Source organism: Megalobrama amblycephala, linkage group LG7, assembly GCF_018812025.1.
Source record: "Megalobrama amblycephala isolate DHTTF-2021 linkage group LG7, ASM1881202v1, whole genome shotgun sequence".
NCBI classification, from domain to species: Eukaryota; Metazoa; Chordata; class Actinopteri; order Cypriniformes; family Xenocyprididae; genus Megalobrama; species Megalobrama amblycephala.
In genome coordinates, this window is record NC_063050.1 from 45,830,810 (window position 1) to 46,119,167 (window position 288,358).

Genomic DNA, 288,358 nt, shown 5'->3' on the forward strand with positions numbered 1-288,358 from the left:
GTCATGCTATGAAAAGACTTTGGATTCCCAACCTTTCAATTGGTTGAAGTCATGATAAACCTAAACTTTTCTCAACTAGATGAGGTCAGTCTAGTTCAGTGTAATTCATCAGAGTACATCAGCTCTGTAAAAAGGAAGGCACTATTGCAGTGATTCATAAATAATGAGGGTGGTCCACACTTGTTCTTTCACGGTCTGTAGCTATGAGGTTCCTTCAGTGAAGACATCACATGCAATTCCACAGTTTGAAACTGAAATAAAGAAACAAACGACTCTTTCTAATGCATGTTGATTTCATAGTTAATGACTGTAGCACAGTACAAACCTACTTCAAAAGGACTGCACATACCTGACCAGGTGTTTATTGTGCACAAGTGCCCAATGATTTTTCTTTCCTTTGAGTTGTGAAAATGTTTAAAAAAAAAAAAAAAATCTGCATACTTGTCAAAAAACAAAAAAGAGAAAGAAAATCTTAGCAAGCAACTCCTAATTATTCAAGTCAAGTATTTATGTCATTCCCTGCAGAATTTCATTAAGATGCATTTTTGTGTTTGATCTTCTTCTCTTAAAACCTTCTTGAGACTTCAGCATGACAGGAGCAGTTCAGAGGGTCATGTTGCTTTATCACAATTCATAAGCGTGTGTGTGTCCGCGTGTCCTAAGGGAGTGAAACTGCTCTTTCCCACGAAGTTCCAGTGGGAGGTTCCCATGGTAACGCGAGAATCGGAAGCTACCGTAATTGGTCTCTTTTTTTTCAGTCTCTGTTTTGTCTGGCTCTTGATCTCAGTTGCTTTATCTGTCTTTTCCTATCGCTCTCTTTCTCTCCTTTGTGTCTGTCTGCTGGCCTTTCTGCTTTTTCCTCTTGAAACACCATCTAATTACACGTACTTGTAATGATTTAACACTTAAAATGATATTTACATCCTCAGGAAAGTCTATAATTCTGCTAATAAACACACTGAGCACTGAATGTGTACTGTATATGATGCATTACACCACAGGTAATGGCCTGTAAATTGTATTATATCGCTTCGGGAACCACAAATCGTGTCAACTCTGCCTTATCATACTATAAAAACAATTATTCATATGATTGATAATGGATAAAGTAAGCAGATCTACAACAGCTAACCAGATAATTCATAACTAAACAGCTAAACGGCTTAATCAGTTGTTATGATTTGTCAATATGTCAATATGTTTTACCAAGCTCTATCTATCTATCTATCTATATATCTATCTATCTATCTATCTATCTATCTATCTATCTATCTATCTATCTATCTATCTATCTATCTATCTATCTATCTATCTGTCTATCTGTCTGTCTATCTGTCTGTCTGTCATTTTTTGCTTTTCACTATATATATATATCCCCATATTTTTGACTTTTCCTGCTGCCCAGGCACGAAATGACCTTTTAAATATGTTGACTTGAAGTGCATGAAACCCACTGAGCCCTCACTTTTTTCAGCTGTCTTTTTCTTCACTTCACATCAAAAGCCACCAAACTGTTACTAAGCAACCATAGAAACAGTTGTGTATAATGGTTTGTTGAAGTAATCAGGATAATGAGCATACGCGGTGTGTGTATACAGTACATGCGTTTTGTTTATGTTTGGACTCAGATGCACCTCAAGAAGATAAAAATAAGCACATTGCATACGCTTGCGCAAATGCGATCTACCCACAGCGATTACACACCGCTGCACATGCACTAGTCTCTCTTAGACTTAATAAATAATGATGAATACCAAATTTGTTTCCATTTGACTGGATTCATACAGTATACTCTACTGTTCAAAAGTTTTGGGTCAGTAATTTGTGTGTGTGTGTTTGAAAGAAGTCTCTTATATTCACCAAGGCTGCATTTATTTGATCAAAAATAATCTAAAACATTAATATTGTGAAATATTATCACAATTTAAAATAACTTTTCTATTTTAATATGTTTTAAAATGTAATTTATTCCTGTGATCAATGAATGAATTTTCAGCATCATTACTCTTCAGTGTCACATGATCCTTCAGAAATCATTCTGATATTATGATTTGCTGCTCCAGAAGCATTTTCTTATTAGTAACTATGTTAAAAACAGTTGTGCTGCTTAAAGGTGCCATCGAATTGAAAATGAAATTTACCTCGGCATAGTTGAATAACAAGAGTTCAGTACATGGAAATGACATACAGTGAGTCTCAAACACCATTGATAAATAAATCTCATTTGTTCAAAAGACCTCCGAAGAACAGGCGAATCTCAACATAACACTGACTGTTACGTAACAGTCGGGATCATTAATATGTACACCCCAATATTTGCATATGCCAGCCCATGATCGAGGCATTACACAAGGGCAGCCAGTATTAACGTCTGGATCTGTGCACAGGTGAATCATCAGACTAGGTAAGCAAGCAAGAACAATAGCGAAAAATGGCAGATGGAGTGATAATAACTGACATGATCCATGATAACATGATATTTTTAGTGATATTTGTAAATTGTCTTTCTAAATGTTTCGTTAGCATGTTGCTAATGTACTGTTAAATGTGGTTAAAGTTACCATTGTTTCTTACTGTATTCATGGAGACAAGAGCCGTTGTTATTTTCATTATTAAACACTTGCAGTCTGTATAATGCATAAACACAAATTCATTCTTTATAAATCTCTCCAACAGTGTGTAATGTTAGCTTTAGCCACAGAGCACCATCAAACTCATTCAGAATCAAATGTAAGCATCCAAATAAATACCATACTTACGTGATTAGACATGCTGCATGACGAACAATTTGTAAAGATCCATTCTGAGGGTTATATTAGCTGTGTGAACTGTGTTTATGCAATGATAGAGTCGAGAGCTCGGGAGGGGGCGGAGAGCGCGCGATTTAAAGGGGCCGCAGCCTGAATTGGCGCATTTCTAATTATGCCTCAAAATAGGCAGTTAAAAAAATTTATTTAAAAAAATCTATGGGGTATTTTGAGCTGCAACTTCACAGACACATTCAGGGGACACCTTAGACTTATATTGCATCTTGTAAAAAAACATTCAATGGCACCTTTAATATTTTTGTGGAAATCGTGATGGGAGTTGTCGTCTTCACCTCCACAGCCGATGGAAAGCAATCGGACTCGGGCAGAAATCATGTTCATGGATGAGCTAATGTATTAAAGTTTTAAAGTTCATATGAAGAAGGGCAGGCCGAAAACATATTTACTTCACGAACATGGAAAGCAGTGATAACGGCTGTTGTCTGCAGGGTTGTGTGCTTTTCTCCACCTCGATATGTAATACTGAAAGTTGTCATAGGAGATTTTGTCTCTTAGCCCCACTTTTTGCTCTTACAGTCGCATAAATTTTGCGTTTACATTCCATCTCCGTTATCACGTATCCAGCGACACACAACAAACACAGCTCCGATCACGACATCCTCCATTCACTGGTTTTTAGTGTTTGTAAATGCCGCGCTTAAAGACGCCGCTGTCGGCAGCTTTAGAGTTCCTATTTCTGGTGCGAATGCAACCAGGAACATGGCCCGGGGGAAAAATTAGTTCTCGGGGAACTATAGTGGCTAGTTCCTTTAACTAAGGTCCTAGAACTATTCGGTGCAAAAGCCTCTATTGTGCCTTTAATGCCACTCTTGAAAATCTACATGGTTAAAGGGTTAGTCCACCCAAAAATGAAAATTCTGTTATTAATTACTCATTCGAAACACTGATTTGAAACAAAAGATTCGTAAAGCTTCGAAGCTTCATGAAGCAGTGTTTTGAAATTGCCTATCACTAGACATAGTTGAATAAAGTTGTTATTTTTAGTTTTTTTGGCGCACAAAAACTATTCTCGTCGCTTCATAACATTAAGGTTGAACAACTGTAGTCACAAGAACTGTTTTAAATATGTCTTTAGTAGCTTGCTGGGCGTTTGATAGTGTTAAAGTTGCCCTCAAATGAAAAATTGAATTTATCTTGGCATTGTTAAATAACAAGAGTTCAGTACATGGAAATGACATACAGTGAGTCTCAAACTCCATTGTTTCCTCCTTTTTATATAAATCTCATTTGTTTAAAAGACCTCCGAAGAACAGGCGAATCTCAACATAACACCGACTGTTACGTAACAGTCGGGGTGTACGCCCCCAATATTTGCCAATGCCAGCCCATGTTTTCATTTTTAAACACTTGCAGTCTGTATAATGCATAAACACAACTTCATTCTTTATAAATCTCTCCAACAGTGTAGCATTAGCCGTTAGCCACGGAGCACTATCAAACTCATTCAAAATCAGAAGTAAACAATATAACATATAAGTAAACAATATAACATAACATACAATAACAATAACATAACATATAACATACAATACTCACATAATCCGACGCATGCATGACGAACACTTTGTAAAGATCCATTTTGAGGGTTATATTAGCTGTGTAAACTTTGTTAAGGCACTGTTCAAGGCAAGCACGAGCTCTGTGGGCGTGGACCACGGGATTTAAAGGGGCTGCAGCATAAAATCGGTGCGTTTATAATGATGCCCCAAAATAGGTTAAAAAAATTAATTTAAAAAAATCTATGGGGTATTTTGATCTGAAACTTCACAGACACATTCAGGGGACACCTTAGACTTATATTACATCTTTTAAAAACATAATCTAGGGCACCTTTAAGTATCTTGCTGGCAATAGAGGCCTCACTGAGCCATCAGATTTGATCAAAAATGTCTTAATTTGTGTTCCGAAGGTCTTACAGGTGTGGAACGAAATGAGGGTGAGGAATTAATTACTGAATTTTCATTTTTGGGTGAACTAACCCTTTAAAGTTGGTCTTTATGATTAGTAGTTGGTTCAAACTGATTGGGTTAGGCTGAAGTCAATCTGGCTAACCTGGTTAGAGCTAGACCAACTGGTGCTCTAACCAGGTACTAACAACAAATCAGCTACAACATCAGCTACCATGCTTCAAATACCAGCTTGACCTTAAGCTGGTATGACCAGGTTTTTTTCAACAGGGAGTTGCATGAAAAATTCTTTGCACTATAAAATAATTTTTTCAGTTTGTGCGCTAGAATTCCTGGAGGAATGGGGCTATGATCATATTGCCAGAAACCAAATCATTGTGTTTCCAGCACATTAGGCCCTGGAGATCTGAAGAAATCTCAGTGTTTTCAACCATCATACACTGACTCCTTCTGCACTATTACAAGAAGAATTCTAGTACACGACTTTGATTTGAACTAATCTGATGTGAGGGTGAGTTGCTAATTTTCAAATGCATTATGGCAGACTACTCCAGGCTTTCATTTGGCATTTTAAAACTCTGGACTAAAGTGTGTCTCTGTGTTTATACGGTATGTGACTGCGTTATTTATGGCGAGACACTACAGGTAAATAGGGTAGAAAATCTTAACTAACAGATATCACCATACTTTACATGTGGTTTATCACAGTACTTTAAGAATATTACAAGTATGGAAATGAGGCATTTTTTAAAAAATTAAATATGCACAAATATGTACAGAAATCTGAATGTAGGAAGAAAGCCAGGTTCACAATTCTTGTTTCATTTTGTTGGCATATTAGAGTTAAAGGTTTTTACAGAGAGAGTTTTGGATATCTCTTTTTATTACTCCATAAATCAGAAAATACTGTCAACTGAAAGTTTGTAGTAAAAGTGCTGCTGAAGTGGAGATTTATAGCTCAGTTCAGGGGAAAAACGCATTTTGAGGAAACAGTCTTTAAAGATATGAAATGAAATCTAGAGATGCAAAAAGAGAAAGTGTAATAAAATAAACACTTAAATGTGTATCTTGGATGTTTTCTTTCCATTAGTGTGAAAGAAGACTAGTCTTGGAAGCAAATTTGGCACTGGTCTCAAAATTGACCAGTGCCTGAAAAAAAAATAGCTTTGCCTGTAGTATTTTCCCTTAAGTATTCATTAGTTCCATTAGCCCATTGTTTCTACATTAAATTAATTTGCTAACAGAGACTGTAAATTAAATTGCCTAAATTATTACATTGTTAGTTAACTGCATGATTATATGTACATTTCTGAAATTACAGAAATTGGACTCTAAATTGTAATGCTGTCATGCACTCCCTGTAAAGCTGCTTTGAAACAATATGTATTATGAAAAGCGCTATACAAATAAATGTGAAAATAAAATGTGAATTAAGTATTATTTATGAACGATTATTTATTAATATATTGAATTAGCTTTTATTTTTATATTTTCATTTTTCATTTTAATTTAGTTCATGTAAGTTTTATGTACTTTTGTCATTATTAGATTTAATATTATTTATTTATTTAGCTTTATTTATTTCAGTTTTGGTTTTAATAATTTTACTTATTTCAGTTAGTTCCCAGTGCAGCATGTTTAATTTTCTTCTGACATTTCTAATTTTTTAAATCTATTATTTATATTTTATTTTATATTTTATGTACATGTATTTATATTTTATCATAGAGATAGAATGAAAAATCAGTTCCCTTTCGTGGGAACATCGACGCTACGTCCAATGACGCAATGGGAACCCATTGCGTCATTGGACGTAGCGTCTCGTTCCCTTACTCAGGGAACAAGGGTTACACTCGTAACCCGAGACGATTTCTATCTTTCTTTCTTCTGCAGAACATAAATACAATCTTTTTCTAACTATTTCAGTCTTTACAATGAAAGCCCATGGACTTTGCTAGGTACAATGTAAATGTTAAAAACACTTAAAGGGTTAGTTCACCCCAAAATGAAAGTTCTGTCATAATTACTCACCCTCATGTCGTTCCACACCTATAAGACCTTCGTTCACCTCCGGAATACAAATTAAGATATTTTTGATGAAATCCGAGAGGTATATGACTCGTACATAGACAGCAATATAATCAACCCTTTCAAGGTCCAGAAAGGTACTAAAGACATTGTTAAAATAGTCGACATGATTGCATTATTTTTGTTTTGTTTTTGCACACAAAAAGTATTCTCGTCACTTCATAAAATTAAGGTCGAACCACTGCAGTCACGTCAACTGTCTTAACGATGTCTTTACTACCTTTCTGGACCATGAAAGTGTTGATTATATTGCTGTCTATGTATGAGTCATATACCTCTGGGATTTCATCAAAAACATCTTAATTTGTGTTCCGAAGAAGAACAAAGGTCTTACGGGTGTGGAGCGACATGAAGGTGAGTAATTAATGACAGAATTTTCATTTTTGGGTGAACTAACCCTTTAATATAAAGTGAGACCCATTTTTCTAAATATGTTATTTTGTGTTCCATAGAAAAAAGTCATTAACTTTCGCATCCCATTTCTGTTCGCTCTCACCATCATCATTATCCTCAGCAGAAGTGGCATGAATGTGACCACAACAATCTTGAGGATGAGAGACGAGAGCTGGAGTTGTCTGTATGCATTAGTGTGGGCCCTGGATAAATGTTTGATGAGGGGAACGCTGTCCCAGTTATAGTGAGAGGGAAGTCTGCTGGAATTCCAGAAGGGCTTTGGTAAGACGGAGACCTGAGGAAACAGAAGGGGCCTGATCATGTTAATGCTGTTCTGAGACACAGATGCATATAGTCTTTAGGGTTTAAAGAAGCATTTAAATCATAAATGAGGTGTGATGTGTCCTGGTGTAAATGAGGATAACTGCAGGATTTACCATGGTGATTGAAAGGGTGTGAACAGTGTGTTGCTGTGGCAGGTTTATGATTAATGAGGTAAAGTGCCTGTGGGGCTGAGTTTGTCTTTACAGCGGCAGGTATGTGTGTAGACTTGTGTGCTGTAATGTGAAAATGTAATTGCAGTTTTTAATTAGATGCATATGAAAACAAAATGGCTTTATTGCATTTTATTATATTGTATGTTTTATGGTCACAAACAGGAAGTGAGCATATTAAAAAGGACATTTTATTAAAACAGGAATTATGGTGGGTTTTTATGCGATCCAAATTCTATTGTTTCTACCTTCTTGAGAACAAAATCAATTATTAATCTACAAATGTCTTCCATTATTCATGCTCAGTTCCATTCATTCCACCACTTGATTTTTTAGCTCTGTGTAAAAAGTTGTTCTATTCTATTCTATTCTATTCTATTCTATTCTATTCTATTCTATTCTATTCCTCTATCAGTTGTTGGTGAGGAAATATAAAAGCATTTCTCCAAACAGAATACAGTACAGTAGTGTTTTGATGCTAATTATGCAAGCATGAAATTAATATGTATCATAATTGTGCTCTTTTCTGCTAAAATCTATTTTACTCTGCTCTTTTACGTCTTGTTAATTATCTCATTTAGTCCGTAGTGTGAATGCTGTATATATCCCTCATTTTCAGCTGTTTCTGCTGCGTTCACATGCTATCAGAATTATCGTAAATATGAGTTTCCTAGTTAAAAATTGGACATGAACACCCTCTCAAGTTGTATTTACCACTGGGAAGTTCGGGGGTAATTTTGATACGCAAGATCCCGAGATAAGCGGGCCAGAAACTTTAAACATGGCGGAGGGGAGAACAGTTGCTGCCGTGACTGGTATTATTTATTCGATATTTTTTCCACAACCGCTACATCACCTTGTCTTTTCGTTTAAGTAATGCATATTTATATATATGAATAATCATTTGAAGCATTTTAGTATGTATTATACACAGCGAAAATAGCCTGTATTTGACCAAAATTCCAGAATCATCAGCAAGCTGACTATAGATGGCGTGTTGAATGTTTATATGGATGTCAGTGAATGGGATGCTAAATATCATTTTGGCTTTAATAAGATTTCCCCAATTAAAGGTGCTCTAAGTGATCCTGGGTGGATGTAACTTCCTGTTGACATTCGAAGTGTTGTTCGAAGTGTTGTCCTGAAACAGTCATGAACGTGCATTTAAAATCATTCTTGTCGGTTATTGGCTGGAGCATGTTTATTATGATTCGTGGTCCAGGCTGCACCAGTTTGTTTTTATTGCCATTTTCAGAGCTTGTGGCGACTACAGAGACCGCGTTTTTTTACAGTGTGTTCAGGGGACAGGCAGCTAGCGGATAGTGAGGAGATGTTTGCTGTATGTGACAAAAAATGTTTTGGCCTAAAAACGCGTGGCATCACTTAGAGCACCTTTAACCCTTAAATGCATACCTCTGGTCTTTAGTGACCCGGGACGTCATTCACTACCCTCCTCCTTGTTCATTTTTTAAAGTTAGACATCAACCTTCTTGGTATTCCTCAATCAATTCATTATAAAGAATATAACAAGAAAAAAATTATAAAATTATAAAAGAATGCCTATTTTTGTATTCATTTTTTGTAAAAATTGCATAGGGTCGCTAACGACCCGAGGTGTGTATGAGTGTACGTATATTTTTTTCTGCACAACAATAATTGAATCTTAGATGACGGAATAAGTGCAATTCACCTTTATTCCACAAGCTGGCAATGTCTGATACACAATGCTGAAGTGACGACTCATTTAGACAGAAAACGAAATAATAAGAGAAACATGAAATGGCTCAGCAATTTACTGCAAAGCAAGTACTGAATGCAATCAAATATGACTGTAACTGTTACAGGATGAATCTGGTGAAGCTGTTAGCGATCGAAATATTGATTTTGAAGATGCTGAAAATTATATAGTTTTGAGAATACGTTTGAGATCGCGAATGGGCTCATATTCGTGACCTCAAACATAAAACTAGCCCATTATTTGCTGAATTTACTGGGAAATGAGCTCTGATGAGGACAGTGATGATGGCATAAAACATCTGCTCAAACTTTTCAAGCTCCAAAAGGTAACAAAATACGATTTATTTTATTCTTCTGTAATTGTTACTCTAATATCAGAGGAGTTTTATATTATCACGACAGGTAGAGATCCTTCCGTGTTAGATATAGATATAATATAATATGTAAGAATGATTGGCGATACAGTCATGCATTTAAGGGTTAATAGGCAAGAATAAACCCGGTGTCCTCCATGATTCCTGTTCTTTTCGAAAACAAAGCACTTGAAAGTGACAAGCTCGTATGCTGCCTTCACTTGCTTTCTGAATTATCGTAAATATGAGTTTACTAGGTAAATATTGCACATGAACGCCCTACTATTTCAACACTTGAATGTGATGAGCTCATAATCACAACTTTAGAAGTGGGAATTGTCAAATTTCTGATAGCACGTGAAGGCAGCGTTAGTCAGATCTCATTTCTTAGTAAGTGTTCTGTTTCCTGTGTTTTTGTTTCTAGATAATCTGAAGAAGTGTAATTTTTGAATTTATTTTGATTAAAAAGAAAACTGCTTGCATATAGATCCAGTTCTTTATTTCTGTATTTTTTTTTCAACCCCAGCATTAAATTGTAGTGACTTTTACATTGTTACAAAATCTATGTTTAAATGCTGTTCTTTTTTAACTTTCTATTCAAAGAATTCTGAAAATGTGTCACTCTTTCCACCAAAATATTAAGCATCACAACTGTTTTCAACATTTATAATAATAAGAAATGTTTCTTGAGCAGCAAATCAGCATATTAGAATGATTTTTGAAGGATCATGTGACACTGAAGATTGGAGTAATGATGCTGAAAATCTTACTGGCCCCAAACTTTGGAATAATAGTGTATGTTTTGATTTGAAAGGTTAAACTGTGTTGAGACTCTCCATTTTGTTTAAAAAAGACCCTAAGATCAAGAGTAAATGAAGCATGATATTTATGCTGACTATGACAGGAATATTTTAACTCTTTGTTTTACCTTTGTGAGTTGTATTGGCCTTAACTGAAGCTCTACGTGGTTTGAGAGAATCAGCATGCTGGTGATTCTGCTCAACTGCATCACACTCGGCATGTTCCAGCCCTGCCAAGACCTGGAGTGCCACTCTGACAGGTGCAGCATACTGCAGGTAACACACACTTACATAACACACAAACACAACACAGACACACATGGTTTGATTAACTAAAGTTCACCTTTTATGCTTTTTCAAATTGAACGTTTTCTTGTCTTCAAACATTAGTGGCACGTATCCATAGTTAATGATACAAACTACACTCGTGACTTGTCAGTGGACTGACTAGTAGTACTAATCAGTTCTGTACAGTACAGGTTCACCAGCCTCCGATCAAACATGTTTTTTTAAAGGATATATGCACACAAAGAGCGTCTCTTTAATAGGCTAACTGGCACATATTCATTAACTATTTAATTGTACAAAACTACCAAAGTCCTAAGAAGAAAAGCTTCAATACGGAGCAACTGTCAATTTTGACAGACACCAGCGGGTGACACTATGAAGCATCAGCCACAGACTCAGAAACATAAGGCTCTTTAATCTCTCCACAACAACTTGCAAATAACCTGTAGATTCTGCATAATAATGGGAACATTGCTCACAACAGGCAATTGTGAGTCTGACAGAGACTGTCTTCAAATTTAATGTCAAAGGCAGTGAATTTAGTATTCAAGTACTGCTTTAAATGAGATCAATTAAGAGAAGAAAACCTGTGGTTTCTCTGCTAGATCATCTGTGTGAACTTGAGGGGAACTGACTTCAAACATCCACTAATAATCAGCCTGGGACCAGTTTGCTGAAGTGAATGATAAAAGATGGTTTAGAAGAGTTAGATCATTTATTTGCATATGCCACTTGCACTGGTATTTTTTAATGGAATTAATACCCTTTTAAAAGAGTCCACATATTTTTTGCGGCCACTGTATATGTGAAATGAAGCATTTTCAGGCGTTTGCTATTCTAAGTCCCAACATAACTGAACATTAAACACTATCATTCTCACTTTTAAGTCCCATGCAAAGCATCCTGGGATCTACATTTTCAGTTATGTAAACATTAAAAAAAATATTTTTGAGTACTGAATTGGGATCACGTTAACCCTACATAATTCAATCTAGTAGATTGTACATTTTAGAGAATTATATTAATTGAAAGCAAAGAAATCAAGTTTAGAAGAAAACAATTTTGTTGTGTAGATCAGAAATAATATGGTTAAACTGGACAATCTGTATTTTCCCTTTTTTCAGTGATACCATACTTAAATTAGTTTTTTTAGACATAAGCCAAAATGTTACATAATGTAGGTCGATATAATATTTTTTTTTGGCTTTTTACAACTTATTCACGTCATAAACAAAAGCCAAATTAAAAATTTTCAGCATGTCCTGTAATGTGCACGACAAAGGAGATATAACAAAAATTAGTTTAAGGCAAAAGGAACACAGGGAACAGGATGAAAACAAAACCAAAACAGAATGAGACCGTTACAGTAGGTCCCCCCTCCCGGAAGGTGCATCCTCGCCCCGTAAGGAGGATGAAGGGCCGGCGAATGGCAGGAAACAGATGGGGATGAGAAGAGAAACAACCAGGGCAGCGTTTCCCAAAAGTATCGTAAGCCTAAGTTGATCGTAGCTCCATTGGTTTCAGTGGAGCTACGATCAACTTAAGCTTACGATGCTTTTGGGAAATGCTGCCCAGGGCAGTGATGACGATGGGGGGAGCCAGGGTGGAGACAGGAGCAGGAGTAGCCAGTTGGGAGTCCAGAACCCAGCCAGGACAAAGGCCCACAGTGGAGTCGAGGTAAGGATGAAGCTGAAGAGGTGGAGAGACGGATTGCAGCAGACGGCTCAGAAGTCCGTGGCACAGGCAGGGCGACGTCTGACCAAGGTGGAGTCGGAGGGACGAGGGAGCCCAGTGGAGCCATAAGGACAGTGGTTATCTGGTGGAGCCGAGAGAGGGAGGAGCCAAGGTCGAGGTGGAGTGACGGGATCTGCAGCTGGAGGTGGAGCCGGGGAATCCACATGCCTGGGCGAAGCTGGAGATCTGAAGACCCGAGGCAAATCCACACAATAAAGTGGCCTCATAGGAGAAGCTGAGGGGCTGAAGGGAATCAGCGGAGGTGAGGCTGATGGACTGGCTGACTTTTAAAGAGGAGGTGGGAGAGAGAGGCTGGGAAGGAACTCTGGAGACACAAGAGACTTCGTGTTGGACTGAACCAGCAGGGGAATCCTATACACAAAAGGAACCTACAGTATACACACCTGAAACCTTTTAGCCCTGACGAAGGCCTGTGTGCCAAAACGCGTTGGCAAAATAAAGTTCATACTTAGCTCCAGCTTCACAGTTTTTTGGTTTATATTTTTGACCCCCCCGTGTCACAAGTGCTGCTGGTTTTCTTTCCTATACTGAACCAGCAGGGAAACAGGAGACTTTGTGCAGGATGCGACCAGCATGGGCACAGAAGACTTTGAGCTGGGTGGAACCAGCGGGGATGGGAGATTAAGGTATGCATCCTCTTCTATGTCATAAAAACATTTTACAGAGGCCAGCTGTAGCTCACCCTCAGTGGTGGGAGTGTGGGCGGGGTCTTCCTCCATTCCCTCGAACTCCATTAATAGTCCCACGGTGACACACAGTGTTGCTGGCTCACGCACCTGGTCAGACACTCTGTGGGGCTCGGGCTCTGGGGCGATGGTGGGCTCGGTCCCCTTCTCTGGCGCTGGCTCGTGCATCGCAGCAGACTCAAGCCCTCTGTCTGCGGTAGTCTCTGGAATTGTATCCGTTCAGTGAGGTGATGGCTGGCTGGGCTCTGGATCCAGAGTGGGGCTGGTGATATTGTCCTCACCGGGGTAGATGGCGAATGCCGATCCGTTGTTCACCAGAACCCACTCCACAAATGCAGCAAAATCTTCCCGAGGACCATCCACATGCAGACGCACCGTGGACCGCTCGTTCAGGTTGTAATAGTAAAAAACACACAGTAAGCGGTCTGGGAAGTTGGTGAGGTGCCCCAAGTCTAAAAATGTCCTCTTGTGGTCCTCGAGACTTTGTTCCTTCTGATGAGGAAGAGCAGTTGGACAGCTGGTAAATCCATTTAAAGGGGGGAAAAAAGAAAAATGCTGCATAAATCTTCTTCAATGGTTCTGTGTTCTGTCAGCTTTTCCGATTTCTGTCTTTAATCAATAAATCCAGTAGACAACCACATATAATGCAAATGACATGTAACAATGAACTGAAGAAACTAATGGTATATAAACTTATGGGGAGAAGTTAAACAGGTGTGACTATAATTAAGAACCATAGGAACTAATGACAGCGAACATAGGCGCAAATGAACACAGGAAACAGAATGAAAACAAAACCAAAACAGAATGAGATTGTTACAGGGCTGGGACAATACATCGATTCTGAGCTTAATTTTTAACAGCAGATGGTACTACGTGCTTCAGAAAACCTGTACTCTTCCTGCTTCCAATTCCTTTACACACACCACTTAAACCTAAAATAATCATTCATAAAGGAAAAGGTTGAAAAGGTTGAAGCGAATTACAAGGGTGTTCGCAGTGGGCTGTGTTTACATTAATCTCGCGTCATAAAAGCATTCTGAGCCAAGGTGCAAGTATATTTAACCACTTACATGACTCAGCCGAACACACAATCGCTGTCCAACACTCTTCTTCGTGAGCACTTGAGTGTGAGGTTAAAAACTAGCCTAGAGCGCCATCTGCTGTTAAAAACTAAGCTCAGAATCAATTCGAGAGAGAATCGCGATACATTTAGAAAATATCAGAATCGAACCAGAATCATTGTATCGTGAATTGAGAATCGATGTATTCTCCCAGCCCTGTAATATAGAAGTAAAGCTTCATTTAATTTACTACTATACATAAAGACAACTTTGAAAGATCTTAATGTTTATTGTGATGTCATTTTAATATATATATATATATATATATATATATATATATATTATCTGCAGTCAGTAAATGTATTCTGCACATTAACACTCTGGTATCAAGTGAAAATACTTTTTAAACAAAATTGTTTAGTTTAATTTGTTCTATGGGGAGTGTTGTTTGCTTTCAGACAAACTAAACAAAATGGGTTTAAACCAAAAATCATGATTTCCGATTAGACTGATATAAAATGCTCTTTAAATCACATGATCATTTGACTTTTTTCCATGTAGTGGTTGAATGTGTTCATGGTTCTTATCTCTACAGGCCTTCGATGACTTCATCTTTGCATTCTTTGCTGTGGAGATGGTGTTAAAAATGGTAGCCTTGGGAGTATTTGGTCCAAAATGTTACCTTGGTGACACCTGGAACCGCCTTGACCTCTTTATCGTCATGGCTGGGTGAGTGACCAATCACAAACCTGAGACTGCCATGCTCAGAAGATCTAAAAAGTCAACTATTAGTGTGTGATTCCTAGAATTCGCTGAGTCATTAAACTCTTAACTATTACAAGGTCTCTGTGTGTGTGTGTGTGTGTGTGCGCGAATGTGTTTGTTTAATGTCAGATCCAGTTTTAATGTCAGGTCAAGTTCTAATGTCAAGTCGATGTGTCACAGCTAAGCTCATGAATGACAATTACCACCAGGCGAGAGTCTCTGTGTCTGTCTGTATCTTGTCTATCTTGTTCACTGACTTAGTGATTTCTACTAGTTTTCCTCTCTATCCAAAAGGCAGCTCAATCTAAAGTTCATGATCACTCATTAAAACTCATTAAAACTCTTGTAAGGAGTAAGTTGGTCATTAACATTAAACCACTTTGGGATGCTGGTGTGTTGGTTTTCCCACTAGTCTTCTTAACTAGCTTAACCAGCAAGACTTCCTTCATAAATGTCCTTCACCAGAAATATTATGCTGGTAAATCAGGTGAAAAGTATGGCTATAACAGCACTAAAACTACACTAACTAGTATGAATAGCGTAGACATTCATGTTGCCCTAAGCTTCACTTTTCAGCGGGGCGAACATATAAATATTCTGAACCAGTTTAGCAACTTTAAATATTCTCTTGCTGCTGTGTTGCGAATTCTTGTCGCACAACTTGTGAGTGTGAGAGCAGTAAGAAAGAGATGTTATAACACAGTCTCTGTTCTAAATTATAGTAGTAAACATGATGTTAGAAATGTGTGTTTAAACTGTTTAAACTGTTTAATGAGTCAGTGAATCAAGACCAAACACTGGTCTGCATCACAAATGTTAACAAAAGTCCTCATGACATTTCATGTATTAAAATGTTGCAGTACAAATTATATACACTACATTTTTTTAATGAATGTTTTTTTAATCAGTGAGAATGCATTAAATTGATTAATGTGTCAGCAAAAAACATTTACAATGTTACAAAAAATTAAAAGAAAATGCTGTTCTTTTGAACTTTCTATTCATCAAATGTATCATACCTTCCATAAAAACATAAAAAATATAAAAAAGCAGTACAACTGTTTTCATACATTGATAGAAATGTTTCCTAAGCACCAAATCAGCATATTAGAATGATTTCTGAAGGATCATGTGACACTGAAGACTGGAGTAATGATGCTGAAAATTCAGCTTTCCATCACAGAAATAAATTACATTTTAAAATATATTACAATAGAAAATAGTTATTTTAAATGGTAAAAATATTTCACAATATTACTGTATTCATCAAATAAATGCAACCTTTTTGAGCAAGAGACTTCTTTTAAAAACATAAATAAAAAAATGCACTGACCCCAAACTTTTGAACATTAGTGTATACGGATAAATACTGCTGTTTTTTAATATTTTGTTACATCATATTGATCAAATATCATATTAATTATCAGCTTTGTGTTCATTTTTTACATTATTATATTAATTATATTAATTATATTATATTATATTATATTATATTATATTATATTATATTATATTATATTATATTATATTATATTATATTATATTATATTATATTATATTATATTATATTATATTATCAAATGGTTGAAAATCTGTATTACCCTATTGTGTTGCATTTCAAGTTTGTTTAATTGAATTTCTGTTGCTTATGTTTTAGGATGTTGGAGTATTCTTTAGATGGCCATAATGTTAGTTTCTCAGCCATCAGAACCGTACGGGTTCTCCGACCTTTACGAGCCATCAACAGAGTTCCCAGTGAGTACTGTTTTTTCTCTTTGTTTCCATCTGTATATCTTTCTCGATTCTCTCTTAGTGTCACTGTTTTACAACCTAGCTATTGATTTAAAGCAAATGATCTGGACTCGGGTTGAAAAAAAGGTGTGCCTGTTGTATTTATAGATTTGCACATGCACCGAGTAGACAAGACTCCCATGATGTATTAACATGGTCACTGACACTGATTGTTGCCCACAGTCCAATATCTCATAGTTGATGGACACCAAAGAATACACAAACACTCACACACACATGCTATTAGTCTTCAGAGAGGTGCTGGTGTATGTTACAGTCATGGATTGAGTCCAACAGTGAAAGTAAGTGTCTGTTTTGTTTAATGTAGAGCGAGACCATAAATTCTTGACATGCACGGATACTCTTACCATTTACAGCACACTCCTTTTGTGAACATATTCCAAATAAGTTTGTGTTTGTGTGTGTTCAGCAAAGCAGTAATAGATTTTGGACTCAGTGAGGAGTGAGAGCCCGTGGCTGTTAAGTTTCCAATTCGATTATTCTCAAACCACCGAGCGTTAGCCAAAGCCTCGCAAGTTCGTGTTTGTGTGTGTGTGTGTGTGTTCACTTCTTGGGTCAATTACTGAATACACATCAGGCACTGAGAAAATGTGTTCATGAAGTGTGTGGATGTCAGATCAGTGCTATCAAAGTTAAATGTAACACTGCAGAGTCTCATCTCTAAATGTGTCTAGTGAACCTCGATGGCTTTGATGCTTCATTGCACGTGTTATTAAATGAATGTACATGACATCATGTATCTGTGTCTCGTAGGTATGCGAATCCTGGTGACATTGCTGTTGGATACTTTACCGATGCTGGGAAACGTCTTGCTGCTTTGTTTCTTTGTGTTCTTCATCTTCGGGATTGTCGGCGTGCAGCTGTGGGCAGGGCTTCTCCGGAACCGCTGCTTCTTTGACAGCAACGTCAGAAAGTAAGTGCAAAACTGATGCTTTTTAATGCAAGCTACTTGAATGCAAATTGCTGGGGTTTGAAAAAAATTCCGCTTGGGTGTCGAGAATAATGAAACCACATGCGTACAGTGTATTCTTCTGTGAAACCTGTTTATGTTGTTTCATCAGATGAATTAATTACTTTTTGGTGGTTTTGAAGGCCACTGTCCAGATTTTAATGGATATTTCTGAGTTTAATTGAATTTAAAGGGTTAGTTCACCCAGAAATTTCTGTCATTAATTACTCACCATTATGTCATTCTAAACCCGTAAGACTTTCATTAATCTTCGGAACACAAACTAGAGGGAAAGTTTACCTGAAAATGAAAATCATCCCGTGATTTACTCACCCTCAAGCCGTCTTATATGACTATCTTCTATCAGATAAACACAATCTGAGATATTTTTAAAAATATCCTGGTTCTTCCAAACTTTATAATGGTAGTGAACAAGGGGCATGTTTTGATTCCCCCCAAAAATGCATCTATCCATAAATAAATATAATTCAAATGGCTTGGGAGGTTAATAAAGGCCTTCTGAAGTGAAGTAATGGGTTTTTGTAAGAAAAAATATACATATTTAAAACTTTATGAACTAAAATAGTTAGCTTCCACCAGACGACCGTACGCATACTGCGCAAGTCGACTTGCTCCACGCGAGTAACCCGTGACGCGATGTATGACGTAGGATGTTAAGCTTAGACTCCTCTTGTGGTTTAAACAAATAGGGCTGGGCAACAAACTCAAGCTCTTCTTCTCTTATATCGAAATCCTCTGACATTTCTCTTTAAAATTTCTTCTAATTCTTGACCGGTGTTTTGTTTTGCTCTATCCTCTGCGCTTCCGCAAGAAAAAAATCTTACAAAATATTTAATGGATATTTTTCTTTGTCCTTTATTAAAGAGTTAGTTCACCCAAAAATGAAATTTCTGTCATTAAAGGTGCCCAAGAATGTTCTTTCACAAGATTTAATATAAGTCTAAGGTGTCTCCTGAATGTGTCTGTGAAGTTTCAGCTCAAAATACCCCATAGATTTTTTTAAATAAATTTTTTTAAGTGCCTATTTTGGGGCATCATTAACAATGCACTGATTTACACTCGGCGCCGCCCCCTTAAATCGCACGCTCCCTGCCACATGAGCTGTCGACTATATTACAGCGCATTTACAAAGTTCACACAGCTAATATAACCCTCAAATGGATCTTTACAAGATGTTCGTCATACATGCTGCATGCATGCTTCGAATTATGTGAGTATAGTATTTATTTGGATGTTAACGTTTTATTCTGAGTGAATTTGAGGCTGTCCTCCGTGGCTAACGGCTAATGCTACACTGTTGGAGAGATTTATAAAGAATGAAGTTGTGTTTATGCATTATACAGACTGCAAGTGTTTAAAAATGAAAATAGCAACGACTCTCGTCTCCGTGAATACAGTAAGAAACGATGGTAACTTTAACCTCATTTAACAGTACATTAGCAACATGCTAACGAAACATTTAGAAAGACAATTTACAAATATCAGTAAAAATATCATGGATCATGGATTATGTTAGTTATTATTGCTCCATCTGCCATTTTTCGCTGTTGTTCTTGCTTGCTTACCTAGTCTGATGATTCACCTGTGCAGATCCAGACGTTAATACTGGCTTGTGTAATCCCTTGAACATGGGCTGGCATTATGCAAATATTGGGGGCGTACATATTAATGATCCCGGCTGTTACGTAACAGTCTGTGTTATGTTGAGATTCGCCTGTTCTTCGGAGGTCGTTTAAACAAATGAGATTTATATAAGAAGGAGGAAACAATGGGGTTTGAGACTCACTGTATGTCTTTTCCATGTACTGAACTCTTGTTATTCAACTATGCCGAGGTAAATTCAATTTTTGAATCTAGGGCACCTTTAAAAAAAACCTTGGATTTTGGATTCAAAAATAACTTCATTTGTGTTCCGAAGATGAACAAAGGTCTAACGAACGAAGCTTGGAAGAGCCAGGATATTTTTAAATATATCTCCGATTGTGTTCATCTGAAAGAATATAGTCATATACACCTAGGATGGTTTGAGGGTGAGTAAATCATGGGATAATTTTTGGGTGAACTATCCCTTTAAGATATTTTGGATGAAATCCGAGAGCTTTCTGATCTTCCCATTCACAGCAATGTCATAACAAATTTCAAGGTCCAGAAAGGTACTAAAGACATCGTTAAAATAGTCATGTGACTACAATGGTTCAACTGTAATGTAATGAAGTGATGAGAATACTTTCTGTTGGCAAAAACAAAATAAAAATAATTACTTTACTCAATAGTTTCTTCTATTCCCTGTTAGTCTCCTATGCTGTTGATGTTGTAAACACAGTGCTGGCTTCCGGGTTCTACGTCAGAATGCCAGCTCATTATTTCTTTAAAAAAATCTTACTGTCTCCAAACTTTTCAATGGTAGTGTATGTAAAATGTGTCCAGTATCCATATACCGAAAGTTTTCAGTTTTGCTGAATTTACAGGATCATGACAAGAAATATTGGATGATGTTTATACTATTGAAAATGTTTGGCATATTTTAAATGTACATTTCATTGACTTTACACTGACTGGATTGAATTCCACTCAGGGTGTGCTTCTTTCCATTGTTTTTACAAGCCAAGCGACATGTGAAATATGTTTCTGTGCTTATAGACCTGGAATTACCTTTTAATGAGGAGTTTAGGTTGGCATATTACAGCAATCTCAAGTATAAATGTTGCATTATATTGTTTTGTATATGCTGACACAAGATATCAATTCTCACATTGCATACACCAAACGGGCCTCATTGTTCATAGAGAGTGTACAAAGTAAAGAGTTGAATAATGAGTATCCATAAAAGCAGTTTGTACTAGTGAATCATTTTGACAACTGTCCACCCTAATGTACTGCATACCAAAAAGACAGCCTGCTGAAAGAAGCCTCGACCCGTTCAGGTGCATCGCTGCTTCTCTCCATTTTCCTCCCCAAAGCCCAACACTATCCAAGCAACGTCTGTTACAATATTGCTTCTCACTCAAATTATGCTGCACTTTTAAAAATCCAGTTCTCTTGTGCATACAACATTTATTGCATTCTCTGTCAAAAACCACTTACATATCCACTTCAGTCCATCTGCTGCTATCTGCATCAATGAAGAATAAGCCTTTACCTCAGAAAAATCATGTCTCGTTTCTCATTGAAACTTTTTTTAATTGTGTCTTTCTACAAAGCAGGTGCAATAGTGTGCCTTATATACAGTATATACAGCATGCGTAAAACTAATTTTAATAAAGAATAACTCATGGCAACTTTTATTGTAGATATTTTTCATCTTTCTTCATGTGGATGTGTTTTTTGACCTTATCTTGCTGTAATGGCAAATATTCACATTTCATGAAAAAAAGAAAAAGAAAATAACTAGTAGCATGTGTCTTTTATTCTTTCTCTAATGACTTAAAATTATGCCCTATTTGTGAATTAACATTGTTACCATTTTATTTTTCCTTAAAGTAATTATTTTATTGCATCATCTTTTCGAGAAGTGAACAGAAGTTTTTTCATTAGGGCCAAATAAAAAAAATAAAAAAAATCAACCTTGTTACTAAGATTTTGTTTAACAAACTACCTAAAATTGATTTTTTTTTTTAAATATTGACTACATTTTATTTATAAGAAGCATTTTGTAGGTTCATGACCTTTAACATAAGGCTTATAACATCAAATTAAACTAAAATTTTCTTTTAAAAATTATCTTTATGATGGCATAATTATATCACAGTGTATATTGAATTGTATTAATTTGGCTTTAGATATCACAATCTAATTTATTAACACTTAAACACTGTAACCTTGTAAAACTGGAAAAGGCACCCGTTTCAGAGAATGACCCAGTTAATAAATGTTTACCGTGGCTTGCAGCACAAATACAGAAATTGCCAGTCATATTACACCTATCTCAGGTGTGAAAATGGCTTTCTGTCTAAGAGAGTCCCATGGGATGTGCAAATTTGTCTGTTTGCACATCTACTCATTATTTTTGGAGCCTGCAGCCAGTTTTGTTGCCCACATGATTTGGCACTCTCATAAGGGAATCCACTCTTTCTGTGTTAATTTTAATTAATTTTTACCAAAGAAAAATGACTATCCTGAAAAATTAAATTTGATTGAATTTTCTTGCAGTGCAAAGTCTTTCTTTCTTTCTTTCTTTCTTTCTTTCTTTCTTTCTTTCTTTCTTTCTTTCTTTCTTTCTTTCTTTCTTTCTTTCTTTCTTTCTTTCTTTCTTTTTAATAACCCAATTAAATTGAGAAAAGCAGTCATATTACTGTCCTCCACCCACACATACCGCAATCCGTATCAGTGTGAACAGGGATGCAATTAAATACAGAACTTATAAGGTGAATTGTGTTTCATTTCTCTCAGGTCTTTGCTAAAATGCAGAATATCTGTGTAATACATTCAGTGCATGAGCTTGCAGAACAGATGACCTCTGGGCAATCTTTTAGTGTGACAAAAGAGGGAATTGTTTTATCTAAAAGGCTACAACACTAGAACCAGACAAATTTTATGGTTTGGATCCAGGCCCTCTGAATTTACTGGCTTGAAATCTGCAGATGAATGCCTAAAATATATGCAGTTGTATCTCAAACTGTTTATTGTGGGTTTTTTTTTTTTTTTTTGGAAATGGCTATGAGAAAAAAAGTTGGTTATTTACTGCATGAGTCAATCTATAGCATTTGCAATTCATGTTGCATTATTGCAAAGATAGATTATTTTCTACCCGCTGTGAGGTGAAGACGACATCTCCCATGATTCCACGCTCAATCACGTGTCAAGCTATGCCTTTGTTTTGAATAGGCGACCTCTAGCGGTGAAAAATTACATAATTGTGCCTTTAAAGGGTTAGTTCACCCAAAAATGAAAATTCTGTCATTAATTACTCACCCTCATGTTGTTCCACACCCGTAAGACCTTTGTTCATCTTCTGAACACAAATTAAGATATTTTTGATAAAATCTGTCTCAGCGAGGCGCACAAAAAATATTCTCGTCACTTCATAACATTAAGGTTGAACCACTGTAGTCACATGAACTGTTTTAAATATGTCTTTAGTATCTTTCTGGGCATCTGAAAGTGTTAATTATCTTGCTGGCAATGCAGGCCTCACTGAGCCATCGGATTTTATCAAAAATTGCAAAGATGAACCACATGAGGGTGAGTAATTAATGACAGAATTTTCATTTTTGGGTGAACTAACCCTTTAAAGGTACATATTACTACTTTAAGGTACTAAAATTCATCTTTTAGGTGTTTATAATGTATAAAGTTGTCTTTTTATGCATGCTGCCCCAGTGACAAGCTGTTGTACCCCTAAAAGTACAATTTGTTTTGACAGTTTTTGACATTTTGATAATATTAAATGTCAAGTAAATTAGTATTCTGTTTTGAGTTTAGTGCATTAATAAAAAGTACACAAAATGTCAAGGTTCTATTTTTTAAAAGTCTATAGCATTTACAATTCATGTTGCATGATTGAAAATATTACAATTAAAAAAACCTATGCTGCTAAGTTTCAGATGCATTAAGTAACACATGGGCCAATTCTCAGGGCATTTTCTTTAACAACCTCTTAAAACATAATATAAACATGTTTGCAGATGATGTGATTACCTAATAGTTCAGCTTTAAGCTCTTCTGGCTCTTTCAGTTTAATAAGCAGGATGTGAGACAGATCAGAGCAGCACTTGGCTCAAATGGTTTGTAAATGCTCAGAGAACAAAATGCTCCAGACTATCACACATTATTATGTAGCTTTGAGGTGGTAACTGAGGGAATGCTTCCGTTAGCATTAGTCAGAGGAGTCTTAAGCCTGTGTTGTTACAATATTAAATGGATACTTCACATATAAAATGTTAATGCAATGCAGTGCAATTTGCAAATATTAAATGTCAACTAAATTAGAATTCAGTTTTTAAATTTTAGCATTTAATATTTTTTAAAAGATTTACAGCTTTATATCAATAGGCTGTCTGTTTTTATTTAATAAAGCAAATAAATAAATTAGATAAGCTCAAATAAATAAATAAATAAATAAAGCAACAAAATATTGATTGCCAACCTCATGAGGTCTAAATAAATATTATACAAGACAATGAATGTTGGAATAACATTAGTTAATAAATAATGTGAATAATTAATAAATTAATTAATTATTAAAATCTTATCTTAAAATCTAAATAAATTTTACCTCAATGAATGTGAATTTCAATCCAGCATATGTGAAAATGATGATATTGTTGAATAATTGAAATAGTTGGATACAGCCGAAAAGTCAATTTTTTTTTTTATGTTTGGCATTCATAGATCCTGCTATCTTAGCTAATTTCTATCTTAAAAGAATTATGGAAATCTTTATTCAGTAAAAATCTAATCACAAATAATGGATCACACATAAAAAAGCTGTTGTCACAGCACCAGTGTTATTTTAGTATCATTGATATACTATTATACTTTTGTCAATATTTTAAATCAAACATTTTTTGTATATTTTGTTTTCATTTTTTTTATATATATTTTTAAATATGTGAAATATATATGTATAGTTTTATTAGGTTTATTTAGTTTTTCTTATATCTTAGATTGTTTTTTTAGTTTAGTTTTTTTTTTTTTTTTTTACTTCCGTTTTAAATTTAATTTTTTAATTCAACATATTGAGGAATGCTGCTTTAGCAATGAGCTAAAATAAAATAAGCTTACATTTATATGTCCTTCATATAAACTGACCTTCTCCGGGTCTGTTCCTGGCTGGTGGAATGAACTACCACGCTCTATCCGAGCAGCTGAGTCTTTAGCCATTTTCAAAAAACTGTAAAAGACATATCTTTTTCGTCAACACTTGACCCAGTAATAGCACTTATATTTTATTTATATCTTACTTTTCTTTTTTCGATTTCTGTTCTCTTTCTCCATCTATTTTTGTATTAAAGGGTTAGTTCACCCAAAAATGAAAATTCTGTCATTTATTACTTACCCTCATGCCGTTCCACACCCGTAAGACCTTTATTGATCTTTGGAACACAAATTAAGATATTTTTGTTGAAATCCGATGGCTCCGTGAAGCCTGCATAGGGAGCAATGACACTTCCTCTCTCAAGATCCATAAAGGTACTAAAAACATATTTAAATAAGTTCATGTGAGTACAGTGGTTCAATATTAATATTATAAAGTGACGAGAATATTTTTGGTGTGCCAAAAAAACAAAATAACGACTTATTTAGTGATGGCCGATTTCAAGACAATGCTTTAGGAAGCATCGGATCATAAATCGGAGCGCCAAAGTCACGTAATTTCAGCTGTTTGGCGGTTTGACACACGATCCGAATCATGATTCGATACACTGATTCATTTATGATCCGATGCTTCCTGAAGCAGTGTTTTGAAATTGGCCATCACTATATAAGGCGTTATTTTGTTTTTTTGGCGCACCAAAAATACTCTTGTCGCTTTATAATATCAATATTGAACCACTGTATGAACTGATTTAGATTTGTTTTTAGTACCTTTATGGATCTTGAGAGAGGAATTGTCATTGCTGGCTATGGAGGCCTCACGGAGCCATCGGATTAGTGTTGTCAAAAGTACCGACTTCGGTACCTAGTCTGTACTGAAATTTAAAAAATGTGACGCTTTGAGCGCTGTTGAGTGGATTCATAAACATCTCTGATTGGCCGTTGTTTTCACGGCTCATCGGATATGTCTGTGATAGGCTTCAATGATCAACGCTGTAAAAACGTTGTAAATAGTCATCAATTAATCTCTTCACTAAGCGCTTACACAGATACACACGGGAGCTTTTGAAAGCAGGCGTCTATCGCGGATCGGTCCACTGTTAGACGCCTGCTTTCAATCGCTCGCGTTCCCACTTTCAAAACGCTTTCAAATTCAAACACTTCCGTGTGCTTTCAAATGCTCCCACGCGTTGATCATAGTAGCCAATCACAGGCATATCCGATGAGCGCGTCAGCACAATGGCCAATCAGAGATGTTTACGAATCCGCTCAACAGCGCTCAAAGCGTCATGTTTTTAAAATTTCAGTACCGATAGGTACCGAAGTCGGTACTTTTGACAACACTACATCGGATTTCAACAAAAATATCTTCGAGCACTTTACTGATGAAACTGTGACTTGTTGTACTCATGTTGATTTGATTGCTTCTACTATTCTAAAATATTTCATTTAAAGCTGCAGTCCGTAACTTTTTTTTGTTTAAAAATTATCCGAAATCAATTTTTGAGCAAGTACATAACCAACCAGTGTTCAAAACTATCTCCTTACCTTAGCCCAATTCACAACAGTAAGCTTGTAATAATGTTTTATAATAAAATCGGTACTGGTGGCTTTCCGTGGGAAATTAGAGTATGCAGCTGTTCATCTTTGTGTCATTTCGTCACGTCTGTAAACAGAAAGAATGAGTCCCAGCTAGTAGGCTATGGCATGCGATGCTGCTGGTAGTGGATCATTTATAGCCTTTTCTCACAGCAGCTAGAATAATTAAATTTATCATTTTGATGGCGGATTGTAATCCAGAATGGTCCAAATGACAATCATCAATGACAACTGGAGATTCACCCATAGTCAAAAGCAAAAGGACTGCGGAGTGGCTACAGAAATTGAAATCTACAGGTAACGCTAATACACACTAAATACACATAGTCACGCAATGTTGATGTCGTTAACTTTAACAATTTGAGAACAAAGTAACAATACTAATAATTTGCACGGTTTGACGTGATCCAAGCTAAGCAATCGTTAGATTTAATCACCATTGACAGCGTGATTTATCGTAGGCTAATGCATTTTTTCTCAGTTGGTCAGAACAAATGTGGCAGACATGTAGCTTATGTGTTCAGATGACATTTTCTGGTGAAAATTCTTATTTTGGTCATACTTCCAAGACTACAATCTGTGATTCCGAAGTATCCACAACGATGTGGTGACTGACAGCAAACGTTAGATTAATCTGCGCTGAGGAGCCGTGTCAATGCACAACCCACGTAAAGATGATAATTCCGCAAATAACTGCAATTGCAGATTTCAAACATAGATGGCGACAAAGAGGCAAAACTTACAGACTGCAGCTTTAAGTTAATCCTTATTTTATTTTAAGTAATGTAATTTTAGTTTAGTTTCAGTTAATGGTAATAACCCTGCACAGTGCTTGTGTTTCTCCCTAACCTACTCATGTGGTCTGTCTGCAGGCTGTATAATGTTTCAGAGTCTGTGAGCGAATACTACAAACTGGAAGAAACAGACGACATCCCCTTCATTTGCTCCACCGCTCGGGAGAACGGAATGTTGCACTGCTACAATATCCCCAAACGCAGAGTGGGAGGGGCTGATTGTGAACTCACGCCTGCTGATGTCACAGATCTTGTTTATAGAGAGCCCCCTCATCATGGATGTGTAAACTGGAACTTGTATTACAACAGCTGCGAAGCAAGCGAACACAATCCCCATAATGGGGCTATCAACTTTGACAACATTGGATATGCATGGATTGCTATCTTTCAGGTGTGTATGTGTGTTTGTGAGTTGGCAAAAACATTAAAGAGTATAGAATGAGTTTATGTAAAAAAAAAAAAAAAAAAAGCAAAGTCATCAATAATTTGTTAGCAAGGCAGTTCAAGACTTTTTATTTTTCTCTACTTGTGTGTTAGACATCCGCTCCAAGTTGTTCATTAAAATTTTCGCTGAGTATATATTCAGTCTGGCAGGCAGTGATATTTTTTTTTTATCCTCACATATCCTTTTGGCTCCGAGAGACACTTACTTTCAGAGTTGGAAAATTAAGTGAATGGTTGCCAGGGGCTACAGCGAGAGTGAATCCTCTTACATCAATAACCAACTTGCCTGTCCCAGGAAATCAAGTTTTATCATGTTCCATTCTAATCTAATCGTTAGGTGCAACAATATTTATCATATTCTTTAGTAATCTGATTGGGAATGTGCATGGACATTTATCAGGTTTCTAAGTAAATCCAATTGACCACAGCATGACGTTTATCATTCCATAGAGTTTCCTGACCTAGTTTTCTGGGAGCGACGCACAATATCAGAAGATGTCCTTTGAATTTTGACACTTGAGAGAAGGGCTATATTTTAAGCATTACTTGCTTAATGGATGTCATAACCTTTATGATCCTGTTTCTGTTTTCTCATCAGGTCATCACCTTAGAGGGATGGGTGGATATCATGTATTATGTCATGGATGCACATTCCTTTTACAACTTCATCTATTTCATCTTCCTTATCATTGTAAGTGCGCAGTAATTAATTAACTGATGCATCTTCCTCTCTTTCAACCTCTGCTGGAGTCTCTGCTTTCATTAGTTGCATGGAAATGGTTTTTGCTATCATCAGGGATGTAAATTACTGGAGTAATTTCACTTGATAACTATACCTAAAGAGATGAAAATTTAAATTCTGTCATCATTTTGGAGAATTTGTGATTGAGCTCTAATGAAACTAAATGTTTGTAGTCAGTTACTTTTCTAAGGAGAAAATCACACACTTTTTACACCTTAAAATCTTACATCTTTACTAGTCATCATTAGTGTAAATCTATCATTGTATTAAAATTTCTGTCTTATTGGACTAAGTCAGATTGCATTCTTTTGTACCCTGTAATCATTGAATGCAACCAAGGTCAGTGATCATTCTTAAAACAACTATATAAGCAACTATAAAATCATTTGCAGCTGGATTTAACACTTAACAATTTCTAATAGCATATTTCAGACTGGTGTGTCCTGGAGACATACTCAGAGACTGTGACAAAATTGTGCTTCAACAGCTTGCACAGTTTGTGCTTGAAATGTACTTACAGTAATTGAGAATATGTCCTTTGGCTCTTGATTTCATCAGTCAATTTGAAAAGCTAAAAGCAAAGGTTTTACTTTTAAATGTACAATTAAAGGTGCAGTAAGCAATTTCTGAGAAATGCTGTTAAAAGTGGATTGGACCGTGCAGCACAACAAACTTGTAGCCAATCAGCATTACAGGTGCTGGTCATATAATTAGAATATTGTGAAAAAGTTCATTTTTTTATTGTAAATTATTTAAAAAAATGAAACTTTCATTTATACTAGATTCCCTACATGTAAAGTAAAACATTTCAAAAGTTTTTTTTTTTTTTTTTTAATTTGTTGATTAGAGCGTACAGCTAATGAAAGTCCAAAATCCAGTATCTCAAAATATTAGAATATTTACATTTGAGTTTCATTAAATGACCATCCCTACAGTATAAATTCCGGGTATCTCTTGTTCTTTGAAACCACACTAATGGGGAAGACTGCTGACTTGGCAATGGTCCTGGAGACAATCATTGACACCCTCCACAAAGAGAGTAAGTTACAGAAGGTCATTACTGAATGTGGTGGCTGTTTACAGAGTGATGTATCAAAGCATATTAAATGCAAAGTTGACTAGAAGGAAGAAATTGGGTAGGCAAAGGTGCACAAGCAACAGGGATGACCACAAGCTTGAGAATACTGTCAAGTAAAGCCGATTCAAACACTTGGGAGAGCTTCACAATGAGTCAAATGAAGCCGGAGTCAGCGCATCAAGAGTCACCACACTCAGACATCTTCAGGAAAAGGACTACCAAGCCACTTCTGAAACAGAAACAACGTCAGAAGCATCTTACCTGGGCTAAGGAGAAAAAGAACTGGACAGTGAACAGTGGTCGAAAGTCCTCTTTTCAGATAAAAGTAAATTTTGCATTTCATGTTGAAATCATGGTCCCAGAGTCTGAAGGAAGACTGGAGAGGCACAGAATCCAAGCTGCTTGAAGTCTAGTGTGAAGTTTCTGAAGTCAGTAATGATTTGGGGGCCGTGACGTCTGCTGGTGTTGGTCCATTGTGTTTTATCAAGTGCAAAGTCAATGCAGCCATCTTCCAGGAGATTTTGGAGCACTTTATGCTTCCATCTGCTGACAAGCTTTATGGAGATGCTGATTTCCTTTTCCAGCAGGACTTTAGCACAAGCCCACAGTGCAAAAACCACTTCCAAGTGGTTTGCTGACCATGATATTATTGTGTTTTATTGGCCAGCCAACATGCCTGACCCCTGAATCTATGGGATATTTTCAAGAGAAAGATGAGAAACAGTCGATCCAACAATATACAGATGATCTGAAGGCTCAATAGTGCCTCAGCAGTGCCACAGGCTGATCACTTCCATGCTACACTTCACTGATGCTGTAATTTGTGCTAGGAGCAAGTCATTTGCTGTAATATGTGCTGCTGACCAAGTATTTAGTGTACAAATGAACATACTTTAAAGAACTTGAACTTTACTGTTTTGAAAATCCATTTTTTGATTGATCTTAGGAAATATTCTAATATTTTGAGATACTGGATTTTGGACTTTCATGAGCTATACACTCTAATCATCAAAATAAAAATAAAAAAAAAAAAAAAAAATTTTTTGAAATGTTTTACTTTACATGTAGGGAATGTAGAATATATGAAAGTTTAATTTTTCAAAATAATTTACAATAAAAAAATGAACTTTTTCATGATATTCTAATTATATGACCAGCACCTGTAGGGGGCGTGTCCACTCATGATGGGTGAGGAGAGTGAGGAAGAGGGGAGATTTGAAGAAAGACTGTAGAAAGAGAGATAGCTGAGAAACATTATAAAAGATAAAAGGTCACAGGAATATCACTGGATAAAGAAGGGTTATGATCAGGTCAACTTTTTGACCTGCATTAATATTAGTAAAGCTTTCCATCACTAGAGAGACCTAAGCGGGAAGGCCTGAAAACGGACATTGAGGTTGTGTTTTTTCTGCTCAAGACAGTTTTGAGTGTCATTGTTTGTGTGGAGCTTGTGTGCTGCTGGCGACTAACAACCTACTCTTGCTTGTACTGTATATACAGTACTCTTGTGTACTGTGTTTATTTTTCGTTCTTCCTTGTTGTTTGTAATGGAAGTAAGCGAGTAAGAGCTGTGCCTGCAAACCTCACTCCCTTGGCCTCAAGAGGCGCACTAGCAACTGACACTAAAGGCTGCGATCTCCTTGTTAGCGCTCCTGCCCTTATGCCAGAGACATCAGTTCGGATGCCACTCGGAGTGAGTAGAGTAGGACCGGTTACACGTTCATCATCTTCACTTTATTTGCTTCTCTTCAGCGATGATAAAGTGAAATTGTGTGTTTAGCATTTGCATTTTTAGGGGCGGAGCAATGAAGGGAAGGGTGTGTTTATTTGCATTTATTTCAACAGTGTTGAGGTAATGCAAGTTACATTATCAGATTACTTTTTTCAACCAGTAAAGTAACATTACTTTTAAATATAGAACACAATATGCGTTTTTTTTTTTTTTTTTTTTTTTTTTTTTTTTAAGTAACGCAAGTTACTTTGTTTTCCCATATATTGACTGACAGCTCTTCTGTCCTCATAAGAAATCGGGAGCAAGTGCAGAGGCACTGTGTGAACATGATAGTTATTGTAGTTCTAGACTAAATATGAGCAGGCATTTACTCATCTTACTTGCACAAAAACAGATTCAGTATTCCTTAAAGGTGCCGTAGAACATATTTTCAAAAGATGTAATATAAGTCTAAGGTGTCCCCTGAATGTGTCTGTGAAGTTTCAGCTCAAAATACCCCATAGATTTTTTTTTTATTCATTTTTTTAACTGCCTATTTTTGGGCATCATTAAATATGCGCCGATTCAGGCTTTAAAGTCCGCGTGAACCGGAAGTTGCAAACGACTTTTCTTCAGTGCTGTGACGTATTTCCAAGTGAAACGGAATATTGAATAGAGGGCAGGGTTTTACTTCAGTGCTCCTCCTCTCCGCCTCTCGCTCATAGCAGACTAACGGTCGGAGGGGAGTGGTTTAAGCAATTTCAACCAAAGCCATCAAACTGACGTCATTAGAGAAGGGGCACCGTTGCAGAGGGGAGGAGCATTTTCAGATTTTAATTAAATATTATGAAGCCAAACAATTTTTTGTGTGGATTGACTTGCACGGATGAATTGTTCACCACAAAACTAGCAATTTGAGCTTACAAAATAAATAAGGTCAATTTTGATTTCATGTGTACTTTAAATTCTCGTGCTCTCCACCCCCGGAGCTCGCGCTTGCATTTAGAAAGACAATTTACAAATATCACTAAAAATATCATGTTATCATGGATCATGTCAGTTATTATCACTCCATCTGCCATTTTTCGCTATTGTTCTTGCTTGCTTACCTAGTCTGATGTTTCAGCTGTGCACAGATCCAGACGTTTATACTGGCTGCCCTTGTGTAATGCCTTGAACATGAGCTGGCATATGCAAATATTGGGGGCGTACATATTAATGATCCCGACTTTTACGTAACAGTCGGTGTTATGTTGAGATTCGCCTGTTCTTCGGAGGTCTTTTAAACAAATGAGATTTATATAAGAAGGAGGAAATAGTGGAGTTTGAGACTCACTGTATGTCATTTCCATGTACTGAACTCTTGTTATTCAACTATGCCATGGTAAATTCAATTTTTTATTCTAGGGCACCTTTAAAATGAATAAAAACACTGAAACTCAGACTATTATGCAAACTTGCAATAATTAAATATTAGGGCTGTCAAAATTAACGTGTTAACGCATGCAAATTTTTAGTTTAACGTGTTAAAAATATTTAACACAATTAACGCAGCATTTGTGTTTTCTGTCATTCTTTAGCTAGCGTTATATTATATGATCACGCTGTCATTCATTCAAGTGCTATTAAACCATTCAAGTGCAATAAGATGCAAAAAAAAAAAAAACGTAATCCTGTACTGGTGCGCTGCCTGTGTGACAAACACACACGACTCACGCACACAGAAAGTCACTTCAGATGGCACGCCGGCCACATTGAGTTCTCTTTCGCACTTAAACAGACCAAAACACACAAGCGTGCCAAAATGCCCGCTTTGTCGAGAGTAACACAATATTGTAATGCATTACTTTTAAAAGTCCAATCCCAAAGCTGGAACTCAAATATCAACAGTGTTTCTCAGAAATCACTTACTGCACCTTTATTTTGGCAATTTAAAAAACTTGTGTCAGAATTTACTAAAGACACGCAGTGCAAAATTAGCGCTGAAAAGGAGTGGACTGAGTTGTTTTCACGGCTGACCTTATTGCATATGCATTTGTAAGAGTTTACATTTCAGACACAAAATTTATGGGAGGAGAGTATATAAATGGATCACGCAATGCGATTTAGTAATGTTTGCGCTCGTCAATTTACTGGTGTTTGCGTCATTATTTAATGCCTCAAAAAAGCATGTCTTAACCCATTTTGCGACATGGCTGCAATTGTTGCTGCTAGGAGGAGACACCGCAGAGAACAGAAAGCATGTGGTAGAAGGAGAAAATATTTTCAACTCGTATTAATTTCTTTGGAAAGCCAGAGGAAGACGTTATCCGAACATATCATTTGCCAAGCCATGTTGGCCTATATATATGTGTACGTGTTTGTCAGATTACATGTAACAAGTTGCGCCTGTGTCGACCCGCACCCGATGAGCATCAGCTCTGCTTATTTGCTACACTACGCTAATTTGCACTGCTCGTGGTAGATTGTTTGGTCATTATGTAAATGATTTGACTGTGTCTGTGTTCTTTAGATCACGCGCAAAAATTGCCACTCCTATCGGCACATTTGTGGAATTGCACTCTCACGCTAATTTGCCCTGTTTAGTAAATCTGGCCCTTAGTCAGTATTTTTAGCTAGATACTAAAATATGTAAACTTAAAAACTACTTGCATAGTAATTTTATTGATAAAAAAGATGAAAGAAAGATCGATGTCCTGAAATGTGCATGAGACAAAACAGTATACTTGTAGCAAGGTATTTGCAGTTGCCATTCGTAATCCTGTAATGTTTTTGAACTATTGTTTTCAATATCTCTGATTTGTCCGCAGGTAGGCTCCTTCTTCATGATCAACCTGTGCCTGGTCGTCATAGCAACGCAGTTCTCCGAGACTAAACAACGTGAGAACCAGCTGATGAAGGAGCAGCGAGCACGTTTCCGCAGTAACGAATCCACCTTAGGTAGCTTGGCCGAACCAGGATCCTGCTACGAAGAAATGCTGAAATACCTTGCCCATATTTGCCGTAAACTTTGTCGTCATGCCGCACGTCTCTATGGCGAATTATGCCCCAAGAGACGCAAGGGCGTGGCCAAACCCAGCAGCTCCCTCTCAGTGGGTGGGACTAATGGATATTGGAGTGACAGTGGAACAAAGATGGGTCCGACCCAATACTGTATGCTGCATTATCATCACCCCCATCAGCATCAACATTACCTCAGCAATGGCATAGAAATGAAAACCCTTCATCTTGACAGAGACGCTCAAAATTCCAAAAAGACCCCATCGCTCCCACTTGCACTACAAAATTTAAAGGGATTGAGGCTTGGTATGAACTATCCCACCATCCTGCCCTCCAAAATGTACACAAACTCACACACTCGCTCACACTCGACCAGTGGGGTCAAAGCACCAGCTTTCCATCATGGACACTATGGCAGGAAGATCTCAGTTTGTAGTGGATACCATGATACTTACAAGTTGCAGCACGGTAAGGAGTAGTTTGTTATCTAATGCAGTTACATTCATATATTAATTGTGACTTAAAGGTACAAATACTTTTTGGGGCCACTGTACATAAAAACATATTAAGTAGAAATGATGCAATTTCTTTGCACAAACTGAAGTGTTTTGGCTCTGCTGTCATGTTTAAAATTTGACTTTGGGTTTGTGGATTAGGAGTAAATTCTGTCTCTGGGGTTTTAACTTAATAACGTAGATAATGAAATACTTTTTTTTTTTTCTTGGCTTTGCGCACTTGACATGCCCTAATAATTCCAAATTGAATTGAGGGAACCGTCTGCACAAACACACACTCTGTCTAGTCATTATTTTTGTGCCGCTTGACTTTTGCCTGAAATTACCTGTTGAGGAAGCCTTGCAATTTTTCAACATTTTGGTCAAAATATATTCATAACTTTGATTTGTTTCAACATCTAAAGTACATTCTTGCCCACACTCCTGTTCAACTGCATTTAATAGATATTGCAAAACTTAAGCTTTCAGTATGTGTTTATCCTTCAACAGGTTCGGATAAACTAACTTTTTATTTATTTTGCTTGGACAAGGTTTTAATGCTAGTAGACTTTGTAAATATGTACAGGATTTCAAATGGAATTTATATCGTAATTTGGATCCTAATGGGAATTTTCTCACAAGATTCCAACATAACACAAAACAAACAAACAAAAAAGAACTTTACCAACAGGATAAAATAAATAGAAAATAATTCTTTTGTATCACCAAGAAAGCTTTTCTAAGTTCATGTACTGTACAGTACTGTTCAAAAGTTTGGGATTGGTAACATGTTTATTTTATCAAAAATGCAGTAAAAACAGTACTAACAGTACTATTGTGAGATTTCAATTTACAATAACTATTTTTATAGATTTAAAACATGTAATTTATTCCTGATATTTGTGATTGCCTGTGATTGATTTGGCGCTCAAGAAACACTTCTTATTATTATCAATTAATTTCAACACAAACTGTATAACTACATACACACTATATAAATATTTTTTGTGGAAACCTTAATGCATTTTTTAATGAATAGACAGTTAAAAAAAAAAAAAAAAAGTTTTCTTTAAAAAAAATAATTAATCTTAACCCAAACTTTTGAACAGTACTGTCTTTTATTTAATACTAAAAACTATGAAATCTTAGAGAAATTCAGTTTGATCCTATTAGAGTTATTAAAGGGGTGGTTGATTATTATTTCACTTTTTGAACTTTAGTTAGTGTGTAATGTTGCTGTTAGAGCATAAACAACATCTGCAAAGTTACAACGCTCGAAGTTCAATGCAAAGGTAGATATTATCTTTTACAGAAATAGCTTTTTAAGGACTACAACAAACGGCTGCTAGGGACAACAACGAGCTGCTTCCCGGGTTGGTGACATCACTAACCCTAAAATTGACATAAACCCTGCCCCCGAGAACATGCAACAAATGGGTGAGGCCATGTTATTGCAATACAGTATGAAACACAAATGCAATAGCATGTCATAAAAGCAAGATGACAACATGACAACTTATAAGTGTAATTAAACTAAACTATACCTGTTCTATCTTCATGCAGCATATATTCTCTGGCTCTGTAGGCATTTTACAACAGTTCCAACATGAGCGATTTATAGATCATCATGACAGAATATGCTAATCAATGACTTTAAGATAGTTAACTCCACATCAGCTACATAAATTCATCAACTAACCGTTCAGAAACGTCCTGTTGCATTCTACATGTAGTCACTTCTTCTTGAGTCTCTCCATCATTGTCCGACTCTGTTTTGATCAAAAAAGGCTGAACAGTTTCTGACATTTTCAGTGAGTCTGTGTGAGGTAATCAGCGCTGCTAACAGGAGCTCTTGAAACTTCGCCCTCTTCTTGGGAGCAGCAGCTGCATTTAAAGGGACACACACAAAAACAGCGTGTGTTTGCTCACACTCAAAAAGTGATAAATTTAACATGCTATAAAAAATTATCTGGGGAGTATTTTGAGCTAAAACTTCACATACACTCTCTGGGGACATCAGATACTTATTTTACATCTTGTAAAAGTGGCATTATATGACCCCTTTAAAGGATTGGTGCCAAATTATGATGAAAAAAAAATACTCATGAATTCCTGTATATGTTAATTTTTGACTGTCCTCCATCTATTTGAAATTATCAACAAATATATGACTCATAAATATTGTGAATCTCATGTTTGGAGATAATCAAAGCTCAGTCACTGCAGATGGGTCTCAAAAGAAAGGTGTAGACAGACTTTGCTCTGATTACGAGAAAGAGACAGTATCAATCAATATTGTCAAAGCAAATCACAGAGCATGTGTGTTAATGACACGTGCCTGCAGTGTTCTAAACTGTACTCAGTTCACTAATGCATCACTGAATTGTCTAATTATCAGGTTGCGTATGTAGAATTTATATATAATGTGGGTGGCTGGGGCTAGTCATACTATTTACTTGAGCGAATGTAGTTGGGGTTGATAATGTTGACAGTCAGTTTCTGTATAGGCACATAAGAAAGCAAGCATTTGTGTAAACAAATCACTGAGAGCCCCTGTGACAACTTGACCCAGTCCTACCCAATATTAAATAACATTGTCCTTCACTGCAGGTGTGTATCCGGGCACATGCTTGAGTGTATGTGCAGACAGCAGGGTGGGGCTGGTGTCTTCAGAGTCATCCTCCTGCCCAATTTGTGCCCAGGAAAGCGACGGTGTTAATTGCGACTCCAACGGTGAATCGGACCCAGAGAAGCAGGGGCCAGATGTCAGCTCGGAAGAGAGCAAAAGAAACCAAGATATGGAAGAAAAGGAGTCTAGGAATGAGAACTGTGTGTGTATGTGCCTTCATTATACCAGAGCCATTTTGAGGCGTATTGTGGACAGCAAGTACTTCAACAGAGGGATAATGATAGCAATCCTTATCAATACACTCAGCATGGGTGTGGAGTACCATGAACAGGTGAAAACCATACACTCATTTACACACAAATCACAAAAAAATGAGATCTTAATATCTGAGATGTTTCTAATAGACATCAGAGAGATTAAATGGAGACTTTTTCTCAAGCATCCTGCTTCTGAGTTTTAAAAGCGATCTCTACATTATGTAACCTAATTATAAAAGAATTTAAATAAACTATAATTGAAAAGAGGAAAACTGTTGCACACAATTACATTTAGCTCTTTCAATAATAAGAATTATTATTATTAGTAGTAGTAGTAGTAGTTTTATTATGGATTTTATTTTAATTTTTTTATTTAAAAATACAATAATAATAATAAATTTTTATCTTAACATATTATTATTATTATTATTATTATTATATTTTAATATTGTACTGGTCCAAAGCTTCTTATTTTCAATACAACAACTCAAATCCTTTTGAACATACAATAATAATAGTAATAAATATTATTATTATTATTACTATTATTATTATTATTATTATTATTATTATTCCTGTTGTTGTATTGAAAATAAGGATTAAGCTTTGGTCCAGTACAATATTAAAATATGTATTATGTATTATTATTATTATTATTATTATTATTATTATTATTATTATTATTATTAATTAAAAAATCAAATAAAAATCGACAATTTTGATTATTTTTTATTGTATTATTATTTACAATTTATTATTATACAATAATAATAATATTATTATTATTATTGTTAATATTTTTAATGAATAGAGTTAAAAAAAACTTTAAAATAAAATAACAATACATTTTAAAGTTAATATTGATTAATATTGTATGTTTAAATAATAATAAAATAAAATCAATAATAAAACTAATAATGTATTTTTATTTTAACATACATTATTATTATTATTATTATTATTATTATATGTTCGTAAGGAATTGTTCAAGTGTTGTTGCATTGGAAATAAGAATAAGTATTTAGTAGGGTGCTTTATTAAATAAATCATGCAATTAAACGGATGGATGATGTTAAATTAACGCTAATGAGCGCTTGTAATTTTAAATATGTCTACATTATTTTTTATCTGAATCTGTGCATCTTATGAACAAATATTATTAATGTAGTCCTAATTCAAATGAATTAATTCAACTTCTATTTTACACATTTAAACTGATTGCGTGCCGTAAAAATAATCTGTTACAAAATGTTCAAAAATTGTCTTTATTTTGGTAAGTTTCATGAAAAACATCAAAGACAAACTTGATACTTAAATAAAACATAACCATAATGAGTACCTCAGTAAATCTCCTGAACTATGAAATCGCAACTTTTGAGCAACACAGTTTTCCTCTGGTGTCATTGCTGGCTTATAGACATAAATACCAGAGTGTCAAAAACACTCATTGTAACACAACGTGATCACACGCTGCTGTGTTTGCGGTGCAACTGTATGCATGTTTATGGCTCATATTGCATTTAATTAACCCCCTTGGTTAGGATTAGTGTGTCTGTGTGAGACAGAGAGGGAGTCTGAGATTAACCGGTTTGAGGCAGAGGACATTCACACTGTTGCCAGGGAAATGATTATTTACATTACAGTAGACACGGTTAATAACAGCGCTCGCCTGCTCTTCCTCGGCACGAAATAAAGCCACATGGAGCGAAAGAAAAGAGGCATAAATACAATGTCATGACAGTAACAACACTGTAGTTTAGCTTTTGTATATGTTCATGTTAGCTCCGTATGTGTTCCAGACATGAATGATACCTCAAATCATGCGGCTTGTAGACGAGAGGTCTGCCATTACTTTTCTAAGTAATTGGACTGGCTTTTTTTCATCTGGCGGACAAAACACAGACTAAAAGCTCGTATAGACCTACATGTTCACACAAATATACATTGGTTGGCTATGACATATGGCATAAAACTCAAGTAATATTGCATATTCTTGTTCTCTTTTTCTTTCAGCCGGATGAGTTGACAGACGTGCTGGAGATCAGTAATATTGTCTTCACTAGTTTGTTTGCGTTAGAGATGCTCCTGAAGCTTTCGGCCTGCGGTCTGTTCAACTACATCAGCAACCCCTACAACATCTTCGACGGGATCATCGTTATCATCAGGTTCTGTGCTGTTCGGTTTCCTGTACATTCTGATTCTTTTGTTGTAAATTCATTGTATATTGTATATTTAACCACACATTTTCTGTCTGGTGGTTTCTACAGTGTGTGTGAGATCGTTGGACAAGCCGACGGAGGGTTTTCGGTTTTGCGGACGTTCCGTTTGCTCAGGGTACTAAAGCTGGTCCGGTTCCTCCCCGCTCTGCGCAGGCAGCTGGTTGTACTGATGAAGACCATGGACAATGTGGCCACCTTCTGCATGCTGCTGATGCTCTTCATCTTCATCTTTAGGTTTGAATAAAAGTGCTTCCATACAAGAACAAGAGTGTAGTATTGACTGAAAGCAAAAAAGTCTTATTGTATGTAGGGTTGGTTTGAATTTTAACAATTCCGATTCTGCTTATCGATTCCTAATTTCGATTCCAATAAGGTAAAAACCTTAGATATCATTCACATTTATTCTAAGTCTTATTGCAAAACATTTCATTGTAGCCGAATACCATGAACAAAAATCAACAGGCTAAAGAACACTTACAGACTTTTGCCTATTGTTTAAAAATACCATAGGAAAAAAAAAAAACTAGCCTGACTAAAATACATTTCAGGCATTATTAAAGACAAGTAAACATTCAGTAATTAAAAATGAACAAATAAACAAATTAGCAATCGCACAAATAAATACAACTGAACAAAGATACGATTGAAATAAACAGTGTTTTAAGATTTTCAGGTATTCAGGTACAGAAACTGTAATCACATAACAGTGAACTTTATAAATACAGTGCCCTCCACAATTATTGGCACCCTTAGTAATTATGAGCAAAAGCGACTGTGAAAATAAATCTGCATTGTTTATCCTTTTGATCTTTCATTCAAAAAATTCACGAAATTATAACCTTTCATTGAAGGAAAAGAATTGAAAGTGGGGGGGGGGGGGGGGCTGGCCACAATTATTGGCACCCTTGTATTCAAAATGTTTTGCAACCTCCTTTTGCCAAGATAACAGCTCTGAGTCTTCACCTATAATGCCTGATGAGTTTGAAGAACACCTGACAAGAAATCAGAGACAATTCCTCCATACAGAATCTCTCCAGATCCTTCAGATTCCAGCTCCATGTTGGTGCTTCTTCTCTTCAGTTCACTCCACTCATTTTCTTTAGGGTTCAGGTCAGGGGACTGGGACGGCCATGGCAGAAGCTTCATTTTGTGCTCAGTGACACATTTTTGTGTTGGTTTTGATGTTTGTTTTGGATAATTGTCTTGATGGAAGATCCAACCATGGTCCATTATTGAATTTCTAGCAGAAGCGGTCAGGTTTTGATTTTTTATCTGTTGGTATTTGATAGAATCCATGATACCATGAATCTGAATGTCCAGGACCTCCAGCACAAAAATAGGCCCACAACATTTAAGATCCAGCAGCATATTTAACCGTGGACATGGGGTACTTTTTATCCATGTGTGCACCAAACCCATCTGGTGGGTTTGCTGCCAAAAAGCTCTTTTTTTAGTTTCATCTGACCATAGAAGCCAGTCCAGTTTGAAGTTCCAGTCGTGTCTAACAACTGAATATGCTGGAGATTGTTTGTGGATGAGAGCAGAGGATTTTTCTTGAAACCCTCCCGAACAACTTGTGGGGATGTAGGTGCTGTTTGATCATTTTTTAGGCTTTCTGAGATTCAAGACTCAACTAATCTCTGCAATTCTCCAACTGTGATCCTTGGAGAGTCTTTGGCCACTCAAACTCTCCTCCTCACTTCACATTAGGATGATTTAGACACACATCTTCTTCCAGGCAGATTTGTAACATCTTTAGTTGATTGGAACTTCTTAATTATTGCCCTAATAGTGGAAATGGGGATTTTCAATGCTTTAGCTATTTTCTTACAGCCACTTTCTATTTTGTGAAGCTCAAGAATCTTTTGCTGCACATCAGAACTATATTCTTTGGTTTTACTCATTGTGATGAATGATTATGGGAATTTGGCATTTGTGTTTCCTCATGTTTATTCTCCTGTGGAACAGGAAGTCATGGCTGGACAATTTCATGCTCCTAGTCACCCTGGTGTGCTAAAAAAATGTAAATATGAATGGGAATATACTTCAGAGATATTTTACTCATAAGAATTTCTAGGGGTGCCAATAATTGTGGCCAACATGTATTGAAGAAAAACATTTATTTTATAATGTGAGTTTCCCCTCACTTTCAATTGTTTTACTTCTATGAAAGGTTCGAATTTTGTGAATTATTTGAATGAAAGATCAAAAGGTTAAACAATGCAGATTTATTTTCACAGCCGCCTTTGCTCATATTTACTAAGGGTGCCAATAATTGTAGAGGGCACTGTAAAATACACATTACAAATATAGTTACAAAAATTATTCAGTCAAGAACAGGGAGTGAATTTTATTATTTGATTAACATTATTAAAGAGATGGCAGCAGGAATATTAGGCTGCTGTCACTTTAAGAGCTGCACGGATCCAATATACTGTTACACATGCGTTTTCTTTGTCAACTGTTTACGTTCACTCAGGACATAACTGACTGTGTTTACAAGGATATTTTGACATATTTTTGTGTGTAATTGTCTGTTCAAGTGCAAAAAGACGCGGAAGGGAAATCAGTTCAGTATCGCGAACTATCCAGTATGAGAGACGGCTTTCTGTGCGCACGTTTTGGATGTGTGTACAGTGCAGAAAACAGAGCGCCAATCTTTTTGCTCTTGAATGGTTTAAAGTCATATTAAAATGCACACAAAGAAATCGATAAGAGGAATCGAAATTTTAATTTTTATAACAAGTATCTGATTCCTGACCTTAAATATCCAATTCCAGGATTGGAATCAATTTTCTATTCCCAACCCTAATTGTATGTAGATTAAAACACTAACCAAATGCGACACGGTAAGATTCCAGCAACAAGCGATTTGTCTGTCCACACCAGATGTGACACAACTACGAGACAAAACAAAATCGATCAAAAATCACAGCCAATCAGAAGATCATGTGGGTGGAATCTCTTTGCAAGAGCACTGTACTCACAATGAAACTGATAAGCACATAGTCAAATTCATAAATATTACACCATTTTAACATTATTAAAAATACATACTGAGGGATTTGTTTCATCACAATGAGTTCACAGTTTGAACATTTGTTTCCTTTTATTTATTTTTCAAGATATTAGCTGACTTATCCATTGTCACTTTCAGTATGGCTATAAATGATAATCAAACTCACATTAAATTCTTTTAACATAAATAAAGCACATAATCAGTACCTGAGAAAAGATACAGCACCTTTAATCACGTGTCGTCGATATGTGTTATGTGATGATTTTATTTTATTTTCTTAGACCATAATCTCCTATCTTAAAGTTGCAATGAAACAGAAGTAGCAAGAGATTTTTTTCTTCAATATCATGACATATATTCAAGTCTAATGGATTATTGAAAAAGAAAAAATGCAGAGCGGGAACTTGGTTTTATGCATCGGCTGTTGAGGTATTTTGATTAAACATCAAAAAAAAAAAAAAAAAAATGAAACGCACAGATGAATTGTTCAAAATAAGATCTATAACATGTATTTAAAAACTAGATTTTCATTTCATAATGACTTTAAATATGTGAAGTATTTTAATAACCCTAAAGCACAACATTATTTCAATCTCATCACAGCGAGTTTGGAATTGATGTGCTCATAATTTCATAATATTCAGGTACCAGTGTTATTTTAGTATCACTGATTTATAGTTTTTTGAATTTTATTTTGTTCTTAAATTTTATTTTTGACTTGTTTTTATATTTTCTGTTTATATTTTCATTTTATTTAAAGTTTTATTCATTTTGTTGTGTTTTTGTAATTTTATCAGTTTTATTTATGTCAATATAGTTTTTATTCAATTTTAGGTTTTAGTTTTACTTCATTTGGTTTTAGTTATTTTAGTACTTAAACTAAATGAAAATAAGAAGGTTACGTTTAGGGTTAAGCTAAAATATCATTCAGCTTTAGTGCCATAATGGTTAACTAGCAAATATCAGCCTTTTCAGTTGCATTTTTTTTTTTTTTAGAAAAAAATAAAAATAAAAATATAATGAAAGCATGGTATTTTAGTTTGAATAAAAACAAAATTCACATTAAAATATAATGGGAACATGGACATTGACTGAAATTCTGATGAAAAACATTTAAAAATGCAATGATTTAGTAGTTTCTTTTGTGTTGCACACTAAACAGATTCAAATCTTTTAAATAATCTGACTAAAGTTCTGTATCCTAATAATTATATCAGTAGTAAGTTGGACATAAATGTGACTGTTACCTGAGAATGACCTTTTCTCACTTCCGTCTCTTCCACTTTTTCTTTGTCTCTCTCTCTTGTCTTCTGGGTTTTAGTATATTGGGAATGCATCTGTTTGGGTGTAAGTTTACTCTACGTTTGGAGAATGGAGACACGGTGTCTGATAGGAAGAACTTTGACTCACTCCTCTGGGCCATCGTCACCGTGTTCCAGGTCAGAAAAATTTTCACAAACTGTTTAATTGTAACTTGTATGTTGTGTTTTGGTTTCGTTTTCACTCTGTTCCCTGTTCTGCTTTGTCTGACTTCTGTTTCCTCGTTAGTTTCCCTAGTTGTTAATTAATCCCGCACCTGTTTCTGTTCTAGTTAATTATCACTTTGTGTATTTAGTTACCTTAGTTCTTTGTTCGGTCTCGTTTATGTTTGTTTGTGGTTGCGTTTGTGGTTGTATATTTGTAATTAGTTATATTGTATCACCATGCGCTTCATTGCAGCCACTCACCCGTTACATTAGTAAGCAATATATGGATGTTATATTCTTTTTTTTTTTTTTTTTTTTTTTTTACAGAGGTAGAAATGTTTCAGGGAGAACTACTTATTCTTACTTAAGTATCATAAAGTTCCTCTTTAGTGAACGATAAAACATTATACAACTAGTTTTTTAAGCTGCTGTTCCTAAAATCCCCACATTTGGCTGACCACCCGGAGTCTGTAGGTCACTAAACTGATGGTTGAATTCATACAGCTTGTATTAATTTAAAGTCCAGAAATAGCATTTTTAGTCTTCGGAGGCACGTTTTGATTAAATACTCACTCCTCAATGTGGGAACAGCAGCATTTCGCAAAAATGCTGAGGCAAGGGATTGTAGGTATTTAGCCTCCGTTAAATGAAGTAACAAATTCTTGTCAAAGCAAAACTGTTATTAGGGCCCAAGCGAAAATTCGCGCAGGGCCCTCTTGTTCTTCTAAGGATTATTATTATTTTTTTTTTTTTTTTTTTTTTTTATTTTTTTTCCGTCTTCCGGGGCTTTTTGGGGGCCTTAACCAGCTCAAAAACTCTTGAAAATTGGCACACACATTGGAATCCGCGGCCATTAGGACGCCGGAGAGGCTGGTACCCGGGCGTGGCAGGGGGGCTCGACAGCGCCCCCTTGAAAAAAGTCTGAAAATTTGGTCCATATATTAAACACGCTTGCACGTATTAGTATGAAACTCAGTACACATATAGACCTCATCGGGCCGAACAACTTTCGTGCTCTAAGTTAAACACCACGCCAACAGGAAGTCAGCTATTAAGGGTTGTTTGAAAAACGCATGCTCTGGAATTTGATATACTCCTCCTAGACGATTAATCCGATCGCCACCAAACTCGGTCAGCATGAAGTCAAGACACTGATGATTAAAAATTGCCAGGGGATTTTTGATATCTCGAACGGTTTGGCCGTGGCGAGGCAACGAATTTATGGCGAGAAAAAGGAAACAGGAAATGTGTTATAACGTCTGCATACATATATTGATCTTTATGAAACTTCACGAGTGTGTTCGTTATAGGAGTCTGATCACATGGATGTGACTATTGTGAGTCAAAGTTATAGCGCCACCAACTGGCAGCAGGAAGTGTATCACTTTTTGAAATGTTTTGAGATCACCCTCTTATTTTTACCTGATTTGCTTCAAACTTCATCAGTGTAATGTCAATACACAGCAGATGTAGACCTATGACAGGATTTTTGATATTTGAAATATTGTTGCCATGGCAACAGGTCAAACTGTAATAATATTCTTGAGTGTTTTTGAGGCTCTTAACATGCTTCAAATTGCATGAAACTCGACACACACATCAATATTGTCAACCAGTAGACATGGACAAAGCCATAGAAATGGGCGTGGTGGAGGGGCTCAGTAGCGCCACCTTTTGACAAAAGTGGGGGGGTTAGTTTTTCCTACAATCACCAAACTCGGTACACATATTGTTCTCATCAAGCCGGACAATTTTCTAATTTACATTCATTAGCTCCGACCAACAGGAAGTCAGCTATTTTGGTTTGAATGTTAATTTTTTGAAAAAACAGGCTATGAATTTTATACTACTGCTCCTACAGGGTTTATCCAATTTACACCAAACTTTTTTTAACTTGTTGCTAACACATTGAAGTTGTTTAATTGCAAACGGATTTTGGATATCTCAAACGGTTTGGCCGTGGCGAGGCAACGAATTTATGGCAAGAAAAGGGAAACAAAGTGTTATAACTTCTGCATACATTAATTGATTTTGATGAAACTTCGGCTTAGTCTTCGTTGTACAAGGCTGATCACATGGATGTGACTATTGTGATTCAAAGTAATAGCGCCACCAACTGGAAGCAGAAAATGTGTCACTTTCAGCATACATTGAGATCACCCTCTTATTTTTACCTGATTTGCTTCAAAATTCATCAGAATAATGTTAAAACTTGGCACATGTAATCCTTTGAAAATGGGCAGGGAGGAGGGGCTCTATAGTGGCACCTTGTAGTGCAGTAAATGTGGAGTGAATTTGACATAGTCCTTTGATGTTTAACCGTTTTAAGTGCCTATTGCCCGCTGTGCACAGTTGCCCTGAAGCCACCGGGGTGGCGGTGCCACCGGGCTTGGGCCCGCCATCGCTGCTCGCAGCTATATTTTCATTTTTGAAGCTGTACATTTATATTTATGGTTTGTAAATCATTTGTAAAGTATTCAAGCAAAACTATAATTTTTCTTCTGCATTCTACTTTATAATATCAATAAAAAGGCTGTGTATGTGTTTGTGTGTGTCAGTCTTACTTTTAAGACTGGGATTATTCAAAGTTCTACACGTTGTGTCAGAGTTGAAATTGCTGAGGTCATCAAAACCTGCCCTATAATATTGCAGACATGATGAGGTCATCAGCCCTCTCCCTGCAGTATTGGGTAGTGTGATGAGGTCACCAGGGGTGACACTTGTGCAAATACTGATATGGTGCTGTATTAACTCCAGGCCCTGAGGGAAGCCATAGGAGTCAGGGTTTCTTCTGTACCGGGAGCCTTTAATTTCCCTAATCTCTATTTCTGTCGGTGTGGGGGTGTGTGTGTGTGTGTGTGTGTGTGTGCGTTTGTAAGCAGAATATAAACTCCAGACTGAACCTGCTGTTTTTCCTCTGTTCTAAATCAGTCTGCAGGAAGAGGCAGAGATGGGTTCAAGTTCTGTTGTGGATATCTGTGTGGAATGTGCTGGAGTGAAGGGAAAACAAACAAAGTTTCTTTGCATTTGCAGTTGAATTTTAAAAGAGCTAAAAAAGTTGATATTTGTTTTAATGCCTTTCAAGTAACTCTTAGTTAGTGTAAACATCATAAATAGTTTGCTACTTTGCTTGGGCTAATGTTTTTTTTTTTTTTTTAATCTTGTTATATTTTTAATTATAAATGTTCATTTTTAGTGGAAATAGTGTTTATTTTTTAAAGAAAATACATTTTCATGCTGGATAAACTTTGCAATTTGTGTTGCAAAGTTTACATTTCATTTAAACACATTATTATTATTATTATTATTATTGATCATTATTGTGTATTTTAGAAAAAAAAAAATATATAAACTTTGCAGTCAGTAATTTTTAAAAACAAATATATTAATAACAGTAATTATTATTAGTGTTATTATTATTATATAATTTATAATACTTGTAGATTAAGTATTATAAATCTGGTAGGTTTGATGAAGTAAGAATAATTTGCCATACAAATTCTGTGGCCAATGAGAGTGATGTTATGCACATTAATTTCTCAAACAGATTTTTTTAAAGACAATTTTGTTAATTTATGCTAATATTTGTCTACCACGAATTATATAGATTTTTATTAAAGGGGTCCTTGATTATGATTTCACTTTTTTAACTTTAGTTAGTGTGTAATGTTGCTGTTTGAGCATTAACAACATCTGCAAAGTTATGATGCTCAAAGTTCAATGCAAAGGGAGATATTTTCTTTTACAGAAATCGCTTTTTAAAGTCTACAACAAACAGCTGGTAGGGACTACAACAAGCTTCTTCCTGGGTTGGTGACATCACAGACCCTAAATTTACATAATCCCCACCCCCAGGAACACGCAACAAAGGGATTGAGGCCATGTTGGGCTGTTTTAAAGAAGAAGAAGAGTTGTTGTAGTAGAGTGTTGTTACCATGCGGTCATTTTACGCCGGACTGCTTCACAAACGAGGGTCAATTCAACGCTGGATTTGGCGTTGATCGCTGGATCAACGCCATCAGTGTCCGACTCCAGTTAGAAACAATGTAAGGCTGAACACCGCTACTGACAATCGTCATTTTGGCTTGTCATTTTGGAGATTCTCCAGCTTTGTTGTTGTTGAGCAACTGAAGTGTGAGCTGTTAAAGCTCCGCCCTCTTCTGGAAAACAAAAACAGTGTGTGTTTGCTCACACTCAAATAAGGGCAAATTTGACAAGCTATAATAAATGATCTGTGGGGTATTTTGACAGATTTTGGGGACACCAGAGACTTTTATTACATAATAGGTCCCCTTTAATCTTAATATGTCATTATAGTTGAAATACTGATTCTTTCAAAGTATGTTGTATACATAGTGGTGTTGTTGTAATTAGTAAATGATATTTTGATGTTTTTAATAGCATTTAGATAAAGGTCGGTGTTTATTTGTGGTTAGATGTCATGTACCTACTCACAGTTTGTGAAATTTTAGACTGTGCTAACAGTCATCCTGTGTCTCTACAGATTTTGACCCAGGAGGACTGGAATGTGGTTCTGTATAACGGCATGGCCTCCACCTCCCCCTGGGCGGCTCTGTACTTTGTGGCCTTGATGACCTTTGGGAATTACGTCCTCTTCAACTTACTGGTTGCCATCTTAGTAGAGGGCTTCCAAGCTGAGGTAAGATGTCAGATGTTGGACTAGGGACTGTCTTTCTTTAAAATAAATGCTTTGATATTTTGCCTCTAATGCAATGGCATTGTACATTTTGCCTTAAGTCTCTATAATTCTTTTTGGGGCTACTACTGTAACAGACAGCTCGCTGAAACTACTTCCTCTACTTTGCAACATCTGTGCGAATCCTCTGCACGAGTGAATTAGATAGGCCATATTGCATTTAATTGAGTTTCCAAGAGGGAATTCTTCATGTTAAGAGTAAGATGTTATCAGAGGACTGGAATTATTGCACTGTAACTCAATTACAGCGCAGTAATCATTACGCACACCATGAAAAAAAGGGATTTCCTTTGAGCGCACATGGAAACGAACAAAAACACGCTCTTGTTTCTTTTCGTTATTGGTGTCACATCAAAGAGATTGATTGTGTGGATGGGTGTATGTTTGGTTTGTGTGTATAATTTTCATGTAGATGAGTCTCATCTGTAGCGTGTAAGCGCAGGCGCCAGGCTGCAGCTGGTGTGATGATGTGTTTGATAGGAACACGCTTTCACTCAAACCTTCTGTTGTTCCTTTTTTTCCTCTCTGTCTTTTATCTCTCTCTCTTTTGTGCTCAAGGTAATATCACACACATACACACTGGACATTTTACCTTCTCACACAATACTCCAGTACACATTTACACACACTTTTTCCAGTTGTTACCCTGCTGAAAATGGCGATTCTCATTTATTCGTATTTTTCGCATTTTTTTTCCATCACTCTTTTTTTCCCCACTGATTTACAATACATTTTGGAATATAAACAAGCAAATCGCAACGGCCACTGATGGTGTTGTGTAACTCATCCAGGAAGTATTATGTTTCTGGTTTGTTTTGGTATTGAACTCCCACTTTTCACAATAAAATTGTTTTTCCTTTTAGTGAAATATCCTGTTTTACCCAGGAATATGGTAGTGACCAAAAGTGAAGTCTGAAGTCTTTATTTTAAATGACCCTACAAGTTTGATTAAACCATCAAAATATGAGTAAAATGTTTCATACATTTTTAAATATTTTAAATATGAGGGAAGAACCAAGTTTAGTGTTTTGTTAAGGTATTAATCTGACAAAATTATTTGGCAAAAAAGGCAAACTACAGCTAAAAATTGTGCAGAGAAAATCAAAAAGCTCACAGGTAAAAGCATAGCATACATTGACTACAACATAATCACTTATTAAAATTTCATTGGTTCTCTGTTATCTGTTCTCTGTTATCATAAATAAAACAATTTATTCTAAGCACAACTATGCAATTTGATTACAAACCCGATTCCAAAAAAGTTGGGACACTGTACAAATTGTGAATAAAAACAGATTGCAATGATGTGGAAGTTTAAAATTTCAATACTTTATTCAGAATACAACATAGATGACATATCAAATGTTAAAACTGAAAAAATGTATAATTTTAAGGGAAAAATAAGTTAATTTTAAATTTCATGGCATCAACACATCTCAAAAAAGTTGGGACAAGGCCATGTTTACCACTGTGTGGCATCCCCTCTTCTTTTTATAACAGTCTGCAAACGTCTGGGGACTGAGGAGACAAGTTGCTCAAGTTTAGGAACATGTTGTCCCATTCTTGTCTAATACAGGCTTCTAGTTGCTCAACTGTCTTAGGTCTTCTTTGTCGCATCTTCCTCTTTATGATGCGCTAAATGTTTTCTATGGATGAAAGATCTGGACTGCAGGCTGGCCATTTTAGTACCCGGATCCTTCTTCTACGCAGCCATGATGTTGTAATTGATGCAGTATGTGGTCTGGCATTGTCATGTTGGAAAATGCAAGGTCTTTCCTGAAAGAGACGACGTCTGGATGGGAGCATATGTTGCTCTAGAACTTGGATATACCTTTCAGCATTGATGGTGCCTTTCCAGATGTGTAAGCTGGCCTTTGGGACGATTCTAAGGGCCCATGCACTTTTGGGGCCCCCAGATATTCGTAACAGTCAGTGCTCTCGCGCACCGGCTCTTCTCACATGTTGCAGGCTGAACGCCCACACCGAAACGTAGAATCATCAGACTATTAATAAATTGTATACATCGCGTGTTCTGAGCTTTTATAAGCTGCACGAACTGAACGAATCAATTGTCTGCGCAATATCACTGTGATTGAAGCCCAACTGTTTAATTTTGTGGCGCGCGAATCACCATAGGCGCGTTCACCAGCGCATTCCAACAGTGTTAGGATTTGCACGAGCCGTTCCTATACGGCGATGATGATAAAATGTGCAACCCATTTGGATCCTATTGAGAATATAGTAAAACGCTACGGAGAAATTCAAAAATGATCTAAAACACCCACTAAAATGAAAAGAGGGGAAAACATCATCCTGCAAGCTTTTTGAACTCATGAAAACCACATTTACTAGAATTTATCACGTTCTATTGTATTTATTGTGGCAAATTTTGACTAGTTGTAGAATTTATAATAGATAATCTGTTAAGGGAATAGATTTTTCACTAAAGATGTATATTACAACTCTGATATGTTGTAGCTATATTTTTTAACTATGTTGCTATTTTTCATAACAAATGCTATAAAAAGAAAGAAAGAAGAAATGGTCTTACCTGTAATTATAACCTTATTGTAACAAATGCTTTAGTTAACAATTACAAGAACTATGTTATTTTAAGGCCGAGTACAAGTTAGAAAGAGCTTTAAAATATGGATCTTCTTGAATTTTTGACTAAACAATTGGTTTTGTTTAAGAATAAATATAAATATTTGATTACTGTACTGTATTTTTCTATTACATATCCATTTGCATAATAAATCATCTGCTAGTGCTAGCTATTCAGCCATGGGAGGTCTCTGACTAAATACTGATACCTAGTGGTCAAAAGCAATAGCAAAAGTAATAGCTCATTATTATTATTAAATTGCAGACAAAGATTTTGGATAGCTACGTTGACTTGTATGTTTGGTGCAGAATGGGTGCGGTAGGGGCCCCAACCTCATATTCTTTCATAGGGCCCAAAATTGCTAGCGGCGCCCCTGGCTGTACGTCACATTTTGGAAATGAAATAGGTCTGAATGCCATTTCATATTGATTTTACATTGGAACATACATTTAAAGTGGAAGTTAAGTGACTCAGCAGGAAATAGGACGAGGACAAGATGAAAAACGGGTTAACTAAGCATGAGATTAGAAGGTAGAGAGTTGCATAGCCTTGAAAGAGCAAATGTAATTGTGTTTGTTCTGCATTTATTTATGCTGGCCTTGTGTTGTTTAGCTTGATATGAAAATATAATCATTCATTATTCTGAATTCTGAATTTTAGCCTTTAAATGTCATTTCTCTCTCTCTTTCAGGGTGATGCTAGCAGATCAGACACTGATGATGACATGTCGTCTGACTATGGTGATGAGGACAAACTGAGAGAACTACTGAAATCAGGTATGTGTGTGTGGGTGTGTGCAGCTGTTTATATGTGTTTTGTTATTTTATGCTAATCTCTTGTTGATATTAGGATCAGAGATAAAAATGCACACATTAATGCCCATCTCTAATGGACACCTGGAACCTCGGGCATCTATGCCACCTCACAACACACACATGCAACTCAACGCCACACCCAGAACTGAGGTGTCACACATCTACAGCCAATCACGGCGCAACAGCAACACTTCCACCGAACCACATGACCAGAGGTCCCTGGTGAGTAGTAAATGCCAGTACATGGCTATACAAATCATATTCATCTCAAAACAATTTAAATAAAATGTTATATTCATATTAGAAAATAATATTTATTGAACAACAATATATAAATAAACAACAAAAGTCATTATAAATAAATGACAATACGAAATAAACACAATTGCACAATTCAGTCAAACGTGATCTACAGGATGTAAGTTAAATATAGCCTTAATATTAAATTATTAATTTTAACATAACTCAATTCTCATTGCTCAGGAACAAGTAATAGATTAATAAGACCAAAGATTGCCCATTTATGTACCCAAAATGAATTATATCTCATGTTTATAAGAGCCAGCGGCAAATCTCCAAAGCACTGGCCAAGATGAAGCTGTTCTCGGCGGGTACACGAGCATTGAATTTCTGCTGACTGCCTGGAGCTCGCTTCTCCAAAAGCGTATGAACAAATTGTAAAATAGGTGCTATGATTAAATATGAATCACATATTTCAGGCCTAAACAACTACATTCTCGCCTAAAAAAGCGAAGTGATTCAAACGGTGAAAAGGTACTGTAGGAGTGCTGTTATCCCTAGAATATTGCACAGCTCTCAGCCAATCAGATTCGAGAACCACTGTTGAATAAACTGTTTTAATGCACAACTTCCAGCCAATCAGAATTGAGTATTCAGACATACCATGATGTAATATTTTTATGGTCAAACCATTTTATAAAAGCAGTAATAGCAGTGAATTTAGAACAGCTAAGGTGTGTTGTTAGGCACGACACAGAACGAAGTTTGTAATGTATGTTTGTAGAGTAATTTATCTTCGAACGCATCTCAACCAATCACAATCAAGGATTGGAACTATCCATTTTAAAAAATTCTATCAAAATTCTGTCACCTTGTAAATCTCTTCTATTTTTTTTCCTCTCACTATTACATGTCAACTTACTTTTTTGCTTTTTAAATGATTCTTGCATACTACACCATTGGTTGTGTGTCATGATAATAAGCTACAGTTTGTGTGTCTGTTATAGTCCAGCCTTTGGGGAAGTCGCCGCTCCAGTTGGAACAGCCTTGGCCACGCCCCCAGCCTAATAAGGCGTGCTCAGTCAGGAGAGCGTGAGTCGCTGCTTTCTGGAACGGGACAGGACAGCATGGATGAAAACCAATCAGATGATGGGAAATCCAGCAGGACCGGCAGTCTGGGCGGAATTTCATGTCTAGGGTCGTTTGATTTTCCAGAGCTCTTGCAGGTTCCACGCCCATATTTGGAGTGTAATGGCAGATTAGATGGAGGTTATCCATCCTCTCCAAACATTACACACCCCGAGCCAACATCCACACAAGGGGCAGATGATGATGAATTTGAGGAGGTGGGACCTTGTCTTTAATCATTTTTATTACTGATTATACCACACAGATCAAATATTATATATTCTTATTTATGTCATTTGTTATAATTAAATTTTGCTTTATATATATATATATATATGCTGCACAATTTCTAAGTGAGCTGACATACAAATTTTGAATTGTGGATGGTATGACGGATGTATAAAATCCTATAAATGTAATTTGTAACATACTTCAGCATCATTTGGCAAGTTTTGCACAAGTTTTATGTATTTCCCTTTTGCATCTTTCTTCTTTTTATCTTGTATTGTATGTTTTGTTTAGAGCTGGTGTCTCATTTTGAAGAGGCTGTTGGAGCCGTATAAACCCCAGTGGTGCAGTGACCATGAGGATTGGTCACTTTACTTATTTTCCCCTCATAATAAGTGAGTAGCAACACAGAAATCCAGCCAACACACACATATACACAACTAATGAATGCTGTGCTTGCACATTCTCATGCTGTACACACACGGGTGTTTCCCTCTCATTCTCTGCAGGTTCCGTATGCGCTGTCAGAAAGTCATCACTCATAAGATGTTTGATCATATTGTGCTGTTCTTCATCTTTTTCAACTGCATCACAATCGCTCTAGAGAGACCCGACATCCAGCCTGACAGCACGGTGAACACAATCACAACACTCATTTCTAGCAATTTCATAAAGCTCTATTATATATGTACTGTACACTACATACCGTTCAAAAGTTTATTGGGTCTGTGATTTTTTAAAATATTTTTTGCATAATCTCTTATGGCTTACCTGCATTTATTTAATCAACATTACAACAGTAATAGTGTTAAATGTTATTGAAATTTAAAGGGGTCCTTGATTATGATTTCACTTTTTTTCACTTTAGTTAGTGTGTAATGTTGCTGTTTGTGCATAAACAACATCTGCAAAGTTACGACGCTCAAAGTTCAGTGCAAAGGGAGATATTTTCTGTCACAGAAATCGGTTGGTAGGGACAACAACGAGCTTCTTCCTGGGTTGGTGACATCACAAATCCCAAAATGTACATAAACCCTGGCCCCGGGAACACACAACAAAGGGGGTGAGGCCATATTGGGCTTTAGAGAAGAGGAAGAGCTGTTGTAGTAGAGTGTTGTTACCATGCAGTCAAAATTATCCACTAACTGTTCAGAAACGTCCAGTTTCATTCTAAAAGTTGTAACTTCTTCCTGAGTCTCTCCATGATCAGTATTCGACTCCGGTTTGAACAATGTAAGGCTGAACACCGTTACTGACAATCCTCATTTTGGCTGCGTGAGATTCTCCAGCTTTGTTGTTGTTGAGCAACTGAAGCGTGAGCTGTTAAAGCTCCTCCCTCTTCTGGAAAGGGGGCCGGGAGCAGCAGCTCATTTGCATTTAAAGGGACACAAAAACAGCGTGTTTTTGCTCTCACCCAAATAGGGGCAAATTTGACAAGCTATAATAAATAATCTGGAGGGTATTTTGACACATTCTGGAGACACCAGAGACTTCTTCTGGAAAGGAGGCGGGGAGCAGCAGCTCATTTGCATTTAAAGGGACACACAAAAACAGTGTGTTTTTGCTCACACCCAAATAGGGGCAAATTTGACAAGCTATAATAAATGATCTGTGGGGTATTTTGAGCTGAAACACATTCTGGGGACACCAGAGACTTATATTACATCTTGTAAAAGAGGCATTATAGGTCCCCTTTTCTTTGCTAATATTAATATATTTTGAAATGTAATTTATTCCAGTGATGGCAAAGCTGTATTTTCAGCATCATTACTCCAGTTTTTAGTGTCACATGATCCTTCAGAAAAGCTGTTTTTTCTGCTCAAGAAACATTTCTTAATATTATCAATGCTGAAAACATTTGTGCTGATTAATATTTTTTGGAAACATTTTCAGGATTCTTTGATGAATAGAAAGTTCAAAAGAACAGCGTTTATTTGAAATTGAAATCTTATGTAACATTATGAAAGTCTTTATTGTCACTTTTAAATCAATCTAATGCATCCTTGCTGAATAAAAGTATTAATTTCTTTAAAAAAAGACTCAATGACTTTTGAACGGTTGTGTACATGTCACTGTATTATTGCCCCTACAGTTGTAACAGTGCCAGTTTCACCTACAGTAAGAATAATGAACTGTATCACTTGGCAGAATTTATATTTTTATTAAAATTGATTTTTAAATTTTAAAATATTTTGGAAAATGCATTGATAATTATTAAATATAATCATAAATATTAGTTTATCATAATAAATTGTTAAGGGGTTAATATTGGAAACTTTTATTCCATCCTCGAGATTACATTTTTGATGTGCATAACTTATAAACCCATTATCATATTCCAAAAAAAGATTACCCCACATACTGTACAACTTCGAAATTACAATATCCATTATGACTCAGTAATGAAAATATGCTGCACAATAAATGCTTTAAAAAGTCACTAGGTAACTTCTCATCAGTAAAAGCTGCTTTTGTGTTGTTCTGTAACGAATGTGGTGCATTTGTTGCCTTTTTAAATGACATTTTCGTTATTCATTTATCATTGTTTGACAGGAGCGGATTTTTCTTAAAGTGTCCAACTACATCTTCACTGTGATCTTTGTGGCTGAGATGACTGTGAAGGTACAAAAATAAACATTATTAATTGATTAAATAGAGGCATACATTTTAGTTACATTTTTTATCATTTTTATTTAACATATTTTAATATAATAAAACAATAATAATGCAATATGCTGATGACATGTCAGTGATGATGATGGTTATGATTATTATGGTGTTGGTGTTTTAGGTGGTTTCTCTCGGGCTGTACGCTGGTCCAGGCTCGTACCTGAAGAGCAGCTGGAATGTTCTAGACGGCCTGCTGGTATTTGTGTCTATGGTGGACATCCTGGTCTCACTCGCCTCCTCTGGCGGGAACAGAATTCTGGGTATATTACGAGTACTTCGACTGCTCAGAACACTGAGACCCTTAAGGTAAGACTTTTATTGAAGGAATATGTGGGTGTGTATAAATGTGTGGAAGTACATTATGTCCTCTATTGCAGGCTGTTATAATATTCTTAAAGGGCTAGTTCACTTCCGTGGAACACAAAAGTAAATGTTTTACAGAATGTTCGCACTGCTTTTTTCAATACAATGAAAGTGAATTGAGACTGCTGCGTTTATATTACCAGCGACAAACGACACAACCCCATTTATTTCAATGGAGAGCTGGCAATTTCTGAGTGACACGAGTGACAGGATGTAGACCTGTCCAGCGACGCAACAAAGCTGAGATATGTTTAACTTTATGTAAATGAAAAGCGACTTTCGGGAGGGACAACCAATAGGAGGGAAGTCCGTGGAGGGCATGTGATCCGTCACTACATCCTGTAGTGGAGTGTCGAAACAAGATGGAGAAGTTCATTTTAGTGGTCAGCAACTTTCCTATAATTTATGATATGTACTCGCCATGCTGACTCCAAGACTGAATGATTTTGTGAACCAAGATAGACTGCTACTTGCTCTTTAGCGGCAGATAAATAGCTACGATGGCAAAGAGCACTCGCTGTTTCTCGTTCATTTTAAATATGAACTCTTTCCCCGCCATTGACCGAATTTTCCATCATTTATGAGACAACACTTCCCACCCTTGATGGAATTTTCCGGCTTTCCACTGTTATACAGTAGGGGGTGCTATTATGCATTATTTGAAAAAGAATCTCTGGATCAAAACAGGCAAAAAAGGAGCAGAAACAAGCAATACAAGCATTGCTTATGAATATTGTAGTCTTTTAAAAAACAAAAAGTGATTTTCTCAGCTTTTTATTCAATTAATCAGCAATTACCCTCGCACACCTGCAGGTAATGGATAGGTGCATAGGACAAAGGACCAAAAAAGTCAAAAATCAAAAGCGCACACTATCAAAGCTAACAAAAGTATCAACATTTCTTTATTTATTGCAATGTTTCAGTCCCATGTCATGAAAATTATAAGAAAAAGAAAATTTTTGAAGAAATTGATACTTTCTCAGCTTTTTTTTATGAAATTTACCCACATTCAAGTGTTATGATAAAAAAAAAGAATGCATGAAACTAGAATAAAACCTTTTTTTCCAATTAAAAACAGAGGTTCTGTTCTTTCTTTTGATATATTGCATGTTCAGATATTAATACAACAAAATATACTGGGGGCCTTAACATTTTTGTGAAAATGATCAAAAACGCTGGCGGTGGCTGGGAACTTAAAAAAAAAAAAAAAAAAAAAAAAAAAACACTGGTGGGGAAAGAGTTATGCATTTTATGTACTGATTCCATTTATATTTAGTATTTTCCTTCCAAAATGTTTGTTTGTGGCATCAAAAAAACTAATTCGTTGTCTACAACATGGAGTAACATCCGTGAATGTCATTCATAAACATTACTAGGCAACCAGTAGTTACTCACTAAAAGTAGTGTTTACGAAAAAAGTATGCCTAATAAAAAAAAAAATAACAATGTTGCTGTCCATGGTGCTGAAACCTTGAAACATTTAATCTCTTGTAGTCAGAAAACTGTTGAAGCTATTGAACTATTGAAGTCACAATTACTCTTTTTTTTTTTTCAAGCTTCCTAGGAAACTGTTCCACTTCACAGATTTGAACAAAACCGTGCAACTCTCAGACAGAGATATATTCTGCTGAGCAGACTTACCTTTTCATTTCAAGGCTAACACTAGAGGACATCTCATCTCGTCAGCTTGTTGTGCAACACTGAGCCCTTTTATTAACAGCCTCTTTCTAGTTGAGTGCTTTTACTTTGAGTTCATATATAGTGAGTTCAACACTAAATATGCATTTGGTTGTGTGTGTTGTCAGGGTCATAAGCAGGGCCCCCGGACTGAAGCTGGTTGTTGAAACGTTGATCACATCTCTCAGACCTATTGGAAATATTGTGTTGATCTGTTGCGCTTTCTTCATTGTCTTTGGCATTCTGGGAGTTCAGGTACACACATGCTTCTACTATCTAAATTATTTAAGGAAGAAAAATCTAAATTTGGTTCATTTTCATTAACTTTTATTAGTGATTTTATTTATTTAATAAACCTTTAGCATATTAGAGCAGCTGTTTGCTTTGTAATTGGCGGTTTATTTGTATTAATGCTGTCTAAATATAAGGTGTTTTCTTTTACTCAGCTCTTTAAGGGGAAGTTTTATCATTGTGAAGGCTTTGACACTAGAAACATCACCAATAAATCAGAGTGCCTGCATGCTAATTACAAATGGGTTCGTAGGAAGTACAACTTCGATAACCTGGGTCAGGTAGGACACTCACACTCACACTTACACACATGTATAGACATAGACATTAAGGGGGAAATCATGAAAAATGAATTATGATCACTGGTAGCGTCTTTTATTAAAAAATCAACCTTCTCATTTGCCCTTTTTCTAAACCATCAAGCAACACATTATATTTCAGATTCAGGTCACACAAGCACATTTCATCAAGATGACAGGGTTCTGGTAGATGGTGTTTCTTATACCTGTTCAGTTGTTTCATGTGTTTTTTTTAGTTGTGTTATGTTTAGTTTAGTTTTAGTTTAGACTTTAATACCCTCATGTGTATATATATATATATATATATATATATATATAATATATATATATATATATATATATATATATATATATATATATAAAAAATATTTTCTTCTCATTTTTATGGTTTAATCAGACTTGTAGGGTCATTAAATAAATATATATAATTTATTTTGTTGGTTCTCTCTTTTCATCTGTTCATAGTTTTGGTAGATTCCAGATTAATACAAACCCGATTCCAAAAAAGTTGGGACACTGTACAAATTGTGAATAAAAAAGGAATGCAATAATTTACAAATCTCATAAACTTATATTTTATTCACAATAGAATATAGATAACATATCAAATGTTGAAAGTGAGACATTTTGAAATGTCATGCCAAATATTGGCTCATTTTGGATTTCATGAGAGCTACACATTCCAAAAAAGTTGGGACAGGTAGCAATAAGAGGCCGGAAAAGTTAAATGTACATATAAGGAACAGCTGGAGGACCAATTTGCAAATTATTAGGTCAATTGGCAACATGATTGGGTATAAAAAGAATCTCTCAGAGTGGCAGTGTCTCTCAGAAGTCAAGATGGGCAGAGGATCACCAATTCCCCCAATGCTGTGGCGAAAAATAGTGGAGCAATATCAGAAAGGAGTTTCCCAGACAAAATTGCAAAGAGTTTGAAGTTATCATCATCTACAGTGCATAAAATCATCCAAAGATTCAGAGAATCTGGAACAATCTCTTTGCATAAGGGTCAAGGCCGGAAAACCATACTGGATGCCCATGATCTTCGGGCCCTTAGATGGCACTGCATCACATACAACCATCACATACAAACACAACATGGGCTCAGGAATACTTCCAAAAAACATTGTCGGTGAACACAGTCCATTGTGCCATTCGCCGTTGCCGGCTAAAACTCTATAGGTCAAAAAAGAAGCCATATCTAAACATGATCCAGAAGCGCAGGCGTTTTCTCTGGGCCAAGGCTCATTTAAAATGGACAGTGGCAAAATGGAAAACTATTCTGTGGTCAGACGAATCAAAATTTGAAGTTCTTTTTGGAAAACTGGGACGCTATGTCATCCGGACTAAAGAGGACAAGGACAACCCAAGTTGTTATCAGCGCTCAGATCAGAAGCCTGCATCTCTGATGGTATGGGGTTGCATGAGTGCGTGTGGCATGGGCAGCTTACACATCTGGAAAGGCACCATCAATGCTGAAAGGTATATCCAAGTTCTAGAACAACATATGCTCCCATCCAGACGTCGTCTCTTTCAGGGAAGACCTTGCATTTTCCAACATGACAATGCCAGACCACATACTGCATCAATTACAACATCATGGTTGCGTAGAAGAAGGATCCGGGTACTGAAATGGCCAGCCTGCAGTCCAGATCTTTCACCCATAGAAAACATTTGGCCCATCATAAAAAGGAAGATGCGACAAAGAAGACCGAAGACAGTTGAGTAAACTAGAAGCCTGTATTAGACAAGAATGGGACAACATTCCTATTCCTAAACTTGAGCAACTTGTCTCCTCAGTCCCCAGACGTTTGCAGACTGTTATAAAAAGAAGAGGGGATGCCACACAGTGGTAAACATGGCCTTGTTCCAACTTTTTTGAGATGTGTTGATGCCATGAAATTTAAAATCAACTTATTTTTCCATTAAAATGATACATTTTCTCAATTTAAACATTTGATATGTCATCTATGTTGTATTCTGAATAAAATATTGAAATGTGAAATTTCCACATCATTGCATTCTGTTTTTATTCACAATTTGTACAGTGTCCCAACTTTTTTGGAATTGGGTTTGTATTAACTAAGATTAATAAATTCTACAGTATTGAACAACAGAAGTTCATTCTTAGTTCATGTTAACTAAAGAAACTTTGCGTAATTTGTCATGTTTCATTGTGTTATTACAAATAAAACAATTAATTCCAAGCACAACTACACAATATGCTTACAAAATCTTTAACAAAGTTTTAATAATTAATAATTCCTAGGCCGGACATATTGGCAGTTTGCAAAAACAATAGTATGTTGTTGTTTTTTTGTGCTTATTTTAAGTAGGAACCACACAAATAGAGTATATGTTTAAAACATGAAAAAACAATCAATAGAGGAAAAACTTCATTCAATACACATTCTATAAAAAAGTGTTGTTTGCTTCTCAAGTAAATTTAGTATGTTCAGATTTTTTTCTGGAAAACAAAACAAAATTGTTGCTGTGTAGCAGCCTGTGAGCAGAATTGTGTTCATCTCACCTTTCCCTCAATATTTTACGGATATTCATACTGTTGACAATGATACCGTAATATTCTCTTGTTCACATTAATCCATTTTATCTATGTTTTGCAGGCACTGATGTCATTATTTGTCCTGTCATCTAAAGACGGCTGGGTCAACATCATGTACGATGGCTTAGATGCCGTGGCTGTGGACCAACAGGTGTGTGTGTGTGTGTGTGTGTGTGTGTGTGTGTGTATTTTTCAGATAACTCTACTCAGTGTGGAAACACTTACGCCTTACTCTAAATCTGTCTGTTATAACAAAAGAAAGCACAAGCACCAGGAGTGTTTACTGTTTTTTTTGTTCCCACAAGCTCAAGTGACACAATCACAAAAGGCAGCAGCTGGTTTTAGGTAAAGCGAGTGTTTGATTAATTCAGCTCTGAACTGAAGAGAAAAGGAAGAGAGAGATAAAAATACAGTGGAGGACACCAAAATGAGCAGGTTGAGGAGGAGACACAGAACATTCATCATTTAATTCCACTGAGAGGTCTTATACTCACACACACATAGACAGAAATGTTCAGTCCACGGACAATAACAGACTGGTTTATATAGTGTCCTTTACAGCGGCCCATCTTTTGTGTGGTGAAAAATACCAATTGTGTTTAATATACAATAAAACAAGTATAGAGTTTCCATTGCATTCTGCACTTTCTTCCTGTCGCATTTCCTGTCTTTGATTTTTTGCTGAAGGGCTTATTTCTCTCCACTTTTCCTTCTGACCGTTTTGCCCTTTTACATTTTATTGGGGATGCAACTTGCAATGACTTTAATGTGTGCGTAGAAATTTTAATGAAAATTTTCATATTCTGATTATGCATGCATCATGTTAACGCTGATTGCTGTGTTAAGCCAATATTTGAGTTTCCAGAAATTCAAACAAGGGTGCCTTCAGATTAAAATGCAAAAAATCATTGTCTTCATTATCAGTAACTTAGATAGATAAATAAACTTAAAAATAAAATGAAAAATAATGTAAGATCATAAGACTTGATTTCAGAGAAATTATTTTGGAATTATACTACTGTTTAAATGTTTGGGGTATTTTTTAAGAGTGTAATACTTTTATTCAGAAATGTTTCATTAAATTGATCAAAGATATTTGTAATGTTACAAAAATTTCCATTTTAAATGATGTTCTTTCAAACTTTCTATTCATCAAAGAATCTTGAAAAACTGTTTTCATCATTGATAATAAGAAATGTTTCTTAAGCATCTAATCAGCATTTCAGAATGATTTCTGAAGGATCATGTGACACTGAAGACTGGAGTAATGATGCTGAAAATTCAGCTTTGATCACAGAAATAAATTACATTTTAAAATAATACATTTCATATTTGATATAGTGAAATAGAAAACAATTATTTTTTTAAAAACAAATTTTACATACACAACATTTACATAGTTTTCATTTTAAAAATAAACTTAAAGGGTTAGTTCACCCAAAAATGAAAATTCTGTCATTTATTACTTACCCTCATGCCGTTCCACACCTGTAAGACCTTCGTTAATCTTCGGAACACAAATTAAGATATTTTAGTTGAAATCCGATGGCTCCGTGAGGCCTCCATAGGGAGCAATGACATTTCCTCTCTCAAGATCCATAAAGGTACTAAAAACATATTTAAATCGGTTCATGTGAGTACAGTGGTTCAATATTAATATTATAAAGCGACGAGAATATTTTTGGTGCACCAAAAAAAACCAAAATAATGACTTATTTAGTGTTGGACGATTTCAAAACACTGCTTCAGGAAGCATCGGAGCATAAATGAATCAGTGTATCGAATCTGCTGTTCGGAGCACCAAAGTCACGTGATTTTTCAGCCGTTGGCAGTTTGACACGCGATCTGAATCATGATTCGATACACTGATTCATTTGTGCTCCGATGCTTCCTGAAGCAATGTTTTGAAATCGGCCATCACTAAATAAGTCGTTATTTTGTTTTTTTGGCACACCAAAAATATTCTTGTCGCTTTATAATATAACCCTTTAATTAGTGTTTAACAAAGACAGCTGGTATATTATTCTGACTATCTGAATATTATTAATTAATATTGGCACATGTACTATGAGATGATCAAGCATCAAGCATTTGAAGAAACATGCTTTTGGAAACAGGAGCAGACAGATTCTTTTTTAGAAGCAAAATGAGTCTTATGACCTGCATTTTTCAATTCATTGCAAATTGTTGTCAGGGACCTGAGTTAATAAGTTTAATTACTTATGAAAAATGCAGCAAAATAAACGGCAAGAGCGAGCTAGCATTTTGACTGCAGCATTTCTACACAGGAATATTCCAGGCTTAATTAAAAAAAAAAAAAAAAAGTATACACATGAATATTTCCCAATGAAAATTACACCTCTTTGATTAATCAATGTCACCACATTATATCTAAATCATTTCTCTGTTCTTCTTCTTTCTTTGCAGCCCGTAAGGAATCATAATCCCTGGATGCTTCTGTACTTCATCTCCTTCCTGCTGATCGTCAGCTTCTTCGTGCTCAACATGTTTGTAGGTGTGGTGGTCGAGAACTTCCACAAGTGTAGACAAGACCAGGAGGAAGAGGAGGCCAGACTGAGAGAGGAAAAAAGAAAGAAGCGCATGGAGAAGAAACGCAGGAGTGAGTGTGTGGTTTTTGCATGTGCGCACAGTAATGCAACAAAATTTCAGTCATTTTCCCACTGTCACTAAAAGCGAAATTAAGAACTCAACAACTAAATGGATTTTGGCCTATTTTTTTGTACTTTTTTGCCACTTTAATAGGAGCAGAGGGCTACAAAATATTGTGTGGCTTGTCACTGCTGATTAGGATAAAAAGTAGCATGGAACAGACTAGTTTTATTACTTGTAACTTTATTTCATCACACATATGGTCAGCACAGTACAATTTAATTGCTGTCGTGTGCATTTAGCTTGAGAAATAGACAATTAGTATTGATTTCCACAGACACATTCTTCAAAAGCCCTTTGACTTTGCTTGACTTCAAAACCACATAACCAGCTTTTAATTAGACAAGAGACACATAATTATAAGTTAGAGTAAAAAAAACATTTACTCTTGCCTCAAATCCCACTTTAATCCTGTGCTTTAGTAGTTTTACTAGTGTTAGGTTATGAAAACATTGGGGGAAATTTTAAACAATAGCTAGAACTAAATTTTTCTTACATATTATACATATGTAGGGAGCAGGGCTTGACATTAACAAATCCAGCAGTGGCGTGTAACGCAGTCACTCCTACTAGTCACTTTGGCGGGTTGAATTTTACATATGATATATACATTTTTCAGTTATCATTACCATTATTCAATACCAGCTTTGCTTTCTCGCTCTCTTATCGCTCCCTACTCTCTCATTTCATTTGCTCCGGGGCTTGAATTTCGCCATGGGATTGTGCATATTGTGCATAATTTTACTCATTCCCACAGATTTTGTGCTCACACCCAAAGTGCGCACACATAAAGCCGCCTCTCAGTACTAAATTGAGTTTTCGCTACTTATTTAGCTTAAACAGCCAAATATACACAAAATAATGTCAAAATGCCGGTCTTGGCGAGTATTCACATAAACACAGTCAGTTATGTTTTAAGTGAACGTAAACAGTTGAGAAAGAAAATATATGCTTAACAGTATAATGGATCCATGCATCAGGCCTTAAAGGCGACTATTATGCCCCATTTTGTGTATGTGAAGTTTTAACTCAAAATACCCCACAGATAATTTTTTATAGCATGTTAAGATTGACACTTTTGGGGGTTGAGCAAAAACACGGCGTTTCAGTGTGTGTCCTTTAAATGCAAATGAGCTGCTGCACTTGGCCTAAGAGGGCGGAGCTTCAAGAGCTCATTCTCTGCTGTCAGGATTCAGTCAGGACGCAATATAATGTCAGAAACTGTGAAAATATGCTGCATAGAGATAGAACAGGTATAGTTTAGTTCAATTACGGTTATAACTTATATTGTCTTCTTGTTTTTATTCACTATATTAGTACAAGCCTGTTGTACCTGACCCCGTTCGACTTTACCGATGAGTTTTATGACGTTTATTGTACTTCACACATAAGATGAAGCTTCGTTTTCACTCTAGAAAATCACTGTAAGAGCTTAATAAAACACAGTGCAAGTGTGCATTAAAATATTATCCATAAACTCTCTCTCCCTTGCATTATCATCAACATACATAACGAATTACACAGAATCACTCGTTACAACTAACAGTGAACAAACATATAAAGACCTTATGCCTTTTCGGGTTGTGCTTAATAAACTTTATATCCATAAATCAACTCCAATGAACTGTGATAAAGTGCTCTCACCTTCATTACTGCCGTATCCAGTATCACTCTGGAGACTGTAAGCTGGATGACGAACAGTTTACTGATCTATCCTTGAGAAACAACTTTTTAGCACAACCTCTGTTTTGTATTGAGAAATGGGAACGCGGGGGCACCGCGATGCGACTGCAAAGGGCACTTTCACTTTCGCAATCAAAGGGGCAGGGGCTCAAGCCCCCCCACCCCCCTATGCACGCCACTGCCTCACTTGCTCTTCCTCTCTCTCAGATACTCACAAAGCTTCTCTCAAAGACACCTTGAGCAGTCTTGAGCAGTGATGGATGTGGGGGGACGCTTGGCTGGACATTTATAACGTCTCTCAGATGACTCGACTGTTTGCAAACTGTGACTACACATACACACACACACACTGCCACGTTAGCAATTTACTGGCCAGACAAAAACTGGGTCAGTGTGCTTGTGTTTGACAGGGACAACAAAGTAGCCTATACAGTACACTATTAACAACACACATCCTGCCCTTGAGTTATTTCAATGAAACGTCGCAAATCTCGTGAATATTAACATGTATTCAGTTCAAAGCTGTGTTACAAAACGGATGTTTTTAAACATAATAATGTTCACCGAGGATGTTCCCGGCATCCTGTGATTCAAGATGAGCGCGCGTGTGTGTAAATACCTGAATGACCTGAATACACCCTAATGAAGGTGTTCTATTGTTCTCTATGTGTGTGTGTTTTGTCTTTTAGAGGCCCTGCAGAGACCGTACTATGCAGACTACTCTCCAACACGCCTCTATATTCACACGCTCTGCACTAGTCATTATCTGGATCTCTTCATCACCATCATCATCGCCATTAATGTCCTCACAATGTCAATGGAGCACTACAGACAACCCAAGGTTTGGTGTATTACACACACACACACACACCACTTCTGCAGGGCAGTGACATGAGCAATAGGTTAACAAAAGCCTGTTTGCAAAAATGCTAACAGTATTTTAGCATTTCATGTTTTAAATCAACATATGTCAACCCAGTGTTATTTTAGTATCATTACTGCACTTAGTATTTGTTTTTTGAATGAGTTTTAGTATTCAGTATTTTTAATTTGTGTTATTATTTCAATTTTAGTCATTTTTATGTGTGTTTTGGTCATTTTTTTAGTTTTTGCTATTTTTTTAAATAGGTCTATAAAATTAATTGTGACCTGTGCTGGCAAAAGGAGTCGAAATACGTAAGGGCTAATTTCGAGCTACAGGCAAAATGTCAATTTTGGTCGAATTTGAGGTTTTCACAAAAATGAGTTCATTAAGCCCTCATTTTACGATCCCAATGCTCCAGAAAGCAATTAAACATCTAAAAGTATCTTTATTTGTAAATTTTCTGAGAGAAGTACCTTTCCCTTGTCCATGAAAATTGCTGTTTTCTCTGCTCACTTCTCGACTACTGGCGCTTTCTCTCAGCACAAGTTTGGTATCAATTTAAAGTGCAGCATTTCAGATTAATGAATACTCACAGCGAATTCTCGATGGCATGAGTCTGAACCAATGAAATGTGATTTTCAAACTCATAATGATGTAAACAAAGCGATCTTACTCGGTTGACTGACAGATCCGAAGACAGCGTGCGATCACGATATAGGCTATACATACACACAGAATTACAGTATTTCAAAATATCTGTCTTGGCGAGTATTCATGCAAACATTATCCGTCATGTCTTAAATGAACATTTGGTTAAATGCTGGGGAAAATCTGATGTGTAACATTATATATTAGATCCGTGTGGTACAGTAGGTCTTAATATATAGACTGTCTGTTTCATTAATGTTAATCAAACAATTGTGGTATCATGGAAAAAATAAGTTGAATATATCTTTTTCCTATAGATATTTGGTTTTGACTTGGTTTGTGCCAAATCTGGTGTTATTACCAGGGATTTTAAGGTTTGGTTGCTATGTAATTTTGTTTTGGAACATTCAGAAAACTCGATTTTTCTCAAAATTGACTTTGCTGACTTTGTCACTTTTTGTCAGATTCCAACAAATCATACATTATTTTGAAGGTTTTATAAAAGAGAATGTGAAAATAACAATAACTCATTTTTTGAAAATTTGGTCATTGCGACTCATTTTGCCAGCAGAGATCACAATTATACGTATTAAGTTATTTCAGCTTTAAATGAAAATTAGACATTTTTCTTTAGGAACTAACTGAAATAAAATAAGTTTAATTATATTTCTGTTTCTGTTAACATTTTTTTAATTTTTTTTATTTTTGGTTTTAGTTTACGATAACAACATACGTATTTCAGAGTGAAACAGTATTCAGTGAGAAACAAATATAGGTTGAGACTTGATTTTATGCACCTGGAATTGATTGTACTATGAAAATTGGGAGTTGCAATACAGATTAGGTGTGTTCGACTTCATGTGGTGTTGCACGGACAAATCGGTGAAAGTTTCGGACACTTTCTGCTTCCCGTAGTGACACTCGCGTGGTGTTTGCATAGCCTACTTTATTACAGACAGTATGGATTACTATGGAAAGTGGATTAGATGCAATATTTGTAAAGTACACAGATGTTTCAGATGTTTTCATGAAGCAACAGAAACGCTTTTCATGTACTGCTTAATACAGCGTCATCTGTTCAAGAATAAATTTTCACATAAGCTTATTCATAGTTTTCAGTCACGTGACTGGCACAGAGAACGGGCGGGCAAAACATCCATAGAAGTGCATTACATGCCTGTGAATTTTCCATCTCAAAAGATGAAAAATAAAAATATGTGAATAAAATGCAAGTTTTGGGCATCTGTGATCCATATCCAGCACCTGCTGCAGTATTTCAGTCACTAAAAACAGCAAGACATTCTAAAACGCTTAACGTGAAAAACACTTAAAGTGCCTTAATGTACTAAAACAGTGATATTAAAAGACCAAATTCAGTATACACCTTATTGATGATGAATACTGAGATGAGCCCAGAATATGAATGCAATATGTTAAATTGTTAAATGTTTTTTTTATAATAGTTTTCTATGGAAAAACTCTTCAAGAGAAACTGTGTGTTCCGTTTATATTATGGGTTCATCTGCTTGCCTGTACATAGTACTATGCATCATCAATAAGGTGTATATAGAAATTACTGTCTTACTTCATTAGTACTTAGTAAAAACCTGGTAAAAATCACTGGCGGGCATTGGAGCAAAGCCTTGTTCTGCCCTCCGGATGGTCTTTCTTATAAGGGTGTGACGTCATGTGAAAACTATGAATACTATTTAAATACCAATAATGTGTGTCTATATATTTTTATCAGTGTTATTTTGAGAAACATTACACAATATAACATTATGGTTACATGAAAAGAGTTTACGGATTTGTGAGCATTAGTGGAGTTGTAGGTGTCAGAACAAACACGAAACACACGTCGTTGTCATCGGTGAATCCGGCCAATTGTGAAACATCTGTTTCATCACCAGAACCCGTGCAGCCACTCTGGAGAAGCTGTGCTGGTTGAGTCAGCCGTCTGCTCTCGAATCGCTCTTGCGGTACTTTGATGCCATACATCACAGTGATGTGTCGTTGACGCTGTTTTAAGTTGGACAAAATTTCTAACCGGCATGCACTACTTCAAGTCAACCGCCGATTGGTCTGCGCAGTGCTGCATGAAGTCGAACACACCTAATGACATCAGGGAGGGGTTGGAAAATAAGAGGGCTTTGTGATGTCAACTGAAAAGGAAGGTTCTTCCAGAGGCAGAACAAGTTATTATATTTTGATGAAAGTTTTATAGTCATTTTTCATTTTTATAATAAAGATTTATAATATGCACTGATGGATCATTCACAATAAGACCAGAATCATATAAATAAATAGTCAATTTTGATTTTATGTTTAATTTAGAGTTTAATATTGCAGGTGTCTGACTGTCACTGTTTATGTCTGTGCTTCTCAGTATCTTGATGAAGGTCTGAAGTACTGTAACTATATCTTCACGCTGGTCTTTGTGTTCGAGGCTGTGCTGAAACTGGTTGCCTTTGGCTTTAGGAGATTTTTCAAAGAGAGGTAAGGCTCCCTCTTGAGGACACAATGCAGAGATGCAGTATCGTTTTTAGACAGTAAGTTCACTGGTTAGTGGTTTTCTTAAATTGACATTTCAACATGGGTCGGTTCTCATCACAGAAGTGAGGAGAAAACAACTGCAATCAGTTTCATTTAATTTTAGCGGCATGTTGCAGTTCACAACTGCTCATATCTAAATGCATTAATATGCACTACTGTTCAAAAGTTTGGGTATTTTTTTTAAATGTTTTGAAATATGTCTTTTATGCTCACCAAGGCTACATTTATTTGATCAAAAATACAGTAAAAACAGTAATATTGTGGAATATTTTTACAATTTAAAAGAACTGTTTTTTTTTTTAAATATATATTAAAATATAATTTATTCCTGAGATGCAAAGCTGAATTTTCAGCATCATTACTCCAGTAAATCATTCTAATATGCTGATTTGCTGCTCAAGAAATATTTCTTATTGTTATCAATGTTGAAAACAGATGTGCTGCTTAACATTTTTTGTGAAAACTGTGATACTTTTTTTCTATTCTTTCTATTCATTGAATAGAAAGTTCAAAAGAACAGCATTTATTTTAAGTAGAATTTCTTTTGATCAATTTAATGCATCCTATCTTTTGAGACTGTTATTCTGTGATGCTGTTATAATAAGTGGTCTGGACTTTAAGTAAAGATGAATGGTGTCTGTGATGCCGACACTATCAGTGTCAAACTGCGTCTTGTTTCAATAAAATGAGCTTTGGCGCCAAACTGCTATAAAAATGATTGTTGCACACAAGTTTTTTAAACGTATAAGTCATTACCTGTCACTCTGTCAGAATCACATGGCATGCAAATCCATGTTCCAATGTGGTATCAACTCACTGTTTGAAGTGCCTATCATAGAGAAAAGTCACATGGTGTCATGAATAATAATGAGACACGGTCTTCTCATAGGATAAGGCAATGCAGAATCATGAATAATTGTGAGACACCGCTGTGACACATCCTGTGACATTGATGCAGAGGAAGAGCCCCTTAAATTAATAACTTTGCTCTTTTTAAATCAAAAATACTCTATGCTAATATTGTCTTCCATTCTCATTCATGTTCTTCAAGCTTGAAATTTCAGTGTTAAAGAAAGACCTTTCCTCAGGCAATCTCTAATGGTCAAGTGTAGCACTTTCCAAGAATATTAAATGGTATCACAGGACCTTGTCTTTATCTCGTTTTGTGTTTCTTTCTTTCTTCTGTCAGGTGGAATCAGTTAGACTTGGCAATTGTTCTTCTCTCCATCATGGGCATCACACTTGAGGAAATTGACCTGAATGCCTCTCTACCCATCAACCCCACTATTATACGCATCATGAGAGTGCTACGCATTGCCAGAGGTACCAAATACACACACACATAAAAAAAAGCACACGGCCACCACGACAAGTGAGAAATAAAGCAATGTCTAAGACAGTGGTTCCCAAACCAGTTCTGAAGGACCCCCAGCCCTGCACGTTTTGTATGTCGCCCTTATCTGACACAGATAAGGTCTTGCAGTCTCTACTAATGAGCTGAAGAGGTGAATCAGGTGTGTTAGATGAGAGAGACATCGAAAATGTGCAGTGCTGGGAGTCCTTCAGGACAGGTTTTGGAACCACTAGTCTTAAGATGTGCCAAGAGCGAGAAGAAGTTTCCAGATTTAGCACATCTGATAAAAATAGGAAATTTACCATTTTTTATTTACTCTACCGTTCAAAAATTTGGGATCCATAAGATTGTCTTTCTTTTTTCAAAGAAATTAATAATTTTATTCAGCAAGCACACATTACACTGTGACATTTATAATGTTATAAAAGATTTCTATTTCAAATAAAAGTTCTATCTGTTCATCAAAGAATCCTGAAAAACATTCAGTTTTTTCCACAAAAAAGAAATGTCAGTGATTAAAAATGGGAATTAAATGTAATGTACTGTAAAATTCCCTTTCAGTGTTGAAGCTGTTGAAGATGGCCACAGGAATGAGATCTCTTCTGGATACAGTAGTTCAAGCTTTACCACAGGTCAGTAAGTTCATGTTTTTGTGCTGTATCTTTTGTGATTTGTTTTGTGGAACTACAGTACTTCATACAGTAGATGCCTTACTGTATATGGCCCCAGATGATACTGTATATATATATATATATATGTGTGGCTTTATTCTGGTGATGTTCTGGTTCTCTAGGTTGGTAATCTGGGTCTGCTTTTTATGCTGCTGTTCTTCATCTATGCGGCACTGGGAGTTGAACTCTTTGGCAAACTTGGTCGGTATACCTTTCATTTCCTGTTATCACACACTGCCGTTCAAAAGTTTGGTGTTGATCATATTTTTTGCTGTTTTTGAAAGAAAACTAAGGCTGTGTTTATTTGAATACAGTAAAATCAGTAATACTGTGAATAACTATTTTCTATTTTAATATATTTAATTTTTTATATATATTTTATCATGACTCCAGACTTCAGTGTCACATGATCCTTCAGAAATCATTCTAACATGCTGACTTGCTGCTAACTTTTTTTCCCTTCAGTTTCTGATTAATTGAAAGTTCAAAAGAACAGCATGTATTTGAAATCTTTAGTAACATTATAAATGTCTGTACTGTCACTTGTCCTTGCATATATAAAAGTATTAATTTCCTAACAAAAATCTTTAAGAGCCCAAGCTTTGAATAGTAGTGTTTGTTGTAAACAAATTAATGTATATTTGAGATAAGGTATAAAAATGAATTATTTTTAAATCAGAATGCACTGAGGAGACCCCGTGTGAGGGTTTGAGCAGACACGCTACATTTCAGAACTTCGGTATGGCATTCCTCACTCTATTCCGTGTTTCCACGGGTGACAACTGGAACGGAATCATGAAGGTATTTTGCTAAGCATGAAAAGTATTCATGCCGCATGTTATGATTACCTGATTAGGGAATGCTGATGTTAACTCTTAATTGGTTGTCAAAAAGATCATTTGTTGCCCACATACATGCCATTATCAGTACCATTTTTGGTCTTGGCAGAACTTACAATTTCTGTGTTTTTGTGTGTGTCTAGGATACCCTGCGGGAATGTAAAAATGACAAATGTCTGAGTTACCTTCCGCTTTTGTCGCCTCTGTACTTTGTGACATTTGTGCTGGTAGCACAGTTTGTGCTGGTGAATGTTGTGGTCGCTGTGCTCATGAAACATTTAGAGGAGAGTAACAAAGATGCCCGTGAGGAGGCCGAGATGGAGGCGGAGTTGAAGGAGGAGCTCCAGGCCAGTCGTAGACAAAGCACCGCCTCTATGGGCGGAGTCATTGGGCTTGAGGGTACAGCTGTTAAAATGGAGTCTCTCTCACATGAACAGGTAAGTTCTATTAGATTAGAGTAATGATAAATGTATTTTGGATATGTGTAAGATGACAATAACATTTTAGTATAATATAATTTTTTTTTAAAAAAGTTTATTGTTTTCTATAGAACTAAATCTTGCATAATTTAGATGTGAATATTGTCTAGTACCATGAAATCCCCTCAAAATAAAAAATAAAAATCTTAAAGTCACCATGAAATCAAAATTGTCCATTCCTATTTTTTAGGGAATCTTTGTCGTAATCTCAGCCTGTATTTCCGTTTTACAAAGGACTTTTATGTTGAAGTGTTTTCTGTCCCCTTGTTTCTGTATTCAATTCCTGTTTGCCTTCTGCCTTGTTTGTTTCCATAGTGACCTTGATTAGTGCTGTGATTGTTCCCATGTGTATCTTGTTTGCCAATCTCCCCTTGTGTATATATATATATATATATATATATATATATATATATATATATATACACCCCATTGTTTCTCATATTCTTTGACTTGTGTTGTCCCATTGGTTGTATTGTGTGTTTTTGCTGTAGCTTCCTGTTCTTTCGTGTCTGGATTAAATGTCCACTGCAACTTGGATCCAACGTCTGTTTTATCTGCAGCAGCCACATTACAAAACACTAGAACAACATAGATTAAGCAGAGGAAATTCTGTTTCTTCGACAAGGTATCAGTACCATCGAGGATTAGGATCAGTTCTGTGCTTTCGCTAACTGTTAAAACCGGAAGGATGCCGTTTTGAAAGACTTTCATTGTCATGGATTAAACGAACCTGTAAAATCATTCATGCCAAGAAGGACCCTCTCACTGTGGGGGGTAGAGGAGGACCCTTCACCTAAACAATTTTTTGGGGGTGGGGGGGGGGGGGGGCTATGTGCATCAACTACGGCTTCCAAGTCCGGTGGTCTCAAGTCCAGAGTCTCCAGCCGTCATGCCCATCACACCTGAAGCATCTAAGGCTGTCCCAGGGCATTCAAGACTGGTGTCTAGTGTGGCAGACCCACCACTGAGGTTGGTTTGAGCGGTTGGCATCCTGGTGGTCCCAACAATGCCCCTGAGTCCAGCACACCCGAGTCTAGTGGTCCCGATTCCGGGGGTCTCAGAGGTTCTTCCATCGTAGGCTGCGCCTCCTGTAAGGGCAGTTGCCATCTTGCGTATTTGGGCAGCACACACTTCTCCAGCTCCTCCTGAGGTGGCGGTTTCCGCACCAGCTCCTCCTAAGGTGGCGGCGTCTGCTCTTGCTCCTCCCAAGGTGGTAGCATCTGCTCCTGAGGCATCGGCATCCACTACAGAGCATCCAGAGGTGGCGGCGTCCACTTGTGAACTCTCTATCTGCCCTGACACGACCGCAGAGGTCGCTCATGAACTCTCTGTTAGCTCCGACATGACCATGGAGGTCATCCCTAAACTCTTTCACTGCATCTCATTTCGAAGGCTGTGTCCTCCGGAAGTCGTTTTTTAAAAGCTGCATACGTCATCGAGGTGGTCTCATTTAAGAAATGTAACCGTTAGATTACAAAATAAGAAAGAAATTGCAGTATTTTACACCTCACAAGGAATAACACTCAATTTTATTATGGTTACTTTTTTTTTAATAAGACATCCCTGATGACCTATGCAGCCTTCAAATGCGACCTCAGGAGGACGCAGCCTCCGAAATGAGAGTTAGCTAACGTCTGCCCTGACGTTTGTCCCTGAACTTCCTATATGCCCCAACATGACCATGGAAGTCACCCTGCCTGTCCTGTTATGGCCACGGAGGCCATTACTGAACTCCCTGTTTGTTTCGTCTCGGCCAGAGAGGACGTCCTAAGTTCTTCAGTTTCATCACCTCCCCTGAAGTGGTCTTCAACCCCACGTGCTCCGCTGTGGTGGTCCTCAGCTACATCGTGGTGGTCACCAGCTTCGCCTGCTCTGCCTTTGTGGTCCTCGGCTACCCCTTGGTGGTCCTCAGCCTCCTACCCTGCCTGCTCCTCCCTGGCACCCCAGTCTGTCCCGGTTTACAGTCATGTTTCCGCCACACAGGCCTGGTTCTCCGTCCCTCCCTCTAGTCCGTCTCTGCTCCACTACCTTCCTAGACTTGTTGTGGAGCGTCTGGAATCCGCTCCTAAGGGAGGGGGCTCTATCATAAACTCATCCTGTGTTTCACTGGAAGGATTTTTATGGTGAAGTGTTTTCTGTCCCCTTGTTTCTGTGTTCACTCCTGTGTTCAATTCCTGTTTGTCTTCTGCCTTGTTTGTCTCCATAGTGACCTTGATTAGTGCTGTGATTGTTTCCAGGTGTGTCATGTTTGCCGATCACCCCCTGTATATACTTTATATAGTTTATTGTTTCTCATGTTCTTTGAGTAGTGTTGTCCTTGGTTAAATTGAGTTTGTTTGCTGTAGCTTCCTGTTCTCTCATGTCTGAATTTACCTTGTTCATTGTCTGTATTTATTTCTGTTGTCTTGGTTCAATAAATGTCCACTGCACTTGGATCCAACGCCTCCTTTGTCTTTAGCAGCCACATTACTATATTGCAGTATAAAGGATTTTTCATGTCATTTTTCAATCAATGTGCAATTTGTGTGGTAATTTTATTTTGATTTATATATATTATTATTTCTTATAAATATTAAGATTATATATTGTATTTTATAAACAAATCATTTTTATGCAATATGCAGTGTTTACAAGCTTGCTTTTAAGCAATGGCAGAACATTACAGTAAAAGCACTCTTATCATAATGATTTGTTGTGCTTGCAGGGCAAAGACCCCAATTACGGCAACTTCCTGACAGTTGGGAGGCCGTCTATATCACGGATGCTGTCCTTACCTAATGATAGTTACATGCTGTATCCTGTTAAGCCTGTATATGGATCCATGCATGAGAGATTCTCCAGAGAGGACTCTACACTACCAGGTGATAAAACTAAGCAAGACCTTGCTGTTCTTGGCACACATATAGAGAGAAAAAATGACTAAAGCTGTTTGTGTGTTTTCAGGCTCCTCTCTCTCACTCGGCACCCAGCCCTGTGAAGATAATGCCATAATGCAGGTTCCAGGAACTGCATCTCAGACAAGCCTGGCCTCCATTCCTGCTCCCCACCCTCTAAATCAAAGAGCGAGATCTAGCAATGCCTTCAGGGCTCTGCAGAGACAGGTACTGCAGCAACTCTCATCCTGATGTCTGTCTGTTTATGTTAGGGCTGACAATAGATTAAATCAGTTAGACAATTAGATAAAATATTTTTTTTCCTTTTCACAAATGAAATGCAAAATTTGAGATGTCATGTGAACATTTCTGCAAAATCCCAGATGTTCTTGCTTCCATTGGATCATTCTCAAATTATGCTGGAGAATATGATCGTCAGATTTTACATAAACTGTGCTGCTGTTGTTAAAGCAAAAGAGACAAACCAAATACTAAAACATTCAGACATTCATTTTAATTATGTTAATTCTTATTGTAACTATATATATATATATATATATATATATATATATATAAAATCTACTCTCTAAATAAATACAGTGGTGCTCAGAATTATTGGCACCCTTGGTAAATATGATCAAAGATGACTTTAAAAATAAATCTGCATTGTTTATCCTTTTGATCTTTAATTCATAAAATTAGCAAAAATCTAACCTTTCATTGAAGGACAAGAATTGAAATTGGGGGGAAAATCACATTATGAAATAAATGTTTTTTTCCAAAACACGTTGGCCACAATTATTGGCACCCTTTTATTCAACACTTTTTGCAACCTCCTTTTGCCAAGATAACAGCTCTGAGTCTTCACCTATAATGCCTGATGAGTTTGGAGAACACCTGACAAGAGATCAGAGACCATTCCTTCATGCAGAATCTCTCCAGATCCTTCAGATTCCCAGATCCATGTTGGTGCTTCTTCTCTTCAGTTCACTCCACTCATTTTCTTTAGGGTTCAGGTCAGGGGACTGGGACGGCCACGGCAGAAGCTTCATTTTGTGCTCAGTGACACATTTTTGTTTTGGTTTTGATGTTTGTTTTGGATCATTGTCTTGATGGAAGATCCAACCACGGCCCATTATTGGATTTCTAGCAGAAGTGGTCAGGTTTTGATTTTTTATCTGTTGGTATTTGATAGAATCCATGATACCATGTATCTGAACAAGATGTCCAGGACCTCCAGCAGAAAAATAGGCCCACAACATTAAAGATCCAGCAGTATATTTAACCGTGGACATGGGGTACTTTTTATCCATGTGTGCACCAAACCCATCTGGTGGGTTTGCTGCCAAAAAGCTCTTTGGCCATGGCCGTCCCAGTCCCCTGACCTGAACCCTAAAGAAAATGAGTGGAGTGAACTGAAGAGAAGAAGCACCAACATGGATCTGGGAATCTGAAGGATCTGGAGAGATTCTGCATGAAGGAATGGTCTCTGATCTCTTGTCAGGTGTTCTCCAAACTCATCAGGCATTATAGGTGAAGACTCAGAGCTGTTATCTTGGCAAAAGGAGGTTGCAAAAAGTGTTGAATAAAAGGGTGCCAATAATTGTGGCCAACGTGTTTTGGAGAAAAACATTTATTTCATAATGTGATTTTTCCCCCCAATTTCAATTCTTGTCCTTCAATGAAAGGTTAGATTTTTGCTAATTTTATGAATTAAAGATCAAAAGGATAAACAATGCAGATTTATTTTTAAAGTCATCTTTGATCATATTTACCAAGGGTGCCAATAATTCTGAGCACCACTGTAAAAAAGGATATTAAATATATATAATTTAATTTAATTAAATATAAATGTTTTATGTGAACTCACATAGTATGATATAGAATAATGTGAAGCTAATATTCAAGGAGGAAAAAAACACCAAAGTTTTATTCAGAGGCCCAAACTGAGAAAAAATACAGAATTTGGTACAGATGCTGTTATTTATATGACCAAAAAGTAAGATAAAATTCTAATAGTTTGTAATATAAATCAATGATATGTGATGTAAATTGATGAACACATAAATAATTCATAATTTAATATATAATATATAACATTATATATTACATTAATTATATATTATATTAAAATATATAATTTTATATGTAATAAATTTAAAATATACAATTTAATCTATATTAGATTTAATTTTAAAAATATGTTTAATATCATTTTGTGTTAAATTAGATAAAATATTAAATATATTTTAAATATATATTTTCTAATATATATGAAAATTACTACAGAATTCTGCAATAAAGTATTCAATCTGGTAGTGTAATGAATCATTTTTTAAAGTGTGTTCTTACATCTGTTCTTACATACAGCAAGCAATAAAGAGCGACTCCATTGATTCCACAAACGCTGACTCCAGAGACACCTTACATATCCCAAGCAAGCCCTCCTCCAGTGATAATCTTCTTCTCAAAGTACCCATCATGCCCCTCACCAGTGGATCTGCCCCCTGTTCCCCCCAGGCCTCACCTCCCCCTCCCCTCCGCAGCCGGACAGCGAGCGTACAAACAAACAGACACGTGTACAGCCAGCGCAGCATCCCCTGCCGACAGACCGCGTACCATACGCAATCCATAAAATCTCTGGAAATAATGCACGCAAATGCACAGACCAAACTACGGGATTCGGACGGTCCTGACGAGGCGGTCCGACTCAACCCGAACATCACCCAAAGAAGAGCCTCTCGCTGTGGGGGACACAGCCACAGTTTGTCCCCTTGCGACCCATCTTTCTGTTCTGACAGCCAGTCTCAGGACTCATTGCACAGTGGGGCGGCCCGTCAACCGGATACCAGTGCTCATAGTCTACGGAAGTACAACAGTATGGAAAATAACGGCTTCCTGTCTCAGCTTCACATCCCTCGCCGTCACTCAACGCACGGAGAGGAGTTACTTCTTCAGCAGCAGACAATTTCACCATCACCTGGACCTTCTCCAACACCCAAGAAGGAGAAAATGAGCCCGCCGTGCATCTCCATCGACCCTCCCACCGATGCGGATTTTCCGTGTCCAGGGGTCAGTCAGGAGCGCAGCACAGTCCTAAGGCGGCGGACCCCATCGTTTGACTCCGCACTACCACGGGAGTCCTTAGATCTTCCTGACGTGCAGGACGAACCTATTTTGCCGAGTCATTTGCCCCTCCCACAGTTCTCTTTTGACCAATCGGATGTAAGTTCCCTGAGTAGCCTGTCGGAACTGCTTTCAGATAGTGACCAGTCGACGCACTCCTTCCCTCCTGAGGCCCGGTCGGGGCTTGTGGGAGAAGCAGGTCAGAGTCCACTCAGGAAGAAGGTATTGGTCAGAATGGTCAGCACTAGGGATCCAGCAAATGAGGATTCGGTTGCCTAGGCAAACGAGCAGGAAGACAATTACGCATTCCGCCTCTTTATAAAGCATTTTAATTACAGGAAGAGGCGGTGTCGGCAAAAGTATGCAAATGTGTTTCTGATGGAACTGATCTTTTTTTGCCTGATCATATTGATTAGGGAACTTTTGCTAGTGTTCATCATCACACACACATTGATATTGTGACATTTTATGTGAATTCATATGAAAATCCATCACAGAACCATGTTGCATCGTGGCATATAATTACTGCACATGACGGTCCGATTTTAACCCTCATATTTTGTTTGGGGTCTGACAGGTTGATCATTTAATTGCTCAAAAAGTGTCATTTAAATTAACCCTGTAAAGTCTGACATATGAAATAATAGTAAAAAAAAAAAAAAAAAAAAAAAAAGATTTTGAAATGGATCACTTTATTGAACCTTTAGACAAAATATTTTTAAAAATCTGCAAAAAAAAAGTTTGATAATGTATTTTGTTGAGTATCATATTTTATACATCAGGCTTTTATGGCTCATATTGCATGATATAGAAAAATGGAGGGGAAAAAACACCTTAATTTTATTCAGAGGCAGTGAAAATATGCAATTTGGTGCAGTTGCAGATATTTATAAGGCTAAAAAGTAAATTGAAATTATGATAGCTTGTAATTTAAGTCAATAAGATTATAGCAGACTATTCACACAAATATCAGTTGTCACTCTGTGTCTCCCAATAATATCTTCGTAAGATGTTTATGATCAAAGCACTGGACTTTTTATTGTGGAAGCAAAACATATAATGCAGTGCAATACAACACTCTGAAGAATGCTGGGTTGGAAATGGACAAACTCAGCAACTGGGTTGTTTTAACCCAGCGGTTGGGTTAAATGTTTGCCCATCCTGCTGAGTAGTTTTATTTAACTCAAGTATTGTGTAAAAATTACTGTATTGCATGCTTAAAATGAACCCAAAATATGTTGGAAATGAACATTTATTAATAAGTTTATTGAATAATTAAACAACAAACTTGATTGCTTGTTAATAAATGTTCATCTTTTGATTTTTATTGTTGCCTCTAGTAATGATTTTTAATTTCCAACCTATTTTGGGTTGATTTTAAGCCAGCCAGTCAATAGTCATTTTTAAACAATAGTTAGGTTAAATAAAACTGCTCAGCACATTGGGCAAACATTTAACCTAACCAATTGCTGGGTTTGTCCATTTTCAAGCCAACTTGGGTTGTTTTTAACACAGCATTTTGTAGAGTGAATGATGATTGAGAGATGAACAAACATTCATCAAAAGCCTGATGTTTGATACTCACATTTTAAAATGATTTTTCAAAAAAATTATGTATTGATAATTAGTAGACCTAAGTTGCTTCAGTCCAGTAAGTGATCATCTTGAAATATTACTAACAATAAAAAACAATAAAAAAAGACACAAGAAGGGGGACATGTTTGAGGCCCCGTTTACACTAGTTTTGCTACGGTTACACCTGTCATTTACTCTACGCCGGACTTTCGAAACTTTCGAGACTTTTGAAAACGCTGCAGAGCCTGTTTAAGTTGGAAAACAAAGGGGTTGCGTTTTAGTATAAACGGACCATGGGCGTGGCTGCTCACTCTGCGTATCCTTGACGACTGTGTAACATGGAGACTGAATTGCAATCTTTGCTGGCTTTGCTGTCATTTTTAGCAGCCATTTTGCAGTTAAACTCCATATTTTTTAATACTGCAGCTACCTACATGCACAAGAGGCAACTGTTTACACTTGTCCGTGCATGCCCAGTGTGCATGAACAGTCATGTGACATGCATTTTCGGCCGTGTAGTGTAGATTGAGATTGAAACACTGTGGAAATGCCAGTGTAGACGAGGATCGTTTTCATTTTAAAACGCTGTTTTAAAACAAAAATGCATTAGTGTAAATGGGGCCTAAAATGATACTCAACTTGATCAAAAAGTATAAACTATCAATCGGGTGACAGAATGCATGTAGTAGATTGTGTACAACAGGTTTTCCAACAAAGTTTTAATCATGTTGATAATTTAGAGGCCTTAGAAATTTGCGTATATAAATTATGGTACAGTAGGCTTTATAGGGTTAAAGTTAATTTCATGAGTTTCCTATTATTATGAGAACTAATTATAAAAGTTGATTTTATAATTAGCATACTGTGGATATCCTTCATGAAACTTATACATTACTTATGTACCTTATGTTTGGAGTCCCAGAGACCCCAGGTATAAAGCATGAATAAATGCAAATAATTTCCTTATGATGTTTTAATGTGTTTTATCAGATTGACCCCAAACAGAAACAACAATACTGTACTTTTGAGTAAAACAGAGTAAAAGAATTTGATGGGAAATAATGAGTTCATTTTTAAATCATTATTAGTAAGCCAATGTCAACAGAACATGAGGGTTAAATGTCAACGCTATACAGTATGTCTCATCTTCAAACAAACTCTTATGTCATATGATTAATTAACTTAACAGTCATACCCTAACTGTAACACCCTATTGTCTTATACAGAGTATACGACACATAGAAGTATTTTAGCTGAAACATATGCATGTTTCATAATGCAGATTGTGTAGCCGAATGAATGAAATGATTATTGTATATATGTGTGGCATGTGATATTTTTGTAAAGGGTCCGAGTTTTACATGTCGTTGGCCTTCAGGAAGAAACGGTGTTAAAGGAATGTTCCGTGTTCAAGTTCTACATCTGTGCTGCAGATTAACACAGAAAATAATTTTGATTCATTCCTCTGTTTGTAAAACATAGTGTGTGTACAGTGATGCAGTGAAGTCTATGGGCAAAGCATTGCAGCAGGTTTAAATTGACACTATAGTCGGATAAATTTAAAAAACTACAGTTGCAAGACTTCAACATTATATGATAACATCGCCTACCAACTAGCCCGGTCTATGAAAAGTTATACATTTACTTTAAAACAATTTTCACTCAGAAATTGCTAGTAAATTGCACAAATAATTACAAACACATTGAATTAACTGTGAAATTTTGAAGTAGAAAAATTACAAATTTCTTGTAAAACGTACTCTAGTATAGTCTTTGCAGTGTTATTTTATTTTTTATTATGATTTTATTAATATTTTAAATTATTGTAGCTTTTTATATTTTTAGTTTTTATGTTTAAGTTTTAGTAATGAGCATTTAATGAGTCATTTTATTTGTTTTCTTTTAAAATGTTGCTATTTAGGTTTAATTTATTCTTATTTCAGTTTTAGTTTTTATTTATTTCCAGTTAATAATTGTATTTCTTCAACTTATTTCAGTTTATTGCCAAGGCAACATTTCTAATTTTTCAGTTTAATTTTGTTTTTTGTTTTTGTTTTGTTTGTTTTTTCAGCTTTTTTTTCCAATTAACAGAAATGTTTAATAGTTTAAGTTTTAGTTAACGATAACAGCCCTGAATCTTTGTTTTACTTACAACTTCGAAAAAGTTTATGGAGGACTGAGTGTCACTTAAAAGTAAAATCAATCAATCAATTATTAATGTATTAATTCAAAATAAAAATGGACATTTTTCAAAATCACAAATAAATATATGTATCATTAAGTTCATGTTTAAAAATGTAGTCAATAACACAAGCAAAGATGCCAGAAAAGGATTTTTACACTGTAAACTTAAAAACTTCAGTTTCTGCCTTAAATTTTTGAGTAGGCTGTAAATTGACTGTACAAGTCATTTCAACTCAAATGAAACTGACTTAAAAAATTGAGTTGAATCTCGTATAACTCATAAAATCTAGTATAACTTCTTTTAAACCTTCTGGAATATTTTCCCCTTAGACTTTTGTTGTATAGCATTACTGTAACACATTTTGTTGGTTTTATTAAATTGAGAAGTCAAAATTATTTTCAGTAGAGATCATTAAATTATAAAACCATGGAAGTGTTCTTTCTTTTGAACTGTATAGTGCATTAACATGTAAACATTTCATCAAATTTATTTATTTTTTTCCCCCGTATGCACAAGCACAGAAGATTCCAAAGAAAAGAGCTATAGCATGAATTCTCACTCTCTTATTTTGGATTGATAACATTTGTGTTTTAGCTCATCAAGTGATGAAGTCAATAACCCATGAATATTTACATTTGCGCAGAGATGTTTAGAAGTCCCGACACTTATTGAATAGTATTAACATGTCAACACTGCAGTATTTGCAACAACATAAAGGTTGTTCAGTACCTGTAACTTTTCCTCACATAAAGGCAGATGTGTATCACAAATTGTGAATCCTTTCCACTGCATGAACAGCTTTTCAAGGATAGGCTTTTCACACTTGCTTAACTCTGGGTAAACAGCTTTTAAACCCCAGGTTAAGGCCACTTCATACAACCTTCAAACCTTGTCATCAAGGAATTGTGTAAAAAATAAAAAGAATTATAAGCAGAACAACTGTTTTCAGCTGTAATAATGATAAGAACTGTTTCTTGAAACTGTTTCTCCAAATTAGAATGATTTCTTAAGGATCATGTGACACTGAAGACTGTTGCTGAAAATACAGCTTTGCATCACTGGAATAAATTACATTTTAAAATATATTACAATAGTAAACATTACTTTAAAATGTAATAATATTTCACAATATTACTGTTTTTATTTTTTAACAAATAAGTAGTGAGTATAAGAGACTTCTTTCAAAAACAAAAACAAAAAAATTTTAATGACTTTTGAGTACACTTGAGTAGTGTACATGGCCACAATTCCTTAGATAAAGAAGCAGTTATTAAAACAGGTCAAATATGTTAACCCGGGGTTAAACATTAGTGTGAAAAGTCCTCTAAAAATAGCAAACATAAATGTTTGACTGTAGTTTACTCATTCTCAAAATCACATGAATACGTATTAATCTTTAACAATGCATTTTATGATTAACTAGAGTGTGATGGAGGAATTCGGGAAAACCAAGGGCTGCTAAATATAAATGAGTATCTCTGGACTGAGTGTGACAGTGTGAGATCCCGAATGCTGTTTGACTGGTTCGTGATTTTGGGTGCTGTTCAACAGATGAGAGCATCCAATGAGTATCACTAAGAAACATTTTGCTGATAAACTATGGACATTAAACGTTTAGAGACTGTTAACTATACTTGAAAAGATCTTTATTTTGCTTGCAGTGCTTTGTTTCCTGTAGACTGTAATTCATTGTCACTATGTGTGAACATTTAAGAAGCAGAAGAGCGTGTAAACAGAGCAGAATGCACATAACTAATACTTTCCATAATAGGGTACAAAACAGAGCTTCAGATAAATTTATAATAATAATATGTGTCAGTGAAAGGCGGTGTATAACCTTCATAATGCTGCATTATGAAGCATTAGGAGGTGCATAATATTGTTTATCCACCTCAGGAGAGCAAACTACATATAATAGGAGCTCTATTACAATGACAAAACATTATAGAATGGGTTAACAGCCAGTGTTGGTGTAAAACATTACAAGTAACGTGTATTCAGCATTACAAGTAATCAGATTACTTTTAAGTAACTAGTAAAGTAACACAATACTTTTAAATTTATTTTAAAATTCACTAATGGTGTTTTTTTTTTTTTTTTTTTTAACAAAACAAAACAAAACAAAAAAAAACAAGCAAGCCCAGCCCAGGTAAGAAAAAAATTATGCAAAAGTAACAATGCATTACTTTCCAAAAAAAGTAATGTTATGCAATTAGTTACTTTTTTAGGGAGTAATGCAGTATAACGCGTTACTTTTTAAACGAACTTTCCCAACACAGGTAACAGCATTGCAGTTTTTGCCTAAACTAATCTTTAACATGGGTTTAGCTGGTTTCGGTACAAATGTTGGTTTGTAGCTATATACACAGTAAACCTATATGTCCCTTAAATTAACCAAAAAAAAAAATTTTTTTTTTTCTTCATAAAATTCTAATAACAGGGTTGAATATTATGTAATAACAGCTACTTGAATTTTATGTTAGTTAATAGTATCTTAAATATAAAATAGCTCTCTGTCTGAAGAACTTGACAGAGAATTTTTTTTTTTATTAATTCAAAATAAAAATGGACATTTTTCAAAATCACAAATAAATAGATCTGTTAAGTTCATGTTTAAAAATGTAGTCAATAACACAAGCAAAGATACCAGAAAAGGATTTTTACACTGTAAACTTAAAAACTTCAGTTTCTGCCTTAAATCTTTGAGTAGGCTGTAAATTGACTGTACAAGTCATTTCAATTTAGAAAAAAAGTAACGGGATGCCAGTTTGTACCCTATTTGTGGAGAATTCCATCCCCCCCAAACTTCACTTGCAAGCTTTGTGTTAACATTTATTCATAGCTGGTTTTTGAAACACACATTCGTTTACTGTACCATATAATATATTTGAAATGAACCAAAAAGCACCAGATAACTTCTGTGTGTTGACCTGGTAATAATAGCATGTGTATCAACCTCTGACTGTATCTTTCCCTTATTTCTGTTTGTTTTTCTTATGGCATAATAAAGCACACTACTATAAGGGACACACTGTACTATAAATCTGGGTGGCAAATTCATGAATACACACGTTTTATAAATTCAAGTTTCTTGTTTTGGCTTTTATGGCATTTAGCTTTCTGGAAAAGTCTGCTTATTAAACTGGATTAATGGAAATGATTTAATAGGACACAGTCTTTTGAAGCTTAAACCTAAAACACAGTTTAGTGTAGTTTTGACTGTGATCCAAAGTGAATTTGAGCACAATTACTGAGACACAGAAAAGGCTTCAAACAATTGTTTAATTATAAAGGATTATTTTTTGTATTAGTTATTTTACTGTTATTTATATAGTATTATATTATTTATTCATATTTTCAATAAGCTTTTATTTTATTCTTTTTTATAGTTTAGTTTTTTTGGCTTTAATTTATTTTTTTCAGTTTTAGTAATTTTAGTACTTTGTCTTAAAGGTGCCCTAGATTCAAAAATTGAATTTACCTCGGCATAGTTAAATAACAAGAGTTCAGTACATGGAAAAGACATACAGTGAGTCTCAAACTCCATTGTTTCCTCCTTCTTATATAAATCTCATTTGTTTAAAAGACCTCTGAAGAACAGGCGAATCTCAACATAACACCGACTGTTACGTAACAGTCGGGGTGTACGCCCCCAATATTTGCATATGCCAGCCCACGTTCCCAACATTATGAAAGGTATTAGACAAGGCAGCCAGTAAGGTCTGGATCTGCACAGGTGAATCATCAGACTAGGTAAGCAAGCAAGAACAATAGCGAAAAATGGCAGATGGAGCGATAATCCATGATAACATGATATTTTTAGTGATATTTGTAAATTGTCTTTCTAAATGTTTCGTTAGCATGTTGCTAATGTACTGTTAAATGTGGTTAAAGTTACCATCGTTTCTTACTGTATTCACGGAGACAAGAGCCGTTGTTATTTTAATTTTTAAACACTTGCAGTCTGTATAATTCATAAACACAACTTCATTCTTTATAAATCTCTCCAACAGTGTAGCATTAGCCGTTAGCCACAGAGCATAGCCTCAAACTCATTCAGAGTCAATGTAAGCATCAAAATAAACACTGTACTTACGTGATTAGACATGCTGCATGACGAACACTTTGTAAAGAACAATTTTGAAGGTTATATTAGCTATATAAGCGCGAGTTCTTGGGGCATGGAGCACGAGATTTAAAGGGCCACACACCCTGAATCGGCTAATTTCTAATGAATTAAAATCGGCTCATTAAAAAAATGAATTAAAAGAAATCTATGGGGTATTTTGAGCTGAAACTTCATAGACACATTCAGGGGACACCTTAGACTTATATTACATCTTTTAAAAAAAAGTTCTAGGGCACCTTTAATCATATTGCCAAGATGTTTTTTTTTTTATTTATTTTTTTTAAGGTTTTTCATGTAATATTTTATTTTATTTCAGCATCAGCTGGATTTGCACAAAAGTTTACTCTGAAAGATGATGGGTCAATGCTAACATCTATACTACAGTTCCCAGATGAGCAGCTGTACAACAATTTATAGATGATCATGACGGAATATACTAATCTATAAGTTGATTTAAGCTTATACTCCACAACTACATAAATTCATCAGCTAACCATTCAGAGACGTCCTGTTGCATTCTAAAAGGTATAACTTCTTCCTGAGTCTCTCCATCTGTGTCTGACTCAGGTTCGAACATAAGGCTGAACACCGTTACTGACAATTTCTGACATTTTGCCTGTGTGAGATCCTGTAAAGGATAGGGGCAAATTGGACATGCTTTAATAAATGGGGGGGGGGTATTTTAAGCTGAAACTTCACAGACACATTCAGAGACTTATATTACATCTTGTAAAAAGGGGCATAATAGGTTCCCTTTAACAATTACAACACTGGCCATGAAAAGTTGATGACCTTTTTCCACCTCTCAGAATTAAGTGATTGTTCATGAAAATTCTCTTATTATTTACTCACCATCATGTCATTCCAAAATGTATGCTGTTATTTATTCCTATGGAACAAAATTTTGTCATTTTTTAAATGTATTTCGGGTTTGTAACATCAGGAGGAACATGAATCACAGCACACAATCATGGCATCCAGCAGTCTGGTTCACTGTACTGGCTCATCTTTATTCAGGACCTCATGGTACTGTATATGCCACCTTAAAGACTTTGATAACCACTGTAACTTCTTCCATTAACAAAATATAACAGTTACCTCTCTGCTTCAGGGGGAATTTGTGGCATTTTATCATATCATGCAATTAGACGGAATTAGAGCAAACACACACACACACACACACACACACACACACACACACACACACACACACACACACACACACACACACACTCACTCACACACACATACACACATATGCACAAGTATGCTTGTTAAAGTAAACAGTCTGTTCCAGTAATCTCAGTTATCTCATCTGGAATGTCTCCGACTGCTCCTAAAGTCCATCATCAAACACACACACACACTGAGAGAGACAGAGACACACACTCATTTGCTCATCCTCTGACCATTTCTCATTATTTCTCTCTCTCTCTCTCTCTCTCTCTTGATAGTGACATAAGTACTTTTAAAAACAAAATTTGCTAATTCTTTCTTAACAAAAACATATTTTGACACAAATGACGTGGACAGCACTGGTTTAACAGCAGTAAACATTGATGTGATGTATCGTTTGGTACAGTTGTCAATCAGCTAAGCCAAGATGCTATTTAATAATCAGAAACACAAAAAAATAATAAAGTATAATGTATTTTCTTTATCATACTTAAAGGTGCACTAGGTATCTTTTGCAACTGGAAAAAAGTTTTAACTCTTACCTTTTATTCTTTTTCATTATAATAATTTATATTATTTAAATATTATAATAAATAATCATTTTATAATCGGTCACAAATTATTTTTTACCATGGCAAAAGTGACCAAAAGCATTACCTAGTGCACCTTTAATTATTTTTCATTTCTTTAGATAAAGAGTAATGATAATAAAATGCTTTACTAAATAAATAGCACATTGTGGTTTTGACAATAATTCATTGCTGACTGTAAATGTAAAATGTTTGGGTAGGCAATGACAATCAATGTCCCAAAACATCCACTTCTGCTCAGGTTAACGAGAGACTACATTATCATTTAATTCTGTATTATAGTGCGGACTACAGAGGTGAGCATCTTCCCCTCGCCACCTTGTTACTAAAATGCGATACGATACAATACATTTAGCTAACATTGACGGCAGTCTATACTCAGTCCTTTAGCGCTGCTATATTCCTTGTCTTCTGATTGGTTGTGGACTAAAACGCAGGCGGGATATTGTATCCAGGGGGGCGGGTCTCCACGGTCTCGATGAGCGGTGGACTCTGGTAAGCGTTGACAGGGATGGTAGTCTGACCGATAACATCATTGGAGGGGTACGGCTGCTTGGGTGCCTGGCCGTCCATGGGCTCGGTGGAGAACAGTGTCATGTCCGTACCCAGCAGGAACCTCTGAACAGCACACACCGTAAGGCCCGCCTAGTCAGGATAAGCAGGATTAAGCATATTAGTCATGTTAGTGAGAAAGAAAACCAAGTTTTTGAGGTGTCAAGCATAGTAGCAAGAGTTAGTTGGAATGCTTGAGTTAATCAAGTTTGAGTATAAACACAAAAGAACAATGTTTTTGACTAGATCTAGAAGTAGAAGTGCATTCTTAAAGGTGCAATGTGTAAAATTTGGAAAGATCTATTGACAGAAATGCAATATAATATACATAACTATGTTTTCTGTGGTGCATAAAGACCTTACATAATGAACCGTTATGTTTTTATTAGCTTAGAATGAGCCATTTCTGTCTCATACCCCCTCCATGTCAAGTCGCCATTATGCGTCGGTGTTGTGCCGAATTTCGACCCCCTGCCAGATTATTACCCCCCTAGTATTGGTAGGTTTAGGAGTAGGTGTGGGGGAGGGGTTAGGATTAGGGGTGGGGTTAAGATTAGGCAATCAATTAGCGACTTCAACAAGGGGGGGTAATAATTTGGCAGGGGGTTGAAATTCGGCACAACACCGGCATGTTTCTACAGCAGCCCTAAATGGACAAACACTTAAGAGAGCGCATTTAGTCACTATGTTGTTGTTCTTCTAAATTGTTCATGCTTTTAGAGGCAGCTTGCATCGCCACTACGTTGAATACGCACAAAGTTGTAGTAGAAGCAGAGACCGTTCTTTGTTAGAAGTAAGAAGAACCCTCATTGCTTCACACAGGCTACTCTCTTTTGTCTCAGACGACAACATCTTTGTCTTGTGTCGGCCAGACGGCCACTGTAGCTTCTCCAAAAGGGAGGGGTGCGAGGGGTGTGCTCCCCTAGATGCCGCTAAAATGTACAAATTGCACCTTTAAGGCACGTTCACACAAAGAATAAGTATAAAGATATCTATAACAATAACTACATTAGTGTCCACACCAGCGGACAATATCGTTCTGTTTATTATAAGCGCACGCTGCAGTTTTGTCTACTGCCGCCTTAAATGCTCGAGCTCTTTTAAGCAGGATGGATTCTGATTGGCTGTCAGGGTGTTTTTTCGTTCAGCTGAAAAAAAAAGTTTTTAAAGTGATTCCAACAAAATTGTTCCTCTGTGTCGCTATCGTTATAGACTCTGCTATTCTTTTATATTTAGAATGATTTTTATATTTATAAAACTAGGCATCATAATAATCAGAACAATAACATCAGTTCAATCATATGAAATCAAATTTTAGTACTTGTTTCATTATTATAAATATTTATGACACATTATTCTTGTTTTTTAAGCTTTGTAGATTTATAATGTTTGTTATAAATCTAAGTTATTATAGAGTGGACGCTTTGTATTAACCATATTGATAGCACTTTGTACTACTGTCAGACAAGCATAATTTTGAGTGCACGTGAGAGTATAACATGAAATCTACACTATTGAGAGAGTGTTAGTCTGTTTGGATAAAAGCCTCTGTTTATCCTCCATAAAGGCAGTGTTCTTAAACTTGTGCACTGCTAGCAGACATAGATACGCCTGAAACACAAACACCAACATTGGCACTCAAATATGAACGTAATTGTGACTGTATGTATCTGAGAGGGTGGGACGTCTTACCCAGGTAAGGATGGAGAAGAAAGAGAAGGCAATAGCTGCTCGTGCCGCGTCTGACGCCTGCTCCAGCGGCAGCTCCTTAGGGGACGTATGGCTCCACTGATTGGCCAAAAAGCAGAATCCTACAAACCAAAGGAACGTCCAAAATCCTAAAGAGAAGAGATGGGAAAATGTGTGTGGGAGAAATAACAAATATTGTCTTAAAAAAAATTATTGATTTATTTATTTTTTCCCTGGGGGAACGCAAAACATTTTGAGAGCAAACACAAAAAAATGATTTCACATAAAAAATGAAAAAGCATATTTTAAATTTACTTTGAGTGGTCATCAGTGTACGGAGCCCCTAAAGGGACATGGTGATACAAAAATATGAGAAGGGAGGAAAAAATTATTTCAAAGCTTTTGAGTTGTCTCGCAAAAGTTTTGCATTTTCCTAGAAAATTTGCATCAGCAAACGCAGTTTCTCGGGGGAACGCAAACATTTTGAGAGTGAACACAAAGTTCCCTTTCGAATGGGAACTTGTGTTACTTCCCCATAGCGCCCTCTAGGAGATGCAGCATCTCATTCTCCTTCTCAGGGAACCATGGTTACATGCATTAACTGAGACGTTCCCTTTCAAATGGGAACTCGCACTGCATCCCCTAGAGGGCGCTATGGGGATGCAGCGTCTCGTTCTCGTCTCGTCTCAGGGGAACGCAAACATTTTGAGAGTGAACACAAAGTTCCCTTTCGAATGGGAACTTGTGTTGCTTCCCCATAGCGCCCTCTAGGAGATGCAGCATCTCATTCTCCTTCTCAGGGAACCATGGTTACATGCATTAACTGAGACGTTCCCTTTCGAATGGGAACTCGCACTGCATCCCCTAGAGGGCGCTATGGGGATGCAGCGTCTCGTTCTCGTCTCGTCTCGGGGGAATGCAAACATTTTGAGAGTAAACGTGAAGTTTCTTGGGGAAAAAAACATTTTGAGAGCGAATGCAAAGAGAGCAAATTCAAAGTTTCTCGGGGGAACACAAACATTTTGAGAGCGAACGCAAAGTTTCAAAGATTCCTGGGGGAAATGCAAATATTTTGAGAGCGAACGCAAAGTTTCTGAGGGGAATGCAAAACATTTGCGAGAGAACGCAAAAGCACTAACATATAATTTCTCCTCCCATCTCAAATGGGTGCCTGTATCAGTGCCTGTAAATGTACAAGTAAATAAAAATCACTCAGTAGATACTACTGTAACTGCAACAGAATAAACTAATTATCTTCAGACATAAAATCAAAGTGATTCATGACTTAGTATTTGGTAACACTTTATTTTAAGGTTCAGTTCTCACTTTTAACTATTTGCTTATTAGCTTGCATATTACTAGTATATTGGCTATTTATTAGTACGTATAAAGCACATATTAATGCCTTATTCTGAATGACCTTATTCTACATCCCTTAATCCTACCCAATACCTAAACTTGAACACTACAGAAACTACCTTACTAACTATTAATAAGCAGTAAATTAGGAGTTTATTGAGGCAAAAGTTGTAGTTAATAGTGAATATGTGTTCGCCATACTTAAGTTTAACCGAATATTTTTACCTGAAAAAACCATCTCCAACAGCACTGCTCTCTTTCTGTCTTTGACACTGCTGATCTGGGGGAAGTACACGTCCAGGGCCAGAAAGAAGACGCTGGCTAAGAAAGCCACAATTCCTATAGTGATGCCATAGTTACAGGCGTCTGCGTTCTTATTAAAGACACAGTGCAGTCGCTCGCTGCCCATATTCACATAGCCCTCATTTATTATAGAAGCAAAGACCACCATGGAGAAGATCTGGAGAGAGACAGTGAAAGAAAAGACATGAGTCACAGAAATAGGTCCATAAACTTCATCCCTGATGTTAAATTAATAAAACCTCTTCAATTATTTGCATTCTCAGAAGGCATCAAAGCTTTTCTTCTCTTATATTATACATGCTAAATGGAAGTGACACATCATTCTCTTTACCGATGCCGTGCAGCGTTTTCCCCAGAAAGAATTTCATTTACACCTCAGGGAGAAAATGTGGCTAATTCACACTAATGCAACAGATCACACACTCAAACACACCAAAAAGTGTGTGTGTGTGTGTGTGTTGGAGTAACAGTAAGAGAAAATCAGTAACAATGCTCAGGAATCATGGTGCCATGTGCTATTTTTGGCAATGAAACTCCATATACTGACGCATACATCACATCACACAGTCGTCATAGAAACAGTTGCAGCTGCTTTGATTATTGGCTGGCTGGATGAAACATTGTTAAAGGAAGAAGCAACATCCAACTTGCCTCTAAACATGCCTCTAGGAAGCTCTTTTGTTGGTGTAACAGGTTGATTCAATCATTAAATAACATGCCTTGAATTAAATCAGTTTAAAAAAATGTTACAGTGTAGGCCTATGGAGTTTTTTTTTTTTTTTTAATTCAGAACACTGCCTTTGTCTGCCGTTAAGCACAGATCTAGTAATTGGTGTGTATTTAGGAACATATCAGTCATCCATGAAGTTAACATGGTTAGTTCATTTATAGTTATACTGTAAAAGGTCTCTGCCTTTAACAAAAGTTTCTGCCAAAACAATACAGTGTATGTACAGTATATATTCCTGTAATACAGCTTTGATGACTTGGTCTTAGTTCCTACTGTTAGCCTATAAAAAGAAAAATAAGAAAAATCATGTCTCTTAGTGTTTTAATGAGATCTGGCATTAATATTTTGTGATTTTGAGTTTAAAAACAGCATGTACAAAACACCATCAATCAGACCAATGACATGTAAATAAACCAAGTGGAAACAAGACATTTAAAGGTGAATCAATGACTTTACAGTTTGGTAGAGACATCAGCATATGCACAGTCTCTTCCTCTGAACTTTCATATTATTTAATAAGATGTTATGATAGAAATAGAATGAAGATCTTATGAGGTTTATCTGCAATCTTTTTCATGAAATAAGCTATTAGCCTTATTTTTTTATTAATCATATTATTATGAAAGTCGCGTATTTATCAATAAATTTTAAGAATGACCCAAATATTGCAACCAGTGGCACTACAGCCATTTAAAAAACTGCGCGCACGCGATGTGTGCGTCACTACCACAGCAACATCTGACGCGCGTCCACGTATAGAAGATAGCATCCTATAATAACACCCAATCATTAAATTACATGATTAAAAACGCCCTTAAAGTAATACAAATTGTCAAAAAATAAAAAAAATATAACGTGTGGTAGAAAATCAACCCGTTAAAATAATCGTTCGACCATTAAAAGCGGAACATAAACGGCAATGCATAATCTGCCAATCATAATTCATAGAAGACTGCTGTTCTTACCCATGCCAGTACTCTTAGGATTGTCTGTGGTTGTTTGACGAACGCAAGCAGATCAAAGGCCGAACCGGCTCGGCCCGCACCAAACGAGCCCGCTCCATCCATCCTCCCAAAAGTGTAGCGCGCTGACTGCTGCTGCTGCTGCTGTGCGATACTCTGCGGAAGAGGAGAACTGAGCGCGTTCACGGGAGCCTGCCGTGCACACCCATAGTCGAGTGCGCGCCTGTCAGTGTTAAATAATGGTGGGGATTTTGATTCATCTCGGTGACTCGAATCTTTTGAATCAGTTGACCGAAAAGATTCATTAACCTGCGGTTTCCTGTATATCGTTCGGCAGTAACGTTAGATGGCAACACGGTGTACCGTGTTGGATTCAAAAGCATAGCTCTCTAGTCGCTCTTTGATGGCATTTATTTCCACATTTACAACAAGTGTGAATCTTAAACTGTCTTTTTCATTCATCAGCTTGCATACAGTATTCAAGCTGCTACTTCGAGGTTAACACTAACGCCTATAACCATAGTGACAGCGACTAAAGTGCTTATCAAAGATGGCGTCTTCCACAAGTATAATTGACTCGACGTAATTAACGAACAGCGATTTTGAAGAGTTGTTTTGGATCGCACAGGCCACAAAACAAATGAAAGCAGCTCAGGTAAAAGACAGCGACTGTATCTAAAATCGTCAGATGTCATACAGTTCATATGTGACAGCAAAGTTTACAGTAACGTTATACTTCACAATGTTCTTGTAAGGCTGGGAGTGAGTTGGATTCGTTCAAAATACAGTTGTTAGCCTACTCTCATTAATAAAATGGTTATTGAACATACTGTATGTGGCACACAAAACAGCACTAAATGTAATCTGGTGCTGTATTCTGAAATGTAGCTGTTTAATAGTTTACTCAATCGATTCATAAAGCCATTAGAGTCATTCAGGACCGAAAGTCTAATCCTTGTGTGTGCATACAAAAATACTAAGAGACTTTATTTATTTGGATTTATAGTTGCATATGTTCTGTGAAAGAATGTTCAGTGAACTATTTTATAAGCAAATGTAACATTCAACAGAAAATATAATAATTTATAGCAAATATGTTTATAATTTGTACAAAATGTACTAAAAATAAGAGCTGAAGTGTGTTTAGGTTCATAAGCCTTTTCCCCACAGATGATAGGCTTGATAATTTATCAGATTTATCATTTTAACCTCTATTTTGTCACCTGCTGCCTGGCATAACTTATCGAGCTATAGAGATAACAATAATAGCCTAAATAAATTATGAGTTCTAACAATGTCCTCATGTCATTTTAATCAGTCATCAGTCACTTTTACATATTCATAATTCTTCCTCTCACTGACTCTGCTTCAATGACAAATAAACCGACACTGCTCTCATTCAGTATGTCAACAGTATGGATCACATAAAAATTAAAATAGTATAGAAAAATATTTTTTTCTTAAGCTAAATATATTAGTTCTAGTTCTGAGCTAAAGTTATTAGATCATTCATTTTTATTATATAAATTAACATTTTTTTATTTATTGTCTGACATTTGTTAGAGGTTTAGTTAAACGTTGTTATTAGAGTAATAATGTTAATTTTGCTGGGAAATGATCACCACGACCCTATAGCACAAACAGTTTGAAGAATGGGTGGATGAATGTTAATTGTTAAAAAATATTTTTAAAATACAGAACAAGTTTAAGCCTGAAAACTGGTTGCCTATTAAAACTATGACTTTTGAATCTAATTTCAAATGACTATAAGTAAATTTAAAAAAAAAAAAAATCTGGTATGGTTTTTACAATTAAGATGTATCTATTATTTGATTAATTAAAATATGAAACAGACAACTGAAAATGGTTTGTATTCCCATGTTTTTAGGCATATACCATTGTACTCCATTTGGTGGCAGTATAACATACTGAAAAGCTTTTCAATTATAGGCCTGCCCTACAGCATCGTGATTAGGTATGGTTTTAGCGTTTTTATTAGGTTAGCATTTTGACAATTAAGCAACTCTTAAATTGGTGAATAGTTTTCCATTGCATTCATTGATTTTCAATTGCAAATTATGTCATGTTTACATTTATTTTAGAATTGAATTTATGTACACTCTCTGTACAGTACAAAATGTTTCCTAGGCATGCAAGTCATAATGATTCTTTACTGAATTAGTTATAAAGTTGCAAATTAAGCTAAAGAGTTGTTGCTTCCATTTGAAGCCACTAAAAGTTGAAACCATTGTGCTATTAGTCCTTAATTCTCTCTTTCTCTCTCTCATAGATGTCAGTAGGTCACCGAAGGGAACCCAAGGGAACTCTAGGGTTTGGTCTTAATTGTACACACACCCTCGTGAATATACACCCATATGCTCATTTAAGATAATTATCATTATTCACCTTTGCACTTACTCCAATTGGGGACGAAGCCACTACATTTTTAATCACTGAAATTAGAGTGTGTCAGTGTGGACTTTAGCTTTTAAGTAGTTCTTAGATGCCAGGTAACACCAGTTCTTGGCGCTGACCTGGTCACTTCTACGGTTACAACCTTACGTCAATATTTTTAATTACTCCTGTGCGAGTGCTCCAGTGACACTTTGATTGTTAGTGATCATGTATGAAATATTCAACTGCTAATTAGTAACCTATAAATCAGCAAGTCATTACTTTTCAGTCCTCAACAGGTTGTGTATCTGTATCATTGAAAGTGAATTACCATCAAATGAGGAATAGCCTAATTATCACTATCTCGACAAACATATTTGGATCTGGTCCAGAACTGTTTATTAAATACTCTTGATATATTGGTTGTTCTAACAGGTTCATGAAATAAATGTTGCATTATATTTAATTATATTATATTAAAAAATTTTTTTTTATTAAAACACATGCATTTATATCTCGATGCAAAAATAAACAAAAAGATAAATTCAATTTTTTTTTCTAAACCTCGTCACCCCTCATGGCTGACCAAATCAAAGGTCATCACGGACCAACTTTGGCCCACGGGCCAAAAGAAATTTGTTTTGTGTGTGTGTTTGCAAATTTCTATGAAACAAATCACTTCTAATCATATTTTTTAGCATGTTTTATCATTTTTGTTTATGTTGTTTTGAACTCAAAATCACTTAACCATTTATTGGACTTGACCGTTATTAAGGGTAATTTTGGTTTAAACAGATGTAACCAAATTTTAAGTTTATGCTATTTTCTTCAAATTTTGAGTGAGTGTAGCCCTATCACAAGTTAGTACACACTTGCATTCATGCCTGCATTCACCACCATAGATTTGTGTGTGTGTGTGTGTGTGTGTGTGTGTGTCTGACAGTGTGACAGTGTGTGTGCAAGCTTGTGTAGTAACAGGCCTCTGTGCTTACATTATTTATGCTGGAATGAGACCCAAGCTTAAGTTACACCAAGGCAAGTAGAGCTGACAAATTAAGGTTTCTTCTACAGCGCTGCAACAGAACTAAAAACCTGACACACATCCTCTCACTTACACAGACACACAGTCCTTGTCTGAGTCACTCATGGATGGCATATCATAGTTGATGACTGCATGTGCTGGAATTATTTGTTTGTTCATTTGCTGAGAAGTACAGGTAGGTGTGCCTCTCTATCTTGATGATCAACAGAAGAAGAGAAGAGGAGTGTGTGAGTGCATGTAAGGTTATAGAAACATACAGACGTACCTCAACAGAGGATCTCTATCTAAGAACATCTGCTAGAGGGATCCTTTTTCTAGACCACATCTGGTGCTGTGGCATGTGGAACCATGTGAACAGAGATTTATACGTCTCTCTGTGTTGAATTCATCTATGACAGTACTGAGAAGAGACAAAGTGAACTCACCTACAGGTAAGACTATTTTCTTCCTTTATCATCCTTAAATACAGAGAATTTAGAAAAGATAATCAAGCGTGTATTACGATCCTATATTGTTTAATGTTGGTTTTGTAAAGAAAGAAATAATTTTAGTATAATTTTCGGTCTTTAAATGATATTTGTACAAAGCAGTTGTTTTAAATTGTTACTTTTGTTTGTGTTTGTGTTTAATCAAATTTTTATTTGTCATTTGGCAGAAAGGCGGTAGACTAGAATGGTATTAGAAGGATAAAATGCCACCCAAAAAAGACTTAAAATCAGCAGCCAAGAAAGGAGGAAAGCCTGAACCAGAAAAAAGCAAACCAAAGGAAGAAGAAAAGAAAGGAAAAGATGACAAAAAAGGAGCAAAAGATGACAAGAAGGGTGGAAAAGATGACAAGAAGGCAGGAAAGGATGATAAGAAGAAAGGAAAAGAAGAACCACCCAAGGGTAAAGGGAAAGATGATGGTAAGAAGGGAAAGGATAAAGGCAAAGGAAAGAAAGAGGTTATTGAATCTGATGAGGGCTCAGATGCTGAGTTGATGGATGAAGATTTGAGCGAGGAGGATGAGGATGAAGAGTCAGATGGAGGCAAAAGAAAGCGTGGTGGTGGAAAAGATGCTAAAGGTAAAACTGCAAAGGGAAAGTCCAAATCTAGACAGCCTGATTCTGATGAAGATGAGGATGATGAAGATGATGAAGATGATGATGAAGAAGATGAGGAGGAAAGTGAAGAGGAGGATAGGAAAGGAAAGAAGAAATCAAAAGATCATCATAAATCTAAAGCTGAGGAAGATGGAAAGAAGAAGAAAGCAAAAAAGAAGGAAGTGCCTCCACCTGAACCACCACCTGAAGAGAAAAAGAAAAGAGGACTCAAAAATACCTCAAAACTCTTTATGAGGTTCTCTGGATTTAAGAAAAGGAAGAGCTCAAAGAAGCGACTTAAGAGCACTTCCAAGCTGTTTCTTGGACTTGGCAAAAGGAAGAATCGTTTGCTTAAGAAAAAAAGGAGAAAATCTCTCTTGAGAAATGCTCCAAAGTTCATGATGCGTTTCAAAAACAGCAAAAAGAAGAAAAAAGAGAAGGAAAAAAAGGAGCCATCAGGGCCGAAACCAACCTATATGCTTATTAAATTAGGTGGCGATTCTAAAGCAGCGGAGAAGAAACAGGGATTTTTTAAAGGGCTTTTTGGGAAAAAGAATGCAGGGGATGGGACTGGTTTTAAATATAGGGGTCAATTATTAGGTAAGATTGCTGGGGCAACAAACTGGCTGACCAAGAGGTTCCTCTCCGTTAAGGGGCGTCAAAATGAAAAGGGTGATGCCTGGAGCCGGAAAAACAACAAAAAATATCCATTTTCTGCTGACAGTCGGCAAGCTAGCATCCGAGCTCCTCCAGGGTATCACAATTATGGATATGAACATGACACTGGAGGAAATGATTATAATAATCAGAGCAGGGTGGATAGGGGTGCATTTCACAGACAGTCAATCCAGAGGAATTCTAACAGGTATAATGAACAGTATGCCCACATGCAGGGACACTCTTCGTTTCCACAGCAATACACACGATATGAGGAACCAAATAACTATTATGAAATGGAATCACATGATCAAGGCTATTATGAGTTGCAGGATGAATACTATGACCCTCACACAGCCATGCAGGATGATGGTGAATTTTATGATGATGGCATGGACTACAATGACCCCTATGGAGCACAGGAGCAGATGGGCAATTACCCACAGGAAATGGGCTACTATAGTCAACAGCATCCACTGGATCCATATTTCGATGATGGCATTGAGTACTATGATGATAGTCAGTATCCAATGGGGAACAGCTATGATCAATATGGGAATGAAATGGATCTGTATTCCCAGGCTGAGTTTGGATATTATGATGATCTTCAGGGGTTCTATGGTGACCCATATGAAGTTGAAATATCAGGTGATCCATATATGGATGCTTATGAGGATTATGGTGATCTTTATTTTCAGGATTATCAGGTTAATTACAGTGAATCAGATGTTGATCCATATCTGCAATCTTCCTACAATATGTATGATCCATATAGTTATCCAGTGCAAGATATTATGGAAGGTGAAGAAGCTTTTGGAATGTATGGTGAGAAGTATGGGGATTTTTCTATGGAGCCTGTGCCCTTTCACGGAGACATGCAGTTCAGAGTCCCAAGACCACAGGTTAAGCTTTTTGGTAAGGAAAGGATTGATGTTGAGCTTCCTCCTTTGCCTCCACAATATGATTTTGAAGAAATGTCAGACATACAGTATGAAAATTATGCATATATACCTGGAGCCTCAATGAATGATGGTTTTTCACAGGCAATGCATCAGCAAGAAATGTTTCATCCCACAATGCCTCAAGTGCCCACACCAACAGCCATGCTAATTAAGCAAGCAAATAATCCACAGGGATATGTCAGTCAACATATGTCACATATGGCTCAAGCTGGTGGTTTTCCACCATCTCCCACACCAAGTCGGAGGTCAATAGCAGGGATGTCCTCCCCTCTGCATAGGCCTATGTCACCCATGGTACCCATGGAACCCATGGCAAGTTTTGGAGAGCCGGTAATGCAAGTAAGACGTTCCCCTGTACCTATACGCAGACCAAGCCCCCATGCCTCCCCACAGCTATCCATGCATCCTGCTGGTCCACTCCCCATGAGAAGAAGCCTATCCCCACAGCCCTCTGTGCGTGGCATTGGAGGCATGGGAGCACCTCCATCGCCAAGACTAGCCAGAGGTGTGCCCTCTCCAATAAGCCATGTTCAACACACTCCGTCTCCAATTGGACGCAGAATGAGCCCACCTGTTTCTCCAGCACTTTCTAGACGTTTACCACCTCAGGCTCTATTTAGAGAAGGGCCACCCACTTCACCAACAGTCCCTAGACGTTTACAGCCTCAGGCTCCATTCAGAGAAAGTCCACCTGCTTCACCAACAGTCCGTAGACGTTTGCAGCCTCAGGCATCTTTTAGAGAAGCACCACCATCTCCCCAGCCAATGCCTGGCCGTATGCCCTCACGAGCTCCATCTCTCTATACCAGTCCTCCAGCTTCACCTCGTGCATCTATTCGGAGGAGAAGCCCACCACAGTCCCCTCGTGCCTCAATTAGGAGACCCAGTCCACCCTCTTCACCCTCACAAGTTCATCGTCCATTTGGTGCCAAGAAATTTCAAGCCTCTCCATCTCCACTTAGACGAATGAGTCCTCCTTCTTCCCCTCAGATGGGTATGCAAGCCATGGCCAGTGTTCAGCAGAGAGATCTTCACAGACCACAGTCACCATTAATGCCACAAAGAGCATCACCTACTCCCTCTCGAAGAAGTTTTACTGTGGAACCAGGCTCCCAGCAACCAGCAGTGCAAGGTAGATCCCCCTCTCCCACCCTCTCCCGCAGGTCCACTCGCCTTATGAAAGATTCTCCACCTTTTGGGTCCCCTGGAGGTCGACTGCGAGGAAGGGGACGTCCAAACATCCCCATGGGAGCTGTGAAACCGTATCCTGGCCGAGGGGGTCATTCTGGAACTCCAACACAAAATGTACGGCCATTTAGATCATCTATACGTAGTAACAGGTCCATTATGCAACAGGACTTCACAGCCTCCCCACAACTCTCAGGTCATCATATTGGGAGAGGCATAAGGGAACAAAGTCGTTTCAATCCTGCAGGAACACCCAATGCAATGAGAAACCCACAGAGACCCATTGGTCGTGGCCGTCCACTCATGGCCAGACAGTCACTTAGGCGTGCACCAGGCATGATGCCCCCTTCACCACAGCTTTCTCAAAAACACATGCCCCCTCCATCTCCTCAGCCTTCCATTAGACATCTCTCCAGACCAGCCTCTCCTCATCCATCTATCATACATGGTTCCCCATTACCAATGCGTCCCAGTTCTCCTAGGGCTCTGCCTACTTCTGTACTTTCTGGTCCTCCAGTATATGATGCTTCATTTGCATCTCCTTTTCCCATTGGTGCAGAGCCGATCCCTGTAGAATTTGATCAGGTTAGTGGTGTACCTCAGTCACCAATGCTTTCAAGTGCCCTTCAAAATCAAAGGGTCCATAATGCAAGCTATACTTCACAATTCCAACAGCCTATGTCGCCTTATGCTACTGAGATCATTAATGTTCCACAGGTTCCTGGTCAACCACCTTCACCAGTTTCCTCCTTTGCCCAGCAAAACCCTAATCTAAGCCATGCTGCACAGTTCTCCCAATTGCAACCAGTACAATCACCATATAATCCTGAAATGGTTGCACTGGATCAGCATACAGCAGAGATGGCATCTCCACTTTTGTCAAATGCCTTACAAAATACTCAGCTCAGAGAAGCTTCTTACATGTCGCCCTTGCAAAGGCCAGGTTCACCTTATGCTCCTGAAGTGGCTCAGTTTGGTGAGATCCCTGAACAACCATCTTTTTCTTCCCCATATGTTCCTCAAATGGAAGCATTTGAACAAGTTCCAGGTCAGCCAGCATCACCTTTGCTGTCCAATGCAATTCACAATCAACAACTTCACAATGCATCATACAGATCATCCCTTCAGATGCCACATTCACCCTATACTCAGGTGGAAGCAGGCTATGATTACATTGAAGAGCCAGGTGCTGCCCCCCTTCTCTCTAATGCTCTTCAAAATCCAAATGTCCGCAATGCTTCCTACCGAACACATTTACGTCGCAGGGGATCCCGTGTTCCCCCTGGCTATAGTCCAAGAGGATCTCCAGTTCTTTCAACAGCTTTGCAGAACCAAAATATTCGTAAAGCATCATACCGAGGACCTGTTCAGGGAATGGTCTCCCCTTATGCACCTGTGCCAGGTTTTAGGCAGGACCCTAGGAAATCTCCTTTTCTGTCTGATGCACTGCACAACCCCCAACTTCGTGGTGCCACTTACCGATTGCCTGATGGGACATTAGTATATGGTAATCAGGGACTAAATGTAAACTCTTCCCCAGTGCTTATAGATGCAATTGGAAATCCCCAGCTCCAGAATGCTTCATATAGACTTCCTGCTGGGTCCATAATAGGCATGGACCCACGACAGCAACAGTCTTACTCACCAAACCTCTCAAATGCTTTGCAGAACCGAAACATAAGAAATGCCTCATATAGACTTCCAGATGGAACAATAATATACCCAGACTCTCATTTACAGCAACCTTCTTCTCCAAACTTGTCCAGTGCCTTACAGAATTCAAATCTGAAAAATGCAACTTATAGACTTCCAGATGGAACTCTTGTAACAGCAGGACAACAACGGCAAACCTCACCAAACCTGTCACATGCACTTCAGAATGAGAATATTAGGAAGGCATCATATAGACTGCCAGATGGGACAATAATAGTGACTGATCAGCCAATGGAACCAACATCTCCAAATCTAGCCAATGCACTCCAAAACCAAAACATTAGAAATGCAACTTACAGATTGCCGGACGGCACATTAATAACAACAGATCAGCCAATGCAACCAACATCTCCAAATCTAGCCAATGCACTCCAAAACCAAAACATTAGAAATGCAACTTACAGATTGCCGGACGGCACATTAATAACAACAGACTATGGGCAATCTAAACCTACTTCCCCAAATTTATCAGCGGCACTTCAGAACCAACAAATGAGAAATGCCAGCTATCGTTTACCCGATGGGTCAATTATAAGTGGACCAAGTTATGAAGTTAAGTCTCCAAATTTGTCAAGCGCGCTTCGGAATCAGGATATTCGTAATGCTACCTACAGGTTACCTGATGGCTCCATAATAAGTGCTGATGCAAGTTATAAACCTACAGCCCCAACTTTGTTCTCTGCCATGAGAAATGATGATCTGAGAAATGTCTCCTATAGGCTTCCAGATGGATCTGTTATTTCACAAGCTTTATATAGACCAATAAGTCCAAACATTTCAAATGCCTTACAGAATGAAAACATTCGCAGGGCCACTTACCAGCTACCAGATGGATCTGTTATTTCAGCAGATCCTCGAAAAAATAAAAGTCCAAATCTATCACAGGCACTTCTAAATCAAAACCTCCGCAATGTCAAATACAGATTACCTGATGGATCAGTCCTCGCTCAAGGATTTGCAGTTCCAACAACGCCACAATTAATGGATGCTCTAAAGAATCCTAACCTGAAGAAAGCCTCTTACCAACTACCTTCAGGGATCTCCAACTATATGATATCCTCTGGGCAAGTGATTATTGGGCCAGATGGCCGTTATGTTGTGGTTCCACCACAGCAGAAAGGTCCAGGTGGGCCAGAAGAGCACTGGGCTCAGAATGCCAGAGAGGGGCAAACTGCAGAGGACCTGTGGGCTGCAGAAAAAGTCTTGCCTCATGATACAGTACAGAACCTCATCAAATGGTCTATGTATCGTGATGAGAAAATGATGGAATTCCTTACCCCCCCGCCCGCTGGTTTTAGGCCAGGGGAAACAGAGCTGCACTGGGTACCAGATCGTGAAGGGGAGCCAAAAGGACAGTGGTATGACAAGGTAAATCACTTTAGACATAATACTTTAATCTTCATGTAAGACTTATTTATTCAACTAATGGTAACAGCAGTTATCAAATGCATTGTATTTTCTCTGCCCCAGAGACACTAACTCTATGTCATGCTTTCATTTTCTTCTCTTCTCTTGGTCAAATTTTGCTGTTGTACGTATTAATTTGGAAACATATAAATACAGGATAACATTGAGAGATGCCTCTCTTCACTGGAATGCAACATTGAATTCATGATTTTGCTTGTGGATCATATTTATACCATTCGCTAAAACTTTTATATCTGAATGTGTATATTAAGAAGGAACAGACAGTTTAATTTAAGTAGTAATGTTGTCAAGTAGACAGTGATGCAGTTGTCAGATCTAACAAGTCTGTTAGGCTTTGAGCCTTAACAAAAAGTCCAGCCAAGCTCACCTATCTTCATCAGGTTTAAGCTGCAGTCCGCAACTACATCGGATGTCAGATGAGATTTACAAGGCCGATTATAACTCCTCTCAGGTTACCTTGCTCACCAGTGATAATCATCTCTGCATTATTGTAGTGCGGCATTGGAATAGACAACTTGACCTAATTCATTAGAGAAGATATTCTCTAATGTAATTTAATGAATTGAAAATGACATCTCAAATTTCTTTGAATGTTCTCAGATTGCTTTTTTTTCTGAACACAAGTATTTTTCAAACAGATGTATTCTATAAGGAGCCTGCCTACTGTCAGCTACAGAGTGAAAAGGGAAGGGGATGGAGTTGAGGACATGACACAAATGGAGTACGTCAACATAAATATACATAGTATATGTAAAGTGTATCATTAGTTTCAAAATAAATCATTCTTCCTCCATTTCTTGCAGAGAGCTTACTGAGAAAGCAGTATTGATAAACATGAAGACTCGCTTTGATCAAGAGCTTATCTATGTGAGTCTTGCATTAATGTCCCAGTAAGCATATACCAAATGTCTTATATTACTTTACTTTTATTCAAATCTGTTGTGAACCTTACTACATTATCAATTTCCTTTGTCTTCTAAGCAGACATACATTGGCAGTATTCTGGTATCTGTGAATCCATACCAGCTATTTAACATCTATGGCACAGATATGGTTCTGCAGTATGAGGGCCATGGCTTAGGAGATAACCCACCGTGAGTCACAACAACACAATCACAACATTCCTCAACAAATTTTCTTGTTTGTCAACCTTTTAAAAGGAGAAGAAAAGAGTTCCCATATCTTTCATTATTATTTGTATTTTAGCGCAACTTCATGTGTCCTGGTAGAAGCTTGCCCAGTTAGACAGATGGCATGCTTTCATTCTCAAAAACCATGAACAAAACTACACAAGACCCAGGCATTAAAGATTTTATAAAGATTTATAATGTTACAAAAGATGTCTATTTCAAATAAATGCTTTTCTTTTGACCTTTCTATTTATCAAAGAATCCTTAAAGGGATAGTTCACCCAAAAATGAAAATTTGATGTTTCTCTGCTTACCCCCAGGGCATCCAATATGTAGGTGACTTTGTTTCTTCAGTAGAACACAAATTATGATTTTTAACTCCAATCGTTGCAGTCTGTCAGTCGTATAATGCATGGCAATGGGAACTTCGTCTAAAAGAGTAAAAAAAAACACGCACAGACAAATCCAAATTAAACCCTGCGGCTCGTGACGTCACATTGATGTCCTAAGACACGAAACGATCGGTTTGTGTGAGAAACAATACAGTTTCATAAACAGTATTTATATATTTTTTTGCCTCTAAAACACCACTATGTCCAACTGTGTTCAGCATCCGATTAGTGAGGTCAGAAAACACTGTATACTGTTACTGTATTTTTGATCAAGTTAATGTAGCCTTGGTGAGCATAAAAGACTTATTTTAAAAATATAATATCTTACTGACCCCAAACTTTTGAATGGTAGTGTACATTTAAAAAATGAGAAAGAAGGGGAGAGAAAATTAAGATTTTAATTTTAAGATTTTATCTTCCGTCCTTTGTGTTTATTATACATGTTTGTTTTCAGTCATCTCTTTGCCATTGCAAACATTGCCTACACAACAATGATGGACGACAAACGAAACCAGTGCATCATTATCAGGTCAGGTGAAAGTATGTGTGTGTCATTTACAGAGGATGTGGAAGTGTGTATATATTATTGCATGTCTATGTAATGTTGTATTAGTAAAGTGTGTGTATTGCAGTGGTGAAAGTGGTTCTGGAAAGACAGAGGCGACAAAACTGGTTCTGAGGTACCTCACTGCTATTCACCATAAGAGGAACATTACACAACAGGTACGTGTGTAGGACTATAAAGTATACACTGAATTTTATTCATAGACAATAATCACCCGGATACACCTCCGTACACTTGCTGGGATTTTGTCAGGTAGCATATGTTATTGGATCAACATCCTTCTTGGCCCTGGAACAACTTTCAGTTTTTAGGGATAAGAAACGGGATCAAGTTGGGGCTTGGGCAGCACTCTTTTTTTACCTAGCATTTAATTTCCTTCTGATTTTAAGGGTAGTTAATGGTTAGAATTATCAATAGAGTTAGTGAAGGTTAGGGTTGTTATTGTTAACTCACTTGGATATTGTTAATACCTTTCATTAATTAAAATAAATCTGAAAAACTTAGAAATGTTGCAACTAACTGAAATAAAATAAGTTAATAAAAATAAAAATACATTAAAGAGGTCCCTGATTATGATTTCACTTTTTCACTTTAGTTAGTGTGTAATGTTGCTGTTTGAGCATTAACAACATCTGCAAAGTTACAACGCTCAAAGTTCAATGCAAAGGGAGACATTTTCCTTTACAGAAATCGTTACAACAAGGACTACAACAAGCTTCTTCCTGGGTTGGTGACATCACAAACCCCAAAATTTACTTAAACACACAACAAAGCGGTTGAGGCCATGTTGGGCTGCTTTAGAGATAGACCCTTTATTGTCCCCCAAGGGAAATTTGCTTTCACAGACTCTGTCGATACACAAACAACAACAACAACAACAACAACAAAAAAAAAAAAAAAAAAAAAAATGCAAAAAGACAACGCATGCAGGATCTGTCCAGGTTACAAATTGTTTAAAGCAGCAATGGCAGAAGGGACAAAGCTTTTACTGAAGCGTGCCCGCCTCCACCTTAAAGTTCTATATCTGCGGCCTGAGGGCAGCAGAGAAAAGTAAATGTGGAGAGGGTGGTCCAAGTCTCTACTGACTGTCCGAGCCATACGTGTAACAGCTTTGCTGTTAAGAAGAGAGAGATTCGTAATGGGTAAACTGATAATTTTGGATACTGTGCATGTGACTTTAATGAGCTTATTTCTATTAGTGATGGAAAGCATGTTGAAGTAACAAGGGGAACAGTAGAGGAGGATGGGTTGAATGATACTAGTATACAACAGTAACAGAAGATGTGGGTTGACAGAAAGGGCATGAAGCTTACGAAGAATATGGAGTCTCTGTTGGGAACGTTTATATGTGTCTGTGACATGTTGTTCAAAGTTGAGTTTATTATCTAATGTGAGTCCGAGATATTTAAAATGATTGACACGTTCCACTTTTTTGCCATGTATGATGATGGGGGCCGGATCCGGGATATGTGGGTGGGTATAAATTAATAACTCCTTGGTCTTATCCACATTCAGCTCCAGACTATTTTCGGAGCACCACTTGGTAAAGTGAGTGACCGACTGATGGTAAGCAGTAATGGAGTTATTGTCTGTGAGTAAGGCCAGAACGGCAGTATCGTCCGAATATTTAAAATATGTGGTGACAGAAGATGAGCTAATACAATCGTTCGTATACAGGGTATAGAGAACGGGGCTGAGCACACACCCCTGGGGGACTCCGGTGTTGGTAACTATAATAGAGGAGGTGACTGAGCCCACTCTAACAGCCTGTAATCTGTTACTAAGAAAATTGTGAATCCAGTGAATGAGGAGTGGAGATAAGTTAAGAAATTGAAGCTTTTTAATCAGTTGGTGCCGTTGTATTGTGTTGAAAGCAGAGCTGAAATCAATGAACAAAATGGATGCGAAGGTTCCAGGCGATTCCAGATGTTGTAGGAGGGGGTGGAGGAGACATGCCACAGCATCCTCTGTTCCCCGCCTGGCCCTATACGCAAACTGATATGGATCCAGCAGAGGTCTGACTGCTGGAAGAATAGTGTTGAGAATTAACTTTTCCATGCACTTCATTATTATTGAAGTAAGTGCAACGGGTCGATAATGGTTTAGCTCGGATGGACGGGGCTTCTTAGGAATCGGAATGATTGTAGAAGATTTCCAGATTGTTGGAATATGTGCCCCCCTGAGGGAGTCCCAGAAGATGGTAAAAAGAATCGGGGACAGCTCCATAGCACACGATTTCAGCACCCTGGCCGGAATACCATCTGGGCCCGGCGCCTTACCCACTTTACACCTGCTCAATTGCTGTCGTACATCCTCCACTGTAAATGGAGGCTCGGATGGAACAACTGATGGCAGGGCACTGAGCAGCTCTTCACAAAGGGCAGAATGATCATCTCTGTCAAAACGGGTATAAAAAGAATTCAGAGAGTCAGCAAAGGTAGCCGGGTCAGATATTACATAATGCCCTGTGTCGGATGCTTGACCAGTAAGAATCTTGATTTTCCGAAACGCTTGTTTAGTATTCATACTGCTGAATTCCTGCTCAATCTTGTCCTTGTATCTGAGTTTGGCTCTTATTATGTCATTCTTAATCTGTCTGTTTAGTATATTGACAGTGTTCCAGTCCCCCTGCTGGAAAGCCTTGAATTTTTCTTTCATGCAACTTTTAATGTGAGACGTAATCCAAGGATGAGAATTTGGGTATTTCTTAAATGTTCTGGTAGGTATAGTAGATGAAATGCAGAATTTAATGTAATCCGTGATAACTGAGACCTTATACTCCAAGTCTCCCTGAAAAATCTCCCAGTCTGTGCATGCTAATGAACCCTGCAGCTGTGCCATGGTATCCTCCGACCAGATGGAGGCGCTGTATATAGTTGGCTTAGCGCATTTCAGTTTTGATTTGTAGTGCGGCAACAAAACGACAACATTGTGGTCGGAGTAGCCGAGTGGAGGTTGTACCTGAGCGATGAACGCATCAGGAATGTTTCCATAACATAAATCCAAGGTGTTGTGCCTCCTCGTATGAATATTCACATACTGGTGCAGCGATGGCATGACACTGCCCAGTTTACAGTTGTTAAAATCCCCCAAAATAAACAGCGGTGCATCAGGATATTTAGCCATCATAGAGCTAGAATCCTCGGCTAATAAATCCGCTGCTATCCTGGTGTTAGCACTGGGGGGAATGTAAACACAGCTGATCACCACGCATGGGAATTCCCTCGGGAGGTAATACGGCCGCAAAGACAAAGTCAATAGCTCTACATCAGGTGTGCAGATTGAAAGGTGTTTTTTAATGTTAACACACCATCGCTTATTAACAAAGATGCAGACACCACCACCTTTAGTCTTTCCAGACTTACGTGTCCTGTCAGCTCGTAATAAAGTAAAGTGATCGAGACTGACCTCTGAATCCGGGGTGGTGAAGAGAGAAGAGGAAGAGTTGTTGTAGTAAAGTGTTGTTACCATGCAGTCATTTTACACCGGACTGCTTCACAAACGAGGGTCAATTCAATGCTGGATTTGCACAAAAGATTAACTTGACGGTACATGCTACTCGATGAGTTGAATCAACTCCACAGCAACTACATAAATTTATACACTAACCATTCAGTAACGTCCAGATGCATTCTGAAAGTTTTAACTTCTTCCTGAGTCTCTCCATCATTGTCTGACTCCGGTTTGAACAATGTAAGGCTGAACACCGTTACTGACAATCATCATTTTGACTGCGTGAGATTCTCCAGCTTTGTTGTTGTTGTTGCTGTTCTGGAAATGGGGTCGGGAGCAGCAGCAATTAATTTGCATTTAAAGGGACACACACAAACAGTGTGTTTTTGCTCACACACAAATACTGGCAAATTTGACAAGCTATAATATATGATCTGTGGGGTATTTTGAGCTGAAACTTCACAGATACGTTCTGGGGACACCAGAGACATATATATTACATCTTGTGAAAAGGGCGGGGCATAATAGGTCACATTTAAAGCTAAATGGAAATATTTCAAAAAAAAAAAAAAGAAGAAGAAAAATGACAAGCGAATAGCGAAATTAGTAAAACTTCAACTAAAATTACAATAAAAAGTAAAATATAACGATATATAAGTAATACTAAAATAACACTGATAGTGATAGAGTAGATCTTTGGTAGATATGTTGTTCCAGGTCCAACAAAAGATGTTGATCCAGTCCTACTTCACAAAATCATAGGCAACAAATACTTGCGTATTATAGAGTACATTTCTGGAACCACAAAATTTAGTTTGAATTGATGTACATTTATAAAATATGCAATGTTTGTTAATAATTGTATAATTTGTCTTTTTGTTTTTCTTTTTAATGCTTTCCTCTATACAGATTGAGGTAAATGTGGTAAATTTAGTTTTTTGCTGGTAACTTAATAACTTTAACCTAGTAAACGTTGCTGAATATATTTGTAAGTACGTTTTTATTTCTTAACATTCAGATTCTAGAGGCAACTCCTCTGTTAGAGTCATTTGGGAATGCAAAGACGGTCCGAAATGATAACTCCAGTCGCTTTGGAAAATTTGTGGAGGTCTTTTTGGAGGAGTGAGTATTTTCTGTTACTTCTGTTCTGAACTGTTTCAAGCTATGTTGAATAGAATGTTTGAATGTTACATTGCTTAACTCTTTAATGTCTCTTAAGCCTGAAATTGTTGCTTGAGAGGCGACACTGTAAGGGAACTAGATCTGTACCGCCTGACCTTGTGTGAAAGTAGGACATTAAGGTTGTTATTTAATCTCTGAGTGTTAGAGAGAGGAAGAGAGAAGGAAAGAGAATTGAACAGGTACAGGTAAGGCCAAAGAAAGTTCATACACATGACCAATCTGTGTGTATTGTTGTTTGTATCAGAGGGGTGATCAGTGGTGCCATAACCTCGCAGTATCTACTGGAGAAGTCCAGGATCGTTTTTCAGGTTGGTTGTTTCTTTTCCTATTAACTTGGAAAAGGCTAAAGGAGCCCTGTAGTGATCACTGACATTTGGGACCTTATCTGAACTGTGTCTGTGTGTATGTGCAGGCCAAAGATGAGAGAAACTACCACATCTTTTATGAGATGCTGGCTGGACTTCCTACTCACATGAAACGAGCTTTCTACCTACAAGAGGCCGAAACCTATTACTACCTGAACCAGGTAAATGGAAGTTGCCAAGACACACTTTAGGTACACATCTAAGGTATTGTATAATTATGTCATGTTTATGTCATTTATCATGGCTCATGGTATCATGTCATGTTAGGGTGGTAACTGTGAGATCATTGGGAAAGATGATGGGGAGGACTTCAGGAGGCTACAGAGTGCCATGGACATTCTCCACTTCAGTCCTGAAGACCAGAGCAGCATATTCAGAGTGCTGTCATCTATACTGCACCTGGGCAATGTTTTTTTCCATAGAATAGAGGTATTGTGCACATAAACATTTGAAAATGTACTTTCACTTTTGTTTGCACATCAAGCCTAAATAAAAAAAAAAAATTGACAGTGTTCCAGCTCTTCCCAGTTGTCACACATCAAAGGTGTTTTTAGGTGAAATATTTTACCTTGTACATAGCAGTTTTATTGATTGTACAGTAGTTTTATATAAACATAGCAAACATATATGGACAAAGTAAACAGTTGTGTGGACCATGTTCTTTGGGTTCTCTGTCTCAGACAGAAGTGCAGGAGACAGCTGGTGTGGTGAGCACTCAGGAAATTCGTGCTGTAGCCGATCTGTTGCTGATTTCTCCAGAGGGTCTGCAGAAAGCCATCACCTTCAAAGTGACGGTACATATAGTTTACACAAACATAAATCCATAAAACAGCATGTACACTGTTAGATCTGTGGTTCCATGAAAAAACTTTAAAGGGGACCTATAATACTTCTTTTGCAGGATGTAATATGTCTCTGGTGTCCCCAAAATGTGTCTGTGAAGTTTCAGCTCAAAATACCCCACAGATCATTATTATAGCTTGTCAAAATTGCTCTTATTTGGGTGTGAGCAAAAACACACCATTTCTATGTGTGTCCCTATAAATGCAAATGAGCTGTTGCTCATAGATCCTACATTTTCAGAATTTTCTGACACGTTTGCAAACATCTGGGGCAGAAAGAAAGAGAAAAAGGCAAAAGAGAAAAAGAAACATTGTAATGACATGTAAGCAGGTTGCTGTTAATGAGTTCCAGTAACCTAATTTAATTATTTTGAGTTCAGCTCTATGGAAACCACGGTAATCTAATCAAGGGTTGCTCAGGGCTTGAGTAATCTTAACACCTAATAGCTTTCTCACTGCCAGGATAGCTTAACATTACATCATACAAAGATCAGTGAAGGTTAACGAGGACAGTCAAGATAAAGAGAGGTCAGTTGTATTTCTATAGCATTATCAGACCTGCAATCTCACAAGAAGTTAAAAAGGTGACATGTTTTCGAACTAAATCCCTGTAGGTGGGTCTGGGGGCATTGTCACCCATAAGAACATTTTTTGTGATTTTAACATGTAAACAAAGCATTCTGGTGCACTCTGACAAGAAAATAAAGGGAAAAGACAACATTTGCTTCAAGTAAAAAAAAAAAAAATTATTGACAGTAGGGCTGGGCATTGACACAAATTTTACAATTCGATTAGATTTCGATTCACAAGTTTAATTCACAAGATTAAATTGGGGCCTATCAGGTACATGGCAAATTTCCTCAAAGAAAAAATATATCTCTCAACTAATGCTGTAAACTATACAGGGAACCTCATTATATTGATTTCGGTAAGTTGTACTGTATTGTTCAACATACCTTCTGATGTTCATTAATTATTTTGTGCTGTAACTAGTAGTAAAGCGGAAGAGATGATTGGTTCATGTGCGCTACCGCTTTGCTTGAATTGAGGCGCTATAGCAATATGTTACGGCACATTAAAGGTGCTAAAGAGGATCTTTTCGTCGACTGAGAAACCAAAGACTGTTAGTGAGTTTTTGAAATGAGCGCATGCGTAAGAACAACCCCCCTCCTTCACAGCTCATTTCAAGGGAACGCCTCCCAAAACTCAAGCACGAGTATTGGAACACGAGTGTTTACCACCGGCATTCGCTGTGTCATGTTAGTGGATTCATTATGTCGGACTCACCGCAGGTAACTCATAATCTGCAGTTGTTACTCCTGTCTCCTGACAAAAACATTGCATGCAGTGCCTGTAGTGTGGAAAGTTACTGGAACGCGCAGCCGCGCACGTCTCTCACAAGGAACGTCATGGCAGTGATTGACAAGCCAGAGGGCCAATCGTTTACACGATGATCGCGTAAACGATTGGCTGATGTTTTTAAGGCCCTACCTCGTGCACAGATGGTGTATATTAATATTATTCCTTTCAGTGCACCTAATAAATAGTCTTTTATCAGTTAGTAAAGACAGTTTCAAGTAATATTGCAAAAATGTATAAAACAAAACATCCTCTTTAGCACCTTTAAAGAGGCTGCAAAAAATAGTGACAGCTCAAAAGACGTCTATGGGCTCACTTTAGTCTATGGGAAATTATCCCATTTCCAATTCTTGTGAACCCGACCACCACCACTACCACTACCAACTTTTTGTTGTCGTTGTTGAGATTGACCCTAACACATTTTGTCATTTCTAACACGTTCTAAGCATTTTGTATGTTAGCTGTACTCAAACAGAGTTTTTTTCTTTACTCAAACAGTGTGATTGCCAGTGTGTTTGTAGTTTGTGTCATGTTGAGCATCTTGCTCATTTAATAAATAAAGCTGTGCTATCCAGAGCTCACAGGTTTGTGTTTACACCACAACTTTACTTGGATCAGCTGTCACATAACACTGTATCAATTGCACACGCTGACTGTGACAGTGTGAGTGACGGGGTGTGTGTGTGTGTGTGTGTGTGTGTGTGTGTGTGTGTGTGTGTGTGTGTGTGATGGTGAAACTGTATCCAAGCCTGTTTCTCGACTTCCGGGCAAGATGAGTCATAACAAAATTTAGATATTTATGGACACATTATCAAAAGATCTACTTTGAAATACAGTGCAAATCCTTTAAACTGCACATGCGAAAATGAAGTCACTGATTAGATACTGAATTTTCTCAGTACCAAATTCTCATCAAAACAGGTCAGAACTCATATTTTAGTACAGTTTTTTTTTTTTTTTTTGGTTATCTTTAAACATAATTTGGCAATGAGTGACATAGAGCTGCATTTACTCAGCCATTTAAATACTAGCATTTCTACTTTCTCTGACTTTTTATAAGATTAAAGGATTATTTAAACATATGCAGTACCTAAGTGGTGTGTTATTTGGTTTTGCCACAGGAGGCAATGAGAGAGAAGATATACACTCCCCTCTCAGTAGAAAGTGCTGTGGATGCCAGGTACACATTATGAGACATCTTGTTATCTGAAAAAACTTGATTTTTCATTGCATTTTAAGTATATATTTCTCTATTCTAATCACAGAGATGCAGTTGCCAAGATCCTTTATTCCTTGCTCTTTCATTGGCTGACAGAACGTATCAACGGACGGGTCTACCCCAGGAATGAGGCGCTGTCCATATCTTTACTGGATATATACGGGTTTGAGGTATGCAGTGGCACTCCCACAAACACAGAAGCTAATTCTATATTAGTCATTAGATAATTTTTTCACCTTAAAGGTAAAATGTGCAGTTTTTTTTATTTTTAGGAATTTAGACCTTCTAAATTGCATTTAAATTACATCTATCTCCATGTCATCTCGGTCTGTGTTGTCCAGAGCTTGATGTTCAACAGCTTTGAGCAGCTCTGTATCAACTATGCCAATGAGACCCTGCAGTTCTTCTTCAGCAAAATTATTTTCAAACAGGAGCAGGTGAGAATTACACCATCATTATCAAGTTTAGGGTCATAGGATGCTTTTGAAACTCTCTTGTGCTCATCAAGGCTGCATTTATTTGATAAAATACAGTAGAAACAGTAATAGCTGTTTTCTATTTAATATAGTTTGGAAAGTAATTTATCCCTGTGATTGCAAAGCTGAATTTCCTTTAGTTTTTAGTGTCACATGATCCTTAAGAAATCATTCTAATATGCTGATTTGGTGCTCAGGAATCATTTCTTATTTTTATCAGTTATGAAAATGGTTGTGAAGCTTACATTAATTTTTAATTTGTAATGATTATGTATTTTTGCTTCATTTTTTCAGGATTTCTTGATGAATAGAAAGTTCAAAAGAATGGCATTTATTTGAAATAGAAATCTTTTATAAAATTATAAACGTCTTTACTGACAGTTTTGGTCAATTTAAAGTGTCAGTTCTGAATAAAAGTATTAATTTAAAAAAAAAAAAAAAAATCTTACTGCCCCAAATTTTTCTAAAACGTAATTCAGGGGACCTTAATAAATGGTCGAATTCATTTAATGAACGAATTCATTTAATGAACTTAAATGCATGGTTGCAAATTAAAAATTCTAATTTATTGTTTTAATTAAAAATTTTAAGTTGAAAACATTATTTTATTGAGTTCTGTTGACATAATGTTGATCATTACATCAGCTTAATATCTTCTGTTTAATATCTTTAAACTCTAATTTCTGCTTTGCTTTTTAAAAAAAAATTAGGTTGTAGTAATGTAATGAAATTGTCTCGATAACTTCGGAAATTAGGCAGTGGATTTCTAGTTCCCAGCATGGTTTGCATAGGACTGGATAAGGAGAATAAATATTGAAATTAAGTTAATTTATTTGTTTTAGTGAAGGGAAAGACCAGTTAGTGTTTAATGCTGTTATGTTTGGCATTTAAAAGAGTTCCTGTAATGCTCAAGTTTTTGTGGTTACCATTGTGCTAAGGAGTAGATTCATGAAGATAAAAATTACATTGACTCTATAAGCGATGACTGCACTAATACCAGTGACAAGCAGTATCTTACTTGTTCATTAAATATATATGTTAAATAAGTTATGTTAACATGTGCTATGATAGCTGTTGATTTGAACTGAAGTAGATAAGATTAATCGGTTCCTGGGCTACAACTCTTGGCTTTTTTTTTTTTTTTGAGTAATCAACCTAATTTGTAGCAGAAACTTTGTGTTTCGTAAGTTCCTCTAACTCAGTGTATCTTGTTGGTTGAATGTAATTTCACTCAGTTGTCATCACTCAAAAAAATGTATGCAAACTGTTGCATTAATTTTATTTGTAGAGCCAACACATTATTTTTCTGAGTGTATGTAGACATTTTGATTCTGTGATTTCTTTGAAATAATCATTCAAAACATAAAACAGCACACTCTCTTTCTGCATGTCTTTGTAGGAAGAGTACATTCGAGAGCAAATCAACTGGAAAGAACTGACCTTCACTGACAACCAGGCATGCATAGACCTTATCGCTGCAAAGCCCCATGGGATACTCCGCATCCTTGATGATCAGAGCGGCTTTCCGCAGGTTATACACTTAAATTTTAATGTTGCATGGGGATAAATGAAGAAACCTAATATATATACACCACACGTTTTAACATTTGTTGACAGGCCACTGACAACACCTTCCTTCAGAAGTGCCACTATCACCATGGAAACAACCCTCTTTACTCCAAGCCAAAAATGCCACTGCCAGAGTTTACTGTCTATCACTACGCTGGCCGTGTAACTTACCAGGTAGTAGAAATCACAAAAATGCATTTATGTCATGCCAAAGGTCAGAGGTCATAGCTCCACTCTATTGCTTCTTGTAACTTTGAATTAATTTACCATTAGTAACTGAGGTTTTAATGTTACCAGCCTGTCGAAAGAGAATCTCACAGAGGGATATACTGATTTTAGGTCCATAAGTTCCTGGATAAGAACTACGATCAGGTTCGGCAGGAAGTGTTGGATCTGTTTATGCAGAGCCAGAACCGAGTGAGTCCATGTATCTCTATGCATGCAAGTGTTTGTGTGTATGTGAAAGCATATCATATTTTTCATCTCTTAAAGACAATATGAATATGGGTTGTTGTTTTTTTCTATTTATTTTTTTGATGATCCTGAAGTATGAATGTGAATTTAAGTTTCTAATAGAGATATGTGGGTGTGTTTTCTAGATGGTGTCCAATCTCTTCATAAGGCATGCTGAGATGCTGAATCAGCAAAAAGGAGCAATGAACAGGAACAGCACAGTGACTCGGAAATATCAGCCATCTACTGTGGCTGCCAAGTTCCAGCAATCACTACAGGAGCTCCTAGACAAAATGGAGAGGTCTTATACACTCATATACACAAAGAGATGTACAATACACTTGTTTATCAGCACATACACATACATGCATATATTTGTTTCTCCTGATTATGTTTCTTTGGCAGACTTGATTGAGTCTGTTAAATCTCCTGTTCTTCTCACTTTTTTTCAGGTGCAACCCATATTTTGTGCGCTGCATAAAGCCAAATAATAACAAGGTATTACGTTTTTTTAAAATACTCTCTTAAGTCCTCCAAGGCTGCAATTATTTGATAAAAAATACAGTACAAACAGTAATATTGTTAAATATTATTTATAATAACTGTTTTGTATTTTAATGTATTTTAAAATATATTTTATTTCTGTGATGGCAAAGCTGAATTTTCAGCATCATTACTCCAGTGTTCAGTAACATGATCCTTCAGAAGTCATTATTAATTTTATTAATAATATTATTAATAATGGTTCTTCTTATTTTCAATGCTGAAAACAGCTTTTGCTGCCTAATATTAAAAATGAAAATCTTTTGAAACATTATAAATGTCTTTACTGTCACTTTTGCAGCAAATTATCAGTATTTTCGAATGATTTCTGAAGGATCATGTGACTCTGAAGACTGGAGTAATGATGCTGAAAATTCAGCCTGCCATCACAGGAATAAATTACATTTTAAAATAAATTACAATTGAAAACATTTATTTTAAATGATAGCAATATTTCACAATATTTCTGTTTTTACTGTATTTGATCAAATAACTTTTTTTATTGTTCAAATCATAAAAAATTAAAATAAATTAGCCGTTAATGCAACTCAGAATGTATATTTAAGTGTATTTTTGCTTATATATACTGAGTTTCCACTCTAATGTGTAAATTAAATAAATGTATTTGTGTGTCCATTCAGGAGCCTGGTATATTTGACCCTGAGTTGGTCGCTACTCAGCTCAGATATTCAGGAATCTTGGACACAATCCGCATCAGGAAAGAGGGCTATCCAGTCAGAGTGCCGTTCCATAAATTCTTAAACAGGTATCCTACTCAACAGCTGGTGCTTGTTACTTATGGGTGCTGTGACGTACGGTGTGTAATCTAGTCTAGTGCTATAAATAGACGTGTGCCAGTGTATAGAATACAAATTTTAGAATAAATTATCTCCGCCAATGTGTCCCCAGGTACAAAGCCCTGCTGGGAATGAAGAAGCCACCACCTCCAGATGGAGATAACTGTGTCATTATGTTAATGAAGCTTTGCCCAATCAACAAAGGAGATTATCAAGTGGGTGTGTCAAAGGTAAGCAGGATAATAAAACTTTGCACTTCTAAAGATGCAAAAATTTTGCTTTCTCGAAAAAACTGACAATTTTACATTGTGTAATGTTTGTTTTAATAATGTGATTTTACTCTTAGATCTTTCTAAAGGAGGAAGTGAATCAGTTATTGGAGAGTAAACGTGATCGTATGATGCATGTAGCTGCACTGACCCTTCAGCGCTACGTACGGATGTATTTTGTACGCAAGAACTTCCTCAAGTTCCGTTCAGACATGACAAATCTTCAGGCTCGCTGCAAGGGCTACCTGGCCAGGTAAACTTCTACCTACTGCCTGTGACTTTAATGCCGTGTCATTTGCAAATACTAAAAATTGTGGTTAACTTTGTTAGGTAATATGATTTACAGCTAGAGAATAAAAATCGAATCTGGGTCATATTGTGAAGTTTAGGGATTTGTACCCTACAGGAAAAACTAGTTAACACCAGCTTTTGGCTGCGTTTACACTGACAAATCTGTTTTTTGTATCCATTCTGAGCCATTCTGAGCCACCTCCACTACAAGGCAAGGGGGAACACATTTACCCTAAAAAATTATTTCACTTCAGAATTCTAAATCTGTTGGTGGAAACTGCCTAGTGGGCAGCACTGACAAATTGCGCAGTTGTTCTTGGGGCGTCCCGAGTTCGAGTCCCGCCTCGTGGATCTTTCCTGATCCTGTCCCCCCCCCCTCTCTCTCGCCAATTTCGCTTCCTTTCAACTTACTATCCTGTCATAATAAAGGCAAAAATGCCCAAAAAATAAATCTAACAAAAAAGAAAAATGAAAAAAAAAAAGAATTCTAAATCTAACGACCTGTTGATAAAATAACTATGGAAAGCTAATGTTATTTTTATTCGTTCAGTCAAATTTTGCACTGCAAACATTAATGGCAGTTTTAACTTGGTATAAAAGAACCACCTGAATTATACACTGCGTTCCAAATTATTATGCAAGTGACATATCAGTAAGATTTCAGTACAATAAACATTCAGATTTTAGTTTTTCTAAGAAAATGTTTGTTTGTTTATTTATCCATGTCTTTTTAGATAACTGGTATCAGTCTCAGACAAAATAATTTGCCAGATCTATGAAAACCCAACTTAGAGGTTGTTCCACATTATTAAGCAAGTCACAGTTCTCATGCAATATGGGGAGGAAGAAAGATCTTTCTGAAGATGAAAAGCATGAAATGGTGCAATGTTGTGCAAAAGGCATGAAAACAACTAGTATTGTGTGAAACTGAATGGAGATTATCAAATTATCATAAGATTTGTGAGTGATTTAGAGCACAGCAGAACTGAAATCTTACTGATATGTTACTTGCATAATAATTTGGAAAGCAGTGTATATAAAAAAATTATATACAGCCCAGCCATTCAAAACCTGAGGGTCAACCATGTTGCTGAAAGTGATCACCATTAGAATCTTTCTATAGTTGGGTGAGGATTAATGTAAATGCAGACGAGTCAAAAAATCAGATATGTTCAAAAGATCAGATCTGTGTATTAAGCCTTGCAGTGTAAATGCAGCTTTTGATTGTAGCTGCTTCACAGGGTTTCTAGCTGGTTGAAACTGGACATTAACTGATCATTAGCTAAGTTTAGGTGCTCAATAAGTTGGACAACTAGCTATTAAGGATAAAGTCAATCTAGCAGACCTGATCATCTTATATAATATTGTTAGCAATGTAGACCACCTTGATTAAACTGGCTGAGCTGGTTAACCATGTTCCAAAGCTTGACCACCTTATGATCTGTTTTTTCCTTGAAGGAGAAATATTTTTGTAGAAAAAAGCAAAATGTTACAGTAATATCAACTAAATTGACTGTTGTTGTTTGTTTTTGAAATGACTGAAACTTCCCTCACTCTCTCTTTGTGCCTTTTAGGCGACGGTTTCTGCGAATGCGTATAAACCTGATCAGGCACCGCGCGATGGTCCGACTCATTGTCAACCGCAAAAGATACATCCGGGTACGTTACCTAATAACGAGTTCAAATCATTACTTCACTAATACTAAAGTGTGTAATGCAATTAATATGAGTTCAGATTAAGGTTTTCAAATTTTTAATGCTTTAACTTTGGTTTATGGCTTTGTTACAGCTCAACATCTTCTTAGCAAGAAGAGCAGAGGAAGAGAGGAGAAGGATTGAACTGGTAAAAGAACAGTCTGTGCTCATTATTAGTTAAGGACCAATAAGGAACAATTATGTTTATTTCATCACCCTAAAGATGACTGAGGTTGTATCATTAAATCCTTTTGTAGTTCATATTTTAATATATTAAACTTTCAAACTAACAGAACTCAGTGTTCTTTAGATTTCAGTTTTTAAATACCCAGCCAAACATTTTCGACTTTTCTTAACGAGAGTTTTTAGTATGTGTTTTCTCTTTTCTGTAGGAGCGAACAAGCAGGGAGGTGGTAAATGTGACTCAGCTGGTTATTCCTGCAGAGTTGGGAGGATTGTTACAGGCCACAGCAGGTTATTCACAATTTCCCAGTGTGTCTTCCTTATTATTAATGATATTTGCTAAGGCAAACATCGCTATTATTATCATTGTTCAAGCTTTATTAAAAACCTTTAACCTTATTTATCAAACTGTGGCACTGTTTATGCTACAGATCTGAATGATACCTCAAATCATGCCACTGGTTGAAGAGATGTGCAATTACCTTTCTGAGCGATCAGATTTATCTGTCCAGCAGATGATAAAAATGAATTGAAAATCAGCTCTTTTGAATTGATCTAGTAAGAAACCATCCAGAAACCCTAACAACTCAGTGTTATATAAATGAACTAAAACTAAAACTGAAATAAAAAACTAAAATTAAAAAGACAAAAATTAAACTTTAACACATTTGTCACATTTGAACATCAAAACAGGGCATTACTTTACATAATAATTTTAAAATAATATTAAACCTTTTGCCGTTTTTGTTTTTAGCTGGTAGGGAACGTCATTCAGACTGCTTGGCTCTGGTTCAGGCTCCTAGAATACAGACAGACCCCCAGCTCACTCTTCCACTGGACATCAACAACTATTTGATGACCAAATATATACGCACCCATTTCAGGGTAAATGTCCTGCATGCTAACGCACACATATGCATAATACTCACAATTCACTCATATTAAGGACATAATGCAGTAAATTTTGTCTATATTTTTTTCTTTCTTGTGAGTAGGAATTGCAGTTTGGGATGCTAACAGCACCGCTGGAGAACTCACTGACCCGTCTAGTAGACGATCTGAAACAGGATGCTCTAGATGTGTTTATACTGGTAATGTTACGTTTAGCATAAATCCAGTCTCATTATCTGTCACACTTTGTAACTCTCTTGGCAGTTTGTTGGTGAATTTTCATATCTGTTTTGGTTTTCAGATTTTGAGGTTCATGGGAGATCCAAACCTGAATGGAGCTCAAGAAAACCTGTTTGGAAATTACATAATTCAGAGAGGCCTTGCCACTCCACCAATCAGAGATGAGATCCTAGCGCAAATAGCCAATCAGGTGTGGCGGAATGAAAACAGCAGAAATGCAGAGAGAGGTTGGCTGTTGATGGCTGCCTGTTTGAGTTCCTTTGCCCCATCTGAGAAGATGGAGAAATATCTGCTAAAGTGAGAGAACACACAAACACACTCTACCATTCAAAAGTTTGGGAACAGTAAGATTTTTGTAAAAAATATTGTTAAAATTTTAAATAACTGGTTTTTTTTCTATTTTAATGCATTTTAAAATGCAATGTATTCCTGTGATAGCAAAGCTAAATTTTCAGCATCATTACTCCTGTCTTCAGTGTCACATGATCCTTCAGAAATCATTCTAATAGGCTGATTTGCTGCTCAAGAAACATTACTTATAAATATCAATGTTGAAAACAGTTGTGCTGCTTAATATTTTTCCGGAATCTGTGATACTTTTTTATTTTGAGGATTCTTTGATGAATAGATTTATTTGAAATATATACTGTATATATACAGTATATATATATATATATATATATATATATATATATATATATATATATATATATATATATATATATGCATCTTTGCTAAATGAAAGTATAAATTTCTTTTTTTTTTAAAAACCTTACTGAACCCAAATCAAAGCACATCACTGATGCATATTTTATACAACAATGCAATAGTAAACATTTTGTTCAGGGACATGGAGCTAGAGCCAATGTGAGATTTAGCAGTTAAATAACTGTTTCTCCCTCTGTCTCTGTCAGATTTGTGTCAGACTATGCTCTGAATGGCTTTAAGGCACTATGCCAACACAAACTCCTCCAAGCCATGCAGAAATCTTACCTAGTCCCTGAAGCATCGCGAACATACCCTCCATCCCTGCTGGAGTGGACTGCCACCCGCAAGAAAGCACACATGGTTCTCCAGGTGCACTGTTTTGATGGTAAGACCCTGATAATGTTTTCTTACATGTATAACTAAGTAAAGAGGATAATTGTACACAGTGAACAAAACAGCATAGTTACAAACTATGAGCAAAATCGCATATCAAACTATTACTGGTTTTTGTCATCTTTTGCTGTTCAGACTCATTTTGGATGGTGCCACATTACTATACTTCACATGATATGGCTCAAAAATTCCTCTCTTAAAATTAGAAATAACACTAAAATAACTCAAAAACTAAAACTAATATGTTTTCCATTAAGTGCAACACATGTTACTGCCTCAAAAAAATTTACTTGCATGGCATAACCACCATAGACTGAGGGGTACACATACCTCCTCAATTATTAAATATGGCCAAATTGTCACAAAGTTGTCCCTTATTCTAATAGCACTCAGCAATGTCAAAATGAGATCGCAATGAACTAAAAGAAGGCAGGCTTTACTGTTCACAGAAGCTGAGCAAGAATTGCACACTGTAAAACCCGATAAGTTATGGTAACTCAGACCATTTGAGGAAACCGATTACCTTAAACCATTTAAGTTTTAAAAACCAATAAGTATGAGTACTGTAAACTCATATACATTAAGTTAAATTCACTTATATTTTAGTGTTGGTTTAGTCAATTATTAGAGTAAACCCAACTTTAAGATTTTAAGTTATTCCACTCATTCAGTTTAAATTCAGGTAACAAATTGGTAACATTGGTACAAAGCAATGATGACAGAACAGGAGGTGAAATGTGAGTAGCTAAGCATCTAACAGAACAACCGGAAATAGCAGTGAATTTGGCCATTAAATTGAAAATATAGGGTCTTCATTTACTTGATTCATAACTGAGTGTGACAAGACAAGAAATATTAATGGAGCTGTTTTTAGCATATTGGGCATATGATTAAAGGTCTTTTTAAAAGATGTAATATAAGTCTAAGGTGTCCCCTGAATGTGTCTGTGAAGTTTCAGCTCAAAATACCCCATAGATTTTTTTTTATTCGTTTTTTTAACTGCCTATTTTGGGGCATCATTAAATATGCGCCGATTCAGGCTGCGGCCCCTTTAAATTCTCGTGCTCCCCGCCCCCGGAGCTCGCGCTTGCCTTAAACAGTGCATAAACAAAGTTTACACAGCTAATATAACCCTCAAAATGGATCTTTACAAAGTGTTCGTCATGCAACATGTCTAATCGCGTAAGTATGGTATTTATTTGGATGTTTACATTTGATTCTGAATTAGTTTGATGGTGCTCCGTGGCTAAAGCTAACATTACACACTGTTGGAGAGATTTATAAAGAATGAAGTTGTGTTTATGCATTATACAGACTGCAAGTGTTTAGAAATGAAAATAACGACAGCTCTTGTCTCCGTGAATATAGTAATAAACGATGGTAACTTTAACCACATTTAACAGTACATTAGCAACATGCTAATGAAACATTTAGAAAGACAATTTACAAATATCACTAAAAATATCATGTTATCATGGATCATGTCAGTTATTATTGCTCCATCTGCCATTTTTCGCTATTGTCCTTGCTTGCTTACCTAGTCTGATGATTCAACTGTGCACATCCAGACATTAATACTGGCTGCCCTTGTGTAATGCCTTATATGAGCTGGCATATGCAAATATTGGGGTCATACATATTAATGATCCCGACTGTTACGTAACAGTCGATGTTATGTTGAGATTCGCCTGTTCTTCGGAGGTCTTTTAAACAAATGAGATTTATATAAAAAGGAGGAAACAATGGTGTTTGAGACTCACTGTGTCATTTCCATGAACTGAACTCTTGTTATTTAACTATGCCAAGGTAAATTCAATTTTTAATTCTAGGGCACCTTTAAGATTTAATGTGTGCATGTTTTAAAATAAATCTTTGTGAATAGTTCCAATTGTTTACTATAAATGCTGTCTAGGCAGCTCACTTCACTTGGTGAAACAATGCTTCAAGATGAACTGAGGTCAGTTCAATGTTGATTCAGTTCAGTTCTGTGTAAAAATCATCGACTATGAATCTAGTTCAATTCAGCTATAAGCAGCTCTACAGAAGGCAATAGTGCCGCTTTTCAGCTCAAGTCAGGTCAATCAATGTTGATTTAAATCAGTTAAATAACAGTGTTGATGTAAAATTCATCAGTTATGAAACAAAGTCTATTCAGCTATAAATCTATTCAGTTTGAGTTTTTCTTCTCATCTATTAGTGTCAGTGCACTCTCTTTCTCTCTCCTTAATTTCCTGTCCCCCTTTCTGCTGTCTCTCTCAGATAATGGATGTTAATGTCAGGTCAGGATGCAAATCAGGACTGGTGTCATCTGTCCATCCTTTCCTCTCATCTATTTAATCTCTTCTTCTGTCATTCCCTATATCTTTCTTTCAGCCTCTCCTCTTTCATCTAATCTTGCTCGCTCTCTCTGTCTCTCTGCTTTATTTCACTCCTTCTCTCATCCAGTTACACTGTCTCTCTGTCCTCGCCTGTTTGGGCTGGAGCAGATTAGTAGATATGTGATAGTGTGTGTGTGTTTGGATTGTGTATGTGGATGAGTGTGTGTGTGCTGCTGGTATAGATAAGATGGTCAGTCAGCATTATCTTGACTACTCTTTCCACCCGTCAATTCTCTTACTATTACATAACCATTACAAGCTACAGGTATTAATGACCTCTTATTGGAGATTTTTCTCCTGTGTATTGATCATATACAACATTATGACCGGTCTCAGGTGAAGAGAACATTGTTGATCATCTTCTATGTTCTCATAATCAACGTGTTGGATACAGGAGAAATGGGCTGGAATAAAGATCGGAGTGACTTTGTTAAGGCAAGGTGACTGGGTCAGAGTATCTCTGAATTGGCAAGGCTTGTGTGTTGCTCCCGGTCAGCAGTGGTGATAATTTACCAACAGTGGTCCAAGGAGGAACAAACCACAAACTGGCGACAGGGTGTTGGGTGCCCAAGGCTCACCGATGCATGAGGGCAACAAAGGCTATCCTATCTGGTCTGAGCCAACAGAAAGTCTACTGTTGCACAAGTCACACAAAATTTTAATGATGGTTATGGGAAGAATGAATGACCAGTCAGAGTGCCTATGATGACCCCTGTCCAGCGTCAGAAGCAACAATGGGCATGTGAACGTCGGAACTGGACCTCGAAGCAGTGGAAGAAGGTCACCTGGTCCGATGAGTCCTGTTTTCTTTTATATCACGTGGATGGCCAAGTATGTTTCCTGGGGAAGTGATGGCAACTGTGGGATGACGACAAGCCGGTGAAGAGACTGTGATGCTCTGGGCAATGTTCTGGTGGGAAACCTTGGTTCCGGCCATTCATGTGGATGTAAATTTGACATGTGCCACCTACTTAAACATTGTTGCAGACCAGGTACACTTCTTCATGACAGTGGTGTTCCCTGGTGGAAGTGGCCTCTTTCAGCACTCTCATCATTTAACCAACGATTGAACTAAAAATAATAAATCGTGGGAACAAATTCTTAATTCATGGCCATGATTTTTTCTTTTTTGCGGGGCAGGGGTCATATGTGTTAAATGGACTCACAGATATGGATTATTTTTCTAAAAAATGTGTTCATTTAAAGAAAGAAAGTGGCATTAATGTGTAATCCAATTTGTGTACTATAATAACAGAGAGACTTGGGTTTGTTTTTTTTTTTTTTTTTGAGCCAGTATTATTTGACTATCTCTTTATAGGTGTCTCTTTCCTGTGTCCTGTCCACTCCTGGACCAATGGAGAGGGCCTTGCAGGAGACATTCTACAACACAGGTGATTTTTTTTCACTGAATTTTTAGAGATTCACTTGACAATAATAATCTTAAAGCTGCAATTCTTTACACGACTTTTACACAGATTTTTTACACAGTCGAACTAGTTGCCGAAAATCAGAGTCAGTCTGCAGATTTTTAGGTAGTTGGAGTTGATAGATTTTGCAGAAAATGACGTGGTGTATGATGGGTACAGACTCAGATTTTTTTAGCTTCAGACTGATTTCATCCGGTTTGGGGATTTCAAACATATTTGATATTTTGAGCCAATTTCAGAACACATACTGTATTAATTTGTCATCTCCTATCAATGAGGCACACGTTTCTGCGCGAGTTTGTTGTTTTCTGAATTACTTGAAAAATCTATTCGTTTGTGGTCGTTTAGTGCAATTTTTCTCGGTAACCATTTACAAAGTCGGCAAGTATATGATGCCAAGTATGTTATCTAGTGTCAGTAACCTTGTTAAAGGGTTAGTTCACCCAAAAATGAAAATTCTGTCATTTATTACTTACCCTCATGCCGTTCCACACCTGTAAGACCTTCATTAATCTTCGGAACACAAATTAAGATATTTTAGTTGAAATCAGATGGCTCTGTGAGGCCTCCATTGGGAGCAATGACACTTCCTCTCTCAAGATCCATAAAGGTACTAAAAACATATTTAAATCGGTTCATGTGAATACAGTGGTTCAATATTAATATTATAAAGCGACGAGAATATTTTTGGAGCGCCAAAAAAAACAAAATAACGACTTATTTAGTGATGGCCGATTTCAAAACACTGCTTCAGGAAGATTCGGAGCACAAATGAATCAGTGTATCGAATCTGCTGTTCGGAGCGCCAAAGTCACGTGATTTCAGCCGTTGGCAGTTTGACACGTGATCTGAATCATGATTCGATACACTGATTCATTTGTGCTCCAATGCTTCATGAAGCATTGTTTTGAAATCGGCCATCACTAAATAAGTCGTTATTTTGCTTTTTTTGCACACCAAAAATATTCTCGTCGCTTTATAATATTAATATTGAGCCACTGTACTCACATGAACTGATTTTAATATGTTTTTAGTACCTTTATGGATCTTGAGAGAGGAAATGTCATTGCTCCCTATGGAGGCCTCACTGAGCCATCGGATTTCAACTAAAATATCTTAATTTGTGTTCCGAAGATGAACGAAGGTCTTTCGGGTGTGGAACGGCATGAGGGTGAGTAATAAATGACAGAATTTTCATTTTTGGGTGAACTAACCCTTTAACGGCCATCCTGCAGGGGCGTGTCCACCGAGAGTCGATGGGGTTGGTCCGTTCTGATGAAGGAGCTGGCGCAGTGGGTGGAGTTAGAGGGTCATGATTTTGTTCTCGATCTGGTGTGCGACCTGGAGCTGCTGCCAGACTTCCCTAAACAGAAAACATACTTCATCATCTCTACTGAAGACCCCAGCAAAGCACGACCTAACGCGAGCATGTATGCATCCCATAATATTTTGTTGTTTTCCCACGTTTCCCACGCTGTAGTGTTGTGACAATGTTTAATACATACGTTTGTATGCAGAAGTCTTTTTGGCAGTGGATTTGAAGAGGATGAGGAGGGGCCGCTCTCATACGCCAACCGAACGAGCGCCATTGCAACCAACAGCCTACCGATTTCTGAAGGCCACTACAGTCTGGGTAGCCTCCTTTTTCAGTCTTTTAAATTAAGCACAACATACACTTGTTCCTAAGTGAAAAGACATAAAGTCATTGACCCTTCCCAATCTGATTGGCCAGTGATTGTTATTCCACCAATAGGCCTAGTAGTCTGTCTCATGAGTCATGAATAACCGAGCATAACCTCAAGAAACACTAAACTACAGCCCCTGCTTTAATCAGTAGCAGATCTACAGCCCTGCATGTAGAGTAGAATCAGATACACACAGAATGGCTAGATTACATACAGCTAAACTAACCCCGATTGTGTTCATGTAACCTTTCTGTTTACATGTCCAGAGGATGAGTAACATTATACAGGTTTTAGGGGTCTTGCAGGGGTGAATGTTCAGGTCATTGATCATTAATAATGTTTTTGAGGCATGGTTTGTTCTACCAGTCTTATTGTCTTGGCATATTTTGATTTGATGAGATTTTTAGGTTAATGAACACATGAAAAATGTTCTCTGACCCTCTTAACCATTTTTTTCCTCTTAACGGGTTAGTTCACCCAAAATGAAAATTCTGTCATTAATTACTCACCCTCATGTCATTCCAAACCCGTAATACTTCCGTTCTTCTTCTTAACACAAATGAAGCTTTCTGTCCCATAGACAGCTACACAATTGAAACTTTGCCGCTTCAAAAAGTTCATAAAGAGACCCTTAAACTAATCCATATGATTTGAGCGGTTTAGTCCAAATTTTCTGAAGAGAAACGATCACTTTATATGATGAACAGATTGAATTTTGGCTTATATTCACATTCACATCAACTCACACATCAGTTGTGGTAAACAGAAGCTCAAGAAAATTGGCTTGACGTCTGAGAACCAATCATTCTCATGTGTTAAGCAGCACATTTGAGCTTCCAGAAGAGGTTTGTTCTCGTACTTCATTCAGGTTCGGTTGAGCTCCTGTTTATATTTGCTGATCAATGTTTATATGTGAAAAAAAAAAAAAAACTAAATTAAATCTGTTCATCATATAAAGCAATCGAGTCTCTTCAGAAAATTTGGACTAAACCGCTCAATTCATATGGATTAGTTTTATGATCTCTTTATGAACTTTTTGAAGTGTCAAATTTTCAATTGCATAGCTGTCTATGGAGGGACAGAAATCTCTTAGATTTTATCAAAAAGATCTTCATTTGTGTTCTGAAGATTAACGAAAGTCTTACGGGTTTGGAACAACATGACGGCGAGTAAATAATGACAGAATTTTTGGGTGAACTAACCCTTTAACATTTTTTCGCATATGGTCATGTGACAATGTATTAATCAATGTAAAATTCAAAACTTGCTGTTTTTACAGCTTAGTTATCAGAATTGACAGTTTTCTATTTTAATATAGATTAAAATGTAATTTATTCCTGTGATCTGAATTTTCAGCACCATTATTCCAGTCTTCAGTGTCACATGATCCTTCAGAAATAATTCTAATATGCTGATTTGGCACTCAAGAAACATTTTTTATTATTGTCAATGAAAACAAATTAAATTTTTTTGGAAACCGTAATATATTTTTTAGGATTCTTTGTCCTTGCTGATTAAAAGCAAACTGACCCCAAACTTTTGAACAGTAGTGTATCTTGGGATGTACTTGCTTCTTAGGTAAATTTACCTTGTTTTAAAGGGTCATGAAACCCCCCTGTTTTAGCCTGGTCGTTCACACCTCAATGTGAACGCTGGAAAAAGTCTGTTAAAATGGGCGTGTAAAGCTCTGGAAAAGTGGGAGTGTAGAGGGGGGGGGAAGAGGGGAGAGAACAACCAATGAAGCACAGACATAGAACACATATAATATTATAATATTATTATATGAGCACGGAGAAAATGACAACAAACTCCCAAGCACAAGGGAGAAATGCGAAAGAATATTTAATAGGGCTAATAATAGGCTACTTTGATTACGTTTACGAGCACTGCAGTCTCAAAATCAGTCTTTTGTCTATTAGAATAATCGTGTGGTCGCGTTCAGATAGGCTTCACCACTGTATCAGTGTCCAGTTTGCACATATAATTCATTTGAAGAAGACTTGATGAAATATGTGTGCATAACTACACCATGCTGGTTAATGTTTGGTGCAGGTGAATGTGTGAAATAAAAACTTTAAACACGGATACTTTATTCTGTATGAGCTATGTGACACGTGGCTAATGTTGTTAAACACAACGCGAAGCTCCGTGCTGAAACCGATCATATGCGTGCTCCGCGTGTATATCATAACAATCGTATTTTTCATGTGTTCGTATTCAAACTTCAGCTCTGACCGCATCGCGAGCAAAATACAAACAACACATGTGCTGCTGTGCTGAGGGAAACAGCCTACGGCTCGCGTGTTTGAACACAGCTAGAGCAGGCAGTGGTGAATGAGCCGCACTTTTGTGACGTTTGATTTCTCCGCTGTAATGCGATCTCACGCGAACATATTTTCCATTTGTGCTGGTAGATTACAGCAAAACAATCCACATGCACACAAACCTCTGCACTGGTCGCGTCGCAGGAAAACACATTGTGTTGTAGCACTGAAATCACTCTGAAAAATGCAAAAATAACTATTTTTCACTTATGAATAACATTAATGAGTACCTTTAGTGTTTTCAATGATGTGCAGCCTATACCTGTTTACATCTCAAAAAAATTGTTTTGGAATTTCATGACCCTTTAAGGATGTTTAAATAATTCTACTGCAAAACAAAATGATGATTAAACATGAATTCCTGTTAGCACTTCCACTTTATCCTTATTTCTTCTCACTCTCTCTCTCCTCTGTCTCTTTCTGTCTTTATTAGACTCAGAACCATCCTATGATGCCACTCAGCGTGGGATGGACCGGTATTTGGACAGCCTCTTTGACCCAGTTCTGTCTGATGGAACTGGGGTACAGTGACACCTGATTAACTCACACACACAAATGTCAATTGTGTGTAATAGAGAGCGAGAGTATGAAAGATTGCTTTACAGGGTTACTATACTTCTCACAGCCTCATTTATGTGAATGTTGATTGCGGGTTTGAGTGTGTGTTTGGCTGCGCTTCCTATGATCGTTTTACACAGAGCACTAGGAAAAAAGTAAGCAAATGAGGGTGTAATTTTTTAATGAGGCTTATCCCACATGCAGAGAGAGACAGAGACCAAGAGTCATGCAGCAAACTACACACACACATCATCAATGAGATTTATCTAAATTAAAATCTGTTATAGAAACAGATTAAAACAGTAAAAGATCACAATTTAGTTTAGGGCCCAATTCCCACTATTAACTTTTGCCTCAGTAAACTCCTAATTACTGCTTATTAATAGTTAGTAAGGTAGTTGTTAAGTTGTAGGTATTGGGATTAAGGGATTTAGAATATGGTCATGCAGAATAAGGCATTAATATGTGCTTTATATGTACATAATGAATTTATATAATGAACAGCCAATATCCTGTAATATGCATGCTAATAAGCAACTAGTTAATAATGAGAATTGGACCCTAAACTAAAGTGTTACCCAATAAAATATGTGAAAGCATAAGAAATACATTATAATGTAAAAGTAAAAATAAGTTGTTTACCTTCTTTTTTTAATGGAATACAAATGGAGCTTTTAGGGTTTATTTTTTTGTTTATTTTTAGATCGTATTAAAGTGTAAAATAATTTTTTTTCACAATTTGAACCTGAAACTAAAATATGATACTAACAGGAAGAGTCCTAGTCAGCCAATGTGGATGTTTAACCTTTACAGCACGAAAACAATGAAGGAATCTGCAGATACAGCATAAACAAGAGACTTATAACTTATAGACTAATAAAAATAACCTGTAATGCAATGCTCAATATGGCAGCTGTTGGAAAGCAGCATTGTCTGATCTATTTACTCCAGAATGGTGTTTATGCACAGTAGCTGGACTAACTGGACTTTTTTTCACTCAGAAAGATATTAAGAAAGTAAAAATGGGTTGTTTAACTTGGAACGCAAAAGTTTTTTTTTCCCCCTTTAGTACTCTGAAGCATGCGGTCTTAGTAACTAACTGGATTGTTCTTTTATATGTAGGACCTTGATGCTTCAGTTTTGTCTGGTAGGATGAAGGGTGGAGGAGGTGTAGGTGGAGATGAAGCACAGTCTCCTGCTAGAGTCACTCTCTCAGCCGCTCTTCAGCCTGGAGGTAAACACACATTCACTTAATGCTCTCTGCTGAGAAGTCCAGCTTAAAAAAGCAGGAATTTCTTTGCTGTTCTAAGCTGGTTTATGCTGGTTTCAGTGCTGGACTGCCTGTAAAACGTATCCAATTTTAACTGCATACATACAGTATACTCAAGTAAAGTGATATATATACTAATCTCAGCTGTCACAAAATGTAACTCTATTATCACCCAGCTCTTTAACCTTTTCTGCATATGCACAGTATATTCATATAGAGCAACATATTCTATATAGCATATCTTATCTGGTTGATTGCTCTAGTTGATCGTCGCAAAACTTTTATCACCCAGCTCTACTAAAATGCAACTATAAGGCATGATGATTATTACAATATGATAAACATTCTACTTCTAAACAATCTGTATTGTGAAAAGCTCCATACAAATAAATTCGACTTGACTAATGAATCTGGTCAAGCAGCAGTAAAGTTAAGAAACCTGGTAGAGACACCAGCACACCAGAATCCCATCCTGCTGATCTTTTAAGATGGACTCAATTATGAATGCCCACATACTGAATATAATTTAATGATGTGATGGGCCGTGTGTATGTGTGATATTTTTCTGTTATGTGTATTTTGTAGCAGTGAGAGTTCTGCCACCCATACCTGGCACTTCAGTCATGCCCAGTATGCCAGCGGTGCCAGGTATTTTTAATTAAAATGCCATCAGCTTTAAAGAGCTTGATGTGATAAATTCAATGATTCAATGTTGTCTTTTAATTCTGCCCCTCAGACCAACAGCAAACTGTCCTGGCCCAACAGCAACAAACCATCATCAACCAGCAGGCCGTCATTATGGTACTACATTCTATTAATAATTAATAATTCTTCCCAAAATTAAAATTCTCATTTACTCATCCACATGTTGTTTCAAACTATATTTCTTTGAAGTGATGCTTTTGTTTTAAAGAATAATGTAAGGTGAGTAAATTATGACAGAACTTATATTTTTTTGTGGGGAAAAAAACACTTTTAGTTTATTATAGTTTATAGTTTATAATTATAGTATTATAGTTTTTAGTTTAGTTGAGGGTTATTATTGTTAACTAAAACTGAAACCATACAAAAACAAAAACATTTTTGTTACTTGAAATAAAATAAATGTTAACTGAAATAAAAAGCTTAAGTTTCAACATTTTAGTTCAGCATTTTAGTACTAAAATAAGTAAACCTAAATAAATTAAAACTAATAAATACAAATTTATAAAAACTATATAGACAGATTTTTTAAAATCTAATAATGACAAAATGACAAAAACAGACAAGATTATCTAAAAATAGAATCTTAACAAAAGTATTAACTAAAATTATAATAGTATATCAATGATACTAAATTAAAACTGGTTTAGTTTACTTTATTATTTTTTTTTATTATTATTATTATTTTTTTTTTAAATATTATTAATTTTACTTTGAATGTTTGGTTAAAGATTTTGACTTATTTTGATGTAAAAAAAAATATGTAAATGTAAAATTATATGCCTTTTCAGTCAGACTGCAGTCACACCAACGATAATGTTAAAGCATAAAGAATATCCCCATCACACATCCACTTCACAACTATGAAAATAACGGCACAGGGAAACAGTCTCTTTGGAATCACTTTTAAAAAAAAAAAAATTCTAGCTAACAATAAAAACAATGACAGCCAATCAAAATCCTTCCTACCTTAAAGAGCTCAAACATTTAAAGTGGCAGTCAACAAAACTGCAGCGTGCACTTAGAATAAATAAAAAGATATCGTACGCTGATGTGGACGCTAATATAGTTATTGATTGTTTTAGTTATCGTTCTTGGTGTGAACTGGTTTTCAAGCATTTTAAGTCACCCTGTGTCTCTCGACTCTCCCTACATCTTCAGGCTCAGCAGATGACCATGCAGGCGATGGCTATGGTGACCAGTCCAGTGTCCAGTCCACCAATGTCTCCCCTCACCAGCCCTCCAACCAGTCCTCCTCCCACTCCTTACAGCACTCTGCCACCCAGCCCGTACCCTGCCATCCCTCCCAGCCCTTACGCAAACATCCCCCCCAGCCCTTATGCCCCACTTCCCCTGTCCGCGTACACAAGCCCCCCGATGACCCCGCACCCGGCTGTCGCCTCCACCTCGATCTATGCCACCCCCAGCACATCAGAAGGGCAACGTGAGCCCCTGAAGAAGAACAGCCCCCCAACTCCGCAGCCGCGGAACACCAAGACGACACAGGTGCACAAGTGTTGATATAATCTAGTTTATACTGTAAACTTGACATTGTGTACTAGGAATATTGTTGTTATTGTTGTTCCTCATTTGCTGTGGATAAAAGCATCTGCTAAATCAATACATGTCATGTGAATATAAATACAATACTATTCAAAAGTTTGAGGTCAGTAAGATTTTTTTTAAAGAAATGTTATTCTGTGAGGAAGCATTAAATTAATCAAAAGTGACAGCAAAGTCATTTACAAAAGATTTCAAATAAATGCTGTTCTTTGAATCCTCAAAACTAATAAGCAGCACAACTGTTTTCAACATTGGTAATTATAAGAATAAGTTTCTTGAGCAGAAAATCAGCAAATAAGAATGATTTCTGAAGGATCATGTGACACTGAAGACTGGAGGAATGATGCTGAAAATTCAGCTTTGCATCACAGGAATAAATTACATTTTTAAGTATATATAAATAGAAAATGGTTATTTTCAATTGTGATAATATTTTACAATATTACAGTTTTTACTGTATTTTTTATCAATTAAATGTAGCTTTGGTGAGCATTTGAGAGTTCTTTCAAAAACATTTTTAAAAATCCCTACCCCAAAATTTTTTATTGTAGTGTATGAACTTACAATAGCATGATTTCAGTTTGTGTAATTGATATTATATTTTTATTTTAGTTAAAGACTATATTAAATACATTTTAAAAACTGGTACATGACTTTTAATATAATATGGTTGACAGTTCTGCTTTTTTATTTTTGTGGTGTGTTGTGCTGTAGATAATAGTTATTTGTTGTATTTGTTTTTATTGATTCTCATTTATACTGTAACTTTTTCATATTACTCTGCAATTAAAGTGCTTTTAATTGCACTTTGATTGACTGTAGTTCATTTTTACTTACTTATATTTATCTAGTCTGTGTATCTGTTTAACTGCTGAGTATATTTTAATATAAGAACTGCTTTGTTTTTTGTTGATGATGATTTATTACCTTTGGCTAAATGATTTTCAGGCTGCATCATCTAATGGGTCATTAGGGAAGAAACAAGCCCCCGCTGCACCAATTAAACTTGACAGCAGGCCTGCTAAAAGACATGGTGTGATTGCATTTAATCATATATCTGTGTATTCAAGCCTAATTATGTCCAGCATTTGAAACAAATGCATTTTTTGTAACTTCTATTTATTCCAAACCCATTTTTCTTTCTGTCTTTCAGCTCCTGTTGCGGTCACGGGTCCAATGCGTTCTGCTCCGGCTCCTGGCACAGAGGTGGTGAAATATTCTGTCTCTAACTCCGAGCACATCGTTCCCAGCCACAACATTAAAGACATCATTAAACAATATCAAACTCCGGCCCCAGAACCTGTGCCGCAAATACAGAGGTGTGTTACCTGTGTATTTGCTCCTACGTATCATGCAGTAATATTATTTTATTATCATTCCTCTTAACTCAAAGAATGCCATGTGTTTGTTGACAGGCGAGATGGTAAAGGTTTTGTCAAGAAGTTAAACCCACATGATGAGGCAATGCAAATCCTAAAAACACAGATGGACAATCCACCTCCTCCAGAGGTGTGTATGTTTTCCTATATGGTTCTAACTCTCCCACTTCTGTACTATACATTTAGAGCATGTCTGAGCTATCTGAGCTAACTAATCGCTTAAAGACCCCCTGTTGTGAAAATCAAGTTTTTAATGTTGTTTATAAGCAGTGTTGGGGTAACACATTACAAGTAACTTGAGTTACGTAATCAGATTACTTTTTTCAAGTAGCTAGTAAAGTAACGCATTACTTTTACAAACCCGATTCCAAAAAAGTTGGGACACTGTACAAATTGTGAATAAAAAAGGAATGCAATAATTTACAAATCTCATAAACTTATATTTTATTCACAATAGAATATAGATAACATATCAAATGTTGAAAGTGAGACATTTTGAAATGTCATGTCAAATATTGGCTCATTTTGGATTTCATGAGAGCTACACATTCCAAAAAAGTTGGGACAGGTAGCAATAAGAGGCCGGAAAAGTTAAATGTACATATAAGGAACAGCTGGAGGACCAATTTGCAACTTATTAGGTCAATTGGCAACATGATTGGGTATAAAAAGAGCCTCTCAGAGTGGCAGTGTCTCTCAGAAGTCAAGATGGGCAGAGGATCACCAATTCCCCCAATGCTGTGGCGAAAAATAGTGGAGCAATATCAGAAAGGAGTTTCTCAGAGAAAAATTGCAAAAAGTTTGAAGTTATCATCATCTACAGTGCATAATATCATCCAAAGATTCAGAGAATCTGGAACAATCTCTGTGCGTAAGGGTCAAGGCCGGAAAACCATAGTGGATGCCCGTGATCTTCGGGCCCTTAGACGGCACTGCATCACATACAGTAATGCTACTGTAATGGAAATCACAACATGGGCTCAGGAATACTTCCAAAAAACATTGTCGGTGAACACAATCCATTGTGCCATTCGCCGTCGCCGGCTAAAACTCTATAGGTCAAAAAAGAAGCCATATCTAAACATGATCCAGAAGCGCAGGTGTTTTCTCTGGGCCAAGGCTCATTTAAAATGGACTGTGGCAAAGTGGAAAACTGTTCTGTGGTCAGACGAATCAAAATGTGAAGCTCTTTTTGGAAAACTGGGATGCCATGTCATCCGGACTAAAGAGGACAAGGACAACCCAAGTTGTTATCAGCGCTCAGTTCAGAAGCCTGCATCTCTGATGGTATGGGGTTGCATGAGTGCATGTGGCATGGGCAGCTTACACATCTGGAAAGGCACCATCAATGCTGAAAGGTATATCCAAGTTCTAGAACAACATATGCTCCCATCCAGACGTCGTCTCTTTTAGGGAAGACCTTGCATTTTCCAACATGACAATGCCAGACCACATACTACATCAATTACAACATCATGGCTGCGTAGAAGAAGGATCCGGGTACTGAAATGGCCAGCCTGCAGTCCAGATCTTTCACCCATAGAAAACATTTGGCGCATCATAAAGAGGAAGATGCGACAAAGAAGACCGAAGACAGTTGAGCAACTAGAAGCCTGTATTAGACAAGAATGGGACAACATTCCTATTCCTAAACTTGAGCAACTTGTCTCCTCAGTCCCCAGACGTTTGCAGACTGTTATAAAAAGAAGAGGGGATGCCACACAGTGGTAAACATGGCCTTGTCCCAACTTTTTTGGGATGTGTTGATGCCATGAAGTTTAAAATCAACTTATTTTTCCCTTAAAATGATACATTTTCTCAGTTTAAACATTTGATATGTCATCTATGTTGTATTCTGAATAAAATATTGAAAGTTTTTGGAATCGGGTTTGTAAATTTACAACAAAATATAACCAATTCCGTCAATGTGCAGGGCGGGGATTTTCTCCACTGACTTTGGATGTTCAAAGCATTTCTAAGGATACTGATTTTTAGAAGGCAGCTGTGTGACTCTAAGAGGGTGAACGGGAACATGGTTTGTGTAATGTTGGCAAAACATTATTAGCTGTTTTGGTGATGTAGTCAAGCCAATGGCTATGTCCGAAATTGTAGAGAGCGATACATAAAATGCATTACCATTCTGATACATCAACTTGTAGACAAGCCATAACTGGATCTTCCTCTTCTTCTTCTGAATCAGTTTCTGGTTCAAACATATATGGCCGAATTAAAACAATATTTCCACTTGCAATTGTGTAGCATTTACTACTGTTGATCGAATAGATCAAGTAGTCCGAGCTTCTGTGATTGAGTGAGTGGAGGCAGGGACTAATATGCATACAGTATTCATGGTTCCGCATCTACTAAATGAAGCAAGGGTGCAGAGTTACATTCAAGCTATTTTAACCCTTAAATGCATGACTGTTTCGCCAATCATTCTATATGTCTTTATCGACCCGGATCAATATCTAACATGGAAGGATCTCTACCTGTCGTGATAATATAAAACTCCTCTGATATATTGAGTAACAATTATAGAAGAATAAAATAAATCATATTTTGTTACTTTTTGGAGCTTGAAAGGGCTCAGTTTGAGCAGATGTTTTATGCCATCATCACTGTCCTCGTCAGAGCTCATTTCCCAGTAAATTCAGCAAATAATGGGCTATTTTTATGTTTGAGGTCACAAATATGAGCCCATTCGCGATCTCAAACGTATTCTCAAAACTATATAATTTTCAACATCTTCAAAATCAATATTTCGATCGCTAACAGCTTCACCAGATCCATCCAGTGACAGTGACAGTCATATTTGATTGCGTTCAGTATTTGCTCTGCAGTAAATCGCTGTCGTCACTTCAGCATTGTGTATCAGACATTGCCACCTTGTGGAATAAAGGTGAATTGGACTTATTCCGTCATCTAAGATTCAATTATTGTTGTGCAGAAAAAATATACGTACACTCATACACACCTCGGGTCGTTAGCGACCCTATGCAATTTTTACAAAAAATGAATACAAAAACAGGCATTCTTTTATAATTTTATAATTTTTTTCTTGTTATATTCTTTATAATAAATTGATTGAGGAATACCAAGAAGGTTGATGTCTAACTTTAAAAAATGAACGAGGAGGAGGGTAGTGAATGACGTCCCGGGTCACTTAAGACCTGAGGTATGCATTTAAGGGTTAAGGCATGAAAAAAATATTTTCACAGGAAAATTTAAATATGTCATTTTGATTATCAAAGATGAGTTTTAAGGGATACAATTATTGACTGCAGAGGGACTTTAATCATTAAAAATATGGTAATGGACACAAAGTTATATTCCACAAGGGGGCGCTTAGTGGCCCCCTCCATATCCTCCATAGAGCTGTGTTTAAATCTCAGGATGTATTGGTCTTTTTTGAAACTAACTAGTAATTTGTTTAAATCTATTAATTGCAAGGACTTAATGTCAACATTAAATAAAAAATTGACCTTTATACACATTCCTGGCCGTATTGACACATATACACATATAATATCTTGTGCTGTGTAATAACTGTTTGTGTAGAGAAAGCCTCCCACTCCAGCTGCTGTGTCCAGAGATGGAGGCCTCAAACCAACTAAAAGCAGCAAGAAGAAAGCACCAGAACCTCCACTGACTTTACCACCACCAGGTAAAGAACACACATATCACTTACAACAAATATCAAGGTATTATCACAGTTTTATCTCTTTTTGAACACAACCTTGATGGTATTACCATGGTATTGTCTGGAGTACCATGTAAAAAAATATAGTACCAATGGTACAAAGTTTCATAGTATAACCATCTTTTTGTAAGGGATATACGCTACTGTTCAGAAGTTTGGGGTCAGTAAGATTTCTTTTGTTTTTTAAAGTAATTAATACTTTTATTTATTGATCAAATGTGACAATAAAGACATTTATAATGTTACAAAAGATTTCTGTTTCAAATAAATGCTATTCTTTTATATCATGGTTTTCACAAAAGCACACATTTTTTCAACATTGATAATAACAAGATCTATATATCAGCATATTAAAATGATTTCTGAAGGATAATGATGCTGAAAATTCAGCCATCACAGGAATAAATCACATTTTAAAGTATATTAAAATAGAAACAGTTATTTTAAATTGTACAAATATTTCACAGTATTAAGGTTTATACTGTATTTTTGATCAAATAAATGAGCAAAACAGACTTCTTTCAAAAACATTAAAAAGTCTTAACGACTCCAAATGCATACTGTATGTCCTCAACCATCTCTATTTCTCCATCTGTCATACAAACACACACACACACACACACACACCAGTGTCCAGAGATCTTCCAGTGGAATCCGAGAGCATCCAAACACAGCTGCAGAGGAGCAGCACAGAGGAGCATTACACCTACACAAATGTTCCCTGGAAAATCTACCTCAGGAAGGAGGTGTGTGTCTGTATCAATGTATCTGTTGTTTATGAGTGTGCATCCCAAAATTTTGTAGATCAGCACAATTTCATCACTAATGCTCCTGTACAAATTGCTGTAGGTCTTCTATCCCAAAGACAGTTGGAACCATCCTCTAGTGCTGGACCTCATCTTCAAACAGGTGAGACAAACTCCACACAGAGCCTTCATAATATCATTTTAGGATGGTTTGATGAATAGAAAGTTCGAAAGAACAGCATTTATTTGAAATACCGTTATTTTGTAACAATGTAAAGGTCACTTTACTTACTAATCTGGCAAATACATTGCTTTTCTCTCTTCATTCATCAGTCCATAGTTTCGTCATTTATTTCTCACCTTTAAATGATGTTTTTCAGATCGTTATTGACACATTTACAGAGGCCTGTGTGCGCATTACTAAAGAGGAGAGACAGAAGATGAAATCCTTGTTTGGTGAGGAAGGAATTATTTACAGTTACATTTATATTCTATGTGGAATCATTTCTCAGGGCATGTTCAGATTGACAGTTTTTGATGACTACACTGGTCTGACTCTGTTAGTATGAAATGTGTGTTTGTTTCATAGCTCAATATGGCATCGAGCCGAACACAGATGTTCAGGATGAGAGTGTGAAGAAAGCTGTGATTGCTGCTGCCAGGGAGTCATGGGAGATTTATTTTTCTCGCCTTTTTCCTGCCTCTGTGAGTTCCTTTTCCTGGCAGACTGTTAGTATGAATGCAGTGCTGCTTTTGGCTGATATGTCACCAGTGTGTTTGTGTGTGTGTGTTTGTAGGGCAGTGTGGGAACTGGAGTGCAGGTGTTGGCAGTGTCTCATTCTGGGATCAAACTTTTAAAGACAGTGAAAAGCAGCACTGCAGCTCCAGACTACTTCCGAGTGCTCCGTCCGTACAGGTGCGTCATCCATCCAGCCATTTAACCGTCTGTCGACCTTAAATGGGACATCGGATGCAAATTCACTTTTACATGGTGTTTGGACATAAATGTTTTTGGCTGCATGGCTTCACAGACACATTCTGGGGACACCAGAGACTTATATTACATCTTGTAAAAAGGGGGCAAAATAGATCCCCGTTTAAATCTCGTAAAGATTGAGTACCAAAACTCTCGCTCTCTCCCACAGCTACACAGATATCCTGTTTGTGACCATCCCGTCTCAGAACATGCTGGAGTTTAATCTGATGAATGAGAAACTGATTCTGTTTTCGGCCAAAGCTCCTCAGATCAAACAGATGATTGATCTCTTCATCTCTCATCTTAAGAAGGTACAGAAGAGGCTTTGATTTCTCTTCTCATCATTTCTTAAAGTTGCCATGGAACTGAAGTTGCGATATTGTCTTTTCCTTCCAATTGTGATGGAAATATGAGTGAAATGGCCTCTCAGACAAGAAGAAATGTAGGACGGGACTTGATTTTGTCTATCAGGAATTGATTGGATGTTTGTAGTTTGCTCATGGTGACTTTAAGGTGCTGTTACACTGCTAAAGACGGTTTCTGTACTTCTTACTTCCTCCGACAGGATTCTGAATTTGTTGTAGCAGAGAGAAACTTCATCACAGAGGACAGAGCTCTTTTAAACTTCCATAAAGGAGATATCATTCGTCTGCAGGCCATGGATGGATTAGAGGAGGGTGAGAAATGCACTCATATACGCACATTCAAATCTACAGGTCTTTCCCACAAGCAGAGATGTCATGAAGTTTTAGACAGGGGGAAATATTTGGCACCCTACAAGATTTTCAAAAAAAAATTTCTTAAGAAATTCATATTTGTATTCAGCAAGTATGCATTAAATTGATCAAAAGTGACAGTAACGGCATTAATAATGAAAAAAGATTTATATTTCAAATGAATACTGTTCTTTTGAACTTTTCATTTATTAAAGAATCCTGAAAAAAAAAATTGTATCACAGTTTCCACAAAAATATTAAGCAGCACAACTGTTTTTAACAGTGATAATAAAGAAATGTTTCTTGAGCAGCAAATCCACACATTGATTTCTGAAGGATCATGTGACACTGAAGACTGGAGTAATGATGCTGAATATTCAGCTTTGATCACAGAAATAAATTACATTTTGAAATATATCAAAATAGAAAACAGTTATTTAAAATAGTAATAATATTTCACAATTTTACTTTTTTTTCTGTATTTATGATCAAATAAATCAGCCTTGGTGAGCACAAAATCGTACAACCCCACATTTTTGAACAGTAGACTCCAAACTTTTTTGTATACAGTGATTTGTTTAGTTTTGAGTCAGTAAAAATTAGGAAATGACTCTACAGGGAAAGATTTTTAGAAAGGAGCTCAAAATATTTGCATTCCATCACAGGAGGAGCTGCAGTTAACGTTGGGAAATGCTTGTCCTTGATACTCCAGGAAATCCATGAGGGGGGGCCAATCAGTGCATGATCATGGCTATTCTTAAATTGCTGTGCATGCATTTTACAGGAAGAACTGTGACATTTTCATGTTGTGCATGTGTGCTTGTGTTTCAGGTCAGAGTTACGGCTGTGTGGTGAAGAAAAAGGTCGTTTACCTCGAGGAGCTAAAGAGAGGCACACCAGATTTTGGTTCGACATTTTAAAATATGAAATTTTTTGATTATTTTGTTTATAGGATGCTTTAATTGTGTAACTACACTTGAAATTAGAGAAATTTTGTCACATGATGAAAATAGAAATTTTTGAAATTCCATTTATTTTTTAAGATCTTAAAAAATACAGAAATAATAAGAATGTTTTTTCAGGCTGGAGGTTTGGAGCAGTGCAGGGTCGGAGTGGAGCGTTCCCCATGGAGTGTGTGGTTCCTGTAGCTGCTCCTGATTTCCTGAGTCTCCCGGCAGAGAGAAGAGACGAGCCGAGAGATAGACAGGGCCGAGTGGCAGCATCAGGAGCTATCGCTCTCGCCGTGGCCTCCACTGCGGCTGCTCACGAACTAGATCCCTCACTAGAGGTATATGAACACTATCACTACATGTAGTATATAAAAATGCTGATGCCGATATCACTTTGACACAGTGTTTGATCGCTAATATAATGCCAGTATATTATGTCATATTATTTCATGTTGGCAAATAAGGCGACAATGAAAGTGCAGTATTACAACATTTTATGCAGCATTAAATATTTTCTGTATCTTTGAAAATAAAAAAATATGAATTTTACCACAAGGCCGTTAGTAGATATTGGAGTTGGAGTTTCACATAATATGTCTGATGATATATTATTAATAATATGTACTGGTTTTTGTGTCTGTTTTGTGATTGCTAGTCTGATGGATTCGGGGATTTTGGTGACTCTGAAGTTGAGGGGAATGTTATTTTGGACAGCCAGTACAACATGGTGGAGTTTGCCAAGAAATATTTCAGAACATCAAATGGAAACAAGAGGTAAAAGTGATGTTGTATAATACAAAAAATCCTGCTATTTATTCAAAGTCAGTCCATTGCAGTTAAACACAGGACTGAGTCAAGAAAGATGTTGTACTTTTCTTTATGTTACTAGTGATTCGTTCAGAGATAAGTCCAAAAAAGGTAAAGGAAACAAAGACCCTGCAGAGATGGTGAAATTCAGCAAGGTACTGTGTCCACTATGAATACATACATAAACATATACGTACATATACATGTGCAAATGCATATACATATACACTACAGTTCGCAAGTTTGGGGTCAGCGAGGACACATTAAATTGATCAAAAGTGATGGTAAAGACATTTATAATGTTACAAAAGATTTCTATTTCAAATAAATGCTGATCATTTGAAATTTTTTCATTAAAGAAACTTGAAAAAGAATGTATCACAGCAGTTTCCACATAAATATTAAGCAGTGACACTGTTTTCAACATTGATAATAATTAGAAATGTTTCTTAAGCACCCAATAATAATATCAGAATGATTTCTGAAGGATCATGTGACACTGAAGACTGGAGTAATGATGCTGAAAATTCAGCTTTACCTTCACAGGAATAAATGATATATTAAAATAACAAACAGTTATTTTAAATTATAATAATAATATTTTACAATATTATTGTTTTTACTGTATTTTTGATCAAATAAATGCAGGCTTGATGAGCATAGAGACTTCTTTCAAAAACATTTTAAAAATCTTACAATCCCCAAGCTTTTGAATGGTAATATACAAATACACGTACATGTACGTATAAAAATGTATATATATATATATATATATATATATATATATATATATATATATATATATATACTGTATGTACACCAAAAACACACACGCATATAAAACTGCTGATCTCTCGTTTTCTCCAGAACCCTATCCTAGAGTCCCTCATAGACTTCACTGACCCCAACATGAACCGGGTTGCTTCTGAAATTTTCCTAGGTGAGATGAGAGATAAATTACTGCCACTCAAATTTACTTTTGTTTATAATTTTTTTGAAATGCTTCATATCTCAAGATGTATTTCTGTCTGGGTTTGGTGTGTAGCCATAATGAAGTTCATGGGAGATCATCCCCTCAGGGGCCAATCAGAGCAATTTGTGGTTTGCACCTTCCTTAAGGTAAAGCACAACCTCTCATCCGTAGGACCAGCTGTACTGTTACCCATAAGGCACAAAGACCCCCAGTTGTGTTTGATATATGTTTTAGTTTTAGCTTTAATTTAATTAAAATGCATCATTTTTGTAGTTAACGGGTGAATATGGACTGATGAAGGATGAGGCATACTGTCAAGTCCTCAAACAGATTACAGCCAATACCAGCTCTAAACCGTGAGATACCTCCTTTTTTTGGCTTGTTTGATAGGAATCTGTGTGTCAGATGGTTTGTTGGTCTATATGTGAGTGTTTGGTTGTGTTGTGTCGCAGTGACAGCTGTCAGAAGGGCTGGCGCTTGCTCTACATTCTGACTGCTTTTTACCGCTGCTCTGAAGTTCTGAAACCATTCTTACTTAAGTTCCTACGAGACGTCTGCAGAAGTCCTGAAGTGCATTTTCATGGTAATTATACATCACACATGTACACTTTTAACATATGTTAGTCTCTAAATTAAAATAATATTTTTATGAACCTTGATGATCTAACATTATTTAATCTGTGATCTCCAGGAATTGCTAAAGCTTGTGAGCAGAATCTGAGAAAGACCTTTCAGTTTGGTGGCAGGAGTGTTTACCCCAGTAATATGGAGCTCAAAGCCATAATGGTCAATACCAATATTACACATAATTCATAATTTTATTGAAGAGAGACGCATTAAATTGATCAAAAGTGGCAGTAAAGACTTTTACGTTGTTACAAAAAATTATATTTCAAATAAATGTTCTTTTATCATTAATTACAGAATCCTGAAAAAAAGTTTCCACAAAAATATTCAGCAGCACAACTGTTTTCGACATTGATAATAATAAGAAATGTTTCTTGAACACCAAATCAGCACATGTTGGAGTAATGATGCTGAAAATCCAGCTTTGATCACAGGAATAAATTACATTTTAAAATATATTCAAATAGATTTAAATTGTAATAATAGTTCACAGTATTACTGTTTTTACTGTATTTTTGATCAAATAAATGCAGTCTTTTTGAGCAGAAGAGATTGCTTGTTAAAACATAAAAAACGTCTTAACATCTGTTCAGTAGTGTATGTGGTATGAATTACAATGAATGTGTTTTCAGGCTGGTCGAAGCTCAAAGCGGCAGCTGTTTCTATTTCCAGGTGGAATTGAGAGACATTTGAAGATCAAAACCTGCTCCGTATGTCTCTTTTCTTGTTTGACAGTTCATACCATTATTGCACGTGATTATATTTGTAAGTTAAGATAGATTTTGATGTGTTGCGTGTGCAGGTGGCACTGGATGTCATAGAGGAGTTGTGTTATGAGATGGCGTTACAAAGGCTGGAGGCAATGGATGAGTACACAATTTTCATAGTCACTAACAGAGGTACAGATTGATGTCCTTACACCTCTATAAGACCATGTTCAGAGTGGATACTAGCGAACTGTTCACTGAATATTGCACTCTATATACTGCATTGTCCATCCCGTGGTTTAACACATGGCACATTCTTTATTATTTCATGACCTCATTTTGCATTTTTAATTCAGCAATTGGTATATAACTATGCATACTTAATAGCATTATTAGTATGCCATTCCGAACATTTAGATTTATGCACTCATATATTTTTGATGTCACACAGGTCAGAATGTGCGACCCCTCAATAAGAGAGAGTACATATTAGACATCGCAACAGAAGCGGAGCAAATTGATACCAACTACAGCTTCTGGTTCAGACGAGTCATCTGGGCCCATCCGCTAAAGTTTGACAACGAGCTCTGTGTCACAATGCACTATAACCAGGTATGACTGTCTTATCGTATGCCATATCTGTCTTATCGTATGCCATCAATCACATGTCCTAATCAGCTGCAATGCACTAAAACATCAAACCAGCAATCCTGTCTCTTCCATGTTCATTCTGACAGTATTTGGATTTCAGGTAGCACAGAAAAATGACTGATGCTAGAAATTTCCAGGCATTGTATCTGGCCAGGACACAGTGTTAAGAAAATGTATATTAAGGTTTGTTCACGCCATGTTGGATTATCGTTATTATAAGATTCCAACTTGTAAAAAGCTTTCACGTCCTCGTAGTACTCGTAATTACAACTTGTAATCTCGGAAGCTCCGACTTGTACCACCTGACCTCTGCAGATTAATTTTGATGTTGATTGTGTTGCCAGTGAAACGCATAATTCAGAGGACATCTTGCGTTGTTGTCTTGTAATGATGGTATTTACAACATGGCGTGAATGCAGAACGACTTAAACACTACTGTTCAAAAGTCTAAGGTCAGTAAGATAAAAAAAAAAAGAATTAATTAATACTTTTACTCAGCAAGAATGTATTAAATTGATCAAAAGTGACAGTAAAAGATTTCTATTTCAAATGAATCCTGAAAAAAACAAAAAACAAACAGATTAAGTAGCACAACTGTTTTCGACATTGATAATAATAAGAAATGTTTCTTGAACACCAAATCAGCACATTAGAATGATTTCTAAAGGATCATGTGACACATGTGATTACATTTGAAAATATATTCATATTATTCATAATAGAAAATAGTTATTTTAAATTTTAATAATATTTTACTATATCACTATTTTTACTGTATTGTTATGAAATAAATGCAGCCTTGGTGAGCATAAGAAAATTCTTTCTTTAAAAAAAAAAAAAAAAAAAAAAACAACCCCAAACTTTCGAACGGTAGTGTACAAACCCGATTCCAAAAAAGTTGGGACACTGTACAAATTGTGAATAAAAAAAGAATAATTTACAAATCTCATAAACTTATATTTTATTCATAATAGAATATAGATAACATATCAAATGTTGAAAGTGAGACATTTTGAAATGTCATGCCAAATATTGGCTCATTTTGGATTTCATGAGAGCTACACATTCCAAAAAAGTTGGGACAGGTAGCAATAAGAGGCCGAAAAAGTTAAATGTACATATAAGGAACAGCTGGAGGACCAATTTGCAACTTATTAGGTCAACTGGCAACATGATTGGGTATAAAAAGAGCCTCTCAGAGTGGCAGTGTCTCTCAGAAGTCAAGATGGGCAGAGGATCACCAATCCCCCCAATGCTGCGGCGAAAAATAGTGGAGCAATATCAGAAAGGAGTTTCTCAGAGAAAAATTGCAAAGAGTTTGAAGTTATCATGATCTACAGTGCATAATATCATCCAAAGATTCAGAAAATCTGGAACAATCTCTGTGCGTAAGGGTCAAGGCTGGAAAACCATACTGGATGCCCGTGATCTTCGGGCCCTTAGACGGCACTGCATCACATACAGGAATGCTACTGTAATGGAAATCACAACATGGGCTCAGGAATACTTCCAGAAAACATTGTCGGTGAACACAATCCACCGTGCCATTCGCCGTTGCCGGCTAAAACGCTATAGGTCAAAAAAGAAGCCATATCTAAACATGATCCAGAGTGCGTGTGGCATAGGCAGCTTACACATCTGGAAAGGCACCATCAATGCTGAAAGGTATATCCAAGTTCTAGAACAACATATGCTCCCATCCAGACGTCGTCTCTTTCAGGGAAGACCTTGCATTTTCCAACATGACAATGCCAGACCACATACTGCATCAATTACAACATCATGGCTGCATAGAAGGATCTGGGTACTGAAATGGCCAGTCTGCAGTCCAGATCTTTCACCCATAGAAAACATTTGGCGCATCATAAAGAGGAAGATGCGACAAAGAAGACCTAAGACAGTTGAGAAACTAGAAGCCTGTATTAGACAAGAATGGGACAACATTCCTATTCCTAAACTTGAGCAACTTGTCTCCTCAGTCCCCAGACGTTTGCAGACTGTTATAAAAAGAAGAGGGGATGCCACACAGTGGTAAACATGGCCTTGTCCCAACTTTTTTGAGATGTGTTGATGCCATGAAATTTAAAATCAACTTATTTTTCCCTTAAAATGATACATTTTCTCAGTTTAAACATTTGATATGTCATCTATGTTGTATTCTGAATAAAATATTGAAATTTGAAACTTCCACATCATTGCATTCTGTTTTTATTCACAATTTGTACAGTGTCCCAACTTTTTTGGAATCGGGTTTGTAAATAATCAATTGCTGGAGCACATTTTATGAATAATGTTATTGAAATTTTCAATTATATCCTAATTAAAATGTACCTGCACTTATAATTTCTTCATAATTGTATGTGGTTGTGTTTGTACAGGTTCTGCCAGACTACCTGAAGGGCCTGCTGAATATCGTACCTCAGGGAAAGATCAGTGAACAGCAGTTTAACCAGTTTGCCAAACTTGCTGCTCTTCAACACAGAGCCAAAGACAGTCTCTACACACCTACTATGTATGTTTCAATTTTCAGACATCCTTCATTCTTTACCCAAATTTATTTGTATGAACAATCTTTGAACAACCTATATTTAAATCTGACTTAATTTTCACCCTATGAATAAAGTCTGGAAATCAGAATCCAAATCTGATATAGAATAATCAACGTTAATATCTGCAGTCAGAAATTTCAGTACCAACTTAAACATTTAAACAAATGTTAGAATTTGGCATGTGTAAATCTCCGCTGGCCGTACTAGAAATGCACTAATCTACACTTTGCTGGAAAAGCGTTAATAAACTCTGTATCTTGAGCTGCACAAACGCAGTCCTTTAGTCCGCCATTGTTGTTTTAGGTGTCAGGTACTCTCTCACTCAAAAATCTTTTCACATATATTCAATTTAGGCATAATGACTCGAAATGTTCTCTTTCTGTAGTCATGAGTTGACAGAGTACATCCCAGTTGAGATCTTTGGCAGACAGGTGCCTCAGCAGTGGATGCAACTGGTTGCCCAACATGTACATGCCGTCCAAAGCCTGAACCCTCACCAGGCCAGATCCCAGTTCCTGGGTATTTTATTCTCATCAGACTGAACACCCTCATTCACTTTACACCATTTTTTTTTTAAATCAGATAATACTATGATAAAAAAGCAAGTTTGCTGGATTGTGTTTGTGTGTGCACTTCAGGTTTGGTGTGTGCATTTCCCATGTTTGGATCGTCCTTCTTTTACATCCAAAGCAGCAGCAACAGCACCATCTCTGCACCATGCATCCTCGCTGTCAATCAGAATGGACTGCACTTCCTGCACAAAGACACTCATGTGCGTATTACAAACACATACAGACTTCCAAAGCTAATGTTTTCAGTTTTCCAAATTAAAGTGCCCGTATTATGTTTTTGAATATTACCTTCCATGCAGTGTCTAATATAGCTGTTTGTGAAGGTAAAAGATCTGCAAAGTTTTAAAGATCAAAGTGCATGACAAATAATGTTATTGTCTCCTAAAAGAAAGAATCGATTCTGAAGTGCCAAAACGAGAAGTCAGCAATTCCAGTCACATTTCCAGTTACATACCTACGTAACAATGTAACAAATTTGCATAAAGACAGCCTAAGGTCTTCCTTAGCTGCCCGCGAACAATGTCTGCTTTGCCCCGCCCTCAAACACTGTAGCTGTAGATGAGACCTATAACAGCGTTTTCACAATTGAGACTGTGGTGGAAATTCACCTCAGATTAAAGTCAGGCCACTCACTAGTAAAACTATCAAACCAAATTTATTTCTAGAAATAGAAATTCAGGGTAGTCTCTCTTACAACCAAAACATACATCAGAGAGCTACGAAGTGAGCTCCAAACAAAACAGAGTATTTATTCTGTCAAATCATACATATTATTTTTTCAGCAAATAAAGACTTTCGAAATTGATTGGATAAACAAATGAGTAAATTATCATAAAGCCTCCTACTTCCTTTTATCATACAAGTACATTTTCCGCTTCGTCGACATCCCATAATAATCACCAACATCCCATAATAGTTGTGCCCACCTGAAGTGTGTAAATATTTTTAACATCTTATCTAACTCCCTAAACTAACTCCCTAAACTTCTTCCCAGCTAACTGACCTTGACGGCAGAAAGAGTCAATATTCTCAAGTTGCTTCTCACAGCATTTGTAGATTAGCTTTGCGATATCAAAGAAAGATAGAAAAGCATTCGAAACAATATATCTGAGTTTTTTTACCAAATGTATGACAGGAAAGTGACCCAATACTTAGACATAAAAATAAATCTCCGTGCTCATCAATCAAAATCTAACCCTTACATGTACAGCATAGGCTCTGTTGGGCAGCGTTGTAACTCATGCAAGATTAACAAAACTGATCATGTATAAGAGGTACCATTGATTGAATACACATAGAAAATAATATTTCTCTTGCAAGAACCGTTCTCAGACTCCTTTAATTGGGACCCAGTTCTCTTCACGTTCACACTGTCCCTGTCCCTGTCCCTGAAAGAGGGCTCAGATCCTTTTTTGATCCACTTAAGTAGGAATGTGGTCTCAAACATATTGTGGTCTGTTCATACTGTTGCTTTTTGGATCTAGTCCAGTTCAGTGTTTGATTGCTGACCCTATGGCCTTCGAAATTATATCCGATTGGTTCTACTGATTCATATATTAGGCTTCTGTCACTTTAAGAACTACAGTAATGCACAGATCCAATATACTGATACGCATACACGATTTCTTTCATTCAATTAAGACAAAATCAACTGTTTATGTGAACCTTGTGTGTTTTAAACACTTTAAACGCAATAACACGCTAAAGATAACTTAATTTAGTACACGCGCTGTGACAGCTGGCTTTCTGTGCAAGGCACGCAGCTGCATCTCACAGTTTGGAAGCGGTTGAAATTACAATGAACAAGTGTATGTTGTGAACGAATAATCTGCAGAGATTTGCCTGAAGAATCAGCCATGATGAACAGTTGATTTATATGGAGGCATCTGATGGCCAAACTACACTGGATTTCGCAAATGGAAAAATCAAGTGAGCCCAGACTGATTTGTGTTCACATTGGATATTTTTAGCGAACCATAACAATTAGCTGAAAGCGAAGCGTATTCAGACCACCTCCCGAATTGGTCTCGGGTCTTTGGAGTGTTCACATACGGGCCAAAAATCACATGAACTGTGCTCAGACCCCTGAAAAGGACCTTGTGTGAAAACACCCGAAGAGTCTAAGAAACTGTTTTCAGCGCTGTGAATCCACTTTGCATGCACTTAAATTTGCACTGGAATTGATACGGAAAAACCTATGCTGTTGTTAATGTTAATGTTCATATCATGGCGTATCAAGTGCAGAAGAAGCCTCTGGAGCTGAAATTTCAAATTTGATAATAGGAGTTTAGTTTCTGACACACACTGTAATCAGCAGACCAATCACAGCAGACTGGGCCGTCAGACCAATTAGAGCAGAGTAGACTCTTGGAAAAGGAGGGGTTTAGAGAGACTGAGGGTGTGTTCACACTTGTAGTTCGGTTTGTTTGGTCTGGACCAAAAAAGAAAAAAAACACTTAATCCTGATCCGATTAGCGCTCAGATTGGCAATTTTATTACCAAACCAAAAGATACTGAACCTAAAGGCATAGGGATACCTGATTGGTCAGATTTTATGACGTATTGCCTGTCTTGAGACGAACATCCAAAACAGAGATAAATGTGCTTGTTGTGTGTGTGTAGCCTGCATATGATGGTATTTTGGCCAGCTGGGAACTCGTGAAGAGCTTATAAAATGTGTAAAGGTGTCAAAACAGCGGCAGGAATCCATCCGTCACACACAAACAATCTGCTGCGTGGAGACGCACATCTGATGCCTTTGATGGGCAAACTCACAACTATGATGAGAAAAAATGATATGTGCGAGGATTCTGTCCTTTTTAGGGTCTCGTCTTCCTGTTTTTGGTTCGTTTACATGTCTTTGGTCCGTGTTGCATTCATATATCATTCAAACCGCACCAGAGTTTGTTTGGAAGCGGACCGAGACCCATCTTTTCAGCGGTCTCGGTCCGCTTGTTTAGTGCACACCAGGGTTCGGATAGCAGTGTTCACACATGTTCAAATGAACCGCTCTAACAGAGCAATCGCACCAAGGTTCATTTTAATCGAACCAAACATGACATGTGTGAACACACCCTGAATCTTCAAACAAACCGTTTTCAGACTCTTTGAGAAATTAGGTGATGCTGCAATGTATATAATAAGAAAATTCAAGTGTTTTTTGACCTTGGATGCATGCAAACCTATTGTAGGAGACCTCCAAAACAAAATTAGGAACCTTTAAAATAGCATAATAGGAGCACTTTACATTTCTGTTGGCAGGAGGTGCAGGTGAAGTTCCAGCTGAAGCTGGTTCAGTCAGCTCACACACAGCGGCCCAGCGCTGGATCCAGTTACCCTTATGTAGACATCCTGATAGGAGACTTAACCAACCACAGAGTCACACAGTTACAGCTGGAACAGGTAACACACATTCAACACCATGAGAACCATGTATAACAAGTATGAATGAGTGGTTTATGAGCATATATGTGTTTGTAGGGTCTGGAGCTGTGTCGGGTTATCGCCATGCACATTGAGAATATGCTCTCCGTGCGAGAGAAGAGGCTGACGCTGCCACCCAGTGAAATCACCATGCTGTAACAAATCACATTTCTATGCATTCTCTATGTGTAATTTTTTATGTATTGATTATCTCATCATATCTAAACCAAACCTCTCAATGCAATGTTTGCACTAATCATGTGTATTTGTTCACATGTTATGTAAAGAAGACACACAATGAATGAAAAGCATTATTTTTGTACTGAATGTGTAATATTTATACAGATGATTATTATTTGCCTTGTTTTTGTGCATCAAAATTGTTCCTTGATACCTTAGATAAGTAATCAAGGTATAAATGTTTTTATATTAAAACTTTTAACACATGCACATATCAGTTAGAAAGAAGAGAAATGTTACTCAGGAGAACACTGCATGAATGTAATATTTTTCATTCTCATTATCTCACAAATACTGACAATGAAATGGTAGTTTTTGAAGTAGTGCAATGAGAATTTTTCAGTCAAACTTTGTATATTTAGCTGTTAACATATGGGACCTGTGGGTTGTTAAATTTGTATTTTTATAGTTTTCTTAATTAATTTATTGATTATAGGCTAAGTTTATAAATTGTCTGACTGCAATTGTCCATAACTCCCCGTATTTTGGAGAAACTGGAATATGAAGTTGACATTTGTGTGATCTATAATGATCTAATTAATGAATAAGATTAAAATACAGCAAATTGGTAACTGCATAAGCTGCCTGTTTTCATTTTTTTATTTTGTTTGCATTCTGCAAAATAAGATATCAAAATGAGACTAATAACCCCCCTTTAGGTTTGGAACATAATGGTCTTATGTACATTATGGGTTTTAACTGGCTTGCAACTTTTGCACATCAATTCTTTTGTTGCATAACCTTTTTATGACAAAAGTTCAAAATAAAAGTTCAAAATAAAAACATACCATGACTAAAGATGTATTTTATTTACATTTAAATAATCAGGGCTAGAGCTAATACAATGAAATGTAACATATATGAAAAATATATACAACATTACATATTTTACACAGTATAGACTATTAAAGGATTAGTTCACTTTCAAATTAAATTTTCCTGATAATTTACTCACCCCCATGTCATCCAAGATGTTCATTTCTTTCTTTCTTCAGTCGAAAAGAAATTAAGGTTTTTGATGAAAACATTCCAGGATTATTCTCCTTATACGGTCTTCAATGGCCTCCAAATGGTTGAAGGTCAAAATTACAGTTTCAGTGCAGCTTCACAGCGTTCTACACAATCCCAGATGAGGAATAAGGGTCGTATCTAGAGAAACCATCACTCATTTTCTAAAAAAAAAAATTACAATTTTATACATTTTAATCATAAATGCTCATCTTGAACTAGCTCTCTTCTTCTCTATTAGAATGCCAGCAGTGTAGACACTGCTAAGTGTATTACTGCTCTCCACAGGTCAAAGTTTGAACTAAATTGTCATACAATATACTAGTGCAAGTATATAACAATTAGTTCAAACTTTGACCTGAGGAGGGCAGTAATACACTTAGCAGTGTGTACTCTGCTGGAATTCTAATAGAGAAGAAGAGAGCTAGTTCAAGATGAGCATTTATTGTTAAAATGTATATAATTTTTTTTTTTTTTTTTTTGAAAATGACAGATTGTTTCTCTAGATAAGACCCTTATCCCTCGTCTGGGATCGTGTAGAACGCTTTGAAGCTGCACTGAAACTGTAATTTGGACCTTCAACTGTTTGGGGTCCATCGAAGTCCATTATAAGGAGAAAAATCCTGGAATGTTTTCATCAAAAACCTTAATTTCTTTTCAACTGAAGAAAGAAAGACATGAACATAAAAAAAGAAGCCATATCTAAATATGATCCAGAAGCGCAGGCGTTTTCTCTGGGCCAAGGCTCATTTAAAATGGACTGTGGCAAAGTGGAAAACTGTTCTGTGGTCAGACGAATCAAAATTTGAAGTTCTTTTTGGAAAACTGGGATGCCATGTCATCTGGACTAAAGAGGACAAGGACAACCCAAGCTGTTATCAGCGCTCAGTTCAGAAGCCTGCATCTCTGATGGTATGGGGTTGCATGAGTGCGTGTGGCATGGGCAGCTTACACATCTGGAAAGGCACCATCAATGCTGAAAGGTATATCCAAGTTCTAGAACAACATATGCTCTCATCCAGACGTCGTCTCTTTCAGGGAAGACCTTGCATTTTCCAACATGACAATGCCAGACCACATACTGCATCAATTACAACATCATGGCTGCGTAGAAGAAGGATCCGGGTACTGAAATGGCCAGTCTGCAGTCCAGATCTTTCACCCATAGAAAACATTTGCCGCATCATAAAGAGGAAGATGCGACAAAGAAGACCTAAGACAGTTGAGCAACTAGAAGCCTGTATCAGACAAGAATGGGACAACATTCCTATTCCTAAACTTGAGCAACTTGTCTCCTCAGTCCCCAGACGTTTGCAGACTATTATAAAAAAGAAGAGGGGATGCCACACAGTGGTAAACATGGCCTTGTCCCAACTTTTTTGAGATGTGTTGATGCCATGAAATTTAAAATCAACATTGCATTCTGTTTTTATTCACAATTTGTACAGTGTCCCAACTTTTTTGGAATGGGGTTTGTAAATTATCAGGAAATTTTTATTTGAAAGTGAACTAATCCTTTAATATTATTATAGGTGACATTTTGGAAATTCTATTTTTGTTATAATAATAAAACAATTAAATGCAGTTCTAGTTTTATGGAACAACGTTTTGTTGTTGTTGTTGTTGTCGTTGTTTTAACTGAATATTACAAAATAATTAAAAAATGCAATAATGCTGTCAGCACATGTTCCGGGCATGTAAGAGCTATTGAGGACCCAGGTTTGAGTCTGTTCTGGGCTATGGTTCTGGGTCATCCCATTCCCACTCTCACCCGTACTTTCCTGTCTACTCTCCACGTTGCTATAAACAAAAAGATATTGTTATTAAAGTATTGCCATATTTACGAATTATTATTATTACATTGAAAACGCCTTATATAGCTGAAGGGGTTTGCTGACAGCTGATCGCGTCGCTCATTGGCTGTCACTGGACCAGACCCTCATGCATGCCTACGTGCAAGTCATGACGCGCATGCGCAGCTCTCCAAACAGTTTTGGTTACACGAGTTTACCTTCTCTCCACGGCTCTGTACAATCCTGCAGTAGCAGAATAACTGATATATCTTGGATACATTATCCCAAGCTGGTCAGCACAGCGGTTGTAGTGGCCAGAGGGCGTACGATTCAAACAACATGCCGCTGTGAACCTGTGTCCACTGGAAGCTAGTGGTGGCGCAGCTGTGCTACGTGCTAATGTTATGGGACTGAACCGCAGGAAAACGCCGCCTGTGATTGACAGCCCACTCTCTGCGTTGCGTTACACATTCAGTCGGGTTGCTCGTGGAATGGGGCAGTGGAAACTTTGGTTGGTTTAATTTGCAACAACAAGGGCAGAGGAAGCAGGCGGCAACGCTCCAGGCCTTCGGTCACGTCGCACACGACTTCAGTGACCGACACTAACATTATAACATGGGGACCTGAAGTGAATTCAGGATAAACAATATTTAGCCGCGAAATTTTGGACTTTGCTCTTGAAAATGGCCGGTTTTACGGATTTGCGGGAGAAGCTGAAGTCGATGACACCGCACAGGGACACAGTTTTCGAACACAGCAACGGCGAGAAGCGCAAATACCGCGAGTCGGATGACGATGATAGCGAGTACGAGGAGCGGCGGGACGCGGAGGCGCGCAAAGTGAAGAGCAGCATTAAGCAAGCGAGTATTTTCACGCAGGAAGAGTGCGCGCGTATCGAGGCTAAGATCGATGAGGTGGTTGCCAAGGGAGACAAGGGGCTCTACCGGGAGCACACGGTGGACCGGGCGCCCCTGCGGAACAAGTACTTCTTCGGAGAGGGCTACACGTACGGCTCGCAGCTTGAGAAGCGCGGCCCCGGGCAGGAGCGGCTGTACTCCAAAGGCGAGGTGGACGAGATCCCGGACTGGGTGCACGAGCTGGTCATCGATCGCCTCGTGACGCACGGCGTCATACCGGAGGGCTTCGTTAATAGCGCCGTGATCAATGACTACCAGCCCGGGGGCTGCATCGTGTCCCACGTGGACCCCATTCACATCTTCGAGCGGCCGATTGTGTCCGTGTCGTTCTTCAGCGATAGCGCGCTCTGCTTCGGCTGCAAGTTCCAGTTCAAGCCCATCCGCGTGTCCGAGCCCGTGCTCTACCTGCCTGTGCGGCGCGGCAGCGTCACCGTCCTCAGGTCGGTACTAGTTCTACTTTTGTGTTATTTGTGTACCTTGATTTATACTATGGTAGTATATATTGCTATATTCATATACCATGGTGTTAACATGGTACTTGAAAGGATAAAACTCAGAAAGTACCATTGTACTGACATGTTTATAGCAAAATATTTAGTTCTTGCTCATGTTCGCTGTTTTTATTTTTTTATTATAGTGGCTACGCAGCCGACGACATCACGCATTGCATCCGCCCACAGGACATCAAGGAGAGGAGAGCTGTCATCATTCTGAGAAAGTGAGTTGCTGCTCTGCTTTTGAGTCACAGTTGTTCTTGGAAGATCTTGAAGCATGTGTGGGGGTGTATAATTTGTTTTGATGTGTTTCATTGTAGAACAAGGCCGGATGCCCCTCGCTTAGACTCCGATTCACGGAGCCCATCCATCCACTCTTCTGAGAGAAGACACATACTCAAAGCCAAACGCTCACACCGCAAAGCTGACCCAGATGCTGCACACAGGTACTTGCAAAAGTTGCAAAGTTTCCATGCTACATGTACTTACTACTTAGTAAAAACAGTAAATTAAAGGGTTAGTTCACCCAAAAATGAAAATAATGTCATTTATTACTCACCCTCATGCCGTTCCACACCCATAAGACCTTCTTTAATCTTCAGAACACAAATTAAGATATTTTAGTTGAAATCCGATGGCTCCGTGAGCCTTCATAGGGAGCAGTGACATTTCCTCTCTCAAGATCCATAAAGGTACTAAAACATATTTAAATCAGTTCATGTGAGTACAGTGGTTCAATATTAATATTATAAAGCGAAGAGAATATTTTTGGTGCGGCAAAACAAAAACAAAATAATGACTTATAAAGTGATGGCCGATTTCAAAACACTGCTTCAGGAAGCATCGGAGCGCTATGAATGAGTGTGTCGAATCTGCTGTTTGGAGCACCAAAGTCACGTGATTTCAGCAGTTTGGCTGTGTGACACGATCTGAATCATGATTCGATACACTGAATCATAATGCTCCGATGCGTCATGAAGCAGTGTTTTGAAATCGGCCATCACTATAGAAGTCGTTATTTTGGTTTTTTGGCGCTCCAAAAATATTCTCTTCGCTTTATAATATTAATATTGAACCACTGTACTCACATGAACTGATTTAAATATGTTTTTAGTACCTTTATGGATCTTGAGAGAGGAAATGTCATTGCTCCCTATGGAGGCCTCACTGAGCCATCGGATTTCAACAAAAAAATCTTAATTTGTGTTCTGAAGATTAATGAAGGTCTTACGGCTGTAAATGACAGAATTTTCATTTTTGGGTGAACTAACCCTTTAAGCTTAATTACGTGCAACTAAACTTAAATCAAACCCTAATCCCAGAGTAAGTGCATGATGTTAATTAATATTACTCATTACTTAAATGTATAATTACACTGTATCAAGGACACCTTAAAATAGTTTAATCCCTCTAAAATTTAAGTAAAACTCATCCCACTTCATTTGTGCTGTAGACATGATGCATACCTAAAATTGTGGCTTGCTAAAGGATTAGTTCACTTCTGAATGAAATTTTCCTGATAATTTACTCACCCCCATGTCATCCAAGATGTCCATGTCTTTCTTTCTTCAGTCGAAAAGAAATTAAGGTTTTTGATGAAAACATTCCAGGATTATTCTCCTTATAGTAGACTTCAATGGACACCAAACAGTTGAAGGTCAAAATTACAGTTTCAGTGCAGCTTCAAAGGGCTTTAAATGATACCAGACAAGGAATAAGGGTCTTATCTAGCGAAACCATCTGTCATTTTCTACAAAAATGTAAATTTATATGCTTTATAAACACAAATGATCGCCTTGCAAGTGCTTCCGCTTCCCGTATTCTTTAAAAAGATTAAGCTGTATGTCCTACGGCTTCCCTATTCTACTTACGGAAAAAATGGAACTAGCGCCGCATTAGTTCCGTAAGTAGAGTAGAATTTTAATTAATCAGCATCGTAAACCCCTTTTTTTATAATAAAAGTTTTTTATTTTCATTAAAAAATATATATAGATGTACATTTTACATTTCACTATACTTCATATTATATTACCTTTGCATCATATTACAAAACACTAGTTAACACTGCTGTGAGGGTGTTTCTAATGCAGCAGCTGTGGGAGTGACGGAAAAAATGACATCTTTCTCTCTTCTGACTGCTGTTATCAATCAGTCAAATGAAAGTTGTGAAAACACTATTGCTGAATTTTTTCTTTTGCTGTTTGAGCAAATGGGGACACCAAAATATATATTTAATGTAGTCTCTCATTCACCACTATAAAAGTTTACCCAACTATGACAACTTCTGCTTCTGAGAAACATGGAAATGTGAAAAGGATCAATTAGAATGATTTCTGAAGGATCATGTGACACTGACGACTGGAGAAATTATGCTGAAATTCACAGGAATAAAGTACAATTTAAAACGGGTATTTTAAATTGTAATGATATTCCACAATTTTGCTGTTTCTGGTCAAATAAATGCAGCCTTGATGAGCAGAAGAAATGTCTTTAAATATTTTAACGACCCCATACTTTTGAATGATAGTGTAGAAGAGAGATAAGGATGTAGGCTTTTTCTGCAGTGTGACTAGTAGAATTTTGCTTTTGCAAGATGCAGTATAAAGTCCGAAAACTATGGAACCTTGTTTCTGCCACTGAATAAAAAAAAAAGATAATTGACCCTTCCCAAAGACCCGCCCCCCTTAGTTACTGTTGCTTTGTCCGCCAAGCCGTGGCGCCGTCACGCCACACGCAGTGAAAAATACATCGCGGAGCAAAGAGGGTACGGACAACACACCGACAGACAAGACAAAGCAGGTTACTTATGATATTAAACAAAGTCCCAGCTTTCAAACTGTGTAGTTTAAGAAATTCAAACAATAAAAACCGTTTTGTGGCTCTTTAATGTGTCGTGACCATGGTCGTGACAGATCGCTGTAGCGCCTCAGCTCAAGAGGCTCATAAACCGATCATCTGTTCCTACTAGTTCATTTATAGCATCAAATAAACATGAATGAACATGAGAATGAATGTTGTTTCAAACGTGGAAAGATGTCAATATACACAATTTTTCAAGTTTAACTCCACCCAGGTTAATCTTCTAACTCCTGACTGCTTTGTCGGACAAAATGGCGGATTCGGCGTTCTGATTGGTTAGATCGCTTGTCAATCAAACTCCCGGCGAAGGGTCAATTGTGACTTTTTTTCTTGTTTCTCGTCTTTTTTTTTTATTATAAAGTCAGAATTGAATGATATGAAGTCACAATTCTGAGAAAAAAAGACTATTACATGCAATTGCAAGGTTATTGCAAGGTTATTTTGAGTTATAAAGTCAGAATTGTTTGATATAAACTCGCAATTCTGAGAAAAAAGTTATCTTTTTCTCCTTAGAATTGGACTTTATAACTCGCAATTGTGAGTTTATTGCAACATTTGCAAGTTATAAAGTCAGAATTGAGAAACTCGCAATTCTGGGAAAAAAAGTCGACTTTTTCCCTTCAGAATTGGACTTTATAACTCGCAGTTGTGATTTTATTGCGACATTTGCGAGTTAAAGTCGGAATTGCGTGACATGAAGTCGCAATTCTGAGGAAAAAAGACTTTATAACACACAATTGCAAGTTTATTGTGAGTTATAAAGTCAGAATTGTTTGATATAAACTTGCAATTCTGAGGAAAAAAGTAATCTTTTCCCCTTAGAATTGGACTTTATAACTCGCAATTGTGAGTTTATTGTGACATTTGCGAGTTATAAAGTCAGAATTGCATGATATGGGCTGCGATCCAGTTCGGTTTTAGACACGCACTCGCGAACTTCCCTAAACACTTCCCCTCGGGGGAATCCCTGCCGCCATTTTGAAGTGCGTTCCACTTCGTGAAGTGGACGAGGGAAGTTTATATGGACAGACCCTCGCTCCCTTGATTTTGACCGAGGGAGCGAGTCTACTTCATAAGTACACTTCAGGCAGCTCCATAACCCACAATGCAACACAATTGTGACATCACCGCATATCGCGTTTAATTTACCCCACCACAAACAACTCTATGATATATTAATTATTTTTTAAACATTTAAAACACGCATATATACATATAGAATGCTGTATTAAACAATTTTGTAAGGGGAAAAAATAAATAATAAATCAGCTCCATTGCGGATTCCAAGTGATCAAGGGCTTAGGACGTTCCAGTTCAGCCCATACAAAGGTTCCGCCAGAAGTGGGCACTCGTGCAACGTAAGCAATGACGTACATCCGAGTCAACGAGACCGAGTGAAGTTAGCGAGGGAAGGGCATTTAAAAACCGAACTGGAACGCAGCCTAGAAGTCGCAATTCTGAGGAAAAAAGACTTTATAACACACAATTGCAAGGTTATTGTGAGTTATAAAGTCAGAATTGTTTGATATAAACTCGCAATTCTGAGAAAAAAGTCATCTTTTTTCCCCTTAGAATTGGACTTTATAACTCGCAATTGTGAGTTTATTGCGACATTTGCGAGTTATAAAGTCAGAATTGCATGATATGAAGTCGCAATTCTGAGGAAAAAAGACTTTATAACACACAATTGCAAGTTTATTGCAATTGTATAAAGTCAGAATTGCGAAGCTCGCAATTCTGGGAAAAAAGTCGTCTTTTTCCCCTCAGAATTGGACTTTATGACTCGCAATTGTGAGTTTATTGCAACATTTGCAAGTTATAAAGTCAGAATTGAGAAGCTCGCAATTCTGGGAAAAAAGTCGACTTTTTCCCTTCAGAATTTGACTTTATAACTCGCAGTTGTGATTTTATTGCGACATTTGCGAGTTCTAAAGTCAGAATTGCGTGATATGAAGTTCTGAGGAAAAAAGACTTTATAACACACAATTGCAAGTTTATTGTGAGTTATAAAGTCAGAATTGTTTGATATAAACTTGCAATTCTGAGGAAAAAAGTCATCTCCCCCCCCCAGAATTGGGCTTTATAACTTGCATTTGCGAGTTTATTGTGACATTTGCGAGTTATAAAGTCAGAATTGAGAAACTCGCAGTTCTGAGAAAAAAAGTCGTCTTTTTTTCCCCCCAATTGGACTTTACAACTCGCAGTTGCGAGAAAAGAAGTCAGTTGCTCACAATTGCGAGAAAAAAGTCAAAATTGTGAGGGGAAAAAAAAAGTCAGAATTGCGAGATGTAAACTTGCAATTGTGAGGGGACAAAAGTCAGAATTAAGATGATAAAGTCGCAAATGTCTTTTAAATTGTTTTGTTCCGTGCCGGAAACAAGCTTCCATTAAAAAAAAAATTGCATTAAAATTGCTTAGTGCAATTTAGGAGTAGATACATTTCTGTCATTATTTACTCTCCCTCATGTCATTCCAAACCTTTATGCTTGGGTCACTATGAACTGTCATTGTTAAAAATAGCTGCTTGAAGGTTCCTTTTGTGTTCTGTGGAAAAAAGTAACAGCATACAGGTTTGGAATGACATGAGGGTGAATAAACGATGACAGAATTTCCATTTCTGCTTGAACTGATCCTTCAAGACTAAAAAAATTGTCACATTCCACACATGCATTTTGCTTAAATCATTTTGCTCTTGTCCTCCCTCAGGCCTCGTATTTTAGAGATGGACAAAGAGCTGCAGAGGCGTTCCCTCTCCTCCCGACAGAGACGTCACGGCGACAGCAGTTCAGAGAACTCCTGGAGGAGAGCTGAAGATAGAGAGCCGGGCTCCCGCTACACACACGACCACGCGCCCACGCGACGAGTCAAAATGAGACGTCACTGAGACGTAATCAGAACTCACTGCTTATCTCCTCCGAAGCCTTTTCGTTTGCTCAAGGAGATGGAAAGCGAACAGAGTGACTCAGTAGAAGAGATGCTTCTGGAGTGGGTGGCCTCAAGGACGTTTGACGGTGGCTGCTTTACTTATTAAAAGGCTTGATCTATCTATTCAGACATATCAAAAATGATACTTTAAGATCCACTATATTTTGTTCTGTGTGATTTAAAGGAAATGTATGGAATAAAAAGACATCTAAACTGACTAGTGGAATTCGATCATAATTCACCAGTTCATGTGCCAGTGTTATGCATATATAGCTCATTCATATAACAATATCAAATACAAATGTGTATTTATCCACTTTCTCAAAGGTAGGGGTTTGAGGAGTAAACATGGGTGATTATTTTTTCTGGCTTTAAGAATTTTGTTGGATAAATTCTAAAACAGAAGCTTAGAACAGGCCATCAAATAACTGACATGTTTTGTTTTTATGAAAGTTATAAAAAGCGAGAGGGAAAATAAATCGCGAGTTTTGTTAATGCTCAAAGACTGATTTAAGTTAATGCCATGATAATAAAATGTGTCTTTGATTTCCACACAGTGGCTTCTCAGTGCTTTTTTCCCCCCAGTGAAGGGTGGTAAAGCCATGGTAACTAGCTCTGTTCGACCACCATGCTGATTCTTTATTTTTGAAGGACAGAATTAATTCATGCCAACATTACAGCTGTCGTTCAAGAGCTGTATGAGACTGTCATAATGGCAACGGTTCATGTTTTATTTTTTATGTTCACTGTTTAGTTCTGAGATTGAATGGAGCTGAAGGACATGCAGGAAAATATGATAAAATGTCTTTTCCATTGCAGGTGTTCAATAGGAAAATGCATTTGACTACAAAAGACTATACTTTGTATTCAAGAGGCTGACACGTGAGACTGTTTTTGTTTAAAAGTTGAAAACTGAGTGGATTTGACTGCATAAAAGATTAAAAGAGAGATGTTCTGTGTGTTTTGAGAAAATTGTTCATGCTTTATTTTTCTAGTTTTACTGATGAAATGGAGATGATTCATGTTTGTTGTACTTTTTTGTAGTTAACTTTTAAATACCAAACATTCTCACCCAGTGTTCCTTTAAATTCTTTTACTACTCATGTTAGTTTTTATTTGTGAAAAAGTTCATTTTTCTTCAGTTCAGTTTGCATTGTCCATTAATATGGAATAGGAACATCATTTTCAGGTTACACTTAATATAACATGCATCAGAAAGTTTGAATTTTTGCTCCACTTCTGATATTCATAATTTACACTATGCATTGTTTTAGTTGGTTCAGAAATAAAATGTAAATATTTCGTGTGGCTGCATCTCTGTGCCACTGTGCCATCTTGGATCTTTACCCAATAAAAGTCCCACAGGTTATTTCTTAAAGTGTGACTGTCCACTAGATGGTACTAGAGAACTTTCCACCAATTCTTCACAGAAAACAATATTTTGCGGAATATCTCAAAGTACATTATTATAATCAAGTGCTAATGTGCTTTGGTTCTCCATTCAAATGCGAATGCATCTTTATTATCCTGTTTTCAAGAACAACGTACGTTTCATTTATTTTCTGCATCGAAAATAAATGAAATAGAACCAAATACACAAGCATAAAAAATGTGTCACAGTGTAAGAAAATAAAATACGAAATGATATAATTTATCAAAATAATAACTTTTCGCATTTACATGTAACAAAAATAGTATTTAAAATAATTTATGCAAATAAAAACTTATACGTGGATCCTGTAAATGCTAGGAAGGATATAAATAAAATGATAGGAATACATTAAAAAATGTAACTTACATGCTTGCAAAATTCTGTGAGGGTGATATTTCACTTCATTTTTCAGTTTTAAATGCTATAAAACGTGTTTTTTTTTTTTTTTTTTTTTTTTTTTTTTTACACCTGAAAATTTACATTTATGGATAAGAAATTTGGCCATTAAAATAAAAAAAATTAACCACACAGAAATTCCATATCCATCACATTGAAGTTCTGACGTCAGGTGATACTGCCATCTCATTGGTCTAAATGCACGTCAATCAGCGGGATAGTGACGTAGGATGTGTTTGTTATAGGTAAGAGGGCAAGTGCGTACTAGACAAAAGTACTGAATTCGATACTATACGCTAATGGCTCTGAATTGATACTACCTTAAAAAGGTAAGTTAGATGTTTGACTCTTGTTTATAAATTGTTGACTGCTTAATATATTCCCAAGCTTGTTGATTTTCTGTATTCGACAGCAGCTGGTTAAGTTAGCAAATGCTAACAAAGCGAAACACTGTTGTTTCAGTTTAATGTACACTCTTTGTGAATTACTGAAAGTAAGTATTTGATTATTTGATAATTACATGTGATTTAATGTAATATTTAGCAAGGAAAAACATCATAAATTGTTATACGTGTTGAACAGCACGCCTGTACACTGATAGTGTTAGCTGATGTGTACACAACTCATTATCTTCTCTGAAAACACAATTAATGTTATCTGGGTTTTAAAGTCCATCTATATGCAGGCCTCGTGTAATGTAAATGTGTACTAAAAGTTGGCCTTTTACCCAAATAACCAGAAATATACTGCACGTATGTACATTTTCTTTGATCTGGCCAAGAACATTCTGTTACTTTTCAAGCATTCGTCTTTTGCAATATAAAAAATATTAGGCCTAAAATGTATCTATGAGATACTGTATCCATCCATGCCCAAGCTTTTAGACTACTGTAATCTGTAGATCACAGCTGGAGACTTAAGTCAGGATCTCAAAGTTATCATATGAATAAATGGAGAGTTACTAGGCCACATGGGTCTAAATTTAGACCTGGTAAACCACCCTGCTGGTGCCCAGTTCATGAAGCTACCAAAGCTATTTCTGATCCACAGAGAGAATGAGTGGCAAGTGAAGCTTCAAATGCCTGGCCTGTCACGTAGCACACATGAGCACCATATATGTCTTGGTAACAACCTTCATGAAAGAGTGCTGTGATGGTGCAATAAAGCCAGGATTAAATGTAAATGTACCCTTTTTAATCTCCAGATGCATGTTATAGGTCTTATTGTGAACAATTCTTCCATGCATGTTTTATTTTTTTTAAATGTTTTGACTCGTAGTGTTTAATCAATGTCTTAACTGAACCTTTCAGCGAAAATTACATGGTGATGTATGCAGGACTTCTCCAATCATTTCGTTCGGTTAAACTCCACCCCTGCAAGCTTGCATTCATGTCTAAAAATCGTAGATAACATTATTACGATTATGATTTGCGCAGTTTCTAGTCTCTATACTCAAAAGCTGTCAGACTTTGTGTGAATCAAATGGTAAAGTAATTATTTATTGACATTTTCAGACACTCTCACAGAGGAAGTGATGTATTATTCCGGAAAAAGGCGAGGAGAAGATGGAATTGCTGCTGTCATTGACTTCCTGTTGTCCAATGCCCGGCTGGTTCTGGGCGTGGGCGGAGCTGCGGTGCTGGGCATTGCCACATTAGCTGTGAAAAGGGTGATCACTCGTTTTTAGTTTATTACACACTTACACCAGGGGTGCCCAATCCTGTTCCTGGAGATCTACCTACCTGCTGAGTTCAGATCCAACACACCTGTCTGTAATCATCAAAGTGCTCCTGCAGATCTTAATTAGCTGGTTCAGTTGAACTTTGCAGGAAGGTAGATCTCCAGGAACTGGATTGGGCACCCAATTCTGATTGGTCAAAGATATTATTGTTTAAACCATATCATCACTGATACATTGGAAGTGTAGTTTTTCACCAGTAATTCCTGTTTAACATGATTATTTTAAGAAAAAATGCAGGCTGATGACTTCAACAGAAGCTAGTGATGCACCATATATCGGCCACAATATCAGTATAGGCCGATTTATGTTCTTTTTTTAATGTTATCGTTATCGGCCTGATAAGAAAATTTGGCCGATACCTATATTAAATCTGATAAATAATGGATTATTTCCTTCAGCTGAGACACTTCATTTGTGCACTGTTCACCATGATGGGTTTGAATTGCTTGAAATATGATTGAAATCACTTCAAAAAGGAAAATACAGTTCAGTGCAAAATGTGCAGCATATAGGCTGAATAAAATTATAATGAGAACATTGTGTGCTTGGGACATGGCTTTTAAAATATAAAGAATTATTGGGTATCGGCCAAAATTTTCATATTTGTGCATCCCTAACAGAAGCATTTACCATCGATTAAAAACCTTGTTGCTCATAGTAGGTCTGTCTTTACTGGTTTGTAAGTTAATAGTTTTTATTTCTGGAACTCAATGTTTACACTCTTTTAGAGCTTACTTTGATTATTTATTTTTTTATCTCTTATATCTAGCTGATAGAACGTGCCGGAAGGCCTCCTGATGAGAAGCCTGACAAGGAGATGACAGACAGCTGGGAAGAGTTAAGCTTGGTTAGTGCCTCCCCCAAACTGCTCCACAAGGGTATTGAAGGAGTGGTCATGAAACAGATTGCAGCCGCAACCAAGAAAGGTACATGCATACATACTTAGAGTCTTCCAAATGAATGTATTTCCTGTCTAGATATAAGGCAACAACAAGAAATCAAAATTTACCCTATTTACTGTCTTATTGTGCACAATTCTTAAGTGCATGTTAGTCCAAACAGAGCGTTTTGATTTGCTCAACTTCTCAAACTGGTTAATGTCAAGTGGCTATTTAATAAATAGAAAAGAATGGAATATACTTTATTGTCCCATTTGTCTCAGGGAAATTTAAGCATTGATGTCACTGAAAGTCCTGTTTCACTAAAAATATGTCATATTATGTAAGTAAAATGGATTGTAAATGCTGTATTAAGGAGAGAACTTTTTTGTGTGTTTAGCTGAACTGTCTCAACCCATTCCCCTACCTTCACCTGAACCCCAGCGGAGTGACGCCGACCCACCTCAGCGGCGGAAACGCTTGGATCTGTGTGTGATGACGTTTGCGGAGCGTCTGCAGCAGTACTACAGAACACGAGTGTGTCTGTCGGCGGAGGAGGTGTCTGTCGCACAGCAGCGAGCGTTGGATATAGCCACAGAGATCCAGGCCTTCCTGCACTCCAAACACCCAGACATGCCGTTGGGAGACATGATGTTGGCGGGGTCACTGCTCGACGACCTGCAAGTGGTTAAAGCCGACCATGCCTGCCTGATCGTGCCTCTGCAGGTATCAAGATTCTGTCTGGACAACTTGTGTACTTGCATGTGTACAAATTTTATCCTATAGTTGCTATTCCAAACATCTTAATGACCCATTAAGTTTCAGGAGCTAGCCTACAGTTTTGTTACATATACTGTATGATGATTGTTCATTAATATGTTTATTGTATTTTTCTGTGTTTTCTTTCTTAAACCTTTTAGCACCACCAACTGTTCAAATGTTCTTTTACATTTTCAAGCCAAAGACATTTACATATTCTTTTGATTCCCTAGGTCAAGTTCAGTGGATAATATAATATATTTTCTATTGACATATTATATTATATTATATTATATTATATTATATTATATTATATTATATTATATTATATTATATTATATTATTCAACAATATATAAAAAAATAATAATAATATACCATAAACCGTTCTACCATTTTTAAGTTTTTGGTGAAAAACTCTACAATACTTTTCAATTGTTGACCAAAATTGGTTTAGGCCATTTTATTTATTTTTATATATATATATATATAAATTTTATTTTTTATTTATTTGTTGGTGATGTAGTTGTACTTACTTAAATAAGTACTGAGTAATATTAATTAACTACATGTACTTACTATAGAGTTGCGGTTAGGGTTAGTTATGAATCATTTACTGTTATTACTATAGTAAGCACATGTAATAGCATGTAACTATGTCACCTTAAAATAAAGTTACCAAAAACTCATTATATATATATATAAAATATAAAATATAAAATTTAGATCATATTTACACCAACATTCAAATTTTTTAAATAAAATTCTTATTTTGATCTCCTGGGTCGTGCAGAGTTCAGGGGATAATATAATATAATTTGGTAATAGTAATAAAATTCAAAAAACATTTTCTCGATAAGCCTTTTTTTGCCGTTTTAAAATGTTGGTGATCTTTTCTACAGTATTTCTCAGTTGTTCACCAAAATTGGTTTGGTTCATATTCAAACTAATGTTCTCAAATGTCACCATTTGGATCTTTGGACTTAGATTTAAGCTGTATTTGAATTTGTTCCAAATGTGTTTAATACAGCTGGAGTCGAGTCTGTGGGCGCCTATTGCCGGAGAGGACACATTTTTGGGTCACCCTCAGTACTGCATGGTGCGGCGTGAGAACCTTGAGTACTTCCCAAGGGGGCGGAGCTACTGGGATCGACATTTACTGGGTGGATACTTGTCGTCACGGCTTGCTTCTGAGCAATTAGGCAAGGCGGTGATGGAATCAATGAACTGGCCATCGCTGACCGGAACCCTGGAGTGCGAGGTGCGACCAGTGCTTGGGTCTCCTGAGCTCAAACTGGAGATTCAAGGATTAACCCAAAGCAGTGGAGAAAGCTTCTATATTACGGTGTTGCCAACAGTGCGCCTTGGTGAGATGACGCTTACGGCGCAACGGGAGATCACTGGGTCATTCGACTACGTCTGGTACCAGAGCCTATACACCAACGAAACAACTAGACTAGCAGCGCTTGACAAAGCAGACTTGGGAGTCAGAAGGAAGTGCCTGAAAACACTAAAGGCCGTGTGCCGCAACTGCCCTGCACTACGCAAGCTCAACGGCAGCCATCTTAGCAACGCCGTTCTACACATGAGTGAAAAGGAAACTGATTGGTCGGAATCTGCATTTGCTGATAGGTTCCTGCAGGCGATCACTGAGCTAATCGGATACCTGGAGATCGGAATCTTGCCTAGTTTCTTCAAACCTAATGTGAATCTGTTTCAAGGTTTTACTGAGGATGACATTGACGAGATGGGCTTCATGCTCTATTGTGCCGTAACTGAACCTGAGATACTACTGATTTGATTCACTCCTATACTTGCGCATAGAGTATTACATTTATAAAAACATCTATCTCTATGGCTACAGGCATTAATGCATCTTTAAACAAAGAATGTAATATTACATATTACGTGTCTCTTCACAGTTGTGAATCTCCACTTATCTACTTCCTTTTAAAGGGGGTTTTGAAGTGACATAGGCACCATTTATCTATGCAGCACTTACCTAGTCAGACACTTTGCTTAGATGTAAATTTGAGAGAGAATTTGCATAAAACGTCTTTACTCTGAGCTTCTGCTAGTGTGTGTGTATATGGGTATTTAGACCATTTGTCTGTGATTTTAAGATGTGTTTTCATTATGAGCTCTGCGTTAACCATGATTATATTTGTTCTATTTTTCTTTTTGGAGCAGTAATCATAGACAGTGTGAAGCTATGTTGACTTTGAAGAAGCAATATTAAGACAATAAAGCATTAATGCAAAGAGATTTTTATATACATTTTTGTCAGTCTGCTTACAAAGTAGTTTGATTGGGGGAAATGTGCGGTGTGTTGTCTAAACCTTTATAAGGCCCTTTTTCCTACCTGCTCACATTTTACCCTTTTGTCAGTACCAGCATAAATGGCTAAAAAGGACATAAAATGTAGATATGTGAAGCAGGTTCCCTGTATGCATCCTATGATAATTTGCCCAACAAATTTGGTTAAAAAGTATATTGGGGAAAAACAATAAGAATGTTGGTAGGGTCAAATTTCATACTTTGGTGAAACCTACTCTGCTAATAAGGTTACATGAAATCTTTACCACTGGGATGCATGTCTAAATAAAAAGATTATTCACAATTTTCACATTTGTGGTGTTACTTCTGCTTTTCATGTTCATTAGTAAGAATTACATGCCCATTATCACTGATTTTTGTATGCCGAGAAACTTCCTCTTTCTGTTTTGTGTTGCTGTCATGTGAAAACACAATAAGCGCAAGACAGTTTATGAAAGGTCAAATAAAAAAAAAATGACACGTAAATGCTGAGTTAACTAAATAGTTAACAGCACCTCCCTTACAGAAGTTTAATAAGTTAATATGTTTCTGGAAAAAGGATTAACTGTATTAATAATTTGGCAGAAAACAATGGGATGTGGTACATTTTTAAGGGCTTCTATTATAATCCTTTTCTTTGAGCCACTCACATTTACATTTCATTTAATGACCCAGAGAAAAGAGGATTTTTAAAGTCAATATAAGGTAAAGTGATTTGTTTTTAAGAGTTCTCGTCCTAAAAATAGTTGTAAAAAGATTGGCTGGTAAAATGAAGTTTGTTTTATAAACTAAATGAACAGGAGTTTCATTGATGTGAAGAAAATAACGGTGAAAGTTCATATCAATGAATTACATTTCGTAATATTTACTCTCCCTCGCAACATTGCAATAACTGCGTATTATTTTTCCACGGTTATTTTGAGGAATTGGTTTGAGGCGGAAACAAGTAGAGATTGAGCCCCCCCTAACCAGAGGTGTCACATGGCTAACTATGGCAAAGGCTGCTTCAGTTACTGCTATCCGGAAAGCGCTTTAATGTTTGTTTACTTCTGAACAACGACTGCTAAAAATTAACCAACAACTATTCTCGTGAATTGCTGTACTCACGCTTCCGTCGGCGAACACTGGCAAGTTCATTTATCCGTATGTTATCCTGAATTGACCAGTCACTTTTCATGACATTGCGTTTGTCATGGTCTGTATTTTCTTTCAGGCATGTCATTTTTAAATCGGCGAGAACTGGATAATTTCATGCCTGTTGTGGTTTTTAAGTAGTTATTATTCTCTTTTGGTGCTGCGATAAATCACAGTTTACTCGGATATAGTCTCTTTCCTGCACTGGACCAGAGACAGTGAAGATGCCGGTTTCAGGGGTGTAAAGTATGTGAGTGATAAGTTTCATTATTTATGTATTATTTTATGAAATTTATAGTACTTTGATACTATTAAAACTTAACGCTTATACTTTTAATTACATTTCCACAATTAAAGAAATCAATATTTTAATTCATTTAAATTTTAGACCTTCAGTGTACAACAAAGTGCATACTTAAGTTATAATCGCTTCAATCTTTCATCTTAAAAAAGTTTTTTTTTTTTTTTTTTTTTTTTTTTTTAATGTTTTTCCAGTAAAGCAACAAGCCAGTCAAATCGACGTCCTTTAATTTTTATTTGAAACAGCCAATGAAATTCATTTAAATGGTCAGTTATGTCCATTTGTTCTCACGTAGAGATTTTTAGCACTTATCACAACATAGTGGTTGACCTAAAACAAAGCTTTAATTATAACCATAGTGAAAAATGGGCAATGTATGTTAAATGTAAATACGGTAGATGATCGGTCTATAAACAGCTATACCTACATGTACTGTAAAACAACTATAAAACCGGTTGTTGGTGAATATAAAGTTTAACTAAACAACTATAAAACCAGATGTTGCTGAAAGTAAAGTTTAACTATCAGGCGTCAGTATAGGTTACTAAAGTATAGCCTTACTAAAGACTAGAAAATCACAATTAAATGTGTGAAACAATGTGTGAAACATAATTTCAGTTTTTTACACCCCTGTCCGGTTTGTTTCAAACATTTTTTTGCCACCATGATTGGATCTCCAGACTTGGTGGCTTTCACTAAAGAAACAGATTTCAGTGAAATAGACCCATCAGCTCTTCCAGAGGAACTGTCTGTGCCCATGTATCCCTACACTGGGGACATCACCCCGTGGTCCAGGATGTCTGGTGCTAATTTTAAGAAGGACTTTATCCTTTTATCAGAGTTTTCGGAGCAAGTTGGGCCCCAACCTTTGCTTACTGTTCCTTCTGAAACCAAGGCTTGTGGGACGTTTGATTTGAACCACTTCTCCCTTCGAATTATGTCAGTGGACTATCAGACCTCCCTCGCCAGCCCGGCAGGTTGTGGCTCTTTGAAACTGAACTTTGTAGAAGACTCAAAGGTAGTTTTAGGGGATTCTAGAGAAGGAGTATTTGCATATGTGCACCACCTTACGCTCTATGACCTGGAGGCTCGTGGATTTGTGCGACCTTTCTGCCTCGCCTATGTGTCGTCTGATGAGAATAAAATCATACAACAATTCCAGCAGCTTTCCTCAGAGTTCTCCAGAGTCTCTGAATGTCTGAAAACGGGGAACAGGAAGAACTTTGCGAATGAACTGGAGATAAAACTAAGAAATCTGGGGTATACAAGAGTCATGTTACTTAGAGAGATAGAAAGAGAGTTAAATAATGCATCTGTAAAGTGCACCAATGAAAGGGAATGGATGATGAATGGTATACCTACATTAGATAGAAATATAGAAGATGTGAAACACAAAGAGTGTGAAACTGAAATGAAATTTCAGAAAGACGGATGTGGGATTTCAGGAAAGGCAGAAGTAGAGTGTGAAAAGGAGAATAGGTCATGTATTACACATGAGAAAGATAAACAGTTTGGGGATCGAAGGAAGGACAAGCAGAGTAATAGATCTTTCCCAATGCCGTTGGCTAACAAAGAACAGGAGTTGGCCACTGTAGAAAAATCGATTCAGGATTATAAAAGCCTTTTAAAACAGGTCACTTGCTACCCAACCAGGAAGCTAAGAAACTCTGAGTACTCTCCTTATGAACCAGATGACCTCCCTCACTCTCTGGAACTTGACCTGGATGATTCAAAGCATGATCAGCTTGCTGGGCCAATGCTAGAATGCAATGTTTTTACTTACACAAACACACCCTCGCATTCTTCCCGATTTGACAAGCGTCTGAAAACTCTTGAAGAACTGTGTGACGACTACTTCCACCAACAGGCTCTACAGCAACTGTACTCCATTGAGAGGACATTCAGAGGAGATATTTGCCATCTCTACACACAACAACTCTGCCGTAATCTTCTCCGCAACCTTAAATCTACCAATTTCTTATTTGAGGATCCATGTGACTTGGAAGGTGCTGGATTACAGATGGGAATAGCTGGTCAACATTCAGTCCGACAACCCTCCTTTCTTCCTGCACCCTCAATTCTAAGTGAACCTGTCAGTCTTGAGTCATATGCCTCCTGTGTTGAAATGGTGCCAATCAAACTAGAGTTAGGTGGATCTAGCCAATCTCCAGTTGTACCCAGCTCTGTAAATACCCCTTCCGAGGATAGCCTACCCTTGACATCCGACACCGCCCCTGTAGAAGCTGAAATGGAAAATGAGGGAGCAGTTTCAGCTCTGGATTGTCAAGAAAATGTGGAATATGTTTCAGCTTTGATGAAGACCAGTATTAGTAGTGGAGATAGTATTGAGGTCTTAGGGACAGAGAAGTCCTTCAGATCGCAGGGTTCAAATTTACCAATGGATACAGCAATGCAAAGACCACCATCTTTGTCCACTACAGCTGCACTAGAGTATCTAAGGCAAGGGAGAGTACCTACTAGACGGACTTGCAGTGAAGACAGCATTGAGGTGCTTAGCACAACAGAATCCATCCTACCAGAAGAACTGCGTGCCTCATACCCTTGCGCAATTGATGAGGAAATCCCAGAGCAAGAGAATGATGAGAAAGACATGCGTCAAAAACAAGACAAAAATTCTGAATGCGTTTTGGATATGGACAATGTTCCTGGAGATCATGGAGGTGCCTGTTTGCTGGAGCAGCAAGGTTTTTATCCTGCCGTCACCCTGACCCCACCTGACTGTCCTATTACTTTGACTCTGGGTGGGTCAAGCTCTCAAGATGCTTGTCATGTAACAGAATCGCTCCCTTTCTCATTGTTAGATGAGCCCTGTCGGACAGAACCTGACGATTTGTCAGACTGCTTCAGCTACCTGAGCACCACTGCCTCCACAACCTCCGAATGCCCTTTCTCTGTTTGTCTTCCCGGGGATAAAAGAGAAGGTGGGACCAGACGGAGGCGTGGCAGAGTAGGGCGGGCAGCATTGCAGTTCTTGCGACAGTTTCCCTTTGCAGTTCACGCAGTGTTTAGCCTTCTAAGTGGCCGAACATTGGTGGTACTAGGCAACGAGGAGGCTGCAGTGAGACGACTAGTTACAGCACTTTCTGTGTATGTGCCACATCTGAGTAGATACAGAGACAGCATTCAGCCATGGACTTCAATGCCGCTGCAGCTTACAGACCTGCTCAACTGGAAACTTATCGGCTTTAATAGGTAACATTTACTATGCCTCATAATCTTTTTTGAATTGAAGGGAACTCAAATATCTCGATAATCTAGTTCAGATACATTTATTTGGGGTAAACTCTGCAGGAAAATTTCCAATTAAAGGGCTAGTTCCCCCCAAAATGAAAATTCTGTCATTAATTACTCACCCTCATGTCGTTCCAAACCCGTAAGACCTTTGTTCATCTTCTGAATACAAATGAAGATATTTTTGATAAAATACGTGAGGTACCCAACTCCTGCTAGACAGGAATTTAAACCACCACTTTCAAGGTCCAGAAAGGTACTAAAGAGAGCGTCAAAATAGTTCACTTGCCTGCAGTGGTTCAACCTTAATTTTATGAAGTGATGAGAATACATTTGTGCACAAAAACAAAACAAAAATAACTTTATTCAACAATATCTTCTCTTCTGTATCATACTCCTACACTGTTTAATTCAGCGCTTCCAGGTTCTACGTCAGAACGGCAACATATTATTGGCTGGCCCGTGTCAGCATTACACGCATGCATCATGCTGCTCATGTGAACAGCGTCAGCCGATTCTGAGCCAATGTTCTGACGCAGAACCTGGAAGCACTGAACGTAAACAGCGAAGGAGGATGACACAGAAGATATTATTGAATAAAGTCGTTATTTTTGTTTTGATTTTGCACACAAAAATTATCCTCTTCCCTTCGTAACATTAAGGTTGAACCACTGTAGTTCCTTTCAGGGCCTTTAAAAAGTGGTGGTTAAATTGCTGTCTATGGAGTAGTCAGATACCTCTTGGATTTCATCAAAAACATAATTTATATTCTGAAGATGAACAAAGGTCTCACAGGTTTGGAACGACATGAGGGTGAGTAATTAATGACAGAATTTTTATTTTTGGGTGAACTAACCCTTTTGGTCTAACATCACACATCACTGTTTCCAGGTCCAAACACTCCTCCAGTACAAAAAGCAAAAAACAAACTGTGCTAACATACTCAAAGGGGTGGCTGTAGTACTACTTAAAAATCATGATCATAACCTCAACTGCCTTACTAAAATCTTAGGAGGCCAGTGATTCTTTTTTGAATCATTATAATATTGGTATCTTGGTCACTCTAAGCCTGGAGACTGTGTAAATCATGAGTTCTGAAAAGCTTAAAAGTGTGCTATAAAAGAGCTCAAAAATAGCTGTGAGATAGTATTCTCATTTGAAAGAGTAGAGGCTTGGACCCAGAAATAGCATTTATAGGAAGGTCAACACATCATGACTTGACAATGTGGCTCTTCAGGAGCAGGGTTGTGTGCCACTGGTATACAGCATAAACATTAATTCACTGCTTTGTTGAGCTTAAATGATATAGCAACTGTTAAAAAGGTCATTTTACTTGGGATGCATAAAAACAAGAACCTAGGTAACCTTTCAGCAATGTTATCAAGATAAACACTGTTAGCTAAGTTGAAGCCACTTTGACTGTATTTTTGCTTTTTATATTTACACAGGATGTGCTGTTTTACTCACACAAATTTGCCTCACTGCCTGGGCCATTATAGCCGATATCTCAGTGTTCTAGATGTGGATCAAAAGACACTGCGCTGCCCAACATACAGTGGTACTCTAATCAACCTGCTGGTGGATCCAAGAAGCCACTTCAAACGTGGAAACACCTACTTCATGTTTGCTCAAAGTGTGCAATGCAAGCTTGTCACCAGAGCATTCCTTTTAACATTTTTACATGGTCACCATACAACAAGAAGGCCTTTGGAAAATACAAGGACAGAAAGTTTTCTTTCTGAATTTCACAAAGACGATAAGAAAATACTCAACTATTTATCTGAGCTCATTAAACTTAACTTCATGGAGAATCCACCCAATATCCTCCGATTCAGCTACACCACATCCTCTGTTTTCAAACTCTGAAACAGTCATTCACACAAACTAGACAACGATTTGAGCACTGTACAGTAGTTATACTTGGCTTTGATTGCATTCAAACACATCTAGTTGTTTTTGCCTGGCTGCAACAGTATAATCTTTACATTTTCTGCATGCTTTGAAATCTTGTTTATAAAGGAAGTTGAATAGAATATTTACAGTAATATTGCGCAAAGATCCCTAAAAACCGTCATAGGTCACAACCTTAAATGATCTGTAACAAAGCAATATTAAACAGCTTAGTGTTGCATTTGAAACTTTGTAATTTATTTAAATTACTACTGATGTTCAAAGATTTGTATATGGTTCTGTTTCTGAATATAATTGTGCTTTACATGCTCCAGATATTAATCACAGTACTGTAATGTTGAAAAATACTGGTCATTTCCCAAAAAAGAAAAAACACTTGACAATGAAAAAAAATTTTAGAACTACCACTTATATCCTTTGAAAACGTTAAAGGCACTCTTTCTGTACATTAAAACTGTACAGTTTGTTCATCTTGTTGAAAAGTCAAATGTTAATATATACATAATAAAGAGTTCTTAATTTTTGCAGCTTTAAAATTCTGAATTCTGAATTGACTGGAAAATGTGCAATTAACAAGATCAGTTATATTAGGAAGTATGTCTCTCAGCTAAATTTGCCACAAACAAAAACAATGGGATAAAACAATTTCCCTAGCAGATGAAGGATAAATGAAACTGATCTCATCCAAACTTATTGCAAGAAATGAAACGCAGCCCATGTTCATTTGTTCAGGATGTTGGTCAGGCTTATTTTACTTGGCGCTGCATTTGTTGCAGGATTCTATGCTTTTCTTGAGTAAGTCTGGCCACCTGCAAAACAGAGAAGAGCAGCTTACTTTAAAAACACACGAGTTATTGAGATCTAATTATATCTTTGTACATTTTTTGTTACATTAAGCCATTAATGGAAAAGATTCTTACGTTGCTTTCAAGTTGCATTCTCAAGCTTAGCTGCCAAGGGCAGTACAATCTGAAATCAAATAGAGTGCATTTGCAAACTGTTGACAAATTAAATTTCATGCCATGTTCTTACATACTTAAAGATATAGTTCACCCAAAAATGAAAATTTTGCCATACACAAAAGATGATATTTTGAAGAATGCTGGTAAGACAGTTGACAACACCAATTGACTTCCATAGTAGGAAAAAAAAAAAAAGAAAAAAAAAATACTAATGGAAGTCAATGGGTGCTGTCAATTTTCTGGTTACCAACATTCTTCAAAATATCTTTGTGTGTTCAACAGAAGAAAGAATCTCAGTCAGGTTTGGAACAACTTGAGGGTGAGCAAGTTTGACAATTTTCATTTTTGGGTGAACTATCCCTTTAACATTAACAAAATTATCCTATTGCTGAATATTATTCCCAATTTCTCCAATTGCCGTTTTATTCCCGACCATCCTTTTTATATCCCTCTGGACAAAATGTATTAGGAATATCCAAAATGTCCAATGCAATTCTAATATTCTATTAGAAATTGAATTCCTTTAATATATTCATGCATGTACAGCAAATCTACATCATAAACATCCCTCAGTCATATGACATATCATGAATTTACTATAGTGATTGACTGCTGCTTCTTACTCATTCCAAGTGGCAAGCAAGCTATTGATGGGATATGTGTAGGAGTCTAGCATCACTCTGCTTTCCACAAAGTACATGCAGAGGAAGGATGCAACCAGGGAATGTTCGGTTTCACTCCATTTTCTGAAACAGATATATAGCATGTAATTGCTTATCATGAAGGTTTTTGTTCAGTTTTGGTGTATGTGTGTGACCACACAACCTTACCCCTGTACGTGTTGGTACTGCTCATGAGACAGTTCCTGCAGAAGACAGCACAGGATGTAGTGCAGCACATCCGGCTTTCCCAGCAGACTGTTGAAGAACCAACGGAGCGCCCAGTGGTTGAACTAAAGGCAAATTAAATTACACATACAAACAATTACACATGAATCTACACACAATCAAAACTTCTCAATTTATAACAGAACTCAGGGAACTTCAGCATTTCTAATTGTTGTTTATAGCTGTTAACTGAAGGTCTGAACTTGCCCACATTGACTAAAAACTACAGAAATAAGTACCCTGAAAGAAATGATGACATTGAGGATGGGGCTGAGCTGAGAGTGGAAAATGCGCAGCACCAAAGCCTGAGTGGCTAACAGCAGTCTAGCCTGGTCAGGATAATCCTAATGGAAGGAGGGAGGGAGGGAGGGGGAAGGAGGGAGGGAGGGAGGGGGGTATAACAACATTACATAGCACCAATAAGACAAAACAATATATAATATATAACTGGTTTGATCTGCCCCATATTATATTATATTATATATTTATTATCATTTATTTAGGATATGTCAGGCATATTCAGAGGCCTGGGAAGAATTATTTTTTTTAATTTTGTGCATATTTACTTTAATTACTGTAAAAAACAAAAAACAAAAAAAACAATTACTAATAAGGTGGTTTAGACAAAAAAAATATATAACAGAACGAATTAATTTAAACTCACATTATCAAAGGATTTGGGGATCTGTATACGGGAAGTCAGCGTTAGCTCCTTGAGAATTACACTGGCAGTGTCTCTGGTCACCTGTAGAGAAACACATAATGTCTACAAAATATCTCAGTATGTTCTCCATCCCTCTGCCCATCCTGACCAAGCGTGCCGCACAAGTCCTGAAAAATGAAGCCAAAGCGTCTCGATCGCCCCCAGGTGGTTGGTCCCAGTATAGGTCATAAACCTCACCCTCTTCATATAATTTAATGGTATGCGAGACAAACTTAAAGCTGCGGTCTGTGATTTTTGGCCCTCTAGCGGTTAATAAACAGAACTGCACGCGTCTTGCGGAAGAACATTGTAGCTGGAGCTACTTTTCTCCGCGTATGTCTATGGCGAGTCACGCAGTTACTGTGATACTCTGCGGCGAGTCCTACCAGTCTGGTCTGAAATATAAACACTTATTATAAGTGTACCATAATGATTCAGGATAAGACAAAAACACGGTTTGGAAAATGGATTCATATTGTCCTATATTCTCATATAATTTTTGTAAATTTTTAACACAAAAAAAGTTGCGGGCTGCAGCTTTAAATTACACTTCAAATATTTTTTTCCAATGATGGTTTGTCATTTTATGTACTTTTTAATCACGCTGATGTAAGTTCAATTGTTTATTTATTTTATTTTTTTTTTAAATGGTTTTAGTTTGGTTTTAGTTAGTTATCTGATGCTATAAAAACAGGGGTGTGACGTCATGATTGACAGCTGTGATTGACAGCTTCTCTGAGCCAAGTAGTCACTGAGGCATCAACAAAAATTTTTCAGGAGGAGACTGGAGATTTAACTTTAATTTCTACATTTCCATAACTGTTTATTTCACATAGACATAATGAGTTCTGCAGTAAACTGTACTAAACAATTCTGCGGGAGTGTGGGCGGGGCCTTTACAGACTGGCTCCACTTCATGCTCACTACTGCGCAGACTCGGGTCCCAAATCAGCACAAGATGTCAGCGCCATATTAGGACATTGACAGCTTCACTTTTCTACAATGGAAGAGAGTGGAGATGCGTAGTGCTTTTTTCTTCTCTCTTTTTTTTTTTTTTTTTTTATACAGTCTATCATCCTGACAGACACAAAATAAACACTCTTCTCACCTCTTGAAAGGTGACGTCAGGCTCGGGATAGTATGCACCAACGACAAGACCATCTGGAGTAATAAAACTGGAACTGACAATGCCAAGCAGATACACCCAGGTTTCGGCCTACAAACAAACAGACATCCGTCATAAAAGACACCAGATCTAAAAAGACACTGACAGATTTCAAACACATGAACAGTTCATTTGAATGAAATCACAATGGGTTTTTAAGTTATGATTGGTGGCATCTGATGCTAAATCATACTGTCCTGAACTGTCACACATTCAGTATGCAACAGCTAAATAATGGCTTTAACAGCAAACTAAAATGTTTTGGTTAATAAATAATGCAAAATATAGTTGTGGTCAGTGATAAATATAGATAAAATGGCCAGAATTTAATCCACTCAAATGTTACAAAAAATAAGTCAACTGAGCATTTATGCATCAAAAATCCAAAGTCAGACACAATAGGGCTTTTCACTCTTGAAATAGTTATCCCTGGGTCATTCTAAAAACTGGGTAAATGGAATCCTGGGTTATCTTGCTTCACATTTCACACTGCTCATAATTTACCCAGGGTTAACAATTAAAGGAACACTCCACTTTTTTTGAAAATAGGCTCATTTTCCAACTCCCCTAGAGTTAAACAGTTGAGTTTTACCGTTTTCGAATCCATTCAGCCGATCTCCAGGTCTGGCAGTACCACTTTTAGCGTAGCTTAGCATAGTTCATTGAATCTGATTAGACCGTTAGCATCTCGCTCAAAAATGACCAAAGAGTTTTGATATTTTTCCTATTTAAAACGTGACTCTTCTGTAGTTACATCGTGTACTAAGACCGATGGAAAATGAAAAGTTGCGATTTTCTAGGCCGATATGGCTAGGAACTATACTCTCATTCCGGGGTAATTATCAAGGAACTTTGCTGCCGTACCATGCGTGCAGCAGGCACAATGATATTACGCAGCGCCTCTCACAAATGTCTCCATGGTTGCAAGGCACGCTCCATGTGCAAACAGGGGGTCACAGGCAGTGCGTTATATCATTGCGCCTGCTGCACCCATGGTACGGCAGCAAAGTTCCTTGATTATTACGCCAAAAGTAGGTAAATATGAGTACGCTATTGGTTAACACCAAAAAAAGCAATGCCAACCCTGCTCCGGAGCAGGGTTTCATAACCCCAGGTAAAAAGCGGTGCTAACCCCGCTTCTAAATGACAAGTGTGATTACAACGATGATAACCCCGGGTTAAGCGCAGTGTGAAATGTCCTACTCAGGTTACAAATAGCTGCACTTGCTCTTACATTAAAAATAAGGTGGATTAAATTATATAAAATAACTTTATATACCGTTTTACCTACATCTGCAAAAACAGCACCGTTACAGTCCAGAACCCTCAGTGCAAACTTCAATACCTCCATCTTCTTGAACGAATTTGAACCTTTATTGAAGGAACAGGGTTGAGTGCCACTGGTATACAGCATAAGCATTCATTGCTTTGTTGATGAGCTTAAATGACACAGACACTGTTAAAGTGGGGATACATAAAAATGCAGGAAAACAAGAACCTGGTTACCTTTTCAGCAGATGTCAATAAGATAAAAACTGTCAATTCTCTACCTTCGATGGGTGTCCACTTGGTGTTCAGTAAAGGATCAGGTATGATCATATGGCCATTTCCTGGATCACATTCTTCTTGTGCTATATCAGGGGCTTGGCCTGATACAAAAATTCTGAGGTAAGCTCTGAACTGTGGAGGTGTGAATCGGGAGGCGGGGCAAGAGACACCAAGAATTGGCGAAAATATTGTGTGGACCGCACCACTGTAGTCGCCAACCTGAACAAACAAAAATAACAGAAATAAATACATTCTAGAAGGGGCATTTACAATATCATGATTATTAACCTTTCCAATCTTTGATAATATGCAAACATTGTGTCATTTAACAACCACTGCCTTTCCTCAATTTGAGAGGATTTTTTTTTTTTTAAGAAAGATTATATTTTAAAAAGGGTGTCCTTGTAGGTGCATGTAGATCATACTCTCCACAAATCCTCTGCATAAAAAAAAAAAAATGAGAAAACTCCTGAGAGTCCTGACTTAAATGACTAAACTGAGTATATAAAACTGAAATACATTAAATATGGTAGAAAGCACTGAAGGAAAAGGATTTATTCCGATGTACCTTGCACAGGTAGAGGGGAACCAAGTCTCTCATTCTCTGCAGCCTAAATCCCAGACAGACATACATGCATACAATGAAAGATTGTACCATAAATTGTATTAATATTCTGCTTATATAACACAACAATGTTCATGATATGCAGCTGGCACTCACGTGGGATTATTGGTACTTCTGACAACTTTCAGATAGCGAGCCAGCTCACGGTACCTAACGTGTTAAAAAAAGGGTCGATTATTAATATTATTTTATTAAGGTTGGCAAGGTCTAAAGCAATGACACTTAACACAATAACAAAAATAATAATCATTGGTCCAACACAGAATCTGCTAACTTTGTCCTTATATTTTCTGTGCTGTTTACAAGGAAAAATGCCCAGAAAGGATTTAAAAAGGCAATATTATGCCCTTTTATAGTCTTTATTTTTTATTTGTTTTTTGTTTTTTTACACTATTACTGATCAATATTTTGGATCATTTAAATAATGTTTCAGCTTAGTGGAAAAAATACAGTTTTGGGTAAATCTACCTTTAAGTATGTATAACACTTTGTGAATGACAGATGAAAGACCTCTTTGTGGAATTCTGCATGTGCAGATTGTAGGCCCATTTGATTTATTGCACATATCATTGAAGTAAATGAAGAGAGATTTAATAAGCAGCAAATTAAACAAAAAAGTACACTAAGGAAGGGCCATTACTTGTTTTGTTTTTGAAGTTTACAGACTCTCGCTTGAATCACGCTCAGAGGTTCATACAAGACTTGAAGCTTTCGACCTTTGACCTGCCTTTCTCCAGTGATGTTTTGACCTTTCATCACACTAGAGAGCAAGGGATCATCCCACGGTAGCACACTCAGACTGCAGTCAAAGAAAAGAAAACTGAATCTTAAAGCAACAAAACAATGGCAGGCCACAACTGAAGAATTATTGCATCAACAAGCAAAATATGTGAAACATTTTTCTAAGAAACGACACAAGGATAACTGAAATTATCATCTTGGATGAAATATTCTTCAAGCAGCAAAAAGTGCATGGCTTTTCTACACCCAAGTGACAGCACATGTGTTGTTACCTTTTTGGCAATGTGCAGGTTGGAGGCAGAGGAAGCCTCTGGAAGAAAAAGTCCAGTTGCTTTATAAAAGTGCTGGAAAAATCGAAGTCAACTAAAAGCGTCCACACCTTCGTCATAAATCTGAAAGACAAACACACAGACAGTTTATAAAAAAACAAAACAAAAGGCACTGTCCAAGTAAACACATAAAAGAACAGGTGTGTAGCGTTACCTCCACAGGAGCATTGACACAGTTTCAAATACAATGTTAGCAGCAAGTATATTTCTGCAAGGGAGACATAACACAAAGAATTATACATTACATATCAAAAACAGGGGACAGTATATGTAAAAGTGTATAGTATTTTACCCAGGAACAGTGTGAGTGACGAAAAGCTTGATAGCCCCTAATAGCATCACAACAGAAGCCTTTGGATTCTCTTTCTTTGCTTCATTCAAAAACATTTTGATATGCTGACTCACAACAGTGTAACTGCAAAAAATAGAGAAAAGAAACAACATTAGTAAAGCACATACTCAACTCCAAAGTTGCACTGATTACAAAATGTGATTATAAGTAGTGGTGTTCGCTAAAGGCTGGAATACACTACACAACTTTAAAAAATCTGATCAGATTTTAAAACACTAGGCTTCATACACTTACCAACTTTGTAAATGGTTAAAGAGGAAAAACTGGGCGTCATACACTAAACAACTGAGGATCACACACTACCAGACTTTCAAATCATTACGAACACAACAAACGCACACAGAAACAAGCCTCGTTGCTAGGAGGTGTCTGTGATTGGCTACAATGATCAACGCTTCATAAACTAGGGCTGAAACGATTAGTCGACATTATCGACAACGTCGACAATAAAAAATTGTCGACAAATATTTTTGTTGTCGAATAGTCTCTTGATCTCATACGACCTATTTGAAGGGCCTGCAATAACGCGGTGTAACCAGTGGGGCACTGTAGCGCAATACTGTAATGCAGCCCTCCCGGATCCAATCCAATAAAAGAAGTCAGCGCTTTGGAGAGCATAGTGCAAACGAAGTCGAACCCGTGAAATGTGGGAGATTAACATAGCATAAACATAACAAACATAACGTTTAGCATAACTACAGAATACTGTCATGCAGGGCCACCAACTCTCATTCAAACTCAATGTTCTCACGCCACACGTTCATTTTCTCACACAGTGAAAGATGCATCGCAGAGCAAAGAGGACACAGACAACGCACCGACAGATCAGGTTACTTTTGATATAAAACTAAGTCTAAGCTTTTAAATTCAGTCAATATTACTACGGGATTCAAACAATACTTGTGGTGGTGACGCTGTTTAACGTTGTGTGGCAGATCGCTGTAACACCTCAGTTCAAGCGGCATGTGAACATATTCCTCTCTATTACAGCGCAAAATAAACATGAATGAACATCAAAAAGTACTTACTGAAACGAATCCATCTCTATTGTAATCACTTAATCGGAGTTTTAACCGCAGAAAGAAGTCAATAAAACTTGCAAACAAATATATCACACAAAATGTAACATTTACCTCAGGAAAGCCATTCAATGACCATAAACTCGATAGTTTGTGTGTGTGTGTGTGTGTGTGTGTGTGTGTGTGTGTGTGTGTGTGTGTGTGTGTGTGTGTGTGTATATATAGAATATGATATATAATGTGTGTGTGTATGTATGTATGTTGTTGTTTCATTTTTCAAAAAAATCCCACATAATTACATTATATTTTTTAACCTGAAGGATATTGGTCTATTCAGTTGACTTGAAAATTATTAAAAATACACTTTTAAAAGCTGAAGTGATTTCCATGTTTTATTTACTAGTTAAAATACAGTATAACTGAATATTTTAACTAATTGCTAAAGTAGAATAATCGGACAAAGCTTACTGATTAATCAGTGCAATAATCGATGATTAGTCGATTAATCATTCTAATAATCAATAGATTAATCGATTATCAAAATAATCGTTTGTTGCAGCCCTATCATAAACATGTTGTAAATAGACATCTTTGGCGCTCTTCACTGAGAGCTTAAACAGATTCAAACGCTCCCGTGTGTACGCAGGTGTCTATCAGCGGATCCTTAAAATATCCTCTGATAGATGGATTTGCTAACAGACGCTTGCTTTCAAATCCTCCCGTGTAAGCGCTTGGTGAAGAGCTTCAAAGTCTATTTACAACATGTTTGTGAAGCGTTGATCATTGTAGCCAATATATCTGTTGAACACATGAACACAATGGCCAATCAGAGGTTTAAGAATCTTGGTATGCTGGTATTGTCACATTTTTTAAATTTCAGTACCTTGGTACCAAATTTGTACTTTTGACAACCCTACTCTAAAGATTACAACAGGAGTTAAAGGTGAGTGGTGAAGTCAGTTGTTTTATCTGTGCCGAGTCCAATTAAATACTGAGGCTAATCTGAAGTTCTGGTACCAGTGTTCTGGTGAAAAACTATGTTTCCATCCACCTATTTTTATGTGCAATTTGGGATATTGCATAAAAGAACACTAGATAGAAACACAAAGATGCGCATAAAAAAAAAAAAATGTATGCACTCAAATGAGTCTGATAAACTTTTCATCCGATAAGAAAACATGCTAATAAACTACAATGGAAACGGATTTACCGTATAAATTCCTCGATGCGCATCAAAAAAAGAGATGTGACCTTGGGATGGGACAGCACAGCTGAACCAACCAGCGGACCGATCTCGTTGCACAGCATCTGAAATGCTGTTTTGGTTGTTCTGAAATGCCTGAGCAAAGTCTGTTGGCAAAGTGATTCAGTATAATTACATCCCAGAACTGTCTTACATGACTGTATTCCCAAAACAACAGGCATCTGCCTCCAGGATGGAAATGGTGCTTTATGCGATATTCCAATTTCGCGCATAAGTTAAATTTGCAACTTTGGATGGAAACACAGCTACTGGTAGATAGAGGACGATGTGTGTTCTAAAATCTGCTTAAAATGTCAAACATGTTTTAATATCCTCCAACTGGATAGAAACAAAGTCTGAAGCTAAAAATCTGGGACTGGTGCAGAGGTTCGGCAACTATTGTCGACTCATCTAGACTGCAAATCAGGGCAAAAACCTGAGCTAAAGTCATGTTGTGTATTCCAACCTTAAGAATCACTATTACTATTGGTCATGCTTAGATATAAATCTAGTTACTATAATAACAGTCCATGTAATATGTTAATCTCTTACCCAAAACACAGTTCTTAAATTTACAGTTCATCAATTATACCTAAATTATCTAAATGAATCAAACTGTGATCAGTTTCCAATTTTATAAAGCAGATTGCAAAATAATACTGAAAGTAATATAAAAGAAGGACCACTCACTCATACTCCAGTATCTTAAAGTGATGTTTATGGCATCCTTTACATCCGATGGCTTGACTCTGTATAGTGCTGTTATCGTTGTGGTGACAGATGCACCGACATTTTTTTTGATGGCTGGAATTCTCAAACCCCAACAAGAAAGTTGCATACTTCCTTGCCAAACTACCAGAAAATGTGTGCAATGAAGCCTCTACAACAAACACACGCAAACAATTTTAAGATTTAGGTTGGCAAAGGTACAAAGAAACAATACATCTGCAGTTTAATCGCATGAGAGAACATACCTGCACGTCGTAGGTCTGCATCCATATCCAGTGGGTCAAAGGTGAAGTTCAGCTCATGCAGATATCCCATCAGTCTCTTATCCCGGAGGGCCTTCCAGTAGACGCTGTGCTTATGGGCATTACAGTGGCAAATGCCAGGGATAGTCCAAGACTCACACTTTAAAACACAAGTCAAGCCTCATTTAGTTACATGGCGCTTTATCAATGCTTCACAAACACAAAAGTGGCCTTGGTTTTATCCTGATATATTTAGTTAACATTCAAATAAAAATTACCCTAAGCTTTACTCACCCTCAATCCATCCTAGGTGTATATGACTTTCTTCTTTCTGATGAACACAATCTGAGATATTTTAATAAATATCCCAACGCATCCGAGCTTTATAATGGCAGTGAGCAATACCAACGGGTATGAAGCTGAAGGAAGTTCATTCATCCACCATAAGCGTACTCCACACGGCTCCGGGGGGTTAATAAAGGCCTTCTGAAGCAAAGCAATGCGTTTGTGTAAAAAAAGAAAAAAAAAAAAAAAAGAAAAAAAATCCATAGTTAACAAGCTATGAAGTAAAATATCTAGCTTCCGCCCAGACCGCCTTCCGTATTCAACTTAAGAAGAAAGCGTAAAACTCTCACAGTTCAGAAAGCTTACGCTACATCCTACGCCTTCCGAATTCAACTTGAGGAAAAAGCTTAACTGATGCAACTCCAGTTTACACTTTCTTGAATACGGTTGAATACAGAAGGCGTAGGATGTAGCGTAAAGGCGGTCTGGTGGAATACGGAAGTCTGGTGGAAGGTAGATATTTTATTTAGGGCTGTCAAAATAACACGTTAATTTCAATTAATTAATCTGAGAAAAAAATAACACGTTAAAAAAAAAATAACGCAGATTAATCCATTCCGTATTGACCTTTGAACCTGGAGCCGTTCTCGTGCGCGCGGGCTCTCTCTGTCTTCAAAGTAAGCACCAAGATGCACTCTCTCTACCTCACACATAATAATCTAAATCAACTGACACAATGCTAAAAGTTTGTAAGACCGAATCCATGTTTCACGAGGCGCATTCGGAGAATGTTTTTCGGTTTTTCCTGAATAACCGCTGGGTGTGAATAGTGCTCAAAGAACTTCACATCATCTTCTCTGACAGGCGCCCTGCACGTGCAGCTAACATAAACCACACTTTCAGTAAACAAAAAGAAAATCCTATCCAGTGGTGAAGTGTTTTCTGTGTTGACAAATATTTTGAGATATCCTTATAGCCTAACAGTCGCGATTCGCAGACAACGCATCAACGTCCGCTAATGTCTGATTCGCGACCTAATGACTCATTTGAACAGATTCATTTTAATGAATCATGACAACAACAGATCTGTCCACACAGTCTATAATGAATCATTTACTCAAACAACTCTGAAACGAGAACATAAGTGTGCTTACCCCATTTAGCAAGAGTGGTTAGTAAAATTAGCCTTAATAATCCACAGTATTTTAAGGTTATTTAAATGACAATGTGTAGTAAATTAGGCCTACCTATAAAATCAGTTAGTTTAGACTGGAGTGAGGTGAAACCAGAACAAAGTAAGTTGTTAGCTAGGTGCATTCAATTGTATATGGTAGAAAATTATACTATTAGTTAATATAACTTCTAAATGCTACTTTTTAATACTTTTCAGGTTTAGCAAAAAAGCATCTTCTCTTACAAAGCTATAAAATAATTTTATTTTTTTTGCAAAGAGGGCAAGAAAGAATTACAGTGACAGTGACGGGTACTTTATTGTCAGTATCGGGCTCGCAGATCACGTGGGTAGGGCACTTTTTTACTGTTTGTGTGGATGACCATGTCTGTCACCACCGAAGACATTGATTTTGAAGACATTTTTGACCCAGGAAAAACCCTGCATTGATTCACTTGAATTGAAATATTAAATACTTTCACAAATCAAAAATTATGTATGCGATTAATTTAGATTAATTAAATCACAGAGTATGTAATTAATTAGATTCAAATTTTTAATCGATTGACAGCCCTAATTCTATTTCATAACTTGATAAATATGGATTTTTTTTTTTTTTTTACACAAATACATCGCTTCGCTTCAGAAGGCCTTTATTACCCCCAGGAGCCGTGTGGAGTATGTTTATGATGGATGGATGTGATTGGATGCACTTTCTTGAGGTGATACTCGTTGGTATTGCTCATTGCCATTATAAAGCTTGGATGCATCATGATATTTATTAATATAACTCAGATTGTGTTCATAGGAAAGAAGAAAGTCATATATACCTTGGCTTGAGGGTGAGTAAAGGATCATTATCGTTTGAAAGTGAACTTATCCTTTAAATCAGTTCGTATAGAGGTAATAATTCAGGCCTAGTATCCATCAACACACCAAGCAAAGAAACTGCGTTCAGCATAAATGTTTATGTACAAAAAAAAAAAAAAAAACACTTTTTGAAAAAAAATAAATAAATTTTTTTGCATCAACATTTTTATTAAATTATTTTAAAAAACTAAATACAGCACAAAAAAAAAAAAAAAATAGTATTTTATTTCTAAAATAATAATGTCTGTCTGCCTGAACAGGATTAAAATAATTGGATTTTTTTTTTTTTTTTCACATTTTACACAAAAACGTATAAAAAAAACCTGATGGTAAAACATGATTCACATTCTGTATGCAAAATATAAGTAGCTTTTTTCCCCCCTTCTGATTTGAGAGACATAACACTCTGCCATTTTTGTGAGTAACGAACAAACTCTATCCACCTTATTCCTGACTAGCCTAATGCATTTCGAATTATGGGTTGCACTTCCGGTTTGGGGAACTTCCATTTAAAAAGACTGAAACAAATCGTTTCAAATCATAAGGTTGCCCTACAAACAAAGCCTATCTGTCAGTTTGACTAAATGAGCTGTCAATGTTTCTTTCATGTTTTATTTTTTAGACATCATGAGAATAACGTAACGCTTGGTATTTTAACGTAACGTTATAACAAGAATATCTATGGCAAGAGCTCTTTTCAGACGCTGCTTTCTATCCTCGTGATTATTTTCCTTTGTCCCTTTGCATTCCACTGTAATAGTATGAAAAAGGACAACATATACTGCACATTTGTGGTCTGTTCTCCCGATATAATTTACTATATATCCCATTAAGAATTCACTGGAATGCACAAAGAATATCTCGTTTTTCTCCTCAAAGCCTCACATCTCTTTCCAGGTTTGTTTTCACATTTAAATACAATTTATTATCTGTAAAAATTACGGAAATCACTTTGAAATAGTATCACGCAATGCTGATGTTCATGAACATTTTTTATTAAGGAACATAAATTACATAATACAGATATAGTTATATTTAACCCGTTATTGCTGTGGAAAGAATCAAGCTTCTGGTCATATTCATGGTCTGTTGAAAGTACCTTGTTGATGCTTTTACACTTTTAAATGTCCTTGTAATGTTTGTTGTTTAAAGGCGAGTAGAATAATGGCATCTCATTGTACTCAGTTTTTAAAAAAAAAAAATGCATTATTGCGTTCATAGAGCGAGCCTTTCACTGACTATTTACAGCTAAACAGAAGTTACACCCATAATTCACGCAAAGCGTCATGGGGTGTAGGAATAAGGTGGATAGATGAGAGTCTGATTTAAGTTTTAAACTAGTGAACTCACCGTGGAGGCTAGTTTGTCACAGATGTAGCAAAAACACTGATCGCAGTGCTTTGCATTATTTTGTAGAGGTCCTGAGATGTCCTTCTCTGCTCGACTAGAACAAGCAAACACACAATGGCACATAAACAATCACAGAAAACACAAGTCCTTCACACTACAGCGGCCTTGTTTATTGTACTGACCAGAAAGCCAGGGTGCAGTCATATCTAGCATGTGGAAGCACTGTTGCAGTTTGGGAGTATGTGATGGCCAAGTCCTCATCCAACTCCTCAATATGTTTGGATATAACGTTATCTGAGATCAAAAGAAAACAGAGAAGAGAAGCAGAGAAGCAGAGAGATGATAATGCTACTGAATGATAACCATAGTATTTATGGAATAACAAGGAGCTTCAAAAAGGTACTGCATTGGTATATGAAACAAAAATACGTATTATTACCATGGTAAATTTTAAAACCCATTGCATTACTACAGTTAATGTTAAAGAAAACATGGCATTGTCATGCTACGTGTCCAAAAACGGTTGTTTTATGGTTCATTTGAATGATCACAACAGTAACTTTTAGTTTTTTTAGTGTCAAGATTAAAAAAAACTCCTTAACGCAGACTACCTGCTTCGTTCCTCTCATTTTCAACGATCAGCACAGAGGAATCGTTGTGGGACATCAAGGAGTCACCTTCGTCTTCATCATCATCATCGCTCAAAATGATTATAGGAATGTTGTGCTGCGTCCTACGGGACATGACAGAAAATGAGAAGAAACTACCTCAAATAACAGCCTAGCTCAATTAACATTGCGTGCGTCTCGTATAAGGAAACTTTAACATTTACTTTATTCTATTTTTCTGTAACTTAGATAATGAAACTTACATATTTTGTCGAAATGAACCCTTGGACGCGCGCGTTCAAAGTTTGGCGCTTCCGCTGAATCACGTGACTCTGACAAATCGGAAATGTTGTCAATATCTTACCCTCCCCCAGTCGATAGTTAATTTAATTTTAATTAGTTTTACACAAAATATATTACAAAATCACAAAAACAACAATACACAACAGGTGCCAGAAGTGTTGATAAAATAAATACTTACAGTACAGTATATCTACAGAATCTTGCCATGTAGTTATTTACGAAAAAAATAATTATGATTCTCCGCAAATGTCTAGCGTTAGAAAAAAACATATTAATTTAATGTTTAAGGAAAAAATAGACCTTTCCGCATTACTACCTACTTCTGTTGTAGAAAGTCTTCTCTCTTTGCAAAAAAAAGAAAGAAATCCAGATGCAAAAGTTTGTTCCAGTCAACAAAGCCAAGATGTCAGCTGTACATATGACCACCTCAGTCATATCTCTCTGTTTCATACAGTTTTCCCATCCTGTTCTGACATAGGGAACTTAGGTATTTTCCACTTTTTCTTTTTTGGCCCATCCCCATTACACTTATTTCTCCACCTTCTTAGCCTCTTTTTAATGGTGGCACACTACCAACTCTATTAAAAAAATGTCAAAAGAACATTTAAATTGTACCCCAGGTAGACTGATATGTCCAAAATCATATACAACATTTAAATCGAGAGAGCAGAATACCCTCATACCCTAGGAAAACAGGTTAAAGTTTCCTGGTTTTGCTCATCTAACATCTACTATATTCCAGATTCCAAAACTCAGACTTCATTTTTCAAGACTACAAACCCGAGATGCCTGCAGAACATCAAACAGTCCCAATCGCAGTTTCCATTTTATACAGTTCATAACTAATGACCTCATTCACAGGTGTTTTCCTCCTCTCTTTTTTTTTTTTTTTTTTTTTGGTTTTGTTTTGGTTTTTGGTTGTTTTTTGCCAGTTATTTCATTATCTTCTTGCTTTCATTGTAATGGTGGCACATGTACAGCTATTTTTTATTTATTTTTTTTATTCACATTATAAGATTATACTTCAAATGTTCCCAATACTATTAGAAAATAGAAGTAAAAGAAGGATATACAGATGCATTATATCCCCATACAGTGGATAGACTGGTACATGTTCATTGATCAACCAAACAATGATCTTGCACAGACTCACAGTTTCTTAATTCTGTTCATATTGCTCTCAAATCATACCACAAAAATATTGTATATTTCTAATATATACTATGTAATATATACTTCCATCTCAGCTGTCTAGACATTCCTGATGCTCTTTTTACACTTTTATAACATTTGAACTGCTATTCTGGAATCCACTGCCGCTTCATATATAAAGTTATTAATCAACATTTATCTTTCTAAATATTTAATTATTTGAATGACTTCAACTTATGTCAAAAATTTATATTCCTTTTCATTTTCAAAGACTAGAAAATAATGATGAATATTGTGTGTACCTCTCACTGAGAGAAAAGTACAACTTATCAGTATGTTTTGGGAATCTTTCCTGTTTTCCAGCTCAGACCAACTTCAACCTTGAAGAAGCTGTAAATCATGTGTATCTGTGTTTGTGCGCTAGTGTTCTGTGTGTAGGTCCTGTATTGTTATCAGTGGACAGATGGCATTTGGCTGGAGACCTGAAGACACCATGTCATGACCCCAAAAGGACATCCAGTACCTAAATCCAGGGTCCCCTCATCAGAATCCTCAAGAATAGAGATATGTTTCTAACTATCTGTCCATGTGTGGAAGATTCCTCATTTTGTCTATATATCTTTGCCATTTAGAATCATTCAACCTGAAGTAATGATGCAGTTAGTGGACTCTTTTAGAGTATAATTGTTGTGGAAATGTGAATGTATGCAGAGCGGCCTACGATCTCTGTATAAGACTTGAAGCTGGCTTCAGAATTATATAATAATAATATAAATTTATTATAATATGTATGTATTATTTCAACATAGCTCAAACAACAACTGTAGGCTGTAAGAATGTGTCTTTTACAACAAGCACTCTTGAAATAAGTTGTGAACAGTGTTGGGGAAAGTTACTTTTAAAAGTAATGAATTACAATATTGTGTTACTTAAATACAATGATTTAATGTATATGAACCATATCTACAATTATTACATGAAATATGCAAAATCAGCCTCAGATTATCCTCATACACTTGAACACACAGATTTATTAAACAGTTCAGGTGGTTTATTCAGAAACTTGGTTTTGTAAGGTGACTCCATCTTGTTCCGCTTCAGGTTTGGAGGATCGATACTTTGCCCAGGGGTGTGGAGTTTCCTGGCCAGGCATGAACTCCAGCCATTCTCTGTAAAAACCACGGAAGCCATCGATCTTGTCCAGGTATATGTTCCGTGATTTTAACTGAAGAAAGAAAGATACAAGGCATAATTAATCCACGGTAGTCCATGAGAGAATCTTGCTCAAAGGTCAATAATATGCTGAAAAACAATGTATTCAATTTTACTGAACCCCTTTCACTGAAACTTGAATTATGTTATTAAATTATAATTTAATTAAATTAAATTACATTTAGAATAATACCATGTAATCATACTTACCTTATTGCTATTTTGTTATTACTATTACTTTATAACTGACCATGTTTATATTCACTGCAAGTTGTATTCTGTATATAACATGTGACATGCAAATCTTGAATCTTGTTTGATATGAGATTGCCTTATTCAGTTTCTAACCTTGTCGTAAGAAGGAGGATACTGAGCTGCAAACTCCAGCTGTCTGATGATGACGTCATTGGGTGGCACCTGCAGTTTGTGCATGTGTCGAAGAAGTTCGTGTAGATAAGCATAGTCCAAACGCTTAAATGCCTGGCTGATCAGGGCACTGTACACATGAGCGTTCGGCACTAGTCCACAAGACTGAAAAAAAAAAAATAAGAGTGAATCAAAGTAAAATAAAAAATTATCTCAAAGAAAGCTGGAAAGAGTTGATAATCTTAATAATAAGAGGAGTCCTTAGGCATATTAATAGTGAAAATTAATAATAAATGGATGAAATTGGTTTTCATACCTCCATATCAGTAAAGAGTTGCATTGCATCTTTCTGTCTGCGGCAAGCCAGAGCAATACTACAGAACGTCTGGGTATTCGCAGCCAGTCCTCTGTCGACCATAAGGGCTTTTACAGCCTAAAGAGAGAGAAAGCAGTTACTATTTATTTACATTTATACAATTTTAATTATATAATAATAATAGTAATAGCAAATAATTATTGCTATTGTGTGTAGGTATGTATTATAAAAGGTGCCCTAGAATAAAAAATTGAATTTATCTTGGCATAGTTGAATAACAAGAGTTCAGTACATGGAAAAGACATACAGTGAGTCTCAAACTCCATTGTTTCCTCCTTATATAAATCTCATTTGTTTAAAAGACCTCCGAAGAACAGGCGAATCTCAACATAACACCGTCATTAATATGTACGCCCCCAATATTTGCATATGCCAGCCCATGTTCAAGCCATTAGACAAGGGCAGCCAGTATTAATGTCTGGATCTGTGCACAGCTGAATCATCAGACACCTTAGACTTATATTACATCTTTTACAAAGACGTTCTACGGCACCTTTAATACTATTTTTACTATCATTATTTTGCTATGCAAAGAAAACAAAATGCTGACAAATGACGATGCCATTTTCGCCATGGCTCAAACAACAACTGTAGACTGAATGATGAATGATGTCTCTTTTATAACAAGCACTCTTGAAATAAGTTGTGAACAGTGTTGGGGAAAGTTACTTTTAAAAGTAATGCATTATAATATTGTGTTACTCCCTAAAAAAGTATCTAATTGCATTAGCGTTACTTAGTTACTTTTTTGTGGAAAGTAATGTGTTACTTTACTAACGTATTACTTTTTTCTCATCTGGGCTGAGCTGTTGTTTGTTTGTTTCTATAACAACAAAAAGTTCTATTTTGGGCAAATGTTAAGGCCCTTTCACACCAAAAGTGAAACTAAATGAGCCTCAGGCTTAAGCAAACGCAAATTCACGCCTGTACAGTAGAGGGCGCAGTTAAAAAAAAACAAGCCTTTCAGCTGTGCTGCGATTCTGGAATACAGGATGCAGGGGAAGAAGTAAATGAGTAAATGCATGTTCACATGTAGTCTAGAACTAGTCTAGAATAACCATCATGGTTATTCAGGAGAGATGTCAGTCAGTCAATAAATGGGAAAACAAAGTAACTTGCGTTACTTGTTTGAAAAAGTAACTCAGATATTTTGTTGTAAATTTAAAAGCAATGCGTAACTTTACTAGTTACCTGAAAAAGGTAATCTGATTATTACGTAACTCGCGTCACTTGTAATGCATTACCCTAACACTGGTTGTGAATATAGGTCTATCACCTTGAAAATCAGTTTTGATGTGGGATTGTAGCCTGTTTTAAAAACATTTTCAATGAAGAGTAGCTAATTTTTATAATCCATCGACTACCGTCAAAAGGCATCAGCGATATCTCTGACTATTGCCGATCCGCATTTAACAGATGCTTTTATCCAAAGTGAATTCATGCATTCCCCAGGAATCGAACCCAAGACCTTTGCATTGCTAACGCCATGCTCTACTATTTAAGCTTCGGGAATATATTATTTTATAAAAGCAACATTACTGGAACATTATGAACAGATGATTAAATGTGTTTCTAACCTTAGCCCCATACAAGTCTCCAGCTTTGGCCACCCTTCTGATCATAGTGTTAAAGAATGTCACATCCAGTTTGACACCACTCTCTTTGGCCACATTAATCAAACTCTGCATCGATTGGCTGCCAGCTTCCATGACATCAGCCAATAGTGTGATGGTTTTGACGTTTGGCTCCAGTCCATCTTTGGACATTTTCTCCAAAAAACCATCAAGGTTTCCAATCAGAGCAAGTCTATCCGAAGCACTGTTCACAGGCCCCAAGGCAACCACACCTGAGTGGCAAGTGCTGGGGTCCAGAAGGTTTGGGAGGTGGGGACTTTGTGTTGATAACTGTGATTGACAGGTCAGAGAGCCACTTGATAATACAGGCAGCATGTGAGTCTCATCTTGAGATGTGTCTATTCTGCATGGATCTTTTTCCTTTAGAAGGGTGAAATCATTCTCTTTGGCTTGTCCATGGCTCTGCGTGTCTACAAACAGCTCGTTCTCAAATGCATCCATATCTAAAGGCTGACACGACGTCTCCACTTTGACTTTTGTCCGACGGCTTTTCTTTCCACTTGTGAGTTTTGGGGTCACTTCTTCCGGTATCTTCAGCAGCAACGCAGAAGCCAGACTAGGATCACCTATTCCACAATCTCGTGCTACGCGCAGGAGTATGTTGTAATTTTGAGTGTCTGGTTTTATTCCAATCCTAAGCATCTGGTGCCACACCTACAAAACAAATAACAATACAATAATACGTAAAAAATTAACTGACCAAAGTTGCATATTATTAGCGCTTCTCAGATTTGACTATTTCGTAAACATGTGGATAAGCTACAACAGATAAAACATGTCAGCAGTGTGGACACTTCACCATGACCAAACATGATGTAAGAGCATTTTCACACGTGGCTCGTTTGGAGCGTTTGTTTAGTTTTTTCTCTTAGTTCAGTTCGTTTAGGCATACAGTATGTGAACACAGCAATCGCGCTCGGATCCGCACCAAAATAATTGGTCCGAGATCAGCTGAACAAGGTGGTCTCGGCCCGACTGCAAACAAACTCTGGAGCGGTTCACTTGTGGTGAGAAAGTAATCTGACCCAACGGACCAACAAACTAGGCTGTATCACAATCTATGATGGGTATTTACGTACGTTGCATGAAAAGCAGCAGTGTTTGTTTTGCCTCTTAAAATGAATCGTGGGTTAACTTGGAGCAAAGAAAGTGAAATGCCTTATTGAAATTTGGTCGGACGAACATATTTCAGAACTGTCCAAAACATAAAAATATAGATGAAGTCTCGAGTCTTGCTAAAAATGATAAAGTAATGTAATGACAGCTACAAAGAAAGCCACAAGTTGTCTATCTATCCTGACTGATGACAGCTATCGGCCGAATCCTGGAACATAAACAGTTGTGCGCTGACCAATGAGAGGAGAGTTTACTCGCACTTGACCTGTATTAACTAATTTTGGTCCATTTAGAAATGTTGCCTTGTGAAAGCGAACTGAACCAAGAAGAAATTGCAACATTGTAACCATTTTAATCCTTGTTTCAGAAGAAAGTAAATGATCTACAGGTGTGAAAATGCCATAAGGCCCTGTTTACTCCTGGTATTAAAGGATTAGTCCACTTTTAAATAAACTTTTCCTGATAATTTACTCACCCCCATGTCATCCAAGATGTCCATGTCTTTCTTTCTTCAGTCGAAAAGAAATTAAAGTTTTTGATGAAAATATTCCAGGATTTTTCTGGAAGGTCAAAATTAGTTTCACTGCAGCTTCAAATTGTTCAACATGATCCCAGACGAGAAATAAGAGTCTTATCTAGTGAAACCATTGCTCATTTTCTTAAAAAAATTGAAAATTATATAAGTTTTAACCATAAATGCTCATCTTGAACTAGCTCTCTTGTTCTTCCAGCAGTGTAGACGCTGCTAAGTGTATTACTGCCCTCCACAGGCCAAAGTTTGAACTAATTGTTAAATACTATTGAACTAGCATATTGCATATAAAAATTAGTTCAAAACTTTGACCTGTGGAGGGCAGTAAAACACTTAGCAGCGTCTACACTGCTGGAATTCTAATAGAGAAGAAGAAGAGAGCTAGTTCAAGATGAGCATTTATGGTTAAAACGTATATAATTTTACATTTTTTCAGAAAATGAGAGATGGTTTCTCTAGATAAGACTCTTATTTCTCATCTGGGATCGTGTTGAACAATTTGAAGCTGCAGTGAAACTAATTTTGACCTTCAACTGTTTGGAGTCCACTGAAGTCTACTATATGGAGAAAAATCCTGGAATGTTTTCATCAAAAACTTTAATTTCTTTTTGACTGAAGAAAGAAAGACATGAACATCTTGGATGACATGGGGGTGAGTAAATTATCAGGAAAAGTTTATTTAAAAGTGGACTAATCCTTTAAGATGATTTTGGTCAATCGGATCACAAGTAGATGAGGGAGACACATGTCCGTTTACACCTGGTGTTTTAATCCGTCTCTTTTGCCTGCTTTCGACCACATCTGTCCTTATTTCTTTGAGGGAAGGGTCTATGGGTGGGTAAATGTATGTTTTTTTTTTCAGATTTTTCAATCTAATGGACGAAATAAGCTTGCACAGTTTACACAGTATGATGAAGGAGCATCAGCCTTTGTTTCTGCTCCGACAGAAGCAAGATCAACTAAATTCTGTGAGTGCGTGTTAGATATCAGGAATGGTGAGAGAACATTGTGCTTGGTACATTTTTCGTCTTCAAACCAAACTTGTGTCTTCTGCCGACAAAGTTTAAATCCCGTCTGGCTAGCGTGCTTCTCATAATGTTTATGCATTAGGTCAGTCGGCAGAGAGCAGGCAGTCTTTTGTGGCTGTTCGACCACATGAGTGCTTACACTACGAAAGCAATCCGGTTGAATCTGTCCAGCTGAAATATTGATAGGCAGCTTGTTACCTTCTGAAGAACTTTACTATGACTGGTTTATTTTATCAACGTTTTTAACAGAGTAAAGAGTTCAATTAACCAAACATAATTACCAAAACTTCAGTTTTTGGCTAAATGAAAATGTTCATTTCGTGTTTTCTGTGTTTCTTTAGAAAACTATTTCGGTGCGCCAATGCTAATGTGCGTTTCTAGTCCGTAGGTGTGTGCAAGTACCTGTAAAGCCAGCCTGAACCCATGCTGCTTGTCGTTCACACAGCTAATCAGCAGATAGTGAAATGTCTCCTGTGTGATGGGGTGTCCATTTTGAAGCATCTCCTATACATGCATTTACACACAAACCAAATGATATTACTGTGGTGTCAGTGCAAAAAGATTTAAAATGCAAAACTAAAATGTGTTGTGACATTAGTTAGTACCCGCAGAATTTGAAAGCACGACTTCAGATCTCCAGAAAGAGCGACTGCTTTGAGCAAAGCATGCCATGTTATGGCACTGAGAGGGATGTTCTTCCTGAGAAGCTCTTGCTTGAGCTTCATTGCCTGGTCCAGCCCTGACTGTTTCCACGGTGATTCTGCACAAGCGTTGAACAGCGCGGTGTATGTAGCATCTGATGGCTCTATCCCTCGCTTCTTCATCTGAGTGGTAACATAACATAACATAAAAACAGCATTTAAGTGTGTCGTTTATACATCATTATTAGTAGCATTTAATACAAATAATGACATCAAAGAGCATCATAATGTGAAGTGTGCATTGCCAGCTTACTTTATTGTACATCTGGAAGGCTTTCTTTAGGTAGCCCACGCGTCCACATCCGCCAATGAGAACGGTGTAATTGTACTCCTCGGGCCGTAACCTCTCACCTTTGAGCATATCAGCCTCAAACAGATCTAGTGCTTCAGCCAGCTAGACAAAAAAAGAATAAAGTGTGCATTGGTTTATATGACACACAGAGAGAGACACTTTGAAATATACTTGTATTTATGTGACACACAAAAAACATTGTAAAAACTAATATAACAATAATAAAATAATATACTTTTAAGGAACATACTTAAAGGAATAGTTCACCCAAAAATAAAAATTCTGTCATTATTTACTCACCCTCAATTTGTTCCAAACCTGTATGAATTTCTTTCTTCTGCTGAACACAAAAGAAGATATTTTGAAGAATATGGGTAACAGCTGATGGACCCCATTGACTTCCATAGTATGGAAATAAATACAATGGAAGCCATTGGGGTCCATCAACTGTTTGATTACTGACATTTTTCACTCAATCTTCATTTTTGTTCAGCAGAAGAAAGAAATTCATACAGGATTGGAACAACTTAAGAGTAAATGATGACAGAATTTCATTTTTGGGTGAACTATCCCTTGAATTATGCTTTTGGACACTTAATTGCACGTTAAATGCAATTAGATGAAAATGTGTTATGGCTAAAATTTATATTAAATGCAGTTTGATGAACTTAAGAGTATTTTGACCTACTTATGTAGGACTTAGGTACATCTTTATATGTAATTTCATAATTACGTCTATTGTCTTTGAAATATGGTTAAAGCTTACTGCCGAATATACTGGAGAATGCATTTATGGTCAACTAAAATATACTTTAATGTAATTTCTATTGAAACTTGTATGTCTTGTATTAAAATGTATTTGCAATTACACATTTATAATGATGCAGTTGCAATTTAGTACAATATGTTAACTTTAAAATGTAATAAAATATCACATTACAGTTAAAATTATAAATACTATATGTTCTTTTAATATGTTAGGCAAAACCTCAAAAATAAGTATACTTCTTTAAAGCATGACATTATTAAAACATGATTTAAAATACACTTTACTGTAAAGCCTTGGCAAAGTGCACTTTTTAAAACAGTAATGAAAGTGTATCTTTAAGTACACTTAAAGTGATTTTGGACAACTTACTTTGTCCTCTCTGATGAGCCTTTTACACTGGAGGAAATACCAGTATGTTGTATTTTTCCGGCCCGTTTTGGACCTGAACTTTTCCACCCGCGGCGCGGCCTCCTCATCTGCATCCCTGTATTTCGTATCCAGCAGCTCTGGGGATGTTTTGCGAAAGGTTCGTCTGGAGGAGAAATTTCTAGAATAATCACCAAACACATCGCTGGCATCTTCCTCATTCACATGATCAGATGCGTCTGAACTAGTATTGTTGCTGTCAGTCCATCTCGGAGGTGTTAAAGTCACCGATTCACTAAAACATCTCAAGGGTCCCTGATGCACTCGCTCAGAAGGACGGACGGCTGATCTATCATTTGGGGATGCTGACGCGCACTTTATAACATTAACACTGGTGTTCCGTGTGAAAACACCTCTCAGAAGTGCAGAACGCAACATTCCCGCCATCAACCTTGAATCTTGAAAACCTAGTTACTACATTTATCACCCTTTCAAAACTGTGATAGAAACCGCTGCTATATTCCACACATGATGTTTCTACTGTAAGTCGCCATGATGCCCATAACGGAAGTTTAACAAGACTATACTAATAGATAATATCATAATCGAGCTATTTATTTGCCACATTCCATGTAATATTCTGTTAAGTCTTTTATATTTTGATCTAAATGTACAATTTAACGAAATAACTCTGAATTTTATCCAACGAAATGAATAATGAAGATGAGTGAGATCGATTAGTAGGACTTATCGTGTTTTCTTCTTCACACTGCTGAAACTGCAGCAATGTCACCGCTTATCATGGAACTGCCATCTAGTGACTAGAATTGAAAATATGTATCGAAGTAACAAATTTCACTATGCAAGAAAAATCCCACTCTTTTTACATTCCAAAATTAATTTGTTTCTATAAGCATTGTTATTTGTGAGGCCTGCTTGCACAGTTTGAATAGAAATAATAAAATAATATAGGCAAATTTGAAGATTAAAAAATAATTCCCTCTCTTATTGCAAAATGCATTGCTCCTGTACTAAGGTTAAAGGGGTAGTTCACCCCAAATCAAACATAAACCTGTCATTATTTACTCACTCTCGTGTTGTTCTAAACCTGTAGTAGTTTCTTTCTTCTGTTAAACACAAAAGAAGATATTTTGAAGAATGTCCAGACAGTTGACGGTAGCCATTGACCTCCATAGTATTTTTTTTTTTCCTACTGTGGAAGTCAACGGCTACCGTCAACTGTCTCGTTTCTGACATTCTTCAAAATATCTTCTTATGTGTTCAACAGAAGAAAGAAACTCGAACAGATTTGGAACAACTTGAGGGTGAATGACAAAATTTCCATTTTTGGGGAAAGGGAACTATCCTTTTAAAAGTTTTTTATTTTATTTTTTTGGGGTAAGATATTACTGAAAGCATGGGCTGATTGCCATTAAATTAAAACCCATCTTGATAAGTGATGACTAGCACATTTAAGTATTTTAAATGAATCACATGTAAACTCAATGTTTTTACTGTTTTCTAGGGGTTTCTTAATTTTAGACTAGTTGTCATTACAAAACAACTGTCAGGTTAGTTAGTTAGTTAGCCTACTTGAAATTGCAAACATTTTTTTTTTTTAGTTCATATTAAATAATTGAATGCAATTCTCTTGTGGTTGTCAGTTTGTATAAGCACACATTATGTAATGTAATATTAATCATGAATTTAAAAAAATGCTTTTGAGCAGGTGTAGTGACATTTTTGAATTGGATCAAATTCAAAGAACTTTAACAGTCAAAATTAGATTTAGTGTGTGTGTGTGTGTGTGTGTGTGTGTGTGTGTGTGTGTGTGTGTGTGTGTGTGTGTGTGTGTGTGTTGCGTTCTCAAAAATGTGAAAAAATTGACGTCAATGTGATGGGTTTTTTTCGACATCAATTGGACATCAGAGTGTGGACGTCAAAAAATTTACGTCAATCTGATGTTTTTTTTTTCAACATCAATTAAACATCATTGTGTGGACGTCAAATTGACGTCAAAAAATGTATGTCAAAAAATTGTCGTCAATTTGATGTTTTATTTCCACATCAATTGGACATCAGTGTGTGGACATCAAATTGACATCAAAAAATGTATGTCAATTTGATGGGGTTTTTTTCGACATCAACTGGACATCAGTGTGAACATCAAATTGACGTCAAAAAATGTATGTCAAAAAATTGTCGTCAATTTGATGTTTTATTTCGACATCAATTGGACATCAGTGTGTGAACATCAAAAAATGTACATCAATCTGATGTTTTTTTTTTCGACATCAATTGGACATCAGTGTGTGAACGTCAAAAAAATGATGTCAATTTGATGTTTTATTTCCACATCAATTGTACATCAGTGTGTGTACCTTAAATTGACGTCAAAAAATGTATGTCGATTTGATGGGGTTTTTTTCGACATCAATTGGACATCATTGTGTGGACGTCAAATTGACGTCAAAAAATGTATGTCAAAAAATTTTCGTCAATTTGATGTTTTATTTCGACATCAATTGGACATCAGTGTGTGAACATCAAATTGACATCAAAAAATGTATGTCAAAAAATGTATGTAAATTTGATGTTTTATTTCGACATCAATTGGACATCAGTGTGAACATCAAATTGACGTCAAAAAATTTATGTCAAAAAATGTATGTCAAAAAATGTATGTCAAAAAATTGTCGTCAATTTGATGTTTTATTTCGACATCAATTGGACATCAGTGTGTGAACATCAAATTGACGTCAAAAAATGTATGTCAAAAAATGTATGTAAATTTGATGTTTTATTTCGACATCAATTGGACATCAGTGTGAACATCAAATTGACGTCAAAAAATGTATGTCAAAAAATGTATGTCAAAAAATGTATGTCAAAAAATTGTCGTCAATTTGATGTTTTATTTCGACATCAGTGTGTGAACATCAAATTGACGTCAAAAAATGTATGTCAAAAAATGTATGTAAATTTGATGTTTTATTTCGACATCAATTGGACATCAGTGTGTGGAGGTCAAAAAATGTACATCAATCTGATTTTTTTTTTTCGACATCAATTGGACATCAGTGTGTGAACGTCAAAAAAATGATGTCAATTTGATGTTTTATTTCCACATCAATTGTACATCAGTGTGTGTACCTTAAATTGACGTCAAAAAATGTATGTCAATTTGATGGGTTTTTTTTCGCCATCAATTGGACATCATTGTGTGGACGTCAAATTGACGTCAAAAAATGTATGTCAAAAAATTGTCGTCAATTTGATGTTTTATTTCGACATCAATTGGACATCAGTGTGTGAACATCAAATTGACATAAAAAAATGTATGTCAAAAATGTATGTAAATTTGATGTTTTATTTCGACATCAATTGGACATCAGTGTGAACATCAAATTGACGTCAAAAAATGTTTGTCAAAAAATTGTCGTCAATTTGATGTTTTATTTCGACATCAATTGGACATCAGTGTGTGAACATCAAAAAATGATGTCAATTTGATGTTTTATTTCCACATCAATTGTACATCAGTGTGTGAACATCAAATTGACGTCAAAAAATGTATGTCAATTTGATGGGTTTTTTTTCGACATCAATTGGACATCAGTGTGTGAACGTCAAAAAAATGATGTCAATTTGATGTTTTATTTCGACATCAATTGGACATCAGTGTGAACATCAAATTGACGTCAAAAAATGTATGTCAAAAAATTGTCGTCAATTTGATGTTTTATTTCGACATCAATTGGACATCAGTGTGTGAACGTCAAAAAAATGATGTCAATTTGATGTTTTATTTCGACATCAATTGGACATCAGTGTGTGAACATCAAAAAATGTACATCAATCTGATGGGGTTTTTTTCGACATCAATTGGACATCAGTGTGTGAACATCAAAAAATGTACATCAATCTGATGGGGTTTTTTTCGACATCAATTGGACATCAGTGTGTGAACATCAAAAAATGTACATCAATCTGATGGGTTTTTTTTCGACATCAATTGGACATCAGTGTGTGAACGTCAAAAAAATGATGTCAATTTGATGTTTTATTTCCACATCAATTGTACATCAGTGTGTGTACCTTAAATTGACGTCAAAAAATGTATGTCAATTTGATGGGGTTTTTTTCGACATCAATTGGACATCATTGTGTGGACGTCAAATTGACGTCAAAAAATGTATGTCAAAAAATTGTCGTCAATTTGATGTTTTATTTCGACATCAATTGGACATCAGTGTGTGAACATCAAATTGACATCAAAAAATGTGTGTCAAAAAATGTATGTAAATTTGATGTTTTATTTCGACATCAATTGGACATCAGTGTGAACATCAAATTGACATCAAAAAATGTATGTCAAAAAATGTATGTCAAAAAATGTATGTCAAAAAATTGTCGTCAATTTGATGTTTTATTTCGACATCAATTGGACATCAGTGTGTGAACATCAAATTGACGTCAAAAAATGTATGTCAAAAAATGTATGTAAATTTGATGTTTTATTTCGACATCAATTGGACATCAGTGTGAACATCAAATTGACGTCAAAAAATGTATGTCAAAAAATGTATGTCAAAAAATTGTCGTCAATTTGATGTTTTATTTCGACATCAGTGTGTGAACATCAAATTGACGTCAAAAAATGTATGTCAAAAAATGTATGTAAATTTGATGTTTTATTTCGACATCAATTGGACATCAGTGTGTGGAGGTCAAAAAATGTACATCAATCTGATTTTTTTTTTTTCGACATCAATTGGACATCAGTGTGTGAACGTCAAAAAAATGATGTCAATTTGATGTTTTATTTCCACATCAATTGTACATCAGTGTGTGTACCTTAAATTGACGTCAAAAAATGTATGTCAATTTGATGGGTTTTTTTTCGCCATCAATTGGACATCATTGTGTGGACGTCAAATTGACGTCAAAAAATTTATGTCAAAAAATTGTCGTCAATTTGATGTTTTATTTCGACATCAATTGGACATCAGTGTGTGAACATCAAATTGACATAAAAAAATGTATGTCAAAAAATGTATGTAAATTTGATGTTTTATTTCGACATCAATTGGACATCAGTGTGAACATCAAATTGACGTCAAAAAATGTTTGTCAAAAAATTGTCGTCAATTTGATGTTTTATTTCGACATCAATTGGACATCAGTGTGTGAACATCAAAAAATGTACATCAATCTGATGGGGTTTTTTTCGACATCAATTGTACATCAGTGTGTGAACATCAAATTGACGTCAAAAAATGTATGTCAATTTGATGGGTTTTTTTTCGACATCAATTGGACATCAGTGTGTGAACGTCAAAAAAATGATGTCAATTTGATGTTTTATTTCGACATCAATTGGACATCAGTGTGAACATCAAATTGACGTCAAAAAATGTATGTCAAAAAATTGTCGTCAATTTGATGTTTTATTTCGACATCAATTGGACATCAGTGTGTGAACATCAAAAAATGTACATCAATCTGATGGGTTTTTTTTCGACATCAATTGGACATCAGTGTGTGAACGTCAAAAAAATGATGTCAATTTGATGTTTTATTTCCACATCAATTGTACATCAGTGTGTGTACCTTAAATTGACGTCAAAAAATGTATGTCAATTTGATGGGGTTCCCATTCAGTCGGTCACGTTCGACGTACGTCGGACAGACCGACGAATAGGAATCTCGCTAGAGAGGCCAATCTACTTCGAGTGTAACTAAAACGAGCCAATGCACATTGGCATGCAATCATATGCATCAGCTGCTCGCCTCGCAGCGCGGGTATATAATGAGCAGCAGGTGCGTTGCATCTTCAGCTTTTCGCTTCGGAGCCGAACGGTGTTTGTTCCTGTTCTCTGCAAGCGAGTGTCTGCTAGAAGACGAGTCAAGCTTTTTGGTTGAACTTCTCTTTTTTTCCGAGTGCAGGCGAACAGCACAGCAGCGGGGTTGAAGTCCTCTCTTTTTCTGTTTTTGTTTCGTTTGCCGTTTTTGAGCAAATAGCTGTTTTGACAGCGTCGGAAGGCTGTTCTCACGGCCGGTACGGTGCGCTTTTGAGCGCTGAAAAGCCGTTTTTACGGCTGGTAAGAGTGAGCGCCTTCAAAGAGAGAGAGAGAGCACACGACAGGCTGCACACAATCCCTGTCTGTGTTGCGGCGGCCGTTCCCCTGCGTGCTTCAGCACTTTTAAAAGAGTAAAGTCCCTGAAAGAGCTTACACAAGTAGATTCGCGTCTTTTTAAAGATGACATCCTACTTGTGTTTCTGGATGCGGTCGTTCCTGTCCTCACTGACGGCCACGATCACTGTTTCACATGTCTGGGCGCGTGTTGAAATGATTTTCGTGGGTGTTTCATGTTTTCATATGAGAACATGATCACGTCGACACGCCGGTCGTGACTCTTCTTTCTCCGGGAAGCTTGAGTCCCCTCTGTTGTTGGCCAGCTGCCGCTTGTGTGTAAAAGCACAGCCGCGGGTCTGCCCGACACTCTGGGAAGACCGTGGAGATCAGCGAGAGCAAACCTCTCGCTCCTCTGCGTGTCGTGTGCCGTCGAGCTGCCGGGCTGCAGCGCGGGTTGTCACGGCAACCCAGCGCTCGCTCGGCGCTCTAGATGCGCGGTTCCCTTGCATAATCTCCATTGTAGCGCCCTCTCTGGTGCACCAGAAGAGGTCTACTTTGCTGATATGGCTTGGGTGACATGAGGTTGAGGGGTTCCTTCGGGGAACCAACCCCCTAGGGCCCCTCCCTCTCTAGCGCATTGCAAGCTGTGCAGTTTCTGGATTGGATTGCTGGTCCTACTCAGAGGGGAACCTAGCATTTCATTCAGAGCTCCAGCTGAGGGACAGACGTCGATTGCAGCATCGGAGAGAGTGCTGTTATGCTCTGGAAATGAGGGTGATGCTGCCCACTGTAATGGTGTGTGCCTATGCTGACTCAGATTCGGAGTTTACAGCCATGCTTTCCTGGGTCTTCCAGATGTGCATGGAAAACTTGGCAGTATGGGGGTATGTTGGTGCCATAAATATGGAATGCCAAAAGTGCCAAAATCTGCATAAGTTTTTCCTCTCTCACTACCCTCTTGGTTGGGGTGGCTGTACACAGACCACACCCACCCTGCATGTGAGGCCAAGGCACTCTTTTTGCATGAGGGTAGTTCTGTGCTGGGGTTGAGCTGCGCTTGTTGACTAACCGTGATCAAAGTCACGGCGCAGGCCCTCAGCCAGACGATGTCCACCTCAGTGGTCCAGAAGTGCCCCCTGGCTTACCTTGTGAGGTGCGAGAGGTTGTCAAGCTAAATGCTTTCTCAATGCTCCCATCTTACGAGGTGGCCTTTTCGGTGACACTGTCGAGGACTGAGCCCAGCGGTTCTCCTCAGTTAGTAGCGGATCGGGGAGCTTCCCATGACAAACCATTGAGTTCCTCTTGGGCCGCCCCTCGGTCTGCTCGTCGCCAAGGGTGTCGTCCCCTGCAAGAAACTCTGGCCCAGCAGGCTCTGCTGTGTCCATTGCGGGGAGATGACGCCTCCCGTCTCTGCAGCTGTTAAGTGGTTGGTGAGAATCACCCCTGAGACGGGCGACCCAGAAATGGGTGGGGCTGCTCTTCCACCCCTGGAGGAGGGCCGGGTGGTAAATCCTTTTATGGGGTTTGTTTCTGTTCCGCCACTGACCCAAGAGGCAGTGGTACCCAAAATTAAAAGAGCAGTTCCTCCATTTCCAGGTCTGAAGAGGGTTTGGAGAGCAGTGGGAGGAGAAAAACCTCACCACTCTCATCCCCCTCTTCTGTCGCCAGCGGACAGCAGCGAGCAGCGGGCAGCCAAAGCCTCGACTGCTCCCTCTGTCCATCCGTGGAACCAGGTAAGTGTTGCCTAGCACACTGTGACGCCGCTTCGGGCCGCCTCACAAAGAGAGCCCCCCGAGCCGCGTCCCTGTGTTCCACCTCGCTGCCCCGCTGCGGGTACGCCGGTGGTCTCTTTGGTCCCGCTTGTACGGTCTCTGCGAGCCCGGTTAGCGCTCCCCAGTCCGTCTCGCTGGCTCATTGGGACCATCAGGCTCGGCTATGCGATTCAGTTCGCCCGGCCCCCCCCAAGTTCAGGGACGTCCTCTTCACTACAGTGAAAGATGTCGTTGCCCCTGTCTTGCGTGCGGAGATCGCAGTCCTACTGGCGGAGGACGCGATGGAGCCGGCCCCTCCAGCCGATATGAGGTCAGGGTTCTACAGTCCCTACTTCATTGTACCCAAAAAGAGCAGTGGGTTATGACCGATCTTGGACCTGCGAGTTTTGAATCGGAGCCTGTACAAGCTACCGTTCAAAATGCTGACGCAGAAGCGCATTTTTGAGTGCATCCGTCCCCGAGATTGGTTTGCAGCGATCGACCTGAAGGACGCGTACTTCCATGTCTCGTTTCTTCCGCAACACAGGCCATTCCTGCGCTTTGCGTTCGAAGGTCGAGCATATTAGTACAGAGTCCTACCCTTCGGGCTGGCCCTGTCTCCCCGCGTCTTTACGAAAGTCGTAGGGGGAGCCCTTGTTCCCATGAGAGAACAGGGTGTTCGCATTCTCAACTACCTCGACTGGCTCATTCTAGCACAGTCCCGGGGTTAGTTGTGCGAACACAAGGATTTGGTGCTCAGACACCTCAGCCAGTTGGGTCTTCAGGTCAACTGGGAAAAGAGCAAACTCTCCCCTGTGCAGAGGATCTCTTTTCTCGGTATGGAGCTGGATTCGGTCGAACAGATAGCACGCCTCACAGAGGAACGTGCTCAGTCGGTGTTGAACTGCCTGAATACGTTCAATGGCAGGACAGCGGTCCCACTGAAATTCTTTCAGAGGCTCCTGGGGCATATGGCGGCCGCGGCGGCAGTAACCCCGCTTGGTCTGCTTCATATGAGACTGCTTCAACACTGGCTTCACGGCCGAGTCCCGAGATGGGCGTGGCAACGCGGCACGTTCCGGGTGCTAATCACTCAGGAGTGCCGCCAAGCCTTCAGTCCGTGGTCGGACCCTTTGTTCTCCGGGCAGGAGTGCCCCTAGAACAAGTGTCCCGGCATGCTGTGGTATTCACAGATGCTCCTGCCACCGGCTGGGGTGCCACGTACAACGGGCATGCAGTGTCAGGGGTTTGGACGGGACCCCATCTGCATTGGCACATCAATTGCCTCGAGTTGCTAGCAGTACGTCTTGCTCTGAGCCGCCTCAAAGGGGCCGCTACGGGGCAAGCATGTACTGGTCCGTACGGACAACACTGCGACCGTTGCGTACATCAACCATCAAGGTGGTCTACGCTCCCGTCGCATGTCGCAACTCGCCCCCCATCTCCTCCTCTGGAGTCAGAAGCGTCTGAGGTCGCTTCATGCCATTCTTGTCCCTGGTGTGCTCAGCCATGTGGCCGACGAGCTATCACGAGCTGAGCTGCCAGGAGAGTGGCGACTCCACCCCCAGGTGGTCCAGCTGATCTGGAGAGAGTTTGGAGAGGCTCAGGTAGACCTGTTTGCCTCACCGGAAACCTCCCACTGCCAGTTTTACCCCCTGTCCGAGGGAACACTCGGGACAGACGCACTGGCACTCAGCTGGCCCCGGGGCCTTCGCAAATATGCGTTTCCCCCAGTGAGCCTACTTGCACAGACCCTGTGCAAAGTCAGGGAGGACGAGGAGCAGGTCCTCTTAGTTGCGCCCTATTGGCCCGACCAGACCTGGTTCCCAGAACTTTCACTCCTTGCGACAGCCCTCCCTGGCCCATTCCTCTGAGGAAGGACCTTCTCAGAGACGGGGCACTCTTTGGCACCCGCATCCAGACCTCTGGAAACTCCATGTCTGGTCCCTGGACGGGACGCGGAGGTTCTAGGTGACTTACCCCCTGAGGTACTTAACACCATCACTTCGGCACTTGCACTGTCTACGAGACGTGCTTACGCCTCGAAGTGGAACCTGTTCGTCGAGTGGTGCTCTTCTCGCCGAGAAGACCCCCGAGGATGCTCGATCGGAGTCGTGCTTTCCTTCTTGCAGCAAGGGTTGGAGCGTAGGCTGTCCCCCTCCACCCTCAAAGTCCATACTGCTGCTATCTCCGCTTACCACGACCACATAGATGGCAAATCTGTTGGTCAGCACGACCTGGTCGTCAGGTTCCTTAGGGGGGCGAGACGGTTAAATCCTCCTCGTCCCCCCTCCATACCCTCTTGGGACCTCACTCTGGTGCTAAGAGCACTTCAGATTGCTCCCTTTGAGCCTTTGCAATCGGCAGACTTAAAGATTCTGTCTATGAAGACTTTGCTGCTGGTTGCATTGGCCTCCATCAAGAGGGTAGGGGACCTGCTGTCATTTTCGGTCGACGTATCGTGCCTGGAGTTCGGGCCGGGTGATAGCCACGTGGTACTAAGACCCCGGCCTGGCTATGTGCCCAAGGTTCCTACCATTCCCTTCAGGGACCAGGTGGTGAGCCTGCAAGCGCTGCCCTCGGAGGAGGCAGACCCAGCCCTGGCTTTGCTCTGTCCAGTTCGCGCTTTGCGACAGTACATAGACAGAACCAAAGCCTCAGGACCTCAGACCAGCTCTTTGTCTGTTATGGAGGCCAGCAGAAGGGAAAGGCTGTCTCCAAGCAGAGGATGGCCCACTGGATAGTGGATGCCATCGCCCTGGCTTACCAAGCTCAGGGCGTGCCCTGCCCGCTCAGGTTGCATGCTCACTCCACGAGAGGTGTCGCATCCTCCTGGGCGCTGGCTCGTGGCGCCTCACTGACAGACATTTGTAGAGCTGCGGGCTGGGCGACACCTACACGTTCGCTAGATACTATAGCCTTCGTGTCCAGCCGGTCTCCTCCCGTGTTCTCGCCACAGGTCAGAGGCACGGAGAGGCCCCGGCTTAGTGTCGGCTTGCTGCGCTACATGCGCTTCTTTTCTCCAGAGAGTCCCTACAAGGCAGACCCTGTCGAGTCCTCCGATATCCCTTCGGCAGCCGACGTGGCGGAGCGTCTGGCGCCAGGCCTATACTCCGTTGTATCCTTGAGAACCGGGTTTAGGCTGGGTTCCATATGTGTGACCCTACGGGGATCCCATATGGTTGGTTCCACGGTTGCTCCTAAACGAAGCCCGTGTCTTTCCCTCTGGGAGAACCTACCCTTCATCGGTTTGGAGTCACCCCAGCTCTTCCATATGTAGCACAGCCCTACAGGGTTAGTCCATATGTACTTCTCCACATAACTCCTTCGGGGAAGGATGTGGCTTCCGCAGCGTTCCTTTCCCAGCGAAAGGGTACGCTTTCCCAGCGTTATCCAAAAGTCTCACTGAATGGGTTTTGGGGAACAGCAGTGATCGACTCTCTCTGTGTTAGCCCTGTCCCACCATCCTCAGGCAAGGGGGTTCAGGTGGCTTACTACAGAGCGCTGGAAGGGGGCAGCTCCTGTGGCGCTTTGGTAGGGATTCCTATTCGTCGGTCTGTCCGACGTACGTCGAACGTGACCGACTGAATGGGAACGTCTCGGTTACAAAGGTAACCCTCGTTCCCTGAAGGAGGGAACGGAGACGTACGTCCCGTCGCCACAGTCGCTGTACCCCGCTGATGCTGCTGCCTATCCGGTTCGGCTCCTCAGCGAAAACCTGAAGATGCAACGCACCTGCTGCTCATTATATACCCGCGCTGCGAGGCGAGCAGCTGATGCATATGATTGCATGCCAATGTGCATTGGCTCGTTTTAGTTACACTCGAAGTAGATTGGCCTCTCTAGCGAGATTCCTATTCGTCGGTCTGTCCGACGTACGTCTCCGTTCCCTCCTTCAGGGAACGAGGGTTACCTTTGTAACCGAGACGTTTTTTTCGACATCAATTGGACATCATTGTGTGGACGTCAAATTGACGTCAAAAAATGTATGTCAAAAAATTGTCGTCAATTTGATGTTTTATTTCGACATCAATTGGACATCAGTGTGTGAACATCAAATTGACATCAAAAAATGTATGTCAAAAAATGTATGTAAATTTGATGTTTTATTTCGACATCAATTGGACATCAGTGTGTGGACATCAAATTGACATCAAAAAATGTATGTCAATTTGATGGGGTTTTTTTCGACATCAACTGGACATCAGTGTGAACATCAAATTGACGTCAAAAAATGTATGTCAAAAAATTGTCGTCAATTTGATGTTTTATTTCGACATCAATTGGACATCAGTGTGTGAACATCAAAAAATGTACATCAATCTGATGTTTTTTTTTTCGACATCAATTGGACATCAGTGTGTGAACGTCAAAAAAATGATGTCAATTTGATGTTTTATTTCCACATCAATTGTACATCAGTGTGTGTACCTTAAATTGACGTCAAAAAATGTATGTCGATTTGATGGGGTTTTTTTCGACATCAATTGGACATCATTGTGTGGACGTCAAATTGACGTCAAAAAATGTATGTCAAAAAATTTTCGTCAATTTGATGTTTTATTTCGACATCAATTGGACATCAGTGTGTGAACATCAAATTGACATCAAAAAATGTATGTCAAAAAATGTATGTAAATTTGATGTTTTATTTCAACATCAATTGGACATCAGTGTGAACATCAAATTGACATCAAAAAATGTATGTCAAAAAATGTATGTAAATTTGATGTTTTATTTCAACATCAATTGGACATCAGTGTGTGAACATCAAATTGACATCAAAAAATTTATGTCAAAAAATGTATGTAAATTTGATGTTTTATTTCGACATCAATTGGACATCAGTGTGAACATCAAATTGACGTCAAAAAATGTATGTCAAAAAATTGTCGTCAATTTGATGTTTTATTTCCACATCAATTGGACATCAGTGTGTGGACATCAAATTGACATCAAAAAATGTATGTCAATTTGATGGGGTTTTTTTCGACATCAACTGGACATCAGTGTGAACATCAAATTGACGTCAAAAAATGTATGTCAAAAAATTGTCGTCAATTTGATGTTTTATTTCGACATCAATTGGACATCAGTGTGTGAACATCAAAAAATGTACATCAATCTGATGTTTTTTTTTTCGACATCAATTGGACATCAGTGTGTGAACGTCAAAAAAATGATGTCAATTTGATGTTTTATTTCCACATCAATTGTACATCAGTGTGTGTACCTTAAATTGACGTCAAAAAATGTATGTCGATTTGATGGGGTTTTTTTCGACATCAATTGGACATCATTGTGTGGACGTCAAATTGACGTCAAAAAATGTATGTCAAAAAATTTTCGTCAATTTGATGTTTTATTTCGACATCAATTGGACATCAGTGTGTGAACATCAAATTGACATCAAAAAATGTATGTCAAAAAATGTATGTAAATTTGATGTTTTATTTCAACATCAATTGGACATCAGTGTGAACATCAAATTGACGTCAAATTTATGTCAAAAAATGTATGTCAAAAAATGTATGTCAAAAAATTGTCGTCAATTTGATGTTTTATTTCGACATCAATTGGACATCAGTGTGTGAACATCAAATTGACGTCAAAAAATGTGTCAAAAAATGTATGTAAATTTGATGTTTTATTTCGACATCAATTGGACATCAGTGTGAACATCAAATTGACGTCAAAAAATGTATGTCAAAAAATGTATGTCAAAAAATGTATGTCAAAAAATGTATGTAAATTTGATGTTTTATTTCAACATCAATTGGACATCAGTGTGAACATCAAATTGACGTCAAATTTATGTCAAAAAATGTATGTCAAAAAATGTATGTAAATTTGATGTTTTATTTCGACATCAATTGGACATCAGTGTGAACATCAAATTGACGTCAAAAAATGTATGTCAAAAAATGTATGTCAAAAAATGTATGTCAAAAAATGTATGTAAATTTGATGTTTTATTTCAACATCAATTGGACATCAGTGTGAACATCAAATTGACGTCAAATTTATGTCAAAAAATGTATGTCAAAAAATGTATGTAAATTTGATGTTTTATTTCGACATCAATTGGACATCAGTGTGAACATCAAATTGACGTCAAAAAATGTATGTCAAAAAATGTATGTCAAAAAATGTATGTCAAAAAATGTATGTCAAAAAATTGTCGTCAATTTGATGTTTTATTTCGACATCAATTGGACATCAGTGTGTGAACATCAAATTGACGTCAAAAAATGTATGTCAAAAAATGTATGTAAATTTGATGTTTTATTTCGACATCAATTGGACATCAGTGTGAACATCAAATTGACGTCAAAAAATGTATGTCAAAAAATTGTCGTCAATTTGATGTTTTATTTCGACATCAATTGGACATCAGTGTGTGAACATCAAAAAATGTACATCAATCTGATGGGTTTTTTTTCGACATCAATTGGACATCAGTGTGTGAACGTCAAAAAAATGATGTCAATTTGATGTTTTATTTCGACATCAATTGGACATCAGTGTGTGAACATCAAATTGACGTCAAAAAATGTATGTCAAAAAATGTATGTAAATTTGATGTTTTATTTCGACATCAATTGGACATCAGTGTGAACATCAAATTGACGTCAAAAAATGTATGTCAAAAAATGTATGTCAAAAAATGTATGTCAAAAAATTGTCGTCAATTTGATGTTTTATTTCGACATCAGTGTGTGAACATCAAATTGACGTCAAAAAATGTATGTCAAAAAATGTATGTAAATTTGATGTTTTATTTCGACATCAATTGGACATCAGTGTGTGGAGGTCAAAAAATGTACATCAATCTGATTTTTTTTTTTCGACATCAATTGGACATCAGTGTGTGAACGTCAAAAAAATGTCAATTTGATGTTTTATTTCCACATCAATTGTACATCAGTGTGTGTACCTTAAATTGACGTCAAAAAATGTATGTCAATTTGATGGGTTTTTTTTCGCCATCAATTGGACATCATTGTGTGGACGTCAAATTGACGTCAAAAAATGTATGTCAAAAAATTGTCGTCAATTTGATGTTTTATTTCGACATCAATTGGACATCAGTGTGTGAACATCAAATTGACATCAAAAAATGTATGTCAAAAAATGTATGTAAATTTGATGTTTTATTTCGACATCAATTGGACATCAGTGTGAACATCAAATTGACGTCAAAAAATGTATGTCAAAAAATGTATGTCAAAAAATGTATGTCAAAAAATTGTCGTCAATTTGATGTTTTATTTCGACATCAATTGGACATCAGTGTGTGAACATCAAATTGACATCAAAAAATGTATGTCAAAAAATGTATGTAAATTTGATGTTTTATTTCGACATCAATTGGACATCAGTGTGAACATCAAATTGACGTCAAAAAATGTATGTCAAAAAATGTATGTCAAAAAATTGTCGTCAATTTGATGTTTTATTTCGACATCAATTGGACATCAGTGTGAACATCAAATTGACGTCAAAAATGTATGTCAAAAAATGTATGTCAAAAAATTGTCGTCAATTTGATGTTTTATTTCGACATCAATTGGACATCAGTGTGAACATCAAATTGAGGTCAAAAAATGTATGTCAAAAAATGTATGTAAATTTGATGTTTTATTTCGACATCAATTGGACATCAGTGTGAACATCAAATTGACGTCAAAAAATGTATGTCAAAAAATGTATGTCAAAAAATTGTCGTCAATTTGATGTTTTATTTCGACATCAATTGGACATCAGTGTGTGAACATCAAATTGACGTCAAAAAATGTATGTCAAAAAATGTATGTAAATTTGATGTTTTATTTCGACATCAATTGGACATCAGTGTGAACATCAAATTGACGTCAAAAAATGTATGTCAAAAAATGTATGTCAAAAAATTGTCGTCAATTTGATGTTTTATTTCGACATCAATTGGACATCAGTGTGTGAACATCAAATTGACGTCAAAAAATGTATGTCAAAAAATGTATGTAAATTTGATGTTTTATTTCGACATCAATTGGACATCAGTGTGTGGAGGTCAAAAAATGTACATCAATCTGATTTTTTTTTTTCGACATCAATTGGACATCAGTGTGTGAACGTCAAAAAAATGATGTCAATTTGATGTTTTATTTCCACATCAATTGTACATCAGTGTGTGTACCTTAAATTGACGTCAAAAAATGTATGTCAATTTGATGGGTTTTTTTTCGACATCAATTGGACATCATTGTGTGGACGTCAAATTGACGTCAAAAAATGTATGTCAAAAAATTGTCGTCAATTTGATGTTTTATTTCGACATCAATTGGACATCAGTGTGAACATCAAATTGACGTCAAAAAATGTATGTCAAAAAATGTATGTCAAAAAATGTATGTCAAAAAATTGTCGTCAATTTGATGTTTTATTTCGACATCAATTGGACATCAGTGTGAACATCAAATTGACGTCAAAAAATGTATGTCAAAAAATTGTCGTCAATTTGATGTTTTATTTCGACATCAATTGGACATCAGTGTGTGAACATCAAATTGACGTCAAAAAATGTACATCAATCTGATGGGGTTTTTTTCGACATCAATTGGACATCAGTGTGTGAACATCAAAAAAATGATGTCAATTTGATGTTTTATTTCCACATCAATTGTACATCAGTGTGTGTACCTTAAATTGACGTCAAAAAATGTATGTCAATTTGATGGGGTTTTTTTCGACATCAATTGGACATCATTGTGTGGACGTCAAATTGACGTCAAAAAATGTATGTCAAAAAATTGTCGTCAATTTGATGTTTTATTTTGACATCAATTGGACATCAGTGTGTGAACATCAAATTGACATCAAAAAATGTATGTCAAAAAATGTATGTAAATTTGATGTTTTATTTTGACATCAATTGGACATCAGTGTGAACATCAAATTGACGTCAAAAAATGTGTCAAAAAATTGTCGTCAATTTGATGTTTTATTTCGACATCAATTGGACATCAGTGTGTGAACATCAAAAAATGTACATCAATCTGATGGGTGTTTTTTCGACATCAATTGGACATCAGTGTGTGAACATCAAAAAAATGATGTCAATTTGATGTTTTATTTCCACATCAATTGTACATCAGTGTGTGTACCTTAAATTGACGTCAAAAAATGTATGTCAATTTGATGGGGTTTTTTTCGACATCAATTGGACATCATTGTGTGGACGTCAAATTGACGTCAAAAAATGTATGTCAAAAAATTGTCGTCAATTTGATGTTTTATTTCGACATCAATTGGACATCAGTGTGTGAACATCAAATTGACATCAAAAAATGTATGTCAAAAAATGTATGTCAAAAAATGTATGTAAATTTGATGTTTTATTTCGACATCAATTGGACATCAGTGTGTGGACGTCAAAAAATGTACATCAATCTGATTTTTTTTCGACATCAATTGGACATCAGTGTGTGAACGTCAAAAAATTGATGTCAATTTGATGTTTTATTTCGACATCAATTGGACATCAGTGTGTGAACGTCAAAAAATTGATGTCAATTTGATGTTTTATTTCGACATCAATTGGACATCAGTGTGTGAACGTCAAAAAATTGATGTCAATTTGATGTTTTATTTCGACATCAATTGGACATCAGTGTTTGGACTTCAAATTGACGTCAAAAAATTGACGTCAATTTGATGAATTTTTTTTAGATTTTTTTTTATTTTGACATTAATAGGACATTATCAAAAAATAAACTTTTTTTGATGTCAGTTTGATGGGTTTCTTTTTTTGGACATCAGTGTGTGGACGTCAAATTGACGTCAAAAAGATTTGATGTTTTATTTCGACATCAATTGGACATCAGTGTGTGTACCTTAAATTGTCGTCAAAAAATGTATGTCAATTTGATGGGGTTTTTTCGACATCAATTGGACATCATTGTGTGGACGTCAAAAAATGTATGTCAATTTGATGGGTTTTTTCGACATCAATTGGACATCAGTGTGTGAACATCAAAAAATGTATGTCAATTTGATGGGTTTTTTCGACATCAATTGGACATCATTGTGTTGGCGTCAAATTGAGGTCAATTTGATGTTTTATTTTGACATCAATTAAAGATTTCCTTTATTGGTCGTTTTTTTAAACATCAGTCTTTGTCTGCAGCTGTTAACCACCTTAAATTGTATTATATTTTAGGGTTTTAAAAATTTCCTTCATGTCAGAATTCAATATGAAGGGGGATGGTCTGCTGCAGAAGTCTTTTGAGAACACTGTATTGTTTTCGGTCATTAGAGGTATGTGTGTGCGTGCAAACATTGACCAGACAACTTATCTTTGTTTTTAGGCTAAATGGTGATACACAATGTTTATCTTCTTTTTTTTTTTTTTTTTTTTAAGAACTGGTTGAATAAATTCTTTTAATGTTACATCAGGCTATATTGATATTAATGATATAATCTCAATATTGCTTTGAAAAATATATCCATATATTCCTAGAAACTATATTGCCCAGCCCTAGTGTGCATCCAAACAAAAGAGAATGACTCCCTAATGCTTTTCTCATGCATTTTTTTTTTTTCTTTTTTGGCAGATGAACTTTCCAGCGGCAACAGAGTTTGAGTTAAAGAATGCTATGGAAATAAAACCAACAATTAATCAAATTGTTTTATAAAACAAAAACATTGTTAACCTTTTTTATTTATTTATTTTTTGTCATTTTTTGTGAAGTTGTAAAATGTTTCATATTTAAAAAAAAAAAAAAAAAAAAAAACATATATATATATATATATATATATATATATATATATATATTTAATTGTATTGTATTTGTAAAATTTGATTTATTATTTTTTTCATTTTGTATTATCTTGAGTTCTTTTTCTAAATAAATATTTATATTTAATTTGTTTGAATGGATTGTCATTTATGAGAAGTGAAAAGAATCCTTTAGACATTATTTTGTTGTCTTTAACATGCATATATGTAGTCATTCATTAACTGTATATTTGATAGTCTACTCTTTGGCTGCGGTTAGACGTCTATTATTTTTTCACTGACAGCCCAAATTTTGCCTCGTTTTAGCCTAGATGTCAGGGCTGTGTTTTGATGGCTATTAGACGTCTTTTTGACATAAAATTGCTTTCTGGGTTTACATTCAATACAATTAAGTGCACTTAATTTTCACAAGGGTTTACAGACATAGATGTGTATAGAGACACTTTGCTGCAGTGTGTGAAATGATCATTCATGACATTTAACTTCACTTCTGGTTAACTTCTCTGGCTTCCCCACTGCTGCTGCTTATGTAAGTGTATTTCAAAACAAGATGAATCTAATAGTGACATACTGAGCTGTGTGTATGTGTGCGAGAGAGAGTGTGTGTGTGTGTGTCTGCTCATTGTGTCAGTAGATTTCTCTTTCTTTATCTTCCATGACAGACTGCAGTGCAGGATTGCTAACTGTAACGCCCGTATAAGACTGCTGAGCGCACCCACCCACATACTGCAGAGAAGACGAGGGCGAAGGGTTTTGTTTCCTCTGCATCTCCTGAGAGATCTCACACACAATGTTTCCATGGAAATGACACTTTTTGTGGTTCTTTTGTGTGTTGTGCATGTAGGAATAAAAGACAGAATCAGAAACAATGTTTCTAAAAGTATCTTCCAATGCATCCAAAATTGCTTATGTGTGTTTGCCTTCCTGCATTTTAATCCTCCTTTAAAATTCTGGTTCTTTTTAACAAAGATGAGAACTCTTTTTTATATAGTGTGACCTAAATGAGTGCAATAGATAATTTAAGGGTTCAGCTTTGCATTTCTTCCAAAATCTCCCGAGGTCTTTCTGCCCGGAGCAAGCCATCGGAAAGTGCAAGAACTTCAAACGACAAAAGAAGAGAAATGTTAGTTTTTGAAGAAAAGAGAACGGTTCAACACCATTCCTTGAAATGCAAATGCTCAACACTCTTTATATGTAATTAAAAATAAGGACTGTTCAATAACAGTCATTATGGGGACCAAAAAGGGTTCTTCCATACAGTATCACTGCCACCCAAAAATAGAACCTTTATTTTCATGAGTGCATATAAAGTAAATAAATAATCTGAACATGATGAAAATCCAGATGTAGAAGTGATGATTTTCATATCTGTGGCTTTGAATTAAATAGGGGAGGCTGGGGCTAGCTGTCACAATGGTTGTATCTCGGTAACTTCAGTTGTCAAAGTTACACAAATATGTTTTCTCTGGCAGTGGTTTTGTATATTAGCTTGATACACACTAAAAATAACAAAAAAAAAAAGAAACAAATTTACACAGTAAAATACCATTTTCCAGTACAGTAACAGTAATATACTACCATAAAACAATGCATTCTGGGTAATATTTGTCATTTTAGGAAAAGAGGCACTTTCTCGAAAACAACAAATAATATTACCCAGAATGCATTTTAATATACAGAAAGCATTGTAATATACAGAGTGCATTGATATATACGGAATTAATATACTGTAAAAACAATGCATTCTAATATTTGCAGTTTTAGAAAAAGAAGCCTATAGGTTACTTTCTCGAAAACAACAAAAAATATTTCCCAGAATGCATTGTTTTTACGGTATATTAGCCTACTATTTCATTGGAAAACTGTATTTTACTGTGTAAATTTTAGTTTTTTTTTTTTACAATTATTTTTTTGAGTGTAGCCTAGTTCACTTCAATTCTAACCCTATTCCTTAATATAAATTAATTTCATTAATTCGTTCATTAATTAATTAAAGGAATTCTTTTCGAATCAGACAATAAAAAGATTTCCATTGTGACAACATGCCCCGCTATCAGCGTCTGTGAACAGTGAACTGATTTGTGAATCAATACGCATAATAATCTTCTATTCCTGGGCAATAATGTTCTAATAAAAGTTCAACGGGGCTTTTTTAGCAAACATTTTAAGGTCTGTTTTTACATACAAATGAACCCCAGCCTTGGTGTGACAACTAGCCCCGGTGATCAGTCGTGAAGCGCGTGATGATTCCGTGACTTGCGCAGGAGGGCGGTGAGCCTCGAGAGAGAACGAAGGAGCAGAAAACGAGCATCCTTAAATAACACCGTTTGGAGACGAGACACTGGAAATAATTCGCTTGTGAGAGAGTGAATGACATTGGTGCATCAGGTAGGCTAAGAGACCTGTAATCCTTTCATGAAAGAGTGATGTTCTGATTATCATACTGCATAAATCTATTGCATTAGTTGCGAATATGTAACGTTACAGGACATTCAGATGTCAAAGAACCTTAAAGATAAATGATCCGTCTTTATAACGTCAATGTGATAGGAGTAGGCTACTTCAGTTCAATATCCCCGCTGTTAAAATGACACAGGCAATGACATTGAGGCTCGATATTTCTAAAAATAGCTTTGGTGAATCTGTCAGGTGACGTCGACGTGTCAATGTTAATTTCGCGTTTATCACCTGGTCCAACTGACTCACAGTGTTTATAACACCGTCAAATTTAAACCGCGCGCGCTTGTCCAAATTCAACTGGTGATGGAGAAACATTCATGACCATCTGCTTCAACAAAGATAGAACCACTGCAATGCTTGGTTGCATGAAACAAAATAACTGATTTTTCTTCCACAGCATATACATATACCAGGGATACTGGGGCAAGTTGTCAGTATTTCACCAGTAGGCCTACTCCAGTAAGTATTTTTTAGAGAAGGTTTTTAATGTCAGTATTCAATATTCTGATTTTGATGTCAATGTCAATATTCATTTCTGCTGATATCTATCTATCTATATGTACATACATACATACATACTCTTACATAATATAAGAGCTATAATATAATGTAAGTGTACTATAAAGTGTATGCCTCTTGACAGTATGAATTTACCCATGTGTGAATCCTGATATTTTTTTCCAGTCATGTACTCTGAGGAGTGGAGCAGGAATCGGCAGGGTAGGGAGAAGGCTGTGATCACGAATTTCAGCTTTAGTCAGCTGCCAGAGGAGGAGCAGAGGGGTAGGATAAAACATTACAGCACTCATGGTGAGTTGCAGATACGCACCACACAGAATTAATTTGCCATAAAAACTGCACATACAAAATGCATTAAATTGCACATGCAAAATGGCCTGTGTGTATTGATGTATTTGATTAATGCTTTGAGGTCTTCGGGTTCGTATATATGTGGATATGATGCATGCATTTGTGAAATAATGCACAAATTATAGTGCAAGGATTCCCACTTTTTTGTCAGTCCAACCCATAAAATATTTAAAATATGTATTTTGAAGTAATCCCTGAGATTTTAAGTTAATTTTTCAATAATTCAGTTTCAACAACACATCACAGTTCTTTGATGTTGGGTAATGGTCACATGACATGCAGGTAAACAATAAAATAATAAAAATTTTTAGTAAGTGTTTTATTTTAAAATCTTTATTTGTTTTAATTTTACATTTTTATTTTGATTTAATTAATCATTTGCTTTTCATTAAAGGGTTAGTTTATTCAAAAATGAAATTTATGTCATTAATTACTTACCCTGATGTCATTGCACACCTGTAACGGCGGCCAATGCTGAGCCGGCGTTCTGACGTTGAACCTGGAAGCGCTGGTTGTAAACAGCATAGCAGAAAGACAGGGGAGAGAAGATATTGTTGAATAAAGTCGCACAAAAAGTATTCTCGTCGCTTCATAAAATTAAGGTTGAATCACTGTAGTCACGTGGGTTATTTTAACAATGTTTTTACTACTTTTCTGGACCTTGAATGACGGTAATTGCGTTGCTTTCTATGGGAGATGAAAACAAACCTCTCGGATTTCATCAAAAATATCTTAATTTGTGTTCTGAAGATAAATGAAGGTCTAACAGGTGTGGAACGACAAGAGGGTCAGTAATTAATGAAAGAAAATTCATTTTTGGGTAAACTAACCCTTAAACTCTTAAATTCTCTCTAGTTATGTCACAAACCACTAGGGGTTCACAAACTCCAGGTTGAGAAACCCTGCATTAGTCATATACAATACAAAAACACATTCATTACTTGTACATTTATGCATTTGGCAGACACTTTTGCATACACTTTATCAGCGAATGCATTCCCTGGGAATGGAACCCATGACCTTGGCATTGTAGCACCATGTTCTACTGTTTGAGAATGGTGATTAAGTTCTATTAATTAAAAAATAAAAATGTTATTCTATTAATTAAAAATTAAACATTAAAAATGTTGAAAGATTTAAGAGAACGATCAAAGATCGATTAACTAAAGCATGTTTAGAGACGGGAAAGAATTGGAAGACTGTATTGACAGCTGTCTTAGCTGAAATACGAATGACAGGAAGGATGAAGGATGACCTCTCAGTCCCCCAGTCCCGTGTTTCTTGGGAATATCCCGGACGAGCCCCCAAACTGTTATCAAGCTGCTCTGTCATTCTGGTTGGTATTATTTCAAGCTCATGTCTTCATTTCAGACTCAGAGGAATCCATTCCTGATGATCGCTACCATGGCATCTACTTTGCTATGCTGTTGGCTGGTGTCGGCTTTCTACTGCCATACAATAGTTTCATCACTGATGTGGACTACCTCCACCGCAAATTCAAAGGTGTGATGCAACCAACCTGTCGCACATCACAGGAACGACAAAATTAAATTCCCAGAGCTGTGGGTGGATAAGTAACAAGTATGCATTGCACAGTCAAAATATAAATTCCCCTCTCTTCCATTGTCAGGCACCTCTATTGTGTTCGACATGAGTTTGACGTACATACTGGTGGCTCTCAGTGCTGTTATTGTGAACAACGCACTCGTGGAGAGACTGAGCTTACACACTCGCATCTGTGTGGGTGAGAACATGCAAAAGTCTCAAAATACAACAATGAAAGGCACCATTTTCTACACGCACATTACATTACTCTTATTTATCGATTGCAATATCACTAAATTTCTTATTTTGCGTATATAGGATATCTATTTGCATTGGGACCTTTGGTGTTTGTGAGTGTGTTTGACGTTTGGTTGGAGCTGTTTGACACTCAGCAGTCCTATGTTGTTACTCTGGCTGCAATTGCCATTGTTGCATTTGGATGCACAGGTACATATATACAAGCAACCATGTTCTTGCAATTGACCTACATTGTGTCTTTGTGATCTGAAACTTTGTCCATTGTCCTTTTGACCTTTGCAGTGCAGCAGTCCAGTTTCTATGGTTACACTGGGATGCTGCCCAAGAGGTACACACAGGGCGTGATGACTGGAGAGAGTGAGCTGAACTTCCATTACTACATGACTAAATTATAATTATTGTGTTAGAATAAAATACTTTTTTGATATTCTTTAATGACAGTGGTGAAAAGCAGCAGCTAAGAATTTAGTTAAGAAAGGATCTGATCATTGCGATGTGGATATGTTTTGACAGGCTTTGCAATTCATAGATGAGGTAATTAAATTATACACTGTTGTGATAGTTTGTTGAGACTATAGACCAGGGGTGTCAAACTCCGGTCCTCTTGGGGGTGTGAGTAATTGTCACATCCATTTGATTTTCCCGGCAAAAATATCACGAGTCCTTAACATAAAAACCAGTCTACAGGCTTTCAGAGACAACCTAGGAAATCAGGGTTTCATTTAAAGGTGCCCTAGAATCAAAAATTGAATTTACCTTGGCATAGTTGAATAACAATAGTTTAGTACATGGAAATGACATACAGTGAGTCTCAAACACCATTGTTTCCTCCTTCTTGTGTAAATCTCATTTGTTTAAAAGACCTCCGAAGAACAGGCGAATCTCAACATAACACTGACTGTGACGCAACAGTCGGGATCATTAATATGTACGCCCCCAATATTTGCATATGCCAGCTCATGTTCAAGGCATTAGACAAGGGCAACGTCTGGATCTGTGCACAGCTGAATCATCAGACTAGGTAAGCAAGCAAGAACAACAGCGAAAAATGTCAGATGGAGCAATAATAACTGACATGATCCATGATTACATGATATTTTTAGTGATATTTGTAAATTGTCTTTATAAATGTTTAGTTAGCATGTTGCTAATGTACTGTTAAATGAGGTTAAAGTTACCATCGTTTATTACTGTATTCACGGAGACAAGAGAGCCGTCGCTATTTTCATTTTTAAACACTTGCAGTCTGTATAATTCATAAACACAACTTCATTCTTTATAAATCTCTCCAACAGTGTGTAATGTTAGCTTTAGCCACGGAGCATAGCCTCAAACTTATTCAGAATCAAATGTGAACATCCAAATAAATGCTAAACTCACATGATCCGACGCATGAATGCAGTATGCATGACGAACATCTTGTAAAGATCCATTTGAGGGTTATATTAGCTGTGTGAACTTTGTAAATGCACTGTATTATAGCTGAGAGCTCGGGGGGCAGGGAGCGCGCGATTTAAAGGGGCCATTCATTGAATCGGTGCATAGTTAATGATGCCCCAAAATAGGCAGTTAAAAAAATTCATAAAAAAAATATATAGGGTATTTTGAGCTGAAACTTCACAGACACATTCAGGGGACACCTTAGACTTATATTATTATTATCTTGTAAAAACTTGTTCTAGGGCACCTTTAAAGCTGTTCACACATTGGTAATAAATATGATTAAAGGATTATTCCACTTTCAAATAAAAATTTCCTGATAAATTTACTCACCCCCATGTCATCCAAGATGTCCATGTCCTTCTTTTTTTAGTCAAAAAGAAATTAATGTTTTTGATGAAAACATTCCAGGATTATTCTCCTTATAGTAGACTTCAATGGACTCCAGACAGTTGAAGGTCAAAATTAGTTTCAGTGCAGCTTCAAAGGGCTTTAAACAATACCAGCTGAGGAATAAGGGTCTTATCTAGCGAAAGGATCTGTCATTTTCTTAAAAAAAAGAAATGTATATGCTTTATGAACACAAATGATCGCCTTGCAAGTGCTTCCGCTTTCCCTATTCTTCAAAAAGCTTACGTTGTATGTTCTACCCTTTCATATTCTACTTACGGAAAAAAACGTAACTGGCGCCGCGTTCGTTCCTTAAGTTGAATAGGGAAGGCGTGGGACATACAGTGTTTCTCTAGATAAGACCCTTATTCCTTGTTTGGTATCGTTTAAAGCCCTTTGAAGCTGCACTGAAACTAATTTTGACCTTCAACTGTCTGGAGTCCATTGAAGTCCACTATAAGGAGAAAAATCCTGGAATGTTTTCATCAAAAACCTTAATTTCTTTTCGACTGACGAAAGAAGGACATGGACATCTTGGATGACATGGGGGTGAGTAAATTATCAGGAAAATTTTATTTGAAAGTGAACTAATCCTTTAATACATGAAAATCAATTGCATATTAAAATAAATTACATATATCTCCTTTAACTTAAGAACATTATATTTAATGAAATCAAATATCTTAAATGTTAAAGATAGAATTTAAATAATAATATATTTTTCATATTACAGTACTTTTTGTGCATTTTGGAAATATGAATTGGTGGAGGAAATGTGCTTATTTGTCACGAAAATAATGTCACAGTTAAAATAAATCTCAGTGGTAAAAAAACATTTTTGAAAATATAATTTCTTTGAAATATGAATTCACAAGATTTTTACACATAATGTGTAAAATTGTTTGTATTGCAGTTGATGTGTTTTTTTGTCAATTATGGTCATTTTAGGCACTGCAGGAGTTATTGTCTCTCTGAGTCGGATTTTTACAAAGCTGCTGGTGGAAGACGAGAAGAACAACACCATCATCTTCTTCCTGTTCTCCATCTCAATAGAGACGCTCTGTTTTCTGTTACACGTGGTGGTGCGACAAACCCACTTTGTTCGTTATCACACCGACAGAGCTCGTCACAGCCACAGCTGGCTCAAAGGACAGATTAATGTTCCGACACAAAAGCACAGTGGCTATCAGATACATTATGACAGCAGTGCAGAGGAAGAGGTAAATTCACACATCAATATACTGGTTTGAATTTGACTTTTAGTGACTTTTCTTGAGTTATGGAGGTTACTGGCAGATTTTAAAAGCTTTCTGTGAGTCTGTTTTCCTTCTTACATTTCAAGATAAGTTATTTGGCAAAAAATTAGGTGTACGAGGTGTTTCAAAACCTAATGAGCTTCTTACTTAGCCTTTTTAGGTTTATGCATAGTTCTGACACAAGGAAATCCCACAATGCACTGTAATAAATCTCAGCAAAAGCATTTTATAGTAGACATACTTTTGTGGAAAAGAAGTGTGCTTACTTGTATTGAATGTGCACTTGTAGTTTAGTTCAAATCTTACTAGTATATTTTTTAGATAAACTGAACTTGCAGATAATATAAAATTTATGAAATAAAAGCTTACTAAAGCACATCTAAAGTACTTGATTATAATTTTAACTGTAACTGTTCACCTAACTGCATTTACTATCAATTTAAACTATAATATATTTTCATTTAATTACATTACACTCAGTTAAAAGATTGTTTTTTTTCAGTATACTCCTGTTAAAAGTATGCTAAAGTGTCTTTATTTTCACAAGGACAGTCTAGCGAACTGTTGATTTATTAATATATATTTGTGATTCATTCCTAAGACGTTTTGGTAGAAAATGGTCAATTGTCAATATAAAAAGTTTTATTTCCCCCCAAATGTGTTGTAAGAATAGACAGTTCACCAGATTTTAGGATGATTTGCTCAAAGATAAAGTTGACATTGGCATTTCCACAAATTAGGATGGAGTGGTGTCAAGCACAGTTGATGACGCTGATGCAGTAAATCTTGGAAACGGTTCCCATGGAGATGGAATATACGTCAGATTTGATGTACCCAAACCAGACACCAAAAGAACCTGGATCAGTGTGAAGGGTGAGCCATAGTTTTCATCACAACCGCCTGTAGCTATTCTGTGTACAGATTACAAAATAAAGTTGAGTTCAATTAATGTCACATTTTTAGCACTGAAGTATTCTAACCTGATGTTTTTTTTTTTTTTTACAGAGCTTCTGGGTCGGAGGTGTGCTGTTTCTCGGATGATCTGGCCCTATATGCTCTCAATCTTGGTGACATATTTCATCACACTGTGTCTGTTCCCTGGTTTGGAGTCAGAGTTACGCAACGATACACTTGGAGAATGGCTGCCTATTCTCACCATGGCTCTATTCAACATGGCAGACTTTGTGGGCAAGGTGAAATGAAATAGTTTGATGTCATTTACAAGCATATAATATCATTTTAAAAAGGTAAATGTTTAAATTTGACATGAAACGGATGATGTGACTGTCTTCTCTTCCTTATTGTGACATACACCGATCAGGCATAACATTATGACCACTGACAGGTGAAGCGAATAACATTGATTGTCTCTTCATCACAGCACCTGTTAGTGGGTGGGATATATTAGGCAGCAAGTGAACATTTTGTCCTCAAAGTTGATATGTTAGAAGCAGGAAAAATGCGTAAGGATTTGAGCGAGTTTGACAAGGGCCAAATTGTGATGGTTAGATGACTGGGTCAGAGCATCTCCAAAACTGCAGCTCTTGTGGTGTGTTCCCAGTCTGCAGTGGTCAGTATCTAAACACAATATTAGGAAGGTGGTCATAATGTTATGCCTGATCGGTGTATATCTGAATGAAATGGCTTATTGAACAAGAAAAAAAATTTACAAACCTGATTCCAAAAAAGTTGGGACACTGTACAAATTGTGAATAAAAACAGAATGCAATGATGTGGAAGTTTCAAATTTCAATATTTTATTCAGAATACAACATAGATGACATATCAAATGTTTAAACTGAGAAAACGTATCATTTTAAGGGAAAAATAAGTTGATTTTAAATTTCATGGCATCAACACATCTCAAAAAAGTTGGGACAAGGCCATGTTTACCACTGTGTGGCATCCCCTCTTCTTTTTATAACAGTCTGCAAACATCTGGGGACTGAGGAGACAAGTTGCTCAAGTTTAGGAATAGGAATGTTGTCCCATTCTTGTGTAATACAGGCTTCTAGTTGCTCAACTGTCTTAGGTCTTCTTTGTCGCATCTTCCTCTTTATGATGCGCCAAATGTTTTCTATGGGTGAAAGATCTGGACTGCAGGCTGGCCATTTCAGTACCCGGATCCTTCTTCTACGCAGCCATGATGTTGTAATTGATGCAGTATGTGGTCTGGCATTGTCATGTTGGAAAATGCAAGGTTTTCCCTGAAAGAGACGATGTCTGGATGGGAGCATATGTTGTTCTAGAACTTGGATATACCTTTCAGCATTGACGGTGCCTTTCCAGATGTGTAAGCTGCCCATGCCACACGCACTCATGCAACCCCATACCATCAGAGATGCAGGCTTCTGAACTGAGCGCTGATAACAACTTGGGTTGTCCTTGTCCTCTTTAGTCCGGATGACATGGTGTCCCAGTTTTCCCAAAAGAACTTCAAATTTTGATTCGTCTGACCACAGAACAGTTTTCCACTTTGCCACAGTCCATTTTAAATGAGCCTTGGCCCAGAGAAAACGCCTGCGCTTCTAAATCATGTTTAGATATGGCTTCTTTTTTGACCTATAGAGTTTTAGCCGGCAACGGCAAATGGCACGGTGGATTGTGTTCACCGACAATGTTTTCTGGAAGTATTCCTGAGCTCATGTTGTGATTTCCATTACAGTAGCATTCCTGTATGTGATGCAGTGCCGTCTAAGGGCCCGAAGATCACGGCCATCCAGTATGGTTTTCCAGCCTTGACCCTTACGCACAGAGATTGTTCCAGATTCTCTGAATCTTTGGATGATATTATGCACTGTAGATCATGATAACTTCAAACTCTTTGCAATTTTTCGCTGAGAAACTCCTTTCTGATATTGCTCCACTATTTTTCGCCGCAGCTTTGGGGGAATTGGTGATCCTCTGCCCATCTTGACTTCTGAGAGACACTGCCACTCTGAGAGGCTCTTTTTATACCCAATCATGTTGCCAATTGACCTAATAAGTTGCAAATTGGTCCTCCAGCTGTTCCTTATATGTACATTTAACTTTTCCGGCCTCTTATTGCTACCTGTCCCAACTTTTTTGGAATGTGTAGCTCTCATGAAATCCAAAATGAGCCAATATTTGGCATGACATTTCGGGTTTGGAATCGGGTTTGTAAGATGGGACTTGATTTCGTCCTTTGGGAACTGATTGGATGTTTGGATTGTTGTGGTTTGCTATTTATAGTTTTCAGTCACATGACTGGCGTGGAGGTCTGGAGGGCAAAACATTCATAGAACTGTAGCATGAGTCTGTCCATTTTTGCAGGTTTTGGCACTTGCAATCCATATAATGCCCCTGCAGCAGTATTTCAATCACTAAAAACAGCGGGACATTTTAGAACGCTTAATGTGCAAAAACCCCTAAAGTGCCTAAAACTGTAGTAAAACAGTAATATTAAAAGATCAAATTCAGTATACACCTTATTGATGATGAACACTATATATGAGCGGATGAGCCCAGAATATGAATGTAATGTATTAAGTGGTTAAGCATTTTATTTATTATGGTTTTCTATGAAAAACTGCTTAATGCAATATTCCATAAAAAACAAGAAATGTTATTTTGATTTCATGGTGACTTTAAAGCTCTTTATTTCTCTCTCACTCTATTTAGATCTTGGCAGCGTGTCCATACGAGTGGGGTGGTGTGCAGCTGCTAGTCTGGTCGTGTTTGCGTGTTCTCTTCCTGCCTCTGTTTGTGATGTGTGTGTCTCCTGTGCAGCACCCCCTGCTGGCACACCCAGCCTGGCCCTGCGGCCTCTCCTTGATGCTGGGTATCAGTAACGGATACCTTGGCTCTGTACCAATGATACAGGCGGCCGGCAAGGTGCCACTTCAGCAGCGAGAAGTGGCGGGTGAGTATGTCTGACACACATATAGAGAGAGAGAAATGTGTAATGTTGTAGATAATCACCTATGCACACCTGTCTTAAGTTAAATACCCTGTGTCTTCCAGACACCTACGATTGGCACCACCAATCCAAATTTATCCTCAGAGTCAGATGACGTCTCGGCCCCTATGAACACTATCTCTTAGGAATGGAAATATAGTCTCTAGTGTTTAGCATGCTGTGCAGCATTAATCAGACTACAGACAATGCTTTCTAAGATGTTTTATTCATGGCCAGGAGGATCTCAGACCAATCTCAGAGAGAATCCCCATGACAAAAAGAGTACAACAGTTCATATAGAATCGGTGCATGGCAAAGGGGACATGAATCATTACATGCAACACAGCAAACCCCCTCTGTTAGCAGATTGGATATTTTGATTACCTCAGCTTGTTGCTTAAGTCATGAGGTTAATATATATATATATATATATATATATATATATATATATATATATATATATATATATATATATATATATATATATATATATTCAGACAGCCGTCTAGTCTTGTCCATCTGCATCCGTTATTTGAACACACACTAACTTGAACTTTTAAATGTCCCCAAGTGTTGGGGAAATTTCATTCTCTGCAAAAAAAATCAATGTTAGTTATGATTAATTTAAAATGTTCTTCACTGTAACCACTGAAAAATAACCAGCTAGAGGAAACTATTATTACTTAGGAGACTTGTAAGGCTGTAAGTGTTATCAATTATGTTTTGACAAAATAGGCAAAGGCAATTGTTGACATAGCAAAGGAGTACAGATCTCTGACATTATCACCCACTACCCCTAAAACCACCTGTCCTCAGATCAGAAATCATCACTTAATACTTTGTTAACACTCCAAAGTAAAAAAAACCTCCCTTTGAAAACCTTCAAAGTCAAAAGTCAGAATCTTGAAGCACAGATGCCCTGGTGAACTTAGTAGTTTTTATTTATTTATTTATTTATTTATTAAGTAATTCTAAGTAATTTTCTGTCACAATCACCATGATAAGTCAGCACTGTCTCAAATAAAATTATCAGTGCCGGCCCGAGCCTCTTGGGGGCCCTAAGCAGCATTTGATTTGGGGGCCCCCCTCCCACCACGTGAAGTCACCTGTGGTTAAACATTATTGACACAAATGTCACACTATAATGTTACATTATAAATGAATACAGTGAGGTTATGTATTAATACAAAATAAATAATAAAAAAATCGATACTTAAAATACTTTATTCTTAAACTTCTGTATACAAACTGTCACAAAACATGAAATAAATAATTAGCAAATGCAAATGTGCATTAAATGTGCAATCTTTTAAATAAAACCAAAATAGACAAACATCTATGCAGGAAGTAATGCAGGACTAATGAGTAGATCTACATTAACACTTCAGCTACTACTATTAACTACTATAGAATCAAGTTTAACTAATCAGTAAGTAATATCAAATTTAGAAGATAGTTCCTTATTAACTAATCAGTAATTACCTAATGATATTACCATCATTAATAACTATTAACTAATGGACAAATTGTAAAGAACATTAGCATGTGTCTGAGATGTAATCAGTCACAATATTTACTTTGAATATAATCATAAAATGCATCATTAATTACTCAAGTGTTAGCTAGTCACTATGCAGGAACTACTACTGATCACGAACCATTATTTTAAAGTGAAAAACATGTTTTTCACTTTAAAATAATGGTCCTGATCACTAGTAGTTCTTGAAGAAAATGACTAGGTACTTGATTAATTAGCGATGCATTTTATGACGATGTTGAGATTAACTACTAGTGGTCTGCACCATTATTTTAAAGTGAAAAACATGTTTTTCACTTTAAAATAATGGTCCTGATCACTAGTAGTTCCTGCATAGTGACTAGGTAACACTTGAGTAATTAATGATGCATTTTATGACCACACTGAGAGTAAAAAAAGACAATTGCTCACATCTCAAACACTTTAATGTTGTGATTAGTAATTAATTAGTAATTCTTTATAATTTCTCATAGTTACCTATTAGTTATTATTGATGCCAATGTCATTCTCTAATTATTGATTAGCTAATAAGGAACTATCTTTGTCCTAAATTTGATATTACTTACTGATTAGTTAAGCTTGTTTCTATATTACTTAATAGTAGTAGCTCAAGTGTTAATGTAGATCTACTCATTAGTCCTGCATTACTTCCTGCATAGTTACTTATTAATGACGGACCATTATTCTAAAGTGTTACCGAGGATAGCACTGCTACATCACTCGCCACCATATTAATAAATAAATAATAAAGAAATAAAGAAATATGGCATCCCTTTCAACTTAAACTGATATCTATAATCAATACGTGAAATACACCTAGATAAATGTATATTAATAATGCGATTTAACGTTAGCTCTGGTGATGGCTTATATAAGATCATGAGTCATGACTAGCTGCTACCTCAAGTGACATGAGCACAATTTGTGCTGCTGCACAAAACATTCTGTAAATAATTATGCAAACATACCTTTATCTTGCTCTTTTTTTCTCCTCCTCTGTCTTTTTCTTCTTTCTTTTTTCGGCACCAGAGGGATACATCCTTTTTTGTGACATGGCTTATCATTTATAACATTTATTACAGTGACCTGCACTTGCGCGCCGGCGCGAATTGTCAATGCACGCGAGGTGTCTATGCGCAATTGCGCATGACTCAAAGGCTAGCAGACACAGCAGCAGTTGTCGGCAAATCAGAATTTTCTTGTCTCGAATTATTTATTTATTCATTCGTATTCATTCATTCATTCATTTATATCACTTGTTTAAGTTATTTAATTGTAAAAAAAAAAAAAAAAACACGATTGGGGGGCCCCCTATTGGCCAGGGGGCCCCAAGCAGCCGCTTAGTTCGCTTATGCCTCGGGCCGGCCCTGAAAATTATATAGTCCCTAGTCTATCTAAATGGCTACTGCATTCAATAAATGTGTGATATGCAATATAAAGCATGCAGTTGACACATTTTCTGACAGTTGGTTGCACAAAATATGAATACTTAATACATAAAAATGTTTTTAAACAGATTAAATCTACTTTATTACATATTTTACATATTTTGTACATATTTTAAGAATTGGTGGCCACAAAAGAAATGTGTTTTTGTCTAACCCTGATTCACTATAATACGCCTAATAGTAATCATGCATATTTTAGAGTTTTTGCCATGGATTTCCTGAGAAATTGCATACTTTCGTCATTCGTGTGTGATTAGGTCATGTTCGCAAATAAAGATAAGTGGGTAACACTTTACTTGAAGGGGTGTGCATAAGACTGACATGACACCTTCAAAATCATGACATGACACGTGTCATGAATATGAAGGAGGTTTTATGAATGTTTATGACAACTGTCATTAAGTGTCATTCGCTCAATTATGTCATTTTTAATGCAAAGATGACATTGTTTGAGATGTCCGAGTTATGACAACTTGACATAAACCAATACATCGTAACCTGTCAGTGTCTTTGTCATGACAACTTGACATCATTTAGCTTTATGGGTTAACATTACATTAAACTGTCATGTGGTTGGTTTTGACATGAGGCCATTATAATAGTGTCATAAATATGTATCTTGAACTCAAGTACAGTGGTACAAATTGAACTTGTCATTAAAATGTCATTAAGTGACAATACTCTGACAAATAATTTTATAACAGCGTCACGACTATTTTTCATTTCATGTTTTTTTTTTTTTTTTTTTGGACCTCCAACAGAAGGTCAGATAATAGACAATTTCAAATTTCGTAAAAAAAGATGACACTGTTATAAAATAATGGTAACACTTTATTTTAGGGTCTTTTAACTAGTTGCTTATTACTATTAGCATTCATATGGCTAAAATATTGGCTGTTTATTAGTACTTATAAAGCACATATTAATGCCTTATTATGCATGATCTTATTCTACATTCTTAATCCTACCCAATACCTAAACCTAACAATTAACTATAATAAGCAGTAAATTAAGAGTTTATTGAGGGAAAAGTCATAGTTAATCGTTTATATATGTGTTCCCTATACTGAAATGTTACCAAAATAATGTAATGTAATGTTAACCCATAAAGCTAAGTAGTTTTTTAAGTTTGATAATTAATCTGCTATGTCATGTTTATGACAGATTATGATGTTTTGCTAATGTCACGTTGTCATGACAAAGACACTGACAGGTTATGATGTGTTGGTTTATGTCAAGTTGTTGTAACAAAGACATCTCAAACAATGTCATCTTTGCATTAAAAATGACATAATTGAGCGAATGACACTTAATGACAGTTATCATAAACATGCATAAAACCTCCTTCATATTCATGAAACGTGTCATGTCAAGATTATGAAGGTGTCATGTCAGTCTTATGCACACCCCTTCAAGTAAAGTGTTACCGATAAGGGTGCTGTGGTAGTAGAGTAAAGATATATTATTCAAATATCTGTATCTTTTCTGTTATTTATTTATATATTTATTGAGATAGGGGAGAGTGTTGAAGTCATTATAGTGGCATTCACTCTGATAAGATGATAACAAAAAAAAAATCATATAGATAGTGTAGCTCAAATAATTTGTTTCTAGAAGAATTGTTGGAGGCTTTTTCTCATGACAGTAATTGAAGTGGGAGAAAAATTCTCCATTTGCTTTCCATTTGATCTCATTTCTGTCAATTGGAGAACCAAATCTTATAGTGATTTTTCTCCATTAATTTTGTTTTCTCCATGATTATTTTACAGGGAACACCATGACTGTATCATATATGGCTGGACTGATGCTCGGGTCTGCAGTGTCTTACTCCACATACAGTCTGACCTCACAGGCACACGCTACTCACACGCTGAAACTCAACAACACACTCACATTACACAGCTATATACCTGGCCACTGAGTGTCTCTCTCGCATGTACACTGTTAATTATGTAAGAATAAAGAACATTTCCAAAGACTATCCCTGCTGAAAACACCATCTTAGACCAGAGTTGGCATACTGGTCCAGGCTGGGTTATGCAAGGAAAGTCCGTATCCTGAAAAGTCTATGTATTCTGGTTTGGGACACCAGCATATTAGCATTTCATTCTGGGAACCAGCATCCAAAACACAACATATGCTGGTGACCAGCTATGCTGTTTTTTTCATCAGGGATGTTAGCTGTGATAAAGTGTGTTGAGATTCCATTTGCATATAATCCAAGACTGTCTTAATAACCATTAAATTGTTAAATAAATTAATGTATAACTTTCTGTCATGTTTAAATGTACGGCCACCATGTGTAGCCTGATTTACTGTAAGATGGATATGCTTTATGGCTCTACTTTATGACTGGTGGATAGAGTTGGTTGGTGTGTTAGTTTTAATTTATGACCTCCCACTTTCATCTTTTCAAACCAATGATAGGTAACAAATAGTTTCATTATTCTCAAAAAGTCTTATTCTGGCCAAAAAACACCCACTGATACAGGAAGTTTTTCCTGACGTAAAATTGACTATAGGCTAGGCTACTCTGCGTTTTTGACGTAGGCCTAATGGTAAGAGACTAAAAATTGGACCCTCACAATGATTCTGAACACAGAATGCATTTTTTTACTTAAACAAACAAGACGCGGGCAGTGGAATGGGGAACATTTTTCCTTTTAACTTTAGCGCTGTGTTTTTAGAACCTCGTGTACGAATCATGCACGAGACGCGAGACACACCAAAGCCACTGGAAGGCAAGCCTGCAACCTTTAGCCAAAAAAGCGTAACGGCTAATACACGCTCCGCCCCCGGCGGTACACAGAGAAGGAGACCAATAGTATCCAGCTGCAGACCTGCAGCACCACAGTTTCAGAACCGCAGCCACAGAACGGAAGTGAGGGGCGGGGCTTAAACAGTCACATTTGCGCTACCCAAACATGTCATTTTCTTTTGTTAAATATAAGATGTTTTTACATGGATTTTGATCGGATCGATGTCTACAGTATTTAACAACAATACTTTCAAATAAATTTTACTGTTCATATAGGCCTAATATGCATAAGATATCATGATGTACAAAGAGCAAAATTTTAAAACAGCCTATGCTTATGTCAATGAATGGATACAAACACATTTGTGTATACTGCGAGGATATAGGCTACAACTATACGCCGTTTTTATTTTAAATTATTTCCTCCACGTTCCAAATAATACTTAACGACACAGAGTTTGAGAAGATTTAGTTTTTTTTGTATTAATTCAAACATATATTAATAAATGTGCAACATTTGACTGTATATTTGATCGTATTATTTCCTTCATGTTCAAATTGTTACAAATAATACTTAGATTATGTAACGTAGGCAATTTAATGTCAAATAAAAATAACCGTTAAAAAAAAAAAAGCCTTGAACAAGTGAAACGTGTTTCACTTGTTGTGTGTTTCTTTGTATGAAAACAAATAGGATATTTAAAAAAACATTTCTAAAATAATAGGGTTAAAACATATTTAAACTGCTCATAATAAAATAAAAACAAGCAAAAAACAAATAATCATCTTAAAACATTTAAAGATTATAAGCCCATATCATGGCATTTCTGCTGAAAAACCTGTCTTTTCATCCCTGAAAACAAAATGATTAAGTTTTATTAATTAATATTTATTTAATATTAACACGATAAATATCTTTGACAAATGCACAAAAATCTTTAATGATAAAATGTAAATGATTCAATAGCCTATAGCAGATAAACACTTAATATAAATATATAAATATAAATTTGTTCACCACATCATGACAGAAATATTATACACTCACCGTATACACCTTCTGTTGTTAAATGTCTTAAATGCATGTTTCACTTGTTCAAGGATATGCAATGATTAAATACATGTAGGCCTATATTTTGACATTAAATGCCCATACCTCCTTGTCTTTATTTGTCACAAGTTCACAACATGATACGGAAATATCACATACAGTCAAGGGAGACATTTTACTATATGGTTAAACATTTATTAATATATTTTTAAATATATAATATATTAGTTCATGGCTTAACAAAAAATAGTTTGTATTATCCATTAACATTGTAATTAAAACTCCTGTACATCGTGATATCTTATGCATATTGGGCCTATATGAACAGAAAAATTACTTTATTTAAAAGTATTGTTGATAACCCTGTAAAACCCAAATATAGAAAAAAAATGAGCAATTTTTTTTTTGACCTCTCAGATATTGTTTTAGGAGGCCTTTGATGTAGAAATTAAAGATTTTTCAAATTTTTTACATTTTAGTAAGTTTTTAGGGAAATGTTGTAATATTGCAACATTGGGCCTGGTTAAGAGCAGAATTTCTGTATTTTTACTCACTTTGTATGAACAGATATACAGAGCATTTAAGCATTCATTTGCAGGGCTGATTGCTTACTTAGCCCCATAACAGTATATATCATGAGTAATAATCACACAACAATCATATTTTTTTATGAATAAGCATTTATTATTAAAAAATATTGGGAAAAATTGTATTTATAAAACTTCTATCACTTTCAGTGTGGTTTGAATGAAGTCTGTGTTTTGCAGTGATAGTCCCTAGGACAGTTCTGTTCATCTGAGAAGCACAGGCAAACATTGCACTTGATACACAGTGTATTTGTGTATCCATTATTGCAGTGTCTGCAGCGTCCTCGCTTCGTCTTTACTGGGAAATGTGCAATAATGTCTTTGCGTACATCCAGTGGGGAGTAGTCCGATGACATCTTGCCGCTCTGAAATGGAAAAAGTAAAAATATAATTAAGTGAACAATACATATGGGTCTTATATTGTAGTAGATAAACTGAAAGAATAGACAGGGTGGTAGACCATGTGTCGAGGGTAGAGATCTAAGTATATTATCCATCAAAGTATTATAATTTCAATGCAAATGCTAATCAAAATTCCACTACTACATTCAAACAATACTGTCTGGCTCACCTATCATGCTCTTTACTTATCATACTAAAGGAACACATGCATCCCCCCAGAGCACTTACAGGTTCATATTCAAGACCATTCACACCTGTCTCTGAACAATGCAACAGGCATCCCCCCCAAAAAATCCAGAACATTAAGAGCCTGATGCTATAAACTGCTACTTGGGCAACAATAATAAAAAATCTCAGGATCATTTAGAAGTTAAAAAATAAACAATAAACTACAAAGATACAGGGAGTTTCAGATACTGCTCTAGATGATGGAGTTTCAAATTCCACATAAAATATAGGCTAGTCCTGTGTTTAATTATGGTAAGCTAAACTAAGTACTACTTTAACAGAAAAGCACATTTAGAACTTAGTTCAAATGAATCATCTAACAGTTTGAATTTAAATTCATGACCATGTGAGAAGTGCAGTGTCCTTAACTTAACAATCTCTAGATCAAATTTGATTAATGTTTTCCAAAATAACATGTATGTGTTTTAGACATTGTAATAAACACACACAAAAAATGTAAGGAATTTTACTTACTTGAATCTTGACGACATCCAGTCATGCAAAAAAAAGGAGATGAGCTTGACATGAAGTTTGCAGGTAGAGTGAGTTCATGGCCAGATGACCGGACCTATAAACACTTCTTCTATCCAGCATTGTGAGGACAATCAATAGAACCCATTAACTATGTAAATGTGGTCTTGAGGAAAAAAACTAACATTTGCAAGCCTTTTTTTAAAATTGTTGAAAGTGATGTTGTAATTCTGCAACAGTGGGCTTTACAGGGTTAAATACTGTAGACATCGATCCGATCCAAATCCATGTAAAAACATCTTATATTTAACAAAAGAAAATGACATGGGTAGCGCAAATATGACTGTTTAAGCCCCGTCCCTCATTTTCGTTCTGTGGCTGCGCGGTTCTGAAACTGTGGTGCTGCGGGTCTGCAGCTGGAGGCTGTTTTTTGAATGGATGTCAATGGATGAGAGGCTTCACTATGCTGATTAAACAGCTTTTGTGGGGAAATAGCTAATCATTTAATGAATCGACAGCCTGTTGGCTAATCTTCAGCATGTTTTACACTAAACAATACTTTCGTTGGGAACTATATGTAGATTTTAGCTTGATAAAAATTTATTTTTAAGAGAAGGCAGACTAGGTAATGTTTGCGACAGGTGGGACTCATTTACGGCATTACCAACAGCAAATGTGCCACAAGTTTAACAGATAGAACAATAGATGTTGTCAAAGAATACTAACAAGAAGTGAAACTCAATAGAACGTTCCATTGCAACTCCGAACCATAGACTGTAAAAAAATATGGACGTAGTGTCCGTGACGTCACCCATAGAGTTTTGAACAGTAGTTTTGACCAGTGCCCAAGGAAGTTGACCGGAAGTTGAAGTCGGCCGCGTGCCGCCATCTTGTAGCAGAACTTCACTTGCGTTAGCATCCCATTGACTCCCATTCATTTTGGCGTCACTTTGACAGCGAATAACTTTACATCTGAGACGTTTAAAGACTCCATTTGTCCATTATTTATTTCTAAAGATACACGACAATGTATAAAGGGCTCCATTACCTTCTATGTTACATTATGGCCCCGTAGAAACAGTTTTTGTAAAAATAGGCTAACGATTGCGTCATAACCACTCGACTCTCTGTCGCACAGTAGAGAAATTACCGTACAGACAGGAGGAGAAGCTCGCAGGCAATAGTATGCATTAACTTAATATGGCGTACTGGCGTTACATTTTAAAATACTATACAAAATAATTAATCAGAATACTTACTCCTGCTCACTCACGCCAAAGAACTCCCCGCTCAAGCTCGCCGTCTCTGCAAGATTAACGATGGCAGTTTGCACGCAGCTACTAGAAGATTTACATCTGTCAGACAGGTTGCTGACGTCATCAAGCTTAGTTTGAGTCTGCGCGTCGAAACGGAAGTGCTAAAAATCGCTAAAAATGGGCTTCACTTGTCTCAATTGAGTTCCAATGGGCTCGCTGTGTCCATTTCTTTTACTGTCTATGGTTTTGACGCGCAAATGAGGCCGCGGCCATCTTAGCTGCACGTGACCGCACATCACTCACGGATAACTGAAAATGGGCAAAGAGGCGGGACGAAGTTGGAGCCCATGCGACTTGTTGCTGAAACCACGCCCGCCCTAGCTATCTATCTTAGATACTATCTAAAATATTAATAAAGATAGCAATATCATTAGAAAGTACTAAAGGATTACTGTCAATCTACGGTGATTTTTTTACGATAACGTTATAGATGCTCCAACACCAGTAGGCTAATTAATTTGTGTGGGGTGTGCAAATAACACAAATCAAATGGGATTTCATACCTTTATAATGAAATAGAGATCGCGAGATGAATCCAATCAGTGGCACTTGGGTAAAATATATATATAGCCTATATATATATATGTACCAGATGTATATCTCTCAAATGTTCTCTCAATGAGCACGTATCCAAAGTATAATTTTTCAAAATAGTGCAGCAGTTTTAGTTATATCCAAGCAGTGCTGTCGGAGTTGTATATCCTCCTGGTATTGTCATTGTAGTATAATCTCAGGAACAAAACTTTTAGCCAATGCCACGACGATCCAACAACGTGTGTTCCGCATGCGAGCACATGTACACAGACTGACATCTGTCTCAAGTATGCAGCAAGCCATATATTGTATAAAATAATACAGAAAAAAAGCACAAATACGACTGAGATGCCAAATTCAGCGGCTGAAATGAGCTGCTGAGGTAACATGACGGCTCACAGACAGCAGCGGCATACCTGTCACTCAAGTGACCCCGCCCTTAATTATGCAGAACTTTAAGGCTTAATATAATTTAAACGAATGAGCTATAAAAAAATTCACCCCCCTCAGAGTTGTCATGAAGGGCAAATTCGCAGTATAGACCAAAACCACAATATGAACCAGACTGTAAACATGTTTTTTTCTGCTGTAAACTTGGCTAATTTAACATGATGGTCAATGAGATTCTGCTCACTTCTGCAGCCTGTCCCTAGCGGCCAGTCGATGAATTGCAGTTTAATTCACTTCCATATTGGCTTCACGAGAAACAGGGGGAGGTTGCCGCTTGCTCCGAACCCAGCAGCGGCCCTGCGTTTCCGCCATTTTGTGGTGAAAGCGACTTGCAGTCCACTAGTTTCTATGGCAATATCAGCTGCTTTGTTAAAAAAAAACATTAAAGCTGAAATCAAACCTGAATGATGACAACACAGAATAAAATACTATCACTAGTGATCATCAAATCCTTTTAACAGTTTATTTTACACTTTCTTCCACTTTTTTTTTTTTTTAAAGTCAGTTTGGGTTAAAATTATTTGAAGTTCAAGTATTAACATTATAAACACTGAATTAATACCAACATATGAAATTAAATTAAGGACATGCATCAGAAAAAATTGGGAATGTTGGACAATAAATATATGAATATAGCAGCTTGATTTTGCAGTGTTGTCTAATGTCCGTTAAAGCAAAAGTGTCCAAAAAGGAAATACATAGCCTAACTGACACAGCAGTGCATCATGTATTATAATTTATGACTGTGCTCAACACCCAGCGATTGTTTCCTGCTACTGAAGCAGATTTAAATACTTTCACATGGAATTTGAACACCGACTGTAATCGCAGACTGAACGCAACTGGCTCTGACTGGATGCTTGAGCGTGATCAGTCAAGGCTATCGATTTACATTCAATCGGCCTTACAATCGTTAAGTTTGTTTGGGTCGTCGAGCCTTGCGTCATCCCATTACTGTCATTTTTACATGTTTTACACTGTTTCTGACAATAAAAGAGTGAAAAGGATAAAAAAGATTGGAGCTTGTCATTTAAAATTTTTGAAGTTTGTTTAGCCTAGTAATTGCAGCTTGTCTGTAACCAGTTCAGAGTCAAGACCATGCAGTTCAATCTAACAAAATCCAGCCAATTATAAAGAAATCTTTACTGATTCTTCTAATAAACTAAACTTAAATTTCTCTCTCAACCCTGTTGTCACTGACAGCTGCAGGTAGGCCTACAATCTATAGGCCTATATAATTGTCTGATACTCATATAATATCACAAAATTTGTGTAGCCTATGTTAATTTTTTTTTTTTTTTTTTTTTTTTTGAGTAATCAGGTGCAAATTATGGTGTAAATGCACATACATATTTCTAGAAGCATCCAATACATAAGGTTTGCAGTATTAATGATTTTTATTAGAGGTATCAGAGTTTAATGGATTTACAATCGAGACATTATAATGATAATGGCTACAGTGAAATGATAATCATTTTCTTTATAATTTTACAGATAATTGTCATTTTAATTTGTCATTTGATTAAGACATACAACATAATATCACTCAATTACTATTACACAACAATCCCCCAAAAATGTTTGCAAACTTTAATGCAACTTTTTAATGAAACAGCTTCATTGTTGTTCCATCAAGTTTTCTGTCTCTAAATCAGCTGACATCCAGCACAAGGTTTGCAATATTGTTATCAGCATTAGAAATTAATTAATTAGTTTGTTATAATGAAATTATTCTAATCTGCATAAAACATAACTCAAAATAGTTCCCTCAAAAATGTTTGCAAAGTTGAATTGCTCAATAAGGGTTTTGAAGCAAAAAGCGCTGTCTTTTTTGTTATTAAAATATATTTTCTTTCAATCTTTATTCCATATTGGTGTAATATGCAATTCATTTATACACATTATAATTGTCTCAGTTACAGTCTAAGACACCAATATGAATTAGAAGAATTGGAGAATTATATGTATAACCTGGAGTTTCTTTATTAATCTCATTGTGATTCAGCTGCTAATTAAAATAATAGCCCAGATTCCATTGCTGGTTCTGTAGAGCTATCAAACACCTTAAAAGATTTTACTTTATAAATCTTTTTCAAGTATTTTTCTAAATCATTCACAGTTTTTTCTTTGGGAGTGTGGTTCTTGTTCACTCCAAAAAATCCTCCTGAGATTTGACATTTCTCATTGTTGTCTAAGCAGCAGTATGCAGTCCAGAAATATCTAGGCACATTCACCCTGTTGTTCAATTTACGTTTACCTGGTGTCACCCCTGTTACAATGAAAGCAGAATACTCTTTGCATTGCTCAGATAGTTTATTTGCCATTTTTTCTTCTAGTGCCCTCCATTGACCTCTGTTAAAAGAGGGGTTTTGTGGAGCAGCGTTAGTGAGAGTGAAGGTGGCATCAGCACAGCTCTGGGAGTTTGCCTGGAAGACCGGTTGCAGATGACCTCTGTCAGACCCAGACCTCACATAATCTCTATTGAGAGCTTGATGTCTTCCAAGTCTAGGTATATTCACATCTTTCTCAAATTTCATGTCTGTATTATCACCACCATCAAGCTGCAATAATGAATCAATTGAAAACATGAATTTGAGAGCAGTTCATGTTAGAAGAGAAACAAACCACACTAGTGCTGCATTTACATGACTGGCTGTAGGATGAAACTTAAAATAAGCACAGCAAACAAGGCCAAATCTACTGTTGTTCTTCCTTCGAGTTACACACATTACAAACTCATCACTACTTTTCCATACGGCTCCTTCTGCTATTGAGTTTGTAATGTACCACAGTATATGATCAATCTCATTACAAGCATTTATCTGATTCTTTGTTATTTTTTTTATTTTACACACCTGTGTATTCAGTTTCCTCATGTTTCTTAAGAGAGTAATATTTCACTTACGTTGGGTTCAATGTACCACTTGTTTAGTCGTTTGCATTTCTTTATCCCTTCAAACCTGTAGGCTGAGTACACTGGGATCTTGTTCTTAGTATCATAATATGTGGCATAATGAACAACACCATTTAGAGTTTGGCAGATCTGCTCATACTGTGATCCAGTAAATGTTGTTGGTGATTTTCTGCCTGCAAAAAATTGACCACACTTCTCCTCAAAATCTTCCACAACTTCAGCCGAAACACTGGAGACAAGTGACAGCATCAGCACATGAAGAAGCATCATCATGATGAAGAGGATGAGATGATGAATGATCAAGATCTCTGCAAGAACAACCGTGTTATAATTTTTATAACAACTTATGTTGTGTAATATATAAATAAACAAACACGCACCTCAAATTTAGCAGTATAAGTCAAAGATCAAGCTCTTAACCTGTTAAATGAAGAGACAATAATGCAAGAATGTAGGAAACATGAAACACAACACTTTCCATGGAGTAATTAAACATCTATTATTAAATACTTAACAGATCATAAAGAATAGAATGTAAAGGCCAAAGGCAGCTCTACAAATACTATAGTACCGACACAAAGACAAGGATGTGTTGCAGTGAGTTTGGAGAATATTTCCAACCTCCTGCTTTGTCATGAACCCTTTTAAGGAAATGTGGCTCCCAATCTTGATCCACCACATATCTTCCTGGTTACAATACATATTTAAACAAAGTTCCTTAGTCCAATAAACGTGCATGCTTATGAAACTAAAAGAGAACACTTTAAAGTAAACAGTATCTGACAATATCTGTGGCCCTATTTCCACCTGACATGCTTTCTTTTTCTTTCTTTTTTTTAATCTTTTTTCTTTTTTTTTTGCCAGGTGGCAGAACTGCTGACTGGCATCAAAGTCAGTTCCTCCGCATTTAGATCTATATATTGTATTTATTGTGTTATAGCAGATAAAGTGTCAAGGCTTTTTATGTCTAAAGGTTTGCTTTATGTATTTCCCTTTAAGCAGATAATCATTTGTTTTACTCCTGTTTTCCCGTTTTCCATTTTTTCTTCTCATTATTATTATTAGTATTATTAGTATTATTATCAATGTTGAAAACAGTTATGCTGCTTAACATGTTTGTGGAAACAATGATACCATAACATTTGTGGTAAGATTAAAAAAAAGAAGAAATGAATACTTTTACTCTTCAAGGATACATTAAATTAATCAAAATTGAAGTGAAGACATTTATAATGTTTGATAAATGCTTTAAAAATTAAAAAAATAAATAAATTCATTTTTGTTTAAATAAATGCCTTGGTGAGCAGAAGAGACTTCTTTTAAAAACATAAACATTTTTTTAATGTTTCCAAACTTTTGACAGGTACTGTAAACTAAGGCTGAAATATGAATTAGTGTGAAGATAGCCCATTTAAAATTCAAATCATAAAATTTTTGACTAGTCAGCTTTTATGTTAAGGCAGTTAACTAGTTAACTATGATTAGTTAAGCTTTTTTTTTTTTTTTTTTTGTCAAAAAGAAGATCAGCCTTTGTAAACAATATGGAGAAAAGTCACTTTAACGAACAAATAAAATAAACAAATATCTAAAAATGCCTTTGAAAACAATTTCACTTTACTTGCTTCAATGTTTGCTTAAATGTACAACTGTACTTAAACGCTTCAAACTTGTAGTTCGAGTAAACAGGGATTTTAGCTTCAGTGGAACCATCAGAGAGAAAGCATGAGTTCAGGTGGAAGGATGTCATATATTAAGACAATGTGATAAAATTAATTTTACATTATCTATGTGCAAATAAAATTGGTATGTTTCTGGATTATGCATAAGAAAGATAATAGGCAAGATACCACTTTTTCAAATATTTCTCAGGCTGGAGTTTTTTTAATTTTAATTTTTTTAAATACAGTTCTTGCCTACAAAAAAGCTATTGAACATTTCCACTGTTATTGCCCAGAAAAGAAAAGAAAAAACGTCACTAAACATGTATTGAACTTTTTGTTACAACCTGATAGCAGGCAAGTTTTTTGTTTAAAATCTACCATCATTATATAGCTGACACTTGCTTAAATGTATACTCATCTGTTTTTATTACAGTACTACAATAACTATGTTTGTGTAATTGGACTATTAACTAATAAACCTTATATTTACTGAGATATAGCCCTTGTGACATCTCCATGTGATAACCTGATCTTACAATAAATGTATTAAAAGTTACAAATTAGGCAAATATCAGTTGCTGGACTATTTGTATATAAACGGTAATGAAGATCACATAACAGGTCTAAAAAACAAAACTGAGAACAAACCTTAATATAGCATAACAAATACTAACAATTTAAAAAGTGAAGTTAAAGATGTATCCAGTCAAAAACTGTTACTCACCACTCTAATAGATTCTAATAGATGAAACTCATGTGATGTTTTTCACCTTGTTTTCACCTCATCTCCTTCTCATCTATAATTTCCTCCTTTTACTGACATTCATATACCCTCTCCAGTCAGTAAATGTGCTTTCTCAACAATTTCATTTTAGTAACTCAGCTAAAATAAACAGGGAACTAAAACCAGAGAAGCTTCTTTCTTTTCTTTTCACAAAAGTTCAGTACAGTTCAGCATGCGTTAGCTTATTAAAAATAAACAAAACCAGTTCTGCTTATAACTTTACATACTCCTTGCAGAATATGCAAGATGTTATGATTTAACAAAATAAGAGGGAACATAAAAATACATGTTTTTTTTATTTTTTATTTTGTACTGTTCTGAATAAGCATAAGCGCATAAGTTTACATACCCTTGACTATTAATTTTGTGTATTATTATTGTGTATTACAGATTGATCAATAATCATTGTGATCAATAACTGTTTTTATGTTTTTTGATAATTGTTCAGTCCCTTGTTTGTCCAGAGTCCTTGGTTTTTGTATGGACTGTTCTATGGAGTTTGACCCTTGCCTGTCTTTGGATTTACATTTTGGATTACCCCATTAAAGCTGCATATGGATCTTACCTTCTTGTCTCTGTGCCTATGTGACAAAAATACACTTACATTACCTAAATTACATAACTGACATAAAATCCATAATGTTTGTAATAATATCTATTCAGTGTGATATCAAAAGGTGTGACGTATGACACAAGGTTTTGATTAGAACAGAGTGTGCATGGCAATACAGTAAATGTTCTCACTGTACCATATGACATACTGTAGTTGAAATGTATAAGGGTGAGTTACAGTATAATGTCTCTACCATGGTAATACCTCTAATCAGTCTGATGTTATACAGTCAGTCCTTACAGTCAGTTATACAGTCACTCTATCCTGCTCTGTTCACAAATCTCAACAAATTTCACCACCACCACCACCACCACACACACACACACACACACACACACACGTTGGGTTCCCATGTTTTATGGGGACTTTCAATAGACATAATGGTTTTTATACTGTATAAACTCTTAGTAGGCTACTTATATTACAGCAGGTCATCAAAAGTGCACTTTTTTCCAAACATTTCAGCACATTTTCAATTGTTTAAGTACAATACACAAAATCACAAAGTATCCTTTTCACTACACTAAATAAGTGTTCATCTATATAAATCAGTGGTCTCAAACTGCCTGCCCGCGGGCCATTTACGGCCCGCCCTCCCCCTCCACCCGGCCCGCAATTGATCTCAAAAATAAAACATAATCCGGCCCGCTAAAATTATTATTTTTATCACTCTCTAGTTGCTACTTGTCTGATATGCAAAGAAAAAGTCGCCGTTCTAAGGATCATTCACATATCGCGTCACATAAACGGCCGCGCCGCATTCTTCTTTCCAATGCGTTTTCGCTCCAGTGGCGTCTGTCGTTGCTATGCAACCATGAGCCGCGCTCTCAACCGCGTCGCTTCTATTACGAGCGCGCTTGCCTAAATTACAGTAAAAGCACTCGACTTTAAGTCACGAGCGTCGATTTAAACCACCGAAACGCGTCCGATGCAGCCATTAAACGTTACCGATGCTCAAACAGCATCTTGGACAAATGTGTCTCAGCTGTGTGAGCACAAGCGCTGCAGGTGTCTGTCAAGAAACAGAAGAGTGTACAATGTATTCAGGCATTGTATTTGTTAAGTACAGTGTTGTTCAGTGCAAGATTTTAATGTTATTTAAGCTAACATAAAGTAAGGGAAAATACTTCTACTAAATGTTAAAAACTAATAATGTATGTAACAATGAGAGATTTTTATTTTTTGGCAAAATAAAGTTGATATAATAGCTCCAGTTTTTTGTTATTTATGACCCCTCCACGCCACAAGTGTTGCTGGTTTTGTTCCTAAATTACTATTTTTTTTATTCCATGCACCTTGTTGGATGTGAGAAGTTGCACCAGACTATTGCAATTAATAGTATTATATTAGTAGTATTATAGTAGTATATTAGTAGTATTATATTAGTAATAGTATTATATAATTATATTACACTCTAACAATGAGAGAGACACTGCTGTTTACATTTAGTATGGTAAATACAATATTTATAGTATAGGTATAAAAATATTTTAGTAGGCCTAATGAAATTTGAAGTAGGCTAAATGAGAAATAATGCAAAAGAAAGTAAGTTTTCTGAAATGTTGCGCTTTCTTGCGCTTGAATGTTAATATGGCCCTCCTATGAGGTGTCAATCACAGAAACAGCCCCCCGCCAATTTGAGTTTGAGACCCCTGATATAAATGTTTCATTCACAGTAACTGCCTTTCATAATGCTACTATCAAACTTTTGATTTGCATCTCTTTTCGTTCAGTAGATTATTTAATCAAACTGAGCTTAATGGTTAATCAATGGATCATTTGGTACACCTATATATTTCTATAGATACTGATTCTATAAGCATAGTTTCCATAGAACTGATTTGCAGTTTCCGATATGGATAATCAAATGTAATGAATTATTTTTACATTATAAGCAATTTATCTTAGACGATGACCACAATTGTATGTGGGGTCATGGTAAACCTTGCGTTGTGAACCAAATGTCCCCCACAAACAAAAGTGTTTAACATTTCTCTCTATTCTGCCTCTTAGTATTGTACTGATTTCTGACACTAAATATTCAGCAATAGTATTGATCCAACTGCACAGACTCTATTAGATGAGAACTGAACTGAGCTGAACAATGACACTACTTTCTTTTTAGAGCAGAATTGAACTCTGTACATATCGTTGACCATTATTTCCCTGTTTATCGCTGTAACTTTGAAACAATCTGATTTGTATAGCGCTATATAAATATAGGTGACTTGACCTGACTTGATTTATAAAATTTTAAAATGAATGGTCAAAAAATTGGCGGGAAAATCAACATTCAGCTGTTGAGTTTGTGATACAATGTTTCCAGCAATTTCTATTTCAGTGTAAATACATTTATGTTGTATTAAAATCACAGTGATTCTGAACACCAAATGTGAGTAAAAGATTTCACATGTATTTATCTGTATATATTTCCAAGGTACATTTTTGTAATAATGTAACTTTACATTTTAAATGGATCTCAAACTTTGGGTGAACCAAGATTCTGTTAGCCACAGTGGAAATGTGCACAACATGAGATAAAATCTGTCCAATGAAGAGGCAATATACATATGTATATATATAATCTTTATTCCAATATGATTCACTTCTTTTAAACACATTATAATTGTTTTGATTGTTACAGTCAAAAATGAAATGAATTTTCTTTAATGATTTTCTTTATGATTCAACTGATAATTAAAATCAGAAATGATAATAACAAACAAATTGGTAAAGTTTGGTAAAGCTCTATTTTGAAAGCTTTGGTTTCTTTGCTGGTGGTTCTAAGGAGCTATCAAACACCTCAAAAGATTTGACTTTATAAAGCTTTGCCAACTCTGTCTCTAAATCATTCACAGTTATGTTCTGGGGAGTGATGTTCTCATTCACTCCAATAAACCCTCTTGAGAATTGACATTTCTTATTGTTGTCTAAGCAGCAGTATGCAGTCCAGAAATGACTAGGCACATTAACTCTCTCGTTCTTTGTCTTTTTAGTACCTGGAACCACCCCTGTTACTATGAATACAGAAAGCTTTTTGCATTGCTCGGACAGTTCTCCTGCCATGTTTTCTTCTAGTACCCTCCATTGACCGCTGTTAAAAGAGGGGTTTTGTGGAGCAGCGTTAGTGAGAGTGAAGGTGGCGTCAGAACAGTCCTGTGATTGTGCCTGATAGACTGGTGCCAGATGACCTTTGTGGTAGCCAGACTTCACATAATCTCCATTGAGAGCTTGACGTTCTCCCCAAATATCCTCAAATGCCATGTTTGGTGGTGTCTTATCAAGCTGCAATATTGAATCAAACTAAAAACATGAGCTTAAGAACAGTTGCATTAAAGATAAATAAAAGCAACTAATTCATACATGACACAGACACTGCAAGATGAAACTTTAAATAGACATAGCAAACACTTTTAGGCCAAATCTACTGTTATTCTTCCTTTAAGTTATACAAACTCATCACTACCACCTGTCCATATGGCTGTTTCTGCTGCTTTTTGTTTTAGTTAACTATAGTAACCCTGCACCCACCAAACTTCTTTTTGTTAAATAGTCTCCTTGAAAAAAATGTGTTTGTGCTATTTTGCTTTTAAATAAATTTATCTCAGTTTAATATTTCATTATCTGTTGGGCTGTTGTTTTTTTAGTAGACAGGTCATTCTTCTGGTATCGCTTTAATTACTATTATTAGTCAGTTTCAAACAGCTCCATTGACACCATAACATAAAATAACATCCTTACAACAAACTAATATAAACAACAAATACTAAACAATAACAGGATATAACCTTTAATAGAATTAATTTAGAGTAATATTTCACCTACTTGAGGTTCGATGTGCCACTTATCTAGTCTTGTGCAGCCCATTTTCTTTTCAAACCTGTAGGCTGAGTACACTGGGATCCTGTTCTTAGTATCATAATATGTGGCATAATGAGCAACACCATTTAGAGTTTGGCAGATCTGCTCATACTGTGATCCAGTAAATGTTGTTGGTGATTTTCCGCCTGCAAAAAATTGACCACACTTGAGCTCAAAATTTTTCACAACTTCAGCCGAACCACCGGAGAGAAGAAACAGCATCAGCACATGAAGAAGCAGCGTCATGATGAAGAGGATGAGATGATGAATTACCAAGATCTCTGCAAGAACAACAACCACATGTGATACTTTTTATAACAGCTTATACAGTGTAATATGTAAATAACAAATAAACATTTACCTCAAATTTATAGCAGTACAAGTCAAAGATCAAGCTATAATCAAGGAAGAGACAATAATGCAAGAATGTAAAAAACCTGATACATCTACTAAATACAGTGTAAAGGCCAAAGGCAGCTCTACAAATACTACAGTAAATACAGACACCAAAAGCCAAGGACACACTGGTGTTGCAGTGAGATGTGGGAGTGTTTATAACCTCCGGCTTTGTCATATTTTGTCGTACTATGAACCGGAGCTCACAATCTTGATCCACCACATATCTCTCTACATCTACAATACATATTTAAACAAATTTACTTAAGTTCTGACTGGCATCATAGTCGCAATTTTCCAGTCATGCAAATATAGATCCTGTTTACTTGAATAACAAAGACCAAATCTCATGCAGTGAAGGTTAAACAAACACACTCACTGAATAGGACACTAGGTAAACTCTTCTTGTTAATATTATATTTTCTCTCTGGTGGTTTCGGTTGAAATTGTGCCAACATTTGTATTACACTCAGGATCTCACAACTACTGGTAATGAATGCAAACAAATGCACAAAATTGTTTAATATTTCTCTCTGTTGAGCATCTTTAAATTTGATGATATATATATAAAACGTTTGTGATGCAATTTAGAGTTTGTGATACAATTTTTCCAGCAATTGCTATTTTAGTGTAAATACATTTATGTTGCATTAAAAGGTGCAACAGGTGGGACCATGGTTTCTGAATGCCAAATGTGTGTAAATGTGTTTAGATGTATTCATCTGACTGACATATTTTTTTTTTTTTCAAGGGAAATTTTCTCCTAATATAGTTTAACGATGTTATAATGATCTCAGACTTTGAGTAAATCAACACTGATAGCTGTGGCTAGCAGTTTACATGCAATGTTGGCAACATGAGTAGTAAAAATTGACATCTTACTCAATTTACATATTTTATTCATTTCATATTAGTGTAATATTATAATTATAATTGTTTCAATTATTAATCACATCTACGAATTAGAGGAATTTAACAAATACATATAAAGCAGTTCTTTAAGGATTTTCATGGATTTAACTGATCATATATTTTATTTTTAAAGGCATTTGATAAAGTTTCTCTTTCAGAAAATAGCCCAATAAAGCTTTATTTTGAAAGAGCATTTTTTGTTTATAAAACAAATGAAAAGAAGATGTGACATTATAATTGTTTTTCAACTCTATCTTTACATCATTCAGTTTTGTCTTCAGGAGGAATTTTCTTGTTCTCTCCAATAAATCCTCTTGAGATTTGACATTTGTTATTGTTGTCTAGCAGCAGTATGCAGTCCAGAAATAGGCACATTCACTTTATTGCTCATTTTTTAATTGCCAAGTACCAAAATAAGAAGTATATCTTTTAAATTTACAGACATGTTGCAATATTTCTTTCTAGTACATTAACATCAGAACTGTCAAAGTAAACTGAACAGCTTCTCATTTAAGTTCTTGTTATTTAAAGACTTATTTAAATGTCGTCCCACACCTGTAAGACCTTTGTTCATCTTCAGGACACAAATTGAGATATTTTTTGATGAAATCCAAGAGGTTTCTGATCCCCAAGAGAAAGCAACATAATTACCACATTCAAGGTCCAGAAAAGTAGTAAAGAGCTCTCGGATTCCATCAAAAATATCTTAATTTGGTTGTCAAACTGAGGGAAAGATAGTATCTCAAACAGGAGGAAGATAATGAACAGGTAAATATTTGATGTACACCAGGTCACTTCCTGAATAACACGTCAAGAAAATCTTTAGTTACACTTTATTTTAATGTTTCAGTGTTACAGTGTAAATATATATTTAAGAACTGAGTAATAATAATTAACCACATACTTACTAGGGTTAGGGTAAGGATTAGGGTGGTGTTTGGGGTTAAATGCATGTAATTCTGCACAATTTATAGTAATCCCTTTAGTAACTAATATGTAACAAGGACACTGTAAAATAAAGTGTTACCAAATCTTTATTATTAAAAGAAAGTGTAAGAATTCTTTAAAACAACTAAACTTTTGTGCATCATATTTTACTTTAACCTTATGAAGCCATTTTTTAATAAAACAATTTCTTTGGATATTCATATTTTCATACCGAAATGAATAACAAACGCTTATAAAGCATATTTTTAAATTCTAAACAGGTGAAAAATTCTGAATTCTGAATTCAGACAGCAACAAAATCTCAGACTAACTCCTGTAAATATTGAAATTATCTTACGTCCCCATGAGAAACGATTTGCGGTTCAAATAGGGCTTACGATCATATTTTGTCATCATATGAAATGAATGAAACTTCTACCACTTGTTTTGTTTTATAATTTGTACATTTATACACCTTACAGTGTAGTACTTAAAACAGAGCAAACCATAATTTGCATTAATTATGATTTATGGGCCACATTCAGCTAATTGCACAGTTTGCCCCAAATTCACAAGGGAAAAGGAACTAAATAACTGTCATGGGGACAAAAATATATTATTGTAAGGAAATAACACAAAATACTATTTAAACATACAAGATTTACAGCATGTACAGCAATTCTGTCTTTATGGTGCTGCCCCCTACTGGAGAGCTACAACCTATCAAGCGAACATTTGTGGAATGGTTGGTAAAATGTGATATCAAAAAAAAAAAAAAAAGTCTATGTTTAGATTCTTTAATTTAATTCTTTATTTTTATGCATGGAGTGTGTAGTGATGTGTGTGTTCACCTTAAGTCCCTGAGTTGTGTGCAGTAGGAAAGAGCCTCCAGCAGGGCCAGCGTGTAATTCATGGTCTTTATTGATCCAAGATTTGCCAGCGATAACGAATGAAGGTCCTTGCACCCCTTAACCAGATCGATCAGTCCTGTCCCCTTCAGAACTCCCGGTAAGTGAGAGAGGGTGAGCTTAACGCAAAAACTTCATCCCTCCTAAAGCAGTCAACTCACCGTCTCTGACATTGTAGGACCAGGAGCATGGGACGGGGTCCTTGTGGTTGACCAGCTGGACTTAGATATCCTAGGTACTTACAGAAGCCCAGAGTTTTGTGACCTTAAAGAGCGTGATGGAGCGTAGGGTGATAGAAGATTGGTTAAATACACAGGTGCTAAACCATTTAGGGCCTTATAGCAATACTTTATAATTGATACGGAACTCAATAGGTAACAGTGTAGAGATGATAAAATTGATGTTATATGATCATATTTTCTTGAACTCTAGCAGCTGCATTTTGGACTAATAGTTGCTTGTTTATTGAGGATGCGGGACAACCAGCTAGTAATGCATTACAGTAATCTAGTCTAGAGGTCATGAATGCATGAACTAACATGTTCCGTAGCTTAGCGATGTTTCTGAAGTGGAAGAAGACAGTTTTTGTAACATGTGAAATATGAGTTTCAAAAGACATGTTGTTGTCTAATATAACACACAGGTCTTTAACTGTAGAGGATGAAGTAACAGTACATCCTTCTAAATGCAAACTGTATTCTAAGAGATTCTGTGTACAGATTTTTTGGTCTAATAAGTAATACTTCAGTCTTAATTGAAGAGAAGAAAATTACAGGTCATCCAATATTTTATATCTTTAACTGCCAGCTTGAACGATCTTGGGACATGAGTTAATTATATATATATATATATATATATATATATTCTTTGTGATTCTTTGTTATTTTCTTTAGGTAATTATAATTATTTAGTCTGAAATAATAATAAAAAACATTTAGTAAAGTTTCTCCTTCATATAAAAACTTAAAGCTTTATTGTCACGGGTTGGTTGAATATGCAGAAAAAAATAAACAAACACAACCACATTAAACTTAGATGATACCAGACAATGAAACTGAGGGCTTAAATGGATGATTGGCAAGGCAAGTCAAGTTTATTTATATAGCACATTTCATACACAATGGTAATTCAACGTGCTTTACTTAGAAAAGGATTTAAAATAGTTATAAAATAATCACAACAGATGCATAAGAAATAAAAATATCATGCATAAGAAATAAAAATTCCTGAATCACTAAATTCAGGGCACCCCTGTCTGACTGAAACATTACTGGTGAGGAGCTTAATAACCAAGGAAACTAACTTGGCAGGTAAAATAGGAACAAAACACAGAGAAAACTAAACCAAAATTGACCACAGGATACATTTATTTTGAAAGCTTTACTTTTTTGTTTCATTGGGGGTACTGTAGAGCTATCAAACATCTCAAAAGATGTGACTTTATAAAGATTTGCCAACTCTTTCTCTAAAACATTCACATTTAAGTTCTGGGGAGTGATGTTCTCATTCACTCCAATAAATCCTCTTGAGATTTGACATTTGTTATTCTGGTCTAAGCAGCAGTATGCAGTCCAGAAATGACTAGGCACATTAACTCTGTTTTTCAATTTACTTGTACCTAGAACCACCCCTGTTACAATGTAAACAGAATACTTTTGTAGACATTGCCCTGTTCGATTTTTTGCCATGTTTTCTTCTAGTACCCTCCATTGACCGCTGTTAAAAGAGGAGTTTTGTGGAGCAGCATTAGTGAGAGTGAAGGTGGCATCAGCACAGTCCTGTGATTGTGCCTGATAGACTGGTGCCAGATGACCTTTGTGGAAGCCAGAGTTCACATAATCTCCTTTGAGAGCTTGATGGATTCCTCGTAGTTTTATATTCACAGACCCCTCAGATGCCATGGATGGTCCTGCTTTATCATCATCAAGCTGCAATAATGAAACAGTTGAAAACAAGAGCTTAAGAACAGTTGATGTTAGAAGAGTCAATTTTATCCCTTAAAACTCATCATCAAAATTACACATTTAAAGGTTCTTTACTGTGAAAATAATTTCCTTATGCCTTAAAATAGCTTGAATGTAACTACACCCTTGCTTCATTTAGTATTCATGGATTCATGAATATGCAAATTAGTCTATTAGTTGGGCTACCTGTCCAACCAACAACCAAGTGTGACACATAATATAAAAATATTATATAAAACATAAAATATTCTATTTTTGTTAAATAGTTATTGTAATATTATAATATTATTTAAATATTATTTATTTAAAATATTTTACCTTAATTAAAGTTTAGAAGTGCATATTTTTAATAATGAATGTGTCAGGATCACCAGTTGGAGTGCCCTGGTTAGCCACCAGAGGGCGCTCCACCCCGGACAATTGCCTCACCACTGCAGACTTCATTTCCCATAACCCACTTCCCGGACTCATTATCCCTTCATTGCACCCAGCTGTCTTGAGTTTTGTTATTAGTGTCTGTCTATTTATACTGAGTTTGTTTCTGCCTTTGTTGTTGAGTCTTAGACTAATGTTACATGCACCTCTGAATTCCTGCTTCTAGTGATGGCGAGATGAAGCCTCATGAAGCATTGAAGCTTTTCAGCCAAGTGGTTCACAAAAAAGGTTCATTTCTCGAGGCTTCATTTGCTCACAATACCAGCTGGTGGTCAAAGAGTGTAAAACAAGTAGATACATTACAGATGACCCGATGTGATCTGTGATACACTGTATTTTGCGGCAGTTATGGCCTAGAAATAACGGTGAAGAAAAAATCAATTTCCACAAAGACTTATATATTTATTTGAATGTAATGTGTATTTTCTGGTTGTATATAATGATTGTATAACATAAGTGTGTAATGAACGTATTGGCTTCAAATGAATGGCTATCAAATGTGTGTAAACAAATTCTTTGGTCATAACAGGCAGGAGGGGCGATATTATTATTCTAAAACCACAAATTCTGAGGGGATCCTATGGTTTATATGTCTGTCAAAATGTCGTGTCAAGATTTGAACCGCATCTAGTCGAACCATTCGAACCAGTCAGGCAGAAGCGAGGCTTCGAACGTCATCAATGACGTCATTGATCTAAAGCGATACAAGCCTCGATACGCGCTTCACTGAAAGCTTCCGGGATTTCTCGACACACGCTCCGAAGCCTCGGCACAGACCGTAACATCACTACCTGCTTCTCTGTTTTTGTTTCTTGTATGGACAGTTTATGTGGATTTTGACTCTTGCCTAAATGTACTACTTTTTTAGATCGCCCTATTAAATGCTGCAATTGGATTTATACCTGCAAGTCTCAGTATATTCCGTGCCATGGCCTGAATGATGTTTTGTGGATAAACTACAAGAAATCAAACCAAGTGAAATCTGCAAACAAACACTGTTGGAGATTTTCTCAGAATTAACCCAACTTTTCTGAGACATTTTTACAGTCACTTTTAATATATAGCCAGATCTCCTTAAGTTCACACAGGTGTGCTACAGGTGCTGTTCATCATGTTAACATGATCATGTTTTAATGCAGAAATGTCAACATTTTTTGCATTGTCAATAGCCATCTGTTGATTTATTATGTGACACCCAACAAACTTCATTTGGACTGCTTGAAAAAAATGTGTCTGTGCTTGTTTGCTTTAAAATCAGTGTTACTTGGTTTGATATTTCATGCTGGGCTTTGAGGTAGCTTTTGAGTTCTTTGAGGTAGCAAAACAATTTCTCCAGACAATGTCCCAGTCAATCAGAGTGTTAAGTTCTCTCTCCCAGAAGCTCTCAATCGGAATATTTAAATGATACGTTTTTAAAGGGCGACTCCTTTAACGCTTGTCATTGGCCACTGTAATGAATAGCTAACATCAGTGCATAGGAAAGTATCAAAAGTATCAAAACCCACTGGCTATTGTAAGTAGAAAAATATTGAAAGTAGAATTCAGCATTTTTTTTTAATTTTTGCATTCAAGAGAAGAAAATGAATAAAATGCTTGAATATTCAATTTCTCCATGTGTGCAGGAACGAACTGCCTCTTTCCACTATTAGTCAACCAAACATCAATCCATGCCGTCATCAGTAGTTCCAACACAATAATAGTCCTCCACTGCTACAGCTTTACGTATTCTTTCATCTCTTTCTCATCAAACAACCTGACTTACAAATGGCTTTCTTCTGTTGACATAGGTTCCCTATTGCTAAATATAAGCTTTTATAGGTGTTTATTTCAGAAATATGAATGTATCTCACATCTGCTCCCATAGCATACTGCCTGTTTTATTATTAGGTGACCAACTCTAAAAATCTGTGTGGCAAAGCTGTGCAACGCATTACCTTTTTTTTTTTTTTTTTACCAACACAAAAAAGGAGGCAGTCATGGCATAACGGTTACTCAAAGGTTGCCGGTTCGATTCTCAAATCTTTCAAGAAAAATATAGGTGGGGGAGTGAATGAACAGCGTTCTCCACCCTCTATACCCACGACTGAGATGCCCTTAAGCAAGGCACCTAATCCCCAATCTCTCCATGGGCGCTGCAGCAAAAATGTCTTTCCACTGCTCTGTGTGTGTGTCAACAGTTTGCAGTGTGTGTGTCTTCACTACTCACTAATGTGTGTACACTAACTTGGATGGGTTACAAAGGACAAATTCTGTGTATGGGTCACTTTCAGTTTCACTTTCAAAAAAGAAATAAAAAAATATCTAAAAAATTCTTTCACTCTTCCATTTGTCCTGTTGTCAACAGACTCAAACTGAATGTGCATCTGTATACTGTGTCCAGTGTATATATATATATATATATATATATATATATATATATATATATATATACAGGGAGTGCAGAATTATTAGGCAAGTTGATTTTCTGATCATATTTTTTCCCAAGCACATTTTACCAATTCCAATCCACATCAATCTTAATAACTACTATTAATATTGTTTTTAATCATTTATAAGTGATATATAATTGTTCATGAAGGCTGGAAATGAAAAATGCCTTATATTCAGGTGTGCAGAATTATTAGGCAAGTTTTCTTTTACAGGCAAAATGAGCCAAAAAAGAGATTTAACTCAGACTGAAAAGTCAAAAATTATTAAATACTCATGAGAAGGACGCAATACTAATGCAATACTAGAAATTGCAAAGTTAAAGCATGACCAAGGGACAGCAAAATGCTCATTGGGTCAGCGGGGTCAGACAAAAACAGGTGGAAAAGAAAAGACACGTTAACTGCAAAATAATTAAGAATTATGTGTGAAACCATCAGGAACCCTTTAGTCTCCAACGCCACCATTTTCCAGAACTGCAACCTACCTGGAGTCTCCAGAAGTGCAAGGTGTTAGGATCTCAGAGACTTAGGTTAGCTAAAGAATCCTAAAAAATGACCCGCACTTGATAAGAATCACAAGCTGAAGTGTTATAAAATACATGAAGACTGGGTTTTTATAGGCCTTATAAACCGACAGCTTGAGAGTGACTCCTGAAGGACCAGCACCACATCCTCTTGTACCACTGTTTGAAGAATTTATCTTCCAGAATCTGGCAGTAAGTTTTGGAAGATCATTTTTAGTCCATCTCTGCAAGACAGACATTTCAGGATAAGAGATGGACCTTACTGCCAGATTCTGGATAAATTCTTCAAACAGTGGTACAAGAGGATGTGGTGCTGGTCCATCAGGAGTCATTCTCAAGCTGTCTGTCTATAAGCCCTATTAAAACCCAGTCTTCATGTATTTTATAACACTTCAGCTTGTGATTCTTATCAAGTGCAGGTCATTTTTTAGGATTTTTTAGCTAACCTAAGTCTCTGAGATCCTAACACCTTGCACTTCTGGAGACTCCAGGTAGGTTGCAGCTCTGGAAAATGGTGGCGCTGGAGACTAAAGGGTTCCTGATGGTTTCACACTTAATTCTTCACCTTAATTCTTAATTATTTGCAGTTAACATGTGTCTTTTCTTTTCCACCTGTTTTTGTCTGACCCCGCTGACCCAATGAGCATTTTGCTGTCCCTTGGTCATGCTTTAACTTTGCAATTTCTAGTATTGCATTAGTATTGCGTCCTTCTCATGAGTATTTAATAATTTTTGACTTTTCAGTCTGAGTTAAATCTCTTTTTTGGCTCATTTTGCCTGTAAAAGAAAACTTGCCTAATAATTCTGCACACCTGAATATAAGGCATTTTTCATTTCCAGCCTTCATGAACAATATATATCACTTATAAATGATTAAAAACAATATTAATAGTAGTTATTAAGATTGATGTGGATTGGAATTGGTAAAATGTGCTTGGGAAAAAAATATGATCAGAAAATCAACTTGCCTAATAATTCTGCACTCACTGTATATATATATATATATATATATATATATATATATTCATTCATTCAGACAGCTGTCTAGTCGTGTCCATCTGCATCCATTATTTCAACACACACTAACTTTTGCCCAGGTGTTGGGGACATTTCATTCTCTGCAAGAAAAATCTATGTTAGTTATGATAAATTAAAAATGTTCTTCACTGTAACCATTGAAAAGTAACTACCTAGAGGAAACTTTTATTACTCAGGAGACTTGTAGGGCTGTAAGTGTTATCAATTATGTTTTGACAAAATAGGCAAAGGCAATTGTTGACATAGCAAAGGAGTACAGATCTGTTTAGTTTGAAATTTTTCAGATTAGTTTTAAAACAGCAGTTTTTCCACTTTGAAATTAATCAGATGATCACTAGTATGTACTTAATACAAATGCAAACTTAATACCAACTCTTTATTTCTTTATTTTATCAAAGTCGTGACATTATCACCCACTACCCATAAAGCCACCTGTCCTCAGATCAGAAATCATCACTTAATACTTTGTTTGTGAGTAATTCTAAGTAATTCTGCTTATATTTTCTGTTACAATCACCATGATAAGTCAACACTTTCTCAAATGAAATTAAATAGTCCCCAGACACACTAATAAGCTGTCATGTTCCCGTTCATTCCTGGACTACATTTCCCACAATCACAAACCATTCACACACTCACATACTTTGCGAGGTCTTGTTAACTTCTGTTACAATTCTGAACGTTCTTGATTCTTGTTTGTCTGCCTGTTTCTGATCCTGTCTGTTCCTTGTTTACGATACTCCGCCGCCTGCCCCTTGGACCCTTTGCTCTGTTTTGGATTTATGTCTGTTATCTGCCAGCCCTGACCCATTGCCTTATCCTCCACTACGATTCTGCCTGCTCTCTGCCATAACTGTTTGCTGTTGTTACACCTTTGCCTGTTTGACTACGAACTCTGTTTAAATAAAGCTGCAAATGGATCTTACCATGAGTCCCGCTTCGTTACAGAAGCTAAATGGCTACTGCATTTAATAAATGTATAATATGCAATATAAAGCATGCAATTGACACATTTTCTGTCAGTAGGTTGCACAAAATGTATGTGAATACTTAATACATAAAAAAAAAATGTTTTTAAACAGATTAAATATACTGTGTACATTTTTTTAAGAATTGGTGGCCACAAACTTCAAGTAGCCTACATAAATTTATTTGTGTCTTATTCACTGTAGTAAGCCTATAGTAATGATCAGGGGTGTGACGAGATCTCGTGGCACGAGATCTCGCGAGACTAATATGTGACGAGTAGTGATGGGAAGTTCGGATCATTTTACCGACTCTGACTTTTGAGTCTCGTTCAACAAAATGAACGAATCTTTTTTCGAGTCATTTCGTTCATTTCGTTCATTTTAGCAAAATGTAATTAAAATGTTACGTGTTACTTCCCCAACACATCTACTACTTATGCAAACGTTGATCACACTACAAACAATACAAAACTACAATGCTATAAGATACAGAAATGATTAATTCATTCTTTACCTGGGTCTTTAGTTTATGACAAGCTGATTAAGCTCACCTCACCTCTTGTCTGACAAGTCTTCGGGTTTAAGTAATTCCTTAATGACGTGACAGGCAGCCCCATATGCTAAACCAATGCAGTCTGAGCCGCAAAGAGAATTGATTAGTTCATTTCAGTCTTTCGGGTTTTTCAGACGTTCCTTAATCACGTGACAGACCCATACGATAAACCAATGCATTCTGAGCCGGAAATAGAATTGATTAGTTCTCTTCATGAGTCTTTCGGGAGTCTTTCCCGAGTCACATTAAAGATTCGTTCAAAATGAACGAATCGTTCAAGAACGACACATCACTAGTGACGAGATTTCTCGTCGAGGCGAAAAGTAGTCTCGTGATGTTGTTGCCATGACAGAGTGTTAGGATGATTAGGAAAGAATATGCCACCGCTACGTTTACATTACGCCTCCACTGTCGTTTTGCTTTGTATTTAAATAAAAAACATTTTAATTCAGTTGGATAACGGTCGCAGCCGCTCCATATTTACAGAGTTACGCGCGATCGCTGAAAGTGAAAGTAAGCGCGAGCGCGCATTCAAACGTGATTTCAATACCCCGCATTTTGAAAGCGGCTCCCTGATGAATGCAAATATCTCTCAATATGAAAGCTATTTTAGGCTGGGCAGTGTAGTTGTAACCATGTCTTAGCTCTGTATCAAAGAAAAACTTCTTCTTATTTGCACTTTGAATATTGAGAGAGTGTGATTATGGTTGCATTATGGTTGCATGCAGTATGGTTGTTTTCATTTGTTAACATTAGTTAATGCACTGTGAACTATCATGAACTAACAATGAATGACTATTTTTATTAACTAACATAAACAAAGATGAATAAATACTGTAGCAAAGTTATTGCTCATTGTTAGTTGATGTTGGTTAATACATTAATGTTAATAAATGAGACCTTATTGTAAAGTGTTACGATTTTTATTTATACTGTTTTATTTCTATGATCAGTTTGTGGAAAGGAGTTCAGTTAGGAGGTCTAAAGTTGTAGAAGCTCATTGATCATGTACAGTAAGGTCTGAAGAGACTGAAATCATACAGAAGTCAGTTGAGTTTGTGGCAAAACCTTTTACAGTACTTGAGTATTGTTGTCTTTTACTGCATATGATAATTCATACTAAGAAAGTAGAACTGAAATGACATTCATTACGAGATGATTAGTTAAAACATTTCAAATACACCTGCAGAATATTTTTTCTAGTCATGTATTTCGCCATTGAGGATTTCTTAAAAATAGTGTGTAAAAATCTTGTATCGTCTTGTCTCGTGAACTCAATCTCGAGTCTTGTCTCGTCTCGTCTCGTGAGATACCTGTCTCGTCACACCCCTAGTAATGATATATATTTTAGAGTTTTTAGCATGGATTTCCTGAGAAATTGCTTATTTTCGTCATTCGTGTGTGATTAGGTCATGTTTGCAAATAAAGATAAGTGTGCTGTGGTAGTAGACTAAAGACATATTATTTAAATATCCGTACCGTTTTTGTTATTTTTCAATATATTTATTGAGATAGGGGAGAGTGTTGAAATCATTATAGTGACATTCACTCTGATAAAATGATCACCTGTAACACTAGTTTGTCTCAAACCATCAGATTCATCCACACAGAAGAGCAGAGCCGAAGGAATTTAATATAATTCCTTCACACATAACTTTATTTATTTATTTTATTTTATTATAAAAGTCCCAAAGTCCCAGCACTCAAAAATCTATGAAAGCAAGCATAGTTCAAATAATCTGAAAGAACTGTTGGAGTCTTTTCTCATGAGAATAATCAATTGGAGAAGCAAATCTTATTGTGATTTTTGTTTTCTCAATGATTATTTACAGGGAACACCACTCACATTACACAGCTATACACCTGGCCACTGAGTGTCCCTCTCGCATGTACACTGTTAATTATGGAATAATAAAGAACATTTCCAAACTTTTTCCCTGCTAAAAAACACCATCTTAGACCACAGTTGGCATACTGGTCCAGGCTGGGTAATGCAAGGAAAGTCTGTATCCTGAAAGTTCTATGTATTCTGGTTTGGGACACCAGCATATTAGCATTTTATTCTGGGAACAAGCATCCAAAACACAACATATGCTGGTGACCAGCTATGCTGGTTTTTCATCAAGGATGTTAACTCAGATAAAATGTATTAAAATAACCATTTGCATATAATCCAAGGCTGTCTGAATAACCATTAAATTGTTCAATAAATTGGTGTATGACTTTTCCTGTCATGTTTAAATGTACGGCCACCATGTGTAATTTACTGTAAGATGGATATGCTTTATAGCTCTTCTTTATGACTGGTTGATAAAGTCATTTTGGTGACTTAGTGTTAGTTTATGACCTTCCACTTTCACCTATTCAAACCAAGGTTAGGTAATAAATAGTTTCATTATTCGCAGAAAGTCTTATTCTTCTAGCCAAATATCACCCATTGATACAAGAAGGTATCATTTTACTGACATGTAGCTAAAATTGGTTAATGATTGCTTTTGACGTAATGGTTAAGGGACAGGTAAATCTGAAAGTGGACCCTGACAATGATTTATACAGTGGATCAAAATGTTCATCAAAGTTGTCCTAAGAAGAAGGTTTTAGGACAACTTTAATGAAAGGTTTTGATCCACTTCAGATGATACTGTAGTTCACACAGAATGCATTTTTACTTTGACAAACACAAGACGGAGGCAGTGGAATGGGGAAAAGTTGATCTTTTAACTTTAGCACAGTGTTTTTAACTCCCATGCACAAGATGCTGCAAAAGATGCAAGACACGAGCGCAACTGTCAAACATGTCTGTCTAGCATGTTTACATTGAAAAACTATCAAAAAGTAGTGCAGTGAAATAGTAAAATGTGTTCTGTGCTTGTCATTTTGAGAGCGCTTATGCATATGCTTAAATTTGAGTTTTTGTTGAAGATTGTTTAGCCAAATAATTGCAGCTTGTCTGTGACCAGTTCAGAGTCAAGACCAGTTCAGTCCAATAAAATCCAGCCTGTTATAATGAAATCTTGACTGATTCTGACAGTTCTCACAACGTTTTGTCTATGTTTGTTTTCCACCATTGACAATAAAGTATCAGAGCCCCTATTGTCACTGACAGCTGCAGGTATGATCTATGATTGTCTGATACTGTCATATATCACAAAATCTGGCACAAATCATGGTGCAAATGCACATATATATTTCTAGAAGCATCCAATACAAGGCTTGCAGTATGAATGATTGGTAACACTTTATTTTATAGTGCCGTAGTTACACGTTACATGTACTTACTATAGTAATAACAGTAAATTATGCATAATTACAAGTAACTAACCCTAAACCTAGCCCTAACCTTAACTGTAACTCTATAATAAGTACACGTAGTTAATTAATAGTACTCAGTATTTATTCGAGTAATTACAATGTAATTACGCCACTGTAAAGTAAAGTGTAACCAAATGATTTTTATTAGAGGTATCAGAGGTTAATACAATTAAAACATAATGATAATACTTACAGAGAAATGATAACCATTTTTGTTATAATTTTACAGATTCAGTCATTCTAATTTGTCATTTGATTAAGACATACAGCATAACACTCAATATAGATTCCCGCAAAATATTTGCAAACTTTAGTACAACTTCAGTGTTGCTCCATTAGGTTTTCTCAGGTCTGTCTCTAAATCAGCTGACATCCAGCACAAGGTTTGCAGTATTATTGTCAGCATTAGAAAGTAATTGTTTTACATTCAGACAGGAGATGTTAAAGTGATTTGTTATAATGAAATTATACTAATCTGCATAAAATATAACTCTAAATAGTTCCCTTTAAAAACTGTTTTTGCAAAGTTTAATTGCTCAATAATGCTTTTGAAGCAACCTTTGTCTGTTTTTTATATTTTTATCGAAACACCCTAAATGTTGTTCTATAAACTTTTTGCAACTCTTCCTCTAAATCAGCCACAGTCATTCTTCTAATTTTGGATTTTTTGTCATTAGTTCCAATGATTCCCCCTGAGTGTGAACATCTGTCTTTATGGTCTAAGCAGCAGTATGCAGTCCAGAAATGACTAGGCACATTCACTCTTTTAATTTTTTTATCTAAAAATGTTTTACCCGGTACCACCCCTGTAACAATGTAAACATGTTGACATTGGCGTTTAAGATCTTTTGCCAGCCTTTCTTCTTCATTCCACCATTGACCGCTGTTAAAAGAGGGGTATTGTGGAGCAGCATTGGTGAGAGTGAAGGTGGCGTCAGCACAGTCCTGTGATCGTGCCTGATAGACTGGTGCCAGATGACCTCTGTGGAAGCCAGACTTCACATAGTCTCTATTGAGAGCTTGGCGGAGTCCACGATATCTCCACGATATCCTCTGGAATTCCATGTTTTGTCCTGCCTTATTATCATCAAGCTGCAATAATATTTTATACATTATATAACATAGAAAAGATACAATTGAGAATGCTGGATAGAAGAAGAAAGAACTGTAAATCCTATTCACAGGCAGCATTCCTTTTCCTTTCTTTACAACACACTTGTGTAAGCACTCATGCTAGACTAGCAATCTCTCTTTACCTTGGAATCATGTCTACTGACCCCCTGTTTCACAGACTAAAATGCATGTTTGAGTTGCTTTAACTCAAAGCAACTTGCACTGACATATCTTAAAATATGTCAGTGCCATAGTTTTGTCTCAAGATGCACACCAGTAATGTTTTTATTATTATTATTTTTTTTTATCTAGGGCACATTTATAAAAGTTACTTAAATAAAAATTAATTAAACTAAGGCCTAATTCTGGCTTAGTCTAAGCCCTGTCTGTGAAACCGGGCTTGAGTTTATCAAATCAACTGCTTATGTGTGTGGTTTTCAGAAAAGTTTCTTGAAATGTCTTAAATGTCACTTCTTTTGACTTCTAGCACTTCACAGAAGCACTACAGATTCTTGTCGTCATTATAAAGCACTTTTCCAGTATTGTCATGGTATTGTGATTTTCATTTTCTTTAATGATTGTAAAATACTTTCTCTTATCCTAGCTTATTATTCATGTCACTATGTGCTATTCCAAGTCTTTTAGCTGAAATTTTGTGTAAAAATATTTCACTTACTTGAGGTTCAGTGTGCCACTTATTAAGTCTGTTGCATTTCTTTATCCCTTCAAACTTGTAGGCTGAATACACTGGGATCCTGTTTTGTGTATCATAATATGTGGCATAATAATGAACATCATTTAGAGTTTGGCAGATCTGCCTGTACTGTGATCCAGAAAATCTTGTTGGTGATTTTCCATTTGCAAAAAATTGACCACACTCCTGCTCAAAATTCTGCACAACTTTGGCCGAACCACCGGAGAGAAGAAACAGCATCAGCACATGAAGAAACAGCGTCATGATGAAGAGGATGAGATGATGAATGATCAAGATCTCTGCAAGAACAACAACCATACTATAATTTCTATAACTGCTATAACAACTTATATTGTGTAATAGGCTATATAAATAAACATGTATCTCAAATTTAGCAGTACAAGCCAAAGATCAAACTATTAACCTGTTAAATGAAAAGACAATAATGCGAGAATGTAAGAAACATGATACACAACACCTTCTGTGTAAAGGTCTTGAATACAGAAATGTAAAGGCCGAATGCATTTCTACAAATACTACAGTATACCGACACCACAGGCAAGGATACACTGGTGTTGGAGTGAGATGGGGAAGTTTTTCTAACCTCCTGATTTGTCCATGAATACTTTTAAGGAAATGTGGCTCACAAACTTGATCCCCCACATATCTCGTATGGCAACACAGGCTATTAAACAAAGTTCCTTAGTCCATGTAATGTGTATGCTCATTTATGAAACTAAAAGAGAACCCTTTAAAGTAAACAATATCTGTAGCCCTATTCATCTAAATCCACCTGGCATGCTTTTTTTTAATTTTTTGTTTGTTTGTTTGTTTATTTGTTTGTTTTTGCCAGGTGGCAGAATTGCTGACTGGCATCAAAGTCAGTTCACATGGTGACCATTTTATAGTCATGCAAGTATAGATCCTGCAAAGACCCTGTTTAGCCTACTTGAATGAGCAAAGAACAAATTCTCCAAAGCTGTTTTCCATAGTTTAAGTTTTGATTTGTCAGGCTGCAAGTTTTCCAGTTAGTCCAGATAGTGTGCATAAACAATACTGTGGAGCAAAACAGATCAGACGATTTCCCTGACAACTTTTCTACATTTGTCATATTGCATTTTTTCATATTTGGTTTTCTACACGTTATTTGTCTCCTATACTGCATCTGGTGATACCCTCAATGAATCTCATGCAGTGAAGGTTAAACCAACACACTCACTGAATAGGGCATTAAATAATATCTTCTTGTTAGTATAATTTTTTCCTCTTTGGTGGTTTTGGTTGAAACTGTGCCAGATTTTGAACAATATTTCACTGGTTAACTGGTCATTTTCTAAAAAGAATGAATGCAAAAAAAAAAAAAAAAAAAAAAAGAAGTGCATAGAAGTGTTTAATATTGATCCATGCATTTTTCTGGATTTCTGACATTTAAAAATTTTAATTTGGAAAAAGGATACGACGATGTAAAATAGTGATGCTCCGGATATATGGGTCTAGCTATACTGTAATAATAGTGTTGTCTAGCAGATAAAGTGTTGAGGCTTTTGTATGTCTTCAGGCTTTGCTTTTGCTCACCAAAGCTGCATTTATTTAATTAAAAATACAGTAAAGACAGTACTATTGTGAAATAGTATAACAATTTAAAATAGGCCTAATTGTCTTTAATTTTAATAAATGTAAAAAGGTTATTTATTCCTGTGATCAAAGCTGAATTTTCAGCATCATTACCCCAGTCTTCAGTGTCACATGATCCTTCAGAAATCATGATCAAGAAACATTTATTATTATTATTATTATTTTCAATGTTGAAAGCATTTTTGTAGAAACAATGATACCATTCAAACATTTGTGGTATTAAAAAAAAAGAAGAAATTCATTAAAAAAATTCTTCAAGGATGCATTCAATTTAATCAAAAGTGACAGTAAAGTCGTTTATAATGTTACAAAATATTTATATGTTTTAAACATTTAATAAATAATCTTAATAAATGCAAATAAATGCAGTTCATTGAGCTTTCTATTCAACAATAAATCTTGAAAAAAGTATCACCATTTCCACAAAATTATTAAGCAGCACAACTGTTTTCAACATTGATAATAATAATAAGAAGAAATGTTTCTCGAGCAGCAAATCAGCATATTAGAATGATTTCTGAAGGATCATGTGACACTGAAGACTGGAGTAATGATGCTGAAAATTCAGCTTTGGCATTGCAGGAATAAATTACATTTTATAGAAAACAGTTCTTTTAAAGCTGCTGTAGGTAACTTTTGTAAAAAAAATTTTTTTACATATTTGTTAAACCTGACATTATGTCCTGACAGTAGAATATGAGACAGATAATCTGTGAAAAAATCAAGCTCCTCTGGCTCCTCCCAGTGGTCCTATTGCCATTTGCAGAAATACACCGCTCCCGGTAAGAAACAACCAATCAGAGCCAGGAGGAGTGTCTTAGCAGTGTCAATCAATCAAGCTCGCGTGCGTGCTGATCACACTCCTCTCATGCACAGCGCCAGCGCATACAAGCTTCAAGATCACCGGTGTGCCGCAGCTTTGCTTATGGCGGAAAAACAATCCAAACTGCCAATTCCTCGAGTGGCACCTGCTCATAAAATAAAGACGGGTAAACGGAAAAAGACAGATGACGATGATAAAAATGCCAAAAAGAAAGAATTAGATAGAGCCCGAAATAAAACGAGGGTAAATATCGGAGCGGCTTTTCCGAGGTGGAGGGAGCTACGTGTCCTGAAAGGATTAAAAACCGATGCAGAGTCAGCCACATTTCTGCTTGACAAGTAAGTATCCCTGCTTGATTTGTTTAATTTTTTAAGAACTACACAACTAAGATAATTTCAAAACAGGACTGACAAATTATGTATGGCATGGTTTCTTGTAGATTTCAGGGTGGTCCTTTGCATATAACATCGTTTTATTTCGCCATAAGCAAAGCTGCGGCACACCGGTAATCTTGAATTTGACGCCTGTACACTGTGCATGAGAGGAGTGTGATCAGCGCGCACGCGAGCTTGATTGATTGACACTGCTAAGACACTCCTCCTGGCTCTGATTGGTTGTTTCTTACCGGGAGCGGTGTATTTCTGCAAATGGCAATAGGACCACTGGGAGGAGCTAGAGGAGCTTGATTTTTTCACAGATTATGTGTCTCATATTCTACTGTCTGGACATAATGTCAGGTTTAACAAATATGTAAAAAATATTTTTTTACAAAAGTTACCTACAGCAGCTTTAATTTGCAATAATATTTTGCAGTCTTACTGCTTTACTGTATTTTTTTTTTTATTAAATAAATACAATTTTAAATTGTAATGTTTCCAAATTTTGACAGGCACTGCATTCTAAGGTTGGAAATCAGCTGAAATTTGAATTTGTGTGAAGATAGCCAATTTAAATTCAAATCATAAAACTTTTGTTTTAGCTGACTAGTCAGTTTTTATGGCTTTTTTCTTTGGTGTCAAAAAGAGCAGTCCTTGTAAACAATATGGAGAAAAGTCACTATAAAGAACAAATAAAATAAACATATTATGCATTTGAAACAGTTTGACTTGAGGTTCAATGTACAGCTGTCCTTGTGTTTTGCAGTTCTTAAACCCTTCAAACTTGTTTGTAAAGTAAACAGGGATTTTAGCTTCAGTGAAACCATCAAAGAGAAAGCATGAGTTCAGGTGGAAGGATGCCATATATTAAAGAGAATGTGATAAGATTAACTTTACAGTTATGTGCAAATAAAATGTGTACGTTTCTGTATTATGAATAAGCGAAGATAATGGTCTAGGTACCTCTTTTCACTAAATATTTTTCAGGTTTTTTTAATTTTCAGTTTTTTAAATAAATTCTTGCCTACAAAAAAACTATTGAACATTTCCACTGTTACTGCCCAGAAAAAAATAAAATAATTAAACATGCATTGAACGTTTTGTTACAACCTGATTGCAGGCAAAACTTTGGTTAAAATCTATACCATCATACAGTTGACACTTGCTATAATCGTCTGTTTTTATTACGGTGCTACAACAGCTACATTTGTGTTATAGGACTTTTAACTCATAAACCATATGTTTACTGAGATATAGCCCTTGTGACAACATCTCCATGCTGATCTCACCCATATTCAATAAACTTATTCAAAGTATTTTATAAATTATGCAAATATCAGTTGCTGGACTATGTATGTGAAATGGTAGCAAAAAATGAAGATCACATAATACAGGTCTAACAAACAAACTGAGCTCAATAAAAAACAGAAATTAAAATAACATAACAAATACTAACAATTGAACAGTGAAATTAAAGATGTATCCAGTCAAAAACTGTCACTCACCACTCTAATAGATTATGCATGTGATGTTTTTCACACCTTGTTTTCACCAGTCCTGCTCATCGATAATTTCCTGACATTTATATACCCTCTCCATTCAGTAAATGTGCTTTCTCAACAATTTCATTTTAGTAACTAAAAAAACCAGGAAACTAAACCACTCAGCTTCCTGCTTCTATTTTCACAGAATTTCTGAGCACTTGATTGTGCGTTAGCTTATTAAGAATACACACAGAACCACCTCATAGCAGAATATGCAAGATATTATGATTTAACAAAATAAGAGGGACCATAAAACTTGCATGTTGTTTTTCATTTAGCCTAGTGTCCTGAATAGGCTGTATCACATATGGTCTACACCAAAATAATAACTGAATTTACATAAATTAACCATTTCAAAAGTTTACATATTGACCTTTTAATACTGTGTTTAATAATTGTTCATAGGTCGCCTGTTTGTCCAGAGCAGTTAAACTACCTACTGCTCTCTAGAAAAATCCTTCAGATCATGTACATTTTTTAGCATCAGCTGCTTATTTGAACCCTTTCCAGAAGTGAATATGATTTTGACATCAATCTTTTCGCACTGAGGACAACTGATGGGCTCAAACACAACTATGACAAAAGCTGCAAATATTCAGCGATGCTGAAGAAGGAAACACAATGCATTAAGAGCTGGACTGTAAACCTTTTGAATTGAATAATCAGGGTAAACTGTATTTGTATTTGTCAATAACTGAAATCGAAATTGCTTATCAAAATGCAAAATGCATTGATCAGTGTTGGGGGTAACGCATTACAAGTAACTTACATTATGTAATCAGATTACTTTTCAAGGCAATAGTAAAGTAACGCATTACTTTTTCAATTTACGACAAAATATCTAAGTTACTTTTTTAAATAAAGTAATGCAAGTTTCTTTTTCACAGTTATTGACTGACAGCTCTCCTGTCCCCATGTTGAGAGAAATAAAGTGCAGGTGTTTTGTGTTGTGTGTGAACATGACGGTTATTGTAGTTCTAGACTAAATGTAAGCATGCATTTACTCATCTCACTTGCATGAAAACATTCAGTATGTCTCAAAATGAATAAAAACAGTGAAATGCATTCTCAGAATGCAAACACAAACCTGTAATAATTAACTATATTAAATCACACAAATATACTTTACATATTTACATACATAACATGCATTACGTTATCAGATTATTTTTTGATGTAACAAGTAAAATAATGCATTACAAATAACGTACATAACGTACTTGTAATGTACATTACATAATCACATTACTTTTGCTACATTCTAATAACACAAATACATTTATTAACGATCAAAAAGTTACTGCAGATTAATTATTAAAAAAAAAGAGTCAGAATATATGAATTGTTTCTGAAATATATAGTGATACATGATGTCCAATTTAGTGGACAAATATTTATTGAATGCAAACAAAAGAGTTTAATATTCTCTATTCTGCCTCTTTGTAGGCTATCTTTCTGATTTATGACACTAAATACTCAGTAATATTATTGATCTGACTGCGCTGACACTATTAGATGAGAACTGAACTGGGGTGTGTTTCCCAAAAGCAACCATGTTATCCAACAAACATCGCAAGTTCCGTCGTTTCTAACATAGTTCAGGGATTTGGTGTTTCCCGAAATCATCGTTCAAACGAACATTCGCAAACTTGTGTGGTTGGAACGACAGCTCTCCAGCTGTGGTTAGAAGCATAGTTTCTTGTTTTTATGACATGTAATAAATCGTTATCTTGAGCAAAATAAGCAAGCTGACATTAAGTACAATGTAGGCTATATCTTTTATTTAGAATATATACAAATATCATTTACATATTTTAGTTTGCCAAGAGATTTTAAGCACCGTTTTTGAAGAGTGCGCACGTGCGTATACGTGCTGTAGTACGTGAGACCGAGCCTAAGATTGAATTTGGATAAAAGCAAAATAACAGAGAAAAACGATAGTTAGTCCTCAGAAGCCATGTCCGTAATTTATCCCGTATATTGTACGGGAAACGCACCCCAGAACTGGACGATGACATCACTGCCTTTTCCAGAGTGTCTTTATAGCAGAAGTGCACTTATTTCATAATTATTGAATGGAAATGAATCAACACTGAACTGTCGCCAGCTGAACAATGACACTATTTTCTGTTTAGAGCTGCTTTACAGTGGAATTGAATTCTGTCTGCATCACTGATCATTATTTTTCTGTATCACTGTAACTTTGAATCAATCTGTATTGTATAGTGTTATAATGACTTGACCTGACTTGATTTAAAAAGTTTAAAATTAATGGTCAATTGCTGCTTTTCAGTGTAAATAAATTTATGATGCATAAAAATCACAGTGATTGAGTCATAAGATTCTGAACACCAAATGTGAGTAAAAGTTTTCACATGTATTTATCTGCATGTTTTTTTTTCCAAGGTACATTTTTGTAATAATGTAACTTTACATTTTACAGATCTCAATCTTTGGGTGAAGAATGTGTGCAATGTAGATTAATATATATATATATATAATCAAACAAATCTTTATTCCATATTAGTGTAAAATATTATTCAATTATTTTTATCATTATATTTGTTTCGATTATTACAGTCAAACATCTAAAAATTGAATTAATTGAAGAATTACATGTAAAACTGACGTTTTTAGGGATTTTCTTTATGATTCAGCTGATATTTATAATAATTTAGTCAGAAAAAATAATTAAAAAAACATTTGTTAAAGTTTCTCTTTCAGACGATAGCTTAAATCTTTATTTCAAAGGCTCTGTTGTTTCTTTGCTGGGGGTTCTGGGGTGTTATCAAACACCTCAAAAGATTTGACATTATAAAGCTTTCCCAAACTTTTCTTTAAATCATTCACAGTTGTGTTCTGGGGAGGAATGTTCTTGTTATCTCCAATAAATCCTCTTGAGATTTGAAATTTCTTATTCTGGTTTAAGAAGCAGTCCAGAAATGAATTCATACGAATTTGTCAACTCGTAAAATATGTACGATTTAGCAAAAAACATATAAATACGTGCGAATTGCCGTGAGATCGGGTTGGCATATCAGGTAAGAGTGAATGTTTCTGTTGTCAGGCTTTCTTCAGTAATTTCACAATCATTTGAAAATTATTCATAAAGCTGAAAATAATTCTCAAACTATAGCCTACTAAAACATGGTAAAACCGGCAACTTTCATATTGAAGTAGCCTAGTCCCGTGTTAGGAAAGTGTAAAATAAAATAAAAATATAATTTGCTAATTAGTTCATATGCATTATTTTACACACTGGCGATCAAAAGTTTGAAATAAGACTTCTTTAATGTTTTTTGAAAGAGGAAGGCTTACTTTTTTGATCAAAAATACAGTAAAAACACAAATATTATAAAATATTAATACAATTTCAAATAGCTGTTTTCTATGTGAATATAGTAAAATGTAATTTATTCCTGTGATCAAAGCTGAATATTCAGCAGCATTACTCTAGTCCTCAGTCACGTGACAAAGTAAAATGTAAATAAGTATCCCAGTCATTCATTAATGTTAATGATAAGCATTTCAATAATTAAAAAAAAAAAAAAAAATTATATTGTATTAGTAGCCTATTGCAGACCGCGTGTGATGGGCTGCTTTGTGCCAGAAAGTCCAGGGCCACTTTTTTGCCTCAGTCCGCCCCTGCGTTTGAACGATGGTTTCTGGAAACACCAAATCGTTGAACTATGTTAGTAACGACGGAACTTGCGATGTTGGTTGACTAACGATGCTTTTGAAACACACCCCAAGACAATGACATCACTGCTTTCTCCAGAGGAGCTTTATTGCTGACGTGAACTCATTTCACAATGAACGGAAATGAATCAACACTGAACTGATGCCAGCTGAACAATGACTAGCTATTTTCTCGTTAGAGCTGCTTTACAGTGGAGCTGAATTCTGTTTGCATCATTGATTAGCCTCTTCTGTTTATCCCTGTAAAGCTGCTTTGAAACAATCTATACTAAACGTACCCCTGATGATGACAACACAGAATAACTTAAAATCACTAATAATCATCAAATCCAGTTTATTTTACAGATTTCGTGTGTAAGTCTTCCACTTTTTTCCCCCACAAAACTGAAACCCAGTTTGGGTTGAAATTCTTTTAAGTTCAAGTATTGGGATTATAAACACTGAATACCAAAGGACATCCCTAGTGAAAAAAAAGTATACTTTATTGTATTTTAAATATATTCCCTTTTTCTATAGTACACTGCAAATATACTAACAAAAAATGTACTATCATTAAATATATAAAAAGTATATTAGTTTCATATTTTCACAATGCAACTTTTAACACTTTAAAATAATTGTACTTTAGTATATTTTCTAAAAAAATATATTTTAGAAAAATATACTTGAAGTGTAAGTTCAGTTTATTTTTTAAAAGTGTATTTATTTGCACTTTATAAAAATATATTTGAGGCATATTTTAACAGTGTGCTGGAAATGATCATTGTAACAATGCACTGAAAGTATATTTAAAAAATACATTATTTAATATCCTGAAGTTGTAGTGTATCTAATGTTAAATTTGAGTATATTTTTTAAGTTTACTTCTTCATCCTTGGAATTCATTAGATTACTTGTGCTATTTATTTCAGTATGAATGCATTACAAGCCCATTTATTATATGCAGTGTAGCCTATACAATTTCCAAATATGTGTAAATGTTTATTAAGTTTACACTGGCAGAATCATTTTACAATCGTACACACAAATCTATATTAAACAACACACCAGCAGCACAAGTAATGCGAAAAAAATATGTTGAGTGGTTAAACTTATCGGAATTCAAATGTCTCTTCAACTTGGTCTGTGACCAATCAGATTTTGTTGCTCACTGCCTTCAGCCAATCAGAGCTGCTGACGTCACGGTCGTCGTCTGAATCTCCTCGCTCAGTCACTCAGGTGAAGTATAATGTCGCAATGTGTAATTTATTTAATAAAACACTGAAAGCGCAATACATCGCTCAATCTTGGGGATTCTGACCAGTTCAATCAAGTGACATCGCAGCCTGACCGTGATGACGACGACAACCGGGAATCTAATGGCCTACGCGATCCTGAAAGAACCGGAGAAAAGTGCTGCTATTGGGAGGTGAGCTGTAGTCTACCAGTTAACAAACTTTATTTTATTTTCGTTAACAAACGGAGAGCGATATTTCGGCTTGATATCTCCTTTTTGAGTTTTTGTGTGGTGTTTTATGGCACATGTTTGTATGCAGCACCAAAACATTCATATGATTGGTCAAATCGGCCCGTATTCTGTACGATATTAATTCATAAAGTGTTGTATGCTTGACTATGTACCGAAAACAATATCGACATGCCATTGTGATACAGTTCCCTGCTGCTAATCCTCATTTACTGTTCAAAAATAGTATTGGTTCAATGTAGGATTTAGACAGACTATTGTAAACGTGAATAAAGAGTTGAACATGCTGTCTTATATCTGGTATATTCTGTCAACAGATGCTGTTCTTCACGAGTCTCTGCGGTCATCATTGTGCCATCAGACACACTGAGAAGCTCATCAGAAAATGGAATATAATGTGTAATTTGTATTTGTGTATAGAGGGTTAGGGTTCTTTAATGAAAAACATGGTAAGTTTTGCTGAATCTAAGTTTAAATAAAAACTATTGGATTTGTCAATGAAATATGTCTCTTCATTAGTGATGTTGTTACATTTTATTTGTTTTAATGGCCTTGAAAACAAATTCATTCAACTTTGGGAAAATGTGTTAAACTGTATTTAAATAGTAGCACAACTGTATTGTGTGAGATTATGTAATTCAAAGTACAGTAATCAACATTTGAAGTGGATCAAAAAAGTTAGGACAACTTTGATTAAAGGTTTTGATCCGCTTCAAATGTTGACTATATTATACAAAGTATAAGTAATAACAAAGTGTATTGTTATTGACTGCAAAGTGTGTAATGTTTAATATTTGGAATAATCCAAAGGTACTGAGCATACAGTACTATTACCTGTAAAATAATATATTCATTGTATATTGCTTGTGTTTTCTGAAGACACTCGTAATTATTTTGTAATGTACTTAAATCACAAATAAAGTGTACTTATAACACAAAGTGTACTCATAACAGAAATAAAGTATACTTATAACACAAATAAAAGTATACTTATAACAGAAATAAAGTATACTTATAATACAACGTATATTATAACAAAAAATATACTTTTAACACAAATAAAGTATACTTATAACACAAATTAAGTACACTTTCACTAATCAAGCATGTAATTAGTCCCTACACAGACATATACTTAAAGTGTACTAAGTATACTTGAAGTTGTTCCAATTTAGTACACATAAGTATACTAAATATACTTAAAGTTGTATTTTAATACTACTTAATTTCAACTTAAATATACTTAGTACAAAATTAGTTGTTTCAAAATAGCACACTTTAAATGAACTAATCATTAACACACTTGAAATATACTAATAATTAGTCTTGCTGCAAGTATACTTAGTATACTTTTTTTTCACTAGGGATGCATCAGAAAAATTGGGAATGTTTAATAAATATATAGTAGGACAACAGCTTGGCAGTAAACTGTTTTTTTTTTTTTTTTTTTTTGCAGTATTGTCTTATATTAATGTCAGTAAAAAAAAAAAAAAAAGAACTGTCTCCAAAAGTGGGACTTATGGGATAACAGACATCATGCATCATGCATCATAAGATCATTATGTTTGCGTCATCCAGGGGATTAAAACGTACAATATTTCAGACCTAGTTACTAGAGTGTTAATAATGCATTACTCATTTGTTTCTTGTATTCGTTAATGAACGATAGGTAATCTAACTCTTGTAAACGTTTAAATCATGTCATGTCTCCATGAGAAACAATAACCATCTGAATAGGGCTTAAGATATCATGGTGTGTCATCAAATTAATAAAACTTCTACTATCACAGTTTATTTTTAAATTTATGCACTTTTTAGCTTAAAGGGTTAGTTCACCCAAAAATGAAATTCTTTCATTAAGAAGCTACTCACCCTCATGTTGTTCCACACCCGTAAGACCTTCGTTCATCTTTGGAACACAAATTAAGATATTTTTTATGAAATCCAAGAGTTTTTTTTTTTTTTTGTCCTCAATAGAAAGCAATGAAATGACCACATTCAAGGTCCAGAAAAGGTAGTAAAAACATTGTTATAATAGACAGCATGACTGCAGTGGTTCAACTTTAATGTTATGAAGCGACAAGAATATTTTTGTGTGCAAAAACAAAACAAAAATAATGACTTTATTCAACAAATTTGTCTCTTCCCTGTAATTCTCCTACGCTATTTTTGTTGCAGCACTTCCAGGTTCTACATCAGACCAGCGGCTCAGTATTGGCCTACGCCTGTTCACGTGAGCAGCATGGCACAGGAGCTGCGGCGTCCAGAAGTAAACACAGAAGAATTGAACTGCATTCACTGCTCCAGCTGCGTACAAGTCTGACAGGGAAGATGAGACACTGTTAAATAAAGTCGTTATTTTTGTTTTGTTTTTGTGCACAAAAAGTATTCTCGTTGCTTCATAACAAGGTTAAACCCCTGTAGCCATGTTGATTATTTTAACAATGTCTTTAATACCTTTCTGGACATTGAATTACAATTACATTGCTTTCTATGGGGCATAAAAAAACTTTGATTTCATCAAAAATATCTTAATTTGTGTTCTGAATTTGAACGAAGGTCTTACAGGAGCGGAACAACATGTGGGTGAGTAATTAATGACAGAAATTTCATTTTTTGGTGAACTATCCCTTTATTATAGATCAAAACATAATTCACATGACATTAATGTGCCACATTCATATAACTGCACAGTTTGTCCCAAATGGAAAAATAACTAAATGACTGTCATAGGGACGAAAATATATTATTGTAAGGAAATAATACAAAATACAATACAGGATATACAGCAATTCTGTCAGTAAGGTGCTGCCCTCTACTGGTGAGCTACAGTTATAACATTATAGGATTTGTGGCATGGCTGGTGAAATGATTTATTTTCTTTTTGCTTATGACAAGTCTACATTTAGATTATTTGCTCAGTTTTGCACATGGAGTGTGTAGTAATGTGTGCGTTCACCTTAAGTCCCTGAGTTGTGTGCAGTAGGAAAGAGCCTCCAGAAGAGCCAGTGTGTAATTCATGGACTTTAATGATCCAAGATTTGCCAGCGATAACAAATGAAGGTCCTTGCACCCCTTAATCAGCTTGATAAGTCCTGTCTCCTTCAGAGTTCCTGGTAAGTGAGCGAGGGTGAGCTTACGCAAAAACTTCATCCCTCCTAAAGCAGCCAACTCTCCGTCTCTGACATTGTAGGACCAGGAGCATGGCGACGAGGCCCTTGTGGACCCTGTGCGTCAATCAGCTCCAGCTCCATGAGCAGTGGCTGAATGCACAAGCCTCTGTCCTACCGCTCTTCACCCTGACCCCCCATGACCTCTGTTGGGGGACGATATGTGAGCACACCGACACGGCTGCTCTTTTTAAGGCCGAGAAATAGTTCAATTCTATTCAATTCACATTTATTTGTATAGTGCTTTTCACAATACATATTGTTTCAAAGCAGCTTTACAGAAAATGCATGTGTGTCTACATTATGTATTTCAGAATTGTACATATACAAATCATGCTGTTAGCATGGTAGGTGTTGAGGCATCTGAAGTCTTCATAAGAGGCTGGATCCAAACTGGAGCTGATGTACTGTCTAGTTACCTCAGGATGCATCCCGAGATAAAACAGAAAAGCAAATGGAAATTATTAGCATAGCTGCTGTGTTAAGCAAATATAGTCATGTGCATTTGATCTGACATAACTGGAGTACAGGTTATGAGATGCATTATGTGAATGCTTGGCTAAAAAGATGAGTCTTAATCTAGATTTAATCTGGGTGAGTGAGTCTGAGCCCCAAACATTATCAGGACGGCTATTCCAGAATTTAGGAGCCAAATGCGAAAATGCTCTTCCTCCTTGGACTTAGATATCCTAGGTACTATCAGAAGCCCAGAGTTTTGTGACCTTAAAGAGCGTGGTGGAGTGTAGGGTGATAGAAGATTGGTTAAATGCACAGGTGCTAAACCATTTAGGGCCTTATAGCAATACTTTATAATTGATACAGAACTTAATAGGTAACCAGTGTAGAGATGATAAAATTGGTGTTATGCGATCATATTTTATCTCTAGCAGATGCATTTTGGACTAATAGTTGCTTGTTTATTGAGGATGCAGGACAACCAGCTAGTAATGCATTACAGTAATCTAGTCTAGAGGTCATGAATGCATGAACTAACATCTTCCGTAGCTTAGCGATGTTTCTGAGGTGGAAGAAGACAGTTTTTGTAACATATGAAATATGATTTTCAAAAGACATGTTGCTGTCTAATATAACACACAGGTCTTTAACTGTAGAGGATGAAGTAACAGTACATCCTTCTAAATACACATTGTATTCTAAGAGATTCTGTGTACAGGTTCTTGGTCCAGTAAGTAATACCTTAGTCTTATCTGAATTCAACAGAATAAAATTACTGGTCATCCAATATTTTATATATTTAACACACTCTGTCAACTTGGATATTTTAGAGAGTTCATCTGGTCGTGACGAAATAAATAACTGAATATCATCAGCATAACAGTGGAAACTAATTCCATGTTTTCTTATAATATTACCAAGTGGCAGCATATATATTGAAATAGCAGAGGGCCTAACACAGATCCTTGCGGCACTCCATAATTTACTGATATTAACTTCAATTTTTCCCTGTTTAAATAAACAAAATAGTAACCGTCTGATAGGTATAATCTAAACCAATGTCTGTCCCTAAATACTAATGTAATTAGTCGATCTAAGAGTATTTTATGATCTATAGTGTCGAACGCAGTACTAAGATCAAGTAAAACTATATACAGCCTTGGTCAGGAGCTAAAAGTGCAGTTTCTGTGCTGTGATAGGGCCTGAATCCTGACTGAAATTTTTTATAGATATCAATTTTTTGCAAGAAGCAAAAAGAAGAGCCGACTGAGTCAAATTTTAGACATAAATGGAAAATTTGAAATGGGTCTGTAATTCATTTGGATCTAATGTTTCTTAATGAAAGGCTTAATCACTGGCAGCTTGAATGATCCTGGGACATGAACTAGAGTTAATAATAGTGAGAAGTATATATATATATATATATATATATATATATATAAATAAGTATATATATATATATATACTGTTACAGATGCTGGTGCTGTAGTGAGGAGACATATGCAGATCTCCACAATAACAATGGGTACTTTAATGAACAAAGGAGGATAACACCAAACACATACAACATAACATTAAGATCAGACAAGGAGTGAAGGGAGTGAGTCCATCATATAGGGAGTGCAGATGATCAGGTCCAGGTGAAGGTGATGAGTGAAGATGGGGAGATGACGAGGGAAGTGAGTGCAGGTGTGGAGACAAGAGGATCTTGGGAGTCCGGGAGACAAGGGAACTGTGACATATAATATATATGTCATATTTAATATATGTCATATTCATATATGTCATTTTAATATATGTCATATTTACTCATGTATATATACATATATTTTCTTTGTGATTCTTTTTGATTTTCTTTATGATTCAACAGGTAATTCTAATAATTTATTCTGAAATAATAATAAAAAACATTTTGTAAAGTTTCTCTTTCATACAATGGCTTAAAGCTTTATTGTCATGGTTGGCTGTAGAGAAGCGCTCGATGAACAAGTAATGAACAAAAATAGTTTTTAATAAATCCAACAAGGAATGCAGAGGAAAATAAACAAACACAACCACGTTAAACTTAGACGATACCAGAAACTCAGAGCTTAAATACACAGAGGATGATTGGCAAGGCATGTCAAGTTTATTTATATAGCACATTTCATACACAATGGTAATTCAAAGTGCTTTACATAGAAGAGGAAAATTAAATTCACTAGTAAATTCAGGACACTCCTGTCTGACTGAAACAGAACAGGTGTAGAGCTGATTAATAACCAAGGAAACTAACTTGGCAGGTAAAACAGGAACAAAACACAGAGAAAGCTAAACCAAAACTGACTACACGTTACATTTATTCTGAAAGCGTTACTTTTTTGTTTCATTGGGGGTACTGTAGAGCTATCAAACACCTCAAAAGATGTGACTTTATAAAGCTTTGCCAACTCTTTCTTTAAATCATTCACAGTTATGTTCAGGGGAGTGATGTTATCATTCAATCCAATAAATCCTCTTGAGATCTGACATCTGTTATTCTGGTCTAAGCAGCAGTATGCAGTCCAGAAATAAATAGGCACATTAACTCTGTTTTTCAATTTACTTGTACCTGGTGTCACCCCTGTTACAATGTAAACAGAATACTTTTTTGGTAGACATTGCTCGGATAGTGCTTTTGCGATGTTTTCTTCTAGTACCCTCCATTGACCGCTGTTAAAAGAGGGGTCTTGTGGAGCAGCGTTAGTGAGAGTGAAGGTGGCGTCAGCACAGTCCTGTGATCGTGCCTGATAGACTGGTGCCAGATGACCTCTGTGGTAGCCGGACTTCACATAATCTCCATTGAGGGCTTGATGGATTCCTCATAGTTTTATATCCACAGACCCCTCAGATGCCATGGATGGTCCTGCTTTATCATCATCAAGCTGCAACATTGAAACAATTGAATATCAAGAACGTTTCACATCAAAAACTCATGATAATCAAAATGACATATTTAAGCATTCTTTACTGTGAAAATTATTTCTTCATGCCTTAAAATAGCTTAAACAACCCACATGCAGATTCATAAATATGCTAATTAGTCCCCGCCTTCTGCACTCAATCACACCAGCTCGGACTACCTGACCAACCAATAACCAAGCGTGACACATATATATCAGAAAAATATTCTATAAAAATATAAAATATTCTTTTATTATTGAATTTTGTTATTGTTGTAGTATTATTTATTTCAAATATTTCACCCTAATTAAAGTGTATAGAAGTGCATATTTTTAATGAATGACTAAACAGCAAAGACATTTACTATGGCCTGATTTGCTCATATGTAGTGTGGATAAACTGTACAAGAAATCAAACCAAGTGAAATCTGCAAACAAACACTGTTGGAGATTTTTCAGAATGAACTTTTCTTAGCTATGTTTGCAATCACTTTTAATATAAAGTGAGATCTCAGTTACAGGTGCAATTCATCATGTTTTACATGCAGAAATGTCTTACAGGATTAGTTTCACTTTCAAATGAAAATTAGCCCGAGCTTTACTCACCCTCAAGACATATATGACTTTCTTCTTTCTGATGAACACAATCAGAGTTTTATTAATAAATATCCTGACACATCCAAGCTTTATAATAGCAGTGAACAGGGTTCATGAGTATGAG

The 288,358-nt window shown here is 36.6% G+C and overlaps 12 protein-coding genes, 1 long non-coding RNA gene and 1 pseudogene across 20 annotated transcripts in view; 6 read left to right on the forward strand and 8 right to left on the reverse strand.

Annotated features, from left to right (window-relative positions):
• Positions 1-10,768: 10,768 nt before the first annotated feature.
• On the forward strand, positions 10,769-80,727 carry cacna1hb (calcium channel, voltage-dependent, T type, alpha 1H subunit b). Its single transcript, XM_048197740.1, has 33 exons — positions 10,769-10,876; positions 14,989-15,122; positions 16,816-16,913; positions 17,724-17,883; positions 27,168-27,480; positions 28,132-28,224; positions 33,875-34,532; positions 37,169-37,518; positions 39,458-39,609; positions 39,712-39,897; positions 44,004-44,121; positions 48,653-48,808; positions 52,162-52,246; positions 52,320-52,507; positions 53,533-53,871; positions 54,176-54,276; positions 54,391-54,514; positions 56,435-56,503; positions 56,673-56,857; positions 58,720-58,846; positions 59,038-59,163; positions 61,806-61,895; positions 64,172-64,364; positions 66,787-66,938; positions 69,997-70,106; positions 71,353-71,486; positions 72,079-72,149; positions 72,311-72,389; positions 72,868-72,989; positions 73,171-73,464; positions 76,211-76,367; positions 76,450-76,607; positions 78,750-80,727. Exons 1-33 carry the CDS (start codon positions 10,784-10,786, stop codon positions 79,782-79,784), a joined length of 6,450 nt encoding a protein of 2,149 aa, XP_048053697.1. The 5' UTR covers positions 10,769-10,783; the 3' UTR covers positions 79,785-80,727.
• Positions 80,728-88,365: 7,638 nt separating this feature from the next.
• Positions 88,366-94,891, reverse strand: syngr3b (synaptogyrin 3b). Its single transcript, XM_048197745.1, has 4 exons — positions 94,759-94,891; positions 92,986-93,220; positions 91,405-91,550; positions 88,366-89,805 (listed from the first exon to the last, which is right to left on the reverse strand). Exons 1-4 carry the CDS (start codon positions 94,858-94,860, stop codon positions 89,587-89,589), a joined length of 702 nt encoding a protein of 233 aa, XP_048053702.1. The 5' UTR covers positions 94,861-94,891; the 3' UTR covers positions 88,366-89,586.
• Positions 94,892-95,283: 392 nt separating this feature from the next.
• myo15ab (myosin XVAb) lies at positions 95,284-155,946 on the forward strand. Of its 3 annotated transcripts, none has more exons than XM_048197742.1 (69): positions 95,284-95,410; positions 96,644-96,730; positions 97,046-98,622; positions 98,847-105,161; positions 105,860-105,942; positions 106,025-106,088; positions 106,206-106,315; positions 107,198-107,272; positions 107,376-107,466; positions 111,671-111,676; positions 111,780-111,883; positions 112,188-112,251; positions 112,356-112,469; positions 112,576-112,737; positions 112,989-113,102; positions 115,631-115,689; positions 115,775-115,898; positions 116,070-116,165; positions 117,604-117,735; positions 117,822-117,947; positions 118,113-118,190; positions 118,373-118,527; positions 118,679-118,724; positions 119,411-119,535; positions 119,679-119,796; positions 119,913-120,088; positions 121,701-121,785; positions 121,916-121,969; positions 122,214-122,295; positions 122,759-122,889; positions 123,000-123,095; positions 123,197-123,432; positions 124,050-124,228; positions 127,933-128,005; positions 129,277-129,471; positions 129,559-129,674; positions 132,484-132,572; positions 133,731-133,842; positions 134,464-134,526; positions 134,615-134,679; positions 135,742-136,086; positions 137,092-137,176; positions 137,297-137,462; positions 137,559-137,652; positions 141,081-141,186; positions 141,853-141,968; positions 142,072-142,131; positions 142,349-142,424; positions 142,558-142,673; positions 142,766-142,884; positions 143,114-143,255; positions 143,510-143,621; positions 144,492-144,566; positions 144,743-144,948; positions 145,266-145,384; positions 145,500-145,572; positions 146,285-146,357; positions 146,463-146,536; positions 146,664-146,746; positions 146,843-146,973; positions 147,082-147,176; positions 147,650-147,727; positions 147,820-147,916; positions 148,176-148,336; positions 150,754-150,887; positions 151,310-151,443; positions 151,563-151,696; positions 154,758-154,898; positions 154,977-155,946. In XM_048197742.1, exons 4-69 carry the CDS (start codon positions 98,883-98,885, stop codon positions 155,076-155,078), a joined length of 13,524 nt encoding a protein of 4,507 aa, XP_048053699.1. In that variant the 5' UTR covers positions 95,284-95,410; positions 96,644-96,730; positions 97,046-98,622; positions 98,847-98,882; the 3' UTR covers positions 155,079-155,946. The 3 variants fall into 3 exon arrangements, with proteins under 3 accessions (XP_048053699.1, XP_048053700.1, XP_048053701.1); XM_048197743.1 differs by having other exon boundaries at positions 129,562-129,674; XM_048197744.1 differs by lacking the exon at positions 111,671-111,676.
• A 2,186-nt stretch (positions 155,947-158,132) lies between these two features.
• Positions 158,133-166,127, forward strand: alkbh5 (alkB homolog 5, RNA demethylase). The gene is made up of 4 exons (XM_048197746.1): positions 158,133-159,317; positions 159,515-159,595; positions 159,692-159,817; positions 164,937-166,127. The coding sequence occupies exons 1-4, from the start codon at positions 158,644-158,646 to the stop codon at positions 165,112-165,114; spliced, it is 1,059 nt and encodes a 352-aa protein (XP_048053703.1). The 5' UTR covers positions 158,133-158,643; the 3' UTR covers positions 165,115-166,127.
• Positions 166,128-167,155: 1,028 nt separating this feature from the next.
• Positions 167,156-172,635, forward strand: mief2 (mitochondrial elongation factor 2). 2 transcript variants are annotated; one of them, XM_048197753.1, is made up of 6 exons: positions 167,201-167,312; positions 168,034-168,161; positions 168,498-168,652; positions 169,494-169,650; positions 170,003-170,328; positions 171,391-172,635. In XM_048197753.1, the coding sequence occupies exons 3-6, from the start codon at positions 168,518-168,520 to the stop codon at positions 172,159-172,161; spliced, it is 1,389 nt and encodes a 462-aa protein (XP_048053710.1). In that variant the 5' UTR covers positions 167,201-167,312; positions 168,034-168,161; positions 168,498-168,517; the 3' UTR covers positions 172,162-172,635. The 2 variants fall into 2 exon arrangements, with proteins under 2 accessions (XP_048053709.1, XP_048053710.1); XM_048197752.1 differs by lacking the exon at positions 168,034-168,161 and having other exon boundaries at positions 167,156-167,312.
• Positions 172,636-173,120: 485 nt separating this feature from the next.
• Positions 173,121-179,801, forward strand: smcr8b (Smith-Magenis syndrome chromosome region, candidate 8b). Its single transcript, XM_048197748.1, has 2 exons — positions 173,121-177,324; positions 178,812-179,801. Exons 1-2 carry the CDS (start codon positions 174,776-174,778, stop codon positions 179,227-179,229), a joined length of 2,967 nt encoding a protein of 988 aa, XP_048053705.1. The 5' UTR covers positions 173,121-174,775; the 3' UTR covers positions 179,230-179,801.
• Positions 179,490-194,879, reverse strand: zgc:112980 (uncharacterized protein LOC503706 homolog). 2 transcript variants are annotated; one of them, XM_048197749.1, is made up of 22 exons: positions 194,727-194,879; positions 194,367-194,435; positions 194,107-194,228; positions 193,678-193,789; positions 193,496-193,589; positions 189,823-189,979; positions 189,539-189,728; positions 186,527-186,649; positions 186,389-186,442; positions 186,178-186,297; positions 185,805-185,963; positions 185,261-185,314; positions 185,108-185,150; positions 184,542-184,758; positions 184,283-184,362; positions 182,935-183,042; positions 181,788-181,868; positions 181,363-181,467; positions 181,067-181,188; positions 180,860-180,982; positions 180,195-180,243; positions 179,490-180,083 (listed from the first exon to the last, which is right to left on the reverse strand). In XM_048197749.1, coding segments are annotated over exons 2-22 (2,178 nt in total). In that variant the 5' UTR covers positions 194,369-194,435; positions 194,727-194,879; the 3' UTR covers positions 179,490-180,020. The 2 variants fall into 2 exon arrangements, with proteins under 2 accessions (XP_048053706.1, XP_048053707.1); XM_048197750.1 differs by lacking the exon at positions 194,727-194,879 and adding an exon at positions 194,585-194,655.
• A 1,604-nt stretch (positions 194,880-196,483) lies between these two features.
• Positions 196,484-205,028, reverse strand: ptcd1 (pentatricopeptide repeat domain 1). The gene is made up of 8 exons (XM_048197751.1): positions 203,954-205,028; positions 202,777-202,917; positions 202,428-202,646; positions 202,225-202,326; positions 199,090-199,800; positions 197,453-197,569; positions 197,119-197,301; positions 196,484-196,783 (listed from the first exon to the last, which is right to left on the reverse strand). Exons 1-8 carry the CDS (start codon positions 204,395-204,397, stop codon positions 196,610-196,612), a joined length of 2,091 nt encoding a protein of 696 aa, XP_048053708.1. The 5' UTR covers positions 204,398-205,028; the 3' UTR covers positions 196,484-196,609.
• A 19,748-nt stretch (positions 205,029-224,776) lies between these two features.
• slc29a4b (asolute carrier family 29 member 4b) lies at positions 224,777-240,017 on the forward strand. Its single transcript, XM_048197754.1, has 12 exons — positions 224,777-225,009; positions 225,479-225,540; positions 225,766-225,891; positions 227,323-227,454; positions 227,582-227,695; positions 227,815-227,943; positions 228,037-228,111; positions 230,533-230,804; positions 231,581-231,713; positions 231,846-232,033; positions 234,483-234,723; positions 239,514-240,017. The coding sequence occupies exons 3-12, from the start codon at positions 225,768-225,770 to the stop codon at positions 239,663-239,665; spliced, it is 1,560 nt and encodes a 519-aa protein (XP_048053711.1). The 5' UTR covers positions 224,777-225,009; positions 225,479-225,540; positions 225,766-225,767; the 3' UTR covers positions 239,666-240,017.
• Positions 240,018-246,914: 6,897 nt separating this feature from the next.
• Positions 246,915-251,384, reverse strand: LOC125272700 (endonuclease domain-containing 1 protein-like). 2 transcript variants are annotated; one of them, XM_048197755.1, is made up of 4 exons: positions 250,841-251,384; positions 248,836-248,875; positions 248,447-248,763; positions 246,915-248,102 (listed from the first exon to the last, which is right to left on the reverse strand). In XM_048197755.1, exons 3-4 carry the CDS (start codon positions 248,726-248,728, stop codon positions 247,554-247,556), a joined length of 831 nt encoding a protein of 276 aa, XP_048053712.1. In that variant the 5' UTR covers positions 248,729-248,763; positions 248,836-248,875; positions 250,841-251,384; the 3' UTR covers positions 246,915-247,553. The 2 variants fall into 2 exon arrangements, with proteins under 2 accessions (XP_048053712.1, XP_048053713.1); XM_048197756.1 differs by lacking the exon at positions 248,836-248,875.
• Positions 251,385-254,081: 2,697 nt separating this feature from the next.
• Positions 254,082-255,909, reverse strand: LOC125271470 (endonuclease domain-containing 1 protein-like). Its single transcript, XM_048195525.1, has 3 exons — positions 255,736-255,909; positions 255,339-255,655; positions 254,082-254,798 (listed from the first exon to the last, which is right to left on the reverse strand). The coding sequence occupies exons 2-3, from the start codon at positions 255,618-255,620 to the stop codon at positions 254,262-254,264; spliced, it is 819 nt and encodes a 272-aa protein (XP_048051482.1). The 5' UTR covers positions 255,621-255,655; positions 255,736-255,909; the 3' UTR covers positions 254,082-254,261.
• Positions 255,910-259,587: 3,678 nt separating this feature from the next.
• Positions 259,588-265,722, reverse strand: LOC125272702. The gene is made up of 2 exons (XR_007185905.1): positions 265,551-265,722; positions 259,588-260,445 (listed from the first exon to the last, which is right to left on the reverse strand). It is a non-coding gene; the product is annotated as an uncharacterized LOC125272702 (long non-coding RNA).
• A 4,301-nt stretch (positions 265,723-270,023) lies between these two features.
• The window catches only part of LOC125272705 (endonuclease domain-containing 1 protein-like), a 22,329-nt gene continuing 3,994 nt past the window's right edge, over positions 270,024-288,358 (reverse strand). Inside the window, exons 1-3 of one of the 3 annotated variants that reach the window (XM_048197759.1) lie at positions 275,888-276,036; positions 271,530-271,846; positions 270,024-270,832 (exon numbers count right to left, since the gene is read on the reverse strand). In XM_048197759.1, coding sequence (XP_048053716.1) covers positions 270,320-270,832; positions 271,530-271,811 — 795 coding nt within the window. In that variant the 5' untranslated portion in view covers positions 271,812-271,846; positions 275,888-276,036 and the 3' untranslated portion in view covers positions 270,024-270,319. Of the gene's footprint in view, positions 270,833-271,529; positions 271,847-275,887; positions 276,037-288,358 lie in introns of those variants that run through there. The other 2 variants (XM_048197761.1, XM_048197760.1) reach the window with 2 other exon arrangements.
• LOC125272703 overlaps positions 286,710-288,358 on the reverse strand; it is a 5,663-nt pseudogene continuing 4,014 nt past the window's right edge.

Excerpts from the sequence above, each read along its gene's own strand:
- cacna1hb (XM_048197740.1), top strand. The coding sequence starts at position 10,784 with ATGCTGGTGATTCTGCTCAACTGCATCACACTCGGCATGTTCCAGCCC. Across the intron at positions 27,481-28,131 it reads CATGGATTGCTATCTTTCAG|GTCATCACCTTAGAGGGATG; the intron begins GTGTGTATGTGT and ends TTTTCTCATCAG. Across the intron at positions 76,608-78,749 it reads TCAGGGCTCTGCAGAGACAG|CAAGCAATAAAGAGCGACTC; the intron begins GTACTGCAGCAA and ends TCTTACATACAG.
- syngr3b (XM_048197745.1), bottom strand. The coding sequence starts at position 94,860 with ATGGATGGAGCGGGCTCGTTTGGTGCGGGCCGAGCCGGTTCGGCCTTT. Across the intron at positions 91,551-92,985 it reads GTTGGAGATGGTTTTTTCAG|GATTTTGGACGTTCCTTTGG; the intron begins GTAAAAATATTC and ends TCTTCTCTTTAG. Across the intron at positions 89,806-91,404 it reads TCTTCTCCATCCTTACCTGG|GCGGGCCTTACGGTGTGTGC; the intron begins GTAAGACGTCCC and ends TATCCTGACTAG.
- myo15ab (XM_048197742.1), top strand. The coding sequence starts at position 98,883 with ATGCCACCCAAAAAAGACTTAAAATCAGCAGCCAAGAAAGGAGGAAAG. Across the intron at positions 134,527-134,614 it reads CAGTATGCCAGCGGTGCCAG|ACCAACAGCAAACTGTCCTG; the intron begins GTATTTTTAATT and ends TCTGCCCCTCAG. Across the intron at positions 134,680-135,741 it reads ACCAGCAGGCCGTCATTATG|GCTCAGCAGATGACCATGCA; the intron begins GTACTACATTCT and ends CTACATCTTCAG.
- mief2 (XM_048197752.1), top strand. The coding sequence starts at position 168,518 with ATGTATTATTCCGGAAAAAGGCGAGGAGAAGATGGAATTGCTGCTGTC. Across the intron at positions 168,653-169,493 it reads CCACATTAGCTGTGAAAAGG|CTGATAGAACGTGCCGGAAG; the intron begins GTGATCACTCGT and ends TCTTATATCTAG. Across the intron at positions 170,329-171,390 it reads GCCTGATCGTGCCTCTGCAG|CTGGAGTCGAGTCTGTGGGC; the intron begins GTATCAAGATTC and ends TGTTTAATACAG.
- ptcd1 (XM_048197751.1), bottom strand. The coding sequence starts at position 204,397 with ATGGCGGGAATGTTGCGTTCTGCACTTCTGAGAGGTGTTTTCACACGG. Across the intron at positions 202,327-202,427 it reads CGTGCTTTCAAATTCTGCGG|GAGATGCTTCAAAATGGACA; the intron begins GTACTAACTAAT and ends ATGCATGTATAG. Across the intron at positions 197,302-197,452 it reads AACTCTTTACTGATATGGAG|TCTTGTGGACTAGTGCCGAA; the intron begins GTATGAAAACCA and ends TTTTTTTTTCAG.
- slc29a4b (XM_048197754.1), top strand. The coding sequence starts at position 225,768 with ATGTACTCTGAGGAGTGGAGCAGGAATCGGCAGGGTAGGGAGAAGGCT. Across the intron at positions 228,112-230,532 it reads GGGCGTGATGACTGGAGAGA|GCACTGCAGGAGTTATTGTC; the intron begins GTGAGCTGAACT and ends TGGTCATTTTAG. Across the intron at positions 230,805-231,580 it reads ACAGCAGTGCAGAGGAAGAG|GATGGAGTGGTGTCAAGCAC; the intron begins GTAAATTCACAC and ends TCCACAAATTAG.
- LOC125271470 (XM_048195525.1), bottom strand. The coding sequence starts at position 255,620 with ATGACGCTGCTTCTTCATGTGCTGATGCTGTTTCTTCTCTCCGGTGGT. Across the intron at positions 254,799-255,338 it reads AGTGGCACATCGAACCTCAA|CTTGATAAGACACCACCAAA; the intron begins GTAGGTGAAATA and ends TCAATATTGCAG.
- alkbh5 (XM_048197746.1), top strand. The coding sequence starts at position 158,644 with ATGGCCGGTTTTACGGATTTGCGGGAGAAGCTGAAGTCGATGACACCG. Across the intron at positions 159,318-159,514 it reads GGCAGCGTCACCGTCCTCAG|TGGCTACGCAGCCGACGACA; the intron begins GTCGGTACTAGT and ends TTTTTATTATAG. Across the intron at positions 159,818-164,936 it reads GACCCAGATGCTGCACACAG|GCCTCGTATTTTAGAGATGG; the intron begins GTACTTGCAAAA and ends GTCCTCCCTCAG.
- zgc:112980 (XM_048197749.1), bottom strand. Across the intron at positions 186,650-189,538 it reads TTTAAGATACTGGAGTATGA|TTACACTGTTGTGAGTCAGC; the intron begins GTGAGTGGTCCT and ends TATTTTTTGCAG. Across the intron at positions 181,869-182,934 it reads CTGACGTCACCTTTCAAGAG|GTGACCAGAGACACTGCCAG; the intron begins GTGAGAAGAGTG and ends GTTTCTCTACAG.
- LOC125272700 (XM_048197756.1), bottom strand. The coding sequence starts at position 248,728 with ATGATGATGCTTCTTCATGTGCTGATGCTGTCACTTGTCTCCAGTGTT. Across the intron at positions 248,103-248,446 it reads AGTGGTACATTGAACCCAAC|CTTGATGGTGGTGATAATAC; the intron begins GTAAGTGAAATA and ends TCATTATTGCAG.
- smcr8b (XM_048197748.1), top strand. The coding sequence starts at position 174,776 with ATGATTGGATCTCCAGACTTGGTGGCTTTCACTAAAGAAACAGATTTC. Across the intron at positions 177,325-178,811 it reads AAACTTATCGGCTTTAATAG|GATGTGCTGTTTTACTCACA; the intron begins GTAACATTTACT and ends ATATTTACACAG.